This window comes from Medicago truncatula, chromosome 1, assembly GCF_003473485.1.
Source record: "Medicago truncatula cultivar Jemalong A17 chromosome 1, MtrunA17r5.0-ANR, whole genome shotgun sequence".
Lineage (NCBI taxonomy): Eukaryota > Viridiplantae > Streptophyta > Magnoliopsida > Fabales > Fabaceae > Medicago > Medicago truncatula.
The window spans coordinates 18383867-18672224 of NC_053042.1; the positions used below are offsets into that span (position 1 = coordinate 18383867).

The following is a 288358-nucleotide window of genomic DNA, read 5'->3' on the forward strand; positions in this document are numbered from 1 at the left end:
CACACCAATATACCTGCTAGTAAATAACCAAATCATATGAAGGCTTAAATTTATAAAAAAATATTAATGATTGAAGAGATATTATATATAAGAAGTTAAATAGGCCGACCTGATAGGCTTAATAAGCTTTTTTGTAAGCATTACCCTATCCCATTTAATTAAATAGGCTTTATAAAAAGCTTCAGTCTAGCCTTCTTATTAAACGAGTTGGGCCGAACTAGACTTTAATTTATTGTGATGTGTGTTATTTTTGTGTTATATGTTGGTGTTTTTAGTAGCATATTATATTATATTATATTATTTGGTGTAGAAATATTATGTTATTTGGTGTAGAAATATTTTATTATTTAGTGGAGAAATATATTATTAGCCCATATTTTATTATTTAGTGGAGAAAAATAATTAAAATAGAATTATGAGGCTTGGAGGGCAGAATTAGAAATAAGAGAAAAATAAGTAGGTTAAGGATTATATATAAAGGGAGAGTCAAGATTAGAAAAATTAGAATACGTGCAAACTGTTTTTTTTTTTTTTGGGAGAAAAAGGGAGAAAGTGAGAAGTCAGAGAAAGAGAAGAGGAGCAAGCTTTAGAGTCCGGAATCATCTATTCTAAGGTAAGGGTGAGACTAGCTTTCTCTAATAATGGGTTGTATAATTCTGAAAAAGGGTTTAACATGGTTGTTTTTGTTTTGTTAATTTAGATTGTTAAGAAAATTAGGTTTTTGAAACTAAAATTGATTGTTGAAAGAGTAGATAATCCGATGAACTAAGGTAATAATTGGTGTTCAGGTTGTAGAATAATCATAGGTAGAGTTTTCTATCAAATTTGGGATTTGGGTTGATGAAATTGGGGCTTTTTGGAGTGAAAACTGGTCTGTTCCCGTAGAGTTGCTCTCTGACAGCATGCCCTGTTTCATTTCATGTTCTTGCGTTTTTTTCACACGTTTCTGTTTTGAATTGGCCTTTGGTGTAAACATGAAAGTTTTAGATAATTGTGTTAGCTTTCCAGTGGCTTTGGCTTGACTTGAAAATGATTTTTGGTTTTCAAGTTATGATGAAAATACTCCAAGGTGGTCTTGATGAAATTTTATGAAAATTCTGCATAACTATTTCTAAGTCAACCCAAAACTTATGGATTGTCTCCAAACTTCAAAGCTTGTGTACTATGAGTTCAATTAAGGTGTTTAAGAGTATTTAACCTATGTTGTGATGAATATTATGTTATATGATGATGTTTATCATGTGATGAATATGATGTTATATGATGTTGTTTATTATTGATGAATTATTGTATGAATGTATATGATGTGATGAATATGATGTTATATGATGTTGTTCATGATTTATGAATTATTATATGGATGTATATTGATAGATATTTGGCAAGTGTACCAATAACTATCGAAGTAGTAATAAATATCGTTCCACAAGGACTGTATTAATTTCAATTATAGCAAATATGTTATTAGTTTAGGATATGTAGAAGTTATTTTGGTTGCCCTAGGCAGATGATTTGAGTGTAACAAAAGTAAGTGAAAGTTGTTTGAAAGATGATTGGAGATGAATGATTAAGCCGATGAATCCCCTATTGTTCTATATGAGTAGTTTACCTCTCTTTATTACTAATTACTATTTATTCTTTACGACAAATTAACTAAGTAGTTTTGATCAATCTCTTGACTCAAAACCCTTTCCTAAGTTATAACCTTTTAATCTCTTAAACCGATTGAATAACCGCGGAAGCGAATAAAGACGTTAATTCATGAGTCATGATTCTCAATTTCCTATCTCTAGATTCCTATGTTGAATCAAACAGGATTACTATTTCAGGATTAAAAGTTAGGGTTAATAGTCATTCAATTCCTAATATCAATTCATGTAATTTCAAGAAGCTAGGGTTAATAGTCATACAAGAAATTATATGAAAGCAATGAACACAAGTAATTCTGAATAAAGACTGAATAACATTAATAATTAAGAGAGTATCAACTACTAATTCATATATTACAAAATGTTCATCATGGCTCAATCAAACTAAGAGTTTAGCTACTCATGGCTTAACAATTATAAGCATAAATAAGAGTGAACATACATAAATCCGGACCAACTATGAGTTGGTATCTGATTCAGGGCTAGTTCTTCGGTCTCCTAGTGTCTTCTATGCTCAAAATCGCAATCACAATCAATACCCTAATCCTTGGCCGCAACTGGCTTTTTATAGAAAGAATTTTAGGGTTTCAAAAAGCCCATCATCGTGCCACGTTACGATCCAACCGTGGCACGATGGCTTCATTAATCCTACGTGGCCGCAGATAAAACCTAGCATCGTGGCACGTTGCATGTTGCTTCGTGCCACGATCTTTCCAGTGCAAATCCTTTGTCCCACGTTCAATTATCGTGCCACGAGAAACCTTCAATGTGGCACGATTGCTTCACTCTTAGGAATTTTTCATCTTTTCCTCAGTTCTTCTCTTTGAGCTTTTGTTCCTGTTTTAGTCTGATTTCACCATGATTTACAAGCAGTTGTCTCTCTAAATGCCATAAAAGTAAAATAAACATAGCTAAAAACTAGTGTTGATGCACAGTCATCATATATGTTGATAAATATGATGTTATATGATGTTGTTCATAATTAATGAATTACTATATGAATGTATACATTGATGAATTATGATATTATGATGCAAAGTCGTTGTTGTTATCGTTGCCACTGTTGTAGTCAATGTCGTTAAAGTTGCAAGTTATTGCCAAAGTCGCTAAGTTGTAAGTTGTTGAAGTCGTATAAGTTGTTGAAATTGTCTAAGTCGTTGAAAGTTGTCTAAGTTGTTGGTTGCTGAGTCCATGCATACTCATCTAAAGTTGAGGGCTTGATGCCCTGTGAGCTTATTAAGTTGAGGGTTTGATGCCCTGTGAGCCTATTTGCTCTATAAGTTGGGGGATTGATGCCCTGTGAGTATATTTATGCTCTATATGTTGGGGGCTTGATGCCCTGGTTGGTACCACATGCATGATTAAGTTATTGCAGTTGCATTGTCGAGATGATGTCATTGTTGTTGCATTGTCGAGTGGATGTCGTTGTTGTCGCATTGTCGTTGTTGTTAAGTTGTCATTTATCAATGAGTTGTTAATGAAGAACTATGTGAAGTATCAATATTATTTATTGTTGTTGTTTATGTTGTTAATGTGAAGCATGGTTAATGATGATTTGAAGTCGATTGATGATTTATAGTTGGAACTATGTGAAGTTTCAATATTATTTATTGTTGGTGTTTATGTTGTTTATGTGAAGCATTGTTGATGATGATTTGTTGTTGTTCTGTGTTGATAAATTCTCTCACTTAAATTATTGTTTATTAGTTTTACTAAAGATGAATAGGTGTTGTTATGTGTCGTTAAATTCTTTTAAAGAATTATACGCTTATTATTATTGAATGTGAAATCCCACCCCTTCTGTTTGAATGTTGCCTCTACGTGGGTAACGTGCAGATAACCAGGATTAGCTGTTGAAGTGAGTTGACTCTCTCACACGTCGTCTTAGGGTCGCTCTGATACGTAACGGGATGTAGATCTTACTTGTTTTCCATGTGTTACGTAATTGCTATGATTTTATGTTGATGAACCATCTAGAATGGAGTTTAATAAGTTGTTTATGTTGAGGCCGTTGTGCCATTACGTTGTTTAATTAAATGTTTTCTGTTGCGATGTAATTTAAATTATTGATGAAAGATGTTTAAATAACTAGTAATCATACTCTATTTATCTTTTAAAGTAGTGTGACATCCTGTTTAAGATGATTACTCTAATTATTATGTAAAAAATTTCAAGTTGGGAAAACGGGGTGTTACATATACAGTCTATGATGTGTATCAAATGCTTACTCGGCAGGAGATGCACATCATCATTCAGAAGGTATATGACATATAAATATTCCTGTGAAGGTTTCTATTTGTACATGACATCTTCTTCATAATAGGTGGCCGCCAAAGGATAGTTTGGTCAGACGCAGCATTATTCCTCATGACTCTTAATTGTGTGTGACTGGTTATGGCCATAACGAATTAACATATCATCTTCTCCTTCATTGTTCTATTTTTAGTCCCCTTTGGCAGCTTGTTAGGGAATGAATTGGTATCTCTTCAGTAGATCCTCATCATACTTTGGATCATTTTATTCAGTTTGCTTATTCATCAAAAGGTTTTATACCTCAACGTTCATTTTTGCAGCTAATCTAGCTCTCTTGTGTTTGGTTGTTTGAACCGAAAGGAATAATAGTCTATTTAACAATAAAGTAAAGTTAATTCCGCAACTGTGGAATAAAATTAAATTGTTCTCCTTTTGGTGGTTGAAAGTTAAGCATGTTAATTTTACTTTTAGTTATCCGATGTGGTGGTAGTACCCTCTTGTTTCTTTGAACATTGGTTGATTTTATCTTTTGCCCTTTTGTTTTCGAATGCTATTGTTGTAATTTTGATTGGTCTCCTTGACACATCTTATGCTAGAGAGCCGACTCCTTTCATGTGTTAATATATTTTATTTTGCCTTGCTAAAAAAAATTAATTAATTAATTCGAAAATTATTTAACCTATGCATGGTGTTAAAATATCCACACCTATATTATATCATTTGGAGTTTGGAGATGCGAATCAGGCCACTCGCCCAGCCCATGCCCCATACCATTAGGCTAAAGTTCAGAAATAGGTCCGATTTTTTCACATCTTATCACTCTCCACATCAAAAAATTATGTCAACGTTATTTCTCAAAACAACGTCCTTTTGTTGATGTATTATGTATGCAACTATGCATAAATGTCTCACTCATCCAATTTTGTTAAGAAACTTGTCTTTGTGTTCTAATAAAAAGAGTAAGTACGTATTTTGCAAAAAGTTGAAGAAATCACTAAATTAAAATGACAGTTTAATTGGAAAAATAACACCACTATAATAAAGTTATCTTTTTAACAAGCACTATAGTAAAGCAAAATTGACAAAATAGGACCATCCTAAGAAACATTAAAACTCCTTCCTCACAAAAAAAAAAAAAAAAAACTAAATCTTGTATTAAAAAAGAACATTAAACCAGCTTTATAAAGTTTAAAATGACAAAATAACATTTGAGTAAAAAAAAAAAAAAGACCAAAATAAAGTAAAATGAGAAACAAGGACAAGAAGTACTAGTAACATTACTACAATGAGTCAAAAAGTAGTAAAATTACAATAAACATTAAATTAAATTGTACTCCTATACTATAAATTTATGATATGATGATGATGATGTGATTTATAGAATAAATTGTGTACACGTACAAATTAAAAACCGTTTTAGTTAGTTGAAGAATAAGGCAATAACTAATAACTAATGGATAAAGTAAAAAAAGGTTAAAAAGTAAAAAAGAGAAAAAGTTGTGTATATAGTTGAACCGTATCAGATCTAATCTTAGTAATACACTACTAGTAACTATGGCACGTGATAGTCACTGAACCCACGTGCGAAGTAGAATGAAGGTTAATTAACGGCGTTACATAGAGAAAGAGAATCCAAACAAGAAAAACGATCAGTTAATTAACGGCGTTAAAAATTGGACGTTATGCAAATGAGGCTATATAATGGCCGTTATGTTGGAACCTGTTCTCTCGAGTCCATTCAACAATTTATCTTTCTCTCTCTACCGACCCTTTTTCTTGTTTGTTTCTCTCTCTTCAGCTTCCACATTCTTTTTCTTGTGCAAAGCAAAATTGTACTGAGAGAGAGAAAGAGAGAGAGAGTGTGTGAGTTTTTTTGAACAACAATGGAGTTTTCTTCTTCAAAATGGGTTTTCAATGTTTGTTTCTTTTTGTTGCTTTTTGTGTTCATTGTTCATGATGAAGCTATGGCTTCATCACAGATCTCTCAGTTTAGGTATTTCACTGTTTTTGTGTTTTTTAAGGTTTTCTTTGTTTCTCTGTTTTGTTTTGTTTGAATCAGAATTGTTTTGTTTTTTGTTTTCAGCTACATTGTGTTGTTTTTTTTAAACAACAAAAAAACTAGTTGAAATTTTTTGCTACTAGTTGAAAATGCTTAATGAAAAATGATTTTAAAGGAAGATAAATTAGTTTCATGTTAAAATTAGAACAGAAATTAAGATCTTACTTTAACCCTTTTTCATATTCATGTTACTATAATTTCTCATCCTATAGTTTTTAACCACATTGTACTTTATGTTGTTTTTTTTTTTTTTCTTTTAATGATACAAAACCCATTTTGGATATTTTTAAATTATTATTAATTATTTGATTTAATAATAATATTATGAAGAGAAAACAAAGATCTTGTTCTGACACATTCTCATAATTTTCTCTGTTGTTATTATTACAGCAATGTTGAAACTGAGACACATAGGTTACCAAGCTTCAACGATTCATCAATGGCGGCAAGGTTAGTGTTTATGTTTCTATTTTTTGACAATTTTTCACATGTTCCCTCTTTCAAGTTTCAACCTTAAAAAACAAACCCGTTAATCTCAACCGTTGATTTCACCTTTTATATAATCATCATCAGCCGTTAGATCGAGTACCATAAACTAACGATCACGACCGTTGATTATTAGTTTTATCTCTCGATCTGGACCGTTTATTCTGTTATGTGTACATTCTTAGGATTCCTTTGCCTCTGTTGTGTTTTCTCCGTGACATACGCAAAAAGCAATATAACTTCTCACACCACTAGCGTTAACTGTCAACAAACTTTTTTTACTTTACCGAAATTACCCTTTCAAAATATTACCTCTGCATTCCTTACACGGTAGTGGTATTTTGGTCTTTTTAACTAATTGGATAAATACTATTCTCTCTCTCTTTAAAAAATTCTTTAACGGTTTTTGTGTTTATTGTTTTGACTGAAAATTTTAACCGTACCTCTAATACTAGTATTTATTTATTTTTTATCATATACATACATTAAAAATTAAATATTTGTATTTGTTTAAACTTTAATTTAATGATTAATGATAGTGTTAAATTAGAAGTTTGTTTATTAATGATACTAATTTTGAAATTTCATGTGTTATTTCAGGGAAAAACAAGCTGAGAAATTGAATGAGCGTGCTGCTGTGGCTAATCCAAAAGAGGTGGCTTCTATGGTTGAGATGTGGGTCCCTCTCTCTACATTCTCATTATAAATTTCAATTCCTACCGCCAATGCACGATACAACGCATTTTTATAGTCGTTAAATATTTGTAATATCTAACGACGTTGTTGTGTGTTGCATCGTGTCGCATTGACATGGACTCACATTTTTTTACTTAGATGATCGTTATTATATTGTCAATTCATATGAAATTATGATGAAAGAAAGTAAATGCACCTATGTGATAACATATGCACGTGGTTTAGGGACTAGACATGTAATGTGGTAGGGTATAGTGGTGTGCTCACATTAACTATCCTTTGTAAGATAAAACCTAACACCCTACCCCAACTCACCCATTTTCTCTGCCACGTTATTTTCCATTTTTTCACATAGTTCAATTCATTTGTATTTATGATCACTTTACCCTTTTTATTGTTTTACCCTTTTAGGTTGTTACATTCTTTGACTACTCTCCTTTTCATATTTTCAGTCACATGGTTTTTCCGTAATTCACGCTTATAATTCTTTTCCAATTTAATGTCTTATTTAGCCTAATCCATTGCCTATAAGTTACTATAAATCTTTTGTACTTAAGGGTACAACATATTTTTTTTTGTAACATAATTTCTTATTAAATTTTTTATGCTAGATATGTGATAGATTTTAGTGTATAAAAAACGTTACCATGTGATTTATTCCTTACAACGTGATGCCAGTAGCATATTTTGGTCATGATCCATGTAATAGTGACAAAAAAGCATATTCACCATATATCTTATGTTCCACATAAATCCAAAAATATTAGCCGTTACAATTGAGAGAAAGTTCTCACTATCTTCCCTTATCATGTGGATAAATTATTGATACAGTATGCTTACTGTATAAGATTCAATGATTTATCAATAATGTAACTGCCTTGTTTAATTTATGTAAGTATATGTTTCTGTCACATGAGATAAAGCTTAATTTTTTGGTTTGTATTTGCATTCTTACATTAGAACATTTTTTGCTACCTCATGTACAATCTGTATTGATTTTAAATGAAATTGATTATGTTAATATTTAGTTTGATCCAAAAGTTAGTGTAAAATTTTCAACTTAACGAATCAATTCGATTTTGTCTGACAATATCTGAACATGTACCGTGAAATCAAATACACACTTAATTGTTGTAAACAAAAACTTCGAATAATTTGATTGAACTTGTATGCTGACCAATATGGTTGATATTATAGGCACATCCAGAACAGTACTGAAAGAAGGAATCTTGGATTTTTCTCGTGTGGAACCGGTAACCCTATTGACGATTGCTGGCGTTGTGACCGCAATTGGCAACAAAACAGGAAGCGTCTAGCAGACTGTGGTATTGGTTTCGGTAGAAACGCCATTGGTGGTCGCGATGGAAAGTACTATGTTGTCACTGACCCAAGAGATGATGACCCTGTTAACCCTAGGCCAGGAACTTTGCGCCACGCCGTTATCCAAGATAGACCACTTTGGATTGTGTTCAAGAGAGACATGGTTATTCAGTTTAAACAAGAGCTTATTGTGAACAGTTTCAAGACAATTGATGGAAGAGGAGCTAATGTGCATATTGCTAATGGAGGGTGCATTACTATTCAGTATGTTACTAATGTTATCATTCATGGTCTTCATATTCATGATTGTAAACCTACTGGTAATGCTATGGTGAGAAGCTCAGAAACACATTTTGGTTGGAGGACTATGGCTGATGGTGATGCTGTTTCTATATTTGGTTCAAGTCATATTTGGGTTGATCATAATTCTCTTTCTCATTGTGCTGATGGTCTTGTTGATGCTGTCATGGGCTCAACAGCTATAACAATCTCTAACAACCACTTCACCCACCACAATGAGGTACTTTCTTATACTGCTTTTCAACCTATGTGTGTCCGGTGTCCGACACGTGCCAATGTCGAACACGGACACATGTAGTAGTTAGTAGTTATTGCATTGTATGGCTCATTTTGCATTTTTGTGTGTTAATTATGTGTTTTTGCAAATTCAGGTGATTCTGTTGGGACACAGTGACTCCTACACAAGAGACAAGCAGATGCAAGTGACCATAGCTTATAACCATTTTGGAGAGGGTCTTATTCAGAGAATGCCACGGTAATATTTAATGTAACATTAATTTTGAGACCCCCTTTTTTTCTCCCTTTCACACTTTGTATATGCTTTAAATGCTTTAAATGTTAAACCATAAGACAGGTTGGTTTGTTGTCTGCAACAACCCTTTTTGGTGCATTAATTTTAAGTTGCCTTTAGCTCAGAAAAATCACACAATTTGTACATGTATTGTAAGAATTCACAAAATGGGGCCAAATAGTTGTTTGTGTATTCATAGCTAAAATCAACAACTGAATAGGACATTTCCTCCAAATTGAATATTTTTAAATCCATGTATAATAAAAAAATGAGTTATAATCTAACAAGATATTGATCATGAAAAATGCAGGTGTAGACATGGTTATTTCCATGTGGTGAACAATGACTATACTCACTGGGAAATGTATGCTATTGGTGGAAGTGCTGACCCCACAATCAACAGCCAGGGTAACAGATACAATGCTCCTGTTAACCCTTTTGCCAAAGAGGTACATTAATAGTTCAATGAATCAATGTTCTACTAAATAATTACATGTTTACAAAAACAGCAAGTTTAGCGAAATTATGGCGACACCATGATTTTGTTGAAGTCCAAGCGTAGCACACCGTGATTATGCTAAACTCACTGTCAATCCAAACGCGTAGTTAATTGAGTTGCATATTGAATTTTACTAATTGATTGAGATAATTTGGTATTGGCAGGTAACTAAGAGAGTGGAAACAGCTGAAACTCAGTGGAAAGGTTGGAATTGGAGATCAGAGGGAGACTTATATCTAAATGGTGCATATTTCACAGCATCTGGTGCTGGAGCTTCAGCTAGCTATGCAAGAGCCTCTAGCTTAGGAGCAAAATCTTCTGCAATGGTTGGTACAATGACTTCAAATGCTGGTGCACTAGGCTGCAAAAGAGGACGTCAGTGCTAACAAAAATTCCAAGGAAACAAACAACCATTTTTCTGTGTTTGATTTTTCAGTTTTTCTTTCTTCTTTTTTACCATATGATAGTATCATATGTCATATCCATTGCTTATTTTTCATCAGCATCATATCCTGCATTCTTGACAAGTGTACATTTATTACACATGTCACTATGTTATTATTGTGTGTCAAAACCAAAACCAAAACCTTAGCTGCTCAACTTGCTCCAGCTGCAAACAAACAATGTAAAATTGTAGGAGCAGGTGCAGAAGCGCTTCTCTACTTTTCTACCTTTTGGTTCTTCACACCTCATTTCATCACCAACCTTACCCACCAAATTCATATGCATATTTTTCCATATGTCAAATCATGTCTCCCTTACACACTTGTTCAGTCCTTTTCAGTTTTATTTTATAGGATTTGAATATCAAGAACAAGAAGCCAAGTTATATATATAATTTTACTTTTTTTTTTTACTTTATCTTTTGCTATTTTTTTACCTTTTGTTTTGTTTGAGTTAATTATACAAGAGAAAAAAGTATGATTGTCAAAGTTGAGTAATGGAAACACTTTATCTATTATGGTGATTATGGAATAGAAATAGTTGTGTTGTTGTTGTTCACTTTTTACCTTTTTGTCACTTTTTTTTAGCCTTTGTTTTCTTTCATTGTCAATGGAAGTAATCTTTGCTTTTTGTTATGCAATTATGGTTGTAAATCATTAAACATAGTATCTGTCAATGTTGCATTTCTCTATCTATATGTTTGATTCGTTCATGTGCTGCACATGATAGATTGATACTCTCTTAATATCTTTCTAATTAAAATGATGACCCTTGTTACCTACATTGGCCCCCCTCAACCTCCTAAATATATATAAAAATAACCTAATGCTAACTACCTATTACTATTAGATTTACCTGGCTTTTATTCCTATCATCATGGATTAAAGTTATAGACAAGACACAATGATTTAAAGGCATGCTTGTTTAACAATCAAAGTCACAAAACACCTCCATGAAATTAGTAGTATTAATTGAAATAAGCTAAACCTACCCTCTAAAAAATTACTACTATGTAGCAAGAGAGATGAGTGTTCTTTTGACTTAAATAAGTGGTAACTTTAACCATAAATGTAAGAATTTGGATTGTCCGTGGTCGGTAAACTTACACATTCATATGATCGGTATATTGATGACCGTTGGATCGGTCCAAATTTTAATGTAGATTTTAATTTTTTAAAACTAAAACATCTACCTCAAAAGATGAACTATACAATCAACCGGCCACCAATTCATCGATTGTTTAAATATGTGGCGATTATTGATTACAGACAATCCAAATTCTGAATGGAATGAAAAGTTAAATAAACGACTCAACCAAATTAGATTTTGTTAAAATGTCACATTCTTTCTTTAATTAACCAAGGCTAGATAATGTACTGCACCCTCAAAACTCTTGTGAGGATGAGGCATATAGTAAATGCCTGCGGAGAAAGCAATGGACAGTGCTAAAGAGAGACAGTGATAAGTGTTCTCAATGCACATGGTTAGATTGTAATAAAGACTGCATTGGTTCTGCATGTGAGATAGGGCCCATAGGGCATGTGGGAAGTTCTTTGGCCAATATTGTGTTACAGATCATATGAAGTTTGATTGAGTTAGGAGACTTGTCCATTCCATTTGCAACATCTCACTTTCCCTTTGAAATCTCCTACATCCTATACCTATATGAAATTGGATTTCATATACATAGAATTATTTGTATTACTAGTGTTTTCGGATAAACAACTTAAATTAAATGAGTTTACATAAATCAGTTATATATGAGCTATTTTTATAATAAAGAGAAAATGTGATTTATATATGGTTCCATTTTGATAAGAGGTTTCAAGGTGCTAAATTGATTTTGATATATTTAAATTAGATAGATATTCTTAAGTAGAATTTATTTCAAGTTGAAGCTAAAATGTGGAGCTTTTGTATCTATAATGGATTTTTTACTTCAAATTGTTCAACACACTTTCACGTGAATCATTTAACTAAAAGCAAATTTACCAAATTAATCCATTGTAAATAAATTTTTCTTTGTAACCAATCACACATTTGAACTATTTTCGTATAACATGTATGTTGTTTTTGTAAATTATTCTGAAGAGTATATCTAGGTAAGCCAAAAATAAAACTATAAACATGTCAAAAGTTATTTTAGAAAAGACTTTCAGACAAACCGGAAAATGCTTATATTTCTATATGTAGAAGTATAAACATTTCAAATTCAAATGGAGCCTAATTACATTTATATGATTGGCTTATGATGATCCAAATTACTATTTATTTTTAGAGTCGAGTTAACTTGTGCTCTAAGAACATCTCCAACGGGATGTATTTCATGCTGGTCCGTCGGGTGTAATGCTTGCTTTTCTGCCTTTTAGTTCATTTTTTTCATTGGAAGCCACCACAATGGAGTAATGGTTACTTTTTGAAGCAATGTTAATTTGTGGGACCCAGTTAAATAAAATGTCTTACTTAAGTTACAATAAGTTGAAACATAAATAAAATACTAATATACAAGTTAAAGTTGAAGGAGCCAATATTACCAAATTGTAACAACTATATTAAATTTATTAGAATATTTAATATGTTAAACTTAGTACTGGATACATTAAAACTACAATAATAAAACACAATTCTGAATAAAATATAGGATTACTCGTCTTATACATATGAAAAAGTATCACTAGCGTGTACATACATAAGTTGTTATGTGTGCAAAAGTACCACTGACGTGTACAAAAATACATGCAATAGGCAAATCATATACTAGTACAAGACAAGTAATCTTAAGTCGTTCAGCTTCTTCTGCTTACTTCATCACGAACCATCCCGCTTACAATCAACTAGTACATCTGAAATAAAATAAAGGGAATGAGATGAGACATGATGTCTTAGTGAGTTCCACCTATCCTAGAATGTAGGCAACCTCAAGGAACCTATGATCGTCATCTGTCTCTACATATACATGATTTCAGGATTTACTATTTTGTTCTGCATAACTTAGCGATCGGGGAAAAACTAAGATCGCTAATCTGAAATACTATCACAGTGTCTTGCCATAAACATAATCATAATCATAATCATATCATCTTTCATAATTAAGTTAGACAATTAGCGTTAAATAAACAATATTATTTGAGTTCATTTTACGAAATGGACCCGAGTGGAGTAACCCCGAATACATCCTCATACATAACCGATGAAATTCCTATCTGAGGCTAACACCGGACTCCTCTTGTCGTCATGTGGGCCATTCTCATGGAAAGTATCTCATCCCACTAGCGTGAACCTTCCGTATCCCACTAGTGTGGATAATAAAGACACGACTTAAACATATTTTAAACAATCTAAAACTGATAATAAAGACATAGTAATTCCGTCTTTAACAAGTAAATGATTCTTCTCTGGATCACTAACCTACCCATTTCCTATCATTCATATACTTACTGACTTGCTTAAGTATGTTCTTGTTCATGTTGGACCTACCTCAGGTTCTAGGCATATCGTTTTCATATGCTGTTCACTTAGAGTTTGTGATCATTCTCAAATCTTAAGGGAATTAGTAATCTACCCACTTCATAACATTCTTATGAGATTTTTAAAGAAGTAAAAAAAAAAAGTGAATTGTTTCAATTCGATGTGTCATATTATGACCCGAGAAATAACTATTGGTATAGTTCACTATTAAATATGTCTTAAGAGCACATATTAAAGAACTTATAAATAGAAATTTGATACTAAAAAATCTTATTTTTATGCTTAGAGAATTGAATGCACAACTTTAAGATAATAAAGTTAAGTTCCGTGACATATTAGGGTATAAATTAGCATTTTTATTATTGTTATTTTTGTTAATCCAATATAATCAAGATTTCTAACTCAAGTAGGAGTTCCAAATATTTTTACAATTTAGGCCCTTTGAACTTGAATTCTCAAATTAATTTTTTTTATTTTTTTTGGGTCAGATTCTCAAATTAAATTTATGCGGTGGTGTTAGTTGTAATAACACTATTTCTTTTGTAATAATAACACTAAATATTTTTGGACCAATAGGCAATAGGGACATTGATATTGGTTGGTACCCAAAAGCTAAGAAAACCTTTCTTGAAGGATGTCACTCCAATGTAGTTAACTTGTTGAATTAAGCATTTAGGTCCATCCAATCTATCGTTTTCTTGATGGTTTCTCCAAGATTGCCACAAATAGTTTGAAGATACATTGGCATTTGTGTTCAAGGGAAAAAAAGGTAAAGAAGGAAGAACATGATGTTTCAATATTGTAATTAATAAGATTGATTTTGACCTTCCAAAAAGTTATAAAAAATACGATCTATATTGTCTTGATGTAAATCACAAATACTTTTTTGGCAAAATTTGAAAACTGTGCTACAAAGTGTATGTCCAATAGTAATTGAAACAAAAGTCATAAAGAATATAATGAGAATTATAAGTGGTCAATACATTTATTTTTTTGCACCGACAATGGTGTATAGGTAGTCATAGTGGTCAGTCCTATTGGTCCCCATCGTGAAAAAGGTTCAATCAGCACAGCACAAGGATGAACCTTCAAAACGTCAAGTTAGTAACATACCTCATAATTACTATTGGTGGAGGGGGGGTATTATTGAAGTAGAAAAGGAGCAGGGTGCTTTCAAGAAGAGCAAATGCTATGTTAGGCAACAAGAAGAGCCCATGATGAGAAAACTCTCATACTCCTTTTCAAAATTACTCATTCTTTTAACTCAATTAGAGTAAATTTCCGTTCGACATTTTTCGATTAGAGTTAACTCTCGCTGACACTTTTAAGATCGATTGAACCGACTTAAAAAGTGATTAAACCGAATTTAAAAGTGCTAACGGGAGTTAACTCTAATTGAAAAATGTCGAACGAGAGTTAATTCTAACTGAATCAAGGAAATGAATAATTTTAAGGGAAAAAAAGTAATTTTCCCATAATAATAGATAAAACTACCGGGGTTTACGCAGAAAAAGGGGAAAGTTGCAACCCAATAGTTGGTTATGTTAGTTACTAGTTAGTATAGTTATTCGAGTAGTTATTTTGTTATTGGATATCTTTTTGAATCAATTATTGGGATATTTTGTTTTCTATTTAGTCTTATAGCTTAAAAACAGCCAAATAGGACTGACTTTGCCTAAGGAGAATCAGGAAGATTATGTTTGAGAGTTGTGTACTAGAGAATACTCTCGTGGATGAAAGAATAGGACCCTTCTTTATGTACCTAAATCTTTGGATACATATTACATCTTTCACATATCACTAGTTCACATTCAAATTGGCACGCAATAGTCCCCCGTGAGCTTAGCTCATTTGGTAAAGGATAATGTATTATATATGCAGGGGTCGGGGTTCGAACTACACCCTACTATTTCACCTTTAATGTGAATTTCTCCAACCGCTAGGCTACTTAAAAAAAAAAAAATTGGCATGCAACATTCATCACATTTAATTCCAAGACATATATATGCATGGACACATGACACTTATATTTCCCTTGACACATTATAACTTTGAATACATGTGAAGGAAGGTGACTAAACTGACTTCGGAGACGGACATATTCAAGTCCATATACTCGTTCGAATAGACTAGAAATCGATATAAGTTGCATGCCATAGTAACCAAGGGTTGCATGATAGCTTCTGACATAACAAACTACCCGCTTTGTCACTTGGAATCCCTTGATTGCTCTTCTGATTTTTTTTTTTTGTTTTTTTGTGGTGGTCGGGGTTTGAATCCCGAACCTTACATATTTTATGCATTGTCCATATCAACTGAGCTAAACTCACAAAGACATTGCTCTTGTGATCTAACAAGTAGATCCCGACTACTAGACTCAAATAGATGTGTCTCCAACACTAAAGCTTGTCAAAATATTCCTATATGATGAACACAAAACCAACACTTCACTTGACAAAGATGACATGCACATGTACACATAGGAATATACTTGCATTTAGACGGTTAGCATGTTATGAAATTGGAGACATGTAGAGTACCTAGGTAATTTTTGTGGCATAGACAACTAGATCATGTAAATCATTTAACATATAGTAAGAAACTTCGCATGGTACTTAAAATACGGATCTAAGAGCATTTTACTAATCATTCCTAAACTAGCATGTTATATTAAATTAAGAATAGATACAAAAATAAGCAAGTAGACACAGCATTTAAGGGCTGTGTTTGGGGTTTTACAGATGATCTCAAATCAAGGATGGAAGAAGGAACAAACGGATAACTCTCTTAGGTTTAGGGATGCGGATAATGAAGGAGAATGAGGGTTGAAGAGAGAGGTCAGAGGTTTGAATTGCAAATGGAACAAAGGTTCAATCTATCCCCAATTTTTTTTATTTTTTATTTTAAAAAAAAGGAGATTTTCGTTCCTTCGCGTACGGGGTATGCAAAGTCGCGTGTATGAAAGTACAACTTTTCAGATGTTTATGAAAACATATTGATCGTGCATGTGCACAATCTCACAATTTGCGTACTCGTTGTACAGATTGTGCTTCGCCAACATGTTAACGTTCATGCGTAAGTGAAAACGAACACAAAAGTTGTACCTGCGCGGAAGAGGGCTTCACATGGACGAAACCTAACAAAATTAAATTTAAAAGGATTTCTTTAAAGAATTGAGATGTCTAAGAACCAAATTACTTCATCGATACGAACCCAAAATGTTGAGAATACACAAAAAAAAAAAAAATTTGAGGTGTTACGGTTGAATTTGTTAAGCAATTTTCCACCAAATATTGACGGGTTAATACAATAAAAGATAAGTTTTATTTTGAGAAATTATATAATACAAGGATAAAATCAGAATACTCCCCTAAATATCCATATGCACATTCTTATGAGTTACTACTTTACCATTATAGTTCCATAATATATAACTTAATGTGAGTGGCTAGTGAAAGTTTTTAGGCACGATCAAGGGTATCATAATCATCCTAAAGATTCAATATAGACCCCACTTAGAAAGATTAATTTCATTTTGGTTTTTTAAAGAAACAACATTTAGCAAATGATAACTAATTATAATTCATAGACATTAGGTTGGATCTGATGATGTGAAACATACAATATGTAAAAGGTTGGTCTCACGGTCGCAAAAGAATAATTGTAACAATCTTATGCTTGTTAATTTGGTTATCAAGCAATGATTAATAAAGTAATATTCTTGTTTCAAACTATTTGATTTTGATATATGCTTTACTCTCATGTCTCATATAAAAGAGCGTAATTGTATGCACGTCTTAATCATATCATGGATTTGGATCCTCTAATCACTAATAAATTAACCAGATTATTTTGGCTCAATGTTTCTTGGCATAAGATAATTACAGTTCCGACTTATAGTTATATGGTTTTTGTGGGTCATAATACTTTCATTATTTATCTAAACTTCAATTCAATGTGATGTGATTTGATTTCTACAAACTTTTGAAATAAGTCAAATTTAAGTAATTGACAATGACATTGAAATTAATTAAAGTGCTTACAAAAATAAATTAAAAATTTATTACAAATGTTTTTAAAATAAAAATTGATATAGATAATATTTACAATTATTTAAACTATGAAAAAAAAATCCATTTTAAAATTACCCATCAAAATTCTTGTACCCTACTAACCTTTTATAAATTATTTAACCTATAAAGTTATTATACTCTATCCCAACCATTTGCAGGAAATTACTCTTCCTCTTCTCACTTATGAGATTGTTTATTCCCTTATATCAACAGCACTTAACTGTCACTCAATATTTTTCAATGGCAGTTTACTGCCGCCGACAATTTTATCATCGATTCAATCACTTTTTAAATCGATTCAATCAATCTTAAAAATGCCAGCAGAAGTTAACTGCTGTTGAAAAATGTCAAATAACAGTTAACTGTCGTTGATATAAGATAATCATTAATTTTGAAAGAGATAATAGCAATTTTCCGGTTCCAATGACTTGGGCCTTGAACTTATCCTGCAAATTAGGGCCCATATTTACCCACCCTCTATATTTCTTTAAAATATGCAATTTTATAAAGGGTTTGTCTAACATGTGCAATATTGTACATGTTAAGGCAACTAAAAGTAGTAACTTTTCATTGAAAACCAACAATTATTTATTAAAAGTTACATATTTAATATAAAAAACACAAATTCCAAGTCAAAGTTACTACTTTAAACTTCTTATTATGTGCAAATTTGCACATGATAGAAAAACCCTTTTATAAATTCACTTTCGAGTGGACATTCTTTATTTAATTTTTATTCGAAAATATATATTCAAGTTCTGAAAAAATGTACTACATTTTTTTTTATATATATTCCACCCGTTTCAAAATGAGTGTCGCTTTAGCCAATTACATACAGATTAATGAATGAAATGAAATAATCATTAACATAACACTTTTACTAAACTGCCCTTGTTTTATATTAAAAAGACAAACTTAAAGTTGCATTGAAAATTGTGTGAGAAAAAAGTTAGAGTATATATTGAGGGTAAAGTTGGAAGAAAAAAATTAAAGTTGTATTGGAAATGTAAAGTGATATTCATTTTGAAATATTTTTTTTTTTGCTAAAGCGACACTCATTTTAAAACGGAGGGAGTATTATACGGTTGAAAATGAGTTGAGTCGACCTTTACTGAGTTCGACTTGAAAAAAATTGGTTCAGTTTGAAGCTCAACTCAAATTCGATATGTATCTTTTCTTTTCAGCTCAAATTCAACTCATTTTAAGTTTACGAACAACTTAATTCGACTTTTTAGGTTCAATTCATTAGCTCAATTCACATAATTCAAAATTATTTTTACGTCAAAGTTTATATCTTTTGTCTTTTAATTTATTTTTTAAAAAATCAAATATTTAATTGTTTTAGCTTTGCACTCTCTCTCTTGACTAAAAAAAAGCTTTGCTCTCCGGAGTGCCGTCACCTACAACCGTAGTTTTTCCTCCTTCATCCACTAAAGAGAGGGGATTTATGGTCAATATTGGATCCAAAATCACGCCACTAGAAAGTTTTTCTCATTCCTTTTTTATTCAAATAAGTGATTTTCACATTAGTTTTTTTCTTTCATGATAATTCGTCATCTTAGTTCGACATTGCTTGTTCACCGACTTTGTGCGGCGTTGTTTGTCTTTCTTGTCTTGTTGCAAAGTTTGTTTGATTCAGATTATCATATTAGCTTTGATTCAATGTAGATCGAATCAACAACATTAGTGTCGTCAACGTTATAGTGTCTGAAGACATGTGTATTCCTTACACTTGAATATTGTTATATTTGTAGACATGTGTACTTTGCTTATTTATGCTATTAATATGAATTTTGTGAGTTTGTTTATAAATTTATTCTTTTTATTTTTAACTAATTTGTATTGTATTGATGCACTCAGCCAATTTGAATAAATGAAGATGATTTTTTTGAATATAAAAGCAAAGATTTAATTAAAATAAAAATATGACAATGAAAAACTAAAACTATTTAAAACATATACACAGTGCATACCAATAAATAAATAAATATTAAAAATAGAAACAGAATTGAAATTAAAAACATTCGGAAGCTTCAAACCATAGTAACATGGGATCATGTCCCTTAGTTTTAAGACCACTAGGAAGAAAGGTAGTCTTAAATTTATTGTAGAGTACATCGTACAACCTTACACTTTGATTAACTTCCCTCTCATAGATACTCCTCCTCTTTAGTGTTTATAAACTATTTTTAAAGCTTGAATTTGAGATAGACTATGCTATCGTTACTAATAACCGTCTAGAAGAAGAAAAAAAAAAAAGTAGGTAAATTTTAGAGGAAGTTCACTCGTAAATCGAACGAGCCGAACTATATAATTAAAGTTCAGTTCCTTTAATTAACGAATTTAATTTTTAGTTTAAGTTCAATTAATTTAGTTCATAAATTATGATCAATAAATTAATTATCGAATCAATTTTCAAACTATGTTCTAATTAACTCGGTTCATTATCATTTTTAAAATATAAAATTTTCGACTCTTATTTTCTATAAATTTGGGATTTCGATAAAGCTTACGATTTTATAGAAAATTAAAATTAAGAATGTAAAATTTTGATAAAGTTAATATAAAATTTCTCGAAATTCCCAATATATAGAGTCGTAAGCTTTCTCAAAATCCCCGATCTTATTTTTATTTTGACCAACTTTTGATATTTGTTGTAACTCTTGGTTTCTGTAGTAGTCTCTAAGGCACACCTTGTGCTCTAGGGACTGCTTTGTTATAATCTCATTTTGGCTTTTTTAAAAAAAACTTTTGGAAGTTTTTTAATACACATTTAACTAGTGTTCAACAATATTTATTTTCAACATAATCAAATGTTATTTTTTTTTAAAGGAATTTTTTTTTTGATTATTCCTTAAAAAAAAAAGTGAAAATAAATAATAATAATTTATTTTTGAAGGATTGTTTTAAGAGATTTGTAATGTATTTTTATCATAATTAATTAATAATAATTCAGAAAGAACATGATATGACAATTTCACTAATAAAACAAAAGTACTACATTTGTCATTTACAATTGGAAATTCAATGAAAAATAGTACAATTTACTCTCCAAAAGCATATATAAATACCGACAAAGCATGACTATCACCATCGTTGATTAGGAGGATTCCAGCAAATTAGAATTCTGTGCATCTGATTCTGATAATTTGGGTTCCACCATTCTTGGCATTGCTTCTCAACCGACACTTTATTGTCACAACTTCATCTTATGATGCAAGCAATATAGATTTTTTTTTTTTCACAACTGCAAACCAACAAATATGAGACACATCTTGACCCAAAAATAAAATAAAAATGAGACACATTATTTTGGAAAATGTATTTATATTAAGAAAATGCTAATAGCATTGCTTAAAGATCTAAAAGAAGCAATTTTTATATAGAAAATAATGTAATTATGACTTTGACACGTGTTTGACTTATATTTCTAAGACACAATTTCCTTTTAAGTATTCTTTAAACAATGCCCTTAGGACACTTCTTAGCGACCATTTTACCTCGAACTTAAAATGTAATGATAGCGTATACTTAATAGTAAGAAATGTTGACAAGGTCCTTAATGGAATCTCGGTGGAGATCTATCTTCTCCATAATTCCTCAGAGTGGTTAGTGGTGCTAAAAAACAAAGAATGTGAGTTTCTTGTGTCACTATCGAGTCCTATTATGTTTTGATTCAGTTCCGAGGCTTTGACGACCCACAATCTGAATTAGTGGCCTCGAGAAATAATCAACTCCCTCGCTCGACTACTCTAATTTAGAGATAATTACCAACTTTTGAGGCACAAGTTATGAGTCAGAGAGCTTATTCTTTCTCAAGATCACTAACTCAAAACGTGAGTCGTAAAATACTCAAAACTGAGTCCAATACATAATGGGATTGAGCAATGACGCATTATCCATAATTTATGCTCTCAACACTAGTAACCGTTCTGAGAAATGAGGGAAGAAACACAATTTGTAAGTGGAGATGCACATAAAAGACCTTGTCAACGGATCATATCGAGGAGAGGAGACGAAAGTCGAACGTGGGGCACAACGACACCCCACTACCATGAGCGTTATCACGCAACAATGGTGAAATTTACCACGCCTTTGATCCGCGGTTTCAAGCATTACAACAACAACAACAGCAAAGAAAACACTCACCTCCGTCAATCTCATTACATCGACGGTTGGACACAAACCAAATAGGAGGACACAAATTGCCATCATCATCCACTCGCATTTGTCTTCAAATCAAAATGTGATTTTCTTGATTAATAGAGATAGGTAACAATTTATTTAATTTTGTCTACTCATTACGATTACCTTCTTCAACTTCGGATTAGCATTTTACTGCATCAGTATTGCACCCTAATTCTACTCGTATACTATTTTTAATTTTCATAATTTTCTTACGTTTGATTGATGGTGTGGTTATTCAAAAAATGGATACGCCAACCTAATCTTGTAGCTAGAAAAGTGCCCATACCAAATTTTTATATACCATTATAATTCTTCAAGACTCACAAGTATTCTAAGTATTAAGTAACCCTTTAGGTATAGATCACTCTATAAGGATTTAGGATGGTCTAGCAGTCTCATTGTTCTAATCTCACTTTGTACCTGAAACATGGTTTGGCCATAATATTGACTAATTGAAGTAACACATTTATTTAGTTGGGAAATCAGTACATTGCAGAAGAAATTTCTCCTTTAGTTGCCTATGAAATGGGGAATCTAGTCATTAGTAGACTCAAGGACTTCTATTATCATACTTATTGCATTTGTACCTGACCGATCCTTTTTACTATTCTGCATGGGGAGCATTTTTGTTGCCCATGCAGAATAATAAATTCTGATGGCCCTTCAGTGCCTTGTTCATTTTTGTTCCTATCTTTCTCTTAACCATTCTCTCTCTCTCTCTCTCTCTCTCTCTCATCTAAATAATTTATTTTAATTATTCATCCAACATTCTCTCTCATAAAAAATGAACTAAAGACACCAAAGGCAAAGACACTGAAGTGTCAAACTCTTCAAGCACCATGCTTGTGAAAATAAAGCTTACTTCAATGAGTTTTATATATAGAAGTGTAAAATTGTTGGTAAGTGAATCAAAGATCATGTTCCGAAATCGCTTAGCTGCGTTTTTGCTAAAGAAGACCATATGTTCAAAATATTTGAACCTATAAAGAGTCACATAGGCTAACATAAACTCATAAAGGCTAGCATGACCTAAAGTTAAATTTGCTTTGTGTAATAGCGTCGAAAGAGAACTCCTTCCTTGAGCGTCAGCAAGTCGCAATCTTCATTCAATCTCCCACGCTTTGTAGAGAGAGGATTACAACAATCACCATCAAACATAATTTCGTACGCCCCACTTCTCGGCTAGTCATTGAAGTCGATGAGGGTAATGACAGTGGATTTATGGTTTATCGCCGCTGCATTTCATGCAAAAAGAAAACATATAGAAACTCCATGTATAAGTTATAATAAAAAGTCATATGTGTTGAGCTTGTTGCGCTAATTCATTTAAGGTAATCCAAGGGAATCAAGAACTTTATTTCAGCTTGTTCTAGCACATTTCAATAGAGCCAATGAACATCATTGCAAATTTATTTGGGAATTGAAATTTCTTTGAGAAGATGAAGTAGTATGGAGTAATTTCTTTGAGACTACCACACATAGATTAAAAACATGAAGGGCTAATGCATGCAATGTACATTTCCACTAATTCTATTTTCTTCATGTTAGAAAATATTTGTTATCAAGCAATCATTATTGAAGTTATGAATCACTCACAATCCTAAGATTTTTCTGCTTGTTTATGACGAAATGAGAAAAATTTGAACCTCAATATTGGTTCAAGAAAACTTCTTCCAAAATTTATGTTGATTTTGGGTATTCTGTAATAATTTTAATAAAATATAATACTTTTTTTTAGTTATGCAAAATAATATTTTTAAATGAGTTTGTCTAATATCTACAATATTTCACATGTTAAAACAACTAAAAATTGTTTAAAAAAAGCAACTAAAATTTATTGAAAAACATAAATAATATTTAGGCAGATGCTACTCACACCCCAAAAAATACAAGTTACACCCCAGATTGACTAATATACCCTTTAACTAAAATAAAAATTTTAAATTAATCTAAAATCCTTTCATCCATCGCTTAATCATTGAAACCTAACGTAAACCTAATTCACATATTTCTCCTTCCAAACACACACACACACACACCGTGTTTTTGAAAGTTCCAAACCTAATTCACATATTGGCTAATCCGTAAACTTAATTTACATTAACATAATTTCACATATTGCGTGCACAGAGTCTCTCTAAAATCAACTATCTTGGCTAATCCGTAAACTTAATTTACATTAACCTCTCTGTAAACTGAAATTACACTAACCCTCTTATATAAATATGTAAACTTAATTTACATTAACCTGAACATAACTAAACTGAATTGACACTAACCTCTTATATACACACGTAAACTTAATTTACAGTAACCTAAATTGAACATAAGTAAATTGAATTTACATTAACCTAAATTGAACATACATAAACTGAATTTACATTAACCTACACTAACCTCTCATATAGATACGTAAACGTAAACTAAATTTACACTAACTTCTCTGTAAACTGAAATTACACTAACCCTCTTATATAAATACGTAAACTTAATTTACATTAACCTAAATTGAACATAAGTAAACTGAATTGACACTAACATCTTATATAACACGTAAACTTAATTTACATTAACCTAAATTAAACATACGTAAATTGAATTTACATTAACGTAGATTGAACATACGTAAACTAAATTTACACTAACCTCTCTGTAAACTGAAATTACACTAACCCTCTTATATAAATATGTAAACTTAATTTACATTAACCTAAATTGAACATAAGTAAACTAAATTGACACTAACCTTTTATATACACACGTAAACTTAATTTACATTAACCTAAATTGAACATAAGTAAACTGAATTTACATTAACCTAAATTGAACATACATAAACTGAATTTACATTAACCTACACTAACCTCTCATATAGATACGTAAACTTAATTTACACTAACCTCTCACTAAGTGAAATCAAATTGCGGTTAACACATGCATATCTCATACCAAAACAAACCATAAACAAATAGAAACTTTTAGAAAATGAAATTCATGAAATTTATGAATAGATTACAGATCAATGACAAAGATGTTGATTCAGATCTTGGTTGCACATCTATGGTGATTTGTTGATGAAAAGGGTGAGAATTCAGAATGATCATAAAAGATGGGTTTTTAGAAATTTACACGAACATGACAATTTTGGTATTATTGTAAAATTTTAAATAAATTTGGGTGTAACTAGAATTATATGGGGTGAGAGTAGCAAGAGTCTAATATTTAATATAAAATGCACATGTTACAAGAGAAATTTTCAATTTTCAATTTCTTAACATGTGCAAATTTACATATGATAAAAAAACACTTTTTAAACAAATGTCCTTAGAGCATTTGTTAAGGAAATCAAAAGTAATAGGTTTGCATTTCTATTTTTACCCTCTTAACCGATGCTGTAAAAATATTCTTTAGCATTTCCCTTTAAACAAAGATAAAACTGTAATAAAAAAGTTATACAATTTTTTATTCGTTCACTTTCAAAAATAATAAAATGAAAGTTTTTTTAACTCCATCATTAAGTATCAAAACAATGGAATGAAAACCTTATTTCATTTCACACATTCACTTTACTCCATTCCATTTTCTTACGTATGATCGTTTAGTTGACATGTTGAATAAACCCAAAAAAATATACAAGTCATCTAGTTGGGCTGGTTAACAAAATAGTAGGAAACAAACACAATGGGTCGAGGTTCCGATCCTAAAAATAAATCGAATCTATTAATTGATTCGTAATCAATTAATGTGTTGAGGTCCCCGTTCAAATCAAGTTCATTCATTTGATTTTTGAATTAAATTCAATATATTAATTATAAATGAGTCTCAAATTAGTTTGGTTCGGTTCATTGTCGTCGACTAAGATAACCACTTCAACACATGGGTTACTAAAGTGAACCAAATCGAACCAAACCGAACCAAAAGAGTGAATTCAATTCAAACGCCATTCCATTTTCATGGTTTTAGTGTCTTTCGTTTGAGTGCTGTGTTCCAAAAGTCTCGATTCATAGGTTTTCGCCAGGTATTCTCTTCGTCTATTCCAAAACTTGAAAATCTTGCGTAATAGCGAATTTGAGTCGCAATCTTTTTCCTTATACCAATTTAATTTGATTGTTTCTGTTGAACACAAGGTGTTTGATAAATGTTCTGACCGAGAGGGTTTCAACAATACTATAGTTCTAATCACTGTTTTAATACATATTCTTCATAGTTTCGCTTTTCGTTTTGTTTTTACTTCACAAGACATGATTGAAATGGTAGTGAGAGTGTGAAATATGCAATGTTGTTAATCTTGTAATTGGTTTGTTTTCTTATTTCCCATCAACCCGACTCGATTATGTTCTTTTTTTGAAGTGATTATGTTTGGTTCCTGTAACTGCAGAAATATCAAAGAAGATTTGGCAAATGGCTGCTATAAAATCAGCTGCCTCTGGGTTGGTTCTGCCACGTCCGGTTACTTTTGTTACCGGAAATGCCAAAAAGCTTGAAGAAGTTCGCGCCATTTTGGGTCACTCCATTCCTTTTCAATCCCTCAAACTTGACTGTAATACCACTCTCTCCCTTAAATCTTTCTTTTCCAATTTTGTATTGTTTATCTGTAGTGCATTTCTTCTTTGCGATTTTTGAAAAACCTGCTTATTGTAGCTTTTGCTACTCTTAATTCTGTAATTTTTCCATCCTCCGTCATTTTTCTTATGGTTTTATGTTTTGTTTTGTATTTTTGTAGTGCCTGAGTTGCAAGGAGAGCCTGAAGATATCTCTAAAGAGAAGGCCCGTTTGGCTGCTATTCAGGTACTCGAGTTAATATTTTCTCTCATAAACACCTAGGCTTGCATATTTCTTTTTCGTTTATTTTTTTGAGACGCAAATGTTAGTAAACTAGTGGTTATTATGTTAGTTTCTTTGGTTCGAACCCTAACCTCTGGTTAAAAACTCATTCGATATCTCTTAGTTCACCAACTAAGCTACCTATCTGAGACAACACACCTATGCTTGTATGATTTTAGGTTGGTGTCTTTTTTTTTCCTCCGTATTAGCTTTCTCATTATTTTTGTTTGTGGCAAGGTTAAAGGACCTGTTTTGGTTGAAGACACTTGCCTCTGTTTCAATGCCTTAAAGGGTCTTCCAGGTAGATAATAATTTTCTTATTGATTATGCTATGAAAGCTGAGATTGTACAGCTCAGGACTGTTTTTAATTGAACATTTCAAACTTTTGCAGGGCCGTATATGTAAGTTCTCGTTCCCCCTGAATCATTGAACTCTGGTGGTCTCAAACCTTCTTTTTATCCTGATAGTTAAAGACCTTTTAAAACTGTTGTTTAAGATAGATTATAGTTTATGAGAGCACAATACTATGGTAAAAGAAAGAACAAGAAACATATGATTTCTCAAAGCTGGTTGAAGATATGGTAGGAAATTGAAGTTGTTAGAAAGTTGTTATTACTATGTATTTATGCTTATTAGGTATTATTATTATTGATCTTGGCCTACCTTTCTTGTACTTTGTTTTTCACATTTATCATATATCCGCTCTAGAGTATAATAGACTTAGGCGGACAAACAATGTTGGGATAACCATTATGTAGTTTTCCCTAACATAGGATAGAACGGGGTCTGATCAATTAGTAACTTTTAGACGGGGTTCTTTTCTACATCAGGAAAGAGGCAGCCTAGCTGATATGTAGTTCTGTACATTTCAAAAGTTATCCTACTTTTTCTAAATGCTAACAAATTTGTGACTCGGTCATACCGATGCTTTGTCATGGTGGTAGATTTTTCTGTACATCACATACTGATGTATAGCTCATTAGATCCTCTTAATAACTAGCAGATAATTGTATTGTTTTGACTTAGCTTTACTGCACTAAGACAACTCTGAGATTCCTTATGTTTTTTGGGAGCTGAGGAAATGATGAAATCCTTGGAGTTGTGATAGGTCTTGTAAGAGGAAATAAGTTGAGGTTTGAGGAGGATCGTGATGGGTAGGTACAAAGTCTGTCGAGTAGTTTGATAGAGCTGAGATAACAATTGTAAAGTAAAGCAATGATAAAAGATGAAATAGATGAATTTGTATTATTAAATTGTGAAGAAAAGGATGAACAGTCTGCAAATTGCAGCCCAGAGCATTAGCTCCTTAGAGAAGTTTGTTCTCTTCCAGCAAGGGTGCTATCTTCTAGTTTGATTTCCTATCCATTTTCTGTAAGGATCAGTGCTACATTTCATCGTTGTTTGTTTATTTTACCGTTTCTGCAATAATATGTAGATGAATTAACCCTCAAGATTGACTGTTATTAAATACAGAGTCCAGTTTATTTTCTTTCATATCAAATTATGGTTCATGAAGAGTTTTAGTCCTCAAAATCGATATAACTTCTGTGTTGATTAAATGGTTTATAGGCAAAATCAAAAGTGGCTGAATGGCAGAACAACACTTTTTTATTGGACTCATCCTGTTTCTTTTGTTTCTGTTGCCTCTGCCAGCTCGGTTATCTTTTTAATTTTTTTCTTCCTTCCGAATCGAAATAGTCTTTCTCATACGTTGCATGGTGTTGGTTCTGTGGTGCTTCAGTTGTTTGTTATTTTTGTTGTAGCTAGTTGTGGAATGCAAGCATATAAACCAGAACATAAATACAAAAATAAATCCTTTTTCCTACTAAAGGGGATTGGCACATGCGTTCTAATTTGATATTGTGCCTGATCATTTACCTGGAATCTACTTTAGCATTCTCCCCCTCTACCAATTTTGACTTTTGAGGCCATATCGGCCATTTTCTCACATCTTTCAACGGGAATATAAGCCATAATTTTATATTCTCAAACTAATTTTCGCTATTTACCATCAAATTTTATTTCCTCACATCTTTCCATAGAACAACTTGTAAGATATCAAGAAAAGAAGGCTGTAATTTAGCATGACTACGTTTTGTCTGAGACATCGATAATGTTGAATGTCAGGAATTTCAAATTTTTTTCTTTACATTGCATAAAATGTAGGAAAAACTAAGAATAGCAGTCAACCTGCTATTCACTATACCGCTGTCTGGGGTTGGATGATTTTGGCTACATAATCAATGTAATTTGTAGTTTTTGTCAATATTTTTTGACATTTATTTGGGAGTTTAATTACTATACATTGATTGTGTAAACAAGTTTTAAACTGATGCTTGATTATATTTCATCATTTAGTTACAGTATAAACATGTTTTGAGAAGTAACGCGGTGATATTGCCAGATGCCGAAATACGATTAAACATGTCTATAAAAACTGTATACTCTGATGTTGAGGGCTGGATTTCTGTGAAGTCATTTTGCAACATATATTGGGGATGTATAGTTATTCTTTTAATTATAGTTTTTTAAAAATGATATGAGATTTTTTTGTTTATGCAATATTTTAATTCTAAAAAAGCTTATATTCTAGGTTTGTTATTCAATCCATTATAATTTATAATCCTCGTCATATTCTGAATTTTCTAAAACTGTTGAAAATTAAACTCTCATAAAGATCTTTATTTATGGAATTAACGCTCAACTCTTAAAGCGATATATTCTGATAGATGCTGTATGAGCCCAGTTCAGTAGGAGGGGATGTGTTTGTGGGTTTATGACAAGAGGGAGGGAGGTATTTAGGATTAAATGCTGTATGAGCCCACAACCAACATCCCCTTAAAGAGAAATATTTGTAGAGTCTATCTGAGTTTTTTGTTTTTATTTGTGATCATTTTCTGAATTTTGAGTTTTTTGGGGGCTTTAGAACTCTTATAAAGATCTTTCTTTATATTAAAAATAATGTGGGTTTAGGATTAAATGCTGGCCAGTTATTTAGGATGTTCCAATAAGGGTTATGTAGGCTAAGGATTGGCACACTTGTGTCATCGTTATGCTGTTAGGTCCCCTAGTGGCATGTAGAGAGAGAATGTTTCCTCTCTCTTTCATGCATCTGAATATAATTTGCACTATTCTTTATACCATCCTCAATTCTGCTCTATCATATTCTGTCTCCCTGTTTTGGTTATCAATGCATTTTTTATCCCCCTCGCTTGTTACCAAAGTATTTGAAGTAGAGAGAAATGTCATTTTTGGTATAATGAAAGATGTATGTACTTTTGCATTTCCTGAAGTTATATTTCTCTTACTGATTATGTCATGCGATTCCATACGGTGGATGGTCATTTGGTGACTGACCTATTATTTATCCATATCCTGTTTGAATATATAATAATCTAATCAATGTCAGTTATAGCTGTTGAATATATTGAATATCAAAGCATATTAATCTGAATTCGTTCAAGCTTAATGTGTGTGTATGTGTCAAAATGTTTAGTTGTTTCTAAAGCATCAGCAAGTATGATTTTTTAAATTATCAGTAATAGGCGACATGATTTTTTTTATACACTTCAGATGATCATTGTCTAATTACTTTGTTAAATCATGCAGCAAATGGTTTCTCCAGAAGATTGGTCATGAAGGTTGTGCCATAACTCTGCAATTGTGGAGTAGTCCTCAAATTTTTAGTTCTTGGGTTTCGGGATGTCTCAGAATTTAATTTATTCATTCTTTTGATCATTTTGCAGGTCTCAACAATCTGTTGATGGCATATGATGATAAATCAGCTTATGCATTATGTGTATTTTCCTTTGCAATTGGTCCAGATAGTGAACCTATCACATTTTCTGGAAAAACACTGGTACCGTTTTTAATCTGAGTTCTGTTTACCAAAAACAATTTGTATGCATATATTTTCTTTGATTTACATGTTAATATTGTGAGGCAAATTCAATGAGTAAATTTTATGATTGAGACTATGAAAATATAATTGTTTCCCTTGTAAAAACGTGTTATTCTTCAACCTGACGAAACTAGTGCGATAAACATGAAATAGTTGGTATGTCTGTAAAACAGTAGGATATGCTTTGATAGTCTACTTTTCAAAACTGACAAAATTGAGTAGTGTTGATCCATTCACGCCTTATATTTAACCTGACTTTTATGATGACTAACTCATTTTGTGCTTGTATGTTAGGGAAAGATTGTTCCTCCCAGAGGACCCAATGATTTTGGATGGGATCCTGTTTTTCAACCTGATGGCTATGATCAAACGTATTTCTATCCTTAATTTCAAGTCATTTTCTCTACAAGTGTTCTATAGTTATTTGCATGAGCTAATTTATTTCATTTATAACAATTGTAGTTATGCAGAGATGTCCAAAGAAGAAAAGAACAAAATTTCTCACCGCTCCAAATCTCTTGCACTTGTGAAATCACATTTTGCTGAAGCTGGATATACCTTTCAAATCTGAATGATGTGTGGTTGACTATAAGTCAGAAATTCTATACTAGACATTCCTTGAATTTTGGAATCGGTTAAACGTAAGAATGTTCGATTAAAGTTTGCAAACTTGAGTTTGATTAAATCTCATTTTGCATACTTAAGTTAAAAATGAATTTGTTCCAACATATTCAAACGTACCCTAAAATAAAATTTAAACGTGTATGTTTGATAAAATATAATTCAGGTTCAACATGAGCAACATTTGATTTCATTTGAAGCGAAAGTGCATATGCATGTGGAGTGATTTTCATGGTACTCACGTTACAATCAACCTTCACAACCTTTGCACTATGAGATTTTTTTTTCATTGGCAAAGCTGCAAATCCAAACCAATTCAAATTTTTAGTTGACGACCATTGCTTTTCGCGTGTATTTTAAGGTGAAGGTTCAATTAAGTCGCTCATCGATGAACCATTAAAAACATACCATTAGATTAATTCAATGCTCCAGTTTTAATTGTGAATATCTTTTAAACGTGATTATTTTTTTTTTTTTTTTTTTTTTTATCATTTGTAAGTACTGCGAATTTCATTGTTTTTTCTTCCTCTTTGATTTTGCCCTGGCTGCCTTGGAATTAAAGGTTTACCATTAAATTTGAATTATTGAGCCGTAGTGAAAAATCTAAAACTTCTGAAATTTCACCTTTGAAGTAGGTTGGAGAAGACACACATGTCACGAAGAGATAGAGAGAATATTGTGTGTGAAAATGTGTACATGTTCTTTTTATTTTTATTAAATTTGAAATATATCTGATTTAATCAAACCGTATATTTTGTATGGTTCATAATGAGGGACTTCTTAGATTTGGGTTTCCGCATCCATCCACACTCCTTTTATTGAATGAGGCCTCTCATTGATGCTTCAACAGAATCCCAATCTCAATCGTCTCCAAAATGAGGGACTTCTTTATCGATTGTTAGCACCACCGCAATTGTGCAACTTATACTTTTCAACTTTGATACTAAAACTCATTACAAAATATTTGTACATAAAAATATAAAAACCTATTTGAAAGAGGGGAGGGTCAAGGTGTGGTGCTTCCAAGCTAGTATTGGGTTACGATGCTGATTAATTCAAAGCAACAGTTGGACATGGATTTGATGGTTTTTGCCACCATGATGATTGTTTATAGCTGTTTCGACGTCAATGGTGACTTTGAATTCATTCACCAGAAAATGCATGGATCACATATCTCTCGATTTTAATTTTTCGAGGATGAAATGGTGTCATTTATTAGATCAATTTAATCTAATACCTACATATGTAGTTTATTAGACGTACATCTCGTGTGAACGGATCATATATGCAAACCAGTTTGAGAGATTGAGGGGAAATGATTATTGGGATACTTAGAGGATGTGGACATACATCAACTAGACATGACCACCCTATTAGGGTGCATCAAAGACCATGTCGTAGGGATAATGATCGATGGTCTAGTGGAGCGAGGAAGTCTGACGTTGCCGAGTTTGAAACATATTTTGGATGAGGTTCGCAGAGACTTGGTTTATCACTAGACGGAAGGGGTGGCGGTATGGGTAGACGGCTGCCAGTAGTGTTGTTTATGTCTTTTATCATTTGGATAATTAGTGTGTTTTAATTTCTTCTTTTTAAGTAACTCTTCAATATTTGTGATACTGTTTTTTATTTATATTTGATATGTGTTGTTTCACTGCTTTCAGATTATACAATCCAAATTGATATTAGTTTTTCGGATTATATTTTTCTGGGAGGTGTGTCATCTGAAGAAAAAAAAAACTTGTGCAGTCAAAGGATAAAGGGAAAGTTGGATATGGATGGAAAGAAAAAATCAAAGGACCAAGTCACACCAAATTGCTGTCTTTAATTTCCTTTAAGTTTGATTCAAATATCTTTTTGTTTTTTAATTATGATGTAAAAATGTAATTGTACATTTGTGAAGACTAATGAAAACATGAGTATATAACTAATGAGTTTATAAATGGATCTCTTATTTTTTGATGCAGTTAACAAAGATTGAGAAAACATGATAAAATTATAATTATCGTTTATTTTCTGGAATTTTTGAAATTTTTCCGGGCAAAATTAAGGTACTACAAAAATCATTAAAAATGGCCTCACCTTTGTCTTCTTTTTTTAGAAATTAGAACTTTTATTAGATATATTTAGTGTGAAGAAGGCATAGGGGAAGCTACCAATAACAAAGGGATAACTTTGGCTAACCCAATTATTATTTTTTATTTGAATAAGTAAGTATGTTTTATATTTCGCTTCCCTAATAACATATATTTAGTTACTTCCAATAAATTTTAGGTTAAATATGTTTTTGATCCCTATAAATATGTCAACTTTTCGTTTTAGTCCCTCTAAAATTTTCCTTCAACTTTTAGTCCCTATAAAATTTTCAATCACTACTTTTGGTCCCTATTTTTAATTTAATTTTTGTATTTTTTAATAAAATTGTGCAGAAATGTGTCGAATATTCTAAAAACAATTCCTAAAAAAAATTAGATTTTTTTAACAAAACACAAATTAAATATGAATTTTTAACCATAAAAAATATAAAAATTCATATTAAATTCATGTTTTGTTAAAAAATTCTGAGTTTTTTTAGAAAATTTTATTAAATAATATGAATTCTACATATGAGTTTACTTTAAAAGAGGGACCAAAAGTGAAGATTGTAAACTTTATAGGGACTAAAAGTTGAAGGAAAATTTTAGAGGGACTAAAACGAAAAGTTGACATATTTATAGGGACCAAAAACATATTTAACCCTAAATTTTATGATGGAGTCTAACAATATAATGGTCACCCTTGTAAAAACGTGTTATTCTTCAACCTGACCAAACTCGTGCGATAAAGATGGAATAGTTGGTATGTCTATAAAATAATAGGACATGCTTTGATAATCTACTTTTCAAAGATGAAAAAATTGAGGAGTGTTGATTAATTCACACCTTATATTTAACTTGACCAATAGAAATAGAAATAAATTGATGATGACCAACTCATTTTGTGCTTGTATGGCAGGGAAAGATTGTTCCTCCAAGAGGACACAATGATTTTGGATGGGATCCCATTTTTCAACCTGATGGCTATGATCAAACGTATATCTATCCTTTAATTTATTTCATGTCATTTTCTGTATAGTGATTTGCATGAGCTAATTTTTTTCATTTCTCACCGCTCCAAATCTCTTGCACTTGTGAAATCACATTTTGCTGAAGCTGGATATACCTTTCAAATCTGAAATCACTTGTGAAAATCAATTTTTGCTTTTTTGGAAAAAATTAAAATGCACGGACACAACTATAATTTACTAATATATTAATTATGGCATAGTGGTTGACTTGGGATCTTGGAGTTTGCTCCTCCAGAGGTCTCAGGTTCGATTCCTTCTAGTGCCAATTTCGGTGGGCTAAGTCCATACAGAGTTTGCTCTGGCTTTAAACGGGGCCCCCGCAAGTGGGCGATGGGATTGGTCCACTCGGATTAGTCGATTCTTGGATCGGATACCGAGTTTAAAAAAAAAATAAAATTATGAAGTTGGTAATCCTTTCACTTATGCGAAGAGAAGGCCATAATGGGGGCTATGTTTCGGTCACTCCTTAAGTTGAAACCTATGAAGCCCGGATACGTAGTATGGATACGGGTGCGATACGATATTGGTACGTAGATACACAAAATTTTTAAAATTAGGATACGGTACGGCTAAGATACGTTAACCTAATATTTATACTAAAATTTATATGCATGTAAAATACTTTCAAAAAAAATAATACATGTGATCAAAATAAATAATGATTCATATCATATATTGATCATATACATCTCCATTGAATTTTCACAAAACAATCTCATTTTTTACACTTCATTTTTTCCAGGATACGTGTCTGTGAAGAATCTTACAAGTATATGTGTGTATCTGTCGAGTCTTATAAGTATCCAATAAAATATATATTTTAAATTAAAATAATTAATTCCGATACTCCGTGGGTACGTATTCGAGAGTATCCGCGGAGTATCGATATCTGATACGGGTACGTCTCCATTTTGGAGTATCCGAGCTTCGTAGGTTGAAACTAAGTAAAAGAAAAATATTCATCCAATGCAAGAGAAAAAACACAGCGAAATTTATCTTAAATTTTTTTAAAATATGTGTATTTTCAGACAAACAACAAATACCAATAAACTTACCACTAAGTAGTCATGGTCCTCTACATCACTATGTATTTTTTTTTTTCTTTCTGAATAACTCAAATCACTATGTATTGTTTGGTTAATCTACCAAATTGAAAAAATACGAAAGGATGCTCCGTTCTCTCTCTCTCCTCCAAGCTTTTCTTCCGGCCACCGTAACTAACATCTCTGGTTGCGTTTTATCTCACTTCTACACCGTTACTCACCGTTTTTTGTAGTTTCCTTTAGCGTTTTGTCTCCTCATTCAAGATCTACCCTTATTTAATTTACCGTTATTCGTCGTTTTTGCCATCGCCGTAATCCGGTTTTCTCCCTGTTCTGACTTGGTGGTGGTTGCGTCCGGCCGTTCTTCACTCTTGCAATATTCTTATCGCTTTCTGGCTGGTTTGTTCTCTCTTTCAAGCCCGCCAGAATCTCCTCTCGATTTTCTCTTCAGTGGTGGTTCCTCGTGATTTCCATGACTTGTCCTTGGAAGTTTCTAGGGCCGACAGCGGAATCAACGACATTGAAAGTCGCAAACTCCTCCAATAAGCTAAATCTAGAGGTGGTGGCTGCACAACAAATAACGTCCCTGATACGGTGTTCTTAATCTTGGAACAAGAACAACCTTTGGCAAGTGTTATGGCTCTACCTTTGGAAAATTCCTTTGAACTTCTAAAGGAACTGAAAAACCTTGCAGATGGTAAGGCTTTGGTTGAAGATTTGCAACCTGTGGCGGCAAGCTCCACGTAACTGTTTGCAATGAGGACCTTGTTATAGGTTCATAAGGGGCACACTTAGAGTTGGCTAACTTACTTGAGAAGTCACCGGTCGTTGTCTCATCAACCATTGATTTGGATCCTAGTTTGTCTGTATGGATATCACTTGCTTGCCATCTGTTATGCCTCAACCTATCACTACTAAACACACCTCTCTAACAGCAGACAAGCGTCCTGTTTTGGAGCATGTCAATACAGAAGTGCATTTTGCAGTTGAACTTTCTTCTGCAGCTCAGAGAAGTGTTGACATTTTACAAAAAGTTTTGGGGTGATTACACTACTGAGGAACATGAATCTAACCTTGTCTGTTTAAAAAAAAAGTAGTCATGGTCCTCTTTTGGAAAAAAAAGCAGTCATGGTCGTAATGGTTACGAGAAAATACACTTTGGGATCGTTGAACCGGTATAATTCAAGTTCAACATGAGCAAAGTAAGTTTTATTAACATTTGCATTCATTTGAATCGAAAGTGCATATGCATGTGGAGTGATTTTCCTGGTATCCACGTTAAAATCAACCTTCACAACCTTTAAATTTAGAGGGTTTTGTTATATTATTAGCAAAGCTGCAAATATAAACCAATTCATATTTTTAGTTGACGACCGTTGCTTTTCTCGGTGAATTTTAGGGTGAACGTTCAATTAAGTCGCTCACTGATGAACCATTAAAAACATACCATTAGATTAATTCAATGCTTCAGTTTTAATGAAAACAAAATTGAGAGAATAGAGAGAATATTGTGTGTGAAAATGTGTATATGTTCCTTTTATTTTTATTAAATTTGGAATATGTCGATTTAATCAAACCGCATATTTTGTATGGTTCACCAATGAGGACTTCTTATTCGATTGTTTATAATTTTAATATTCCCTAACCTTAGACACCCATGCAACTTTGTGCTCATATCAGCACCACCGGAATTGCACAACTTATAATTTTCAACTTTGATGCTGAAACTCATTACAAAACATTTGTACATACAAATATAAAAACCTAATGTTATGACCCAATCTCTTATCATGACTGACGCAAGGTTAATGTTACACACCATACAGTTGGCCTGGCTAGCCTAACTTACACACATTACCACAAAATTAAATAAATAAATAAATAACTACCAAATTTTCAAGAGAGTTTCCTTTCTTTTTCTAACATTTCCAAAATGTCAAATACCATTGACAAACCTTAACAATCAGGTTTTTGTCTTATCTAATTTTCACCACTCATATAATAAGTTTTACAAGATCAAATGAACAACTGCTGCACAAATAATGTACTACCAATCTTATAACATATATAATTTAAAAGTAACTTCTATTTCTATGACTACATTTTACTGAAGTCACTCAAAAGTATAATGATTAAATTCAACCTAGAAGCATACCCATATGATTAATATTTAAGATAGGTTTTGACTTTTTTTCATAAAAGAAAATATATTTTTTAATATTTAAATATTTTATTAAAATTAACTACCATTCCATATATTTATAATTAAAACTAAGAAAAATAATACTTCCATATATTTATAACTAAAACTAAGAAAAATGTTACTTCAGACCTTATTAAGAGAATTTAAAGTAAATTAAAATACAATCAATATATGATTCTTTTTTATAAAACGAAATATATTTGTTAAATTCATTATAGTACATTTATTCTGAAAAAGTAAATTTAGATATCTATAAAAATACAACAAATATGTAATGACTCTAATAAAACTTTCTTTTTAATCTATTATCTATTCTATAATTTAATTTATCTATCTTGTACAAAGATTTCATTTTAGTTATGTATTAAATTTTCTTATATTTCTCATAGGTTTCCTTATTTTGATATTATCCTACTAAAGACATCATGGGTTTCTACAATTTTGACTCACATATATATTTTTTATTATCTCATGCCACTAGAGAGACTAGTCCCTCGAGATGGGTATCACTATAAAGGATGAAAAAGCTCTCTTTCAAGAGAATATCATTGTTGCATGCACTGGACTGAAAAGAAACCACACACCTCTGATTAAGAGGGAAGATATCTTTTGTCTAACTCACCAAAGTGCTCTTAGGTACACATATATCTAGTAATGTTTTACATAAATTTTTTGAAAATAAATTAGGGGAAGTGGAATCTTCTTTTTCTATAATATGAAAATGAAAATTTTCATTTTTTATTTGTTAAATTTGAAAAGTCCGATTTTTTTCATCTTTTATAATGTAAAAAATTCGAAACAAATTTATACTCCAAATTATTGAAAATTATTTTATTCTTTTTTATCACTTAACAAAGAATAACATTATTATTTTTATACAAGAATTTACATCAATTTTATACATCCTGACGAAAACTATTCTTAAATTTTTATATTATTATTATTATTATTATTATTATTATTATTTATTATTATTATTATTATTATTATTATTGGTGCTGCTGGCACCACCTCAACTACTACCCTGGGCCCAACTATGGGTTCTCAAAGCCCATATCTTACCTAGCCCAAACTAAACCTACCAAACTCTATGTTTCCACTATAAAATGCAATGATACAAGGCATCTAAGAAAACCCTGGCCGCACAATATCATCCGAGAGGCAAAGAAAACCTTTCTCTCTTAATCTCATCTCACTTTTCCCCATGTCTCTAAATCATATCTTCATCTCTCAATTTTTTTTCCTTTCAATCTTCATGTCTTAAAGCTTTGCGATGGGTAATCTTGACGGTTTCTTGGTAGGTGTTGAAAGTATCAAGAATAGTAGAGAAGATAATGGGTTTAATCATGGTTATCGAGATCGCGATCTACATCTCAAGATCTTGCGATTCATCCTACCTCCACCGATCTGGAGTGGTTTGAAGATTATAGATCATGGCAGATTAAGCGGCGCACCGTGGAAAAGCGGAAACTCGTGGAATCATCGCATTTTTCCAAACTAGAGAAGAGGTTTGTCCCAGTTTCAGTAGGCGTTGACCCGATTGGACCCGGTTTTGATCTGCAGTGTCTGTTTCGTTTTCGACTGATTCGGTCATAATTCGACGTGTTTCACCCTAGAAGGTTATAATCTATCATTAATTTCATTTTTTTTTGGACTTGCTGCTGTTTAATTGAATCATTAGGTTAGGAAATTGGGAATTTTTCTCATCTTCTTTGAAATTGTAATTCATCAATGATTAAATTCCCTCTCATTTTTCCATTCTTCTATAAAAATCAGTTGTAACTCCTCGTATCTCAACGTATAAAAACCAGTTCAGTGTGTAATTCTTCAATGCATCATTATGTTGTGTTTTTTTTTAATGAAAGTTTTTAGATGATGTATAAGACAATGAGAATGATGATTAATGAAAGTTTTTTTTTATTTTTTATTAAAGGTTATTTTTCTTAGTTACTTTTATAATTTTTTTTTCTAGTATGTGGGATCTTACGATCCTACGATCTACTCTTTTTTCTATAACCCAATGATCTATAGTGGGATTCCGATTTTAACAACCATGAATTTAATGATGTTTGTAGTTATTCTGTTTTTGAGTTTATATTTTTCGTTTTTAAACATTATACTCAAGTTTAAAGTTTTTCAACATATTTTATATATGTACTATTATCGAAGGGGGTGATTTTATATATTTTTTTACTTCCAATAATTTTCAATATATAATTTGAAGTTCCCTTTGTCTTGCAGCTAGATTATCCATCCACATAAATGAAATCAAAATTCAACACAAAGATTCAAGTAGTAAAGGTAAATAATGAAGTTTATTTGTTTGATTGTTTTTCCCTTCAATAAATCTTATAAATTTAATGTGTGATTCCTTTTGTGAATTTAAACATATGATTTGCATATATAACCTTTTGTTATTCCAATTATAAATTTAAGTAAAATTGGGAAGATAGTTTTTTAAAATTTAGATTGAAATTTTAGTAAATTAAATGTAAAAAGTTATTATCAATTAAGTTTTAAAATTTCCTATCAAAAAATTAAGTTTTAAAATTTAGAAGGCATATTAAAAGTGAACTATGAATCACGGTCGTTACCTCTATTACGAATTAAAGTAATAATGTAAATATTGTTAAGCTCAACACTAGTTTTATATTTTTTTTTGTGGAATATTGTTTTAGCAATGTATTCTATTTCACTAGTCTATTTATAACATGACAGTTTTGATGTACTACATGAATTTTTTTCTTTGACAAAATCTACATAAATATTGTTGATTTACACTCTTTTGTATAATTATTAAAGTAACTTTTTTATTTTTGGTTTAAGTTTTTTCTTTTGTTCTATATTTTATCGCTATAATTATTTTTTAATTTCAGCTAATTATCTTAAATGTTTAGATTGTATTTCTTTTATCTAATATGTGTTTAGATTGAAAATTCATACAATAGAACATCAAGAAAAGGAAGACAACTTGAAACACTATCACTTATGCAGATCGAGAAATGACAAAGTTAAAAATAATAAGGAATGCATACAGTTTAAAATGAAAACTTTAATTCATTTATATCATATTTAATTTTAGAGTAAATACACACATTTATGTTAATGTTTGCATAAATTTGATGGATTGGTATTCACTATTTTGAGGTTAATTTTTTGGTGGAATATTGTTTCAACAAATGTATTATATTTCCCTAGTCAATTTATACTTTGACAATATTTATGTTATACCATAATTCTTGTAGATATATGTTATTTTGTGTAAATATTGAAATAACTTTATTACTTTTGATTTAATAATTTTTTGTTGTTGTATAGCTTATCGCTATAATTTTTCAGTTAAATAATTTCAATTACTTATCTTACATGTGTTTAAAATGTAATTCAACATATCAAGACATCATGAAAAGGAAGACACCATGAAATATTAAAACCTATATGGATTGAGAGTTCAGATGTCATATAAAAATTAAAAAGAAACAAAGATATATGATTCATAATGTATGCACCAAATTTAAAATAAATATACTTGTATATTTATATCAATTATAAGTATAAAGCAAACATACACATATGTTGATGTTTTTTTGTATTACAAAAATATGTTAATGTTTTAATTTTTTTATTAAATCATATGTTTAAATACTTAAATTCACTTAAATGTTTTGAAAGTAAAATACACAAAACATTGGTATCAATATCTACCACAAATATATCGATATTAGTAATAAATCTATATATCGTTAACTACATAATGTTGTTACTTTTTATGCAGGGTTGGTAGCAATATATACAGATGCTATACATTTTGGGATTATTCATTACTTCTGACTTCAAAGAATAATTAACCTAAAATTGAAGTCCTCTTTTCCTTGCAAGAAGATCTCCCAACGTTGGCAACAAATCTTAACTTTGACGGAAAGATTCCAGCAGAAAAGGTAAACAATATAGTTTAATTTCTTGATTATTTACAACAATTTATTGTTATCAAACATGTTTTAGGGTTTATATTATCATTTTACATTATGTATCTATATCTCTTCGATAAATCGTGGTTTAATTTGTAATTTGTTATTGGATTTTAAACATTAGCTATGCATATCTTTTTCAATCAACCTTTTATATAGTTATCCAAGAACTAAAATACCATTTTATCATAATCAACTATATTGAACTTCAATCAAATTTTTCATGATATATCTACAATTAGATTATTGTATTTTAATAGAGTTTTTCTTATTTCTAAGAGAATTTTAATACAATGTTTATCAAATTTTTAATGGTGTGATATTTAAAATAATTATTTTATATAAAATTAAAAAAAAATAAAAAGGATACAAATCTTATATGAGGAAGTGCACTAACTAAGGCCAACACCCATGCATTTTACAGGGTGAAGTATCTCTAATTCTGATCATCGATTGATGACTGTTTTTATTATTTTTTTTTTTTGCTTTCATTCAAAATCCATTTGGAAATCCATTATTGAAATACATAGATGCTTATGAGTGAAAAAAATTATAAATCTATGTTTCTTAGATTCCTTAAGAGTCTTGTGTTGTCAGTGCACCACCCTCGTCCATCAATTGATGATACATTGGTATATAAAATATAAATTTTATTTTACCCATAAAATTATCAATTCAATTAAATCAAAATTTTAAAAATAAAACAACATTGCCCCATAATAACATTAATTGTATGTCTTTATTGAACATCAATATATAAATCACAAGGCTCTCTAACTATAAGTGAGGATGTTTGGATGGTGAAGACGCAGAAATACTCATTTTGCATATACGACCCAAAGTAGAAGATGAGGGATTTTTGATGCTGCTACTCATCATGTTATGCATTCGATATGGTAATCCTCAACCATTGGACACGCAAGCATTTATCTTAAATAACCTATCAAGCTGCAACAGGGTTTGACGGTTTGTGCACTTCCAAATGCATAGGCCGCCAAACAGAACTCTACAGATGCAGTGTTTGCAACAGATACAACCATCAACTTAACTAATTCTTTAATCACCAGAGAAGGAGTTACAGTTCCCCCAACCATCATTCCATAAATTCATTATAAATAAACTGTCAATCCTCCAATACTCGCTAATTATGATGATTAGAGAAATGTCCTAGATATCGAAAAAATCATAAACCTTATGTGAAGGCTTACAATTCTCCCATTAGGTTTACAAAGTGTGGCTTGCACCACCGCTCAATTTCTATTTAGGTTGCGTATTTACCTTTCTCGACAATGAGCATAATCAAAGAGAACAATTGATAGTCCAACTGCAACAGTGATCTGAACAGTTCTCGATGAGTCGCAACCTCAGCATCAGAGAGGTTCCCACTCCCTTCCAACAAAGAAAGTTCAGCTTGATCAGAAACAGACCAAACACATGAGAACTAAATGGTTATTTTTGTGGATAAAACATCTGTTTTTAGACTTAATTTTGATGATGTAGAGGAAATGACTAATGGAAATTTTGGAGGGAGAAAATATGTTCATGACCATAAGTCTTTTCCTTCTAACATTGTTAATATTTTCCTCCAAACCCTTAAAATTATGACCAAAACCAGACACATTACTCTCTCTCTCTCTCTCTCTCTCTCTCTCTCTCTCTCTTCACCGTCTTTCCACCCACATTTGACAACTCACCACTCTTCCTTTCATCAACATTCACTTCACCACTATTCTTAACCTTAACATTACCATCCTCAACAAAACTTCCATCATTTTTATAGATGGAATGTTTGATAACAAATGATATATACGTAATATATCATATTAATTTTTTTTACAAATAGCAGTTATTACAGGTTAGCTATTTGTGAAAAAGTTAACAAATTACCTATAAAAGATTCTCAACCACCTGAGCTATGTTGTATTGATGCTATAATGAAGAAATAATATTATACTCCTTTTCAAATGCAAATCTGGAATTCTCGTCCTCCTGCGATAAAGAATTGTGATTCTCCTCTGAATATCTTCCTTCAGACCAATTTTCTTTCCTTTCATCAGACCAATTCTCGTTCCTTCTTTCAGACCAGTTCTCATTTCTTCCTTACGACCAATTGTCATTCATTCTTTTCGACAAATTCTCATTTGCATAAGAAGTATCTTTTACATTGTTTTTTCCAAGATAGATTTTGATTTTCATCAGCAACAATCAATTCCTTTAATTTCATATACACACCCTTCTGATTATGTGTAGCTTCCTCGTTATCAGTTGAATGGGTATCCAATGGCTGAAATCATTCATCTAACAAATCAATTTTGTTGGAAACTGATTTTATACTTGAGTGGGAAGAACGATACTCCTCTATCTAAGATTCATGCCTCTTAAATGTTTTATCTTTTAGAGAAGGATAGTGCCATAGAAGAGATCGGGATTCAATTGTCTAATTCATCAAATTTTGTGGGAAAAACTTATGACCGACAATTGTTGTATTTTGTGGGACAGAAATAGTAGAGGCATATTTGAAAGGTGTCAATAAAACCATCAATCAGTTTGTTTGTCCATGGTCGAGCTCAAACCCTAAATGGTTATCAACATAATAGTTGTCAGCAACATAGTCTTAAAAACCAGACTGGTTGTCGATTCGATGAGGTCACCGGTTTATTGAGTCAATGGTTCATCCACTGGGTCATTAGTTGAACCGTATCACTGAATTAGATTAAACCGGATAACTCGGATTTATAACATGGTCTCTATAAAAAAAATGTGTACTTGTGTTAAACCGAGCTGGATCAGATTAATCTGGATCACTCAATCACAAAAATAATAATAAAACCTACCAATTGTCAAAATTCATCAATATTACACTTGGAACTAGGTGGTGTTATATTGGGACCGAGAACTGTATTATCAAATAGTGTTTAACAAATCAACTCTTTGGTAAGTTGGTTGCAGCTAAAAATAGCGGTACAAAATTCAATCAATGTAAGAAGGACCGTTGATACTACGGAGGTTGGTGACAATGAAGTAACCCCTGTCGTATTTCTTCTTTCTCTTCATCTATTATTCTCCTTATAGGATGTGGAGACCAGTTCTCCATTAGAGCATCAATACAACATTGTTAGAATGTTTTATAATAGTTGTTATCTATGTAATATATCAACTTGTTTTACAAATAAGTAACCACTCTCGTTGGAAACTGATTTCATACTTGAGTGGGCAGAACAATGCTCCTCAATCTCTGGTTCTATTTTATAGAGGCCAAGTTAAAAAGACGAGTTATCCGATATAATATGGTTCAGTCATGTAGTTCAACTAATGACTTAGTGGTTGAACCATTAACTAAGTAACCCAGTGACCTCATCAAGTCGATGATCGATCCAGCTTTTAAAACCATGTTGCTGACAACTATTATGTTCATAATTGATTATGGTTTGAGCCCGACCATGGACAAACAAACCGATATATTACTTCACTGACACCTTTTGCGTACACCCCTACTATTTATGTCCAACAAAATACGACAATTGTCCAAGCTAAGTTTGTCCCACATAATATGAATATGACAACTGTATTCCTATCTTTTCCATGACATGATCCTTCTTGAAAAGATGAAACACTTAAGAGGCATTAATCAGAGACAGAGGAGCATCGTTCTTCCCATTCAAGTATGAAATCAGTTTCCAAATAGAATGATTTGTTAGATGAATGATTTCAGCCATTGGATATCCCTTCAACTGATAGGGAGGAAGTTACACATAATAAGAAGGGTGTATAGATGACACTAAATGAATTGATTTTTGCTCATGAAAATCGAAATCTATCTTGGCAAAACAATGTAAACGATACTTCTCATGCAAATGAGAGTTGGTCGAAAGGAAAGAATGAGAGTTGGACAGAAAGAAGAAATGAAAATTGGACTGAAGGAAAGAATGAGAATTAGTCTGATGGAAGGAATAAAAATTGGTCAAACGGAAAACATTCAAATGAGAAGGAGGTGAATCCCAATTCTCCGTTAAAGGATGAGGAGAATTTTAGTTTTGTCTTTGAGAAGGAGGAAAATACCAGTTTTCCATAGGGCATCAATACAACTTAGCTCAGGTGGTTAAGAATGTATGATAACTATTGTTACATATGTAATATGTTAACTCATTTTTTTTACAAATAAAAGTTATTACAAGATATTTATATGTAAAAAAGATAATAAATTAGATATATATCAACTGTTATCAAAGATTCCCAACCAACTGAGGTATGTTGTATTGATGCTTTAATGGAGAACTAAGTATTCTACTCCTTTTCAAATGCAAAACTCGAAATTTCTCGTTCTCCTTTAATGGAGAATTGGGATTCTCCTCCTTCTCTTATGAATGTCTTCCTTCGGACCAATTTTCTTTCCTTTCATCGGACCAATTCTCATTCCTTCATCGGACCAGTTCTCATTTATTCCTTCCGACCAATTCTCATTATTTCCTTTTGACCAATTCTCATTTGCATAAGCAGTATCGCTTACATTGTTTTCCAAGATAAATTTTGATTTTCATCAGCAACAATCAATTCCATTTGTTTCATATATACACCCTTCTGAATATGTGTAGCCTCCTCGTTATCAGTTGAATGGGTATCCAATGGCTGAAATCATTCATCTAACAAATCAATTTTGTTGGAAACTGATTTTATACTTGAGTGGGAAGAACGATGCTCCTCTATCTAAGATTCACGCCTCTTGAATGTTTTATCTTTTCAAGAAGGATCATGCCATATAAGAGATCGGGATTCAATTGTCTAATTCATCAAATTTTGTGGGAAAAACTTATCACCGACAATTGTCGTATTTTGTGGGACAGAAATAGTAGAGGTGTATTTCAAAGGTGTCAATAAAGCCATCAATCGGTTTGTTTGTCCATGGTCGAGCTCAAACCCTAAATGGTTATGAACATAATAGTTGTCAGCAACATAGTCTTAAAAATCAGACCGGTTGTCGACTCGATGAAGTCACCAATTTATTGAGTCAATGGTTCATCCACTGGGTCATTAGTTGAACCGCATGACTGAATCAGATTAAATCGGATAACTTAGATTTATAACACGGTCTCAATAAAAAAAAAGTGTACTTGTGTTAAACCGAGTTGGATCAGATTAATCTGGATCACTCAATCACAAATAATAATAAAACCTACCAATTGTCAAAATTCATCAATATTACAAGTTGTTCTTTAGTCAAATTTCTACCAAATGATGGACTTGGACTAGTAGAGTAATATTGATTTCCACTTGTAGAACCAAAATTTGTCTTCTTGCAATGCCTCATCCTAGCAAAAGAAAAAAACTAGTTAGTATTTCACATGCAACTAGGTGGTGTTATATTGGGACTAGGTGGTGTTATATTGGGACCAAGAACTCTGTTATCAAATAGTGTTTAACAAATCAACTCTTTGGTAAGTTGGTTGCATCTAAAAATAGTGGCACAAAATTCAATGAATGTAAGAAGGACCGTTGATGCTATGGAGGTTGGTGGCAATGAAGTAACCCCTGTCGTATTTCTTCTTTCTCTTCATCTATTCTTCTCCTTATAAGAGAAGAAGAATCCCAATTCTCCATTAGAGGATGTGGAGACCAGTTTTCCATTAGAGCATTAATACAACATTTTTTGAATGTTTTATAATAATTGTTATCTATGTAATATATCAACTTGTTTTACAAATAAATAACCACTCTCGTTGGAAACTGATTTCATACTTGAGTGGGCAGAACAATGCTCCTCAATCTCTGGTTCTTTTTTATAGAGGCCGAGTTAAAAATCTGAGTTATCCGATATAATCTGGTTCAGTCATGTAGTTCAACTAATGACTTAGTGGTTGAACCATTAACTCAGTAACCCAGTGACCTCACCAAGTCGATGACCAATCCAGTTTTTAAAACTATGTTGCTGACAACTACTATGTTCATTATTAATTATGGTTTGAGCCGACCATGGACAAACAAACTGATATATTACTTCACTGACACCTTTTGCGTACACCCTTACTATTTATGTCCAACAAAATACGACAATTGTCCAAGCTAAGTTTCTCGCACATAATATGAATATGACAACTGTATTCCTATCTTTTCCATGACACGATCCTTCTTGAAAAGATAAAACACTTAAGAGGCTTGAATCAGGGATAGAGGAGCATCATTCTTCTCATTCAAGTATGAAATCAGTTTCCAACAAGAATGATATGTTAGATGAATGATTTAAGCCATTGGATACCCCTTCAACTGATAGGGAGGAAGTTACACATAATAAGAAGGGTGTATAGATGACACTAAATGAATTGATTGTTGCTCATGAAAATCGAAATCTATCTTGGCAAAACAATGTAAACGATACTTCTCATGCAAATGAGAGTTGGTCAAAAGAAAAGAATGAGAATTGGAGAGAAGGAAGAAATGAAAATTGTACTGAAGGAAGGAATGAGAATTATTCTGATGGAAGGAATGAAAATTGGTCAAACGGAAAACCTTTAAATGAGAAGGAGGTGAATCACAGTTCTCCGTTAAAGGAGGAGGAGAATTTTAGTTTTGTCTTTGAGAAGGAGGAAAATACTAGTTTTCCATAGGGCATCAATACAACATAGCTCAGGTGGTTAAGAATGTATGATAACTGTTGTTACATATGTAATATGTTAACTTTTTTTTTTCTTTCCAAATAACAGTTATTACAAGATAGTTATATGTAAAAAAGATAATAGATTACATATATATCGACCGTTATCAAAGATTCCCAACCAACTGAGGTGTGTTGTATTGATGCTTTAATGGAGAACTAAGTATTCTACTCCTTTTCAAATGCAAAACTCGAAATTTCTCGTTCTCCTTTAATGGAGAATTGGGATTCTCCTCCTTCTCTTATGAATGTCTTCCTTCAGACCAATTCTCATTTCTTCCCTCCGACCAATTCTCATTCCTTCCTTCGGACCAGTTCTCATTTCTTCCTTCCGACCAATTCTCATTCTTTCCCTCGACCAATTCTCATTTGCATAAGAAGTATTGTTTACATTGTTTTCCAAGATAGATTTTGATTTTCATCAGCAACAATCAATTCCGTTAGTTTCATATATACACCCTTCTGAATATGTGTAGCTTCCTCGTTATCAGTTGAATGGGTATCCAATGGCTGAAATCATTCATCTAACAAATCAATTTTGTTGGAAACTGATTTTATACTTGAGTGGGAAGAACGGTGCTCCTCTATATAAGATTCAAGGCTCTTAAATGTTTTATCTTTTCAAGAAGGGTCATGCCATATAAGAGATCGGGATTCAATTGTCTAATTCATCCTATTTTGTGGGAAAAACTTATCACGGGCAATTGTCGTATTTTTTGTGGGACATAAATAGTAGAGGTGTATTTCAAAGGTGTCAGTAAAGCCATCAATCGGTTTGTTTGTCCATGGTCGAGCTCAAACCCTAAATGGTTATGAACATAATAGTTGTCAACAACAAAGTCTTAAAAACCAGACCGGTTGTCGACTCGATGAGGTCACCGGGTCATTGAGTCAATGGTTCATCCACTTGGGTCATTAGTTGAACCGCATGACTGAATCAGATTAAACCGGATAACTCGGTCTCTATAAAAAAATGTGTACATGTGTTAAACCGAGTTGGATCATATTAATCTGGATCACTCAATCACAAAAATAATAATAAAAAACTAATAAAACCTACCAATTGTCAAAACTCATCAATATTTGCAGTTGTTCTTTAGTCAAATTTCTACCAAATGATGGACTTCGACTAGTAGAGTAATATTGATTCCCACTTGAAGATCCAAAATTTGTCTTCTTGCAATGCCTCATCCTAGCAAAGAAAAAAACTAGTTAGTATTTCACTTGAAACTAGGTGGTGTTATATTGGGACCGAGAACTCTGTTATCAAATAGTGTTTAACAAATCAACTCTTTGGTAAGTTGGTTGCAGCTAAAAATAGCGGCACAAAATTCAATCAATGTAAGAAGGACCATTGATGCTACGGAGGTTGGTGACAATGAAGTAACCCCTGTCGTATTTCTTCTTTCTCTTCATCTATTCTTCTCCTTATAGGAGAAGAAGAATCCCAATTCTCCATTAGAGGATGTAGAGACCAGTTCTCCATTAGAGCATCAATACAACATTGTTGGAATGTTATATACTAGTTGTTATCCATGTAATATATCAACTTGTTTTAAAACTAAATAACCACTCTCGTTGGAAACTGATTTCATACTTGAGTGGGCCGAACAATGCTCCTCAATGCTCTTCAACTGAGTTTTCAAGGTTTATTTATAGGATAAAATTGGCTCTGAAGTGCTTCTGATCATGTCCCAAGTAGTGGAGAAAATGCTTCTGAAAGTGGGAAAAGAATTGTTCTGGCTTTGACTTCCCACCTCATTTGTTGACTATTTAACCTTTGTTTCCTTTTTTCACCGTATTTCATCCTTTTGACGTGCGGGGACCTTTAACCTAAAATAGACACACAATACCAGCATAATATTGTAAAAATCTATAAAATCGAGGTCAAAAAAATGTGTAAGTCGAGTAAAAATAATAGTGCATTTTACGTGTTATCACATATCTATAATTGGATTGGCATGCCAAACTGGTATTTGCTGCTAAAACTAGTATTGGTGCATTTTTCCTTTATGAGATACCATCCCTTATATTGTGCCAGATTATTAAGTTTATTTGCATCTTATCCAAGGATGAACTTTATGTCATTACTGCAAGATTGGGATTGCTATGTTGTGTTGTTATTTCTGTTTTGCAATGGTTCTTGAACATTCAATGCTTGCGCTTTACCAACTTTGAGAATGTTAGAGGAAAGCCACTTGATGTCATTACATTACTCATGGTCAAAGAGAAAATTAGTTTGTTATAAGCTAGCCGCATGATTAAAGAAAGGGACTGTCATTGGGAAGATCCACTTAACTTGGAGGTCACTTGAAAAGATGATAATAGCAACCAAATGCATTGTCCTAACTTCAAACTTGAGGACAAGGTTGATTTATAATGGGTGTGGTATTGTAATGAACTTGGATAATAAACTGCAAAGTCACACATGAAGGCTTATGTGCAAGGGGTTATGAGAATGAGAAGGGAAATAGAAATGGGGTATGAAATAGGTGGGATCAATTCTCTTCTTTATGATATTCTTCTTCTATTTCCTTTCTTATCTTCTATTCAATTCAATTGTAATACTTCTTCTGTGTCGTATCAGAAGTTAATTTATCCAAAAGAATATCAAAACCATTCTAATTGTCCTTTACAATTCTAGTATCATTACACTGAGTTATAGATTTGGAACAATGTCCTTTATGATTCTACGATAAACAAACTTCATCGGCACCAAACTCGCAAAGCATAACGCCAAGGATGAGGGTACACGAGCATGTGCTACCAATTTCAAACTTAGGGTGAGAGGATAGTGTTTCAGTTCATAACATAGAAAATGCATTTATGAAAATTTACATTTACCTCCCATTTAAACGATATGAGACACAACATTTGGAAACTGTATTTATTATTACACACACACACACACACACACACACACACACACACACGTAATATTTGCTCGAGATTATAGTTTAATTTCTTCGTTCATGATGAAATCTTTTTGCCATTGATTATCATCAGCTGTCGATTAATTAGTTAAAAGAAATTTCTTTCTATTTACACTAAAATAGTTCATGTGTCTGTTTATTTTAATACTTCAATTGGAGCTTATTGTGCGCTTAAAGTGGACCTGCATGTCAATGTAGGTTTGAAATTAGCATTAGGAGAATTCTTTTAGTTTTCTCTGTGATGGTGTGAGACTGTGTTATACCCAACCAAATTATTTTGACTCATTAAAGATATCTACAAGGATTCACCGATTTATAATTAGGATTATGAGTTTTCTACATAATCAATCTCATAATACCGATAATGCATGATGAAAACCGGTGATGAGATTTGGAACAAAGTCCAAATCCCATTATCATTCTTTGTTACAATCACAGAGAATTGATCGGAAAAAAAGTAAAACTGATTTTTTCTACGTAATCGACATCTTCCTACTAGGGGAAGTGCTTTTCTGATAAGCTGAGTCATGTTTCCGACCAATAAGCTATTGAATTGTGTTTGTGAAAGCACTTTTCCCGTTGAATCTATTCACAGCGTTTGAGAAATGCGATTTTCCGAACCAGGTAAAGTGATATGTGCCTTTGAGAATAAACTGATTATGAACAGTTTAAAAAAAGTTAAACCGGTTTAAATTTTCTGAAAGTAAATACATGAAAATAATACTAATGCAGGTGTCTCATGTAAAGAGCAAGGTGGTAAATCTTCATATGACTTGCAAAGAACAAATCCAGTAGCTATTGCGCCTTTGAAACATTTCTCTAGAAATCAATAAATATAGTTCTCCATTTCGAAATATCTTCATCCTCCTGAAAAGTTAAACATGAAAAAGAGTTTCAGTTTTACTGTCATCCCATCTTCGAAAAACTCTACCATCATTGCAAACATTTCACATCTTTTTTAGATATCATTCTATGTGTTTTAAGTATGTCAGCAAACATAATAACAAAAATAGAAACAAAGAAACATTTAGATATACGGAGAAGAATGATTTAAAATAAACAATGACAGAATATGTCAACTAAAATCGGTATGAACTCAAATCTGCATGAACACAGCAAGACGAAGAAGAAGAACGATTTTGTTTTCACAAGTGTACTAGAGAATCACTTATGAAAATGTGAAAACTAAATCAACCTCATAATAGCCCACAACAGATCAAGAATTGATGAATTTAAAATGGTCAATGTCAGAGATTTTTCATAGAAAAACAAGAACTTGCTTTAAATACTAATATGCAAAAAAGATAAATATTCTCGTGAACCCCATACTCTTTCATCTGCCATAAAACAAATTCAGTTTTTCTGAAATCATACGAAAAACAAAGGCAGCCCATCAAAACACTAAGAACTGGCTCTATCAATGGCACCTCATCAAAACCTTGAGGCAGTAACAGCTTCTTGAATGTCTCTGTCGAAAGATCAAGAATCACAATCACAAATTGGTCAACATGAGTAATATTCTTGTGCAGATAATTACAACGGAAATACTTACAGATAGCTAACCAATTAATTGTGCCACTCAACTGCACACCATGGTTACTAAAACAATCGGTAGTAATATAATACTCAACCATTTAAAAGGAATCACATGAAAACCATGAATATTTCTCCAACAATTATCACCCAAACTGTAAACTTTAACCTCGCTTTTCAATGAAGCTTCCTTACCGAGATGACCTTTAACTCGAAAGGCTACAACCTTATATGTTTCCTTCACATCATCGTAACCAAACATAAATTTAAAATACCCTGAACGAGGGCAAGGTTTTGTATGATCTAGAAGAATGTTATCACGAAACCAACCTAATAATTTAGATGTTGTTCTCATGGAAGGATTCATAAAACGAAACCAGTAGTCCTGATTCACAAAGTCCTGTGTAATCAACTTAGAAATGTAAACAACACAAAGCAATCCATTGCAGGAACCAACGACATTCCAACAGCAGTACGGATGGAAACTGTCGCTGCTAACTGTGATGGATGGATTTTTTAGTAAACTCGGCAAAGGAAATGTTGCAACATTACAACCCTTACAAATTAGTGCGAGGTGAGGCTTTTGTGAGGATTTCTTAAGATGATTTTTGACAAAGATTGGATCGGAGACGAGAGTTTTCCATGATTTGCAAACGCATTTGAGTTGCAGGATGGTTTCCACATTAAGGAAAGATAGGATTTCGGCTATCAGTTCGTTCGGAATGAATACTGGCAGAGACGGTGTGTTGGATTGGCATAGCTTCTTTACAGGAAGGATATCACCCATTAGAAGTTAGAACGAAGCTGAATTTGAAAACAAACCACAAACCCTAACGATGTGTCGTGAATACTTGCGTTAGGAAAAGTAAAATAGATTTTGTGGGCGTTTCTTTTATGCTGCGCTTTGTTTCTTTTTGTTTTTTTTTTGTCGGTAGCCTAGTGGCTAGAAATTCACTTTTAAAGTGAATAAGTGGGGTGTCCGGTATTCGAACCACGATCCCTGCATATAACAATGCATTGTCCCTGCCAACTGAGCTGCGCTTTGTTTCTAATCGTACAAACAAGGTGAACCGAAAGGTTAAAATTTTAAGGGGTTCATATATATTTTACCCAATATAGGCGAGTTTTGGTTTACCCCATAAAATTCGTATTTTAGGTTCCAACCATGCAACATGATGATTATTATTATTTAGAAATGAAATATGGCGTCATCTGACTGTGTAATAAGGCTGATGTGGCGCGCTGAGTCAACAGTTTTTTATTATTTGACATGGTGACTTTATAATTTCTTTAGGATACACATGACATTTTCACATAGTTTTTTTAAAAAATAATTTAATTATCTAATTTTGTTTAAGAACTTTTCTGTAGTGTACAAAATGGCTCATTTTAGATCTATATATTAATGTTTTAATTATTTAAGGACAAAACTTATCACAGTACCCTAAGTCTTGTTCTTATTTTTCCCAATTAAAAACTTACACGTGTACTAATCTCTTATTCCCCTTAAAAAATTAGGCGATTTTTCTTCAAACACCAAACCACCACCTACACATAGTGTTCTCGTGTTCCTCCACACGAATGGAGTTTTTTTCCCACCATCTATCTATCTTAAATCAAATCCACCACCGTCCATCTACACATAGTTTCTTAACTGCAACAACACTTTTATGTTTCACACATGAGATGGAAACCCACCGCCATGAACACTCCATACCCTTCAGATGTCTCCATTCATTCCACAACAAACTACATGAACAAACCAAGTTCAATTCACAAAGACAACCTTATCGTATCTTTTTCATGTTTGCAACCATCCATAAATTAACAACCATAATTTGCCAGCAAAAAATTGTACAACCCATTAATCGGACACTACAGTGTTCACCGGTGCGGTGATTATTTTTCAATGGTGTGGCTTTGTCGGTTTGTGTCATAACGAGAGTCTGGCAGAATTTAAGATGAGGAAGAACTCTCCATGTTAACGAACACTCATCGAACTTTTAGCGTAAAAATGAGATGTAAACTGATAATAGAGTACACGGGTAAGTTTTTAATTGTGAATGGTAAAAATAGGACTTAGGGTACTGTACCTAAGTTTTGTCCATTTTTAATTATATGTATCAGTGTGGGTGTCCTATATTTTTAAAATTAGTAGTGCCGACATGTCTATGTCTTTGTCGTATCAAGTGTGTGTCAAAAGTCTGTATACGTAACAACATAAAATTACGTATGATATCTCATTTCTTTGATATGAAGTATGTATAACCCTGGGTCAGAACATTTAAGAATAGGGAAACCCGTAAAAAAGACATGGATTTATAGTCACTAACATTTCAAACAATGCAAAACCAAAACGAAACCCTGGGTCAGAATATTTATCAAATACCTCGTTGTTCAACCAGCAACAAATCAGATCAAATGGATATTAAAAAATAGATGAATCACTACTACAAGTACTACACAAGTTGTTATTCAAGTTTCGGATTAGAAAACAAACAAGAGAATAGCTTGCTACTACTTATCAATGCGCAAAATTAGTGAAATTGATGTTTGAATTGAATTGATTGTACGTATAGCTTGGTTTGGTCTGATTTGGTTCGATAACTTGTGAAGCCCCGCTTAAAAAATGGGAAAGAATCTTGTCTGACGGGGTATCCTGAAGGTGAGAAAAACACAAGAAGGGGGGGTTGAATTGTGTTTTCTTTTTCTCTAAAAATACTTCTTCTGATAATACTTCAGAAGCAGTTTGGGAATGCTTCTGATGTAATAACCAGAATCAGATATGCAGCGGAAAAGATCAAAGCAGAGAAAAGAAAAGCGAGACACAAACAGTTATCCTAGTTCCTTCCATAAATCGGAAGTAGTCCAGTCCCCCTTGCACTTCCAAGGAGATTTCACTATAATCACAAAGATTACAAATGCTCAATACTCTCTAAGTATGAGACTTCTCAAAAATGCTCAAGCACGCAGGCAAGAGTCTTCCAATGCTCAAACACTAAGCAAGAGTCTTCTAATGCTCAAGCACGTAGGCAAGAGACTTCTGTTCAAACAAAAATACAGAGAAAATGTTTGATCTTGAATACTTGATATACAATCAGTGGTGTTCACAAATACAATGTAATAAAGACTCTAGACTTGTGAATTTCTAAGATGTATCAAATCAGTGCAGAAATTCAATGTGCTTTGTAGAATCAAATTGACAGGGTTTTGGCGCTTTTTTAACTTGTATGTCTCTATCTCCAATCTTCAAGTCTTCACTCCTTTATATAGAGGTGTGAAAGAGACGTTGAAATGATTAGCACGTCTAAAGAGTCGTTGAGTTCCTTTGATCTTCCACCAGTAATTCTTTGCCTGATATGGGTGTAGTCCTTTGAAGAATTAGCTTCAAATTCATTCCCATCTTGAAGGAACATTTCTGCAGGCATGGTTGTTTTCTTGTCTTGTAGTGTAGACAAAAACAGAGTAATGGAGGTAGTGGTTGTACACTTGTACTTTTGTAAACTCTGATAAAGAAGGACAAATACTCAGTGCTCTTCAAATGACCGTTGATACCTCCCTTTCAAATCTTCGTTCTTGTTAGACGAGGTTGAAATGAGAAACAGCTACTTTGAATCTCCAGTTTAAATTCACTGATTAATTGTAGCTTCTGGTGATGATTTCGCTTCTGATGAAACTTTGCTTCTGATGGGCTTCTGATGAGCTTCTGCTTCTGATGACGTCATTTACTTCAGATGCACTCCAGCTTCAGAAGCACTTTAGCTTCAGACGCAATTTTCTTCAGATGCTTCGGATTCCTTTGCTTTCCATTGTTCTTCCAAGACCTATTGAAATTGATTGACTTGCCTATGGTCCTGTACACTTGAACAATTATTAGCAATAACCAATTGACGATTTTTAATACTTTGTTATCATCAAAACTCATTAAGGTTTATTATGAAACACATATTGTTCCAACATATCCGATACCAATACGCGTATAAGAGAAAGTATCAGACAATTAATATTTATTTTTGTATTGACAATAAAATATCAGGTGAACTGAGTTTGCATATGTTACAAAAACTATGTATGTGTATGCTTAAGTAAATAATGTTCACATTCATAGGCTTACATTCATGTATGCCTATGTTATTAAATTGTAGGTAAGTTGAGTTTGCATATGTAAATTGAGTTTGCGTATCCTTTTTTTTTTTTTTTTGAAACAAAGTTTGTATTTCCTTGCGTGGACTGAGTTCGCAGAAGCTCACGCAAACTAAGTCTACGGCAACTCACACAGATTAAGTTTGCAAAAGTTTAAGTGAACCAAGGTTATGTTTCACCAAAAACCAAAACTTGCAGTAAATGATAAGCACTACTTCCCTACAAAAAATCAAACAAACAATCAAACTAATCAACAAAAGGAATATAGAAATAGCATAAAACCATAGTGTTCGAGAGGTATTATATTAAAAGATTAAATCACAAGGTATTCTATTAATACTTTATTGCATACTAGTGAATTTTATGTTTTCAGACATTATATGCAAATCGAAGTGAAAGCTTACACATAACGGGTTTGCAGCAGCTTAAATTCGGAAAAAAACTGAGAAAACCAAAATTTGAAGAAAACGATAAGCACTAATTTCTCATTCCATAATCATTTCCATAGACAATCAATATCAATACAAGAACATATAGAGCCCGTTTGTTATAGTTTTTTTGAAGGAAAAAAAAAAATACTTTTAAGAGTTTTGCATTAGTTTATTACAACTTTTTTAAAAAATCAAAATCTAAAAACAGCTTCAAATGAGAAGTTGTCTTCTCCAAGGCTCTGATTCGTGATCAGGCATGAACTACAATGGAAGAGTTGAATCGATTTTTACATATGGTTCCATTCCTCTCATGAAATAACTATGTGCATTGATTGCCTATGATTTTTATGAAAAGCATAGATCTATGTATAGAGTTTCCTAAATGATCCACCAATTCTCAAGTTCATTGTGGAGGAGAAAACAATGCTGTTTCAGTCATTATGGTGTGTTGTTAGCGAAGAGGAGCAAAGCAAAAAAATTCAATACAGCGGTGGTGGTTTTGCCATAAATACAACCGAGTTTTTAGAGATACCATGGTAGTTTTTTTTTTTTTTTTTTTGAAGGAATGGTAGTTTATCTTTGTTAATTGTTTCTTGAAGGAAAATTTTTGAAAAGAAATTAGGGCATTCAAGAATTGTAGCCTGCCTAGGATGATGGTTCTTCTCACACGTAGTGGGTGACGGTTTGAAACCTAATAATTTATAAAAAAATATTAAAGTGTTAAAAGGTTAATAACAAGTAACCAGTCAAAGAGATTTGAAAAAGTTGGTGACATGGTTGAATATGAGTGTGTTAAAAGAGTGTGTTAGGGAGTGTGCTCATTTCTCTTTAGTTTATGTAGCGATGGAATTTTATTTATGTAGAAACGGAGTATAAAATTCTGTGATAGACATGTTCTGCTCTAATTAGAGACATAAACTGTAAATCCGTCTCTAATAACCTTAGCGACGAGCAAAATAACCACAACTCTAGTTCCATAACTATTCCTTCTCCAATCTGTTTAGAGGCGGATTTTTTTGTGTTTAAGAGACTGATTTATGCCGTCTCTAATTAGAATTTTTCTAAGTTTTTGTTCCGCAAAAAACCTAAAAAATCAAAACTTGCAGAAAATTATAAGCACTACTTTCCTACTAAAAATCAAACATACAATCAGACTAATCGACAAAAGGATTATAGAAATAGAATAAAACCATGGTCTTCAAGAGGTATTCTATTAAAAGATTAAATCACAAGGTATTCTATTAATACTTTATTACATATGTCATGAATTTCTGTTTTCAGACATTAATTTCAAATTTAGCTCTTTTTTTCCGTATGCAAATCGAAGTGAAAGCTTAAACAGACCGAGTTTGTGAAAACTTACGCAAACTGAGTTTGCAGCAACTTAAGTGAACTAGCTTAAATTCTCGACAAACACCGAGAAAACCAAAATTTGCAGAAACTGATAAGCACTAATTTGCAACAAGATCATATAGGTCATATGCAATAACCTAATTTAGTAACAAACTAGTAAGAGATTGTCAACAATACTAACAAAAGTATTCCAGAATTTAGGTCAGTCACCTCCTTACTCGATTTTAAAATATTGCCAACTTTCTAAAGCCAGGCAAATCAACCATTTCATTTGTTTTGTTAAGAAGCCTGAATGAAACACTGACTTCAATATTACATGAATCTTCGAAAGTATATTCTTTTAAGCAAAAAAACATGCCGGTACCAGGTGACGATTTCGTAAAGTTGTGTACCGTTTCTGAAAGGTAAAAAATTATACAATTGTTAGATTACTAATAACTAACGGTGGTAGCTTTAAAATCACATGAGACAAATAAACAAGAATAAGAAATTACCTTTAATCACAATTGGTGTATCAGAATTGAGGAGGGTAAGCTTTATTCTAGCACACATTACCCAATCTTCAGGTAATTTCATGGGATCTCCTCTGTAACATAAACTAATCAAGCTAAGATTGTTTCCTGTTCCACTTGTTTTGTTCCAGTTTGGGAAAAAACTCCATTGCCTACAAAAAATAATCAAGTTAAAAAAAAAAAAAAAAAAAAACCTCCTGAAAAAACATGTAAATTATCGAACAAATAATTTAAATGGGAAAAGTAAACAAACCATTGATAATACTCTTTGAAGTAAAAACTATATTCATGTGTGAATGTGCGGTTCAAATCTGAAATGTTAATGGCTGAGAACTTGACAACCTTATCGGGTTGAGTAGACATCACGACGTCTTAGGGTTTCGGAATAAAAAGATTTTGTGAAGTGAGGGGAGAGCTGAGTGAGTGAGTGTCTTATATAAATCAGATCGAACAAAACCCAGCCCAACCTGCTTAAGGCCTGATTATCTTATATAAATCAAAAAGTATATAGTAAGGGCCCGTTTGTTACAACTTTTTTTTATAAAAAAATTCACTTTTTTTAACAAAATAATCAGTTTTTTTAATATTGCATTTGTTTGTTATAGATTTTCAAAAAAATCAGAATCTGAAAATAATCTAAAAACAGTTTCAAATAAGAAGTTCTTATGAGCAGTTTTTTTTTTTTTTTTTTTATAGATTATTTTTAGAGGAGAGAGAAATTTGTTACAAGATTTTAACGAAAAAAAAGATATGTTTAAAACAAACTAAAATTCCAATCATATCCTTGTTTTGCTATATATACACTAGTCTTCCTTTTTTCACAACCTATTCGTTATTCTTCTCTCTATTCTCTAAACAAGGCAGTTCCCTCTTTTATTTTTTGCTGTAGATCATCTAAGTTGTGAAGGTTAGCAATTTTATTATCTTTTTGATTGAGTAGCAGCACAAAGCTTCATAATATAAATCAGATCAGTTTCATATTGAGTAGCAGCACGGTCTGCTATCATCCTATAAGAACAGCAATAATCACGTTGATTACTATCTGAATCATACCGCTAGTTATTTTTTTCACATACCATAGCCTAGCCTACATCTCATAACTTGAGCTTTCTAGTATAGGAGATATTATTATTAAGACTGTTATTAAACTGCGCTCCACGTAAAAAAAAAAAAAAAAAATATTAGTTACATGTATATATATAACAATGATAACCTACAGAAAATATTTCTAAGAGTTTAAAATGAAGTTACAAAAAATGAAACTCATAAGAGTTTACTCATAAACCACAAAGACAATGAGAATTGGAAACATCATCTCTTACATTTCCTTTTGGTTGATTCAATAAAAGAAAAAATCCAAAACAGCTGAATCATAAACCTATGCTTCCTGTCAAACAACACATTTACCTTTGCTTTTATGATCACAATTTCAATATATTCGTGGCCCATCATTGTTCACCATAGTCCTAAAATCTACGATTGTTATAGCAAGCTTCCAACAAAATTCCTTTGCTAATGTCTTTAATATCAATGGTCTTAACATTGTAATTGACACCTACATTAAAAAGGCATAGTTAAACTCAGCTTATATATTAAGATAAGTTACCTTTAAACCTAAATTGTAGACAAATTACTAATTTTTAAGGGGATTTGAATTCATGTTAAAAAGGCATAGACAAATCCAATGGAGAGACCTTTTCTATGGTTATTTAAATTCCATTTTAAAAGGATAAAATATTCAGAAACTTTAGGAACCACATATTGATGATTTAGGGAAGACAGTATCTACACGGCTAAAAAAACAATCTGAATAATGAATAAACAAATAAAATACCAGAAAAATTAATAAAATTTATATGAAAAATAAAAAAATCGTATTTCATTTACAAATAAAATGGAACTCATGATCTAAAGTAGCATCGTAAGAATTTCAATTAGCATGTAAGAGATTCAAAAAATTCAAAAAAACTGAAAATGGAAATTGAAAGAAAATTACCCATCATTTTCACCTTCACACATCCACGTTTTCCTTCATCGGAACTTCCGGAATTGAAAGCTTCGTCGCCGGTGGATTCAGATCCCGCTTCTTCCTCCAATGCTTCTTCCTTTCTCATGCATACGCTTCTTTCTTCACAGCTTCTCAAATCACTTGATCTCCTTTGCATCAGTTTCGTCACATTGAATCGAGGTAAAATGGGAGATGGAGAGAGATAGAGATATGAACATATTAGAAAGAGACATGGAGTTGAAGAAAGAATGAATGACAGAAATGGTGAAAAGAATAATACATGCCTCTCAAAATACGTAAGACATAAGAGTATGTATGCGATTATAGATGCACACAGCACTTTCCATTTGTATATGTTGCATTGGAAAATTGAAAACATTCAATGCCGGTAATGGAGGAATAAGAAGAGTGTGTAATTGTTGTTTAGAATACCTAGTTAAGGATCTTGAACTCAGACATACACATTTAATTCTTCATTAACTGTTGGCACAAAGGATGGTTTAGCTTCTTATCAAACACAAAAGAGAATTTGAATTTCAAAAATGACTTTCATTGTTGTTTTAAGATGTAATTTCCCGCTCATAATCTAGGGTTAAGGGGTTGCATATCTTGTTTGCGTTGTAGTTTAGGATTAGATAATAAGATAAGATAAGATAGATAGTATTACCATGTAACATAATAATGTATATCACAATCAAAACCTATTAAACACTAACACAGACCCGACAATGAAATATAGGCAACAATAATAATCTGTACAATGCAAAAGTATAAGTCATACAACAAAGGAACTACATACCAGATGTGCTACAAACTTAACAGCAGCAAGTAATTGAGGCTACAAATGATGACAAAAGAAAAAACAATTAGAACCAAATTAAAAACCGAATAAAAGTAAAATTTGAACACACGCAAGGGTGCTTAGTTACAAACCTTGTCATTATGCTTATACGCTCTTTTCAGCTGCAAAATATTCTCCTACGTAAAAGATCACCAACTTCAGGAAACTTCGTGTTAAAATTGTCTTTCAATATTGAAATTAACTTTTTTAATATAGAAATTGATATGCCAATATTAACAGAGTATTTTGTAATACTTATAAAAATTAATGTGATAATATATAATTATATTGAAATATTGATGTGACAAAATTAACAGAGTATTTTGTAGAGGTTACTGTTTAACGTAAGAGATTGACTATTATACCTAGTATTTTCGAATTTGGATACATTGAATGGCCGTTGTGGATATTCACTACAAACTCAAGGACAAAAATGACTATTATACCAAATATAAATTAATTTAAAAAAAATCTAAAACATTACAATAAAAGAGATAAAAACTATTAAATTGATATTGTACACAATAAATACGGATATGACCAATTCCAAACACAATGTCCAAGTATTTTGTCAATATTTGTGTTAATAGTATTATTTTGATTGATATTTGTGTTCTAATATTATTTTTCAAAATTGCGTTAAAAAATTATTATTTTTCAAAATATTTTAACATTGAATATATATAAAAGGGTTAATTAAGTTTTTGTTCCTATAAATATCTGCAGTTTTGTTTTTAGTCCCTATAAAAATAAATCACACTTTTTAGTCCCTACAAAATTTTCCATTAGTGTTTTTAGTCCCTGTTAAATTAAAATTTGTTTAATTATGCTTAAAATTTTGAATTTTTTAATGATTTTTTACATACTTGTTTAAAACATTATAAAAGGTTCCGCCAAAATAAATTAGCTCAAAATTTTATTTTTAGGTCCAAATTTTTGTTAGTTTTATCTTGAATTTTTGGCGTTTTAAAAAAATTATATTTAATTCATTACATGTTAAAAAATTCTAATTTTTTATAAAAGAGATTATTATAATGTTCTTAACATGTCTGTTAAAAATCATTTAAAAATATAAAAGTTTAAGTATAATTAAACAAATTTAATTTAACAGGGACCAACACATAATTTTAGTCCTTGTAAAATTAAAATTTGCTTAATTGTGCTTAAACTTTTAAATTTGTAACATATATTTTTCACATACTTACTTAGAATATTATACTAAGTTCCTCCGCAAAAAAAGTAACTTAAAATTTTATTATTAGGTCCAAATTTTCATTAATATAATTTTGAAAATTTGGCTTTTAGAAAAATTCATATTTAATTCATTACATGTTAAAAAAAACTAAAATTTTTTACAAAAGAGTGTCTTACGATGTTATGAACATGTATGTAAAAAATATTTCAAAAATTTAGAAGTTTAAACATAATTAAACAAATTTTAATTTAACAGGGACTAAAAACACTAACAAAAAATTTTATAGGGACTAAAAAGTGTGATTTATTTTTATAGGGACTAAAAACAAAACTGCAGATATTTATAGGGACCAAAAACTTAATTAACCCTATATAAAAAAAATATAATTGGATATTTTAAAAATATATAATGTGTTCTAATATTATTTGGAATTTGTTTTTGACAGATAGTATCATTTGGAATTTAATTTTAAATTATAGGGTCCATGTTTACTATGTAAATAGGAAAAAAAATACTAAAAACCTTTCAATTTATAAAATTTCATAAAGAAAAAGAAAATTAAATCCGCAGGAAAAGTGACCAAAAAGAATTCAAATTCATTCGCAGGAAAATCCTCAGCAGAAGATACAGTTACCCGCAGGAAGTGACCATAGTATAATGATAACCGCATGAAAATCCTCAGGTATTCCTGCGGATAAATTTCAGCCGGAAATTTCGCAGGTACATCGATAGTTTCTAATAGTGATTAGACAAAAATTTGGAGAAACTTTGAGAGAGAATCGATTCACTCGAAAATAATCTCAATTGTGCACTGAAGAATTGTTTAATTGGTCATTGCTTCTAACAATTGTGCAGACTCAGCATAACTATATAACTGCAATTTATTGGTTCATTGTTTCTTCATGCTCAGCTTCAATTTGTGGATACTTCAATTTAGTCCAATCAAACACAAAGTAAATATCGGTATTGTTGTTTGATTAAGTATCGCCATTTCCCTTATCATGTCATATTTCTTCTTTTTAGTGTCAGCTTTTATGACTTGCCTTGGAAGACTGGAAACAGTTTGCTATAACAAGTTAGAAAGTAGAATGACAAGGATACTGAAAGAAGTAAAAATTTCGGCATCCAAACAACCTTCCTCTCAAAAAGTACATTAGCACATCACTAAGTGATTTAAGATCATCTCTTCTTCCTTGTTCTGCAAGGTAATAAAACTAGAAACTTATTTAAATAAGAACTTTGATAAAAAAAAACAGGTTTTTTTAGGAGTATGTTAAATAAATTGCCCCCACTAACCAATCTAAGGAGAGTGTTGACATTTGCATATGTAACAAAGGTTTTTATTTAGGGGACCATTGTAATTAAATCTTTAGTTTTTCATAGAATAAACCAATACTCATACATTTGTATTATGACGTCATGAAAACCCAGGATCAACTAAATCCACACCTATAAATAAACAATCATGACTCATTTGTAATCAACTTATTTGAGTCTTAAGAACAATACAATGTATTCCTTGCTCCAAACCTCACACTACTATTTCTTTTCTATTGTCAACTAAAATCTTTTATATTATCCAACTAATCTATAAGCTAACATTACCATCTCAAATTATACAACAATATTGTTAATTACTTAGTAATTACTATATATACTTTTTGTTTTTGTTTGGAAAGAGTGAAGATTTTATGGTTGAAAGGGAGAACTTGTTATGTTTAGAGGGAAAGTTGAAGAGTGAGAGTAGTTGTCAAAGAAGTACGACAACAACTAGTTTTAGTTTTGGATAGCTTTCAATGGTGACAGAAAATTTTAAGGAATTGATAGGGGAAGGTGGTTTTGGAAGAGTTTACAAGGGTTGTCTCCCAACCGGTGTGGTAACTTTTAGGACGTTGTTCATTTATATATTATAATTGTAAATGAATTTTTTTTGGCTAAATTATACTTTTGGTTCTCATAAGTTATGTTCATTTTATTTTGGTCTTCTAAGTTATAAATGTTTGTTATATATTTTGCATGTGCATCTTGTTGCTACAAAACAATTAAATCATGATGGTGGTTAAGGTTGACACGAAAATACAGAGGTTCATATGCTAAGCGTGTTGCGTCATTCTAAACTTGTCATATTCCAATTAAATTTAGATGATTAGAATGACGTAGCACGCTTATCATATGAACCTAGTTAAAAATCCGTGACAACTTTGACCACAATCAGGATTTAATTGTTTTACAGCAAAAGGCCGAAAGTACAAAATCTAACAAACATTTAGAACATAAAAAACCAAAATGAAAATATATAACAAACATTGTAAACTCTTCCAAAACCACCATTCCGTAAAAATTTCTGTCACTATTGAAAGCTCTCCAAAACTTAAGTTAGCTGTTGTTGTATTGCTTTGACCAATACTCACACTCTTCACCTTTCGCTCTAAACCAAATAAATTCTTCCTTTCACCCTCTGCATATACAATAACTAAAATCATCACGCTTTCCAAATAAAAATAAAAATAAAAAGTATATAGTTATTACACAGTTAATAGTAGTAATTTTAATACAATATGAGTAACAGTAACCATAATGTTGTATAATAGTTGTTAGTATTTGAGATGGTAATGTTAGTTTACAATTTAGTTGGATAGTATAAAAGATTTTATTTCATATGTTAAAGCTATAGCAGGTCCATTCCTAGAGTTTTACGGGCCTTAGGCATAATATGAAAAAAGGATCCTTACATAATGCATCATAATTTTTTTAGCTCATTGTTGTGTTTTTTTGCTTTTCATTTTGTTTTTTTATTTTGCTTTTCACTGCAAAATAAATGTTTTTTTTAGACAACATCTGAAAATAAATTAAATATTCTATATACATCAAAACAAAATAAAAATACCGTAGAAGTAGAGAAAAATAGCACATGTGAAGTAGACTGAAATTTTAGCACCCTATTTTCAACTAAAATAGAATTTGCTTTGTTACGAAAATTATCCCAATTTCTTGGATAATAAATATCGTCGATATTTTTAATATTAGTGAAGCACATTATTAGGAACAAAGGGCCCAAAAAAATAGCACCAATTTCTTCGATAATAAATTTTTTAGCATATTATCAAGAACAACCAATTTTTTTTATAGGAGGGTGTATATAGAAATTTTTGTGTTATATGAGATATATATAGCAAATCTCACTAAAAGGGCCAAAAATACTAACAGATGTCAGCCCATTCCTTTATCATGTCAAAGTTATATGGGATATATATAGCTGCTATAGACGCGATTTTAACAATAACGAATTAGTTGAACTCAAACTAACAAGTTTGTTCTATAAAAGAAAACAGATGCAACTCTTGGAAAAATGAAAACTTATGTCTTCCTTCAAGAAGCATAAATATTTGCTTGACTCATGGAGAAGTCAGGGATACTTTGCAATTACAGGTTGGTGAGAAGCCAATGAAAATGTAGAGAAAATTGTTAGCACATTATTAAATGATGATCTCGAGAAAAAAAGAGTCTACAGAAGTCAACAAGTAACAATTATAAAACAAAAAGCAAATTCTTGCAGATTTGATAGCAACGCAGCTTAAGAAAAACTTATGGGGGAAAAACACTCATCTATATGATCGAAGCAGAGGTAATAAGAAAAAGGGTTAAATATGTTTTTGGTCCCTACATTTTGCGCGATTTTGAGAATAGTCCCTACATTTCAATGAATGTTTTTAAAATCCCTACATTTTTTCTCCGTTAGTGCAATTGGTCCCTGCCATCGGTGCCATGTTGATGAAACACAGGCCATCATAACAAGTTCAACCCCACCCCACCAAATCTCCACCACAACACCTTCCACACCCGTAACAACAAGCGCTTTCAACGATAACATCATCGCTTTCGGCCTCCAAATCTTCCCCTCTAAACCAACATATTTCACCGGAAGTGTGACGAACACCGGCGATCCGCATCTACGAAGCTGCGGAGAAAGATCGTGGTGAAGTTCTCCGCCGTTTTCCGGCGAGATTGAACCGTCAACATTGACATCACGTTAGAAATTTGACAACAGGGATTATTTACGCTAACTCAGGAAAAATGTAGGGATTTTAAAAACATTTATTGAAATGTAAAGACTAATTCTCAAAATCGTGCAAAACGTATGGACCAAAAACATATTTAACCCTAAGAAAAACAATAGCAAAATATGGAATCCATAACTTCACTCACCATCTTAACAGCCACTTTCTCTTGAGTTTCACATCAACACCTGAAACAACAAGTCCACATGTTATTCAAAGGATAAAAAGAACGTTAAAATAAATTGATAAAGTGCATACCCAAATAAAGCACTCTAAATCCTCCACCCCCAAGTTTCCCCAACACCTTGATTTTTTCACCTATAACAAGATCCATCGTCACACACTGGAACAGGAATTTATATAAAAAAAAAAATAAAAAAAAAAAAACACAGAAATGAAGCCGAAAAAGGAAACTTTGGATGTGTGCGTGGAGGTGAAGGAATTAATTATGTGACCTCCGAAATTGTAATGATTTTGTAGCAAATAATTGTGGAAGTATATTTGATTATCAAATTTTCTTTTAATGAGCTCAATCAATCATTGCTAATTCCTTCATCAATATCAACTAACACAATTTATGATAATAATCTGAGCTCCTTCTGTAACACCCAATATATATTTTTGAAGGAACACCAAATTATTATATATACGCTAGAAAATATATATTTTTTAGGAAATATACGCTGGAATATATATACACCAATTATTGTGCCAAAAAATATGCATATCAAGTTTGGTATATATTAATATAAGCCCTTTTATTTTTAGTTTAATTTTGTTTTTCCACAAAAGTGCCTTTGCAAAACAGAAAATGCTGTTTTTTTTTTTTTTTTTGTGAACAAAATAAAATATGAACAATGTTGCAAAATTTATCCATTAGTATTACACAACTTTTTGTTGCAAAATTACTTATTTTAGTACTTTAACCAATGTCCCAACGACACTCATTAGCATTCTCCTTTCAATTATTGTGACTTCTTTGGTTACAATTAGAGCGTCAATCATGGCAATCACATCAACCCCAAAATATAGCAATGGGTGTCAATGTTCATCATCATTTTTTCTCCCACCATCCAACATCCATTTATGTCTTCAATTGATGTATAATTTATAAATAACCCCTTCCTTATGAAAGATATTGTTAAGCTGCAATGCTTGGGCTCTATGCATTGGAAATGAAAATGAATAAAGGTTCTAAATTCTCTGGGAAACAAATGGAAACTTCACTTAATCAATGTTATTGTAGATCCACTTCTACAATTTCTTGAGATAGAAAAGGATCATATGTCCTCTTCAATATTATAGTTTTTGGAACTATAGTAATTTTTGATTGATTTAAATTATGTGAATTATCAGAAAAAAAGTTTAGAACAAGCCAATGATGTGCGCACAGATTCTAGTTGGGTTTTTCCAGCTTCTGTGACAAATTTTTTGCAGCATTCTTAATGTTTGCTTGTTACTTGGAGGGTCCTTTTCATTTAACCAACGTGAAAATGGTGGTATTAAATTCATCAGTTACGATAATACCACGAGCCCAGGGAAATTCGATGATTTTATGACAAGAGTTGCTTGTAAATGTTGTTGGATAAAAGCCCTAACAATCTATGTGTTGCGTAATTTGGTATACGGCCGGCGAAATCATTTTCAGCCATTTCTCGCAGTTTTAAATAAAATTTGGCAACTGAAGGATGAGCATAAGGAGGCTATATGGACATTAGAAGAATAAACTGTTGTTGCTAGCAATTATTGAGAAATTAAGCTTATAGTTAATCATATATTGAGCCAAAAAGCGCAAATATAACAAATCAAGCTTCTCCTAGAAATCACTTAGTTATGATAGTTGATTTCATCGACTTTTGCACAACAGCAGAAGTGATTCTCAGGTGGAATGCACTCTCCTATCTCATAGCCTATTTTCTTGCAGTAGGCATTACAATTAGGATAGTTTTTGCATGTTCCTGGGCAGAATTGTTTGCTGCTCACACCTGCATTTTATTGGTATTTCACACTATAATAAATCAACATATATGATATAATAATAGTATTGAAAATCATGAATTAAAGAATATTTTTGCTTATTAATATGTAACATACCAAGAAAGAAAATAGCAATGAGCATTGCTGCAAGGATAAACTTCAGAGAAGCCATTGAGTCACTTGTTTTAGGTTTTTTTTCGTTCTTTTGGTACTTTCGACATGTATAATACCCTGTTTATATGGAGTAAATGCATATCAATTCATTCATTAATTGCGCATTAATTATTTTTTGTCTAAAATTGATTTTGCACTTTTTTTTTTTTGACTAAAATTAATTGTGCATTCTAAGCGATACGATTTGTTTTCTCTCTTGAAAAAGGTGGATTCGTTTTTTATCTTCCTCCATGTTTTCGGTTAAAAGAATCAATTAATGGTTCTCTCCATTAATTTCGTTTACGAATTCAACTCTAGAGACTAGAAGTAAGTAAGTGAGTTTTTTGGTGTTTGAACCACAACTTTAATCTGTGCAAAAATGCACATGATAAGGGGTGATTAATGCACCACTTCGAGTTTTTCAAAATCTTATTAATAAGGTTTTTTCTTGAAAATTGATTTTTTTTTCTTCTCTCCTCAATTAACTACTCCCTTCGGTCCTTTATATAAGAAAAGAAACCAAAAATCATCAAAACCAAGAAAATGACGAATTCTTATTCCCAAAAAAGAAATGACAAATTTTATAAGATTGAATAAAAAAATTGATTAATCATTTTATAGTAAAGGAGTTGCTATGCTTAGTGTGTGACTCGTTGGTTTTTTTTAGAGTGGTTAAATTTCTACAAGAATTCGTAGAATTAATTACTAAAGAATTAATAATCTACTCATCGCTTACCATTATCTGGATATAAAATCATGAGTTGTTGTAATTTTTTTGAATGTTTTTACAAATATACCCTCTTAAAAATTTGTGAAGTATTAAATATACACACTAATATTGAAAAGACCAACATTAAATGAGGGTTAGAAAAGTCTTTTAAACAATAAATATACCTTAAAAGTTGTGACTTTTTCTTATAAATAGGACCAAAACGTTTTTTGAAAATTTTCTTATATATAGGACCAGAGGGAGTAAAACACAATTCTAGTGCAAGTGATGATCATATGCATATTGGGGTTTTTCTATAGCCTCTTACATTCTTTGACTAATTGGATAACAATAAAATTAGGGTTTTTCTATCATATATATGCAATCTCTTATATCTAATCCAAGATGTGCTAACCCTACTTCTCAAACCCTAAACCTACATTTTCTAGCGCCACTTATTTGAAATTTCAAATCAGACTTACCCTCTTGGTAGCCTTAATTGCATGGCATTAGTAAACTCTACCCGTTTAGCTTACTAGGGACATTAAAATGCATTGGTTTTTCCATGCAATAGTTAACTATACATCTTCTCTTTGGTTTTCTATGCAATAAATATCCAATGTTTATGTTATGCGTGCCTTAACAGTATATATACACTATGCTATTCAATCAACAACCCATATTACTTTGGTTTTACTTCTAATCGTTTCAGCCATGCCTAACAGAGACGTTGAGACCCTATTATCCTACCACACTCTGACCGGTAAAACTCATCAAACTAAAATGAAATAAGTTATATATGTATTTTGATAAGCATTCTGATTTAGTTCTTGATTTTGCAGAGCCACTTGATCCTAATCATGTTGATGAATTTTCTAAGATTGTTAACGATCTTCGCCAGAAATACCGAACATATGTTGTTGGGTTTGATGTTGAGCATGTAAGTTTGTTGCTTTGATCTACATGTATGTGATCTTACGTTTGACTATCTGCACGTGGTTGTATTACTAACATTTAAATTTTTCTTCAATGTTTAGGGAGTTGTTCTTCTTCCAAGCATGTTCTGTCACGACTTTGGTGACCAGCTGGATCGTCTAGCAACTTTGGTTGATGGTAACGGTAATGAATTTGAGGTTTATGTCGAGAAACACAAGAGTGGCGTGTACCTAACTAGGGGATGGCATGCGCTTAGGGATTTTTACAAACTTACTCTGGGTTCTTGGATATCAATGGTGTTTCTTGGCTATGGAAGGTTTGAAATAAGCTTGAAAGATAGGTTTGGCAGAAGATCCGTAATCCTGTGTTTACGCCATCAATGAAGTTTATGATTGATCGTTCTTGGCTGCCTTTCCAAATGATGGATGCTGTTCCTACACCTTATGCTCAAGATGAGATGAGTTTCCAATTCTCATATGAAAAGAGGCTGACTAGTGATGAGATTAAGTCTGGCTGGTTGGTGAGTTAATTACCATCACATTTTGATTGATGCTAATAAGCTGTCTTGGTGCATATTAAAAACTGACAACTAATTTTTTTTTTTCAAGGTTCTTGCTTTTGGTGGGTTTTGTGCGCTGACCTTGGACAAGATCACTACTTCATTGAAACTGGTCGATGATTATGGGAACAAGTGGATGTGCACACTAGTTTATGGTACCATACCTTACAGGCACTTTAAGATAGGTGGTGGCTGGAAGAAGGTGGTGGATGTGAGGGGAATTACTGGAGGTTGCCATGTTATGATATGTGCTCCTGCTGATGGAATGAACGAGACACTTTATTTTAGGGTTATTCGCCATTAGGTTACTCGCTTTGATGGTTGTTTAGGGGATCACGAACATTTTGGTTCAACATATTGGAAATTTGGTTTGATGTGCCTAGGATGTATTTTGAGTGAATTGTGGTGTTTTTGTTGTTTTAATTTAGTTTGATCTTTATTTTTCAATTTAAGTTGTTTGAACTTATGCCCTACAGCAAGGTTCTATTTTGTAATGGTGCTTGGTTTTGAATTTATGATATGGGATCCTTTTATCTATGTTGTTGTTTATTGAGTATATATTCATGATCATATTATACATGGTATGGGATATGCAAGTAAGAGCACACTAAAATGATCCAGCACTTTGGTTATTCAAAAACAATTTAAACTCCTAAAAATTTTGATTTTATTTGCAGAAACATTGTGCTTTGTTTGTCAACAATAACATGTATAATAATGTGTATTGTATGTTAACATGTGGGACTCTTTGTTCACGTCGTATACAATATATGAAGAGCAAGCATGAACCTTGAATGAGGCAGAAATTATAGTTATTGGCTCACAGTGCATGTTTGTTCGATCAAAATTCTAATTAGAGATGTTGTAGTTCTGGAATTTCTTAAAATGGCGAGGGAGCTTTGATCACAATGTATATTGGTGAAAACTTCTTTGGTTTTGACAAATAAGTTTATAAAATTTGGCCTATTGACTTTGGGATTTCAAAGATGTGTAGTTTATTCAATAAAGTTTTGTTGCAATAAGTTTGATTGTCTATGAATAAAATGATAGTAATAAGTTTGTTGAAAAAGAGTTACAACCACGAGCTCAATGAATCTTGAGAATTAAGATTTAAAATATTTGGAATTTTAGTATACAAATAAGAGTAAAAATAAAGAGTTACACAATTTTTGCACAATGAATCTTGAGAAATAAGATTTAAAATATTTGGAATTTTATCAAATCTCTAATGGGTATTGCAGACAATTGCAAACTATGAGTGGTGTAAAATCGTATTTTGTGAACTTGCACAAATAATTTTTTTAAGTTACCAAATCAATTTTTATCAAGACCCTTGGTTGCGTAGTGAGTATGGTAATTGGCTTCCAGCTCCTCAAAACCAAGGTGTGTATGATTTATTCTTGTCTGATTTACTGATTGATGGAGTAAAGGAATGGGATGTTGACAAGATTGCTGAATTGTTTTCTTCTGAAGGGGTACATGCTATTATTCAGACCATGTTGTTCCCATAAGTGCAAGAGGATAAAGTTGTGTGGCAAGAGGAGAGTAATGGGTTATATTCAGTAAGATCAGGGAACCGCATTGCTGCTCGGGATATTATTATGTCGTCCCATTACTATGTACAAGGAGGGTGGAATGCCATTTGGAAAGTTAAAGCTCCTCACAAAGCGCGAAACTTGTTGTGGCGGATATGTCGGGGTTGTATTCCAACTCGGTCTAAGTTGATCTAGCGTCATGTGTCGTGTACAAATAGATGTCTGTGGTGTGATGGTGACGAGGGAACAAATTGGCATGCTTTTGTTGCTTGTGATGTAGCTAGGGAGAGTTGGTTTTCTTACGGGCTTTCTGTTGTGCTGTTACCGATGCCATTCTTATTTTAGTCCATGTTGGAGCTTATTTTTTATATTTGTTGCAAGGAGAGTGCTGATACGGGTGGCTGTGTCGTGGTCCTGTTATGGCAGTTATGGACAGCAAAGAGTGATGTTGTTTGGAACTCTAGTTGTCATACACTGTTGGGAATTGGGAGGTTGGCGTTGAGCAACTTACAACAATGGAAACTTGCCCAAGAAATGAATAGGTCGGGGAGGAGTACAGCTCCTGCCTTGCCCGCATAGATTCAATGGGAAAAGTTCAATCATGGATGGTCTAAGTGTAATGTTAATATTGCTTTCCATAGCTCCGTAGGGATTTCGACTACATGTTGTTGCTTTAGGAATGTCAAATGGGTGTTTGTTGGCTATTCGACGCGAAAATCTGATCATAATTAGTCCTTGAAGGTGAGGCTATGGCGTTGCAAGAAGCAATTCAAGTTACGATTACAAAAGGATGGGATAAGGTCGTATTTGAGACGGATTCTCGTACTCTGGTGGATCGAATTTCAGATTAGAGTAGTGGTATATCAAAGTTTAATGTTATAGTCTCTTATATTAAGTCTGTTATATTTATTTTCCAAATTTGAGGTGAAGTTTGTCAGGCGTCAAACGAACATGACTGCTCATACAATTGCTAGGGAGACATGTTTTTGGCCTAGTCGCCATGTTTTTGAGATTTGTCCTCCTGTATTGAATCTTTTTTAATTAACGATATGAATTTAGTTTTCTTTGATAAAAAAAAAATCAACTTTTATCAAATTAACATATTAGCTTTCACGACAGGAATAGACTAAAATACAAATGATAATTCTTAAATTCAACCGATTATACCAAAAAGGTGAATTGTTTCTCAACTACAGTGTAAGTACTTAAAGTAATGTTAAGAGTTGATGGTTGATCAATGATAGCTAAAGTTTCATGGCATGAACACAATCTATTTATTAATTTATTGGTTGAAAACTACAAAATGAATATAAATGGTGCAAACAAATCTTACTTATATGCTCAATATGTACACTTATCCTCCAAATCCATCACCATACAAGTCTTTTTACCTTGGTAGCATTAGCATACTGATAGTTATAGTGATTATAATATTAATTTAACATCAGTAAACAATTTCAAACAATTATATGATTTTAAATATTATTTAGCATTTTAATTGATTATAACTTTTTTTTAAAAAAGTAAAACTATCAAAATACATCAATTAAAATGTTAATTTTTAAAATAAAAATAAAAATTGAGAGTTGGTCTAGTGGTGTTGGCTTGAGACCTTGTAGTTAGAACCCACTTTTGTTATGTTGTTTGTTTAGGTGATATATATACCTCGTACCGTTTTCCAAGTGAATTGCTAGTTTGTTTCACTCTGTTGTTTAGGGGTTATCCGGTTTTTCATCATGAAAAAAGTTTGATTTTATTTAAAATTTAAAAAGGCTGAATATAATTAATTACCTAAGTCAGTCTAAAACGATTCCATTGTATGAGCACTTTACTTAGAAAATGACGTGATCATAAGTTGGCGCTAGTTGTGATACAATTCGCAATAAAGTCCTTCTATATGTATCATCATATTACTATAATAATATCAAATAAAGATAAGATTTATATTAATTGTTTTCTAATAAACCCAATATGTCTACTTTTTTAGTTATCAGTACAATTTATTTAAAAATAAATAAAATATTACGATCCCAAAACATTCAATAAGTTTACTCTAATAAGTTTACTTTTTTAGTTATTAGTACAATTGAATTAAAAATAAATAAAAAATTACAATCCAAAAACATCATTTTCTCTTGTATGACCAAAATGGCGTGCCATTATAGGATGATAAAAGTCGATATTTTACGATCAAATCATTTTTACGACCAAAATTACAACCAAATCATTTTATTTTTTTTTATCAAATTAACATATTAGCTTTCAAGACAGTAATAGACTAAAATACAAAATGATGATTCTTGAATTCAACCGATTATACCAAAAAGGTGAATTGTTTCTCAACAGCAGTGCAAGTACTTAAAATAATGTTAAGAGTTGATGGTTGATCAATGATAGCTAAGGTTGCATGGCATGAACACAATCTATTTATTAATTGGCTTAAATATGGTTTTGGTTCCTGCAAATATAGCGAATTTGGGTTTTGGTCCCTGGTAAAAAAAAAAAATTTGAAATCAATCCCTGCAAAATTTTTTGTTTTTTAAAAAGGTCCTTGGCCCCACTTTCTTATCTATGTGTCTGATTTTTGCATATGTGTCACCTGCTGACTGTTTCATTTTGCACATGTGGCAGCCATGTCATTTAAAAACAATTTTAAAAAAACAAAAAACATATTTACTTAATAAAAATTAAAAATCAAATAATTTTAATTAATTGAAAAAAAATATAGGGTTTCTCATTTCTCCCTTTTCTTCTCAATCGTTCCTTTCCTTCTCAATCTTCTAAATTGAATCGAAAAGGTTCAATTTATAATTTGTTTTCATTCGAAAAAGAAATAGATTGGAATTAAAACAAAGATCCTTGGAGGAGGTATTTAAGAAGAATTGGAAATTGATAAGTAAAAGGAAGAGAAATTGATACCTCAGCGACAGTTTGGGAGCTGTTGGGAGTTTCCGCCATTGATGAAAGAAGCTTTTGGTTGGGCGGCTGGGTTCAACAGGAGTGAAGAGTTATAATTTCAATTAATTAAAATTATTTGTTTTTTAATTTTTATTAAGTAAATATGTTTTTTGTTTTTTTAAAATTGTTTTTAAATGACATGGCTGCCACGTGTGCAAAATGAAACAGTCAGCAGGTGACACATATGCAAAAATCAGACACATAGACAAGAAAGTGGGGCCAAGGACCTTTTTAAAAAACAAAAAATTTTGCAGGGATTGATTTCAAATTTTTTTTTTACCAAGGACCAAAACCCAAATTCGCTATATTTGCAGGGACCAAAACCATATTTAAGCCTTATTAATTTATTGGTTGAACAATGCAAAATGAATCTAAATTGTACAAACAAGTCTTATTTATATGCTCAATACGTACACTTATCCTCCAAATCCATCACTATATAATAATCATTTTTACAAAATGGCTAACAATTGTAATGACTAATATTAATTAAACTCGTAAACATCCGATAAGTGCAACTTAAATGGAGGTGCTGATCCAAGGTTAGAGGGTGTGTGTGTAAGTTTTACCATTAATTTATTGTAAACTATTTCAAACAATGATATAATTTAAAATACTATTTACCATTTGATTTGATTATAACTTTTTTTTAAAAAGTAAAACTATCAAAATACATGAATTAAAATGTTAATTTTTTTAAAAAAAAAGTCGAGGGTTGGCCTAGTGGTGTTGGTTTGAGACCTTGTAGTTAGAACCCACTTTTGTTATATTGTTTGTTTAGGTGGTATATATACCTCGGACCTGAATTTCCTGCTGTAACTGCTCCACGCAATTTCACGCAGTACACAATCTTGGCCATAAAAATATGATGTAACGGTTCAGATTTGCATCAACAGTTTCACACAGTTTTGATCATAACCGTTAATTTTTTATCGGACGGTCCAAACAATTACTGCATTAGTTTTCCAAGTGAATTGCTAGTTTGTTTCACTGTGTGGTTTAGGGGTTATCCGATTTTTCTTAAAAAATAAAAGGTTGATTTTATTCTAAAACGATTCCATCGTATGAGCACTTTGCTTGGAAAAGGACGTGATCATAAGTTGGCGCTAGTTGTGATACGATTCGCAATAAAGTCCTTCTATATGTATCATCATATTACTATAATAATATCAAATAAAGATAAGATTATTACTTGTTTTCCAATAAACCCAATATTTCTACTTTTTTAGTTATCAATACAATTTATTTAAAAATAAATATTACAATTCCAAAACAATTAGGGACAATTTTGTAAAATTAGAATGATAATAAAATATTTCTATATTAGTGATAATAATGTCCATAATTTAAAATTGAGATATTTTAAACGCAATATTAGAAACAATGAACCTTTTCCTAGAATGTATACATAAATAGGAGAGTAGGGTAACATATACACAATATTTATAATCAATCTTTGTTTTTAAACTTGCGTTCTTATTTTTAGTAGGTGTTGCATAAAGTAGGTGAAGGAATCATGGGTCGTCGCAAAATTGAGATTGAGATTGTGAAAGACCCCAACACGAGGCAAGTTACATTTTCAAAGCGCCGAACGGGCTTATTCAAAAAAGCAAATGAATTGTCCATTTTGTGTGGAGCAGAAGTCGCTATTGTTGTGTTCTCTCCCGGTGATAGACCTTACTCTTTTGGCCACCCAGGTGTTGACGTTGTTGCAGCCAAGTATCTCCAACAAGAGGCTGATGCAAGCGATTCCCAAGGAAACCCATCTTCTAATGCTCCCAAGATGGAAAAATTAAATCTAAAACTTGCTGAAATACTGACACAAATTCGAGAAGGTGAAAGGCAGGCCGAGAATCATGATGAGATTCTGAAGGAAAATGATGTGACAAAACTCTCTGAGCTTAAAGAATTGAGAGATTCATACAAAGAGCTTCAAGATTGGGTCAAATTACGTCTTAGTGATATTGAAATATCAGAATATATGATGCTTCTTGCTCAGGAACCCGTGGTGGGAATAAAAGCGAAATCTGCAAAAAGGAAAAGAAGAAGAAATTGATGCGCTTAATACCAGGAAAGTTAATTTTAATTTATTTTATTTAGGTTCTGCTTTTTTTGAATAGTTTATGTTCTCATGTCTCTCTAAGCCTTGTTGTTCACATCCAACACCGTTTAAGAGAGACATGGAAGAAAATAGTATGAATGGTGAATAAAGTGTTTGCTTTTGTCATTTTTTTTTATTAGTAGAAATGAACTCGGTACCTGAGAATGTTAGAAATATTTTTATTTGTCATAGTTTTAAACTTTTCTTTTAAAGAATCATAGTTTTAAACTTGACGTCTCATTATCAATTTGTAATAAGTTTGGGATAAGATCTTAATTTAAATCTAGAAAAATAAGTTGTGGAACATATTTACAATATTTGTGTAAAACTGGAATGTCAATTTGTATGAAAATCATCAGATTTGTTTCTTCATTGTCACTTCCCCTTTGCTCTCTCTTATCACTTATTTCATTGCTTGTTTTTATCGGTTGATTTTAGCTTGGTATATTTTTTTATTGTACATACTCGACTAGTGTATCCTTTCAATATTTTTTAATTCTTTTATTAAAAAATATACATTTTTATTGCAGATATCTTTAAAAAAAACAATTGTGATAGATAAACTTTGTATTGAATTTGGACAAAAAAGTCAGTCTTATATAATTCCAAAAGCCAGAGTCATATGTTATGAGTTATGACATTAAAAATAATAATTTATTCAATTTTTTAACAAAAATATTTATAGTAAATTTTCTAATTATAAGCTAGTTATAGTAATTTGAATAAGTAAAATTTTTAATTGTAATTTTCTCCATTCCTTTTTCAAAAAATAAAATTTATTCAAGACATACAAAGAAGTCGGTGGTTGATTATACAAATTTAACATAATATAAAATATGATAAAAGTTTACGCATCTGCCTAAGTAATAATTGGATTTTTAATAAAAAGCAAGTGGAGTAAACTCGCTAACTTACTTCTTCATGTTTTTTTGGTGATGTAAGCTAGCAATCCGATATATATATATATATATATATATATATGTTGGTTTATAAGTTTATTAGTCTATCTAATCATAGATATAATTAATGATTTAAATAAGCTCGCACGTAATATAATTTTAAACAAGGTTTTAAACACCATTTCTCGGAAGTTGGTTGATGCCTCGGTTCGCCTACTGAGCTCATTCATCTTTATTGGGATGACGACCTATGTTCCGTATGTGAGACGAAAGGGGGATTTTTCATTGGTCGAACGAAGAGTGGTGTGATATGCCCATAATACTGTATGAAGCAATTCAATGTAGTTTCCTTTAGCATCTTCTAACCGTCGTCGTATTCTGCAAAGGATAATTTGGTTAGTATACTCTGCTTGCCCATTTATCTGGGATGTTCGACGGAGTTGAAGTTGTGTTTGATATTTAGATTTCTCAATTAATCTTGGGATTTCCGATTAGTAAATTGAGTGTCGTTGTCCAAGATCACAAGGGTTGGTACCCTAAACAGTGCAAGGATGTTTCTTTTGAAGAAATTGAGTACGTTTTCGCCTTGATTTTTGTGAGAGCTTCTGCCTCTACCCACTTGGTCGAATAATTCACCACAACTACCAAAATTTTTACTTGTCTCGTTCCTTTGAAAAATGACCCTAAAATGTCTATCCCCCAACATTCGAAAGGTCATGGGGAAGCGAGCGTTGTTTTTTTTTTTAAGCGAGCGTTGTTATCTCCGTACAGAGTGTTATGTCAATATCCCCATGTGTTCTGTCATTTTTCGCATCTCAACACGTACTCCTTGGCGTCGTTCAACATAGTAGGCCAAAAGTATACTACTCTTAAGACTTTCTTGGTGAGATCCTCAGCGCCTAGGTGCTGGCCGCAAATACCCTTGTGAGTCTCTTAAAGAGCCTATTGGGTTTCAATATGGTAAAGGCACCTGATTAATGGGGTAGTGAAACCTCGTTTGGTGAGGGTCCCTTCCATCACCGCACAATAAGAGCAAGCTTTCCTTTTCAATTTTGATGCTTTGAAAGGATCCAAAGGGAGTTCGCTACTCATGATTTAGCGAATTATCATAGTCCTCAAATCCAGGACCTCTGATATCTCATTTATGCTCATCATTTGTGTTTCGTGCCTCTGAATGATTAGTTCTTTGAGGACTTCTTGCATGACTGTTTTGTTCCCATTTTTCATCCTTGTGCTTGCCAATTTCGACAGAATGTTTGCGCGAGCATTTATTCAATCATACTTTATAACTCATAAGAACTCCCCTTTATATACAAATAAAGAGAACTTTATAGTATATAACCTAATGGGCCTCTTATTATTTAATCCTAATTGGCCATTTACTACCAATTTACTCAAACCTAGTTAACTATCTACTAATTAATTACTAAAAATATGAAAGAGTAAGTCACAAAGACTTATTGAGGAGACAACAATCACCACCAACTAGAAGGGAAACACACAAATGCACAAATAATTGACTTTCCCAAATGTAATATCAATTTACAAAACAAGTAACCGTAAAGTTCAATTATTCCACAATCGTTTGTACATATGAAAATTCACACATTTGTAAATATTTCCAATCAAATAAGAATATTTCAAAAGAAAATTCAATATCGTAAAGAGGTGAAGTAAGCTTACAAGCCTTTAAAGAAAGTATTGATGAAAATCATAATAAAAGTATTTAAAGAGAGCATAGGAAACTCAATTTATTGAAAATAATCAAAATGAGTGAACCGAGATGATGACCTTAATTCTTAATTAACCATCAAATTTTCTGTGAAAGAGACTCTAATAATCTAAAATTCGGTCAGGAGTTAAATAAAGTTTGTTCAAGAATTGTTCTACACTTGGATCAAACTCGGGTTCTATCAAATGATTCATCCTTTAGTGAAACTCATTAATCACTTAAACTTAATGACTTGATTTCAATTTTTTTTTTTGAGGAATTCAAATTATTTTTATTTTGCACACGAAAAATATATTAGTATTTTACATCATTAATTAAAAACTAAACTGGTGAATCTTTTCTTAAAGTACCCCGTTGTCTCTGGGATACTACTAATTTTTATTATTTACTCCTACAGGCTACAATAAGCTGGTGATAAGAAAGTTAATTAGATGTGTTAATAAAAGTTAACTAGAAGCAACGGCATGAAGAACTTATTTGAATGTTTTCGGCACAACCACATATTCTTTTCTTCAATGCATATTAAATCATTTCCTTGAACTTGACCAAAATTGATTTACTCTCAATCTTTCAAACAAATTACTAACCGCAACGAAGATAATATCATGAAGCATAAAGGCATAGAAAGAACCAAGAATGTTGCTACCATTCAGCTGCTTAATTTGGTTTTGATTGATTATAATCATTAAGCTATATGTATATACACAAAACTGAAATATATAGATTATAAAAAATAAAAAGTCTGTGGATTGCATCATGTATTAAGATGTATTAAACTACTAGCAAAACTCAAATTCTTTACAAAATTGTAAATAGAAGGGATCAGAATTTAAACAAAGGAGGTAAACCTGATTGAAAAGAAGTTGAATTATACTTCGCATATGTGTGAGTTTAATTCTTATTGTTTTTTTTTTGAAAGAAAATTTAATTCTTATTGTCAACCTGAAGATCTTATTGATAAATAATCTATGAGTATATATGTCAACATTCTCTGTCTTAAAACTTATCTAATACCAATGATCTCATAGGAAACAAAATTACCTAACTTTGATGATTTTTTATTTTTTTTAAAACTTGCAACTATATAAACTAATGTTGATCCAAAGATGTAGGCCAATTTTTTATTTAATTTATACTTGGATTAATAAAAATAACAAATAAATTTATTACATGATCAACATCTCAAACTAGTGTTAAGCAATTGACATAGGTTAAATTTAAACTATACGGCCATATTAATATCAAGTCGTTGTAGTATAGTGGTAAGTATTCCCGCCTGTCACGCGGGTGACCCGGGTTCGATCCCCGGCAGCGGCGTTTTTTTTAATTTTTTATTTTATTTTTTCAAATTAATATTAAAAATTATTAAAATTGGCCCATGCAGGTTTCGAACCTGCGACCTTCGCGTTATTAGCACGACGCTCTAACCAACTGAGCTAATGGGCCTTGAACATTCGTCTTTCTATAATATATAATATGATTTTTTTGTCAACTTGAGTATTTCTTTGTATTTTGGTGTGCTGATTTATGATTTTTTTTCCTGTTACAAATAGAAATAATTGTCAATTCAATTCAGAGTGGTTAGTTGCCTGGTTTCACTTGCATGAGGGAACTCAGTACACAGTTGCTTTTGGTCTACAAAAGAATACAGTTATAATTCTTGGCATGGTTGTAAGGTATGATATGATACGAGGAAATGACAAAAAAAATATATATAAGTTTCAGTGTTTTAGATGATAGCTATTCTATTAATATAAGACACCGTCGTTTCTATTTATAGTAAAAAAAAATGTCAAATGCATCTAAAGGTCTTTTAAGTTTTTCGTTTTTTTTAAAGTGGTCTTTTAAATTTCAAAAGTCTTAAACAAGTCCTTTTAATTTTTGAATCGTTTCAACCAAGTCCTAATGTAAATAACATAGTTTGTAATTGCTTCTTTGAACTCATCTTTGGTACCAAATCTGATTCATAACACCCACTTAAAATTAGTCATCTTTTTAGGCATGACAAATGGTAGATAATGCTCTTTGTTGCTATCATCTGAATCATCACTATCATTCTGTAAAAGGACTTGTTTGGGACTTTTGAAACTTAAAAGACTTGTTTGGACATTTATATGTATTTACCTAAAAAAAAATTGATAAATGTTATTACTTTTTATGTTCAATGGCAGTTAGAGAAAATTCAGTCACCAGAGGTAATGGGGATCTAGACGTTGACCGTGATTTGCAAAAGTTCCACAAATAACAGATTTGATCCAATAGCCTTGATGTCTCTCCAATGTCATGGTTGGCAAACCCAAATGAGGTAAAAAAAACAAGGCTAAAATATGGTTTGAGTCCCTGCAAATATGCCTCGTTTTGGTTTTAGTCTCTGTTAAAAAAAAAAAAAATTGTTTTTGGTCCCTGCAAAATTTTTTGTTTTTGAAAATAGTCACCGGGACTATTTTCAAAAACAAAAAATTTTGCAGGGACCTTTTTTAAAAACAAAATATTTTGCAGGGACCAAAAACTACAAAATTGGTTCAGTTATAATGTGTCACGTATGCAAATCATCACAAAAGTGGGGTCATGAACTATTTTCAAAAACAAAAAATTTTACAGGGACCAAAAACAATTTTTTATTTTTTTTTATAAAGACTAAAACCAAAACGAGGCATATTTGCAGGGACTAAAATCATATTTTAGCCAAAAAAACAAATATCATAAAATATAAAACAGCCCAACATAGAGAAAGCCAAAGAACGAAATGTTAAATGCATAATAATATGATGAAAAATGAATGATAAATAAACAATCCTAGGGTTAAACATTAAGAGAATCGATAGTGCACCCTATTGGCTTGGTGGAGATTTTCAAATTCTAATTGCCTATAAACACAAGAAATCCATTATTGCTTGAAGTCACCACTCTTACCATAAGAAACGACTTGAGGATCTACTAGTATGGACCACGTAAAGGCATATTTTCCCAACTGGCCATGCCAAATAAGCAAGCCCAACCAATACGTAGTCAATTTCTCATGCCACACCCCCTCTCCACGAGGGGGTGCTCATAGGAATACGGGGCCCTGATTTAAACACAAAATCATAATGGCCCCCATGATTTTCCACATTATAACGCTCGATGGTTACGGTTTCTACATTCGTACTTGTCGAACAGGGTCGTTCCTTGACAAGAGCAAGAAGCTCTATGGATTTAGGCCTCCAATTTATGGGGACCTCAAATATTTGTAGGGATAAGGGTATAATTGTTTGGGTGTATGATAAAAAAAAGGTAAAATTACACAATTAGTCTCTTAACTTTATTTTAGGTAACACTTTCGTCCTTTATCTTTTTTTTGTCACGATTTAGTCCTTTATGTTATAAAATAACAACATAGTTATCCTTTTTCATGAAAAAAATAATCAAAAACTCCAAAAAAAAAATCATCAAACTCATAGGCAATCGTAAATCTTCATCATACAAGCATAGAAAATCAAATTTCTTTGAAAAAATCTCATAAAAAATGATAAGATATTGTCATTTTATAATATAAAGGATTAAATCGTGACAAAAAAAAGATAAAGGACGAAAATGTTACCTAAAATAAAGTTAAGGGACTAATTGTGCTATTTTGCCTAAAAAAAAATAACATTTTTACTTACGACAAAACCTGTCACTAAATGTCATTTTTTGGTAGGTAAATGTCTATTTGTTTGTAGATAAAAATCATGTTTGAACTTTGAACCAATGCTCATATATTTCATTACATCTTAATTATTTTTCACTATAAGTGGTGCTGGGTTTTTTTTTAAAATTTTTTAACTAAAATTGTCAAAATTACAACCGAGCCTCTAAATTGAAGGAAACGGCCATGCCGTCGAGCAACGACATTCTTCCCTTAACAACAGCACCTGTAACTTCTCTCTATTCAAGGGGGCTTTACACATTCCCCAAAGGTACAACATGTTCCAACCCTTAACCTCCATTCTACTCTCTTACTGTCTTGAATGTCAGAGTGTCTGCAGATACACCCCCTCATCCGTTTCAAGCTTACAAAGCCAACAAACTCATTGCATCAGACGTTGATCTTCTGATCCGATAGGATCATATATATATATGGATGAAATATTCAAGTAATCACGAGTACTGATGAGTCAATAATTATCTATTTTTAGTATAATATTTAGTTTCGTTTTAATTAGATTTAAGTTTATTTTATTTTAATATTGTTTCCTTTTAGAACTATTTTACTTCAATTGCATATTATTATATTTCAGGAACGAATGTTTGATAGATTGAGTCTTGGAGCAAAAGAAAGAGGATTATGAGCTAATTCGGGATGAAAATACGAAATATGGGACAAAAATATGTCACTCCCCAAGTCAGAGAGGTGGCACGGCCCGTGCTCCCACTGGCACGGCCGTGCCAAGCTTCAGGGTTCTCTTTTGTTGCTTTTGCTTCGGAAACAAGCTACCTGTTTTGACCAAAAAGCCTGTGGTTTCTTGTAGAACATTCTATTGAATAGTTGCTTAGGTTTTAAGTCGATATAAGACTTTAAATAGAGTAGCTAGCTATCAATAACATTTATCTTTTGTTCTTGGAAATAATAAGTGACAATTGTTTCTTTGAATAAAAGTTCAACCTTTATTTTATGTTCTTCTTCTTCTTCTCTATGTCTACAATGAACATTAGTGAGTAGACTTCTCTTGTCTTGGGATTGTTGGATAAGTCTAATGACATAATCCTAATCAAATCAAGTTTTAACCCTAATCTTATGTAACCCTAATTTCTAATCTAAATTCACTGTTTTAACATGAATTAACCATTATCAAACTGTGGAAACGAAAGTGGAGGGTTTGATAATTGTTAATCCATCATCTCAAATATCAACTCATAAAACGAAAGTGGAGCTTTGATATTCGAACAAGTGAATTTAGACAAAGATTGTAAAGGCAGTGAAATAGTCTTTACAATCCTTGAGACATATAAGTTTCGAACTTCAAGGATTCTAATAGTAATCAAGTTAGCGTAATAGGCTTGGTTGCTAGAGGAACCAAAATCTAATAGTAATCAAGTCAGCAAAATAGGCTTGATTGCTAGAGGAACATAAGATAAACTTGTCTTTAGAAGTTAGGTCTAACATAAGGTTCTAGGTTTAATAGTTTGGTTTGTGAAGGATTTGTCGTTAGGATGAACCAATAATCCCAAGGCTTTTATTTTATTATTTTCTTCCAATTAAAAATCCAAACTTTTTAACCTTTGAAACATTCATCTAATCATTATTAAAAGTTAATTGAATTCATAACTCCCTGTCGGAACGATACTCTTTTATTACTACACCGGTAGAACCGTACACTTGCAGTTTTATCCCATCAAGTACCAAAGGTGACCAAAAGCCGCACCAGAAAAATAATACACACATGCATTGCAAACATTAGCAAAAGCCCCACCAAAAAAGAAGAAAACACATCCATCTCCAACCGAGAAACAAAACAACAACACGAACACAAAACATAAACCTCCCTCCCTCCTAGAACCAAATTAAGAATGGACAATGCCTACTCCAACAAAGAGATGAGACACAAGAAATCGTGAAACAGACTCAAAAACTATATTGAAAGGCACCTAAACATGCCCCACACATCGAAGCTACCACGCACTCATAGTAAAGACAATGCGCATCAGGGTGTTTCTCAACCAAAACCATGAAGAGAACTGTATCTTATGAAGCAATTCAAAAAAAATTGTGGTGGTCGACTCCTTTATCGTATTTAGGCATTGGATAGCCACTTTTTGTATCTTGTGTGAACTGCTGATTTTTTTAGTAATTTTTCGGCGCACCTTATGAAGCAATTTGTTCACATCTAGAACCTTAAGATATAACTTTTTAATATTAATATTTAGAAAATATTTGGTTTATCCATTAGTAAAGGAGTTTCTCTAGTAATTCTAAATCAATGGTTATAAAAAAAATATTTTAATACAATTTATTTTGGCTCGTAAAAATCAAGAGAAAGAGGTTGCTTCTAGCGACACAATTCTCTAAAACCAATCAAATTTTCTCTCTCGGATGTTTAGTACTCCCTCCAATCCTTATTATAAGAAACAAAATAAAAAAAATCAAAACCAAGATAATCATTAATAAATATAACTTTTAAAATAATTTTACAAATATATCCTCATAATAAATTGTGAAACATTAAATACATCTGCTAATATATACTCCTCCCGTTTTAAAATATAAGCAAATTTTACTTTTTAGGTTCATTCAATTAATGATGTATGTGGTTCATAATTAATTGAATGAACCTAAAAAGTAAAATTTGTTTATATTTTGAAACGGAGGGAGTAAAAGAGAAGCATTAAATAAGGGGTAAAAAAGTCTTTTAAACAATAACTACACCTTAAAAGTTGTGACATTTTCTTATAAGTAGGACTATAAAAAAATTTAATTAATTTTTTTTCTTCATATAATAAGCTGTTAATATTTCCTCCGTCTCAAAATAATAGTCATTTAAGGTTTTTGTTCAAAAAAAAATAGTCATTTAAGGTTTGTTGGCGGTTTTTAAGAATGTGATTAATTGTGTTGATTTCAATGTTAAAATTAGTATATTATTTACTAAAATACTCTTATTAATTGTAGTTAATGAAGTAGTTTTTTTTTTTTTTTGGCTTTCGCACCCGTTTTCGGATGGACGACTAATCCGGTTCATGCGTAGAGGTATGCGCACTGGCCAAGCATTGTTTCCCTGAAAATCAAACCTGGTATTCCCGGGGTACGTCCTTAGAAGGAGCTCATTGGCACTAGAGTCCAAGCAATTTGGTTAGTTAATGGAGTAGTTAATTTGGATGTAACAAAATAAATATGAGTATAATAGTGGAAAGAAATAATAAATGTTGCATTAATATTTTAAAATGACAATTATTTTGAGACGGAAAAAAAATATATGCTAAAAAGACAATTATATCGAGAAGGAGGGAGTAAGTAAAACTACGGGTGTTCACGGTGCGGTTTGGTTCGGTTTTGAGGCTAAAAGTCATCTGAATCGCAAGATAAAAACCATACGGTTTGATTTGGTTCGGTTGACTTTTAAAATAAAATCCGAACCAACCTAAACCAAATCAATGCGGTTTTGGGTTGGATCTGTTGGTGCGTTTTTTTCGAGACAATAGAAATTTTTGTTTTCAACATTAAAATGGAGTTAAAAAGGTAAAACACAACATATTTTCAACAATGTTTATAATTTCATTTCATATTAGTATTTCATTTTCACCCAACAACATAAACCAAATTAAAAACGTGGACACAAAGTAATTCTATTATGTAAGAAATATAAAAGATTAAGATGTTATCATTCTATAAAAGTTCAAGTAGCACATAAATATATTTTTGAAATAAAAAGAAAAGAAGAAACTTAGCAAGAAAAAAAAAAAGTCATTTTATAAAAGTTTCCATTGAGTTTCTATGTGTATTGGTCTAGGTGACATAGATTTAATTAAAGTTTTTCTTATGTTGCGGTCTGGTATGGTTTGGTTCGTAAAATGAATACCGTAAACCAAACCAAACTATGTGGTTGAGTAAAAAAGTGATATGAATACATACAAATCAAATATGATTTTTTACAATTTCGATTTGGATTGATTCGGTTTGTAGTTTTTTTATTGGATTGATTCGGTTTTGAACACCGTTGAGTAAAACACTCACAACAATAAATGCTTTAAGAGGGTAAGAGAAATATTCTTTGGTGTCATTGTATTTCGGTTGTAATTATATTTCTACTTCCAATTATTGTTATATATTTGTGCTGCTTCAAAGCAAAACAATATCACATTGACATTTGAATAATTAAAAGGTGAAATACATCTAAATTAGTCATCTTTTTAGGCATGACAAATAGTGAATAATGCTATTTGTTACTATCATTTAAATCATCACCATCATCCTCTAAAAGGACTTGTTTGAAACAATTCAAAAACTAAAAGGACTTGTTTAGGACTTTTGAAATTTAAAGGACTTGTTTGAGACTTTTGAAACTTAAAGGACGACTTTGAAAAAAACGAAAAACTTAAAGGACCTTTAAATACATTAGACCTAATTAAAACTAAACACTTCTTCAAAAACAAAAGAGTATAAAGTTTGAACTTGCTAATTAGTTGACGTTCATTCTATCAATAAAAAATATTTAAATGATATATATTCTCAATATTAAGAAACAAAACAAGAAGTTAAATTACATTTTTTTTAAATTACTAAATCACGTGTGACAAAAAATCAATGGAACGGAATATAAATGTCAACAAATAAAAAAGGGACGTTTAGTAAAATATCTAGTGTTAGAAAATGTATTACCACTACTTTTTCTATAAAAATTGTGTTCATCAACTACAAGACATCTGTGGCACAGGCTGGATCAAGAGAAGCATGGTCCAATATACTTGCTGGAAATGCAAAACCTATGTGATTTTGAAATTACTATATGGCGACATCCCACATGACCTTCTTAAATTTTCTCTTCTTTCAATTCTACCTAACTTTCTGATACCCTTCAACTTATTAAAGACTTCCCATGCATTCTCGACACTTGACAACTCTTTACTACTTTCACTTGCTATCTTTTATTGCTCTCAACTGTCCACTATACCTTTTCCACTATTATATAACACACCGTTTGTGCATGCAATCTACAACATCATATCAAGTTTTTCCTACTGAAAAACCGAAACAAAGTGTTCAAAAGGTAAGTAAGATGGAAAAGGTGAGTACAATTCTTTTGTTTGTTGTACTAGCTGTAGTGCATGCAAGTGCAGCACGTACGATTCCAAATGGAGAAGGTGGCCATGAAGAAAAGATGGGTGAGGTGCATGCAAATCTTCCAGCACATGCAGTAAGTTCAACTGGTAAGGGTGTTGATGACAAGAAGAATTTCTTGGTTGGTGGTGTTGGTGGAGTTGTCGGTGGCTTTGCTGGGATTGGTGGGGTTGGTGGTGGAATTGGGAAGGTTGGTGGAATTGGTGGTGGCATTGGGGGTGGAATTGGGAAACTTGGTGGGATAGGTGGTGGGATAGGAAAGTTTGGTGGGATTGGGGGTGGAGCTGGAATTGGTGGTTACCATGGTATTGGTGGTGGTATTGGGAAGTTCGGTGGGATAGGTGGTGGAATAGGAAAGTTTGGTGGCCTTGGTGGTGGTGCTGGAATTGGTGGCTTCCATGGGATTGGTGGTGGAGCTGGAATTATTGGTGCTCACCATGGCATTGTTGGTGGAGCTGGTATCGGTGGCGTCCATGGGATCGGTGGTGCAGCTGGAATTGGTGGGCTTGGTGGTGCAGCTGGAATTGGTGGCTTCCATGGGATTGGTGGTGGTGTTGGAGTTCTTGGTGGTCACCATGGAATTGGAGGGTTAGGTGGTGTTGGGGGTTTAGGTGGGGTTGGTGGTGGTGTTGGAGGTTTGGGTGGGGCTGGAGGAGTGGGAGGTTTGGGTGGAGCCGGAGGAGTGGGAGGTTTGGGTGGCACCGGTGGTGGTGTTGGCGGCTTGGGTGGTGGCGGTGGAGGTTTAGGTGGTGGTAGTGGTGTTGGAGGATTGGGTGGTGCTGGAGGAGTAGGAGGCGTAGGTGGTAACGGAGGAGTTGGAGGCGTGGGTGGTGCCGGAGGCTTAGGTGGTGGTAGTGGTGGTTTGGGTGGTGGTAGTGGTGGTTTGGATTGCGGTGGTGTCCACCCTTGTCCTTGATTATATTTAATTGGATGCTCTGCATGCATGTTGTTGTATTGATTTATTGTGCTGCCAATTCAATATTGCTTTAGTTTAGGTAGTCCTAGGTTTTGAGTCGAAAAAAAAAAAAAAGGCAGTCTTAGGTTTGATTTAATTAGCACCTTCCTTTACTAGAAATTTATTAATGTTTTAGTTTCTAGCTTCATATGTTGTTGTCTTGTCTAATCAATTTAAGGTTTTCAAGTTCTTGTCAATTATGCATCGATGATCAATTTATTGTTATTTCTAGTTTGTAACCCAACTCTTGTAGTGCAATCATCTTATCGTGTAATTTTGTAGCTATCTTTCAAGTTCATATCGTATTGGCAGCTTTTGAAATGTTTGTCTCTAGTGCAATCGCACTAACTCTTATATTGTCATTCATATTTTTAAATAAAATTTTGTAGAAAAATTCATAATATTATAATAATCTCTTCAAAAAAAAATAGAATTTTTTAACAAAACATGAATTTAATATGAATTTTTATATATTTTATGGTTAAAATTAAATTCATGTTATGTTAAAAAATTCTAATATTTTTTAGGAAAGATTTTTACAATATTCTACACATTTCTGCACAATTTCATTAAAAAGTACTAAAATTAACTTAAAAATAGGGACCAAAAGTAGTGATTGAAAATTTTATAGGGACTTAAAGTTGAAGGAAAATTTTAGAGAGACTAAAACAAAAAGTTGGTATATTTGTAGGGACCAAAAACATATTTAACCCTTGTTTAAATATGCTCCTAACATTGACAAACCCTAAACTAATATTTTCTTGTTTGTGAAAGAAATTTATAACTATATTTAGTATGAGACATTAATCGGTAAATATATTTAACATACAAAAAAATAAAAAATAGTAGTGCATGTGTTTTAGGATAAATATATTTTTAGTCCCTACAAAATCACGCATTTTAAATTTTAGTCCCTCAAAAAAAAATTGTTCAATTCTAGTCCTTATTTGCATTTATATGGACTATATTGAGGTCTAACAATAATTTGTTTAAGAACATGTTTTCAAAATAGGACTATTGATATGAGTTGTCAAATAATCTAGTAACATGGTAAAAAAATATACATTTTTTTGGCAGAAAAAAATAAATATTTTAATTAGATTAATTGGAGGGATCATGACCTAACAATACTTGATGAAACAATTTAATATATTTTAGCTGTAATATATAAGCCAACAGAAGCTTCCATTTGTTCATTCCATAGTTGTTTATCTTCAAAAGTTAGAAAATTAATCAACCATAAAAGTATAAATAGAAAGAAAAACATCATTTTCTTATATTTTCTTCTCTTCACTCTCATCCCCGTCATTTCATTCTCCTTAAAGAATTTCAATTGACGACCTCGTGTATCTTCACTTTCTTTCTCGCCATAAAGGAGCAACTTTGTTCAAACATGTTCACTGCGCTTTTTTTTTTCGTTTGAAGAAGATTATACAACTTTCAAGTTTATGATTTTTAATGGGTTAAACAACAAATTTGGGATCTAACCTTTCTCAACAATCACCTTCGTTGTACTCGAATGGTGGTAAGGTAGAGAGTTTGTAGGTTTTCTTGGTTTGGGTTTGTGAGTTTAATGGAGAAATGTTTTCTGGGCCAGGTTTGCATTAATTAATGATGATGACGAAGATTGTGATACGGGTTTGCGTTTGTTAGTTGAAAAGGAATGGTTCTGGTTTTTCGTTTGCTTTTGTTGATGATGGATTTAGACGTTTGATAGGGTTGTGGAGGTTGTTGGTGGTGGTGGTTTTTCGTTTTCTTCTTCCATTTTGGTGGTCTACGTCGTCTCTTCGTTTCCATTTTGGTGGTGCATGGTGGTCTACGTCTTCTCTTCATATAAGTTATACCATTTTGTAATTGTGGTTTTGTTGTGTTTGTTACTTTCACCTTTTGTATTGTTTCCCGCTATATACACATTTGTGCTTAACTGGCCCATTTCTCCATCTCTTATCTTTTTCTTACATCTTGTGTTTGTTATCTTTGTGGTGGCCATCTTATTTATCTCTTATCTTTTTCTTTTTTCTTTTTATTTTGAAGTCAAATTAGTCCATCAAAATTGAAATCATCAAGAATCAAACACACAACCATGAGAGGAACACACCCCTACGTCAACACCCATAAGGACAACACCCACCAAAATAAACATCACCCCTTAAAAGTGATTCCTAAACTTACCTACCACTGAAAAAAACGACACTCATAACAGTCATCGTCACTGCTCACCCCAAAAGAACACCCTTGTAATAGGGAACCCAATCCTCATCACCAACATCGAGCCACATCCGAAGAACTCATTTTTCTAAAAATCACATATATTATTTTTTATTATTTAACTTATAATTAAGGAACTATTTTTACTATTTTTAAAGGACTAATAGATGACTCCCTATCTGCTATTTTTTATGACTGCTATTTTTACATATATTATACATTAATGTACCTTGAAGGAAAGAAGAGGAAACGAAGGAAGATGAGGAGAAGGAATATTTTTCTGTGTTTGTCTGAAGTAAACGATGTCGTTTCGTGTACGCAAGTTCCCGAGGTTTTCTGGTTTGATACTTCTGCGACCAATCTATGAAGAGAAAAGAAATGACCAATCCAATTTTAGAATCATTAATTGTCAATTTATTTATTTTCTTCTTACAAAATGTATTATCAAAAACACAATTTTTGTTTAAAAAAGTTTGTGGATTTTAAAAGATTTGGAAGATTTTAAAAGATTTAAATCATAAAATTTTAAAAGATTTAAAATGACTTTATTAATTTATAAGATTTCGGAGGATTCTATAATTTTATGAAATCCGTTGAAAAAATTACTATAATATACTCTCTTTCACAAATTCTCACTATTTTATTTCTTTTCTTTTTTTAGAGTAAAATTTTAAAAGAAATAATAATTCATAGAAATCTCATGTTTTTATGCTAAAAGTTCACTAAAAACATCCCCACAAAATACAATTTATTAAACAATCCTTCAAAATTATAATGTTATTGAATGCCACGTGTTTTTTTAATTAAAAAGAGTTTTAATTGAATACCTCAAAATTAGCCTCTGTTGTTAATTCTCTAACGGAATGTTGTTAAGTCCGTGTTGTTAATCATCAAGCAAAATATAAAATATTTATCAAGTAAAATTAATACAAATTTTGAAAAATATAAAATATTATAGAAAGTAGAAACTTATAAATAAAGGTGCCAACTAGGGTACCCATGGAAGAATGGTGGGTAATTTACCCCAACCAATACACATTAGCCACATAAGCACATTTTTAAGTGGTATCCATGAATTATCTTGACCCCACCAACAAATTGCTCATTTTCATTGGTTGGTGGGTAAATTACCCACCATTCTTCAAAGGTAATCTAGAAAAAACCATAAATAAAATGTTTTAAGGGCAATAGTTAAGAAAACTGTAAATAAAAATTAAAAAATATTGTCTTAAAAATATAAGTTTTTGCTTTCGATAAAGTAATTATTACATCAGTTTTTATAGAAAGTTTTTTGTTTTGGTTGCTTATTCATGAAAGTAGTATAGTCCTGATCAGCGAAAACAGAAAACCGTCTCGGAAGGTTGTTAACCATCCTTTGAATTAGAATGTTTGGTACCATTTTCAGTGTTTTCCACTTTTTACAGCTCCCATTCACATACCCATCAAACCATTTCGTCACACATCTTGCAAGTACGAGGTAATAATTTCACTTCATCTTACATTTTTATTTTTCTGACAAAACTTCATCTTATATTTTATTAATCTCTTCTGTTTCCTTCAACCTTCGTCGCATATTTTCTAAAGAGATATCTGGTTTTGTTTTGTTTTGTTTGGTTCCTTTTTTCTTCATATTCTGCTGTTTGCCAAAGTTGAAATCTTCATATGTTTGATTATGTGGTGACTAAAATTGCTTTTAAATTGATCGTTTTGGTTAAAAATGAGTTAAATGTAAAACTATTCATGTTTGGATATATTTATGTAAAAATGAGTTGACCAATACACTTTAGGACGTATTTACATAAACGTGGTTTGGGCAAGTGGAGAGAAGACATATAGATTATGTAGTACGAAGACTAAATCAGATTGAGGGTATTCGTATCGTTGGTTGGAAGTAGAGGAAAGACTAAAAAAAAGACCTAGAGATCAATGATTTAGAGATATGATACATGAAATAACATTTTGACGTTGTTTGATCCATGTAGCCGATCCTATTTAATGGAGTAAGACTTGGTTGTTGTTTCAATTCAACCCATATGAGAGACGCACCACATCTTTACCCGAAACCTTAAGGCATTAGATTTATGAGGCATGTCGCTTATAAAGTACTCAACCTTCACTTTTCCAAGCAATGTCAGACTTCTAACTCACCTCACACTTGTCACAACACGGTGAATTTTTTATTTTATTTTACGTCAGTAGTATTTATTCTAGGATAAAGGCTTTTAATTTTATATTTTGGGGCTAATATTGTTATTTGTGTTCCTTTCTTCTTGAATGGGCTGTAGTTGAGGGATGTTGGGTCACACCGATCGACTATCAGAAGAATTGATATCATCAAATGATCAAATACTGGCAGACCCTGTGTCTGAATTTGGCAACGATGAAGAGGAAACTTGTTCAGAACAGATAGTTTACTCAGCTTCCTTTGAAGAGCTTGCAAGCAGTAGTATTAAATATGATACAGTCATATGGCTTTCTATATCATTACTTCTGGTTTTAGCTTGGGGATTTGGTCTTTTAATGTTGCTCTACCTCCCCTTTAGGAGATATGTGCTTCGAAAGGATTTGTCGTCTCGTAGATTATATATTACACATACTGAAGTAGTTTACGAGGTACATATGAATAGTTCTGTTTGTACATGGTGTTGTATTACGAGTTTGATTGAGAAGTGATTTTTTAATTTCCATTCTCCCTTGGTCAAGGTGTCAAGGCCTTCATATATACCTTTTTGGGGCACCATAACAATTGAGAGGCGTTCACCTCTTTCTTTGGTGATTGATATTATTATTGAACAAGGTACTGATGCAGGCCTTACTAGATTATTTTCTTGCATCCTACGCTAACATCCTTGTTTAAAACCTCACTTTTCAGATTATTGTGCATGGTTCTTATGATGTTTATTATGACTTCTTTTCAGGTTGTTTACAGTCTATATATGGTGTCCATACTTTTCGGGTTGAAAGTATTGCTCATGGAAAGGCTGCTGCAATAGATCAACTACAAGCTCAAGGAATTTCTGACCCTGATCTTTTGAGAAAGGTCTGATCATAACAAAGAGGATGTTTCTTTACATTATACTACCTAAGTACTAGCAAAGAGGATGGTATCATCATACAAAATATTGCAATTGATTTGCAGGTGATCATAACAGAAGCTTCAAAGATCTCAAGAGATTTAGGGAAAAGTTAGAATCCTATGGCTCCAAGCATAGACTTGGAAAACATGGCTCGTATGCCAGCAATAACTGAGGGACCAGTTGTCTTGAGATCACCCTCAAGAAGTCACAAGGTAATAATAGTCCTCCTCCATGCATCCTAACAAAAAAGCTGCTCCTAGTACAGAAAATGTTACAACTTGTAATTCTAAGAGACATACTATAAATGATCTGGTCTAGAATGTTGTCATTTCTATAATGGTGTGAAGTAACCCTTGCGAAGGAAATTAGGTTCCACTTGTGTACGTTAGAAAGGAATCTCAAACTGGATGAGAAATAACTATATCTCATAATTCAAGGGATTGTAGTCGACCATTCTGTTTTATTATTGTTGCTAACTTTTAGGGGTTCCTAGTTAATTTTAGGAACTTTTTCCGTTTCTTTGTTTAGCCTATATATGTGCTGTTAAATCAGTTGAATAAATGCAGAGAAGAAATAATTTCTCCATAATCTAATCTTAGGGTGCATATGATTTGCACACTAAATGTAAGGGACTGGACAACACAACTCTAGTTGTTCCATGTTTGATTTTAAAACTGGTCATGAGACTGGACAAATGGGGGACAAAGGACTAGGCAATACGACGTCAGTTAGAATATATCATAGATTGATTTTTTTTTCTTTGACCATTAAAAAGTTTAGTAGTTAGTCTAAATCATCATCCCAGAGCTACCTGAGCTCAAGCCGGTACAAATTGAACCTAAGGCCCTCTATTAACATAGAATCATTTGAGGCCTTGTGATGGTCTTTGTAAGAAGCATGCTCGAGTCGGTACAAATTTAACCTACATTTTGTGCAAAAGTTTAAGTTAGAATTTTGTGGGTTTTCTAGAAGGTAAACATCCAGTTTTGACTCAATGGATAAAGCAATGCAATTTATGAACTCTAGTGATAGAAGTCCTATTTCCTAGCATTCTCATGTTTCTTTTGTTGTTGTTGTGGTTGTTGATGAGCATTCCTGGCTTCGAGCCTAGAATTTCAAAGAATTTTAAAATATTTCCCTAAAAATCTAACAGGTTAAAGAATTTTCAAACAATAAATTTTGAAACTTAAATTATCCAAAGGTTACAAACCAAATGTTCAAACATAAAAGGCAAAACATCAAACATGAGTCAAGATATTACAACACCATACAACTAAGTTATGTCACCCCCCACCCCTACCACCACGTCTACGGCAATAAACTCGTCCTCCATGAACCTCCACTAGAATTGCTTCCAAATGACTCCATTCATCAATACCTTGCACCACCACACTACTAACCATGACGGAATAGAGATGGTCTTTTATACTGCCCAACATTCCGGCTAGGTCTAGGTAATCATGCTTTCCCTCCTACTCAGCGGCGATTTCATCAAGGGCCTCCTTCTCGGGTGGCCTCGGGACATGAACAACCTTGTTTGGATGTGAGATGGAATAAAACCATCAAATGTATCCTTGTGACGTCTCATTACCAGTCATAGCAGCAAGCCATGAGTCTTGACCTGACAGCATATGATCAAGATGGTGAGCATGGTGGTAGCTGATCTTCGATAAGGTTGTATGAGGAGATGCATTCTCACATGGATGTCTGGGGACGGTTTGGACAAACCCAAACTAGCGAAGCACCTGCTCTGAAAGATATCTCACCCTACGAGTATCGTATATGAGCCATCCAGAATAAAGGATGACCCGCTCGAATGAACATGTTTGACGGTGTTCAGCATACAGGGACATGATAACATTCGCTAGATCCAACTGATCCATATGCTCTCTTTAATCGTCTAGTGTAGCCAACACGGCTATGAACATGAATGTTGTTGGTCCAGATATCCACCTCATGCATCCCTGACTCCCATACCTTTGAAGTGATGAAACACCTAAGCATGCAACAAAGTCAACAACATATAAGTATACAAACAACCAAGACATACGGATGAATAAACATGCAGTACATTATTATTTATACCTGCAACAAAGATAAGTATCATGTCTGGTCTTATAATGGGAGGCATTGTTAAGCTACATGTATAGGTGTGCAAGGGCAGCGGGTCCCCATGCATAATCAAAGACAGACTTAAAATCTCTGAAGTACCTCAAATAAGTGACATCCACATAGGTGGCACTCTTGTCAGTGAAGAGCATGATACCCATCAAGTATAGCAAATATATGCGGAAAGACTGTTTCCGCTTCTCCTGCATCTCAGCCAAATGACCAACATATAGGCCTGCTATGCCTTCTGAAGACGCTCCTTGAAAATATCATTCAACCAGCTAAATCGTGCATAGGCCCCATTTGTCCTTTCCAACTGATACCATGCTTGGTCCACATCAGCCCCCATCAACTGCACCATAGTCTCAATAGCCTCAATCCTAGGCACTGAACCCACGTGGGCCACGAGCATGCCCTTAATGGGGAGATGCAGCAGACTGGACACATCATTAAGTGTCATTATCTTCTCCCCATATGGAAGATGAAAGCTTGATGTCTCTTAGTAACATCTCTCAACAAAGACAAAACACAGCTCGTGGTCAATTTGACTGTAGTTGGTATCCTACAACCACTGAAGACAGGTGGCTCTTAGGTCATCCTTAAACCATTGTGCTGCCATCCAAGCCATGTTTTCTTTATCATGTATTGCTGCGATCTTCTTCTTGTTGTTTACACATTTTAAATTGCTACGCCACTGCAAAAATTAAAAACAAAAGATTAACATCAACTTCAAAATAATCAGAATAATAAATGAAAAATATTAACAACAGCTTACGTTAATTAAAACAACATAGGAATTCAATTTATATTTAATAAAAGATGTAGCGTCTTACCACTCCATCGGCCGCCATCCTGACCACGTGAATATGATACATGGTCAGCACAACCAAGTCGTGTGGGCCACCCGGATAGTCATCAAGTTGCTCTGGCTCTGGCTCCACACCCACCTACTACTCAAGATCGCCCTCCTCCTGCTGCTCAGCATCACCCTCCATATGGGGCACGTACTATGGCTCAAGATCGTTATCCTGAGTTGTTCCCTCGTCATCTTCCCTTGCCCCTACCTCTACCTCTGCCACCACTCATAAGCACTCCCCTCCCCCTCTCCATTGTTAGCCTCTCCATACTCTCTTGCCTAACATAAGCATGCATTGATTCTCTATGATCCCTGGCGTGTTCCATACTTGTAACGTGCATAATCAAGTAACACATAATCAATAGAAATCCACAAAACTGTCAAAAAAATTGTCTGCTGGTGCGCTTCGGATTATAAAATCTGAACAGCAACAATCCTGTTCGGATTTTATAATCCGAAAAAATGCAGTTTACAGAAGAAGAAAAAAATGAACCTAAACATTTGCAAGCACAGAGAATGAGACCTAAACTTTAGTTTAATGTTCGATAAAGCTTCAAATGTGATGATTTTGAGCAACAAAAAAAAAACTCCAAGATTCGGCCAATTCGTGGATTTTGGATTTTGGAATAAGGGAGGAGAGAATTTGAAATGGGGTAAATGTAAAACTGAAGAAATGGAGGAAGTTATTGTTTTCGTTTTATATATAAACAATTTTCGAATTTTAGAAACCAAACTGGCTTTGAATTCTAAAATCCGAAGGGCACTTTTGAAAGGAAAAAAAATAAGACACATGAGAACATAGAATAGAAAAAAGTAATAGTCTTTTTCTTTTTCATTTATTTTTAGCGTGATTGAGCTTATGTTGCAATCCAACTCTCTTATTGGCAACCACATGTTTTATTTACAAAATCGAGGGACATTAAGATTCCTACACAAATGATCCCTTATTATATTGTTTTCTTCATGAAAATATTAAAATTGTAGTTTGTGAAAATTTAAGGGATCAAATTAATATATTTTTTATAAAAAAAATGGATGCTTTTTTTTTTACAGGGGTCAAATTGCTAGTTTTATTTTGTTGTTGCAGCCTTAATTTTTTTGGTCAAAGACTATTGATACTAAAATTAGATTTTTTTTGTATGTGTATGGACTAAAATTGAATTTTTCTTGTGAGATTAAAATCTGATTTATTTTTCTTGTAACATAGTTGTTTACACTAAAAAGAATTATCCTAATAGTTGAATTTGGTAAATAGGCGATCGAGCAATTAGGCGAGGAGACCGTTCAACCAAGTGAAGGATGCGCGATGTTGGACCAGCCAACTTTCTCAATGCCACTACTTAGAATAGAACGTGGGTCCTTAAAGCCTAAACACTTGGTCAAAAAATATAGTGGAACTCGACAATGACGTGTTACCCAAGACTTTTGACAGAACAACTGCCAACTAGTGAACCAGCTACATTGATGAGCTAACCTGACATGTAATCCATAGCTCATTTTGTTAACAAATTAAAGTTTTTCAATTGTTTTGTTATCTGTAGTGTAGTTCTTACTTCATTTAAATGGGGTTAGAGTTGAACTTATTACTACAAACAATATGAATTAAACCAGTCATCTCAACTCAGGTGAAATAGTCAAATTCTCCAACATTTACTGATGCTAAACAAAGATGCCTTATTTAACATACATCTATTCAAGGCAGTAAACTTTTTAATTCCTATCCTGACTAGAAAGAGAGCATTTGAATGAGCAAACCACTCTCAACCTTTTAGGAATAAATTAAACAAATTTTAACTATTGTCGTTAATAACACATAATCTTTCAAACCTTATGTCCCGGAAGTATTAGCAAACCCAAGTTCCTTGCGCAGCTGTTCATCGGGTTGCAAGCTATGTGGAATGGCACCAAATATTCTTCGCGATATTTCAAACCCAGAAGCTACATGATGTACAAATGCTGATGCATCCTCTACTGTCTGCTGCAAATATAACGAAGTAGACAGATAGTTTGAAGTAGTTCTAGATAATAATTTTCTCTCAGATGGCTTGTCGAGGTCAACGGCCTTAAGAAACCGTTCTGTGGCAGCCTCCCATGAAAGGTCATGTCTCTGAGCGTCGGTAGGTTGGCCGGGTTCTTCGGTCAATGCCTTAAGTGTTAGTTCAACAAATTCCTTGTGGTTATTATACGTCCAACAATTCGGGAACTGCTTGAAAAACTCATTTGAGCAATGGTCCGTGCACACAACAATTTTTCCCATTGCTAAAGCTTCTGCTGTTGTCGTGCAAACCACATCTGTTGTGCTCGGATTAATAAACAATTTGAAACTGGAGCAGAGGAAATAAAGTGTTAAAGAGTAAACATACACATGTTCCCAATCCATCAGCACATTGTCAAAGAGATGAAGAAAAAACTTTAACACACCATTCAAACAAAAACAAAATACAAAGCGCAAGAGATAAATATGAAACTTACTCATGAAATAGACCATCAGCATGATCACGGGCTGGATGAACTCTAACTGTCATTTCCAGCTTTTTAGCAGCTTCTTGAACTTCATCAGAATCCTCTCCACTTCCAAATAAATCAAGCTCAAGAGCAGATAATTCCTTTTGATGATCATTAAGAAGTTGGAGCAGCTCCTTGTAGCCTTTGCTCCATATCATTTTCCCAATAAAATAGGCACCTTTGGTAAAGGCAATCTCTCCATTTTGTTGTTGCTCCCTTTTTTTCTTGCCAATCTCAAGGAACTTTGGATTAACTCCATGAACGTTACAGACGATGGACCCAGGGTAATCCTGAGTGGCAGCAGAGAGTCTGATTACCTGCAATCATACAGCTAATCAGTTCAGACAGAGCAAGCGCATGCAATGGTTGCAACAAGTTCATGAAAGCGGTAAATATTATTACTACTTTGACTCTATTTAATAACATGTATCCTAAAACACCCTTTCAATAATATGTTTAATTTTACAATGACACTTTTGAGAATGCACTGATCTTTTTTTGAGATCAAGAAGATTAATTTCATTTAACTAAATTTCTTAATAGGTGTGAAGTTAGTTATTTTTACTAATCAAGATCGGAAGGAGTATTTTCACAACTAATCATAAGAACAAAGCTTCATTTCCCACTGCGGTGATATTTATGAATACAGCTTGAGAATGTAAAGCTCCCACCTCAAGAAAAAACTCATGTTATCTTTAGATAAGGTGTTAGTTTTACCCACACAGATGAATACACCAAAAAACGTTATGAAAGTTCTGTGATGATATACGGATTACACACCAACCAAATGAACCAAGTAACAGCATGAATTGTATATTGCACACTCTTCAATCATTTTATATATATGGGAGTTAGGGGATTACATTGTTCAATAACCTTGTATGAAATACATAGTCATTGGATTGCATACTTTTGTCTCGATCATGAACGTTTAACTTTAGATAAATTGAATATTCAAAAGCATGTTATAGTCAACACGTACTTGTATTTTAAAAAATAGTGTGCCATAGTATCAACTGGATAAATTTAATGAAATATAATTGATGAAATCCAAAGTCTAATAAGTTATTCAGTAGTGTATGAAAAAAGGGTGAGCAGATCCTCCCTGCAGGTCAATATCACACCACTGAGCTATTGTTTATCAACCAGTTGATTCAATAGCATCAACTCAATCTAATTGTTAGTGATGGGGAAGATAAGATGACCATTTAATTTAACTTTGCAGGTGAAAAAATATGCAATAATTTCATGTCTCTAGTTTCTTTCATTGCATAAGTAAAAGACAGAATAGTGTCCCCGTGAGCATAGCTCAGTTGGCAGGGATATGCATTGTTATATGCAGGGGCCGGGGTTCGAACCCCGGACACCCCACTTATTCACCTGGAAAAAGGTGAATTCTAGCCACTGGCTACTTGACCCAAAAAAAAAAAAAAAAAAAAAAAGTGTAGTATGCCAAGGTAAACACTGGATACATAAATATTGTTTGTGAAAAGAAAAAGAAAAATTTACCTTGTGACAATATATACCAACAACCCAGTTGTTTAAATATTTCAGTAAAAATGCTTGCAGGGTTCCATTCTTCTCTCTCTTCACATATGCTAAATAATTGGTGTGAATAATTCCTATAACTAGCTTGAATTTAGTTTTCCATCTTTTCCCATGATGAAACCACGTCAGGTGCTCAGGCTCTTCTAGAACAGCAATATCTACATCTTTGTCGGGGATAATTTCTGAAATATCGCCAACAGCAAGAATGCTCCTTTTATCTCTAGAAAACTGCATAGTAAGCATATCATAAATTAGCACTACTTGTAAAACAAAAGGTATCATGATGTCAATTGGAAATCACTCAGGTCTCATATAATTGCATGTAAACAAAACTAAATAAAACAGAAATCGAGAATTTTGAAAACCGGGAAATGGCTCCAACTATGGACCCAAGTAAGTCAAAGAAACACATATTATTATTCAAACATTGGCGACTTGAAGTTGCAAAACCTCATTCATTAGCAAACCATTTTTCCAAAATAACTTTTTTCCCATGATGGCCTAACTTAAACTTTGGTATTCACTTTCATGTGTGCATATTTCAGTGATTTTGTCCAAGTTTACAATATTTCCAGTTAATGACAAATATACAAACAGTGAGAGAAGTTAACACCTTTCCCGGATAAAACTTTATGCTGAAACCAGATGCAAATCCAACTCTATCCTCAAGCCATTGGCGAATATATTTCTCCTGCTCTGCAGGAGAATCAAATGTAATATTGTTCGGATATACTACTTTTTGATCTTTCAATGATAACCAAGGGATCACCAAGGTGACATTCCTTATCCCAGCTTTGTAAAGATACGCCGCACGAAAGAGAGGATTCACTGCTGTTCCGGTCAACCAAGGAAGGCTAGCAGTAGTAAAAATCGCAATATGCCGTTTCTGATCCATCTATTTAGTGGATTTAAAATATAAATCTAATGGCACTTCAGAACTCCCAAAGAACATGTAAATCACCAGCAAAAACAGCTTGAGAAGACTAACTAACTGATCACTTTAACTGCATTATGAAACAAATGAGGAAAAAACAAAAGATTAGCTGAATAACTTTCAACACAAGTCCAAAAAAACTACTCCGTCCGGTCTCATATATAAGCAAAGATTCTTGTTTTAAATTCATTAAATAATTAATGTATCTGGTTTATGTTATAGATCAGTTATTCAATGAATCTGAAAAGAAAACAACAATCTTAGCTTAAATTGTAATTTTTTTTATTAAACAAAGTTACAGAACTGAATCTCATATACCCTTTAAACACCTTTCTGTTATATCAAACTTGAACACTTAAAAAACTCAAACTTTACAAACATATATCACAAAAAAGAAAGATTAATAATGAAATCAAAGGCATAAAATGGAAATCGTTGAGTATATGTACCCAGGGCCGTCTTAAACAATTCGTTGGCCCCGTTTTAATCTTATAAATTGGCCCCCGGATACAACTTTAAGCTGCTTTATGTTCAAATCACTAACATCAAAATACAACTTTAAGCTGTTTTGTTAGCTTATGATCAGTCAGCAATGCTTCTGTCCAAGTTCAATAGCTTTTTGTTCTCCAAAAAAAAACCTGGAATTTCAACATTAAACAATCAAAAACATGTTTAAGTGATAATAAGAAATTCAAGTGGCATTAAAAAATTCAACCATTAATTAATTCTTCCTTTTGAGGCAAGTACTAGTGTTATTAAAAAAATTGAACCCATTAGTTTATATGATTAAAAACAAATATGTTGGCTTTGATAACCCATGTTCAAAGTATACTCTTTTCCAATAGGTTGAATTGAAATTGGTTCAAATCTCTGCTCTTTAGTGTTTTCCAATTCCAATTTACAAACAAAGATAAAAGTAAACATAATACCTAATAACATTCAAATTCCATGAATTTAACAAAGAAAATTCAATAAAAAAAATAAAAAGGGTTTTAGTTTTTACCTTTTTGGTGGCGGTGGAAAGAAGGAGAGAAGCAGCGGCGGCGATTGGGTGGCAGAGAAGCAGCGGCGGCGATTGGGTGACGGAGAAGCGGCGGTGGCGATTGGGTGGCGGAGGCAGGTCTGAGGTGAGGATATGAGTGGGTGTGGTGGTTTATGAGTTTCTAACTTCAAATTCTAGTTGTGACAGATAATGACTGACGCTAGCATTGCTCTCTATTTATTTAAGATCATGTATCAATTATTAAGATAAACATAATTTGATTTTACTTATGTATAATTAAATTACGAGAGGTTCGTGTAAATTCAATTTACTTATATACATTTACTCACTATGAGATATTATTGTAAATTCAATTTACTTATGCACAATTACTTACTATGAGATGTTATTGTAAATTCAGTTTACTTGTATCTCAATACTGAGCTAAACTCATCAGAATATTTTTTTTTTCTTGAAATTCTACTCTATCTTTCTCAATTCATTATTTTCCACTTTTCTTGTATGGTAATTGTGAATGCATAATTAATTTATAAAGGTACTTTCGTAAAAACATCTTTATCTTATCTATTTATCTCTATATCATTTATTCTATTTATCTCTATCATTAATAAGTCGCACACAATGGGACAGAGGAGTACTACATACACTACCAAAATATCATATGTCACTTTCCTAGTTAATAAGGTTAATTGTTTAAATTTATCTTCTAAAATAAGCAAAGTCATGAATGTCTACGTAAAAAATTGATATTTGTAATTTGGGATTCTTCTTATTTTTTGATCTTTTGGTTTTTCTTGTAGACATAAACTCAGAAGAAAAGTGATTTAGAGGTTGAATTTTATTTTTCATGATTTATTTATAGGCATGTTTAAGACATTAAAACATGAATTTCCATACAAATTTAGAATTTTTCGGCAAGAGACGAATTAGTTATGAATTTTTAAAGCGTTAAAAACTCCGAAAACAAAACAACGGAAACTCAACCTAAAAAGCAAATTTTGATAAGATTTTTTGCAGAAACATCTATAATAGTATATATAGAAAGGATATGTAAAATTTCCTAGTATTTTGAAGAAGCCTCAATTTATTTTTATTTTTTATCTAAACGTTCAAAATTGTAGTTTTGTTTCGAGTAAGCATATACTTACGGGTCAAAGTTAGTTTTTTAATTTTTCTAGATTGTTTATAACATCATATGAACCTCCACCAAAAAAATTTTTAGTTTTTAAACAAGGGACAGGTTAATTATGAATTTTCGTTCTCCATAATTTTGACATCTTTTTTAAAAAAAATCATAATTAATTCATCCCTCATTTAAAAATTCAGAAACTTTATGGTGAAAGTTATTATGATTTTATAAACAAGCGAGCAAAATTAGGAACTGAAACTTGAAGTGTGAGTATATGCTTACTTGAAAGAAAATTGTAATTTTGCACGTGTAGGTAAATAAATTAAAAAAAATTAAGTCATCTTCCTAATGATACAAGACTTTACATATCCTTTATATATATATATATATATATATATATATATATATATATATATATATATATATTGTTTTATTTTTTGAATTTTTGGCACTTTAAAAATTCACAATTAATTGGTCCCTTGTAAGAAAATTTGATTCATTTGTGAAAAGCCGTATTTTAATATCCTAAACATGTTTGTAAACAATTATGTAACAATTCAACCTCTAGATCACTTTTCTGGAGTTAGGGACCTACAAGAAGATGTCTACATGTGTAGACCTCCTGGTGTTCCACACTCTTATCCTAATCAAATTTGTAAGCAATCTAAATCCCTCTATGGCCTCAAGCAAGCAAGCAGGAAATGGTATGAGAAATTAACCTCCCTCTTACTCACTAATGGTTACAAACAGCCTGATGCTGATCATTCTTTGTTTATTAAGAATACTTCTTTTTCATTCACATTACTTTTAGTGTATGCTGATGATGTTATTCTGGCTGGCAACTCAGTACTGGAATTTCAGTCTATCAAGCAAGCTCTTCATAATGCTTTCAAAATCAAGGATCTAGGTACTTTGAAATATTTTATGGGTCTTGTAGTTGCTCAATATAACACTTGCATATCATTATGTCAAAGAAAATATTGCCTAGACTTACTCAATGATTCAGGTCTTCTAAATCAGTACAATGTTTCTTCCTGGTAATTCACTCATTTCTTGGAGAACAAAGAAACAGTTGAATGTAAGCAAGTCATCTTCAGAAGCAGAATATAGAACTTTGGTTGCAGCTTCATGTGAACTTCAATGTATTCTATATGTACTAAAAGATCGGCAAGTCACATGTCGTAAGGTTCCTGTCATCTATTGTGATAACCAAAGTTCAATTCACATAGCTTCAAATCCAGTGTTCCATGAAAGAACAAAGAATTTGGAGATAGATTGTCATATTGTCAGAGAAAAGCTTCAATCAAATATCCTCAAACTTCTGCCGGTTTCAACAAAAGACCAAATTGCAGACTTCTTTACTAAGGCTTTGCTTCGACAACCATTCAACAATTTGTTATCCAAGTCGGAGATGATATATATCTACCAGCCTCCAACTTGTAGGGGGATATTACACGATCAAAATAAGGAAAATGAGAAAGCTTAGATAGATAACTTGTAGTACAAGTTACCTCTGCGTAGTACAAATAGTGTAGTACAGTTTAGCATTACACTACTTGAATGGTGTATATATAAGTGTATTGTACTCTCTAATTCTACACATAAGAAATAACATCACACTTTTCTCTCATTTCATATTACATAGATTCAATCATGCTGTCAAACAACTATAATCCATCTGTACAATATGCATGATTAACATACATAGATACATTTTCTTAAATTATATAAGAGAATTCTATAAAAGAATTCAGCTGGGAAAAAGAAAAACTAGAAGCTACATTAACTCTTACATCAAAATTTGGCCACAAAATGTATCAAAATTTGCTCCAAAAAATAAATTGCCACATAATGAGCAGTATAAGAAAATTAATTAATACCATACAGAACTTAGGTGTAGATAATTTCCTCCAAGAGATAATCAAAAATCAAATCATCAATCTCAAGCCCTACACATTCAGAATCAAATTGGAGATTCATCCATCCATCATGTTTTGCTAGATCTTTACTAACATAATAATCCAATGATGGATAAGCCTCATCACAAGTAGTAAGATACCAACTAATAAGTTTCCATACTTTATGTAGAACATTATTTCCTCCAGTAGGCAAATGATGAACATAAGATAGAGATGATAAAGGTTTAGGATAATAACTATATGATCTACCAAAAATCTCCAATAACCCTTCATTGATTATATCAAACAGAAGAAGATGATTGCATTGTCCACCTTCGTCGCAATTACCAGAACAATCAGGATCAAGAAGTAAACATCCCTCTAATTCATCGTAAATTGAAGGATCAACTGGTTGGTTATCAGAATACCATACTCCAAGAGATTCATTTGCAGTGAAGCCTGAGAGTTCTAAAACTTTTTTTACATAATTAAATGCAGCTTCTTTACTTGTATCAACTTCCATGCATGGAATTTCATATCCACATTTCAGAAAATTCTCCACTTTAGTCTCTTGTTGATCATACATATTATTCAATTCATTATCAGCTGACACTGGCTTTAATTCTTTATCTGGTTCTGTACAACCAAAAGTTATTGTTACGCGATACACTATTCAATACAAACTGTTTTCAAATAGCGGCTCTATAGCGTAGCAAACTTGGAATAAACTACTACTTTTCACGATCAACGAGCGTAAATTTATATAGGAGAAAATGTATAGATTTAATTATTGGAAAAAGTGAATGAAAAAGTAAAACATATTAAACTAAGATTAAGCATGTCTTTACACACACATAAATATGCATGCACACTGACAATGAGTTAGGATTATATGTTCAGAATGACATATTGTAATGTTAAAATATAAAAAGAACAAAGTATACATACCTTCCAATATATTTAAGTTTTCCAACTCAAATGTACCATCTAAGAAGCTGGTGTCAGAAGAGAAAGCTGAGTTTGCTTCAACCAACATAGTACTTGAATCTATTGCAGATCCAATCTCATGGTCATTGCTAGCAGCACATTCATTGTCTCTCAAGCCTATACTCTTTTCTGACTTTATGTCATCATTAACATCTGATCCTGATTCTGTTTCGGAAGGACTCTTAACAATAACTTGTTTTTTATCATCATTCAAAATGTTTTCTTCATTTGTATGATCAGAAATTGTAGGTGACAAAGTTTGACTATTTGTGTAGTCATCATTTGCACTTGTGCCTATGGTTCTATCTTCAGATTTTCGAACCGAATTCTGAGGAGACAAACGAACAGAAGGTTCCTCACTTGGAATGACGTAAGATTTTATATTAGGTAATGAGAGAAACCTATCAAACGATTTCGGTGTCTTCAATATTGAGGGTCTCTCTTCTGTTTTTAATTTTAAGCTCTCAGTTTTAGGATACTTGACTTCATTATTTTTATCTTCATTGTGAAAACAAGTATCATAAAGCTGAGAATATCGATTAACCGCTTCTTTTAGAGATGTAGTCCTCATGCCCGTTAGTGGACGCTTATTGTTTGAGTAAGACGAAAGATGATTGCCATTGTGACTGCTTGTTGTTCCACTCTCGTTTCCTTCTCCATTGCGATTTTTAAATTGATTATGGTTCATCAACTTCCTTACATTTTTGGAAAACTTGCTTCCCCGAGGGATTTTGTCAACTATAGCATCCATTGTTATGCGACGCTTTTCATTTTTGCTTTCCTCAATTATATGCTTTATCCTATTTCTAAGATCTTTGAAGTTCTTAGTCTTCACATTGTTTTGAATCTGAGATGAATCTGATGAAATGTTGTTCTGATCTCTTCCAACCGATTTTTGATCTGAATCGAGTAGTTGATGATCAACTTTATTTGAAGAAGAAGTTGATGGTTTGTGAAAATCTCCAAAGTTTTGAATTTTTGATTCTATCACACTTTTTATATCGAACCAATCATCTACCATTTGCTCGGAATCTTTGCTTCTTGAGGATGATCCGCAAATAGGTAACGAGATCGATTTGGCTCGTCTCGATTTACGATTAGGTTGTTGATTATGAATTTGGAATGGTAAAGGAGAACCAGGATCATTGATATACTTCAATAGAAAGTCCTTGTTTGTGTTGATTACATCTAAAGCATCAAGAAAATCCTTGAAAAGAAGTGGCGAAGCATCGGTTGTAAGTATCGTTGCATTCATCAATTTTTCTTCTTGCAAACCATCACCTAAGGATAGATGCTTATGATGATGAATATTGTCATGTTGTTCCAAAGCATCACTAGAAAACATTGCACCACATTCAACACATTTGTCATTGTTGTCGGTGTTCGGTTTTTTGCTCCCTGAAAAAACTGGTGACAAAACTTCCAATGTTCCTGCAGCAAGATGGTTTTGAAAAGTTTCTAGAACTGGTTCTGGATTCTCACCAGTTAACAACATTTCACTAAGTGGATCAACTTCCAAGTGATGAACTGAATCGACGCGAGTTAGCTGCGATTTTCCAGGACAGGTTGAGCTTCTCTTATGTCTGCCCATCTTTTTGTATGTATCTTCATTAAGAAGTGACTTTAATCTTGATTTTATAGAATGTCTTGCATGTGGAGTGGAGTGTACCAGCTTATTTTCTTCAACCTGGAAATCTTTATATTAGATATCACTTTCACTAAGTTCCTTTATGAGCCTACATTAATCAGATATTTCTTAATTGGGCTCTGCTTGAATAAATAACTTAATTAAGCACTTATAATATAAGCATTATCATATAAGTGCATATCTATAAGCTATTTATGTAACAAGAGATAATATAAAATCAACTACGATCTCTCAAACAATCTCACAAGTGCTTATGTTAATAGATAAACTAACCTAAGTCAATCAAACAAACCCTAGGTGATAGCTAAACTAAATGAATTAGTCTTTAAATTATTATTGATGTCGACTTATCAGTATCAATGTCATGTACGGTATCTGTTTTTGTATATGGTGCTTCATATGATCGATATTCAAAATGAATATCAGAATTACTATCAACATAAAGGGAGTAAGATCAACACATTATATAACAAAAAACAAACACTCTTGATGAGCGGAAAATAATGAAATAGACTCAAAAACAACGAAGAGCAACACCAGAAAGAATCGAAAGAAACCAAAATATTTTTACTTACATTTGATAAAGTTGTATCTGGCTTGAAATCTACTGCCATACTATGATTATCAGCCCCAGAAGCATCAGAAGTTCGTGGAATTTCATCTACAATGTAAAGAAAAAGAAAAAATTGACATTCAACAAGTAGAAATGGAAAGTATATATCACAACCTATAAAGCGCATACATGCCCTAATGTCGTGTTGATTTTGGACACTAACATATGTCGTACACACAACATCATGTGTCAGACACCAAAAACACTTTCAATCTGAAGTGTCGGTACTACATAGATGACGACCATGATTTAAAACATTGTTCCTAATATAAAAAGGCTAAAATGAAGTGATAATTGATTTGAATTAACCAAACATGCTTACCTGCATCATAACTACAATGCCTCCTATGAGTAATCCTTCTCTTGACATGACGCCAATGATGATACTTTATTACATGAAGAATTCCCCACACTCTTCCTGGATGAGTATGATGGCTATTAATTCCACTAGACATTCCAACCTCTTTATTCTGAATTCGTTTTCCCATGGCTAGTTAAACCTAATATGAACCTGTCACAAAACAAATATTAAGAATCACATCAACAAGTAATTATAGTTACTAGAGGTTAAGCACCATTTCATACAAGTTATCTTAAGAATTTTTGGTACTAAAAATTTAGATAAGGGGACACATACACCCTTGCAAGATCATGGAGAACCATTAACCTCTTTAAAATGCACGTATAAGCTACCGATTAGAGAATTATCGACTTAATCTAAGTCGGGTGTGACCAGAATTTTCGACCATAATGCCAACCTCAATTGATATAATTGATAATTTCGCATCACCTAAATCGCCCTTGTGCATGTATTTTCAATTCAATGGGGTATATATTCTTTCCTATGTACGAAATCAAATATAAGTTTCAATTCTATCAATAAATCTTACAAATTGATTTAATAATAAAATTTAAAGAAATTGCAATTGAAGAATTTTGAGTTCGATTTTGAAATAATCCTAGAAGAAGGAAGAAAAAACGTCATCCACAATATTCAAACATTTTCTCATTGTAAATGTGCAGAGAAAAATAATAAATTCTCAGAACATTTGAGATCAAAGAATTGCTTAGTCGATTAGGAAAAAGAAGAAAATCAATATAATTAAAAAATGTAACAAACAAAATAAAATTTTAAATCTATATCATCAACATACATAAGAATCTCTGTATCATATGCATTAACATATCTGTTCAATTTTTGTTAGCAAGTTAGATATCTAAATATCTATGATCATAGAATAATAAAATTTTACCTTTACGGAGCTTTAACGAAAACCGAAAAATTGGGCTTGTGTATATAGATGAATATGTTTTGGTAGTGAAATTGAAAGTGTCATAAAATTTGTACAAAAATAAAATGTTAGTTTCATTATTCTAACACGTGACAAATAAATAAGTGGTGTAAAATTCAGCTTAAAAAAGAAAACAATGTATCTATTTATATTTTATATTTAAAGAAACTTAAATCTTGTTCATTACTATTTGTTTGAGTTCAGCTTTCCTCCATTTATGAAACCTACTTCATTTACTCATTTTTCACTTCGTAGAAAAATTATGGAAAATGGATGGATAAAGGAAAACAATGACCGATAAAAACCATTACGACAAATAATGCTTTGGTGAATGATGTTGTCCCCTCCGATGAGAATTAAGAGATGATGCTCCGTCAAGAAACGGCGGTCTGACAATCTTCCTCTGAAGAGAGGGTGAAGGTGATGATCGCAATGGTGAGACTTGCGAGTTGGGAGAATTAATGTGAATGAGAAGGAGGAGGGTGCCGCCTCTGTATGGACGAAAAGGAGGCGTCGGGGGCACCGGCGTGAGGGACAGGAAGTGGAAGAAGGGACTATTGTGTAGCAATGGAAAGAGGAAAAGTTGGGACCTTGTTTTTTTATTACATTGATTTTTTATTAATCATTTAATCTCAGCCTTTGATTTTATTTTTTCTACACATCCAAAAAAAATGAAAGGGTAAATGGGGGCTTCATAAACGGAGGGAAATTGAACTCTATTTTTTCACAAGCAAATGTTGTTCGGTGGTGGAGCCACATTGGGATCAGAGTGTGCACATGCAAACCCTCATATTTTGAAATGGTTTTTTAGCAATTTTGACCTTGTAACTTTAAATCTTGTAATTTTGGCCCCTATTAAAGAATGACGAACGTGGTCTTCTATATTTAGTCCCTTTTGTAAAAGTTGTCTTTCCCTTTTATTTTAAAGAAGTTAGTTGATATGTGACACCTCACTTAAATGAGTAGGATATCACATGTGTAATTTTCGAATAAAAAAACCACATGTGTATTGATAAATTATAAATAAATAAAAAAAGGGAAGAAACTTAGGTACTAAAGAACATTCTCCAGAAATCTTAGAATGACTGAATTATAAATATGAGTTTTACTAAAGAACAATCTAATTTACACAGTTTTACTAAAGAACATGTATAGGTACAAAAATAGGGAAGAAACTTTTACCCAACTTGTACCCTAAATTGCTTATAATTTACTCAATGTAATTTAACGATTATTGTGTCTCTTCTATAGATATTTTTGTCTACTTCAGAATGGTTCAAATTTTACTTAAATATGAGTTTTATATCAAAAGTTATTGGTAAATTACTAACGGTGTGTAAAAACTACGAATTGCAGAATTTTACTCTATTTCTTCTCTCACATACTTAATTGAATATACTCATCAATTTGTCAATATAACACACTGTAACCATGATATCAAAGTATAAGACTAACATTTTACAAATAATATTAGTTTAATATCCTTGACAAATTCGATCAAAACAAACACACCAATTCAACATAAATTCTTACAATCTCTATACATGAAGCATGATTCAAGATATATGTTTTTGAGAATTGAAAGAATGAAGAAGATTAAGCTTGCATGTTATGAGTTCTCCTGAATGTGAAAAAGATACGTGAATGAGTTATATAAGGGTTTGAAATATGATAGGAGGGAGAAAATTCACAACAATTTTTTTTCTAGTACTCTGAAATTTTAGTAGAAAAATCACAGCATGTTTTCCACGTATTAATCTGGTACTAAAAAAATTTAGAGCCGTCAATTTATGGTTCGATCCAAACAGGGTACCTATCGATCCATAGAAAATCAGATTTTTCAATTTTCATCTGTATGTATCGATCTAGGGTGCCTTTTAGCATGAACTCATAGATGTATGGACCAAAATTTCTGACCATTAGCTTGAACAAATTTATAGATCCTATTTTGTATTTGCTGTATTATATCTCTCCACCCATCATTTTTTTATTCTTTCTCTTTATTCTCTTCCTCTCTCCAATAGAGAAGTGTCGAAAACCGTTTCCTCCTCCTAACTCTCTCTCCTTAACTTAACTGCATAAACGCATAAACATGAGTTCACTAAATTTGCAGATTTGAGCTCATGTGTTCCTAATTAATAATTGATGTGTTCTTTAAGTTTATATCATCATCTGATTAAAATAAATGTTTCATATTCTTTCTAATTAATTTTATCCAAATTTATCTTTCTTGCGTTCTTCCCAATTACATTCATCTTCACTGATATGTTCTTCCTAAAAATCCAGAGCTGAAATCAATCACCAATCTATTTTTCGACGAATCTAAAAAATGAGTTTAATCTTTTGATACATCCTCATGATCCATAGCTAATTTCCACCCTTTACTTTACAAACACCAAACCCTACCATTCCTCTTAATCAGAAATTGTCTCAACAAACCTAATATTGTCTTGTTCAGTTGATTTATTTATGTCTTTTTGAATGGTGGTCTTGTTCAATTGATGTTTGTGGTATGTATTTATAAAAAATAATTGATGTTTATAAAAAATTGTCTGCATGAATTGATTGTTTGTGTTTCTTGGCCTTTTTTAAATTATAAAATAAAAATCTGGATTTAGAATTTGTGTGTTTGTTGTTTTGAAGAAGATGATATGATGATGGGGGATAGTGTGTAGGATAATGCAAACAATATGTCGTTACTTTTTCTACTTTTTAGGATAGTGTGTAGATGGTGTAGGGTATTATTGTGAGGATAGATCAATCCAAGGGTATAAAAAGTTGGTCCGTTATGAACCAATATTTTTTAGTGGTTCATTTTATACGGATCTAGTACTTGATCCAAGAATTAATCCTACTATAAAATTATTTTTAAATCATGAATGTATGTATATATCTATAGACAATTTTTTTTGTACAAAAACTTGAAATAAATTAGCTTTCAACTTCAGTTGCATTTCAATCATTTCCTAAGGGTGTTTGCACTTAAAAACAAAGAGATAGGTCCAATACACATCAAATTTCTTTTAATTTATATGTCCTAGTTTTGACATCATGCAAAACCTTGTAAACCGAAAATGCACTCACACCAAGCTCAATAATGATAAAGGCGAGGGATGTATTGAAAAAAACTCAAATCCCACATAGAAATAATAGGACTCGTGATAAGAATTTATAAAAGGTGTGTTAGATTTGTTAAAAAATAAAGGACATTACAAGATAATTTCAGTTGTGCAATAAGAGATGAATCTCTTTATGTAATTTAAGTATTTGGTCAGATCTTTTAAAGAACAATATTAATCACACATTGCACTTAAATATGATTGAATATTTGTATAAATAAAATTACACTGTCACATATACTCATATTTATTTTTTTCAATATCATTAGTGTCAATATACACTGAATTATTTGAATTTGCTTAAGCTCTAAAATAAAGGAAGAATATGCCCTTTATTTTATTCCAAACAAGCTAGCGACCCTCCTATATTTTGGGTCAAAGCAAGAAATACTTTTTATTCAGTTAAGAAGCAAAGACCAGAAGCAGATCTACATACCACAAATTTTGTTGGTAACTTAAGTCCGATTCAACACAAAAATATATTAATAAATCTTATGATTTGAATTATTCAAGGGAAAGTGGTCCATGAAGTATTTGTTAAAACAAGTTGATTTAGCTTCAATCCGAAGTATCTTGACCAAAGCACATAAAAAAGTATCTGAAAAACAATACATCCACGGAAATCAAGTAATTGAATAGTAGACATCCACATGGAGAAAACTTGAAACCGTTACTTTGATGCATGGAACTCTACAATGCCAACCCATGAATGCATGTATGTATATTAATGCAAGTAAATAATTTAGTACTTCTCCTATCATTTTTATATTAATAATTATACTAAGAAACTACTTTAAAATGACTTGTAAATCTTTGATGATAAGAGGTTGTACGAACCATTGATATGTTGGGATACGAGTTCAAACTAATACTCGTCTTTTTCTACATATAGTTAGTATGGAAAATTTAACTTAAGTAACTAATGTTAATTTATCTTTTTCATCCCTAAAAAAAAGTATATTTCAAAAATACATTTAATATTCATTAATGTCCACTTGCATGAGAAAATAGAACTTTAGTTAAAACATAAACTAGAGGTATGATAAAATTCAACAATTTAAAAAAATTTAATATTGCATTTTGTTTCTTTTATCAAGAACCACAAAAAAACAAACATAAAATATCTTTTATAAAAAAACTAGCAGTAGATTTTTTTTTCTCTTTATTACCTCAATTTTATTTAAATTTCATTTCTAATTTGCACTGCTAAGAGTATACTAAAATAATATAATAATGTAAAAGCATATTACTTGATGGTTCTGGTGATAAAATTGTATTGAGCAGAATCAAGTCTAAAGAAGTTTATAGACCTTAGATTTTCTAGAGTTGGGATCTTAAATATGAAACATAGTCGTGACCTCAATCAAGTTTCAAGTTATTATCATAATAGAAATAAATTCCATGATAAAATATTGATAGGACCATGTTACATGAAGAACTAAAATAATTATTCTTCCCTACATCTAAACCTAACCTTAATGGTTGATACACATTCAATGGTAATTTCCAACTGTACAATAAAAGTTACTATACTGATGAATACCAAAAAGAAAATACGTAGAAATGAAATCAATAAAAAGACAAAGTATAAAGTAAAATCCTCATCTCTAGTAGCATAATGAAGTGAAAGAATGTACAAAATTCATCATCCTACTCTCTCTAGTAGAAAACAAGAAAATGAGCAGGAAAAAATAAATCATATTTGTTAACGAAAATCTCCGAAGAGAAATTGCAGCATACTTTCATGTGCTATCTTTAGAATGAGGATCATCGTGGTTTGTTCGAGTGAGTGTTAAGTTTCCTTCTCGTTCATTTGACTCAATGAGCATCAACACAACATCGCGCATTGATGGCCTCTTGGTTGGAGACATACTTGTGCACATTAGAGCAAGTTTCAAAACAGTCAGCATGTGATTTATAGTGATTTGATCTTCAAGATCAAGACGGGTGTCGAGTATCTCTGAGCTCAGTGTATTGTTATTGTTCCGAATATGGTTTCTCGTCCATGTGACAAGATCTCCTCCTTGCTCCATTGGTTGAACTGGAGTTTTTCCGGTTAGCAATTCCAAGAGTACAACGCCGTAACTATATATGTCGCACTTCTCTGTAACTTTCATGGTATATGCATATTCTGCAAACAGTTTAATAGGATTTAATGTGTATGGTCAGAAAAAGAAATTTCAAAACTTTTTAATGTATATAACTCAATTTCTTGAAGAAAAAAATTGTTTATAGGCATGAAGTGAAACTGCAGATTATAATGAGCTATATAGAACAGGACTCTCGGAAATATGATATACTAAGGCCTTGTTTGGATAAACAACATAATAAGTGCTTATCTTATACATGTTTATGTATAACTTAGTTTTATAAGTTAAACTATTTTCATATAAGCTGTAAGTTGTTTTCATTATCGTGGAGAACTTATGGGAATAAACGAAAACAGCTTACGGAGATGTCATTTCCATAAGTTCTCCCAAACAATAACGCAAGTGCTTAAGTATATTAAGTAAAAATGAAATTCTATGATTCATTAACTAATTATGTAAAATAGGAGCTTACCAGGAGCAATATACCCATAAGATCCAGCAACTGCAGACATCGATTTTGACTGAGGCATGTCAATCACTTTAGCCAATCCAAAATCACCAACATGGGCCTCAAAATTTTCATCAAGAAGAATGTTGTTAGATTTTATATCTCGGTGAATGATCTTTGGTTTACAGTCATGATGCAAGTAAGAAAGACCTTCAGCAGCTCCAAGAGCAATCATGAATCGAGTCGGCCACTCCAAATTACTTGCAGAACCATGCAATAATTCACCTAAGCTACCTCTTTCCATGTACTCATAAAGTAGGAGATTTGAATCTTGGTGATAGCAAAATCCGTACAGCTTCACTATATTCCGATGCCTTATCCTTCCTAGTGTCGATATTTCAGCCCTGAAACTATTATCGACGTTGTTCCCTTCCCGGTTCGACGCTAACTTCTTAACGGCAATCGTCTTACCAGATTTCATCACTGCCTTATAAACTGTGCCGCACGCTCCACTACCTATAACATAACTTTCATGAAATCTTTTTGTAGCTTCAACTAGGTCTTGAAATGTGAAACCTTCCTTTGGAGGCAAATAGATATCTGAATCTATAGATGGAGTTTCAGTGTCTGCAAAGGAATCAACAGCCTCCCGAGGTCGTCTCATTAAATATAGAATCACTAAAATCAAAATGAGAGAAACACCACCAACAGTAGCTGCAATGATTATGACAATTTTAGCACGGGAAAGATTAGCATCTTTCGCCGGATGAGTAGAGCAGGGAGCTGAAATTCTATTGCAGTCACCGAGAGGTGTACCGCAAAGACCTATGTTACCTCCAACAAAGCTGCTAACAGCCATACTTTCGAAAATTTTAGTGGAAGGAATTGGTCCAGAGAGGTTATTGTTTGAGAAATTACACCCCATCAAGCTAGAAAGTGCGCTAAAGGTACTCGGAATTTCACCATCCAATTGGTTGTTATTGAGAAAGAGATACTCAAGCATATTGAGATTGCCGAGCCGAGACGGTATTCTTCCAGAAAGATTATTGTAACTGAGATCCATTGCTATCTGTAAGCTCGAAAGAGATCCTAACTGAGAAGGTATTTCGCCGAAAAACAAATTGCCGTCCATCAGCAACCAGTTCAAATGAGACAGATTGCCTAATGCTGCAGGAATATTTCCAGACAACTGATTGTCTGAGAGTTTTAGAATCTCCAAGTGCTGAAGTGTTCCGAGTTCATTTGGCAAAGAACCGGTAAAACGATTCCTGCTGAGATCTAGGCGCTGCAATCTCTGGCACCAAACAATTTCAGTGGGGATTCTTCCGGTGAAAAGGTTTGACGAAACATTAAAAGTTACCAATTGAGATAGATTTCCCATTTCCTTAGGCAACTCCAATGTGAAGTAATTATTTGCAATATGAAGCCTTTGCAAATTGCGGCAGTTTGAGATCTCACGAGGAAGTGGACCGCTAAACCTGTTATCATTCAAATCAATGGCAGTAAGATTCTCAAGTTTACACAACTCGGAAGGGAAGCCACCGGTAAGCCTGTTACCGACCAACAGCAACTGTGCCAATGATTCACAGTTCAATATCCCTTTCGGTATGTTTCCGTAAAGCTGATTATCTGCTACATTCAACAGCATCAAATGAGAGTTTCGGCATAAATGAGGAGGTATTGTTCCGGTCAAGTTGTTGTCAGAAAAATCAACTACCCAAAGACGACTAAAAAGTCCAAGTCCCTGAGGAATAATACCAGTTAATGAGTTGTCAAAAAGTTGCAACTGAACCATATTTGTCAAATATTGCAAGCGGTGCGGAATCGGACCAGTAAGATTATTTATTGACAGGTCCAGCTTCGACAGGTTCTTCAAACTACCAAACTCAATCGGTATAACACCACTTAGATGGTTCTCAAAGAGAAAGAGCAAGCTTAAACCACGAATTTTGCCAAACTCCGAAGGGATATCGCCACCTAAAGAGTTCTCCGAGAAATCAATGTGTAAAGCTGAAGAAAGATTTCCGATTTCCCTTGGAATGGATCCATTCAAATTATTTCTATAAAGATACAACCACTTCAACGATTTCAGGTTCCCGATCTCTCCAGGTAACGGTCCAATGAGATTATTCCCATATAAAGCCAGGATCTCAAGCCTACTGCAATTCCCAAGCTCTTTAGGAACAACTCCTGACAACTCATTTTCCCATAAAATCAACTCTTTTAAGTTTTCGAGCATCCCAATCTCGCTAGGTATCTCACCTACTATCTGATTTTGAGCAAGACCAAGACGTTCTAAGCTCTTACATCGGCTAATCTCCTTCGGCAAGCTGCCAGTAATGTTATTCGCCCCGGCTCTGAAAGTCACAAGATTCTCGAGATTTCCAACCGAACTCGGCAAAGGGCCAATGAGATAGTTACTAAAAGCAACCAACTCAACCAATGAAGCCAACTTTCCAATCTCGTCCGGAAGAACACCAGCGAGTATATTGTTGCAAATATTCAAATATCTCAAGGCAGAAAGTTTCCCTAATTCAACAGGAATTGATCCTTCAAATTGATTATTGTTTAAGTAAAGATATTCCAAACTCAAACACTCACCAATCTCCTTAGGGATACTTCCATTCAAACCATTGTAAGCAAGATTGAGATAAGTTAAATTGGTTAGACCTCCAATGCTAGCATTTAGGGTTCCAGAAAGATTCATCGAACTCAAATTAAGCGAAACAATCACTGGATCACTGCCATTTCCACTATAAGTGCAATTTACACCTATCCATCCACATGGATTTTCATCACTAGAATTCCAATTTGACAAATAATTATATTTATCATGAAGTCCATTCTTAATTTCCAAGAGGATTTGTCCCTCTAAATTCAACCCCTCTGTGCTAAAAAGGAATAAGGTCAACAGCAATAAAATAACATAATACCCTTTTGCCAAAACTTTCCCCTCCTTGATGTTCCTAGACATCTTAATAATCAATACCTGCACAACCAAACAATCAATCACCTACATGAACTAAGTGATTTATTTTCTAATCCAAAAACCAAAAAATAATTTATTTTGATACCTTTTATATTTATTGAATCTCAAAATTCATTTTTTTTATAGACAAATGTTAGTCGTTAATTTAGATAAAGAGGGGGACTTGTTAGTAGCTTCGATCGAACCCTGGAATTTCTTTTTTAATACTCCTGCAGTGTCTCAACTCATATAATTGGATTACACGTTTAGAACCTCAAAATCAATGAAGCACGGACACCAGACACAACACAACACTACTATACTAACACGTCTACAACGATAATAATTTAAGCAAAAACAGACAATTCAATGTAATTGAATGTGTTGGTGTTGTGTGTTGTGTGTTGTGTCCGTGTTAGACATTGACATAGACATCTCAAAATTCAGAGTTAAAAGGTGCAATGAACTTAAAGTCATACACAAAAATTCAAAGTGTCATACTCAAAATCTAAATGAAAAATACACATTCTATATTACACAAAAAAGTCATATAGGAGGAAAGAAAATAAAGAATATAACATACCTTTCAAAGCACACCATCACTTTTGAAAATAGGAACCAGTTCTTCAAGTGGGATCAATGAATCCTTATGAAGGAAACTTGATAAGAAACCCTTGTGATAGGAATCAATAAAATTGAATCCAAATAAATAGAATATACCAACTTCACCTTTTGGCATAAAAAGTGGGGATCTTTGATCTAAATCAAAAAATGATAAAATTTTAGAAGAAAAATAGAAAACCCTTTATTCATTCAAGGACTAATAAAATGAATAAGGATTGAATGAATCATAAAAATGAATATCCAAGGTAAGAAAAAAAGAGAGAAAAAATAAAAGGATCTTTTTTGGGGTATGAAGTTTAAATGGCCGACAAAGCATGGTTTCATCTTTCTCTCATAGGATCATTTTTGTATTGTCTCTTCATAACACTAAAAGGGTCTTTATTGGTTCTTTTTGATAAATTTGCACACTTTTTAAGTGATCAAAAAGCAAGAAAAAAAATGATGTAAAGGTGGAAGAAGAAGAAGAATAAGAAGAAAGAGTGAAATGAAAAAAGTTTGAGAAAATTTTATAATATGAGTAGTAAATTTTGGAGGTTTGTGAATGAGATTGTGGAGGTGGGGTCCACTTTCCTTGGTAGGTAAGCTCTGAAATCGTTGTAGTTAAAGCTGTAGCTTCAAGTAGTTTGTGTACTTTGTACTGAGTCTTGCGTTATTTTTTCTACGCGTCACCTGTTTTTGTAATGATTTGGTCGAAAAATTTGCTTCATACGTGTAACTGAATCATTCATTTACCATAACTGTATCCATAGATTTTGGACTTAATTAGTAAAATATTCTTCTCTTTTTATATACTTCCTCCATTTCAAAATATAAGCAAAATTTACTTTTTAGGTTCATTCATTTAATAATGTATATGGTTTATATTATGAACCACATACATCATTAAATGAATGAACCTAAAAAGTGAATTTTGCTTATATTTTGATACGGATGGAGTATAGGGTAATGTTAATTTGTGTATTTAGAGCACATGTTAAGAAATTCAAGAGAAGAAATATTTTCAAAAATTTTATTCATTCAATTCATTAAAAAGTTAAAGATTAATTGCAGTGCACATATTTCAATAAATTATTTCTATATTTGAATCATTAATTTATGTCTCAGGGGCATAAGTTAGCATTTCTCGTAGGTTTTTTTGTTTAATGATGTAATAATTATAATTATTTCTTATTAAAATGTTTTAATGACTTTATTACTCCCGTCCTTGTATCATAATGAGTGTTAAATGTGACTTCTTTTTTTCTATCTGCGCAAGCTTAACATGTGAGTTGGGGTTCAAACCTCAGACACTTCATTTCTCTACATATAAATGTGTGAGCTACAACCACTAGATTATTAAACAAAAAAAAATGTGGCTTACGAAGTTGTAATTACTACTTGAAACTCGTTGTGCATTTGAGCTTAATGAATGTGTCAAGATAAAATTATGTCAAAATAAGACTATAATTATTTGTTGATTGTGTTGTGTCATATGAACAAATGTCACTTTATAATATCAAACTTTATCATGTTTTATTTTTAATATAATATTAATTATATTTTTTCCGTTTATAATTTATATCTTTTTGAAAGCTAGTGATCCAAAGAGTTACATTACACAGCAATGTTGTCCAAGCAGCAAAAAAGTAAAAAAAATTAAGAAACAACCTTTAAACACGACAAAGGATGCAACCTCCAAGTGAGGTAATCATAATCAAACAAAAAATAATGAGTTTTAACCACCAATATGTTTGAACTTTAACCTTTTCAACTAAGAAAGGTAAGAGAACCACCATATGATGTACAATACTGAAATCCAAATGATGTTGAAAGTGAGGCGACAATTTTTGGAAAAACCTCATGATCCACCAAACTGAAGAAGATGATCTTAAATGTTACCGTGATGAATTGTTCCAAATCCTAACCAGCCGGAAATAAGACTCCAAAGACGTCCGAAGAAATCACATTGAAGAAAAAAGTGGTCATGTCCTCCAAATAGCCACAGTCATTAGAACAAAGAATATTAGTAGCCGCCAAAAGAATTTGATTTAAAATGCAAACGCCAGATAAAAATATTGACTTTGAGCGGCACCGCTTTAAGCCACAACACATGATTAGAACCCAGATCAAAATGAATGAATTTTCCAAACTCATCGGTCTGCCACCTCAACCTGCAAAACAACAATAGATCCACACACTCCCTCACCAACTCTTCCTCTCGCGCAAACAGCCTTCTACGCCACTTCCAAACCTCACCATTTACATCACAACCCAACGCATACATATCTGTAACAGTTATTAATTTATCATCAGACAACTCAAAATTGACCCTTCCTCCCTTAAATTGATCATCGGCCTTCTTCCACCAAATTGATCCTTCCTCCCTCCCAAAACATAACATCCCTCCTTCCTCATCATACTTCGCACATAACACTTTATATCACATACTTCCCCATTCATCCAACACCCTCCACACCCATTTACCAAGTAAAGATAAATTAAAGTCATTCAACCTCATAACCTCAAACCTCCATTCTCTTTTGAAAAACATAAACTATCCCATTTTATATAAGAAAAATTCCTAAAATCCTCACATCCCCTAAAAAAAAATACTAAAAATAGAATCAAGAGAAAAAGTGATACCTTAGGAAGCCTTGAAGAAGGAAAGGAGATAGACAGGAATTGTAACGTCCTAGTTGTTATAATTAATCATTTTAATTTATGTGGAGTATATATATATTTATATATGATGTTTGGTGATTTATGCGGAGTATATGCATATATTTATATATATATGTGTGATTTTGGATGATTTATGTGGTGAATTATTTTATTATATAGTTATTTAATAATAATTAGAATAAGTATGAAATATTAGTTATTTTGGAGTTTGAGGAGTTATTTAATAATTATTAAAATTAGGGGGAGCTAATGGAAATAATAGGGAGTTAAGTAAGAGGGAAGTTAGGAATTAGATGTCAGAAGCTTTGTACGTGAAAACTGTCAAGTTGGGAGAAAAGGGAGAGAAGAGCAAGTAGAACCCAGAGAATCCAATTGCTGTGCATTTTTCATTCTGAATTAAGGTAAATGTGAGGTTGACAGGTTTTGGTAGCTATTAAAGTCTGATTTTGAGTTTGACAGGTTTTGGTGAGGAATTGGGATTTTGGGGTTTTATGATAAAATGATGATTTTGAAGTTGTAAGCATGATTTTGATGTTAGAATTAGTTTCTGGTTGCATAGAACACTTAATTATGTATCTGTAAACTGATTTGGGGAGTGATTGGAAGAAAAATGAGATTTTTGGGTAAAACCAGTTTTCTGCCCGTACAGAAGTTCATCGCTCGCCTCGCGAGTAGCTGTGCTCGCCATGGCGAGTGAGCAACTTCATAGCTCGCCTCGCGAGCAGACCAACTCGCCATGGCGAGTAGCCCATATCAAAACTTGATTTTTGAAAAGTTGTTATAAGATGTTTTGGGGATGGTTTAAGGTACCTGGATGATTTTAATGATGAATGGTGAAAGTTTTGGATTAAAAAGATGAATAGGGAACTTAGAATTGGGATTTGAGTGAGAAAATGACATTTTTCCCGAGAGCACCTAATGTTCACTCGCCTCGAGTTCGCCTTGAACTCGCCATGGCGAGCTAGTGTTTTTGTGAACTCGCCATGGCGAGCAGTTGTGCTCGCGAGGTGAGCTGCACAGTTCCTGAGTGTTGTTTTGCTAGCTTGAATAGTAGTGGTTGATGTTGTTGTTTTTGAGCATGGTTATATATAATTATGCATTATTTTGGTTGATTGAATTACTGGATTGATGATTACTGATGATGGTTGAAATGTATGCTAATTATTGAATCATACATATTGTTAAAGTGGAGTCATATGGAGTTGCATTGCATGGTCAGTTGTATGTAGATATACACAAGTAGGTCCATTGCATATGCATAAAACAGCGGTGAGGGCTTCGGTCCTGGAGTACTAGTTGCTCAACAGCGGTGAGGGCTTCGGTCCTGATGAATGCTTTAACCATTCAAAAGCGGTGAGGGCTTCGGTCCTGTTTGGTACCACATGCATATTGCACTCATTGAGAAGTCTAAGATGGTGTCTTAGCAGTGTTGTCATGTCATTTGCATGAGTCTTGGTTGTTGATTACAGTTATTATCTGATGGTTGATGTTGATGTTGAATATGCATTTATATGTTCATTGTGATGGTGGTGTATTGTTGATGTTGTTGTTGCTTGTGACTTGTACATATATATGTTTACAAGATGATGTGTTAGATGTTTAGGGTGTTAGATTCAATTAAAGATTTTAATATCTATATTTATTGTTGTGAATCTCACCCCTTCTGCTTGAAAATGTTGTCCTTCCTATGGGTAACTTGCAGGTGATCCTGAGTAGTTGGTGGTGGCTCAATGTCGTGTCTAGGGCTCTGATACGTGGGATGGGAACTATTATTTATATTTATTGTTGTTTCTTTTCCATGTATCAAATTTTGGAATTGTGATGTGGAGCCTTTATTGTCTTTTGAACAATGTTGTTGAATTATGCTAAGGTCTTTAATGCCATAGATTATTGTTGGATGTTATGAGGTTATGGATTTGAAAACTATTCCGCTGCTACGTTTTCATAAATAATAAGTTGTTTGATTAAATAGTTTTATTTTCTATTTAAGAAATTTTGAAATGACGTGTAGCATGCCCGTTGTGGATTACTCTTATGTATAAATGTTATTTAATTGCTTTTTGGGTAACGGGGTGTTACAGGAATGCAGGACAGTAGAGACTTAAGAAGAATCAGTCGACCTCCCAAAGACATATTTCTACTTTTCCATCCAGACAATAATGCGATCAATCAAAGGATACCAAATATGAAGCTTTATAGGGTCCCCACCAATGGGCAACCCTAAGTACATGACAAGAACGCGGTCATGTTTACAATTCATTACTGAAGTCGACTCATGCAACCATGATCAGCCACATTTACTCCAAACATCATGCTTTTGTGAAAATTAATTTTTAGGCCGGAAATATATATCGTCTAACAAAAGTAACATTGCCTTCAAGGATCTAATAGTTACCCAACTTTTAGCCCCAACTAACAGAGTGTCATCAACGAACTATAAATGTGAAACTGACACACCTGCTTGTGTATGACATTTAACCCTTCAGCAGCTAAAAGAAACAAAAAAATGAGAAAGATGGTCCCCTTGGCGAAGACCTCATCTCAGCTTAAATTCATCAATTTGGCTCCCATTGACAAGGACCGACATTGTTGCAGTTGTACCACATTCTAAAATTTACTTATGCCAAAGCGGGTGAAAATTCATTTTAACCATGATCTCTTCCAAATACCTCAAATGAACTCAATCATATGCTTTCTCAAAATCAACTTTAAAAAGAATTAATTCTTTCTTTAGCATCCGAGCATCCACCACTAATTCATTGGCAATAAGAATATCATCAGGAATTTGTCTACCTTTAACAAAACAGAGTGAAACTCCACCACTACATTACCAACAACTTTTCTCAATCTATTAGCAAGCACCTTAGACAAAATTTTATACAAACCACCAACCAAAGAGATATGAAGAAAATCAACCAATTGCTGAGGGATCTCAACTTTACGAATCAAAGCAGTAAAAGTACTATTGATACATTTGGTAAACTTCCCATTTATGTGAAATTCAGCAAAAACAAAATCAATAATTCACAGGACTTTTAAAACTATCACAGTCTCAAACCGCCTCTTTTATCTCTTATAACAGAAAAGGTTTAGTAAGATCAAACCAATCATTTTCACTAATAGACTTAAACTCCAAATCCCCTAGAACAGATCTCGCATCCGCGACCAATTTGAAATGATTATGAAAATGTTGGAAACCAGAGCTTCTCACGACATCCACTCCCTCTACTTGACTACCGTTAACATATATAGAAATAATGGCATTCGACCTTTTTCGGGAAGACATCACCCCATAAAAAATTTAGAATTTGCATCCCCCTCCTTCAATCAAATTATTCTTGAATTTTGCCACTCAATACTATTATGTAATTTAGATAAAGTCGCTAGATCAGCTGATAAAAGATGAAGCTCATCTACTAAACCTTGAACCTCCCCTTTTACATCTAAAGAAGACATGCGCTCTTTGACACCCCAAAATTCGCTTTCTAAATTTTAGGTATGATTATGGTACCAATTCTTCAAATAACCTTCAGCAGTTTAAATTTTTCTTTTAACACAATATTTCCACCCATGAACCTGAAAAAACTGTAATTTTTCCAGCACAAACTCCTTATAACCTGGTTAATCGGCCCAACATTTTAGTAACCTTTGCGGCTTCGAACCCCAATTGTCTTCCTCAATCATGAACATAATCGAATAATGATTAGATAGCCCTCTAGGAACAACAGATTGAATACAATTTGGCCAATAAGAAACCCACTTTTCAGATAATAAGAATCGATCTAACCTGATCATAGACATACCATCCTCGTGGTACCAATTAAAGTTACGGCCACATAACGGTAAATCAATCAAGAAGTTACCTTCAATAAACTGATTAAAATGTGAGAAGTCTTCATAAATATCACCCTCCGACCTATTACATCTATCCTCTATAGAACAGATAACATTGAAGTCACCCAGAATACACCAAGCAGCCCCTGGATCATTATTAATCAAACCATTCAACTCATCCCATAACAATTGTCTACCCCCATTATCACACAGAGCGTAAAGAAAACTCCTGATTAGTATGAATAAATCTTTCCTTTGCCTACCCTCATCTTTCTTCTTCGTTGTTTAGTTGCCTTTGAGTCCACCTCATGACTTCAAAACTTATTTGTGTCATTTGAACTACAAAAAGCCTTTTTTTTAGACTCACCTGCCTTCTGAGGCTCATCCACATCAACTTTCGTACCAGTACCTTTAACCACATAATAGATTTTGGACTAACTCGGCATGAAATCCTTATTTACCTATTTATTACAATTCTTATCACATGCCTTCTTTACTATATCCTCTTATGAAATGTTTTGTATCTCTTGATTCCAGTCACTTTTCAATTGATTCACAAGCGTCTCCGCAAGTGGTTCCTCATCATGCATACAATTAGGTTCAGAATACACCGACTAACGTCATTCTTATATTCCACCAGACACGCGTAATCAGTTAAGCCAAATTCATGATCCTCAACGATTGGTCTTTTTTAAAACAGAAGTTCAAGAGAGTTGGCTCTAAAGATCCACGAAGGTCAAAGCAAATCTCAAAGACAAGTTAACAACATAGATATATTTATAAATCACTCATAAAAATGTCTTCACACATGCAGTGGAGGTTAAATTCATATATGCAAGTTTTGTTTACCATACATATTAGTTTTACTATAGGCCAAATACATTCCCGGATCCTTTAAGTTTCATGTCTATTTCAAATAGATCTTTTAAGTTTTTAAGGTTTCAGATAGGTCCTTTAAGTTTCGAGTTTGTTTCGGATAGGTCTTTAAGTTTCTAAGGTTTCAAATAGGTCCTTTAAGTTTTGAGTTTGTGTCGGATAGGTCCTTTCTGTCAACCTCTGTTAAGTCAAAGTTGATCTGTCCGTTAAGCCAAAATTGATCTGGTTGGGAAAAAATTGATGTCAAGTGTCAAAGAGGACCACCTCACCCACTTAATGGATAGATCAGCTTTGGCTTAACGGACAGAACAGTTTCAGTTTTGGCTTAACGGAGGTTGACATAAAGGACTTATCCAAAACAAACTCGAAACTTAAATAATATATCTGAAACCTTAGAAATTTAAAGGACTTATCTGAAACAAATATGAAATTTAAGGACCCATACAAACAAACGGTTAGTGCATGGTTCTTCAAAAAAGAAAAACTACTACACATAAACACGTTGCAACACATATAGACGTAAGTGCTTACGTAATAATTATGTAAAAATTAACCTTAACACCATATACATATAAACTACTCTTTTAAATTAAATGTGAACAAAATATAAATTATGTACAACACACAGGAACTGGAAAAATGCCCCCACCAAATATCCAACCAGTATTCCTAGTGGCCCTACTAATCTGAAGGATACCGACATAAAAGAAGTTGGGTGATATATATAAAAGCTTTCCATCCAATGGTTTAGTCTCTATCAAGGGTGGGTTTTTCCATCTCACTACTCCTCATCATGCAATCTTGAAAAGGTTCATCTTTGAGTCCCTACAAAGAGAAATTCCACAAAACTTTGTTTATTATGATGAATATGCATATCAATTGGAGCACATGTGAGGCTATCACTTTCTCAAAACTTTGTTGGATTTTTTAGTGCGGCTTAATAGGATGAATATGCATTTCAATTGTGCATGCTTCTCTTGATTTGGCTTGACTCCACTCACTTAATATCATTCAAGTTTGGCTTGATTCCACTCAAAATCCTTTACCTTAATGGGTAGATTTAAAGAGGTTGTCCTTTTGAAATTTTATTATGGTATAAAACGCCAAAATATTTAACACTATTTACCAAATTGCTATCTTTTTTAACCATTATCCTTTCCTTTTTGTTATCTCAAGAAGATTTAGATAATCACTCTAGGTGGGATGGTGGAATTAAAAAATATATATATATATATATATAAAACAAGGTATAAATGTGTTGGATTGGAGCTCATGACCAAGATGAAGAAAGATGTCAAAATTTAGATAACGTTATATTGATGTACTTGCTTGTCCATTAACAAAAATTCTTATATTGATAACGGAAGTTAAACTTGCACTCTTGTGAGATATGAGTCAACTTATTATTCATTATAATGATAAACTTTTAAAATAAACTAAAAAATAATGTTATCTAAGTCATTGAAAGATGCATTTAATAATATGCATCACGGGCATTATTAGATGAGTACTTGTAATTTGGATAAAATATATGATTAAATTATAAAATAAATAGAAAATATTAAAAATTTAAACTTTTTTCTTATAGAAAAATTACAAAGTTTGATTTATATAATAGTTAGTCAATCTTCATTAATGGTATAGTCTTGTATCCTACTCTCTTTGTCTCACTTTGGATATCTCATTTGTGTTTTTCACACTTAAGATAATAATAAAATAAAAAAAATCATTTAATAATGGAGTAGTTTTGATGATTTTAATTATAAAAAAGTTTCATTTACTAAAATGTTCTTAATAGTAGTTAGTGAACACCAGAGGAGAAACATTATGAACTAGCATAGGCAAACATCATTTTTAAGTCTTCATAAAATCAATCAACTCATTTCGATATCCCTAGCGTGACACGCAAAAGTACAAGGGTTGTGTCGCGAAGGTAAATATTGTCTAAAAGACCTTGTTAAGAGGGTCTTGCTAACAAGTATTTTAAATATATTCTTTAAAGATTCTGAATTAAGAAATTATTTATTGAAAAAGTTTAATGCTTCAATTTCCGATGCATTAAATGCATAAGTTTCCATAAAAAACCTAGTTAGCATAGTTTTAAAACTCGGCTCGGTCGTCGACTCGGCATGGGTACTGGATCAATGAGTTAATGGTCGAACCACTGAGTCACTGGTTGAACTGCATGACTGAATTGGATTAAACCGGATAACTCAGTCATATGACCCGGTGTTAATATTAAATTTTTATCGGTATTTAACCAGATCGGATCGAACCGATGACTCGGCCATTTAAAAACTAAAAAAAACTAACATGTAATATATATATATATATATATATATATATATATATATATATATATATATATATATTAGTTATTTTCTTAAAAGGTATACCTATATTTTGTTGAGAGGAAATAGAATTTTTTTTCATATCTATTAATATTAATATAATATCTAAATTAAAAAAAAAATATATGCATATTATTTTTTAGGGGGTATTTATTATTATTATTCTGAAAATAGAGACATTTAAAGATCATGTGATCTTTTTGAAGAAAAAAACAACGATGTGTTTTTTGCTTTAAAAAAATGAAGATGCAGCATACATACATATATAATATATTTCATTATTTTACACAAACAAATAGATGGTGCAGTGGTTAAATTCCCAGTCGTCCCCTCTCATGTGTGCATAGGCATGGCAACAGAACCCGTACCCACCCGAACCCGTCCCGATTTTGACAGGAAAATCCGTTTTGACTGGGTTTGAGTTTTCCCCGATTTTAAAGGATGGGGGTGGGGCGGGTAATGGGGAAACATGTACCCACCCCGAACCCGCCCCGATTATATTAAATTACATAATTACCCCTATTTTAATAAAAAGTCTCAATTAATCATACTCTAATTACTTCCCACAAGTCTCAATTAACCATTCTTTGAACTTTCTCACTTCCTCACTTTGAGTTCCAAGTAAGACTCTTTTTCACTTCCAAAAATTTTCCTTCCAAAAAAAACACTAATAATGGTTTCTTCTTTCTACGAGTTCCATTCCAACCGTCTCAAATTTTCCTTCTCTACAAAAATCAAAAGTCAATGTATTTCTTTCCTTGAATTGCGCTCATTTACTTAGGCTTTAATTACATTTAATGCATATTAAATCTAATAAATGACTAATTATAAAAAAAAAAATGGAAGAAAAAAATTAAACCGGATTGGACCAAAAAAACCAGCCGAGTCACCGGTTTTAGCCGATTTTTAACGAGTCTTACCGGTTTGCGCCGGTTTAATTGCATGGCCGATCCAATAAAAGGCTCGAACCGGCACACCCTCCGATTCACGGTCGGACCGGTTCGACCGGCCGGTCCGGGTTTCAAAACTATGCTCGTTAGCATTTCCCTTATTATAATATGGAAAATATTAACTTATGCTCTAATGGCACATGAGAAGGATCTAAATGTAGAATTAAAAAATAAATGTTGCATTAAAAAGATAAATTTTTAAGTTTTTAAGATTATAAATGCACAATATCCAAGATCAAATTTCTATATTTAGTTTTCTTATATTGTGCCCTTAGAGCACAAGTTAGCAAGACCCTATTAATATATACTACCTCCGTTCCTTTTTAATTGTCACATTTTTCATTTTACGCAAACCAAGACAATCAACAATTGATACTCATTTTGATGCAATAAGCTATATTTTTTACTATAATGACCTTATTCATTTAATATCTCATTTCATATATTTCTCTCTCCGCAATAAATAACTAAGGATAATATTGATAAAACAATATTTAATGTTGGATTGAACTTTGAAAGTGACAGTTAAATAGGAATAAAAAATTTCTCAAAAAGTGACACTTAAAAAGGAACGGATGGAGTATTTTATTTTGGCAACATGTTTTAGTTGGATTGTAAGACAGTGGTATATATTTTTTAATTAAGGGTCTCTTTGTTAAAAATAAGTTATAAGCTAGCTGCTAGCTGAAAAACTAGCTTATAGTTGATGGTTGATAGCTGATAACTTATATCTGAAAAGTTAGCTTATTTAAATTAAAGTGTTTGGTAAAATTAGTTGTTGAGGTAACTAATAAATATAAAATGACTTTTTTTTTTCCATAAATTATACATATAATATTTTTTACTTGATGTATTTCTTTTTAATTATTTAAATTTATTTTTAATTATTTTCATCTTGAAAATGATAAATGTTATGAACTCAATTTGACATTTTTTATTGAACAAAACTTTTTTTGATGAATTTTATATAACTAAAATTGCTTTACTAGTTATTGCAAATTAAAAAAAAAAATATGAACAACAAAAATATAAAAAGCGTGAGATGACATAAAAAAATGTCCCCTAAAGAAAGAGATATCAAAAGTGGGTAATTTTGTTTATTAAAAATTAAATTAATAAGATTAAAATTGAAAGAAAGTATAAAAAACTACTATAAACTAATTTATTTGTGTTACTAAACACAACCATAATTCACTTGTGTTTAGATATAGTACAATTCAAACTTGTTTAAAAAAAAAAGATATACAATTTAAACTTTAAATTTATGGTTTTATTTCTTCGTAAACTTTCAATCTTAAATATATGTTACGTCCTAATGAAAATTATATTTTTGAAGTTTGAAAATTAATATGTAAAACATGGGTGAAAAATCAAAATGAAATAAAAAAATAGATGATCAATCGTTATCTTAAAATTAAATCAAGAGATATAAAAGTAATTTTTGGCTTTAAAATTTACAAACTCTCTCGAATAAAATTATATCAACGGTTGAACTTCAACTTTGACAAACCTATTGCCACAGGCAACCAATGCATATATAAATTCAACCGTTTGACTTATTAACATATGCCTTCTAGCACTGGTAATTATTCCATACGTAAACATCAAACACTTCAAAGTTTGACTAACTCTGCAATTTGCTATATATGTACATTTAATTTATTTTAGATCTCATCTTGGATAAACAATAGGAGAAACGAAAGTCCACAGAAAAAATAATATGTAACTTTTTTTCTTTTTTTTTTTTAAAAGATTAAACAAAAGGATTGATAAATGAAAGCATTAATGCAAATAGTTAAAATTTCCACAAAAGTCAAATTAAAGTAATAAAGTATTCCTAATGTTGTCATCTGCTTCCGGTTATATAAATATAATGTTAATAACAAAAAGTTTATCGGTGTCTTATCCCTGTAATATATGTTATTTTTGGGTTTACCCTTTGTAAAAAATTTGTTTTGGTTTTCTTCTTAGTAAATTTTTTTTTTAGAATACCCCCTAATATGCTATTCAAAAAACCAAAATTTCTGAAAAAAAAATTTCTGAAAATGGCCTATTTTAGGAGATATTCTGGAAAAAATAATTTTACAAGGACGAAAATCAAAACAAAATTTTTACAGAAGGTAAATCCGAAAATGACCTAATATTACAGGGGAGGTAAAACACTAGTAACCCTAAAAAAAATTGTCCATTGCTCTAGATGGTACATTCTTTTGCTGCTAATTTTGGCTTCTTTTTGGCATTTTAAACAAATATTAGACATATATAGTACTTAATTGAACCATATAGAATCAACTAAAATATTTTAATGAGATTAAGAACAATTACAAACAAATGTTACGGATGAAATCTTGTACAATAGATCAAAGGAAAATAAACTAATGTAGGCAACTGAAGCCACGACATATTGACATAAAAATCATTAAAACAATAACTATGTCAAAATCTTTCTTTTCATCTTTGTTCCTTGTGTTCTAAAATCTTGTGCCTGCAACATGTGATACAACTATGTCAAGTGCATGTACAAATGAAACATGATTAATGAAATACTTCATATTGGACCGTCAATCTATCTTTAAGGGCACATATGCTCTCTAGAAGGGCTCCTGAAGCCCTAACGGCGCTGTCTTAACAAACTTTTAGAATGCTCTAGAGTGACTTAGGGCTCAAGCTGCTTGAGGCTTAAGTCACCAAAATACAAGCCCACGAAGTGCTATAAATATCCTTCATGAGAGCATTCTCAAAGCATCGGATAAACAGTTTAACCCTAAATTCTATTATTGCACTTTTGCAAGTACACATATGATACTAACCTGTGATCGAAGGTTGTCAGTCTTATCCACTAGCATCTCAATCTTTTCTCCACGGTCAAGAACCTATAATAAATTTAATGAAATTTTTTTAAATGTATGGTGACTAATTAAAGTACTCCCTCCGTCCTAAAATATAAACAAAAATATCTCATTTTCTTTGTCTCAAAATATAAGAAAAAAGACCAACTTTTATGCTATTATTATGTTTTTTCAAACAAATCATCTTTTCCAAAGTAAAATTAAATGCAAATTGCATTCAATTTATTCTCCTTTTTATTTTCTTCATAATTTTTAACCAATGAGAATTATTTTTACATCTTTTCATGAAACTTATTCCAAGAAGAACACAAAAAATTATACCTCAAATCATTAAGTGTTAGTTTTCTTAATAAGTATGAATTAATGTTTTTTACTTATAAATTAGGACGGAGGGAGTAACTCTTTCAATTAGAACTCTATGCAATGATAATTTTGAAGGTCTTGCCTTTTCAATGTTCTCCATCATAACACCCTTAACTTCAGAAACTTGAGCCTTCACTTTGGCAAGCTTGTTAATCTCTTCAGGATGATCAACACAATATTGCATTTGCTGCTTTAATTTAGGCCTATGGATTTTCATGCATAGTGCATTAGTAAATCATTATTTATTGCATAGTAAAATTATTTTTTGTATCAATCAAGGGCATTGTTAAAGTTTCTATATTTTTACTATTTAATCATGCACAAATTTTACTATGATAACAATTATATGGGCGATGCTATTAATCGCGAGGCAACACACAACGAAATTATCCCGAAATAATGCAGCCATTGGATTTGTCAAAGAAATATAAAAGGTGGGTAGATGAAAGTGAGTGGGCCCCACTACCATGCATGGGATCATTTCGGGATCATGTCTCTCAATATATCTATCATTACCCTTAAACGATTCACAACAAGTAATTAGATGAAACTAATTCAAAATAAAACTTTTTATAGTTACTATGTTTGCATACAAAATTTTGTAAGCAAAAATGCATAAATCATCAAAATTTCAATAGAAAAATGAGGTACCCATATTCTTTGTTGAGGCTACGAGCTGAAGCAGTTGCAGCTTCGCCACCACCATATTTTTTGCTGAATTCTTCCTTCACACGCTCAAGAAAAGCAATAGGAATTTGTCTACCAGCAGATTCAACTGCCACCACGCAGTAGGCTACAAAATCCAGAACAACGAAAAAACTTATGCCAAATTTCATAAACTTTCTCAGTTTTTTTTTTGTTGAAGAAGCTAAATTAGCCCACCTAAATCGGCACCGGAGAGAATCGAACTTGAGATCTCGAAAAGGAGCACACTCCCAAGTCCCAAACCAATATCATCAGACCAACCCAAGTGGGTTAAACTTTCTCAGTTAAATTTTCAAAATTGGTAATTATCTCTTAAATAAAGATCGACAATCTCATTCTACCGTGACTACATCCTAACAAAATAGAATTTGAATCCTCTCTCCCACATTCAAAATGCAGAAAAAAAAATTAGAAAAATAGTAAACAATTAAAATAAATAAAACTAGAAAAACAATTCTTTTGAATTGTGATTTTTCAGCAACATTGCATAACAAAAATAGTAAGCTACATTAGATAATCACTCTAGGTGGAATGGTGGACTTAATAAAAAAAATTATGAAAGAAGGTATAAATGTGTTGGATTCTGGGAGCTCATGACCAAGATTAAGACAAATGTCAAAATTTAGAGAACGTCGATTGATTGATGTACTTACAAATTGTCCATTAACAAAAGTTATTATATTGATAATAGAAGTTAAACTCACACTCTTGTGAGATATGAGTCAACTCATTACTCATTTTAATGATAAATTTTTAAAAAAAACTAGAAAATAAAGGTATATAAGTCGTTGAAAGATGCATTTAATAATATGCATCATGGGTATTATTAGATGAGTACTTGTAATTTCGATAAAATATATGATTAAATTATAAAATAAATAAGAAAATATTTAAAATTTAAAAATTTCTTTTTATAGAAAAATTACAAAGTTTGATCTATATAATGGTTAGTCAATCTTCATTAATGGTATAGTCTTGTATCGTACTCTCTTTATCTCACTTTAGATATCTCATTTGTGTTTTTCACACTTCTTAAGATAATAAAAAAAAAAAAAATTGATAATGGAGTAGTTTTTATGATTTTAATGATAAAAAAGTTTCATTTACGAAAATGTTCTTATGAATATATAGTAGTTAGTGAACACCAGGGGAGAAACATTACGAACTAGCATAGGCAAACACCATTTAAGTCTTCATAAAATCAATCAACACATGTCGATATCCCTCGCGTGACACGCAAAAGTACAAGGGTTCTGTCGCCAAGGTAAATACTCCCTCTAGTCCTTATTATAAGAAATATTTGACTTTTTAGGTTCATTGCTTAAGTGATGTATCTCGTTATAAATGTAGATTAGATACATCACTTAAACAATGAATCTAAAAAGTCAAATGTTTTTTATAATAAGGACCGGAGGGAGTATTGTCTAAAAGATATTCTTAATAGGGTCTTACTAACAAGTGTCTTACGGGCATTCTTTAAGTATTCTGAATTAAGAAACAATGCATTGAAAAAATCTAATGCTTCAATTTCCGATGCATTGAATACACAAATTTTCATAAAAAATTATTATCTAAAGTCTTTAAAAAGTGCACTGGAGTGCTTTAAAAGCACTCGTTAGCATTTCCCTCGTTAATATGTAGATTATTTTGGCAACATGTTTTAGTTTGTGGCATTTTACTAAGCCTCAAATTTTGAGTCCAGATGGTATTGTAAAGTTGTTTTTCACGGTTGTTAATCACTTGCCATTTTACAACTCATCATCTGGAGTTCTATTTTATGGACTATTTGGATGAGTTGTAGTATTCATACGAGAATGGCGACTTCCAAGCACTCTTTGACAATTGTGGAGGGAGAAACTTTTATCCTTTGCCAAGCTATTTATTGGATTGGTGGGTTTGTGATAACATGATTTTTTAGTTGGATTCTAAGACGGTGGTATATAGTTTTTAATTAAGGATCTCTTTGTTAAAAATAAACTATAAGCTAGCTGATAGCTACAAAGTTAGCTTATAACTGATGGCTAATAGCTGATAACTTATATCTGAAAAATTAGCTTATTTAAATTAATGTGTTTTGTAAAATTACTTGTTGAGGTAACTGATAAATATAAAATAACATAAAACGATTTTTTTTTTCATAAATTATACATTTAATATTTTTTACTTGATGTTTTCTTTTTAATTATTTAAATTTATTTTTAATTATTTTCATCTTCAAAATGATAAATGTTATGAACTCAATTTGACATTTTTGATTGAACAAAACTTTTTTTTGATGAATTTTATTTAACTAAAATTGCTTTACTAGTTATTGTAACCAAAAAAAATAAAAAAATAAAGTGAACAACAAAAATATAAAAAAACGTGAGATGAGATAAAAAAAAACGTCCCTAAAAAAAGTGATATCAAACGTGGGTAGTTTTGTTTATTACAAAAATAAAAAAAATTTAAATTAATAAGGTTAAAATTGGAAGAGAGTATCTACCAAAAAAAATTGGAAGAAAGTATAATAAGTTATAAGCTCAAAAGCGACTTGAAATGGTTTTTTAAAAAATGGTATAAGCTAATGAGAAAAGTTTTTTATCAAACACATCTCAGTTTATCAAAACAAGTTTATAAGTTAATCCAAGAAGGTATAAGCTAACTTATTTATGTTATCAAAGATAGCCTAAATAATTCACTTGTGTTTAGATATAGTACAATTCAAACTTGTTTAAAAAACAAACATACAATTCAAATTTTAAATTTATAGTTTTATTTTTTCGTAAACTTTCAATCTTAAATATGTTATGTCCTAATGAAAACTATATTTTTAAAGTTTGAAAATTAATATGTAAAACATCGGTGAAAAATCAAAATGAAATAAAAAAAAATAGATATATGATCAATCGTTATCTAAAATTAAGTTAAGAGATATAAAAGTAATTTTGGCTTTAAAATTTTCAAACTCACTCGAATAAATTATGAACGGTTTAACTTCAACTTTGACAAACCTATGCCTTCAAACACTGGCAACCAATGCATATATAAATTCAACTATTTGAATTACTAACATATTCCTTCTAGCATTGGTAATTTTCCATATATAAACATCAACACTTCAAAGTTTGACTAACTCTGCAATTTGCTATATACGTACATTTAATTTATTTCAGATCTCATCTTGGATAAGCAATAGCAGCAACGAAAGTCCACAAAAAAACAATATGTAACTTTTTCTTTCTATTTTTTTAAAGATTAAATAAGCAAAAGGATTGACAAATAAAAGCATTAATGCAATTAGATAAAATTTCCACAAAAGTCAAATTAAGTGATAAAGTATCCCTAATTTTGTCATCAGCTTCCGGTTATATAAATATAATGTTAATAAAAAAGGCTAATAGTGTTTTATTCCCTTTAATATAGGTCATTTTCAGGTTTACCCCTTGTAAAAATTTTGTTTTGGTTTTTTTCCTTGTATAATTTTTTTTCTTCAGAATACTCCCTAATAGGCCATTCAAAAACCAAAATTTATGGAAAAGAATTCTAAAAATGGCCCATTAGAGGATATTCTGAAAAAAATAATTTTACAAGGACGAAAACCAAAACATAATTTTTACAGAGGGTAAATCTAAAAATAACGTATATCACAGGGGAGGTAAAACACTATTAACCTTAAAAAAAAAAAAAAATTAGTCCATTGCTCTAGATGGTACATTCTTTTGCTACTAATTTTGGCTTCTTTTTGGCATTTTAAACAAAATTAGACATATATAGTACTTAATTGAACCATATAGAATCAACTAAAATATTTTAATGAGATTAAGAACAATTACAAACAAATGTTACTGATGAAATCTTGTACAATAGATCAAAGGAAAATAAACTAATGTAGGCAACTGAAGCCACGACATATTGACATAAAAATCATTAAAACAATAACAAAGATGATACCAACGGCAATCAATTTGATCTTCATATTTTGAATCCACATCTTTCTTTTCATCTTTGTTCCTTGTGTTCTAAAATCTTGTGCCTGCAACATGATACAACTATGTCAAGTGCATGTACAAATGAAACATGATTAATGAAATATTTCATATTGGACCGTCAATATATCTTTAAGGACACATATGCCCTCCAGAAGGGCTCAGGCGCCCTCTTGGAGGGCTCCTGAAGCCCTAACAACGCCGTTTTAACAAGCTTTTAAAATGTTCTAGAGTGACTTAGGGCCCAAGCTGCTTGAGGCTTAAGTCACCAAAATACAAGCCCACGAAGGCCTATAAATATCCTTCTTGAGAGCATTCTCAAAGAATCGGATAAACAGTCTAGTATGCTCTAGAGACATCTAGTATGCTCTAGAGTGACTTAGGGCCCAAGCTGCTTAGGGCTTAAGTCACCGAAATAGAAGCCCACGTAGGGCTATAAATACCCTTCTTGAGAGCATTCTCAAAGAATCGGATAAACAGTCTAAACCCTAGATTCTATTATTGTATTTTTGCAAGTACACATATGATACTAACCTGTGATCGAAGGTTATCAGTCTTATCCACTAGCATCTCAATCTTTTCTCCACGGTCAAGAACCTATTTAAATTTATGGTGATTAATTAAAGTAACTCTTTCAATTAGAACTCTATGCAATGGTAATTTTGAAGGTCTTGCCTTTTCAATGTTCTCCATCATAACACCCTTAACTTCAGAAACTTGAGCCTTCACTTTGGCGAGCTTGTTAATCTCTTCAGGATGATCAACACAATATTGCATTTGCTGCTTTAATTTAGGCCTATAGATTTTCATGCATAGTGCATTAGTAAATTATTATTTGTTGCATAGTAAAAAAAAATGTACAATCGAGGGCATTGTTAAAGTTTCTATATTTTTACTATTTAATCATGCATAAATTTTACTATGATAACAATTATATGGAAATATAAAATCATCTAATTAAACGATGGGCGATGCTATTAATCGCGAGGCAACGCACAATGAAATCATCCTGAAAGAATGCAGCCATTGGATTTGTCAAAGAAATATAAAAAGTGAGTATATGAAAGTTAGTGGGGCCCCACTGCCATGCATGGTTGCATGTCGTGATCATTTCGTGATCATGTCTCTCGCTATATCTCTCATTACCCTTAAACGATTCACAGCAAGTAATTAGATGAAACTAGTTTAAAATAAAACTTTTTATAGATACTACGTTTGCATACAAAATTTTGTAAACAAAAATGCATAAATTATCAAAATTTCAATAGAAAAATGAGGTACCCATATTCTTTGTTGAGGCTACGAGCTGAAGCAGTTGCAGCTTTGCCACCACCATATTTTTTGCTGAATTCTTCCTTGACACGCTCAAGAAAAGCAATAGGAATTTGTCTACCAGCAGATTCAACCGCCACGACGCAGTAAGCTACAAAATCCAGAACGAATAAACTTATGCCAAATTTCATCCACTTTCTCAGTTAAATTTTCAAAATCGTTAATTATCGTTAAATAAAGATCGATAATCTCATTCTTCCGTGACTATATCCTACCAAAATAGAATTTGAATCATCTCTCCCACATGTAAAATGCAGCAAATTCATTTTTAGTGAGAGAAAAAAAAACTAAGAATTTGCTGCACGGCTGCATTATAGGGGAGGATCCAAATCCTACACGTTATGTGAGTTAAAAACCGATGCATTACATGCTTTCATATGTATTGTGTTGTTTTCTAGATACAAGTCTCATGTTGGTTTTATTAAAAAACAATTAAATAAATAAAACTAGAAAAAAAATTCTTTTGAATTGTGATTTTTCAGCAACATTGCATAACAAAAATAGTAAGCTACATTAGAGATGAATGGATCAAGTATTATAGTGCATGAATAAACTCTTTCACCCTTATAATTCATATTAAAAAAAAGGGAAATGCTAACCGGTGCCTCCGGGGCACTGGTTAAGGGTATAAAAAAGGAAATTATATAGTAGTTAATGCATTGAAATTGTGTAATTAATTTATAATAATGTCAAAAACAGTTTTCTTTTATGGTAATAATTCTATTTTATGGTATGCTTAACCAGTGCCCCGGGGGCACCGGTTAGCAGGACCCTTAAAAAAAATCCAAGATCTATATTAAAAAAAAAACTCCATAGAATATAATCAATCATCACAAAATTATATAAATTATGAAAAATAAATTATGCAAATTTCAAAGATGCACTCATAATATATGCAAGGTCTGGGTTCAAACCCCGACCACCACCAGAAGAAAAAAAAATATGCATTGATAACTCACTGAAGCCATTATCAACAAGGTAATTGAAAGTGTGGCCATCACAATTGTAGGTGAATCTGTTATTAGAAGAAGGAAGCTTTTGCAAACATTGAGAGGCAATGGTGGAAAAATTTCCAGAAAATTCTGTGTACTCAGCAAGAATCATGGTCCCACGAGCCACAAAGCTATAGATCAAAGTTTGTTGCCCCATCTCCAAACACCAAAACAAATTGCAAAATGTGCAAAGAATAAAGAGAAGGGGGTTGAAAGAGTAAGAGATGAAAATGCAAGTAATTAAGTATGAGGAGAGAAATAAATGATTGATTTGGGTTGAAGGAGTTTTTCTTGTCTTGAGTAACATGCGGGATTACCATTACATTGGTTTTGTCTTAAAATAGTATGTTTGATACTAATAAATAGGAAATTAATTTTTATAGCTAAAAGTTAAGAGTTTTTTAATTTTCATACATATTTTGTAATGTCTCCTAAATTTTATGAAGCAAAAATAATTTAGCATGTTATTATTAATACATCACACTTTGCTTAAAATGAAATGTGTATACATTTTCAGGGTATATTTGGAGGTTGTATTTTTTAGGGTTTTAAAGAGAGGGTTATAGATGACTAAATTTATTTTATTTTATTTTATTTTTGAACTTAGATGACTAAATTTATTTGTTGTCATACATTTTATATTTAAAATAAATAAAAAATTGAAGTATAACATGATATGTGGCAATATAATATATTTCAATCACCCTTTTGATTAATAATAGAAATATTTTATAGTTTTTTAATTTTGAAAGGAAAATCAGTCTTCCCAACTATTTCCCTCCTAAGTCTAATTCACTAATCATAGTTCTCTTTTCTTCTTTCATGTCTCACATTCTCGGTCTCTCTCTTCTCCTTCACCATAGTCATCGATTGTCATCATCTCTTTGCTGGATATAATGAATTACAACATTGTGTCCGGGGCTGCAAAATACTTTTATTTTTATCCAAAAAAAAAAATCATGGATGGGGATTGGGTGGGAATACCCGAATCCGTCGGGGACGGGATGAGATTTGATTTCTCATCCCCGCGGGATGGGAATACCCAAATATTTTTCAACTGAAAGCAGTGCTAAGATGGTTCTTGACAACATTCTCATTCAAGAGTTGCAAAACAATGTTGTGTGCAGAACCTACACATCTTGGTGTGTTATACTGACTAACAGATGTTCCTAATCCCAAGTAATGATCAAGAATCTTTTGAAATGTTCCTTTCCTAACAACTCGGAGTTCTAAGGCCCCGATAGTGTTGAATTTACGAGAACTAGTGTATCCTGCATCGATGAAAGACTTATCCAAACAGTTGCAACATTCAATATAATCAACACTTGTTCGCTTGCTTCCCCGTTGATTTCCCAGAATATTACATAGTGCCCGGGCTCTTTAGATAAATCGACATGGCTTGTGAATTCAACGACTTCCAGTTTCTCTTCTGCTAATAATTTAGACGATGCTTCCACTGCTAATTGTAAATCCTTCTCAGTATTCTTGTCAATGTTAATGCTCCGTAAAATACTACTCCTGCGAATGAACTTGAGTTTTGGAGTTGAGTTATGGAATCCCATAACTTTTACCACGTCCCCTAGCCTATATCGGTATAAACCTAAAATTATATAACCAAGTTAGTTAATTGAATCATATCATCACTTTATCGATGTGGTAAACGATCAATACAAATGATACTCCCAAGTCCTCCTATTAGTTTTAATGGAATGTGTTTCTTTACACATTTTTCAAAAGACACATTTCTCAAACACATTATCATTAAGCTGTAAAAATTCAAAAACAAAGTAAATCAATTTGATAATATTCTAGTACTTACCTGCTGAATTGGTCACAACAATTTCATATTCTTTACCAACCTTCACCTCAGTGAGTCCCATTGGCTGAGGATCAGCACAAAGGAAAGTACCATCGTTGTTAAGCTGAGTGAGAGGAATGAACTCAAAGTATCCATTTTGAGGAAACACGGCATAAGTTGCAAATTCAGGGGGAAGTTTAGGGTTAACATTTGCAGCTATGAACCCTTCAGAAGCTCCGTAGATAGAAGTCACTAGAGGCAGTTCCCCTGCATAACCATTCGAATAGATGGAACCGTGATTCTGCTAGTTAGAACCCCTTCTCTTATATCGCTACAAAGCTCTTCCCACACTTGTTCAAAGGTTCTGAAAGCTTGGACTACATTATGAGCAAATGGTGAAGACACAGATTGAACGTCCTCGCGGTAAATCAGTCCACTTAATAGATGACAATATAATGATTGAAAAAAATCGGAACAAAATACCACTTCATCTGGGCTGCAATATTGTATTTTTAAGTTCCTTTACTGCATGCTTATAACATGGATTACGAAACATGTTACCTGTAATAGTCGTAGCTACGAGACCCCCTCTTGTTTTGAACTGTTTGCTGCCATATATAAAGTGTAAAGCCTTCCCATTTTTCATCATAGGAAACTCTCTACACAATTGAATTATATATGTCAGAAGAGAATATAACAAAATAACGATCCAACTATTGTTTTTTATAAATAAAGATAAGAAATGAAATCGAGAACCTGCTCATGTAGGTAAAAGAGGTTTGATGTATTTGCACTGATGTTTCAATTCATCATTCCATGATACATATTTCGGCTTCCCTTGAGTTGTGCCAGAATTGCAAGAATATCGTTCGAAGACTTATAAAAGTCTTCCAGTGCAATTGTTCAAATTCAATACGAGTGTTCCGGATATATGCCATTTGATTTGATCCAACGATTTTCACATAATAAGAATACATAGACCTCTCAATAAAAATAATTTGCGCAATGTTCTATATTTTTTATCGGCTTACTACTTTATTTAGAGGTAAATTCTTAAATACCTTACCATAGATGAAGAAAAATAAACAAACAAGAGGAACAATAGTGTACCTTAAAGACATAGCTGTGACAGGTTTTGTAGTGAGAAAAGAAGAAGCATCACCATCAATAATTCTGTTGATACTGGTTCCAAATCTTTGTGTGTAACAAGTGGAACACATAACTTGAAACTCTCAGGATCAGTTCTTCCATTAAGACCCAAATTTTGCAAATATTCTGCTAATGCATTATCCTCCAAAATTCGTTTCAGTGTTACTCTTTGAACCCTTGCTGCATCTGTACTCACTTCCTCAAATTCTTCTATAAACTTGTCCATTTTCTTTAATATATCATCATGGCCCATCAACAACAGCACAAAATCCAAAATCCAAAAATTTAAGAAGTAATCCAAAATATATTCAACTGAAATAGAGATGTCACACATAAAGCATACAATACTATATACATATTTTTCATCCATTCTATTATTTATTTAAGAGAAGTGATATATGTACATCCAAAATATGACAACTCATGAACAACTTATACCATTTTTTTTGGGTCATGTACACTCTTTGTTTCTAAAGCCCGCATCCCAAGATACATGAAAAGTTGGAAAAATGGAATCTATCGTATATACATACGGTGTGGTGACAACTTTGGTTGTCAATATAACATAACTGTTGATTTAATTTCATAGCATTTTCCTTTTTTTTATTCTCATGCCATATGGGTGTCTATTTTATTAACAATTCCTCTTGGTTTGATGTATAGTTTCATCTCACCCAAAACAAGTTGCACATGATACATATGAATTTTATATTCAAATATTTTATATCTATCATTTATTATACTATAACTAGATCTAACTCTTGTTTTTCTAATCCAAATTTTAATTTTAGGTTATGTGAGCTTCAAGGTCTCATCAGGGTCCTTCAAAACTCAAAGAGCGCTTGTAGAAATGCTTAAATATTACTCATTAAAGAGGTCTTTACATTAGCAGCGAAAGTTGAACCCACAGCCTTACGGATAAAGTAACTCCTTATCAACTGAGTCAACCTTCATCAACATAATGAGATCTTTGTTTTGTCAATTTGACTAGTGGTCAGAATTCACTTTTTGAAAAGTGAATTGTGTCCATTAGTCTATTTGACATAAAAAAAAAATCTCGTTATGTTAATAATGAGATCTTTGTCAACCTTCATTAACATAATGAGATATTTTTTATGTTAAATAGAATAGTGGTTAGAATTTACTTTTAAAGTGAATAGATGGGGTGTCCGAGATTCGTCCCATATATTATAATGCATTGTCTAACTATGCGCTAAAAAGTAATATTTGAAAATTAATATATGCCATTCCTTATATTTGCACCGGTTGACAAACTAATCCGCAAACATATGGAACGTAAATTGGTGACATATATTACAGAACTTGTAGTGGCCAAACATATTTTAGCTCCAAAATAGGCTCACATTTTTTATATTAATTAGTGGTACAAATGAACATTTTACAGTCTCATGAGGATTTGAACTTAATACCTTGAGGTTACAATGCAAGCTCTTACCACTAAGCTAACACCTCAAGTGTAAATAGACTCACATTAGTTCCTACAATAGAAAAGAACAAATCTTTTTTTATCAAAGTGTTACCTCCAAACTAAACTAAACTTCGGTGCGAGATAAATGATAAATCAAAATGAAGAGATAAATGATAAATCAAAATGAAGAATCACTATTCCATTGTGTCTGAATGCAAATACAAGTTTCGGAAATTGAAAATCTGAACACGGACGGGAACACGAAATTAATGATCAAAGGCGAAGAAAAAAGAAAAAAGAAGAATTAGATGGATCTAGTGTTCCACCTCCAAACTAAACTTAAACAAAATAAATATAGATGATAAATCAAAATGAACAATCATATTATTCCATTGTGTCTAAGCGGGGTTGAAATTCGCAATCCTTGTAGTCAAAAGAGAGAACGGCATTGAGTGCAGCTGCCTTCGCACCAAATTAAGCGAGATGAAATGGAACTTTCAATCATAAATGCCACTTGCTCAGCCTCTCGTCTGTCGTGTGTTATAGGAGTTGCAGTTGAGGCATTTGAGAGCCACAAAATGGAACCGAACATTACCAGTGTTTCCGCAGTCATTGCATAGGATCCAAACCTGTTACGGGTAACACAATCAGACGCCATGAATTTAAAATGCCAATAAAACAAACAATAAATAGCTGCCTCTAAATGCATATTGAAGGAGAAGGAAAATGGGTCTATGAATCTATATACACCTCCAAAGCAACAATAAGACATGAATAATACAAACATCTAGCTATACTTGATATGAATGACTGGTTGCAATTGCAAAAAATTAAGGAACCAACAGAACAAAAATAAATACCTATTTCTTAGTGTTCTATCCAATACATACATACATGTGCATATCGCGCAAAATATAACAATTACTTATTCTGCGTACGAGCATTGAACATACTCATAGTATAAATAATCAACAGTAAGGAAAAGAGGAGAACTGACCATTTTATTTTGGTATTGCTCAGGCATTGGAGTAGCAGCAATCTCGATGTCCAATCTCTCCCAAACCCTTGACATATCACAGAACGACTTCGAACATAGAGGGCATGTATACCTGGTATACAATCAAATACAAGAATAAGAACAATATTCAGAAAGGGATGGAGAAGTAAAGAGACTAGGAGCTTTGTGAGCACTCACCGGTGATGTTCTCTCATTTCATCTATACAACTTTTATGGATTGTATGTCCGCACGGCATAACAACAATTTCTTTTGTTGATTCAAATATATACTGCAATCATCAATTTCGACATGCGTAAATCAGCCTCCAGAAATATAAAAAGCAGTCATAGTGATATATGAGATCCAATTTAAAATAACTCTAGCGTATATAAACTTCTTAATTGAAATATTTAGACTTCTTCACTGATACAATAATTTTTTTTACTGGATATAATAATTCTTATGAGCAGTAGAACTGTGAAATATATTCATAACTATTACAGGACTCTTTTAGCATCTCTTTTCTCATAAGTACTTGTTGAGAAGTTTACCTAGGCTGTTTCTAAACCAGGAAGAAAATTGTAAATGTTACCTCGTAACACACGGGGCAATCACGATGCATTGCTCCTTCCACACAGGGGTGATTGTTTTCCACCTGAGTTGAGAGGCAACAACCTATAATCATGAATGTCAAACAAGTAGTAAATTTTAAATTCTGACATTGCTACTTAGTAGTAGACTAGCAAAACACATAGGGAAAAAATGATATCACTTACCACACTTATTACAATGGAAGAAAGACTCCTGGCCACCAGTTCTGTGCAAAAATATATCAAAATCAATCGGTTTGAGTATTAAGACAAAGGCAAGGCAAAAGGAAAAGCACAGAGAGTAAAAATGAGATCAGAGTTAAATGCAAATAGTTAAAAAGAATGAACAAAATAGTAAGTACAAATATGGCATTGAATTTTTATTTTTCCAAAAGAAAAAAAAACCCTAAAAACAGGGTAAAGTTGAGTTCTAGGCTAGTTTAGTTGACATGCAAATGACAAATATTTTATGGGATCGGAGGGGGGGTGGTGCTGAAGTGGCATGTAAATTTCATAACTAAATAGATTGAAAAACAAAATGAAACAAAGTGATCCCGCATTAAAACATGTTACCATCCCTAATAATGATGCAATTTGTTATGTTCCAGACTTAGGAAACCAGATTATCAATTCATACCTACAAATTCCACAGCCATTACAATGGTACTGCTGCTTAGATATCTGCATCAAATAAAAAGGAAAGGGATAGTACACTAGTTATAGACTCGCTGGTCTATGCTTACGACAAACAATCATTTAAATTTAAAAGACAGAATAAAATAAAAATATATATGCAACATCAGAACAAAAAGGAAACTCATTCCTAAGATTAATACTCACATCATCGTCAAAGAGCTTGCATGTCTCACAGAAGTACTTGCCCATACAAACACCACAGTTAATACAATTTGGCTGAACCTGAAAGTAGGAAAAAGCAGCACAAGAAAATAGCTTAGCTTTAGACGTTCAAAGAAGATTGTTTGTATATGATAAAAATTTCAGATATCATAATAGATGATTCATTGAGAAAAACAAAGATTGGACTTATCAAACAGTTTCAAGCAGCATACAGTCTCGTGCTATGGTTAATATTTTAGACAACATTTGTGAAACTACCGTAGCGCAAAACATCTGGAATAACTTCCAGACAGTAATAAGCTTAACAGATGCACCATTTTATTTTCTTTATGCATGTGCTTATATGTATATAATCATAGGGAGCACTAGGCATGGAATTAGAGTCTATAAGGTGTGCCAACCTAGTGGGGATGTATTCTATTCCCTTTTATGTTACTATGCTCTTAAATTACCAAAAAAAAAGTATATAATCATAGGCAGAGAAATTGTTTCTTAGTTACAGAAAATAAAGATTCAACATATCTCGAACTAATATTTACATCCTCCTTTATAAATTCAATATCAGTATATAACAACAACAAAATAACTAAGATATTGAAGAAATCTAACTCACCTCTTGTTCAGTTGCACAAAGTGAACATATCACCTGAATAAAGTGCACAAAATTATTCTATTAGAATTAAGGAGTACCTTGTTTATGAAATAACTGGAAAAGGTGCAAAAATTTGTGGATATTTCAATTAAGGACGTCCCCAAGGTAATAAGAATACCTGTTTGACTTGGTGTCGGGGCATTTCGTGTCTATGTTTATAATCTACATTGATACCATTCTGTACAAAAGTATGATAATAAAAATAAGTTCCCCAAAAATTTAAAAATATCACAACACAAGAATTGATCGTCATAGTAGATTCTGAAGTTATAAAAATTAAGTAATGAGACTGGCTGAATGATATAAAACATATTACTCTTATGCAAAATAGGTAACGCATTTACTCACTTTCGCATCATTGTGACAATGGCGGCAATCAAAAATCTCATTGCAACAAGGAGCCCTGATTCGGCACCTTCTCCGGTAGTGTTGGCATCTGCAAATAAAGACTAATTTTATAAAAGGAGCAGAAAATGCAACAATTTGAAAACCAGAAAGAAGCATATGAAAAAGAAATTACCCATATTCCATATATCCTTTATCTTGCAGATCATTTGTGTTTATAGATTCACTTGATTCTTCTCCAGGCAAGGATTCCAGATTTGATTTTGGAGGATTAACGTCTTCTTTGGTCGTATGTTTTGTGTCATTGCTTTCAGAGTGCAACGCTGCCACCTCACCCATGATACAAGGTATCCTCAAATAAGATTATCAACTATATCTAGAAGCAGGGCAGTAAGCTTAAGGACCTGCATGTAGGAAAAAAAATTAGAAATAATCCTAAAACTTCTACAAGGCATATTTAGTCACAGACCAGGTAAACACCAAATGCATTGTTGATCTCTTGTATACTGCCGCAGACCAATTGTAATCAGCAACACAAAATGGTATTATGAAGCTCCAATCACCACTACTCCAAGAGAGGAACACAACAAAACAAGTGTATACACAAGAACTCCATAAATTACAATAAGCATTGAATGATCACTTGATTCCTTGAAGAACTCCCAGATACATGTCAACCAAAAGAAATTCCAACCTATTTTGAAAGCAATAAATCACTCAATCAAATGCATCTCGGATAATAAAATATAGTATTTGTGTTGATTTTATTATCCGCAAAGGGCGAACCTACCATAAAGTGTTGTTCAGCATTGACCTCTTCAGAAACCGAAACTTACCAAAACCTTATATATAATCACCCCAATATAGTCTTCACCGCGATAGATTCCCTTGGGAGTAAACTTATAACACTTTTCTTACTAATAACTAAGTCATTTGAAGGTGAACTATGTTCACTGCCAAATTGAGGTTAAACAGGAAGATTTTCAGCAGGGTTGTCTTCCAACAAAGACAAAAAAACTGTTGGAAGTGGGAAGGAAAAAATGGAGCTAATACAAGAGAGTGATTGTATGCGAGCCAAACTTGTATCAAAGCCATTCTTCTAGCTGTCAGACAAAGAAACAAAATGAATATTCCACCCATAGGAAGCTCCAACAACATCAAAGTTGGCTCCAAACTTACAATCCAAGCTAGAAAAAAATAAGACAGCATAGACAAAAAGATACAGCTAGCTTGATGCAACTGCAGAAATACAGACGGGCAAGGCATTAAAAGGAGGAAAAAATTTGCTTCGTGCAGTTGGAGATGGATCCAAATCTGAAAGTAAATTGCCGGTACTCGTTTGATCAATACTCCCTCAAATTACAGAGTCGCGTATTTCCAACGTAAGCATCTGCAACTGGGTAATTTCACTTTGGATGCCCTGCAAAAGACTTTCCTACCTAAACTGATATAATCCTTCATCTCCCTTGAGTCCCCTAAAAGTTTCGCTCTCAAATATCAATCAACAGTATTTCCCTAAGGTCATTCAGCTATGTAACTGGAACAATTGCGTACAAATATGTAATTACTTCAAAACACAAACCATTTTTCTCTTTCGTATAATATAATCAGTCACTAGAGGTCTGTTATAGGAACCGATTTGAATCATAGCTTGACAGAAGTTTTGCAAAAACCATGGTAACGGGAAGGTTTTTGATGTCTCCTAATTACAATTATGAATACTCAACCGCAACAACTTAAAACCTCAATTTTAATATGATTCGACTGGGGTTAAACCAGTTGAACCAGCAGTTCTATTAAAGGGTTAAAACCTAAGCAATGAACAAAATTAAAGACAAAAAACTATGAAGCACAGACTCAGACACGGACACGTCCATGCCAATAATAATTTGAGAAAATGTAATAATAGTTGGTTACGGACGGGACACGCCTAATCCGAGAAACACAAGAGCAAAACGAACAAACAAAAACAAAAAAACAAACAGGTAAAAATAGAAGACAGTTCACAAAGAACGTATAATCTAAAGAATAATGAATGAATGCAAAAGAAGAAGAAATAAATAAATAAATATAAAAACGATTTGACAAGGAAAATGGAGAGAGTGAAAATGAACAAACGGAGATTGAATTGATGTTGGGAGCCCCTCCGATCAATCTATCTTCAAGGACCGCGCTTGTGTGCTTTTGAAATTGTTGATCATCGATATTGAAAGCCGAATTTCGGAGTTATTTATAGGAGATATTTATAAGAAACTAAAAATGGAATTAAAAAATGACTTTTGTATTAAAAGGATAAAAAATGGAGTAAATGGTCAATTTCCCTCCTGAAATTGTAAGTTTCATCAATTATCCCCTGAAATTAACAAAACTTCAATTACCCCCCTGAAATTTCACAACGTTAGTCAATTTACCCCCTCCGTCAAATTTTTCTGTTAGTGAACATGACGTTTTGCAAATACTTCCCCTGAAGTTTTGCACTTATGTGCAAAATGCCCCCCAAACTTAAAAATTTATATTATTTTTTTCTTAAAAACAAACAATTAATAGTTAAATATTAAAAATAACTATTAATTTTGGAATTTGGAAAAACTACATGCATATATACATCAAAATAGGCTCCAAAATGGGGAAAAATATGTATTTTTTAAAGTGACAATAATGGGATGATTTGTGGATTAATATTGGAGGTTGTGTAGTTTAAATGGTTTGAGCAAATTGTTGAAGAAGTTGGAGGAGTTAAAAGACTAAGATGGTGAAGGAGAAAATATAAATTAAATATGATTATTAATTTGTTTATAAACCTCTAAAAATAAAATTTGTCTATTAGAAATAACTATTATTGTCACTTTAAAAATACACATTTTTCCCTAATTTGATGTATATATATATATGTAGTTTTTCCAAACTCCAAAATTGATAGTTAGCTTTAATATTTAACTATTAATTGTTTGTTTTTAAGAAAAAAATAATATAAATTTTTAAGTTTGGGGGGCATTTTGCACATAAGTACAAAACTTCAGGGGGGGTATTTGCAAAACATCATGTTCACTAACAGAAAAATTTGACGGAGGGGGTAAATTGACTAACGTTGTGAAATTTCAGGGGTGTAATTGAAGTTTTGTTAATTTCAGGGGGGTAATTGATGAAACTTACAATTTCAGAGGGGGAAATTGACTATTTACTCATAAAAAATGTTGAAAATGTATGTATAAGAAATAAAAAATAAAAATAAACTAGAGTTAGAGCAGGTTGAAAATCGTTGAACTCTACCTCTGTATGGATAAAAATAACTTTTCCAAGAGTCCATTTCTACTCCCAACAATTTTAGGTGAGAAGGTTAAAAAAAGGTTGAATTCATTTTGGTGGGGCTCGAATCGACATATTAGGAATAGTATCAATCGGTTAAGGTGGGAGAGATAGACAACCAGGAAAGAATATGGTGGTATTGGTTTTCGAAGTTTTCATTGATTCAATTTGGCAATGTTAGGGAAATAAGTTTGGAGATTAGAAACCAATTATAATACTATAGTTGCGAAAGTGTTCAAAGCTAGTGAAACTGGGTCACAACCTGAGTTATGTCTGAAGTAGTATACATGCTTCACAGATAGTAGTCAAAGGAGGTCTCAGATGGAGAGTGGGAGATGGTTCGCATATAAGAGCATGCTATGACCCATGGATTAGAGACGACGTGAGAGCCTATGCGACAAGTGTCGTACCGACGGGGATGAAAAACATGATGGTAAGTTATTTAATGGAGAAAAACAATAGTGAGTGGAAAACAGACGTTATCAATGAGTTGTTTAATGAGAAAGATGTTGATAATATTCTTGCCATGTCAATCATGGATGAGATGGAAGAAGATAAACGATGTTGGAATTTACAACACGTGGAGACTACACGGTTAGATCGGCATATCACTCTACCATAGAAAGTCTGGTTGACAACAGTGAACTAAGAGTGGAAGGTAATTGAATGAAAATTTGGAGACTTTTAATTACGCAAAAACTAAAGGTATTTTTTATGGAGGGCAATTAAAGGATGCCTACCCACGAGACATATGCTTCAAACTCGTGGTGTCCATTGTAGTGATCGATGTGCTCAATGTGATAGCTCATATGAGAACAATTGACATGTCTTTTTCGCATGTGCAAGATTAGAGCAAGTTTGTAGTGCAATAGGTCTATGGCATATTATACAAGAGAAACTGGGAATCGCGAATGATTTTTACTTTGTGACTCTATCCTTTTAGTTATTAGAATCCTTACATTGCAAACAACTTCTTGATTTTGCAATGACTCATTGGTGTATCTGAAAGAGGCGAAATGACCAATAGTAGAATGACGTCGAAAAAAATCATTAAAAAATATATATATAAAAAACAAATCTACTCACATCCAAGAGTTCATTTACACACCTTCAGGCTTAAATTCTTCTTATAGTTTGTTGGTTTCATTATTAATCTTTATTTTCAATTCATAGATACTCCCTCCTTCGACCTTAAATTACATTCGAATTTAAGATGACTACTTCATATTAGGATTGTTGGAAACAAAACGAAAGCACTTGTAGGTATGTTATAATAGACGTAAAAGCACCTGCAAAATAGACATTACAATGTGAAGCTACAATATCGGACACGACTTGTGTACCACTGGGATATCAATGTTATATAACATTGACCAATGAAGGTGTGTCACATAGCACTTCACATGCATATTTTTTTCTCTTTCTTCTTTAGACCATTCAATGTGGCACACTTTCATTGGTCAATATTATATAACATTGGTAGTTTAATGGTACACAAGTGGTGTCGATACAATATCCGCTCAAGGTGTTGCTCTTTGAAGTTTTACTTTATTTTTGGTGAAATTGCCTTTTGAAATTTTATTTCAAAATACACATTTTCGAAAATGTCTTATGACTCATTTTAATAGCTTCACTTTGGGTTTACATTCACAATTGTTACTTAATCATCCAATATATATATTCTCCTATATCAAAATCAACGTTTCTTTTGTCTAAGACCGACAACAACTGTATTGACTAATGGATTCATTTAATTTTTCAATGGGAATAATATTCGAGTACATATTCGTTCCATCAAACAAAGGTGATATAGTCCTCGTAAGCTTAGCTCAGTCGGTAGAGACAAATGCATAATATATATAAGGTCGGGGTTCGAACCCGCCCACTACAAAAAAAAAAAAAAAAAAAACAAAGGTGATATAACACTTTTTTGTAGACAAGTAATATATTTTGTTTAATTTTAGTTCCTATACCGAGAAAAATTGTTAATTTACGATATTAAAGTTTTTTTTTGTGGTGTCGGGGTTCGAACCTCACACATTGCATATATTATGCATTGTCCTTACCAACTGAGTTAAGCTTACGGGGACGGCAAAAGTTATGGTGCATAAGGAAATCCTTATGCACCGTGCATAAACACTTCACAACCATCAGATCTAGTGTACACGTGTAATAATCCTAGGCTTCTCAAACTACACCAAATCAAACTTCATTTGCTTCAAACATTTCTCTCACTAAAACATAAAACTCTCCCTCTCTCTACAATTTTCAACATTCTGGAAAAGAAAACGAAGAACTCAGATGAGTCTTTATCTCTTCCGGCCACACATGATGATTCCAGCGCGGTGGTCGCCGACCAGAGGCGGTGGTCGCCGGCCAAAGGCGGCGGCGGCGCCGTGCCGGAAAACCAAACTCACCCTTCTTAAAAACTAAATTCATTTTTCAACATCCATTTTCGTTTTAAAGTCAAATTCGAACTCGGATTGTGCAAAAACACAACGAGAATGAGTAGATCTAAAGATTAAAACACAAACGAAATTTTCTTTGCTTCACTTGTTGTTGAGCCGGTTCGCTCCTCTTCTTCCCTCGCATTTTCTTCTTCTTCCTCGATCCAGTGACGCTGTGTTGATTGCTATATGTTATTGTTTGTGTTCACGGTTTCAGATCTGAAGTTGTTACTGGATTCGAAATCTCTGCGATGTTAGAGGGATTTATGGCTAGAAAACTGTTGGAAACCATTAAGTACATCTAATGGTTTTGGAGTACAACTCACAGAAACCATTTATTTCCTCCTCCTCCAACTGTATCAGTCCAAAACTGAATGATGGCAATAGCTCTAGGTCCTTAGTTTTTTTCACCTGCTGGAAACCATTAAGTACATCTAATGATTTTGGAGTACACCTCACAGAAACCATTTCCACAGCAAAATGGTTTTAGCATAATTTTATACAAAACATACTATAATAAGGACATTTGTCACTGTCATTAAACCAAATCAACACTCTGAAATCATCATTAAACTAAAATGATGATTTCCGCGGTTGTAGTGTTGTTTCATTTGGTTTCGCTTGGGGGTGTAGGAAGCAAATATGTTGGATTACTGGTTAATAGGCTGGGATTTATGCACGGTGCATAAGGATTTCCTTATACACCATAACCGCTCCCTACGGGGACAACGATATTAAAGTATTTAATTTGATCCTATTTTAGTCTAGTACGTGTCTTATTTTGTTATATTTTGTCAGTACTATTTTTAGGTGTATTTTTTTTTTAAGGGATTTCCACATAACTCTGAGGGAGATAATTTGAAGAAATAGTGACCTGTTAACTTCTAACGTAAATAGTGACAAAAAATTTAAGGACCAAATTGATTGATTTGTAGAAAATTATAACCCACGTTTGCAGAAAAATGGTCGTTATATAACGACTCTTTCTTCCCCAAATTTATAAAATTGGAACCTTAATTTTACAATTTGTCATCTAGAGTTCAAAATCCTCAAAACTTCTTCAATTAATTGATGACAACATTCTTCCCCAATTCTAAAAACTTCAAAACCTAATTTTTTTTTTTATTGAATTCCAAATCCAAAAATCCCCAAAATTTCTTCAAGCTTTGGTGTTCAGGTTGAATCCGAAATGATGGTTGGTGGGTGTATGGGCAATAACAGTCATCAAAGTTGGTATTCATCTTCAAACTCTATGTTTATTGGTGATGTGAGATTGAGGTTGAAGATGTTTGGAGTTTGAATGATTAAAATCAGACAAGAGAATAAAGGAAGAGAACTTATCTTTAACAAGATAAGAAAGAATTGATTTACACTACAAGAGACATTAAAAATGTCCAGTGATGATCAATTCGAAATGGAGGGAAACTTAGCTTTAACAAGATAAGAAAGAATTGATTTACACTTCAAGAGACAATGAAAATGTCCAGTGATGATCAATTCGAAATGCTAAAGCTTCAAACACATTTCAGATGTTTTCTTATATGCTTTGCAATGGTGCAAGTAATGTTGAGTCTTTGATCTCTATTTATAGAGTTTTTGGGCTCATATAGCCGTTGTAGGGTGTCCAATGGTGTTATGCCATGTGTCTTGGGCCCCACAAGCTTTTACTTGAAATTCTGGGTAAACATTCTGATCAACGATGAACTTCAGAATGTTGTTGTGTTCATGATGATCTTCATATGGGTTCATCATGATATTCATCTGGTTCATCATGTATGAACGAACACATGAATTTTTGGGCACATCATATGTGTTTCATATGATTTTATGGGCAATATCTAAAAGTAGTGGCTTTTCCACATACATCAGAAAGTTGTTTTCCCAAATTTGCATAGGGACTGATGCAGGAGAGATAAAGTGAATTATGCATCTTCATGCCCATACTTTGAGGGATTGTGTGGTCCATGTACTGTACCAACTCCCATGTGTAACAGCCCGATTTTTAGCTAGATTTATTTTAATTACTTTTATTATGTGTTTGTGTGTGATTATTTGTGCTTGTGTGTATTTAATTGTCATTGGGTGCATTTACATGGATTACCGTATTAGAGGGGTATTTTGGTCATTTGGCGGATAAGGGTAAAATGGTAATTTTGGTGAGAATCATTTTAATATTTAGTGAGAACCCTTATTTTACTAAGTTACTAGTGTAGTGATTAGTTTTACCGTTAGTGACCGTTCGTTATATTTTACCGTTGTTAGTAATTACCGTGGAGTGTATAGAAACTTTTGAATTGTGTTAGGATGGGTTAGGCCCATTAGAATTTTGAGTTGAGCCCATTAAGGGAGATAACATTAGGGTTGTCATAGAAAATATCTTTCATTCACTTCACAAAACATTTTCCTAGAGAGAGAAAGAGGTGAAGAGAAGAACAAGAGTGTTGAAGGGAAAGCTTGAGGAATCAATTGGGGTGACCTAGGAGCTGAATTGAAGCAAGGGTTAGGAATAATCATCTTCAAAGGTAAGGGGGTTAGTTATTATCATAATCATGTATAATCTTTGCATTTTCTCATGTTGTATGAAAATGGGTTGATGAACAATTGTTGTTAAATTCGTGCTCTTGCTGTGATGCTATTTTCTTGTGCATGAATTGATGATTATGGTATGTTTATGGGTGAAATTACATGTTTCAAAGTATGTATAAATGTTAAGTTATGAAATTATGCTTAATTGATGAAATTTGATATGTTTTGATTGAAATGAGATGTGATTCATATTCCATTGATGTGGTTATTGTCAACTGATGCTATTGTAAGTGAATTATGATTTGGGTATACTTAATTGTGGATTGATGATGAGAAATAAATTGTTGTTGGTGGTTTTGTGAAATTGGTGAAGTTGAGTTAAGTGTTCATGTGAAGGACCAAAATGAACTTTTTGATATATATATGGTTGTTGACTGAAATTTTGTTATTGTTGGATGAATTGAACTTGTGAGAATTTCTGTTTTCATGTTATGGTTATGTTAGTTGAGTCGTTTGAGAGAAAACGGGTTTTTCGTGTGAAATGTCGATGTTTAAGTGTTTTCGCCAATAAGTGATTATGTGAGGTTTTGGAAAATGACTTTTGGGATGGTTGAAACATGAAATTTTTATAGATTATGTTAGAGTCAAGTGTCAGGATCGTGTAGGTGAAAACGGCATCAAAATCCGATTAACGGTTTGCATTTTACGCGCGAAATGGTGAAAAACATACTTTTTAGAAAAGCTGTAAGCGAACAGGCCAGAAGCACACTTCAGAAGCACCCTTCAGAAGCCTCCTTCAGAAGCAGGCTAGAAGCTTCTCAAGAAGCGAAATTGCCAGTTCCAACATCCCCTGTTTCGCGTTCTTGCGTCTTTTTCACCTATTTCTGTTTTGATTTGGCCTTTGGTGTAAACATGAAAGTTTTAGGTAATTATGTTAGCTTTCTAATGGCTTTGGTTTGACGTCCAAATGATTTTTAGAACTTGAGATATGATTAAATTACTACACATGGGTCATGTGGATTTTTGTGAAAACTTATCATAACTTTTTCTATGAGTCGTGAAACTTTTCCAAACTTGATATTGGACTTAATGAAGTATTTAGAGTGAATAATTGAGTATGTAAATATGTAATTAGAATGTGATGATGATCATGAGATATGTTTTACCATCTTACTTGGAATATGAGAATGCTTGAATTGGTGAACTATATGTGATAGTTGATGTTGAATAACATTGTTGATTATTGATAATCATGTTGATGTGATGATGATGAATGCTATGATTTAATTGTGTATGGGCATGTTTCCTTGGTAATGCAATGTTGTGGATATAATCAATATAATTGGGTGTCGTCCTATATATTGAGTTGAGATTGTGAATTGTTGTCGCATTATCGAGTCCTTATACATGTCCATGCATCATAGTCGAGATGAAATGATGTTTTATTCATTATTGGGCTCCGGCCTAGCAGAGATCTTTTGGGATATAGTTTTAGGGCTTCGGCCTGGCAGAGATCTTTTGAGATCTGGATACGATGTTTTATTCGTTATAGGGCTTCGGCCTGGCAGAGATCTTTTGAGATCTGGATTTGGGTGACGACCTTTTTGGAGATTCGGTACCACATGCATTATGTGTCAATAAGTGCATATCATAGCATGAGTCCTATGTGAAATGGGTGATTGGTGATGAATTGAGATGAATGAACGTTAATAATGATTGTTCAATGATTGATGTTTGTGAATGAATGTTTATGATTGGATAATTACTCATGTGATTGATATATGTTGATAGGAGCTATCAAGTTGTGATATAAGTATTTATGCATGACTATTATTATTCAAGTGCATGATATTATTTGATTTAATTGTTATCTGGATTATGATAATGTAATGCTTACCCCCAGTGGTTTTAACCGCCTACTTGTCTGTATGGGTGAGTAGACGTTGTGCAGGAGTAGTCTCGGTGAGTCTTTGCTTGGGATATCGGGAGCTTCCTCCGATATCGGTGTCGTGTCGGCTCTGATCTAGGCTTGTCGTGTCGGTCTAGATTAGGTTGTTTATATTTTCCTTTGGATTATTATTTTGTTGATGACTACCCGTATGTTTGGGTTTTGAGATTTATCTTTGGGATATGATTTATTTGCTCATGGCATGTATATATTTGATCACTCTGATTTATATTCCGCTGCGACTGTTGAGGTTTATATACATGTCTATCGGTTTTTGAATTTTGAATAGGACGTAATCTATATTTCTTAAATAAATGTATTATTCGCATGTTTAATTGCTTTAATAGAAATAGGAGCGTTACACCATGCGTGTCTATCTCTGATTGAGCAGGACATATTTGCTTTGCTTTTGCTTTTTGCTTTTTCACCTACTGTACTGTTCATAAAGTAAGCATGTGCAGAGCTGAACATTCTGACCATCAGAATGTTTCTTTTGTTTCACTTAGGATTATTTGTAAGACTACCATTTGATGTAATCAAATTCTAACAGTGGAACAACAATGAAGAGCAGTGATTTTAACATATAAGATGATATTCCCTTTTGGAATATTTATAGTACTTCAATGTTCATAGTCTTAAATGAACATTGAATATCCTTTTTGACATTAACCTTATAAATGTCTTTATTGCTTCATTGATCCATGGAGATGTACTTTCCTGGACATTTGTTCATGTCACGTATAGCTTGCATGTTCTTGATAATGTTCTTGAGATTCTAGGCTTGTATAAGAACAACCTTTTGAACTCTGCTTGAACATTCTGATCAACTTTATGAGCAACATTCTGAACTATCTTTTTGAACTCAGAGTTAGTTCATGAATTCAAGTGTCCTTTTATTTCTTGTATCTTGGTTTGATTTAAACTTTGTTTGTTTCTTGGTTAATCACTCAAGAACGCACAAATACCAAGAACTATCAAAGTTCATTAATCTTTTAATCACCATAGATGCCTTTAATGATTTCTTGATCCAAAATCAAAATCATTATAAGATATGTTCATGTCACATCTGTTCTTGCATGTTCTTGGATGTTGACATTGATTTATGGGTTTGCTCTAATGAACCTTCTAAGAAACCTTATGAACTCCATCTGGGTTCATACATATGAACTTCAAAATGTTTCTTCTGGTCTCCTTCCTTTTTGACAGTTGTACTTTGTGCTGAACATTCTGATGTTCTTCAACACTTTGAACCTTATGAAGGTTGTTTATTTATTTCCTTCAAAAACTACTTGAAGCATATAAATGAGAAATCAGTTGTTCTGACAAACAAGATGATTCTTTCTTTGAAGTCCAAAAGAATATTTCTTTGCATCTAGTTCATCATTGCATGCAATCGATGACTTTAAATATTCTTGTTTATCTATGAAGTAATCCTTTATTATTTCTGGATATATTCAGGGTTAATGTTCATGATTATTATGAACTCCATTCATATGAACATTATGATCTCTGTTCATATGAACATTCTGAACTCTGAACTTCTTATCTTTAGAAGCTTTGGAAGTGTGATACTTTGAGGAGGTTCTGAGAATCTTCCTAACTTGTATGCATATTTCCTTTTATCATATAACATAAAACTCAATGTGAGTTATGTCACATGACTTCAAGCACATTCTTGTGTAACTTGTGACGTAGTTCTTCCATCATGATTCTTGAGCTATGAATCTTCATGGAGATATAATATTGTTGTTTCAACTGATGGTATACTAATTCTTTTATTGTTGAGTAGATATAATGCACTTATCAATGTGGGTGACTTCTAGCATATCCACTTATGTGATTCCTGTTCTTTTAACAAAAACTCAAGTGCAAACATCAGTAGATCAACATTCATAAAACTTATCATTTATTCCACAAGGTTTGTTATCATTAAAACATTCATCAAAAAGATTTTTGCTTCAACATGTTACATATGCAAAAAGCAACCCAACTATGGGGCATTAACAAGTCATAAGTCATACAATTTATGTTCTTAAATATTACATAGCAAAAAAGAAACCCAACTAGAGGCATAATTTAAACAAGTATTCTTCTTCATATTCATAATCATCTTTATAAAATTCATACAAAAAAAAAAAAACCAAAAAAAAGAAATCATCTCTCTCAAAACCATTTCCCTCTGTCCATCTCTCCAACCTGATCTCTCTCTCTCTCTCTCTCTCTCTCTCTCTCTCTCTCTCTCTCTCTCTCTCTCTCTCTCTCTCTCTCTCTCTCTCTCTCTCTCACTCTAAAACCCATTCCTTCCTTCTAAGTCATCTCGTTCTCATTCTCTCTCAGTCGAACCCACTCAAAGCAAGTTCAATAACAACTCTAAATTCCAATCACAACTCAAAATCAACTTTCAAAATTTGATTTTGAAGATGAATTCAAACGAGAAATACATCTTTCAGTTGTTGGGGTTTGATTTAAAGTTGGAACCTTCCGGTCGATCTTTTGAAACAATAAAATTCTTTTGTTTCATTTGAATTGAAAAATACATCTTCTTTCAATTATTGGGTTTGTTGTGTGAATAAACTCCAATTTCTGGGTGTGGTTTGAATTTGGTCTCTTTCGTTTGATTTGAATTGTTGTTTTTCTGAAGATTTATAATATTCTGTTTCTCTGGATTCTTTTAGATTCAAATTTTTGTGTAGGTGAATTTTTCTAGATTTGAATGTTTTTAATGGGTTTGAAGAAGAAGGATTTAAGAAGATGAATGAATAGGTTTGAGAGAGGGACATGTTTGATATGTCTGAGTGAAATGCAAAGATGGAAGGAATGAGTAAAAGAGGGGTAAAATTGAAAAAACAAAAAAATTAGAATTGAAAAGTTAAAATTAAAATTTATAGTGTTTCCATCAAATTGGTCATTGTACACGTGGCTCCATAGATAACACGTGTACAACACAACACAACACAACATGCATGATGACAGCTCGACATCACTAGCAGAGCATTTGGACACAAGAATTAATTTGATAGACGTACTCAAGTTGTTCTATAATCTAATTATTCTATTTAGTAATGTAATTTTATCCGTTTCCCGCCAAAATATTTCCAGCAGCTTCTATTTTCCCTCCTTACAAACCTGACCTCACTTCTCTTCCCTTTTCACATCAAACAAACACATTCAAACTCTACCATCTCACTCAAACCCATCCTTCAATCCTCTACAATGGATGATTTCGATGTCATGGACATGGACATGGACATGGACATGGAAATGGACGTTCCTCTCCCCGAAGAACTCGAATTACTCGAATCAACCTATCGCACTTACGAACAACAACCCGATGATGATGACCACTACTTTTACAATCCTCCCGAAGACGAACCCGAACCCGAACCAGAACAACAATCATCGCCAACAGATCTCGTTAACAGCCACAAGCGTTCTCGTTCGAATTCAGATTCGGATTTGGATTTGGATTCTTCTGATGTTGAAAAGAGTGAGAAAGTTAGGGTTAGGGTTGCGGAAGATGCTCCTGCAGAAGAAGAGGATTGGCTTCGGCCACCTCCGACTTCGGATACAGTCGAAGAAGTGAGATTCTCCAAGGATAAGACGTTATCGCGATTTGCGTCGGAGATTGATGGTGAAGTTATGACGGTTACTGCGCCGAATGGTGATAGGGTTTATACGAAGCTGGATAGGTATTACGGTGAAGATCGAGTTAGGAAGCTGAATTGTAGAGGAGATTCTTCTGGTATTGTTTTTTTTTTTTTAATTAATTAGTGTTGTTCAATTTTTTCATAATTTCACTATCAATTGGTTTCATAATTACACATGTCATTAAGTTCAAATAATTAATTTATTCAAATTACTACCGGTGTCTACGTGTCAGTGTGGTGCCAAGTGGCGTTAGTGTTGCTGGTGTCTGTGTAAGTGCTTCATAGGTTTCAATTTTCAATCTTGTTTAGCTAGAAAATCAGACTTGTTTCGTTGTGTTGGATTTTTTACTTAATTTTGATTTGAGGAGTTGATTTATTTTGGATTGATTGAAAAAAATGAAATTGCAAATTTTATTGTATGTTAGGTTCCACTTTTGAATGATTTAAAATTGATTCTAGAGGCGTAGGGTTGATTTGGACACATTTGGTTGGGCTGGAGTATAATTGATTTGGCCTTTTGAATTGATTCTACATGAAGCTAGAATTTGAAGCTTTTGATAAAGGCCAAATCAATTCTACTCCAGCCCAACCAAATGTGTCCAAATCAACCCTACACCTCTTGAAATGATTTTCAGACTCATTTATTGGTCAACTCACTTTTAGCCAGAAACAATTTTACAGGATCAATTCATTCAAAATAATTTTTCATCACTGCAAAATCATTTTATGTGTGGATAACTTATAGAATTTTATTTTCTTGCAGATCTTGCTGTAGAACCTATTAGTGTTTTGTTAGAAAGGTTAGATCAAGAGAATTTCGCTAAGGTTTGTACTTGAAACTCTCTGTTGTGAACTTCAAGGAGCTTAAAGTTGAATAAAAATTTCATATATTTTTGTTACAGTTGTATGATGCTTGGGAAATGTATAGAGTTGGTCATCAAATATGAGTTTTATGTTATTTTTAATGTTTTTCTGGTTCTTGTCATGCTGTAGACCTTGGAAGCTAGTTCTGAAAGCCAAAGTGTTGTAGATGTTCCTGAAACACTAACGGTCCATGAAAAACTTTGGGTCGATAAATATGCTCCCAAGTCTTTTACTGATCTTCTTAGCGATGAACAGACAAATCGCGAGGTACATATTTACTGCAACAATTAGATGTGGAAACTGTTTTGTTACATTAGAAACTGTTGATTTAAACTACTATAGTTTAAAATATTATTCTGTGGTTGTTGATGCCATTAATTGATTTGATATTGTCTATGACAGGTACTCTTGTGGTTAAAACAATGGGATTCTACCGTGTTTGGATCTGAAATTCGAAGTACATCAGACGACGTTTTGTCTGCTTTGAAACGGCATTCTTCTATATCCCATAAACCGAAACCTCTAGCTTCGAATTTTCCAAGAACAAAAGGAGGGCACAATTGGAGTAGTAATAGTTCTTCAAATTTTTCAAGAACAAGAGGAGGGCACACCTGGAGTAGTAATAGTAGCAGGTATACAAATTTTAAGAGTACAGATGAGAGTGGTAGTTCAAATAGTTTTCAGGATACACGCAATGCGAAGTCACGGAATACCGGTGCACCAGAACAGAAGGTATTTTTAAGAATTTTATGATCTATTTACCTCTCGATTGTTGGGGTTAATAGGCATTGTATTTTCTGATTGTATTTACACGAGTTTTAATTTTACTACACTTACTTTGACCACTTTTTTTATCTATCTTCCTTACTCCTCTATCATATCCCGTAGGTGGACTAAAAATTTATTTATCCTTCTTACAGAACTTCGTTGCATCTCTTGCTTTCACTTTTCTTCTCTACCCTGTGTATCTCACTTCCTCATGCCTGTACATCCCATATGGGGTGCGAAAAGATATTTATCCTCCTTGGCTATATTTGTACTTGTCAATTTTGGGAAGCAAAAATCAAATAGTGACAAATTTGTACAACTATGCACTAGTATTTGTGTCTGTGTTTGTGAAGGCTGGAGAATAGTTTTGTAACAACTAACATGTTAGGTATAACTGACAAATAGGTTTAAATATGTTTCCAACTTCTGAAAATGTGACCCTTTTTGTAATTAGTCCCTATTTGAACTTTAAATATCTTGTAACATTTTTGTAATTATGCATTTGTAGCCCATGATGAGGAACTATAAGTACATTATTTTTATTAAATATAAATATAGGGGTTATAAATGAATAGAATCTTAATAGTGACCAAAACAACAAGAATGCTATATTTTTAGATACTATATATTTTCCTGACCCTTAACAAAAACATTATGCTCGAGTTGATGCTAACAATGGTGCTATAATATGCATTGGCATTTGGTGCACCCACAGAGTCAGATGCACACACACCGGTTTGGTGCATAACAATGAAGGTATTAATTAATCATTATGCCTAGCTTAGGCTCCCCTTATTTGAAGTAATTTTAATAACACAAATGTGTTATTTATAATCTTATCCTTCCAGTCCTTGTAATCATGCAGTTGCACAGTGGTTATGGTTTTATTAGTACATAGCATGTGATGCATTTATCTGAGTGAGGAATTGCATTTGCGATTGAATTTTTATATTGATGACAGATCCTTCTGCTATGTGGACCACCAGGTCTGGGAAAAACAACACTTGCACATGTAGCTGCTAGGCATTGTGGATATCATGTGGTTGAGGTATTTTTCTGTTCTATTTTATATGTACATTTACCTGTCTCGAAGCTGTAGCCTCTTTTAGATGCTAGTTTTTTATGTCCATTTGATATCATTTAGTTTCTAAATTTGTTAGTGATTTTGTGAATTATGTAAAACTTATTTCACTTACTGTAGTTTATCTATTAGTTTGGTGAAGGGATTCATTATTGTATGTCCCTGTCAGTGCATATGGCTGGGTCAATCTGTATGACGGTGCTGAACTATAGCTGTTATCTATAAATTTGTCATATTTCATCCGAGTAATCTCTTTGCCTTATTTTGGTTGTTGCTATATCTTCCTATCTTCTCCCTTGATTTCTCTTAATATTTGGGTTGAGCCAAACTCAACGCTACAAAGTTGGCTTGATTTCTCTTGATATTTGGGTTTAGCCTAACTCAACGCTACAAAGTCGGCTTGATTTTTCTTAATATTTGGGTTGAGCCTAACTCAACGCTACAAAGTCGGCTCCTATGACGAGGAATGTCTCCCACAGAAAAATATGATCCCAAAATTTCAAGTGAAGTTGGACATGAGCAAATAGAGTTAGACTGGTCCTACTACGCGCCAAACCATTTTGGTGATATGTATGTGGAGAAGTTAGTATGTGTATAATGCCAGAATTGGCGAACAATGAGGCAAGGGACCTAAATCTCCCCCAGGCTGTCTGAACAGCTCTGATTGTGGTGCCAGATTGATTCTCAACCATATATTTAAATTGGGAAAATATAGCAAGTGCATATGATTTCTGTTTGAGGGAATAAATCGAGGTATGGTTAATTTGCATCAATCCATATTACGAAATGTTGATAGCCACACGTAGAGGGAACAGGGGTGGGTCTCCATGAATCACTGAATGTATTCTAATGGGCTATGATAAATTGTCAGTAAAACTAAAAGAGGAAAATGATGAAATTTGTCACGATAATAAGCAATATAAAAATTCAAGTTTCATAAGTACAGCCACATACTGAAATATAACTAGAAGAGTTCGATACATCAGAAATCGAGCTATCTTTATTTTGTAAAGATGTGGAATTATGTTTTACAAGATAACAAGAGAACCCTTGAGTAAGACCTCAAAATTGGTCTGAGATTTGACAATATAGTAACTAGTAAGTTGGATGAAACTCAAAAAAGACAGAATTATCCTTAGGAAAGTGTCTCATGGTAACCAAAATTTTTAGTTATAGAAGGAACAAGTAGTAGATTTTGAGTGTTTGAGATAACTGAAGTTGACTCGGAGAAGTCAAAAGAGGCATAACAACTCTAAGAGATTGACAGACCTTGTCTATTCATAAGAATAATTCGATTTGTACCTTGCAGTGGCGCACTTTGCATTAGGTTGCCAACATCATTTGTCATTTTCTGAACTTGTTATATTTAATGTCATTATTATATCATAATGTCATTGTTTTATATTACAATATTTTAGAGTATTTTACACAGATTCTTTGATTGTTATATATGTTTTGTTTCCTTATTTAATTAGGATAAGAGTCTAGTATGAGTATAAAAGTACTTTATCTTTTATTTTACATTAAACACATCACTTTTAGATTGTTCATTAGCTCACTCTCTCTCTTTCTCTCTCTCTCCCTGATTTTAGTAAATCTTTATAATTTCAATGTATATCAATCACAAGTTTAAAATATTATAGGTTAATGCCAGTGATGATCGTTCTACATCAACAATTGAAGCAAAAATCCTCGATGTGGTTCAGATGAACTCTGTCTTGTCTGATTCAAAGCCAAAGTGTCTGGTATTTTCTATTCTCAGCATCTTCACTTTCTATCTTACTATCACTGCCTAGGGTGATAATGGTTGTATTTTACCATTTCTTCTTAGGTGGTGGATGAAATTGATGGAGCCCTTGGTGATGGAAAGGGTGCTGTGGAGGTTCTTTTAAAGATGGTTAGTGGTAGATGCTATGATCGGTTTCTTCTTTCAAAGTTGAATTATCTAAGCATACCTTCTTAATCATAGTCATTTGAAGTTTTTTTTAACATTGTTTAAAGTTTGAAATAAATTTGTATCTTGCTTTTTATTTTAGTTTCACTTATTTATTTATCGGTTGTGTAACTGTTTATATTTATGCATTCATCATTACTAATAAATGAAAAATCATACATTATCTTACCAGACTTGTTATGATAGGCTTCATATTATTTGTAAGTAATTGAGTGTAGTTCTCTGGTTTATTTTGTTTTTTGAAGTTCAGGTTTTCTGCACTTAACTTATTCGTAGCCGCAAGCCCGCAACAATTTTAAGTAGAGTTGGTGCACTTTAAGAGCCTGAAGTTGGATATTTGGGCTCTAAACAAGATGATATCTGAAATATTTGAACACATTTAATAATAAATGAGTCTTCCTAGTTTTTGAGAGAAATCATATGTCTTTTCTATTTTGCTACAGGCCATTAATCTCAATAAGAACCTTATAGTTTTTCTAACCAAAGAATATTATGCTGTTATTTATACAAACCACTAACTGGGGAATCGGGATTAAGTATTCATTTCTCGAGGGAAGGGAACTGTTAAACAAGTTTGTCATCGAGAATTCAGAAAGCTCAATTCAATCTAAATCATGCAGATTTCTGCTGAAAAGAAGCCTGATGCAGGGAAGCAAAGTTTGGATAAAGGACAAATGGAAAGGAAATCATCAAAGAAGGGGCGAAAAACGGCATCCCTGTCAAGACCTGTGAGTTTTAGATTTTCATATTGCCACATCCACTAGACCATTCATTTTCAATAATGAAATTGGTGACAACTCATTTTCAACGATGATATTGGTTTTGAATGTAGGTGATTTGCATATGTAATGACCTATATGCACCTGCCTTAAGATCATTACGCCAAGTGGCCAAGTAAGTTGCCAATCTGGATAATTGATGTACGACATTAATGTTTTAGATTAGATCCTGAACATCCTAAATATTTGTCATGCTTATTTGCCACCTTATGTAAATTTTGCTGGATCAAAAGCCTTCAAAACCTTAGTAGCTTATTTATTAAGCTTCCCTAATAATCCATTAACCTCAATAATGTCAAACAAAGACTTATCCCTAATTTCAGAAAGTGTTTACGGAAAACTTCTATGTTTTTCTACAACCCTTGTAGCTGGACCTTGTGTCTATAACATGTTGTGGTTCTTCCGTGGTCTCTGACCTTGTATTTATTCCATTTAGAAGCAAAATCTTAATAGCTGAACCACCTATCTTATACATCATTGTTCATAGTTAATACCATTATTAGGGAAATTAGCCGGTCTTCAGAAAATCCTCCGTTTTTGGTTTGAAAGAGGATGTATAGAAGATTGGTTGTTATTAATACACCATCTTTTGGACGAGTCTTCCAATATGATTTTTTTTTTTGTTGCATCACAAATGGCACAATCAAGGAGGTATTTCTTGTAAACAGTCACAAGTTGGATGATTTGGAATTTTTCCCTCTAATTCTGTTCTTTCTTTCATAGATTGATGAGTGCTTTATATGGTTAAGTGTTACTGGTTCCAACAGTTAGTATAGTTGGATTAGAGGGACCAGATACATGAGATGGTGAAACTGTGTCTCAACGTCATAATTGAGTCAGTTTTATATAGACTTAATGCGACAGATAATAAATATAGGAGACACTATTTCTATTTACATGATGCATTATGATAATATATGCTACACAATGATCCTATACAATAAATCCACAGATTCTAATATATTTTCAACACCCCCCTCAACCTGGAGCATATAAATCATATGCATCAAGCTTGTTACAAAGATAGCCGAGTCAAGGACCTATTAGGGATTTGCTTAAGGCATCTTTCTACTGGTCATTGGAGTTGACAAAGCACACGGTGTTGTCTCTTGATGCATCATTCTCCACAGTGAAGTGACAGTCTATCTCAATGATTGGTCCTTTTATGGGAAATAGGATTAGAGGCAATATGCAATACTAATGTTACATACAAGTGTCATCTGCATAGTCCATTCAAATGAAGCTTTCTGAGTAACAGTTTGGCGTATTCAACTGTTGCCTCCAATAAATATACAATTCCCATAAGTGGATTTCATGTCAATGGGTGAGTCCACACAACTGATGTTTGAATAACCAACTATCTGAGTATGTCCTTTATCTTCCCATCGAGAACCCTAGTCTTGAATATGTTTTAGAATATCTCTCTATCAGATGCAAATCAATAAGAAAATGATGTTATGTAGTCGGTTGAGGAGTTCAATTGCTTTAGGTTCACCCCAAAATGTAATAAACCAAACAATTGTAATTAGTTTGGTTTGGATTCTCAGGTTAGTTGTGTTGATCTAAACTACTAACATGTGAAACAGTATGGTTGTGAGGATTAGGAAGATAGAGAACGAATCATTAAGAGAATTGAGTTGATTATAGACAAATGATATAACATTTTGTTGGTGAGACGAGAACTTGCAATAAAGTGGAAGGGTTACAATAGTGTTTTAAATGATGGTTCTTCGATGAAAATGGGAAAGACGGAATAAATACAACGTAGCTATTATAAACTCTAAGGGTCTGTTTGATTTGCAAAAGGATGAGTACTGGACAGACTTGTAAGTTTCTGGACAACTTTTTTTTTTGTAGGACGGTTGATGAACAATGAACGACACAAATAAAATAAAATAAATTTTCAAAATAAAATAAATTTTCCTGTAATACCCTTTATGATATATACATGCGCGCGCGCATACACACATATTTATGTTTATGAATGCAAATATTAATAAAGGAGAGGGAGGAGATAGAATGGATATAAAGCGAGGGAGAGAAAGATGAGAGATAGAGAGAGATGCGAGGGAGAGAGACATGAGAGGGTGTAGAGATAGATGAGAGAATATTTTTTTGTAAACAATAAAAAGGATATTTTGGTATTTTAAATATCTTGTACTTGGAGAAAAGTTGCCCCATGGTTTAGTGAGGGACAAAATTTCATGATTTTGTCCAGTCCCTTGTCCCCTGTTTTTGTCCAATCCCATGACCCCTTTCTAAATCAAAAGGGTACAACAAGAATTGTCCTTTCCAATCGTTTATACTTTTAGCAAATCAAAGGCACCCTAAGGTGGACAGTGAAGCTAAAGCAAGAGCGTTTGATGATTTAATACCAATCCTTTAGCACTAAAGAAGGGAAATAATCCTTATAAAAAAAGACAGAAAAAACGAAGGGAAATATTGTATTTACAAACTTGCCAAAAGTAGGGAAAGAAGAAAAGAGATTTGAAACAGGTGAGATTCATTAAGGATAATGAGAGAAGTTTTGGTCACACAATAAGATATCGATGAATGATGAATGAATTATTTTCTTACACACAGACACACACAAATAATGAACATAATTTTATTTTTCTCTTGAAATTTTTAGACTTGAGTTTAGAGAGAAAGATCAAAATTATTTCAACTCTAGGTGTAAATTGGTGTAGTTTTCCCCCCACCCTTTTGAATATTCTTCGGTGGATCTTGTTAATAAAAGTGAATTTTGCATGAGAGGTTTGTTTCTGTTGTTGCAACTTTGCTGCTGTATCCCTTAATACTTATTTTATCTCAATCGATTGTTTCCTCCTTTCTCTTCTACATCAATTTGTGTATTATTTGTAAATCTCAGCTTGTATGTAGTTTGATTTCTTAACAGCACACATTTTTTTTTTGACAGGGTTCATATATTTGTTCAACCAACAGTTAGTCGGGTGGTAAGCAGGTGAGGATTAACTTGAAATAGTTCACATGTCTAAACTGGAATTAGGTTTAATTATAATTATTATTAAATATTAATGACTATCTAGTTTGTAACAGTGGGAAAAGTTGATTGTTTATTGTTTCCAATAATTACGGCGATTTGATATAGAATTAACCTTAACAATTGATGACTTCAACAAAGAAAAATAATTGACTGTATGAGCTACTTTAGCTAATTACCAATTGAGTTAACTCCATATGGCTGCATTAACCATTTGCTATAGTTTTAGGAAGGCTGAAACATGGAAAGCTAGAGATGAGAATGCACAAAACTTTTTCATTAAAACTCAAGAAATGTTATCTGATAAGTTGAGCCCAGGCCTGTATATGGGTAGAGATGTAGCTACTCATATGTAAACATTTTATTTTGAATGCACCATGAGAAACCCTTAACTTTTCCGAAGTACTCGTTATCAATTCCTCTAAAGTTGAACCTAAAACTGCTTTCAGTTTGTGATATATGAGAAAACAAATAACTAAAAAAACAAACTTATTTGCTTGGGATGCTGGCATGGTCCTTATATAATAAAATGGTTGACATTGTCCTTCTAAGGGCCACTTTTTAAAATCTCTGACCATTTTCCTCAGGCCTTACAAAATAAAATGATAACAATGTCCTTGAGATAGCACAATTTTCTGTTAGGGCCTAGATCTGCGACTTAAGTTTCTGTATCAGTGATTGCTATTTATAAAATTGTCCTATTTGTTTGTGCAATCTCGAGTCGTACACTTCAAATTGAAAAACCTATATAATAGCGCAGAACACCAAATTTAGAAAAAGGGAGTCACAACTCAACTTTAGAAGTACTACCAATAGGCAATAGACACCGATTGTTGCTAGGCTAGTGTTGTCAATAGCGCACTATAGCAGTGCTGCAGAGCAAAGCAGCTCTTGGTAGCTACAAGATATGCAGTAGCGAAGCAGGTTATTATAGCAGCCATAATAGCAGATTTTTGCAGCCGCTATAGCCCCACACCTTAGAATGAGTTCAAAATTTTCAAAAAAGCTCTTAAAATTGTAAGGTTGGTGCTTTTTGCTTTGATTCTTAAAAAAATTTCAATGCAATAACCAGAACAGTTTTTTGTGTTTCTCTCATTTTTTATCTGTCCTGTCATTTTCCACCTTTTCGTTGGTGAGTCACAACTAGTTGTTGAGTTTGTGTCTAAGTTATTCAAGATGTATAAGAATCGAGGAGTGCTAGCATCACACTCTCTAACACACTCTTTTATTGGTTAAAACTCACTGGTAACACCAAATCATGTGGGTCCCATATAAATTTGGTGGGATCCATATGAATTTAGACCAATAAAAAGAGCTTGTTAGAAAGTGTGTCAGAGTATGTTTCTAGCATTATTCATAAATTTCTTAGAAATACCACGACCATCTTGCTAGCTGCTGTCTTTTTAAAGCATTTTTGGTGTTGGCGGTTATGCTCCCCTATTTGGGATTGGTAAGGGCCACATACCGATATGATATTAATAAAGCAAGCTAGTATTTTATTTGAATGAATTGTAAACTGTGCAGGTTGGTACACATTGTTTTAGTACCACATATTTGGTCACTAAATTGTTGTTTAGCATTTCCTTATATGCTCATTCAGTTTCACTAAATCCTTCTCAATTGACCTTTGTAGACTAAAATATATATGTAACAAGGAGGGGGTGAAAGCCAATGCCATTGCACTCAGTGCTTTAGTGGATTATACAGGTATTAATTTTTTTTTTTTTAAGTTTTGCAAATTGTGCAAAGAAATGTGTCAAGAGAGTTTAATATCACTCCATATACATGTACCTATATATGCACACATGCATTTGCGCATTCATGTTCTTAATATTCAAACCATAAACTACCTAAACCATGTCATTTTTTTTATACATGTAAGTGGTGCACTGATGCAACCACAATTCTAACTCGAGTTTTTTTTTTTTTATGATGTAAATAAATTACCATTCAATAATTTTTTTTATCCTCTTCTTGTTCTTATTGACATTTTTTTACCCCTTATTACAGCATGTGATATACGCTCATGCTTGAACACTCTCCAATTTCTCTCTAAGAAGAAAGAAGCCCTCAATGCGGTAAGACTTCAATGTTAACTAGCATTTCAGAGGAACTTTTTAGGACTTATGAATTCATAAACGTTCATTATTATGTAGTCATTTCTTATCCAAGTATGGTCATTCATAGTTTCCTTTTGTGAAAGCATTTGAAATTGTCAAAGAAATGAGTTGCTTCTTTGTTTTATTTAATTAATGATTATTTGCTTTCTTGTTATTATTAACAAAATTTCTAGAATTGTATGAAGTTAGTTATGTATTAAATCTCAAATTTACACAATTGTCTCATAATTTCTTCCCTCGGATCACTTTTTGGAAGAAAACTAATTTGTTTTGGACTTTTATTACTTTTGAACTTGACCTTATATTCCAACCAACGATGTCTCTGGGTTGTAGGTTTGATCTTATTCTTTGTGGGTGAAAGACATGAAGAGAGAGATAGATTTTCAAAGGGGATGCTCTAACTCAATAGTTTTAAGCTCCCAACTTTGTGTGTGTGTGTGTGTGTGTGTGTGTATGGGTGTTGAGTTCCCTTTTACTCAGAAGAAAGTGCACATAACAATTCAATTCATGGACCTGAAATAAGAACAAAGAAAGAGACGAAGGGCTTGCTTGATTTTATTTGTTTTGTTTTTAAAAGACTGGATTTCACTTTCGGCCCCATTAAGAAATATGGTTGTGCAATTTTAGTCCCTAAGTTTCAATTGTGTGAATCCTTGCTATCCCAAATGTTAAAATAAGGTTCCTTCGTCCCTTAGCCATCAAATTTTGAAGTCGGGGCCTATGTGCCAAAGGTCCCTCAGTCATGAAAATTGCTTTGGCAGCATCCCAAAGTGCCCCTTCTTCAAGTCACCATGATACTTTTTTTTGACACATCAGCTTGTCAAGCATGCTTAAGTTGGATATTCCTGATCTTAGCAATTGGAATCCTTTGGGGATCCGATTCACAAAATCAAAACACATTGGATCAAAATTGCACAATCATGATACCAAAGGGAACTAATAGCAGATGTCTGAATTGAGAGTGTACAGAGTCCATGAATACATGTTAATGAGCTTGATTAATGGGCTGGATACTGCTCATACAAATAATTACAAATATTCTTATTCACAACAAAGGTGATTGAAGACTCAAACAAAAATATAGATAATACAAATGAATACGATGAATATCTTTTACCAGAATAAATTGTTTACTAAAAAGTAATAAAACATACTTGAGTTTTTCTTGAATATCACTCTTATCCCTATTTTTGAATCAAGGTCATTGCAGAATCAAGAGAATGATGATTGACAATGAACAGGGATATATAACTTTCCCAGCCCTTGTTTGGAAGATAGAGAGTCTTTGCACTCCCACCTAATCTCTATTTCCCCAAAACGATTCTTACTATTTGTATACTGTCATGTCTCTCTCCTTAGTTAACTAACTGTTGGTTATTGTGGGTCTGCTAACAATTTGCTAGCTTTTTCCTGTCATAAGGCTCCTTGCATTATTTTATGTCAAATGGGGACCAATATCTGATACCTGTCTTTTTTGGCTCTTTAATTGAAAACAGAAAACATTTTTACCATGATTTTATTTTATATTGTCATGTATTTGTTCCTGTGTTATTCTTGTGGCTTCATGGCTCTTCATTTCAAAATTTGGAGTACATTTTATCATGTGAAGAGAATATATTTTATTCGTTAGATGCTGGATTAATTTTTACACGCTTTACTGGTGCTCAGTTTGATATTGGTTCGCAAGTTGTTGGTCAGAAGGACATGTCAAAAAATGTTCTCGACATCTGGAAAGAGGTAATATGCACCAGACTTTTGAATTTATTTATTGCTGGCTATAATTTTCTAAGATTACTATATATTAAACATTTTTTGCATTCATTGCTATTCTTTGTAGTTGTTCCAAAGAAAAAGAACGAAAAAGATGGAAAGAAAATCTCTTAATAGCAAGTTCTCTGAATTTGACACCTTGTACTCCCTTATATCATACCGGTAAACCATGTATTATTTTTTCTCTCATTTCTCTCATGTTCAAGTATATGCACGTCCAATGTAAACATGGGTAATCAATATGCAGTGGTGATAGTGACCTGATTCTGGATGGAATTCATGAAAATATTCTGCAGCTCAATTATCATGATCCAGTTATGCAGAAAACTGTAAGCATTTGTCTCACAACAGATTCAACGCCACCGAGATTCATTTACCAATTCTTTTGAATGACTGAGAAATTTTGAAATATGCTTGAAGGTCAAGTGTCTCAACAGTCTTGAAGTTTATGATCTGTTGCATCAATATATAATGCGTACACAACAAATGGCTCTCCTTGGTAGGATGATACTTTACCTTCAATACTGTTGTGTTACTAAAAACAAACTTCATTCTCACTTTTTTTTTCCTTCTGTCTTTCCTTTCTTCAGTTCATTTGCCTCCCATAGCAATTATTGTACATCATACAGTAGCCCAAGTTCAGAAGCCAAACATTGAGTGGCCAAAGTCATATCACAGGTATATGTTGTACTACTAGTTGAACTTGCATAACTTTAAAATGCTTTTTTCCTGCAAAACAAAATTTTCCTAACACCATATCATATAAAAATCTGTAGATATCGAACAACAATGATGGAAAAGATGGACATTTTGAATACTTGGCACCACAAAATATCGCCACATATTGCAAGGCACTTATCACCTACTTCCTTTGTTGAAGACTTAATTTCTCCATTGTTGGACATTTTATCCCCACCATCCATAAGACCGGTAATATACTTATTCTATTTGTCATGAAATTAGTTTAGTAGCCTAACTGATTTTGTCTCCTTGTTTTCTTCGTCTATCTTTTTAATACTTTAGAATCTTGCATGTGAAGACACAGTTCTCTTTTGATAAATAAAGAATATGTTGGGTTGTTTAGAAAATAGGAAATATTATGATAAAGAATGCCTCTTATATTATATTTCTTAATGGCCTGTTATTGAATTTAGTCTTTGTTCCTCAAATTTTGATTAATAGCTATATTTAAGTCATGTATGCAACTTTTCAAATAGTTATTTATTTTCAGAGAAATGGCACCCCAATAGTGATGGATCTCTTGGTTGTAATGCCATAGAATCCGAGTGTTGAAGCCTAGACCATTCCTGTCGAATCCAGATATAAGGGTTTTTAATCTCTCCAAACTCAAACTTAGTAAGGATTAACTTTTAGCTTATGGGAGCTTCTCAATTAAAATACATTTATGGTCCTTCACCGAAGAAACGTCCTTATAAATTTTATAGGTGTTAATGAAGTTAAAAGAGAGGTTCTGAAGAAATTAAAATGCAAAAAGGTAATTTCAACTTATTTGAGAACTGAAATTGATATTTTAAAAAAGGCTAAAATACGGTTTTGGTCCTTGCAAATATGCCTCATTTTGGTTTTAGTCCCTGTAATTTTTTTTTTGTAGTTTTTGGTCCCTGTAAATATGCCTCGTTTTGGTTTTGGTCTCTGGCCCCACTTTTGTGATGATTTGCACACGTGGCACATGATGACTGAACCCATTTTGTAGAAAAATAGTCCCTGCAAAATATTTTGATTTTTAATAACGTCCCTACAAAACGAGGCATATTTGCAGGGACTAAAACCATATTTTAGCCTTTAAAAAACTTAAAAGTAATGTGAGATAATTCTTTTAATAATTCTCTTTCCCATAAGTTCTTGATAGTTTATCTAAATTGACTCGTACTGTTCATGGAAGACATCATAAATAACTGATTCGATCATTCAAACAAAACCTTAGACCAGTTATGATTCATTTTCTGTAGTACCAATAAACATCCATCCTGAAGTTCACATACCTATAACAGCAGCACCCTAAATCAGTTTTTTAAGTTGTGTATCAAGATTACACATAGCTACGAGTTTCATTCCTTCTTTTTTTAACATGAGGCAGGATGATATTTGACCCCTCTAGCTATGTTCATATGTTCTGTTGATGGACAACTTGCTGTATTATGACATTTAGCATCAATTTGAGCTATTTTTTTAACATATGTTGCTTGTCAATCACATGTAGTCTGATGACTATTTTGACATTCATAAGCCGAGCTTTAATTGTTCTAATTAGCTTGGCTCAGCTCAACGTTTCACGTATTTTCCTCTCTTTTCTGATTTGTTTTTCCTTTTCATTAGGTGGCATTACAACTACTGTCGGATAAGGAGAAGAATGATATTGCTCAATTAGTTAGCACAATGGTCTCATATGCTATCACATATAAGAAAATGAAATCAGATGCACTGCCTAATACCCTGAAGTATGAAGTAGCAGATGAATTGTCTTTGTCTCTTGTTCCTTCTATCGGTAGCTTTATAAACTTTAAGGTATGACCTGGGATCATTGTTCGTGCTTCTATCATGAAAATCTCAGCCAGTTATTGATATCTATTCTGTTGTCTGCATTTCTGCAGGATTATACATCAAACCATTACGCGCTTTCTTTACCTATGAAGCAGGTTTTGGTGCATGAAGTGAGACTTCGTAAACTTAAATGTTTTATTTTCATTATATTTTTTCTTATGCTTCTTTTTTTAAGGATGAATTGAAACATTTCTCATTTGTTTTCCCCTATTCACTTTCGATAAACTTATGATATGTCAAAAATGTTTGTTGACCTATAAAACTTCCGATAAAACATTTTTTGGATGAAGGTTAATTGCTGTTCAAATTTGAAAGAATAAAAATGAAACGTGAATGTAAAGTACAACTATCTGGCTTTATAAGGCTTAGGTATATTTATAAATCCATCCTGAAATTGCTTGTGACATTGGTAAAACCCTTGATTTTGTTGTCTACTAGCCAGATCAAAATATTTTATCACAAAAACAATACTTTTGGGATATCTTTTTCCTTCACATGTTCACTTGCTATATTGTGACTTCCGTACCATTTTTTCACCGCGTGTCTGTTTCACTGTTTTGAGCCTAACAGGTTGAAAAGCAAAAGATTTTACAAGCTAATATTAAAACTGCGACTTTAACAAATGGAGGGCATGACGCAATTGAGGCTGGAAACAAAAACAACATCCCATTTGCTAATACCAAGAATCATGCAGCTGCACTTGATATGAAAACCATTGAAAGTCAACCTAATGTTTTAGCAAGGAAATCAAATGAACATCCGAAGACAGTTTCACCAAACTTGAATCCCACTAAAATTCCAAATGCAACAAACAAGACAAAACTGCTAGACATGGCAAATAAGAAAAAACCATCTAGGAGTTCCTTAAATTTCTTCGACAGGTGATTCTTCCTCAATAATTTGTATTTCTTATGCCAACCATTATCATGATTCATTAAAACACTCATTTAGTATCAGTTTTTACTATTCACGGGGTTTCCTCAATTGACCCTTTATAAATATGTGTGGCCAGTATGAGGAATTTTCTGGCCTTCACCATTTTGAAATGAAACTTTGGTAATTACTAATTGCGGGGTTTCCTTAATTGAAGATGGTCAGTCTAGCACAAAACTTGTATCATGGTAAAAATATTAAATTTATCATACCACTACTTCAAATCTAGGCACATCACCAAAATTGTGGCACTCACTATTGATATTTTCTCTCTTAATATAGGGTGCATTTGATTTATGCCGATCGACGATAAAGGAGAATACAATAAGCCAAACATTTAGTTCACAACTTTTTGTTCAGTGTTTTCTTTAGTTGTCAGTCAATTCGCAGCACAGGCAAAGTTGCTATGAAACTTACTATAATAACCTAAAGATACATGTTCACTATCTCACAAAATATTCACTATCTCAAATAGGATTGCATGTTCACTATCTCAAATAGGATTACATGTTTTTGAGATAATAAATTGCTCTAATGCTCTAGACAAAAGAAATATAAAGAGATTATTGTTGATTTATTAATGGCGTATATTGATTCATTTAATTAACTCCCTTAGAAAAGGTTTAGTTGTTGTTTTACGTGCAACAAACAACAGGTTTGATGTATAGCTTGAGTGCCTTGGTGAATAATTATCATTACATAGTTGTTGTATACTGCTGCTGATCTAATTTTTCCTTCAAGGGCAGGTTTAAGAAGTCAAGTGTTAAGGGTCTCCAAAATGATGACAGATCTCTACAGAAAGAAACTACATCAGAGAAAGATCGAAGCCCTTTACTTTTTAAATTTAATGAGGTATGCTTTTTTTGGTTTTTTTTTTTTTTTTTATCTTAATAAATGCATATTATTTTATATCCTTCTTCTTGCATTTGATAAAAAAAATAAAATAAATTCATTTAGATAGAGTTAGTCACATGTTTATACACTTGGCTGGGCAAAATCATTGATGAGGAGCAGATTCAACAATCACATCAATTCACTGTATTTATATAATTCTGATATAAAAACAATTGATCTGTGCTCTATTTTAGACACATGGTATTACAAATTCTACACATTTAAATAGTAAGAACCAAAAGTGTGGTTCTCTAATGATTATCTGGGTCAAAGCCCCCTAAAAATACACGATTTCATTGAGAAAATCTGGAGAATTTTCTTGCTTTTTGCGGTTGTGTATATGTTATTGTGATACAAATTTTAGTAGCGTCACTTATTACTTGACATGTTCACACTTGGTGCTACGAAGAGACCTTAAAAAGACTGGGTTACTCTAGTAAATGGTTTACCTGAGTGACGTGGGTTTTAATTTTTTCCTACTCATGCAATTTTGTCACCGTTTTCTGTTGATACTTGAAAACAAAATGCTTATTGTGAATTCTTCACTTTGCAGGGTTTTACAAATGCAGTCAAACGGCCTGTTCGAATGCGCGAATTTTTGTCCTAGTAATTCTTTCATATTCATCATGGATTGCATTAGTGTTATCCATTATACACAAAAAAGTATACTAGTATAGTTATCAGTTTGGTAGCATGTGTCAGAATCAAAGTTTTCAATTATGACATGCTCTGACAGAGTACAATCACCTATATTATTAGTCTTTAGTCATGGTGTTTTCCTTGTATATTCAATTATGCTATCGAAAAGAAAGCCAGTATAGTGGCAGACATGTCAACCAAGAGTGTATGATTGACTACGTCGCACGTCTAAGAACTAATCACTTCTTTAAACAGCCAAGATCTAAAGATTTATTAGGACATAACATCTAGCTTATTCTAGTCTTGAAGAACACAAGCAACATCCAATAACAAACATTAGAAATGGTATTGCCTTTGAATTCCTTTGACGTAGTTTGTTTAGCTCAGCCAATAAAACCGGAAGTAATATATGAACTTAAGTATAACTAGTAGAGTAATTAATATTGATCTATGTAACACAGAAATGTAAGAGAATTTAAGACATTCATAACCTCATATCTAGAATCTCATTATCACATGTCATTTGATACTTCACTATGTTCACGCATATGGGAAAATCACTAAGGAATCGACCCATCGGAGATGGCTCTATGTTGAATCCAGAACCGATATCTTGCTTATTGTTCTCCACTCTGCAATTGGAACTAGTGTGAATGCACCTACACTGGAGAGAAATCTCATTTAATTTATATAATTTTCCAATTCTTAAATTAATTTTTTTTTTTTGACGATCTCAAATGCTTTCTCAGCATCTTCTTAGGCCAATTCAGACTATTTTTCACAAGTTCAAATACATTATTTGTTATTTGTTTTTATCAGTTATTTACAAGAATCTTTTATAAGTATAATATTTAATGTGTCTATTTTATGTATAAATTTACCTCAAAATACTTTTTTTTTTTGGCTTCTCATATTCAAAGACATTCGGAACAACTACAATCAATAGAAGTGTAACGGTTTGGTTTTAAGGAGAAAATTTATATTGATTTATTGTATTTTTTTCAAATACTACAAATTTTTTATACTGATAAAATAAGTACATATGCTACAACAAATGATTAAAAATAATCAATGAATACAATTCTTTTATATATATATTTTTTTAAATATGGTGCCAATTATCTCTCACCAAATATCTTTTTTAAAAAATACTAAGTGAGTTTCATCGATACTTCTGTATCTTTATATCTCAACAAAACTTATTTATTTAAATTCAATTTATTAAAAGTAGCTCACGAAAAGAGACTATAAATAGTGAAGCACAAAACAGAATAAAAAATTGACAAATATTCCCTCGGTCCCTATATATAAACACTTTTTGCTTGTAATAAAAGGATGTTTAAATATAGGGATGGAGGGAGTAATATTTGTACAACTATTTCAGGATAATTTTTATGACAAACTCTTTTATACTCATTGTATTTTTATTATCTCTCTATTGTTTTTGATTTCTGCATCAATATTTAGATCACTGGTATATATTTAGTTGTCCCATAAGTTGTCTTCAAATGGTCTTCAAATAACATATCCTTTAAAAAATATATACTTGTCGGCTATGGTTCCAAATCGAGTCACCTATTTCTTTATCTCTATTAGTTGACTAGGTTGATCCGTGCAGCAGTCTATCCTCCAGAATTCTGTTGTGTAAGGAAAACAAAAAATAAAAATTGTGCAATAATTTCACACCATGGCTCTGGAACTTGTTGCTGGACCTTTAATGGGGGCTGTTTTCAATGTGTTGTTTGAAAGGATAGCTTCTTCTGAGGTTGCAAACTTCTTTAAGAAGAAAAAAAGTGAGAATTTGCTCAAAAGATTGAAGATCATGTTGTTGTCAGTCCATGCTGTGCTCAATGATGCAGAAGAAAAGCAAATGAAAAATGAAGCAGTGAAGGAGTGGCTTGAAGAACTTAAAGATGTTGCATTTGATGCTGATGATCTACTTGATGAGATTTTTACCGGTGAAAAGATTAAGTCAAGAGAGGTAAACTCATTTCACTCCCCTCATACAAATTTTTATGATAAACAACTTGAACAGAAGATAGAAGATGTTTATGAAAGATTAGAGTTTGTTATAAAGTTGAAAGAAGTACTTGATTTGAAGGTGGGTAAGGAAGTGAAAGTGACACACAAGACACCAACCTCATCTGTAGTTGAAGCATGTGATGTGTATGGAAGGGATAATGATAAAGATATCTTAGTTAATTTGCTTTTGTCTCATGATTCTGATGATGAAAAACTAGGTGTTATTCCCATTGTTGGTATGGGAGGAATTGGAAAAACCACCTTAGCTCAACTAGTGTATAATGATGATAGAGTACAGAAGGAGTTTGATCTCAAAGCTTGGATTTACGTCTCGGAAGAATTTGACATCTGCAAGATCACAAAGAACCTTTTGGAGGTTATCACTTTGTGTAGTTGTGATGTTGAAGATTTAAATTCAATACAGAGGAATCTTAAAATGTATATACAGAAGAAAAAGTTTTTATTTGTTTTGGATGATGTTTGGGATGAAAACTATGAGAACTGGGACAAATTCAGGAGTCCATTTAAACATGGAGGGGCTAACGGAAGTAAGATTATCGTAACCACTCGAAGTCGGAATGTTGCATCTATTATGCAGACTTTTCCGCCTTATAATCTTACTGAATTGGCCAATGAAGATTGTTGGGAATTGTTTTCGAACCATGCGTTTGGTTATGGCCATAAGGATTCAAATGTTCATCAGCAAAGTGTATACAAAGTTGGAAGGGAAATAGTTAGAAAGTGCAAGGGATTGCCTTTGGCTTTGAAGACACTTGCAGGACTTTTGAGATCAAAAAGTGATATTCAAGAATGGCATAAAGTACTGAACAGTGAGATATGGGATCTACAACATCATGAGAGTAATATTCTTCCAGCTTTGAGGTTAAGCTACCATTATCTCCCTTCTCATTTAAAGAGATGTTTTGCTTATTGTGCAATTTTCCCAAAAGATTATGAATTTGAAAAGGAGAATATAATTTTGCTGTGGATGGCAGAAGGGTTGCTCCACCAATCAAAAAGACATGGAAGAATTGAAGAAGTTGGAAATGAGTATTTTTGTGAATTAGTATCCAGATCATTTTTTTACCAATCAAGAAGTGGCAAGTCATATTTTCTAATGCATCATCTTATAAACGACCTGGCTCAATTTGTATCTGGAACATTTTCTGTGAGAATAGAAGATAACAATTCTGATCAAGTTATGGAAAGAACTCATTATTTGTCTCACATTATTTCACATTGTTCCTCATATGTAAACCTGAAAGATGTTAGCAAAGCAAATCGCCTACGTACCTTTATGCAAATAAGAACAGTAGGTACATCGATAGACATGTTCAACGACATGCCGAATGATCTTTTGACAAAGCTAAGGTACTTAAGGGTGTTAACCCTGGTAGGTGCTTATTTCTACAGTTTACCTGATTCAATAGGTGAACTAAAACATCTGCGTTCTCTAGAAGTGTCTGACACCGAGATTACAAGGTTACCTGAGTCGATCTGCAGTCTGTACAATTTACAAACGCTCAAGTTAGTTGGATGTTATAATCTTATTGAACTTCCAAAAGATATTCATAAACTTGTCAACTTGCGCTACTTGGATATTCGAAGCACTTGTTTGAAGTGGATGCCATTGCAAATCAGTGAATTGAAAAACCTTCAAAAGTTGAGTGACTTTTTTGTTGGTGAAGATCATGGATCTTCCATTAGTGAACTGGGAGAGCTATGTAATTTACATGGATCATTGTTCATTCATGACATAGAACATGTTGTCAATTACAAGGATTGTGAGAAAGCAAAATTGAATGAAAAACATGGCCTTGAAAAATTGTCTTTGGATTGGGGTGGTAGTGGTGATACCGAAAACTCACAGCATGAAAAGACTAAACTGTGCAGTCTCGAACCGCACACAAATTTGAAGGAGCTTGATATCAACGACTATCCAGGCACAGAATTTCCGGATTGGTTAGGGGACTACTACTTTTGCAACCTGGTTTCCTTAAAGCTTAAGGGATGTAAATATTGCTACAAATTGCCTCCACTTGGACAACTTCCAATGTTGAAAGAGCTTCAGATTATTAAATTTGAAGGATTAATGAGTTTAGGACCCGAGTTTTATGGAAATACAACTTCTGCCAGTACTGATAGCTTTCCTGCACTAGAAATTCTACGGATCGAGTCTATGTCAGCATGGGAGAAATGGTGTTTCGATGCAGAAAATGTAGGCAGCAGAGCTTTCTCTCATCTTAGAGAGTTTTATATTGAAAACTGTCCCAAACTGACAGGGAACTTACCAAGTAGTCTTCCGTCTTTGACATTACTTGTTATCAGAGATTGCAAACGTTTGCTTTGTCCACTTCCCAAATCTCCGAGTCTGCGAGTGCTCAACATTCAGAATTGTCAGAAACTAGAATTCCATGTACATGAACCTTGGTACCACCAATCACTGACATCTCTGTACTTGATTGATAGCTGTGACTCACTCATGTTCTTGCCTTTAGATCTTTTCCCAAACCTCAAGTCCCTAGATATTTGGGGATGCAAAAATCTGGAAGCAATCACTGTTCTATCAGAATCAGATGCAGCTCCTCCAAATTTCAAATCCCTCAATTCCATGTGCATAAGGCATTGTCCAAGTTTCACATCATTTCCCAAGGGAGGATTTGCAGCCCCAAAGCTCAACTTGTTAACCATAAATTACTGTCAGAAGTTGATTTCTTTGCCTGAAAATATGCATGAGTTTATGCCAAGCTTGAAAGAACTTCAGCTGAGGGGTTGTCCACAGATTGAGTCATCTACTACGAGGCCACTCAGGATTCGGATTTCCAACAAATTCATGGAAGGGAAACAAAATCATTCTGATCCTATCTTTGCAAGGTTGGAAGGTCTTGCCTCTGTTAATAGTCCCTCTTCAAGTTAGACACCACCGCAGTGTTAATGTATTAGATGTGTTAAGAATAAATTAGTCAACTAGTATTGATTAATCTTTATTAGTATTGCCATAGAATTTTCCTATAATAATTAACAATATGCATTACGCTATCAATTATAGTCAACTTAGCATAAAGGCCAAATACCTTCTTGAGTCTTTTAAGTTTAACGTTTGTTTAAGATAGGTCCTTTTAAGTTTCTAAGGTTTCAGATAGATCCTTTAAGTTTTGAGTTTGTTTCAGATAGATCCTTTAAGTTTTGAGTTTGTTTCAGATAGATCCTTTAAGTTTCTAAGGTTTCAGATAGGTACTTTAAGTTTCGAGTTTGTTTCAGATAGGTCATTTCTATCAAATCAACTTTGGCTTAACGGAGGTTGATAGAAAAGGCTTATCTAAAACAAACTTGAAATTTAAAGGACCTATCTGAAACCTTAAAAACTTAAAGGACCTATCCGAAACAAACTCCAAACTTGAAGACCTATTTGAAATCTTAGAAACTTAAATGATTTATCTAAAACAAACATGAAACTTAAAGGACCAGTGGAGGTATTTGACCTAGCATAAATATACTATCAGTATGGCCACATTAAACACACATGCATTACATTCTTTACACATGGTAAGGAATTACAAGCCTTTCATTGAAACAAATATTGCAGGAAATTAAGTGTAACTTGTGAGTACTCATAGATCATCACCAAGCATTCACGCTGAAATACATTCTTTACATGGTACCAGAGCAGATTCTGATTCTGTGACCTATCTGTCTCTGTTCTTCACTACCGTTGTCGGCGACGGCATTTGCCACCTTTCAGATTTTTCAATTTTGGCCACATACAATCGTTTGTCGCTGTCAACTCTTGCGACCTTTTATCAAACAACCAGACCACTACAACCGCCTCCTCAACACTCGGCCTACCCCAAGGAGATCACTGTCCACAATGATCCGACATGCGCATTGTCCTCCTAGGCGTTGCCTCGGCACACTGGTTTTAGATCTGGTCTTGGTATTTGCTTTTGGTGGACGAATACCTAAATTCTATTAGTGATGACTTTTCTTCCCACCGACGACGATCAATCTGGTGGTGACTCTTTTCCCACATACAGACCACATTTTTTTAACCTTCCTTGACTGACAATTACACTCTATGCAACATTTCATCATATAAATACCCACTCATTCTTCACAAATTCTCATTCCATCTCACATTCTCTCCTCTTTTATACATTTTCTTTTGAGTAGTGTTCATCCTCTAATGTTCCACCGTTGACCTTTCATACAAAGGCTCATCTCATTTTGTATGGATAGTATGAATGGTCAAAGGACAATATTCCACTCTGCAAGTTTGCACCCTTTGTATTTGGATTGCTCGTCGGAGTATCTTTTTCCATCTTCTTCTTCTAAGGATGTGCGAGAGGAAACAAACCTTCCCCTCCTCTCCTCCTTAACTACACATTTAACTTTAGATATCCAATAATTTATTATAATAAGCATTATTAATATGTAAACTAGCATTTAGACGGGCACAAATCTTCTTAATAGACTGCCATATTTTTTCTTTTAGTTTTCTATTAGTACCACTCATAATTTTATTTATTTATTTTATATATGAACTATAAATGTTTCCATTCTTTTTCAAGTCTTAATTAAGATGATGCCATAACAATTTTCTCCACACACAAAAACAATGATTAAACTCATGATTCCTAAAACAAAAATTGATTAAACTCATGATCACTTATTTAAAGAGTCAAAATCCATATTGATATTTAAAGATTAGTCTTATAACAGCCTACAAATATATAAACTTAAGATATATCCTTAGGTACCATAAATTTCTCATCCGAAATTAAAAATCTTAATTACAATAAATTAACATAAAAAATCATGATTGGATTAAATGTGTCAATAGGGTATTTTTTTTTTTTTTGGTAGATAGACGAAATGGCAAAGCCATTATAAACTCACAACACAAGTGGAGGTACCGGGGTTCGAACCCCGGTCATGACATCCGGCCTAACAATTTCGGCATTTTGTCAGTTGAACTAAGACTTCTGGATTGTGTCAATAGGGTATTATTAACATAAAAAAAGAGATTGGGTTAAAGGTGTCAATAGCTGAACATGGTGAGTTTTCCCAATGGGTGGATATTCTTTACAATATAATTGACCTTTAGGCAATACCAGAAATTCTTTAACATCAAAAGAAAGCAATACCAGACATTTTTCTTGGCAGTTTGCAAAGAACAGACTTGTACAACGTGTGCAATTTATAGTCTTTTAAAAAAAAAAAATTGTAACTTACATTCCATTAATTAAAAAAGCTTGATTGTGTTCGAATGATGTCAAATCACACTCTCAAGTCTCAACAAATAATGCTTGAGAATGTGAACAAGGTGAATATATTACTATATAAAAAAAAATTGATGTCTTATGGATTTCCATTTTTTTTAATTATTTTTCGATTTTTATATTTTTAATTATTTTTCAATTTTTTCTTTTAAATTCAGTTGCTTCTACGCTGCCGTTGTGGAGATTAAGGTACCGTTTGATCCAGAGGTTCCATTTAATTTTATTATCTTTTTTTCAAAGGAATTTTATTATCTTTTTATCACTTATATATTTAATTTCAATATCGTTTAATCATCACAACGTCAAAAATATTTTTATTCACGCGGTCATTTAATGATATCAAATATTTTTATTTTCTTTCTTCAACCTCGCAAATACACACACACATTAGCGTTTAGAGTAATGCTTTATGTCCGTCTGTCTGTTTTTTGTTACGCTAATGCGTATAATTTTTTTATCGTTGCATAATGTGTATGATTATTTTTATAAAATTTTGATTTTAATTAAAAGTACAAGCCTAAAAAATTATACTTATATATATTTTGCACTTTTATATTGTAACAAACTATGCATATCTTTTTCTTATTCAAAAAAATTAAACATATATGTTTCATTGACACCAACAATGTAACAAATATAATATCATATAATATAAATTCTTATCTTTTTGAAAGACACCAAAAATATGGTACTCTTATAACGAAATTTGTTATAGAGTATAATTGAAATAGAAAAACCAACTATTTTGATATTATTTATATTATTATTTCAGTCTCCTTAAATTATTTCTCCTATTCAAATATTTAACAAGTCATTTATATGATGATACAAATTTGTATTCATGTTACACAAAATAAACGTCATTGAATAAATATAGTATTTATAAAATATATATATATATATATATATATATATATATATATATATATTAAACATTTTTACCTTTCAGAAAATATTTTAAACATTTTTTATTTATTATGTTAATTCATAATAAATTCAAAGTTTTGTCCTCGTGAGCTTAACTCAGTTGATAGGGACAATGCATAAATATATACAAAGTCCGGGGTTCGAACCCCGGACACCATAAAAAAATAATAAATTCAAAGTTTGTACAATATTTTGCCAAACAACTTTTAACTTAAAAATAGCTTTAAAACTAAAAAAAAAAAAACAAAGTAACCAAACAACTTTAGCTTCTTTCTTAAAGGCCTTTATTTTAACTTTGTTTTGAACTAGCTTTTAGACCATAAAAAAGCTTGGTCAAACGGTACCTAAGTTCAGCTGGGAATACTGTTTCACTTTCCTCTTCATCAGAGGCATTTTCTTCCTTTTTCATGGTTTTGAGGCCATGCATGGCTTGTGTTGACTGATTTTTATGGCTTGAGGGGTTCATTTTTCGCCAAGGTTTTAGTTTTTTCTTCATCATAGGAGGTTTTTTTTCTTCCTTTTTTCATAATTCTGCATTTTAAGGGTTTTACTTTTTGCTTTTGTTTTCCCGATTGTTAGTGGATTATGTACCAGAGATTGTTATGTTGCATGGCTGTGGAAAAATTTTCCTTTGATCTCAGGTGCTTTGTTCTTCAATTTGGGTTTGTTTTCAAGAAAGATGGTTTTTTTAGTTCAGGTTGTCATGTTTGCATGTTGGTTGTTGCGATCTTATTTTTGCATTTGATGCATTTTTTTTTATAGTCTAGATAAATGCATGCATGTGGATATAGTAAATGTTATAATGATTGAATTTTAGATAATGGTAAAGTTGTGACATAATTGTTATTTTAGCTTCTGACGATCCTGTTTTTGCATTTGATGCATTTTTTTTTTTATGGTCTATATAAATGCATATGCATATGGATTATAGCAGATGTCATGATGATTGAATTTTAGCTCATGGTAAGGTTTTGACACAATTGTTATTTTAGCTTCTGGTACTATAGTTAAAAAAAATTGACGCATGTGGGTTATGATATTGGTATATCATGATTAATGTCATTATTTTGGTGATTTAATTTTGGGTGGTGCTAAAGATCTAATACAACTAATATTTTAAAATGTGGCATTAAATTTTCAAGTTGATGATAAAAAAATTTGATTAGCTGTTTGATTTTGTGAGTATTCCTAAAGCTGTAACAATTTTTATATTTGGTTTATTCTTTCTTATAACATTGAGCCGACGAAAGTTGATTGGTGTAAATTTTTTTGGGTCATATCATTGAGGTCCAGAAAGTTGATGATACAAAAATTTGTGCTTTTAAGATCAGGTTGATTTGATGATACAAAAATTGATCACGCAGAAATATGTTAGCTTTTTCCGATATCAGAATGAACAAAGGGAATACAATTAAATGATGTATTGTTGAATTTTTATACAGGGCTTTCAATATCAAGGGATTATGACTACATTAAGGATCTCAAAAAGGATTTGGACATTTGGAAAATAGGATTTTGAGTGCTCGATTCTTGGATTATGAGTGGTAGCAACGAGAATCAATATATGGAGCTCATCATGTGTGATGCAAATGTTAGAGGAGTTAGTTAATATTTGTTGTAATTTCCTTTATGTTTTATCAATGCTACTTATTAGTGTACATTTTGATTTATTTATGTTTTTTGATTTCTTTCTCAGATTTAGGGCGATTGAGTTCATGTAATAACTCCATATAGAGAATTGGAGCATTGGAAGGCTTTGATTGAGGAAAACAACTCTTATACTTTGTATAATTGTCATGTGTTTGATAATGACATTGCATTTAAGCCTGTTGACTATCCCTTTAAGGTTGTTTTTGGTTCTGGTACAAAGGTGCATAAGGATGACAAGTTGTAACGCCCACTTTCGTTTAATCGTTTATTTAATCGAGTTTAGGTGATTATATTATAATTATATAATATATGCATGATTTTGGTATGTTTTGATGATTTATGATGATTTGATCGATGACGTGATAAGTTATGAGTTTTGGAAGATTTGATAAGGATATGAGAATTATTTTATTGTTGAATAAAATAAAGATTTGAAAATAATATAAAATATTTAGTTGAGGGCTGTTTTGATATTTTAGATAGTTTTGGGGGAGAAAGTGAGATAAGATAAGTAATTAAGAAGAGGTATATAAAGGTTAGACCTAGTTTTAGAAAAACATTGTACGTACGACTGTTTTGGAGAAAAAGGAGAAAAAAACCAAGTTTAGAGAAACCAAGGAAGAGTGCTGCGATTTTCTTCATACAAGGTAAGGGTGAGACTAATAATTCAATAACGTTGATTGCTGTAACTCTGATGATTAATTGACAAAGTTAGGATTGATTTAGAAAAGTTTTGGAATTAGGTCAAAACCCTAAAAATTGATGATCAAACGGTAAAACTTGTTTAGATTGATGTAGAAACCGTCCTTTAACCTTAGAACATGTTTAGGATGGATTATGGGATCAAAATTAGGCTTTGAACCATGTTTTTTGATGGATTTGCGAGAAAACCCGTAGTCTGCCCGTGCTTCTGTTCATCGCTCGCCACGACGAGTGATGATCCTCGCCTCGCGGGTGATGACCTTCATTGCTCGCCACGCGAGCCCTTTCCCTTCGCCTCGCGAGTTGTTTGGTGCAACTCGCCATGGCGAGCAACCCTTCCTCGCCTCGCGAGCTTAGGCAGAGAGCGTGTTATATTTCGTGATTCGACCTTTTTAGTTGGCCCTTGAATGCCTTTGAGTGCCTGAACATACCTAGTATTGATTAGGAATGAATGTAAGATCAGAGGGAACCCAGAACAAGTTTATTTTGGGAGTTGAGTGGTACTCGCCATGGCGAGTAAGAACTCTCGCCTTGCGAGCACAGCCAGGATGCAGTTGCTTGTGTGTTGGTGCGATCTGTGTCGCACGTGTTGATCTAGAGTGAACCCCTAACTAGTAATAAGACCTAATGATGACGTTTAATGCAGTCTGTAGAGTTGTTTAAGTTATGTTGATATTAATTGGACATGAACTAATGTATTGTATATTCATGCAAGATATGAAAACTTGATAATGATGCAATTTATGTGCTATTGATATAATGATATCATCTCGTTTATGTGACCTGTTTATGATGCTTCCGTTATTTAACTAAGTGCATAAGTATATGATGAAGTTAGCTCCAAATTATTGGATGCATGTTGATATGTTGATTACGATGTTTTGTTCATAAGTGTCCATGCATAGCATCTCATTGAGCTTAGTCCTCGCCACGAATATTAGGAGCTTTGTCCTCCGCACGTTTTATAGGAGCTTTGTCCTCCGCACGATTAAAGTATATTAATACTTATGATGACGATTGGTACCACATGCATATAAGGAGTCTAAGAGCATTGTTGCATTGTCATGATTAAGATGTCTTGTTGATAATGATTGATTACGTGATTATGTGATAAGTGGTTATCGAGTATGTTATGTTGTTCATGATAATTGGATATATGATTATGTTATAACTGTTTAGCAATTATGCAATGTTATTTAAGGAATGATTATGATGTTAATTTATGATTCGCAACTACATTGATTAATGTTATTTGATTATGAAATCTCACCCCTTCTGCTTGAAAATGTTGCCCTTCATATGGGTAACGTGCAGGTGATCGTGCTTAGTGTGCAGTTTGCTTTCGTGAGTTGGCCTTGCCTTCACTGTGTCGTCTAGGTCGCTCTGATACGTAACGGGATGGGGTTTTATGCTATAACATGCTTCATTCTTTTACGTGAACTGCTATGATAATTTATGTTTTGATTAACTCTTTTGAGATACTTAATTGGGGCCTGCGTGCCAAACTGATTTATGGTTTATGAACTAATATTCCACTGCTATGTTAAGATATTATGTGGAAGTTAAATTATTATTTAACTGTTTTTGGATTACGTTTTTATGTGATATCCCGTTTATGGTTTTTACTCTGATAAATGTTTAAGAAATTTGTATATTAGGAAAACGGGGTGTTATATTAACTAACATTACTGCTCATGAATTTCGCTTTAAGTCATTTAAGGAAATTCAAGATGGAAAATTCAAAACTGACGTTTTATATGGTATAGTTATGTGCTTTAATTTATTTCCGTGTTTTCTCCGATTATAAGGTTCTTATAGATGTAATTTTTTTAAAAAAATCATCGGGCTTCTTCATGAGATTGTCAAGACAACGCCAATTAAGACTGGAAAAAAATCATGTACGAACATTGTGTTGAGAGATGAATGATATTATTTTCTAATTTGTCAGCGTCAGATGATAGGATTTTGTATAGGTTTGATAATGACCTGAAAAATGTCTTTCCTTATGCAGTGAGAATATGGTTGATGTAACATTATGGGAAAAATACATCGTAGCTTTATCATCTACCATCTATTTGCCTTGAGTTCTTTGCTTCCATTTTGTAGACAATGGCAAGCCAGATATATTTAACAATTGGTCAGGTTTGAGGCTGCTCATCAACCTACATCATCTGGTTGTTGAGAAGTTTAAGACTTAGTAAGTTTGCATTATGATTTTACAATACAGTTAGAGTAACTTATTATTTCACAATCTGATTCGATTGTTTTTTTTACCATGTTTCTTGAATAGTTGTCATTGAAGTAGATAAAATATTCACAAGGAAGGAGGGTTTGAATTGTGACCCTTTAAAAATTATCTTGTAACTTAAAAAGTAATTCTCAAGTGAAACTTGGAATGGTTAAGTTAATAACAGACTTCAAAACGTTCTGATGTCTGATTGCAAAAACAGTTTAACAAAGTAAATGTGTTTGTGTGTGTTTATGTTTGCAGTAAGTAAAGAGTATAGGGAAGAGAGAATCAACACACAGAGATTTATAGTGGTTCACCCAATGTGGGTTAGTCCACTCCTCACAATCTTGTGAGAGTTTGCACTATGATGTTTGAGATAACCTCTCAAATCCTGCACCTTAGAATCTTTGTTCACCTGAACAATTACACAACTTGTATTCTCTAAGCCTCAGCAGGCTTGCACCTTGTTGCTAAGTTAACCACTTAGACTTTTACAAACTCAGCTCAAACTAACACTCTAGTACCCCTAAAGCTAGATGAGATTTGTTTACAATTTGTGAGAAGTTTGAATGTTTGAGAATCAAATAGAAGAGGAAGAAGAAGAAGAAGTTATCTTTAAGAGAGATAACAAATAGTATTGACGTACACTACAAGAAGGTAAAAAGAGCCTTCAGTGATGATCAATTTCAATTGCAAGAGCTTCAAACAAAATCAAGTTGTTTTCTTGTATGCTTTGCAATGGTGCAAGTAATGTTGAGCCTTAGATCTCTATTTATAGAGTCTTTGGGCTCATATAGCCATTGTAGGATGTCCAATGGTGTTAAGCCACATGTCATGGGCCCCACACACTTTTACTTGAAAATCTGGGTGAACATTCTGACCATCAGAATGTTGTTGTGTTTCCAGGATGAACATCAGAATGTTGTTGTGTTCTTCATCAAAATGTTGATATTCATGATGTTCTTCATTTGAGTTCATCAATGATGAATGTATGATGAGTTTCTCGGTTTGTTCAATGTGTGACATAAGATTTGTTTAGGTTTATCCTTATAATGTTATTTTTCCATATGCATCAAAAAGTTGCTGGATAAAGTAGGATAAAGTTATCAAATCTGTCTTGGACATTGTGCAGGAGAGAGAGGATAGTGAATCTGCAACTTCAAGCCCATGCTTCTAGAAGATTTGCTTGATACTGATCAGAGGATAATTATATCTCTAAGCAAGATCTCTTTTTTCTAGCTTTTTCATCTTTCCACCAACTACACTATTCATAGCTGGAAGCATGTGCAAAGATGAACATTCTGACCATTAGAATGTTCCTTTTGTTCTTACTTTAGGATGATTTGTAAGACTTACTTTTGATGTAGTCAATTCTAATAGTGAAGATACAACCAAAGTGCAGTGAATGCAACATCTAGGATAATATTCTCATTGGAATATTCCTAGTACTTTAATGTTCATAGTCTTAGATGAACATTAAAGATCATTTAGACATTGTTCTTGTGAATGCCTCAAGTTCTTGATTGATCCATGCAACTGTACTTTCCTGGACATACATTTATGTCACGTTGTAGTTTGCATGTTCTTCATGTTCTTGATGATTCTGAGTTTGTTTATGAACAACCTTCTGAACTCTCATCAGAACGTTCTGATCAACTTTCTGAACTAACTTTCTGAACTTCAGAATTAGTTAATGGATTCAATGTTCTTTGATTTCTTGTATCTTGGTATTATTTAAACCTTGTTCCTGTCTTAGTAAAACACTCAAGAACACAAGTTAAATACGAAGGAATTAATCAAAGTCCATTTAATCCTTAATCATTAAAGTTTATTATCCTTAAAATTAATTAGGGATTTTACCTCAACAGTCGTGACCTTAACACTTCTCAAGCTCAGAGTCAAAGTTTCAGTCAGAACTTAAATCAGGGTTTGACTTCTTCTCAACGTACTTCGTACAACAATTTTTTCAATCTGTCTCAAGTTAGGCCAATTGCTGAATTTAGAAACTTAATCAATGTCTACTTTTTTAATGTACAAACATGCTTTGAGTTTTTTTACGCACAAATTAAAAATACATTTATTCTTTATTTCATTTGCATACTTTGTGTTAGGATGGGACTTCCAAAGAAAAGTAAAACGAAACATACTTTAACAATGTTGTGTGTTTTTTAACTGGTTTTGAAACTCTTAATCCTTTTTTTTCTTTTCTTGTTGGTTATTAAAAGATAGTTGGAGTTCTACTTTCAATTGGCTTGGTTGGAGTTCATCGAATCAGGGGGACAAGAAGGTGGAAAACTTTCTATCATCCATCTATTGTGAAGGGTAACCAAAAACACAAGGTCTCTCACCTGTTTTGCTTGTCAACTTGTTTGTTTATTTGATGGATATTACTAATTGTTACGAAGCGTGAACCATAAAAACTCAAGAAAAACACTGCACAAGTGATGACAGGTTATCTTACGTTATTTTTAGACTGTTTTTCAATCTAATTTAGTAGGTTTTACCAGCAAACCAGAGGAGTATTAGATCAATTGCCTATGATTTCGAGACATTTGTAATATTTTCTATATGTCATACCCCAATTTTTAACCTAAGGCCCCACTAACACATGTCACTTGACTCTGATCGATCTCTGATTTTTCAGTGGAAAAATTCGACATGGAGGTATTTTAAAATACCTCATTTTTTATTCCGAGTCGGACCCTCTTTTCTCTTTTTATTTTCTTTCCATCTTTTATTAATTTTAATTTTAAGATTAGTTACTTTTTTTTATATTTAATAATTTTTATTTTCCATCTTTTAATTTTATTTTTCTTTACATAATTTAGTTTAATTTGTTTTTATTTTATTTCGTATTAGATTTATTTTATTTTTATTTTATTTCTTTTTAATTAATTAGTGTCTAAAAAAAACAAAGTGTCAATAGGTCCAAAATAAAATGTACAAGGTCTAAAAAAAAATTTTAAGTCAAGTGTCAACTTTAACATTCCTTTTTCAAAATTCACCATAATTGTCCATCATTTCCATTAAACCAATTTTCCATTTTTCATCAACCTCCTCACCTATAAATAGAGCCCTCATTCCACACAATTTCACACATCAAAAGTTCTCTTGAGTTGTCAAAGAACTTTTCTCTCTTCTCTCTTTTTAGCTTGTGTTGACGAGCTATTCTTTTCTTCTCCCTCTTTTTTCTGTCCCTTCGGTTGTCCATTTCTTTTATTTTCTTGCATTTCATTTCTTTTTAGCATTTTTGCATTTTTTTATTTCTATTTAGAATTTTAATTATTGTTATTTATTTTCCAGCAATTAGAATGTATTTAGATCCAATGTAAATATAAATGAGAAAAATGTGTGGGTGTGTGTCCTTTTATTTCTTTACCGCCTTATATATATATATATATATATATATATATATATATATATATATATATCCAAAAATGCAAAAAAAATAGATTAGGGATTTTGTGGTGATCCAACGTCACTACAAAAATCCACGCGCTTTTATTTTTATTGCTCCGTTAGTTTAATTTTTATTTAATATTCCAAAAAGAAAACAACAAAAAACATGCAAATAATCAAAATCACAAAAATATTTTCATAATAAACCTTGATCCAAATCAAGTGACCGCATTTTATTTTTTTTTCTTAATCAAACTTCAATCAATTTAACTTTACTTTAAGTCTCTTTTCTCAATATTAAAAAACACAAACAAATACTCGTTTGCCACTTGGTTTTTCATTTTAAAACCTTTTTCGAAACTAATAAAAAACACTGAACAAATCAAACGTCAATTTTTACCCCGAACTACGAGGTTTTGATCCTTCACGGGTACGTAGGCAGAGGACCATGTCCTTCCAAATCATAAAAAATGTAGATAAATTAGGTCTCACTTTCTTTCTTCTCATCACATTAACTTCTTTTTTGAAAAGCAAGCAAGTTTATAGCACATTAATTAAATAAAATCAAGAGGTTCTCGTAGAGTACTACGAATATTTAGGGTGCTAATACCTTCCCTAAATATAACCAACCCCCGAACCCTAAATCTCTCAATATGGGGTGTTTTGAACTTTTTCCCCTTTTTCTTAAAAAATTAAATGTTCAGTCGTGAAATAAATTAGTAAGCCAAAAGCTAATCAAATAGCCTTGACCTCCAAAAAATGACGCGACACTATATTTGAGTCTGTAATTCTATTCTTTCCAAAACATAGAAATTTCAGGGAGTTCTTCATGTAATTCACGAAGAAATCGAGAAAATCAGAAAAAGCAAGACATCCGAAGATTTATGTGGATCTTAAAAAGATGAAGAATGAAGATTCAAGAGCCCTATGTAGACTTTACAAAGGGAAGAATTCTCCTCCCAAGTTCCAAGACATTTTACTTTGAAGAAAACACCTCAACAGGCGAAGAAAACAGGCATTTCAGCATAGAATTTGCGTTGAACCCAGGCGCACAAGATGGGGCGCCCAACGCTTAGGATGCGGCGCACAACGCCCAGAAGTGTGCAAATGCACCCCAGGCACATGTTGTGAGGCGCCTGAGGATACAAGGCACATTCGCCTAGCGCCTAGTGATTTTTTTGCCATGAAAGCCTGTGATTTTAGCCCAAGTTAGGTGGAAACTTTTCCTATAAATACAACCTTCCTCATTCAAAATTTCTCGTTCAGAACTTGAGTAGTTCAAGAGGAAGGCGATTTTAAGCACCAAGGGGAGTGAACCTAGTAAGACCATTATCCTCGACCTCTAGGTAAGGTAGACACTGATAGGGCTGCTTGTTTGTAGAACTAGTTAGGGGAGAAGGATAATGTGTTATAAGTGTCCTAAGATTTATAGATGGGAAGACCTTCAGGAACATTGACCTTCATTGCCTTTGGAAACCTTGGAACGCCGATTTATGTTTATGTTTCAATTACCACTGAATTAACAAGACCCCGCACGTAAGGATCATTGTGCGACCAGCATGTGCAGTTATCCATCAGAGGAATAAACCTAGATCAATCGAGATAGTATAGACCCCGCACGTAAGGATCACCGTGTGATCAGCAGGTGCAACTTGACAACCAAGTAGGTTAGAACGTCCCAACGGCCTCATCACTTGTATAGTCTACTTAAGATAACTAAACGTGACATGACTGTTATTTAATATCCAACAAAATAAATACGGGGATTCAAATAATCATAACCGCTGCTTACTTTTCTGCAACCAAAACATGTAACTTGCTATGTTGCAAACAGATAAAAATTGCAATTTCTAACCCTTAACTCTTCTATTTTATATCGTCAAATTAAAATAAGTATGCTAATTTTCGTGGTGGTTTTTTTTTTTAAGGAATTTTCCTGGTTTTTTTTTTTTGAAGAAAGGAATTTTCCTGGTGTTATTGGTTTTGTGTTTTTATGTTACTTAATAATTGCTCCATCGAGAGTAAAAAAAATAAGATCAATCATGACCATAAAAAATAGGTTGATTAGAACCGATATTGTAAACATAAATTGATGGATTTAATTTGTAAAAAAAATAAAATGAAGGATTTAATTGGTATATAGCATTGTAATTTTTTTTTTCTTTCTATCCGTGCATCTATTCAAATAATGATATATAAATATTTGTTGATATATTTTTTTTTTAAGGATTGTGGTTGATATATTTTTAGAAACTAAGCTATAAAAGTGACAATATGATATAGTTTGATTGAATATATATGAGAAAAAAAACTAGTGTTTATCCCCGTGATCTTATCTCAGTTGGTAGAGATATTACATATTAATGTAGGGACCGAGGTTCGAACCCGGACATCCACTTCTCCACATTTAAAATGTGTTAACTCTAGCCACTAGGCTACTTGACAAAAAAAAAATTAATCTCTTTAGACAATTTATTTTTTGTGGTGTCCGGAGTTTGAATCTCATACCTTGCATATATTACGCATTGTCATTGCACGGGAACAATCTCTTTAAATGATTAGTCCACTGCCGGCTATATATTGGAAATTGATTTAAAACTAGTTATACCGAAACTGAAATAGTAAAAAAGTTTAGATATTGTACCAAAAATACAAGTTTAGTTTTTATTTTTTTTTAATAAAAAATATAAGTTGAATTAAAAAATGGAATTAAAATAGAGATAAGTAAAAGAAAAAAAAGTAGTCTCAAATTTTAAGTCACAAAAAGTATGTAGATATTTTGATTTGCTTTTAATCCAATATAATATAGATTGAAATTTGAAATGTCTAATTTTAATTCAACGACCATCGATTTTAATTCAACTTTAATTCAGAAGATACCAACCTTTTTTTCTTCTTTAATTTTTTTTTCTTCTTCTTAAATCCAAACGCATTTGAATACTACTACATAGAGCATATAATTAAAATAATATATGTACATAACTGTTTAATCAATTATATTTTTACCTATATCTCTATTCTATATCTTTCCAACAAACAAGCATTCTTACACACTTTCTGATGATATAAAACCTTACCCTTAGTTCCCTCACCTTTCTACTGCATCTCTGTCCGAAAGAATTAAATGGGCCATTAACATGGCTTTCTTTGTTCTTCATCTCATTGAATGTAGCTCCTTGTGGTTGGTTTTGTTGATTCTTCTGAACTCTGATAAAGTTGGTAGCTTTCTCTAAAAGTTGCATGCACAGTTGTTTTGTATTCATTAGCTAAATAATTGGTAGAATAGAAAAATAAAAAGGGACTATATATGAAGAGAAGAAGAGTCATGCTTTGGAGGAAATAAGTATTTGAAGAGGTTGAGATTCAACCTAATTTGGTGGTCGTGATGAAGAGATGTCACTTTGTGGTGATTTGATTTATAATTGTACGTGACTAAGGATATTCTGGGTTACAGTGCATGTGTGTACCGAACTATGTTGATCAGCCTTAAAAAAAACTATGTACTTGATCATTTTTCTTAATAATAATAATAGTAATAATATGTTTTTTTTTTTATGGGCTTTCTGGTATGAATCTAAAAAAAAAAAAATATCATAGGTGGATCGTTACTATGTTTTTATAAAATTATTATTATTTTTTAGTAGATAAAATAATGAATTTTATAATATATAAAATCAAAAAATATGTAATATTTTAACAAAACTTAGTAGAAGGTTCTATCGTTGGACCATGTCCATATTAAACGGCCCCTCATATTTGTTACAACTTTTTTTTATACAAAAATAATAAATTGTTAACTTAATTGTTATAAAATAAAAAAAATAAAAACTATCATTCTTAATTTTTTTGAGTTATATAATTAATATTATTTTTAATGATCCAACCATAAAATGATTAATATTTGTCACATAGAATATATATATATATCACAATTTTTGTTAAAACATAATGTATCTCATAAGAGTTTTTTTTTTTTTTTTTTTTTTTTGAGGGAGTATCTCATAAGAGTTATATTGCAATAAATTTTGAACGTATCTCGAAGAATACTAAATAATTTGGAGAATATGATATTTGAAGCTAGGGCCTCAAATATGTCAAGATTGTCTAAAGGGAAATGAACAAATGAGTGGGTCATACGTTGTTCCCGCAGTACATATAGATGCTGACAAATATTAATTTCCAAACCTAGTATTCTATTCGCATTATCGACGTAGGACAACCTTTTTTTTTGTGTGGACCTAAGACAACCTTGGATACACAATCTATATAGTCGTCACAGTAAGACTATATATGAGATTATTTTTTAGCAAATAAAAAGATTTAATACATTATTGGAAGTGATCTGTTGTGATTGAAAAAAGAAAATATTAATTATGAATAATGCATTTTAAAAATAATGAAATTATATCTTTTCCATTTTCATTGTTTCCAAATTGTCAAACAACACTTTAGTTTAAGAGTCTTTTTTTCTTTGTTAATAAACTGTTTACGAGTACTTTTTATGTAAGAAGAATATGTCAGGTTGCAGATGGTATTTGATTACGTTCTAAATGGTTGTTGGTTCGACAGATTTGGGAACGCTTGTTATATTTGGAGTTGCAAAGCTATTTAGTTTGGATTGTAGAAATTCAAATTATTTTGTGAAAAGACAAGATCAAGAGGTCGAAGAAACGTGGGAGCTTGTTAAGAATTCAAGAAACATAGCAAGACATATGCGTCGAATGCTTTATTTGTAACTGTTATTTTTCAGTTATTTCTTACTAAATATATAAATAGTGGTTCTCTATAGGAAATAGAAGACACAAGTCATTCACAGAAACCTTAAACACTCAAATTATCCATATTACAACGAGAAACGAGTCTTAGACAAATGTATGTATGATTTTGTGTACCAATTTTCTTTATTTATTTAATCAAATGCTTTTCTTTCAAAGTTGTTTGCATTAACTTTGAAGTTTTTCCTTTAATCCTGAACGAATTCCGACTCAGTCGAAATAGTTTAGTTAGATTCATCTTTTAACATTCAAGCCTATGAACATGATGAAAATTCAAACTTTTCTGAGAAACATTGCACAATTATGTCCTACGATTTAATAGTTTGATCATGCAAGTAATAAATTTAAAACTAGTGATTGTTTACCAAAAACACACGTAAACACTATGCAATATAAAAAAGGGTTAAATATGTTTTTGGTCCCTATAAATATGTTAACTTTTCGGTTTAGTCCATGTAAAATTTTCCTTCAAATTTTAGTCCTTATAAAATTTTCCATCACTACTTTTAGTCCCTATTTTTAAGTTATTTTTTAATGAAATTGTGCTAAAATGTGTAGAATATTGTAAAAAAAATTCTCAAAAAAAGTTAGATTTTTTAACAAAACACAAATTAAATATGAATTTTTAACCATAAAAAATATAAAAATTCATATTAAATTCATGTTTTGATAAAAAATTATAATTTTTTTAGGGAGAGATTCTTATAATATTATGAATTTGTCTCCAAAATATTATTTATGAATTCTACATATGAGTTTACTTTAAAAGAGGGACCAAAAGTAGTAATTGAAAATTTTATAGGGACTAAAATTTGAAGAAATTTTTTAGAGGGACTAAAACAAAAAGTTGATATATTTATAGGGACCAAAAACATATTTAACCCTATAAAAAAAAACATAGTTCCTCCTCCATTAATGAACAATTATTACATAAGCTATATGATTTGAGGCAAGACAACAATGATTTTTCTTCATAACTATTAAATATATTCTAAAAGGTTGTGGGGTTCGAAAGAAAAGTGTCATGTTTTGATTTGAGCCCATCAGTGACGGAGCCACATAGTACCTAGGGTGTGCAGTTGCACACCCTTAGGTTTTGAAAGTTGTGATTGTCTTTATACTTTTTTCTATTATGCATCTCTTGATAATTTCACTTTCCACATTCTTTTGAACTTTTGTCTAATCTGGATGAACTTAATTATTGTATAACTAATAATTAGGGTTGGAAAGATGTCTTTAACCGACCCAAACCGCCCGACCCAACTATCTTAAGAGGACACAGGTCGGACTGAACGGGTAAAACAGATCAATCAGGTGTACTGGTCCGATTCTCAATGGGTTTAAATGGTCAGTTTTGAGTGGAGGAAATCAAACCAGCGAAACTCAGATTCGACTGATATTGCATGTTGTAATGTTAGCCCTGTCAGAACTGTCTTATCAACACTACAAATACAATGAATTTTATCAGTTTTTGTACTATAAAGAAGAGTTCACTTTTATTGTCTAATTTTTTTACATAATTTATAATTATTTGTTACACAACAATACAAAGAAGAGAGAGAATATACACATGGTCAAATACTCTCTTTAGTCTTTATGAAGATAAGTTTGCCATTTTTATTCAACATCCAATGTGTTATCACACATACATACACCCATGTTTTGGTTCATCATCTTTTTCTCCAGTTCTTTCTAAAACTCACATGGTTAACCCTTTTCTCAATGTTTTGTTCGTGAACAACACCATTAAAGAATCTTTTGGAGTAGTTGATATTGTTGTTCTCAACATGAACATGTTTGAATCATTTATTCCATCTTCAACACATATATGCCAAGTTTTTAATCCTTGTTAGTCTTCTACTTTTTTTCTTGTTTGAATTCTCAAGCGAAACAATCCACCCGTCCACACCAATCTTCGTTCAACCTGAAAACTAACCAATCTACGTACTCAAATGATCGAAAACGGGCGATGATATATCAACCGTCAGTTTCCCCAAATTATGTTTTTTTCCGGATGATTCTGACCAATTGTCCAACTTTACTACAAATTGATCAAATAATACTAAGACTTGTTTCTTGTAGTGCTTGGATTCATCTGCCATTTAGGTATAAGTTAACATAATCATTTATTTATGAAGAAATATTTATTGTCTGGAATTTATTGTCTAGTGATCCATGGATCCCAACGAATTTATCAGCATAAATTATCCTCATGAACAAAACAAATGAATCATTCATTACCTACGGATCCATGGGATCCCAATTTATTCTCTAGTAAGGTTTAATGTCTAACAAGGATGTGATTAATCAATAAATGACCACTCATTGAATAACATTTATCATTTATATCATAGGGATCCATGGATCCCAAGGAATTCGTGGAAGTAATCTATCCTCATGAACACAAATACATTCATTAGTAATACACTTCACAAAAAACTGCCCAAAACACCAAGTTCTTGGACAATCTATGTCTTCCTCACATTCAGAAATAGCTACAATGATAAAACATAAATAATGTTAATGAAAAGGCATAAAATAGAACATAAAAATTGAATAAGAAAACATAAAAGAATGAAAAATGGCTTACCATTAATGTTCGTTGCAAAAATAAATAGGTAAAGAAAAAAGATCACATAAACAAATATGCTAATTTTAACTATACTTTTCTTCATTTGCACGAAACAAATAAAAATGATTTTGTCTATTTATAACATATAAATTCTATGTTGTCTTCACATAAAATAAATAGCTTTTAGCACTTAAATAATTGGAAATAAAAACCTTTCTAAATATTATATTGGCTTAAATGCACTTTTGACATCCTATGTTTTCCGTCGTAGCAATTTTGGCCCCCTAATAAAAATAATGCAATTTTGACCCCATAATTTTCCCAACCATGCTGAGAACCTGCCACGTGTCCCAAAAAAGGGGCCATAATCGCAATTTTTTTGCAAAGATAAGGGATCAAAAGAGCATATTTCCCTAAACATGGCAAAAATAGGGGGTCAAAATTGCTTTTTTTTTGTTAGAGGATCAAAATTACTACAACGACAAATATAGGAAGTCAAAAGTGCATTTAAACCTATTATATTATATATTAAATGTCTCTTAAGTGCATCAATGCATTGTATTTGTCTCTTTAGCACACTTATAAAGGAGGTCACAGAAAACACTTGTCAACCATAAATATTCATTAGTTTTTTACCGCCATTTCATTAATGTTTAATCTTTCAACATAAAAAGGGTAAAAACACCACAAGATTAATTTTAGCGTAAGGGGTTAGGCTCTGACAACGTAGTCGGTCATTGTTCAAATTCCGATGATATGTTGGGAAAACATAATGACCTCAAATAGGGTGTGCTGCCATACGGGTAAAGATCCTCTCCATTTATAACTTTTTTCATTTGTTGCAATTTGGAGAGAGATAGACACAAAAAAATAAGTGGTGGGTCCTATCACTAAATGGATCCCACCATCATTATTTTCTATGTGTCTATCTCTCTCCAAATTGTAACAAATGGAAAAAGTTATAAATGGAGAGGATCTTGATCCCTGCCATACTATGGTTGAAAATTTTGATACAAGTTTAGTAAGTGTACGAAAAATCACGCAAGTAATAAAAGTTTATAACTATATGGATTGTAATTAATTTAGAACAGCGTAAAATTTGTTCTAATTAGGTAATAAAAAATAGATTGACTTTGAAATATATCTATATACTACTATTAAAGTTGATGCCCTATAAATTTCCCATTTTGCCCTTAGGAGGGGTATTTTTGTAATTTTCTAATTGGTGGAATTGTGTTGTTGCCACCTCACCATTATATGGGTGCATTTCCCATTTTGCCCCTCACAATTTTTTAATTATTTTATAATTTTTATATTTTTGATAACTTTAACTATTTTTCAATTTTTTATCCCAAATTCAGTAGCTTCTACATTGTCGTTGTAGAAGATTAAGGTATCGCTTGATCCGGTTTTTTTTTCAACTTTTCTACATTTTTAAGGAGAAGTTAGGTCAAACATAGTATCAATTAATTACTTACTAAAAAAAAGTAATTTTTTTGAATGCATAAAATTGAATGGAATGAGCTTTGGCCAAAAATTGTTGAATGTTACTTTAAAAACTACTTCTCGATAATTTATTTCACAAGCACCTCTTTTTAACTCACGTTGTTTACTTACTAAAAAAAAGTAATTTTTTTGAATGCATAAAATTGAATGGAATGAGCTTTGGCCAAAAGTTGTTGAATGTTACTTTAAAAAAACTACTTCTCGACAATTTATTTCACAAGCATCTCTTTTTAACTCACGCTGGGAACCTTTTCTTTTATTGTTTAATATTATATTTCAATATGTTTTTTTCCTTCCATTTAACTTTTTTTTTGAACCGTTCCATTTAATTTTTTAAGGATGTTCCATTTAATTTTATTATTTTTTTATCGCTTATATATTTAATTTCAATATTGTTTAATCATCACAACTCCACAAATATTTTTATTCACGCTGTCATTAAATGATACCAAATATTTTATTTCCAATTTTTATGTTTTTAACTATTTTTCAATTTTTTGTCCCAAATTCAGTTGTTTATACATTGCCATTGTAGGAGAATAAGGTATCGTTTGACCTGGCTTTTTTCCAACTTTTCTACATTTTTAAGGAGAAGTTAGGTCAAACACAAACACAATATCAATTAAGTACTTACTACAAAAAGTAATTTTTTTTAATGCATAAAATTGAATGGAATGAGCTTTGGCCAAAAGTTGTTGAATGTTACTTTAAAAAACTACTTCTCGACAATTTATTTCAAAAGCACATCTTTTCAACTCACACTGGGAACCTTTTCTTTTATTTTTTAATATTATATTTCAATATGATTTTTTCTTCCATTTAATTTTTTTTGGAATCGTTCCATTTAATTATTTTTAAGGAGGTCCCATTTAATTTTATTACCTTTTTTTCAAAGGAATTTTATTATCTTTTTATCACTTATAAATTTAAATTCAATATTGTTTAATCATCACAACCTCACAAATATTTTTATTCACGCTGTCATTTAATGATACCAAATATTTTTATTTTCTTTCTTCAACCTCGCAAATATATACGAACACACATATTAGCGTTTAGAGTAATACTTTATATGTGTCTGTTTTTTTGTTACGCTACTCCGTATAATTTTTTTGACGTTGCATAATGCGTATGATTATTTTTATTCTTATCTTCAAAAAAGGTCTAGATGCCTAGAAAAATTATACTTATATATATATTTTGCACCCTTATATTGTAACAAACTATGCATATCTTTTTCTTATTCGAAAAAACTAAACATATATGTTTCCATGGCACCAACAATGTAACAAATATAATATCATATAATATAAATTCTTATCTTTTTGAAAGACACCAAAATGTACACTAATAAGTAACATTGATAAATCATGATGATTGAATTTTAGCTCATGATAAGGTTTTGACACAATTGTTATTTTAACTTCTGGTACTGTGGTTGAAAAAAAATTGATGTATGTGGGTTATTTTAGTTTTTGTGAGTAATCATAAAGCCATAACAATTTTCATATTTGGTTTATTCTTTCCTATATGATTGAGTCGTACAAAAGTTGATTGGTGAAATTTGTTTTGGTCATATCATTGACGTCCAAAAAGTTGATGATTCAGAAATTTGTGCATTTAAGATCAGGTTGATTTGATGATACAAAAATTGATCACATAGGAATATATTAGCTTCTTTCGATATCAGAATGAACAAAAGGAATAAAATTAAATGATGTATTATTGTATCTTTATATAGGACTTTCGATGTCAAGGGATTATGACTACATTAAGGATCTAAAAAATGATTTGGACATTTGGAAAATAGGATTTGGAGTGCTGGATTCTTGGATTGTAAATGGTAGTAATGAGAATCAACATATGAAGCTCATTATTTGTGATGCAAAGATTAGATGAGTTGGTTAAGATTTGTTGTAATTTCCTTTATGATTTATCAATGTTACTTATTAGTGTACATTTTGATTTATTTACATTTTTGGTTTCTTTCTCGAATTTAGGGTGATCGAGTTCATGTAATAACTCGGTATAGAGAATCGGAGCATTGAAAGGCTTTGATCGAGGAAAACAAGACTTATACTTTGTATAATTGTCATGTGTTTGATAATGACATTGTATTTAATCTCTTTAGGGTTGTTTTTGGTTCTGATACAAAGGTGCAGAAGTATGACAAGTTAACTAACGTTCTTACTCATGAATTTCGTTTTAAGTCATTTAAGGAAATTCAAGATGGAAAATTCAAATCTGACATTTTATATGATATAGTTATGTGCTTTAATTTATTTCTTTGTTTTCTCCGATTATAATATTATTATAGATGTAATATTTTTTTTAAGAAATCATCGGGCTTCTTCATGAGATTGTCAAGACAACACCAATTGGGACTAGAAAGAAACCGTGTACGAACATTGTGTTGAAAGATAAAAGGTATTATTTTCTAATTTGTCAACATCAGATGATAGAATTTTGTATAAGTTTGATAATGACCTGAAAGATGTCTTTCCTTATGCAGTGAGAATATAGTTGATGTAACACTATGGGAAAAATACTCCGTAGCTTGATCATTTACCATCTATTTACCTTGAGTTCTTCCATTTTGTAGTCATTGGCAACCCAAATATATGTAACAATTGGTCAGGTTCGAGGCTGCTCATCAACCTACATTATCCGGTTGTTGAGAAGTTTAAGACTTAGTAAGTTTGCATTATGATTTCAAAATATAGTATTAGAGTAACTTATTATTTCACAATCTGATTTGATTGTTTTTTGACCATGTTTCTTGAATTGTTGTCGTGACCTTAACACTTCTCAAGCTCAGAGTCAAAGTATCAGTCATAACTTAAGTTAGAGTTCGGCTTCTTCTCAACGTACTTTGTACAACGATTTTTTCAATCTGCCTCAGGTTAGGCCAATTACTGAATTTATAAACTTAGTCATGGTCTGCTTTTTTTATGCACGAACATGCTTTGAGTTTTTTGATGCACAAGTTAAAAATACATATTGCATTATTCTTTATTTCATGTGCATAATTTGGATTAGGATACATACTTCATCACTATTTGGAAAACAACTAAATTCAATCCTAACCAGTTTGGATGGTATTATAAGAGTTGCACCAAATGTTCGAAGACATCAATGTCAAATGGTGCTAGCTATAGATGCACATGCGGGAGTGATGCTTAATTTCCATTTGTTTCAACAATGTTAATTGGTCAACGGGGTTCATATAATGCACATACATGTATTTATCTAGACTTTATAGGAAGATAATAGGAAGATAAATTAGAAGTCATGATACATTTTCTTTAGCTTAAATCAGTTAAGCTACCTTTATTTTATAAATTATATGTAACTATATTCGCATACAGAGAAAGTATAAGTGTCGCCTCATTACCGCCGAAAGAGCAAGCTATGAAAAATACTTGGGTGGGCTATGGATCAATTTCTGCAGAGAACGTGTGATGATAGAAGGTGATAAGCTCATATTTGGTCTCGAAAAGTCACCGAAGAACTTGCACGTTCGAGTTGTTCTAAAGTAGATATTTGCTGCTGAACTATTTGAACTTCTACTATTTTGACGTATCGCTTTGGACTGTAATCGTAAACTATTTTGACTTTGGGATGTCATTTGTTCTTTTCATTTTGTCTGATGTAAATATTGGCAAAAATCTCTTTTTAGTTAGTCTTTGACACTTGGAGTCTCTTTTATAAACCTAACTATTACGTAACGTTAATCTGCACATTATTGGTTCCTTCATTGGTTCAAATTAGTATCATGTTAATTATAATGTGTAGTAAGTGTAAATTATGTGCCACCTTTGTAGTTAATTTGGTGGAATCTGTCACTTTTGATACTTTTTCCACCATTGACAAAAAGTGCTCAAACATTTTGTTGATTATGTGAACCGGATGTGTAAAATATGTGTTCAAGTTATACAAAATGTTTCAACATGGAGAGACCCTAAAGTTGTAAAATTCTTGGTCTTAAAAGTTTTGGTGTAATTCAGCCTTTTGGATTTTCCATTGATTATTTTTTCCGACTCATACAGATTCTTCTTCATAGCTTCCATAAACATTGTCTTATTGTTGCTATCTTTGTAATACTTTCCAGAATCTTTCACTTTAAGCAGCTTTGCAATCAAACTTCTTGTGATGACCGAATCTACTCCTAAGACAGATGATCGAATTTCTGGTTCAGAAAACTCCTTTAGCCTAAGCTTCTTTCTTGTCTTCCTTGCATTTTTGGGATCCATTGCCCTTTCTCTTCTGAGCTCCTCTTTTGCGGCTTCTTTGTCATAGACTTCTGCTCTAACCCAAAAGTATTTCACCAGTTAGAAGTAGGTTGGGCCATTCAACAAACTAATGAAGTGGTGCCATTGATGATCATTGATTATACTTATCAGGTCGATTCCATTTTCTCGAAGCCCATGTAAGTCAAAAATGTCTTCTGGCATCACTGTTAATTCTTCCTCTTTGATATTCACCATCTTCAATTTATTTTGAAACAAAGGTCTTGCTTCGTTGTTGCCATCCATTTGAAGAGATGATGTCTCCATATAGTTTTTTCTGACTCCTTTGGTACTACAAAGAAGAGTTCACTTTTATTGTTTATTTTTTGACATAATTTATAACTATTTTTGACACAACAATACAAAGAAGAGTGAGAATATACACATGGTCTAATAATCTCTCTAATATTTATTAAGATAAGTTTGTCATTTTTATTCAACATCCAATGCGTTATTCACATACATACACCCATGTTTTGGTTCATCATTTTTTTTCTCCAATTCTTTCTAAAACTCACATGGCCGACCCCTTTCTCAATGTTTTATCCGTGAAAAACACCATTATAGAATATTTTGGAGTAGTTGATATTGTTGTTATCAACATGAATAAGTTTGAATCATTTATTTCATCTTCAACCCATATCTGAAAAGTTTTCAATCCATGGTAGTCTTCTATTTTTTTTTCTTGTTTACATTCTCAACCAAAACAATCCACCTATCCACACCGCTCTCCGTTCAACCCAAAAACTAACCAATTTGTGTATTATAACGGTCAAACACGATTGATGATATATCAACCATCGGTTTTCCTAGATTATGTTTTCTCAGACGATTCCGACCAAAACCGACCAATTGTTCGACTTTACTACAATTTGATCCATAATACTGAGATTTGTTTCTTGTCGTGTTTTTATTTTTCTAAACTTCTCATTTATTTAATTTATTTCATATTTCACTCAACATAAATGGGAAAAACGCAGCCAAATGTATGGCATGATTAAATAAATTTCAAGACCTCGCCACTAAGTGGTGAACACAAAGTCATAAATGCAAGATCCTTACAATTACAAAAAGAAAAAAGAAAAATTAAGTATTCAATGATAAAAAAAAAAAAAAAATACTCCCTACGTCCCAAATTACGTGTCATTTTAACAAATTATACGTTTCAAAATAATGTCATTTTGAAACAATAAGGAATCATTAATGTATATTTTTCTATTATGTCGTTTACTATATTTTACTTCAGGGGCAGAGCCCTTCATGCCGAAAAAATAAAAAAATTAGTGACTGTAGGTCTAATTTACGAGATTTTAAACAATTTTACTACGATTTTGGTATTTGGTAGGTCCAAATCACCACTAATTGGTGTAGTGACCCACCTCAAAAATTAAAAATCATAGGTCTATTTTGCGAGGTTTTAAACAATTTTTCAATGGTTTGAGTTTTCGGCGGTTCCAAAAGCGACATGTGATTTTTTTTTTTTTTTTTTTTTTATGTTTATACTTGGCTGGTTAGCTGAGGTTTACAAACCTAATTTTGGGGGGTTTCAAATCTCATTTATATTGTCTTGTCAACTGAAAATTCTCTCAATTAAGAATTGTATTAAAAAAAAAATCATAATTTATTGCACTAATAAACTATGTAATTTATTTCTTTCAACTTCATGCTTAATGCTTATTACTACTTTAATTTTATGTTACAAATTATTGTTTATAGTTTATTTTAGCGGCCCACAAAAACTATTTTTTCTGGCTCCACCACTATTTTACTTTATCTTTTTTCAATTATGTATTTTATGTTTTCTATAACATTAATGAAGAACATTTTTGTAATATAACTTACAATTATTCTCTTTTATAGAAGGAACTTAGAGTTATTATTTTTTATACAACATTAGTTACTTTTCTTAATTTATATGAAATTTTCAAAGCAACATGTACTACCTCTGTACCTAATTATAGGGCCCTTTTGGAAAAATAACGGAAATTAAGAAAGTTGAAAATGGTAATAAACTTGTTTGTAATTTCTATTGTTTTTACAATTTTATCCTTTAAGAGAGAGGGTTAATATATGTTTTCAATATAATATTTAATGCTGATTGAAGAAAAAGATATTATAAAATAAAGGGAAATGTTAACGAGTGCCCTGGATCACTCGTTAAGACCTTTAAATAGTAATTTTTCATGAGAGTTATTCTATTTAATGCATTGGAAATTGAAACAATTGACTTTTTTTGTTGGATAATTTCTTAAATTGGAATGCTTAAAGAGTGCCCCGCGGGCACTCGTTAACAAGACCTTAAAATAAATATGGGTGTGCTGGTAAAGAATTAATTAGTGTACTTAGAAATATCCAAGAGGTCTTATAAAAAGAGACAAAAAAAATTCACAAAAGGGTTTTATATTTATATTTAGGGTCGTATGTAGTCATATTTAATTTTAGTTTCCTTAACAAATTCTTTAAAGACACATGTTAACATGACCCTAATTTTTAAACTTTTAATTAATTGAATACACAAAATTTAATAGAATATTTGAATTCATCTACCCTTTGGGTATTAGAATGGTCATTTATTTATTGCTTCATGGAGAAGCATTTACTGTCATGAATTTATTGTCTAGTGATCCATGGATCCCAACGAATCCATGGGCGTAAATTATCCTCATGAACACAACAAATGAATCATTCATTGCCTACTAATCCATGAGATCCCAATTTATTCTCTAGCAGCATTTAATGTCTAACAATGATGTGATTAATCAATAAGTGACCATTAATTGATAATATTTATCATTTATATTATAGGGATCCATGGATCTTAGGGGATCCATGGAAGTAATCTATCCTCATGAACACAAATACATTCATTGGTAATACACTTAACAAAAAACTGCCCAAAACACCAAGTTCTTGGACAATCTCCGTCTTCTTCGCATTCAGAGATAGCTACAATGATAAAATAGAATATCAGAATGTTAATGAAAGGAGATAAATTATAACATAAAAATTTAATAAGAAAACATAAAAGAATGAAAAATGGCTTACCATTAATGTTCGTTCCAAAAAGAAATAGGGAAAGAAAAAAATTCACGTAAACAAACATGATAATTTTAACCATATTTTTCTTCCTTTGCACGAAACAAATAAAAATGACTTTATCAATTTATAGCATATAAATTCTATGTTGTCTTCACATAAAATAAATAGATTTTAGCACTTAAATAGTTGGAAAAAAAAAAAAAAAACCTTTCTAAAATTTATATTTGTTATTAAATGTCTCTTAAGTGCCTCAATGCATTGTATTTGTCTCTTTAACACACTTATAAAGGAGGTCACATAAAAAACTTAGTAAGTGTACCAAAAATCACACAAGTAATAAAAGTTTATATAGACTGTATATAAAGAAAATTGTTCATTTCGGTTCTTTTGGGTTGATTTTTTCTACTTTTAAAATTACTCTCAACTTTCATTGCAATTAGCACATATAATAAATAGATAAGAGTAAATTCAAATAAAATGTAACAAATTGTATTTATTCGATTTTTTTCCTCATCATTCAAAAAAGATAATGGATGAGAGTGAATTTAAATATTAAAAAAAATGTAACTTTCCTCATTATTTAAAAAAGATAATGGATGAGAGTGAATTCAAATAGAAAAAAAATCTAACAAACACTATTATTTTTTGTTGCCACACAAAATATATCGTGTAACAAACACGATATGAATATACTGTGTTTAGGATGGTTCAACCATCATTTAATTGATATAAAATATATACAAAACGAAAAATAACTAAATGAATGAACATACAAAAAACAGACAAGACAAGCACAAACAAGATATATGGGCACGTGTCCAGCACATCGTATAAACTACATGAACCAAACAAAAGATGTTTTGTGGGGACATTCAACACACGAAAAATGAGAATTTAGGCCTAACTTAGAAAGGAAAATGACAGAAGAATATATTTACATTAAAGAATGTCAATAACTTCATTCCCCCTCTCCTCTTGGTTCTCCAATGAAAACATGTTTGATGTGAGAAATCATGGGCCAGTACTCACCAAACCGTCGCCGATATTTTCGATAGAGTTCAGGACAACCATATATGCGCAAATCATCGAGGGTAGTGAGACGATGCATGCCACATGGAAGACTCAACACTTGAGGGCAGTCAATAATATAGAGCCTTTTAAGATGAGACATTGTTGTTAGACACTCTAAAAACATCTTGAGATTCGGAAAATTAGTAATTTCCAAGGTCGCTAAAGTGGCTGAAGCTCCTACAATCCATTCAGGAAGTGACAGAAGCTCTGGAAATCCCCAATATACAGATGTTTCATCCTTATACTTTGGATTGGACTTTCGTTGTTCGAATACAAGTTTAACATCTTACAGTCAAAAATTATTAAAGTCTGTAATTTAGGGAAAATATAAAGAGGTAAGGACTCCAAACTTCCACATGATTTAACATACAATGTTTCAAGGTACGAGAGTTGTTGTTCCTGGCTGAAGAAAAGCTTCAAATTGTCGCAATAATGAAAACCCAACTTTCAAAGATGCTTCAAGCTTGTAAGTTTATCAAGCGACAGAACTGATTGTTTTGTGGTTATACACAACTCTTGAAGGCTGATCAGCTTGCCTAACCCTTTAGGCAATGTTTCAAGATTCATGCATCCATTGAGTAACAAAACTTGCAAATTTAGGAGTTTGCAAATGGAATTGGGAAGTCTTTTGATTTTGCAGTTATTAGAAAGAACGAGAACACATAGGCGTTCTAATGTAGCAATTGAATTAGGTAGAGTCTCGATCGAAGAATTTCTTAAATCTAAAACTCGCAAGTATTTGTATCTTTCTATTCATGTATTTAAAAGAGTTTCACTGTCAATACTCACTACTTTAATGAGAAACAATATAGTTCTCACACTCCTTGACTTGGGGAACAAAGAATCGCAAATTGAAACATTTTCAACAATTGATAAATGCTTTACTCGCTCAGGTAATCTAAGAATGTGGGATTTAACCACTACAAACTCCTTTTTTGCAACATAGAAAGCAAGATCATGTACCAAATCGTGTACTTTGAACTTGCAAAAGTATCCAAAGTCTTTGAAGTCCTGCAAAAACGATCTTGAGTTTAACTCATTGATGTATTCTCGTACAATATCTTCTTGCATTTCACTTCCATTCCGGGACTGAACTAACCCAAGGACTGTCCAAAGATTGTTAAATTCAACAGCATAGAAGGTATGATCTTTGGGATACATAGCAATGTAAGCAAAGCAGTGCCTTAAATAGGATGGCATTTTATCATAGCTTAATTTTAGTGCAGGTAAAATATCATTTTGCTTTTGTTCTAAAGTCCACATCTCAGAGTCTCTTGCAAGTTCCCATTTATTTAAATCAAATTTTGAAAACAGACAGCTTCCTAATGTTCTCACGACGAGTGGAACCCCCGCGCATTTCTTCACAATTTCTTTTCCTATCTCAACTAGATTTGGATATTTGTCTTCTTCGCCTTCCTTGAATGCCCATTTCACAAACAAAGATAAACAGTTTTCAATAGAAAGGCCTTTTAAAACATAGGAGGGAACAGTACCCATCATCGATGCAATTGAGTTGCTGCGTGTTGTCGCCATGACTTTGCTTCCTACTGTGCCAACTTTAATCAAATCTTTCAACTCGATCCATTTTACACAATCATCATTCCATATATCATCTAACACAAGTAAAAACCTTTTACCATAAAGTTTACGTCTCAGACGACTTTGTAGCTGCTCAATATCAAAATGGTTTATGTTTTCTTGGTGAACAACGATTGAAGCTGAAGCTGAATCAAAATTTGAAGCAGCAGAATCAAAGTTGATTATTTTGATAATTATGTGCATAATATAAAAATAATTGGAGACACAGACTCACATCTTCAATTGAAAAAATTCATCGATCCTCTTATCGTTGAATACCAACTTTGCAAGTGTGGTCTTCCCCAATCCTCCAAAGCAGGAAGGGAAGGGAAATTTTGATCAAGTCAGTATTGCAGGCTATCCCCTCTTATGTCATGAGAATCTTTCAATTACCTGCTATGCTTATTACCGCTATTGAAAGAATGATGAATTCCTTTTGGTGGGGGCATGGCAGATCCTCCAATCGTGGTATCAACGGGTTAAGTTGGGAAAAATTGTCCACGCATAAAACTCAAGGTGGTTTGGGTTTTAAGGATCTTTCGGCGTTTAATTTGGCGATGTTAGGCAAGAAAGGGTGGAAATTCATGTCAGAACCCAACTCTCTTGTGTCTCGCATTTTGAAAGCACGGTACTTCCCTAACAAGTCTTATCTTACTGCAACCATTGGTCACAATCCAAGTTATGTGTGGCGAAGCATTCTCCGGGCTCGCTTTATTGTTCGTGGCAGAGCACATTGGAGTATTGGTTCAGGTAACAATATTCCTATCCTTAATGAACCTTGGATGTGTAATGGTGACAGTATCGACGGAAATGTAGCAGGAGCACATTTTGTTAGCCATACTTCTATTAATAGTCTTATGGATCCAAATGCGAAGCGGTGGAATCAACCTGTGGTTCTGCAGGTTTTTAGTGACAACATTGCAGCACAAATTTTAAATACTCCTCTGTTTGAACAAGTGCAGCAAGATCGTTTGATTTGAAAAGCTGAAAAACACAGTCATTACTCGGTTCGTAGTGCTTACCTGTTATGTGTGAACGAACTCATTGATGTGTCACATCTTCACGGGCCGGGAAATTGGTCTGGAATTTGGAGACTTAAAGTCCCACCAAAAGTGAAGAACTTGGTTTGGCGTATGTGTCGAGGTGTTTTGCCCACCCGGATTAGACTACATTATAAAGGGGTTCGTTGTCCAACTGACTGTGTAAATTGCAATTCTGGTCAGAAAGATTTTGCTCACCTGTTCTTTTCATTTCCCTTTGCGATTCAAGTATGGACAAGGGCCGGTTTATGGACTGATATTGATTTTTCTGTTGCTACTGCTCATACGGCTGAAGAGGCTATTTTTTCACTTGTGCAGAATCTCTCTACTGTGTAGGAAAAACAGATGGTTATGCTATTATGGAGTTTATGGAAACACCGTAATTTAAAGGTTTGGGAGGATGTTACGGAGTCATGTGCAGCTGTGATTGAAAGAGCTAAATTTATGCTAGATGATTGGGAGTTTGCTAACAGTTTGCGAACAGATATGCAGCCCGCAACTCAGCCTGCACCACACGGTCTGCAGCAACAGGCTGCTGCTGTGAACAGTTCAGCTGCTGTTCTTGCGGCATCTGCTACTGCTGAACCGCAACAGATCAAATGGCAGCCCCCTGCGAGTGGTCGTTTGAAATGTAACGTTGTCGCGGCTTTTTCTATCCCCCATAACCGCACCGGTGTTGGCATTTGCTTGCGAGACGACGAAGGGACTTTTGTCCTTGCCAAAACTGTGAACTTTGAAGGTGTGTACTCTGTTGAGGTGGGAGATGTAACACCCGTTTTCTCAACTTGAAATTTTTTACATAATAATCAGAGTATTCGACTTAAACAGGATGTCACACTTCTTTAAAAGATAAATAGAGTAAAATTACTATTTATTCAAAACATCTTTTATCAATAATTCAAATTACATCGCAGCGGAAAACATTTCATTATTCAACAAAATGGCACTACGTCCTCAACATAAACAGCTTCTTAAAAATTTCATTTCAAATGGTTCATCAGCATTAATATTAATAATAATACGTAACAAATGGAAAACAACACAAATATCCTCATCCCGTTACGTATCATAGCGACCCTAAGACGACGCGTGAGAGAGTCAATTGATATCAGCAGCTAATCCTGGTTATCTGCACGTTACCCACGTAGAGACAACATTCAAACAGAAGGGGTGAGATTTCACATTCAATAATAATAAGCATATAATTCTTTAAAAGAATTTAACAACACATAACAACATTTATTCATCATTAGTAAAACTAATAAACAATAATTTAAGTTAGAGAATTTATCAACACAATGCAACAACAAATCATCATCAACAATGGTTCACATAATTTCTCAATAACAACATTAATTATTTCGACAACTTGACGACGCGACGACAACACCGACAACTCGACATCAACGACAATGCAACGACAAAAACATCAACTTGACAATGCAACGACAACTACTTAAACATGCATGTGGTACCAATCAGGGCAACAAGCCCCCAACTTATAGAGCACAAAAGGGCTCACAGGGCATCAAGCCCACAACTTATAGAGCACAAAAAGGCTCACAGGGCATCAAGCCCTCAACTTAATATGAATGATTATACATTCAACAGGGCATCAAGCCCTCAACTTTAATGAGTATGCAAGGACTCAGCAACCAACAACTTTAACAACTTAGACAACTTTATCGACATCGACAACAACTTACAATTTCGCATCATAATACCATAGTTCATAAATTATGAACAACATCATGTAACATCATATTCATCAACATATACCTTCATATAATACTTCATCAATCATGAACAACATCATATAACATCATATTCATCAACATATACATTCATATAATAATTCATCAATCATGAACAACATCATAGGACATCATATTCATTAACATATACATTCATATAATACTTCATCAATCATGAACAACATCATATAACATCATACTCATCAACATATACATTCATATAATAATTCATCAATTAAAGATATTCACGTCAAACCAAGATAGATTCATCACAACATAGGTTAAATACTCTTAAACACCTTAATTGAATTCATAGTGCACAGGCTTTGAAGTTTGGAGACAATCCATAAGTTTTGGGTTGACCTAGAAATAATTATGCGAAATTTTCATAAAATTTCACTAAGACCTCCTTGGAGTATTTTCATCATAACTCAAGAACCAAAAATCATTTTCAAGTCCAACCAAATCCACTAGAAAGCTAACTCAATTATCTACAACTTTCATGTTTACACCAAAGGCCAATTCAAAACTGAAATGTGTGAAAAAGACGCAAGAACATGAAACAGAACGTGCTGTGAGAGAGCAACTCGGGAAAAACCCATTTTTCACCCCAAAATCCCAATTTTAACTTCTCTATGCCCAAATTTGATTCCAAAACTTGTCTAACCATTTCTATACATAATAGTGCACTCAAAACCATATAAAACTAGACACAAAACATTATTTTAGAAAATCACCAATTATCAACCTAATTCATCGGATTATCTACTCTTTTTACGATCAATTTTAGTTTCAAACCTTAATTCTACAACATCAAAACCTATTAACAACTACAAGGTTAAATCCTTTTTCAGGATTACATACTTATGATTAAAGAAGGTTAATCCCACCCTTACCTTAGGTTAGATGATCGCAAGGTTCTACCGCTTTCTCTTCTCTTCTATTGGTTTCTCCCTTTTCTCCCAAAAAACTGTTTTCACGTATTTCTCAATTCCTAACCTCTCTTTTTATAAATCTAACATATTCTCCCTTATTCCAAATCTGCCCCTCACATCTCAATATTCTATTTTAATATATATATATAGGGAAGAGATATTTTGACTCCAAGAGTAAGTTTGTTATGTTACTCCACATCTTGGCCTTTGATTCTAATATGAATTAATGGCTATGATTGATTAATAATAATTGTTATAATGAGGTTTAATTCTTCTCTTTACGGGAAAAAACACGGAAACAATGAAAACACTTATCACGGCAAAAACTGAAGGAGGATACATCAAACTCCATTGATCGATTACTTCCCTTTGCTACCTACAATTGTTTTTTAAATACAACTACCATTCATTTGACATGATTCTTTATCATTTTCTATGCTTCTTATATATTCTTGGTAATTCTTCAATAGCCAATCTGAATTACTTGTATTCTGCCGATTATCAAATCAATTGCCAATTTGAGTTTCATCGTGAAAAGGGTTTTGGGTGTTTTTGCGTGATTAGCGTTTTTTGATGTTTTCATATTTTCTAGTACGGACAAGTACTAAACCTCACTATAACAATTATTATTAATCAATCTTAACCATTAATTGATATTAGAATTAAAGGCCAAGATGTGGAGTAACATAACAAACTTACTATTGGAGTCAAAATATCCTTCCCCGTATATTATACTAATAAATACCAACATATAACATAACAAAATATCACTCATCAAAATAAATCGACTAAATTATAAAAAGACATCTAAACTCAATAAAATAAATAAATAATAAAATAGGGCGTTACATGAGGAAGCTTTATGTTTGTTCCATGCTATTCAATGGTTGAGTGATATGCAAATGGACAACATTGATTTTGAAGTAGATTCAAAAATCACGAAAGATGCTTTTACCGCTAGACGAGATGATATATTTGAATTTGGGCACATTGTTGAAGCGTCTCGTTCTATGTTTCATTTCAAATTTTCTAACTCTCGGGTGGAGTTTATTAGGCGACAAATCAATGTGGTAGCTCACACTCTCGCTAGAGAGGCCACATTATTAGCTAGTGCCGTAGTTTATATTATGCTATACCCAATTATATTGAATCTTCAATTATAAATGAAATGCTATAAGCACCTTTTCTTCAAAAAATAAAAAATGTTCAATGGTTGTGTAGCCCCATCTTAATAACTAATATAAAATAAGAAAAATATCAATAATAACAATAATTAAAATATGCGATAATGATTTTTTTTACAAAAGCAAACTGAACTCATTTTTTTTCTTCAAAATAGTTATATTACACTGCAGTATATATCAACATTGTGGTGACTAGCATAAGACAATGCTGATTTAATGAATGCTTTAGGCCCCATGCGTTTGCTTCTTGAAGAGTTGTTTGACCATTTTTCCACATTGTTTGCAGCCAAACTCTTGTATATCTTTCTTCACCCGCCTGTCCTTGAAGCTACATATCTCATTTCCACTCCAGCCTCACCTTTGAAGAAATAAAGGACATGTTACTTTTAAGAAATAAAGGTTTTCTTTTAATCCATATACTACCAAATATATACTATATTTTTTTAATCAAAAATCGCACAATTTTGCCGTTGCAACTTGCAATTATGTGTTCCCATTTTATCAGTGAAAAAGGGATTCAAATGAAAACTTTTTTTTTTTTTTTTTTAAGGAGATTCAAAGGAAAACTTAAAACTACGAAGATCATTTTTTAATAAAATACAATAAACAAATAATAGAACAGTTTAATAAATAAAACACAAGTAATTTTTGCCCCTCTTTTATAAAAGAAATAGAATGAATGATTTTTATTTTACTTTCTTAACTAGTGTCTAAAGTCACTAGTTAGCATGACCCAAAAGAAAAAACAAGCGCAAACATGTTATTATGGGTAACACGCCGCACACAACGCATAAACATTTGAACTAAAAAGGAAGGGACAAACTTCACCCACTTCAACATGATTTCATATGCACATTTTAGAAAAGGGAAAAAACACATATTGTGTCGTCTAGAAATACATTTGTAGACAAATTATGTCACACCAAAGTACATTTCCAAAGTCATGTGTGACTATTAGAAATGTCGAAGGGAGAAAGTTTCTCCCCGCAAAGAATGAGAATTTAGCCGAAAAATAATATGTTTACCTCTAAGAAGGTTGATGAATTGATTCCTCCTATCCTCTTGGTTCTTGAATGAAAACATGCTTGATGTGTGCAATCATAGGCCAGTACTCACCGGCTTGTGGCTGACATTTTCTACACAATTCAGGACAGCCTTCTATGTACAATTTTTCGATGGTAGTGAGTCGAAGCATGTCACTTGGAAGATTCAACAGATTAGGACAATTACCAATATGGAGCCTTTTAAGATGAGACATTGTTGTTAGACACTCAGGAAGCATCTCAAGATTTGGAAAATTATAAATTACTAAGGTCTCTAAAATGTCTGCAACACTTAAAACCCATCGAGGCAATGTTAGAAAACTTGGAAATTCCCAAATATACAAATGTTTCATCTTCAACCTTTGGATTGCACTGTCGTTCTTCAACGACAAGTTTAATTTTTCACAACCTCTAATGAATAGATTTTGTAATTTAGGAAAATTATCAAGAGTCAAGGAGTCAAAGCTCTTACATGAGTGAAGAGCCAATGTTTCAAGGGAAGTGAATTGTGTTTGTTCCCTGCTGAATAAATACTTCAAATTGTCACAAAAATGAAAACCCAAAGTATGAAGATTGTTCAAGCTTGCAAATTCATTATCTAAAAGGACAGATTGTTTTGTCGTTATCATTAGTTGCCGTAGGCTAATCAACTTCCCTAATCCTTTAGGCATTTCTTCAAGCTCTGTGCATCCGGTCAAAAGCAAAACTTGCAAATTTAGGAGTTTGCAAATTGAATTGGGAAGTCTTTTGATTTTTTTGCTATAAGAAAGATCAAGAAAACACATGTGCTCTAATTTAGCAATTGAATTTGGTAGATACTCAAACGAAGAATATCTTAAATTCAAAAGCCGCAAGAATTTGTATCTTGATATCCATTTATACAAAAGAGATTCACTATCAAGACCCACTCCATCAATAGGAAACAATATACTTCTCACATTTCTTGACTTGGGGAATAAAGTATGGCCAAGTGAATCATTTTCAACAATTGATAAATGTCGCACTTGCTCAGGTATATTTTGAATATGTGAGTCTACCACTAGAAACTCCGCTTTAGCAACATACAATGAAAGATCATGTACCAAATCATGTACTTTGAATACACAAATCCAGCCATTGTCTTCGAAATCCTGAAGAAATGAACGTGAATTTAACTCATCAATATATTCTCTTGCAATATCCTCTAGTTTTTCACTTCCGTTCCGGGGTTGAACTAATCCAAGGGCTACCCAAAGAGCAATAATATCCAAACTACAGAAAGTAATATCTTTAGGATAAAGGGAGAAATAAGCAAAGCATTGCCTTAAATAGGATGGCATTTGGTCATAGCTCAATTTTAGTGCAGGTAAAATATCATCTTTTTGCTGTTTTAAATTCCACAGCTCAGAATCTCTTACAAATATCCATGTATTTAAATCAAATTTTGAGAATAGGGAACTTCCTAATGTTCTAACAGCTAGTGGAACCCCTTGGCATTTTTTCACAATCTCTTTTCCTATCTCTACTAGATTTGGATATTTTTCTTCTTCGCCTTCCTTGAATGCCCATTTGACAAATAGAGATAAACAATCCTTCAAAGAAAGACCTTGCAAAACATATGAGGGAACATTACCCATCATCGAAGCAATTGAGTTATTACGTGTTGTCACCATAATTTTGCTTCCTCTTGTGCCAACTTTTATCAAATCTTTCAACTCGATCCACTTTGCACGATCATCATTCCATACATCATCTAACACAAGTAAAAACTTTTGACTTGAAAGTGTTTGTTTCAGAAGACTTACTAGTTGCACAATATCTAAGTTGATGATGTTTTCTTGGAGTGCAAGGCCACTCATATGAGCAGAAGCTGAATTAACGGCAGAGTTGATGATTTTAATGATTATTTGCCTGATGTCAAAATTATCAGAGACACACACCCACATCTTCAATTGAAAGAGTTCATCTATTCTCTTATCATTGAAAACAAGCTTTGCCAATGTGGTCTTCCCCAAGCCACCAATTCCCACCATGGGAATAACAGATAGACTTTTATCACCATCACCATCACCATGAGGATGTGCTTGCATCAAAAGCTTGATAATCTCTTCCCTATCACTCTCTCTTCCTATTACACTCAAAGCATCAACATCAGGATAAGTCATTTCCCTCTTTTGCACAATGAGTCTGGGATCAACATTAATAGTTGCAAGTCCAAACTTAGTCCCATCGGTTGCTACCTTATCCAATCTATCCCTAATATCTTTAATTTGTTTTGCCATCCTAAGACGAAAAGCAAGTGAATTGGAGGAACAGAAGAAGTGGCGTACCTTCATTCTATTACTACACGAAGCTTTGAGAACTTGCTTTCGCTTGTGTTGGAGCTCAAATTTTTCCAATACATCTTCAGCATCATAGCAGATATTTTGTATCTGCCTCCGCCATTCATGGAACCCATGATATTGGATTTTTGTCTCCTCTGCGTCTAACAACATACCTTTAACAATGGACAAAGTGTCTTTGATACTTCGCAGATCTTCATAGAGACTATAGACTGGAGAAGCTTGTTCATAAGCATACGAAGCAAGCTTGCCTAGAAGTGAATCAACAATATCGAAGATAAATGATTCAATCATGATAATTATGAAAGAGTAAAATAGTGGAGTTGGGATCTAAGTTTAGATTTTGTGTTTATTGTGCCTTCAGTCCCAATATACTTATTTGTATATATAACAAATAACAAATTATAATCAAGTGTACCAATATTCTTTTGGTTCGAGTTCAAGTGGTTAGTCTCGTAACGACTATGAATGAACTAGCTTTGCTTGGATCAAATAGAAAGTAAAAAGGAAAAAAGCAAGAGGAAAAAAATTAAGTGAAAAGTGAGATGATTATTTTGTTGTGCCGTAGAAATGAAAGTAGGAAGAAGGAAGAATATATATCCCGATATGAATTACTCCCTCCATTCCTTTTCTTTTGATGTTTTAGAACTTCAACTATATTCTAAAACTTTTGATGTTTTAGTGAATTTATTATTGTTTTCTCAAGTTTACCCTTGTTGGAAAACACAACAAACTATTAAGTAGTTGTGACTTTTGGTTTATCACATGTGAATTTAATGATAAAAAAGAATATTTAAGTAAAACACACACAAATGTTTATATACTTTAATTACTCCTTAAAACTTGTGTCAAGAGCTAAAACATCAAAAAAAAATAAAAAATTGGAGGGAGTAAACATGAGCTTCAATTATTGACTTTCATGTAGATATTGAAGGTCTTTTGTAATTTTGGTCAAAACAATTCTTGCTTCTCTACATGTTCCGTCCAATATGGAGCAGAACAATTTTATAGTGGGACCTAGCAATAAGTATCCTTCCTCATCTTTCCAAGGTGGTTACTTGCTCGATCTTTCCTTCCACTTTCATGCAAAACAAATACTCCCTCCGTCCCAAATTGTATGTCACTTTAGAAAAAATATTTGTCCCAAATTATATGTCGCTTTACAATACCAATAAAAAATTAATGTTATTTTTCCTATTATATCCTTAACTATTTATTACTCTCTCTTCTTTTAATTCCTTCATTTAATCTTTCTCATATCATTTATTAAGGATAATTTTGTAAAACAACTCATAATATCTCTTTCCCACACAATATTAATTACATTTCTTAATATGTGTGAAATGCCCAAAACGTCATACAATTTGGGACGGAGGGAGTAAGTCATAAAAAAATAATATATAAGAGGTGACTCATATATACATTGTCTTACGGTTTTAGGTGGAGATGCAGGGCCGTCCCTGTGAAATAGGAGGTTCGGTTCTCTTTTCAAAATAGGTCCTTAGTAAAATAAAATGCAATTTTTTGTGTAGTTAAATTTCATTAAAAAAAAACAGAATCATAAGAACTTCTAAACATTAAAGAAATTAAAAAAAATTAAGTGAAAGAGGTAAAATTTACCTAACGGTGTCGTTTGGATTTGTCACTCCTTTGTTGTGGAAAAGGGTAAAACGAATAGTTTATGCGAAGAAAAAAATAATTGTTGTGATTCTTGCAATGAAATAGCTTTTCAAATTGACTGATTAAGTGATTATACAAATTATGGGTGGTTTGATAGGATCCGATTTACGTACAAAAGGAGAACTAGAATCTAGAAAAAAAACTCAAACGTGTACTAAAGAAAGAAAATGATATAACATATATTTTTTATTTATTTAAGTGGGGGCTGGGTATTAAATTTAATTTTTCGTTAGAGGTCCGTAGCATTTAGAGGCCCGGCCTGGTTGAGCACCTTGCACACCCTCAAGGCCGGGCCTGTGGAGATGTATAATGTCAACAAGATCTCTTCATGGTCTTAATCATTAATTATCGGATCGTGTTTTTGACGCCCCTACTTTCCAACAAGTGGTATCGAAACCCTAATTCGTCATGGTGTGAATGATATATAAGAGTGTCTCGTATACTCAATGCTTCCCCTAAGGGTCGGGTTCCCACAATACGTTTTACCTATTTTACGCCAACAATTATATAGTCAAATGCTATATTTTTACTTATTTTGTGCCTTTTCGTACCTTCAGGTTCATGTACTGCATGAGCTATGTAGTGCATAAATGAAGAAAGATATGTAGTGCAGCTCGGTGATAAAGACTATTGCCTAAATAATGTCGCGTTTTCTGAATTGTGAAAGCCTTTTTACAAAAATGCTTTGTATGTTTAGAACTTAAAATCAAAATACAATCATCTACCGTGTGTTCCTACGTAATTATATACATAAAGTAATTAAACTCAATAAATTATGGCAAATTTTTCCACACCGTCATGCGAAAAACATATTTAAATCTTTCGTGTCACTGACCAATTAGTATTGGTAGTATTTATAGGAAGTAAATAGGATTTTGGGGCACTTAACTTTCACCTGGACAGGTGTACACTTGTAATGATCCCGAGGTAGTCACGTCATTGGATTCGAAGTAGACGGTCCATGTTGACGGTCCGGACTGGATTTCAATGGTAGTGGGATTTAGGACGTGTCTACGATATGATCTGCTTTGCATTGGGTTTTATTTAAACTCAGATCCCAACTTGGATCCTAGCAGACTGGGTCTTGGCCCAGTACAGAACAAGTAGAAATGACACTGCCCTCTAAAATTAAAGTGATATACTGCAATTAATAATTTCTTATTTTGAAGAAATAATTTGATTATCAAGTTAGGTCCACACTACTAGATTTGCTATTGCTTAAATATAGCAAAACCAACACACAAGTGTAAATGTTTAGGTCCCTTAACCATTTGGTTAGGGTTCGATCCCTGGTATGCATATGAAAACACATATGTTGAAAGAGGTTAATACTTTAAATGGATCTCAGTCACCTCGATTGATTAGTGTCCGTGGTTCCATGCAAGGATACCTTTTGCCCCAAAACGAAAATATGCATATATGACCACAAACTAACTTAAAGCAATGTGGGAAGGACTTCTAACACTATTTAGTAACAACAATAACTGCAATTTATATACTTATTACCAAATTGACAATGAAAACATAGGCATATATATATATATATATATATATATATATATATATATATATATTCTACAAGGGGGTTGATACTATATAGTAAGGCACTCTAAAGCACTCGTATTCCAATTTGCAAAACGTAATCGTATCGGGTACTTTGCGGGTACTGGTACACGTACGGTACGCGTACAATATGTTGGAACAAAATGTGTTTAACATTACCACCTTAAGCTTTGATGATAATAAGGTATTAAAATGTCAATTAGATATGCTAATATTTGTTTAAGTGTGCAGGACCATAGACTAAAATTTATAAGTCTTTAATTCAAGTATTGGTTCTGAAAGAACAAATGAGAGCAATGAAATTTTCAAAGGAACCTTGTGTTGCAAGATTGAAGACATAGTCTAAAGACAACAGAGTCTGAAGACCATCAGAAACTGACGTCATCAGAGAGTCTGAAGAGCCTCAGAAGCTGAAGTTCATCAGAGTCTGAAGTCTGGAAGCTGAAGTTAGTTAAAAGTTGTTATTCTGAAGACACGTCATTGCAGAAGGAATAAAAGCCTGGAGTAAGGCTATTTCAGAGGAATTAGAAGGTATTGGATGCTTATCCACTGAAGAGCGTATGAAAAGGACACAGTACAATTGTACAACCACTACTCCACTCTTCATGTCTGCAATAGTACAAGATAACAGTTGTGTCTACGCTGGTTATTCTCTATTCAATGAATGAATTTGAAATTGTTCCCTCCTAGGACAATAACCAAATCAAGCAACAGATCATTGGTGATTATCAAGTTTCAACGACGACTCTTTTTGATGTGCTGGCAATCAACAACGTCTCTTTCACACCTCTATATATAGGAGTGAAGACTTGAAGATTGTAACACAGACTCACAAAAATTTTACTAGTGCCAAAACTCTACAGAAATTGTTCCACGTCAAAGTTCACTTAGAATTTCTTAACAACTTTCATATCTTAGAAATTCTAGAGTATTAAGGGTTTGTATCTAATTTGTATTGTGAACACCACTAATTGTATATCAAGTGTTCAAACCTCAAACATTTTTCTGTGTAATTCTGTTTGATTAGAAGTCTCTTGCTTTTGTGCTTGAGCATAGGAAACCTCTTGCTTTTGTGCTTGAGTAGTTTGAAGTTTCTTGCTTTTGTGCTTGAGCAATTGTAATCAGATATTGATTTTAGTGAACTCTCCTTGGAAGTGCAAGGGGGACAAGACATGTACATCCAGATTGTGGAAGGAATCTGTATAATTGTTTTATGTCTTTCTCTTCTCTCTATCTCTTTTATTACCCGCTGCATAAGACTCTGGCCTCTATTCCGGACTCTGAACTCTATCAGACTCTAAATACTGGATTTAGTTTTTAAACCTTCACAGTACACACCCATGACGCACCAAGTATTTTTTTTTTTTTTTAAGGTTGGTACAGTTACGGTGCGGCGGTGGTACTCTCAGGATACGCATATCCTTTTTTTTTATTTTTTAAATGAGGCTTTTCATGAGAATCAATAGCAATTATAGTTTTTTTTTTGTTTTTTTATAAAACTCAAACAGTTCAATAGCCACAACAACCATTTAGAATTGTTGCTGCCTACTCCATGCCCGCCTTTTCTTGTCTGCCAATAGTTGGAGAAGTAGAGAAGTCAAGCACTCAGGCCTTGTTAAACCATTTATTTTACTGTGTAATGTATCTTCTTATCTTCTTTCTTCATATTGTATAAAAGCTAATTCTTGTTAAGCTTTTGTTCAAACTTGATTATAATAAATTTTCTTATTCACTGCTATCTATTCATCGTACCTTCCTTCCCTCAAGCAAAAATATAATTTTCTCATGCTATGTTATTTCAAATTAAGAAAAAATATTTATCTTGACGTACTAGTACCTTAGTTTTATGAGAAATGTTGTATCCTGTATCAGTATCCGTATCGGGTACTGTACCCGTACCTATGCAACGTAGCTAGTGAGGCAAAATCAGCAGAGCAAATCCTTCAATATGAAGAAATTTCAGCCTCAATGTGGAATATAGGTGGTCAAGGCCTTTAGATACATCCAATGTCTGAAATTTTTCATATTTTCAAATGTAAAAATTCATTAATATTATTCATTGTAATCGGTCAGGGGTTCAAACTTAACTCCAACAGAAACTGGTCAATGATTTAAAGGATCAAGTGATGTATATTCAAATAGAATTGCAGTTGCTACGAAGTTGTTGTTAACTGTATCAATCAAAAGCCTTGTGCTGCCATCAAAATTGAAAACACAAACTTAACACACATGCTGACCTAAACAATGATTTTTCATTACTATTACTAATTAGAGAGAATATAAAGCTTCTTGCTGGCAATCATCTTCTCCAGTGACATCAACCACTGATCTGCTCTTTCTTGCTAAATGTTGGACCTGCTCAACCCACGACTGTCTTCTCTGCTTCACTATCTTTCCCTGTAAATAAAGAAAAAGTTACCATTTTCGCTTTCAACTAACAAACACCGGCAGCATCAACTAACGGAAATAACTGATCCATAACAGATTCTTAATACTCCCAAATTGATCGAGATATAGCTCGAAAATTTGCTTATAAGGGGAAGACATTCATCACTTTATAACCTGAATTTCTAGGATTGAGTCAAGTCCAACCCAATTTTTCAGATGATATTAGAGTTTGTCCAAGATCTGTTGGGAGCTCCTGCTACAGACACTCAGGTCAATTTCAGATGTCTAACCTTGAACTCAAATTCTAACACCAATCATCCAGTTACATCTTGTTCAGTGTTGCTAAAATCATATAACCAAACGAAAAAATGAGAATTTAGGACTAACTTTGAAAGGAAAATGACAGAAGAATATATTTACCTTCAAGAATGTCGATAACTTCATTCCCCCTCTCCTCTTGGTTCTCCAATGAAAACATGTTTAATGTGGGAAATCATGGGCCAAGACTCACCAAATTGTGGCCGATATTTTCGATATAGTTCAGGACAACCATATATGCGCAAATCATTGAGGGTAGTGAGACGATGCATGCCACTTGGAAGACTCAACACTTGAGGGCAGTCAATAATATAGAGCCTCTTAAGATGAGACATTGTTGTTAAACATTCTGAAAACATCTCAAGATTCAGAAAATTATTAATTTCCAAGGTCTCTAAAGTGGCTGAAGCACCTACAATCCATTCAGGAAGTGACAGAAGCTCTGGAAAATCCCCAATATACAGATGTTTCATCCTCAATCTTCGGATTGGACTTTCGTTGTTCAAATACAAGTTTAACATCTTACAGTCAAAAATTATTAAAGTCTGTAATTTAGGGAAAATATAAAGAGGTAAAGACTCCAAACTTCCACATGATTTAACATACAATGTCTCAAGGGAAGGGAGTTGTTGTTCCCCGCTGAAGAAAAGCTTCAAATTGTCGCAATAATGAAAACCCAACTTTCGAAGATGCTTCAAGCTTGTAAGTTTATCCAGCGACAGAACTGATTGTTTTGTGGTTATCCACAACTCTCGAAGGCTGATCAGCTTGCCTAACCCTTTAGGCAGTGTTTCAAGCTCCATGCATCCATTGAGTAACAAAACTTGCAAATTTAGGAGTTTGCAAATGGAATTGGGAAGTTTTTTTTGTTTTTGCAGTTATTAGAAAGAACGAGAACACATAGGGAAGTGTTTTTTCCAAGTGAAATTCTAATAGGGGCTCTGTTATTTTGAGTTGATTAAAATATGTAACATGCTGAATAGCTCTTGCTCTTAAGATTGTTATCAACTTTACAGCTTGTGACATTTACTTCAAATATTGAAGGTACTATTTGAAAGAAGTATGCTATTTAATATGAAATGAATTGCATAAGTAGGCGAGCAAAGAAAATAAACTCGAGAGTTCAATGTAGAGGAATTGAGGGAAAGTTGTTGATTTTATTTTATTTTTTGAAAAAGTTACAAAATGTTTATTACTATCACCCCTGCAAATGTTTCATGATGATTTTATTTTCTAAATAAATTTTCAACATCTAATTAGTAGTGAAATGGTCTATGGTTAATCAATGCTCGATACTTTAATGATGCATTTAGATTCATCTTCTTTGATTTTCTTTCTCGTGTTCATCCTGAATCACGGACTTTTCTGCTTAAACATTTGATCTTTGATTATTAATATGATTTCTGATGGATGTCACATTGGTATTTATATATGCACACTCAATTGTGAGCTTGTTTAAATTGAATGGGTGGGCGTGTGCAAGCTCTACTGGGTGTTCCCAAGTCTTATAATACTAATTATTATGGCGTGCCAGAAGATGGACCGTCTCAGCCTTCTATTTCTCATGACCTGTCTTGTTTGCCCAACGATGGTTCTGTTAACAATACCAATACAAAATAGAAAAAGACATAGTAAAGTTTATCCATTACGGGAACAATGTGGAGAAATTTCCCCTCTCGGTTGAAGTCGACAATGTAGCAGAACTTGTTAATATTGATGATGATAAAGAGGACACGCAAGACAAAATTGGATTCAACCACGAGGGGACAGATGCTAATGGGAACAGTGTGGAGCAATTTCCCCTCTCGGTGGAAGTCGACAATGTAGCAGAACTTGTTAATATTGATGATGATGAAGAGGACACACGACAAAATTGGATTCAACCACGAGGGGACAGATGCTTATGGGAACAATGTGGAGCAATTTCCACTTAAAGTGGATGTCGACAGTGTGGCAGAACTTGTTAATATTGATGAAGATGATGAAGAGGACACACTAGACGAAATTGGATTCAACCACGAGGGGACAGATGCTAATGAAAATGTCCGTGAACCACAAGCTGATCCAGAGAAGCAAACAAAATCCTCAAATACGATAGTTGATGCAGTCTCCTTGATTGATTTGTTCACACGTGACCAAACAACAGAACATATTAGTAGTCTGAGAAAGGAATCTGCTCAGGTTAGTACACCACATTCTAGTGTTTTCAATTACCTTGATCTGTTTAGATATTACTGTTATGAGTTATGTCATGAACCAACTATCCCAGAAAGTTAAGATATTTGGTTAACGTTCGTGAACGGTTTTTCTTCTTTTAATCCTTGGATGTTATATATGCATGTTATCGGGAAACTTTGAATGTTTGTATGTGTGTGCATCTCAGCTGACAGATTCTATTTACATTTGTCAATTTCTGCAACAAAAAAGAATTTAAATTATTTTTAGTTTGCGATTTTTATTAAAATTTCATTTCCTATTCCTGCAATTTACATATGTGCATAATTCTATTTATTTTGAATTTTCTAAGCCATATAGATGCTAACAGTTCTTTTAACACAGTTTACTTCTGAGGATGAAGCAGGAATTGATGCAAACACAGGCCAATTATGTGAAAGGAAAAAACTTTACTTTGCATCAGTCCCACTTTTTTGCTTATATTGTGACATAAGCATCAAGAGAACATATTTCTGCAGAAAAGTAGAATTTAATGCAGAGGGTTGCATTTGCTGAGTGTGTTATAAGACTTCTAAAATCACTTTCAATGGAACACCTATTTCTACGAAGAATCTTGATAAAAAAAAAAAAAGGAATAACGATGAAATACATTTTGAGAGTCTCATGCAAGAGAGAGAAAACTGAGAAAAAGTCGAAGCGAATGAGAATCTTGACGAGGTAATACCGAGATATCCACATGTTTTCACATAAGCTTCAAATATCTTAACATTTTCTTATTCTTATGCACACATGTAAATTGAAAATAGTAATAAATTAGTATTCTGTTGTGATTAAAATTATTGATCTCTTTCATCCATCCAAATATATATTGATTTGAAAATTCTAGATTATTTGAAAAAATTTGTCGACTTATTGATCTGAATATTGTAGGTTTTAGCAGCAGAAAATCTTTATGTTAGAGAAGTTGTATTTGTTGACAAGCAATTGAAAGTGATTAAGAAGTTTCTGGACATCATCCCTCAGGAGAATTACCCTGCTGAATTCTCTTATAGAGCAAGAGTATGTTTTAGTGGCTTATCAATGAATAAATATACCACCAATTCCTTCTTCTGAACTAAATGTCTATTGATGTCTACCCCAATATGTATGTATTATACAGAAGATTTAATATAAGTTCCCTTGGTTTCAGGTTATTCTTCTGTTTCAGCATATTGAAGGAGCAGATATATGCATTTTTGGAATGTACGTCCAGGAATTTGGCTCTGAATGCGGCAACCCCAATCAGCGTTGTGTCTACATTTCATATCTTGATTCCTTCAAGTATTTTAGACCTGAAAGAAGGACAAAGAGTGGATAAGCCCTTCGAAGTTTGTGCCTTCATTTACCATGAGATATTGGTATTTTTATTTTAAACTCTATTTCTATGATAATAAAATGAACACTTAATCCTTCCATTCTTTCTATTTATGCTTTTTTTTTTTTTTTTCCTGTCATCAGATTGGATACCTTGATTTTTATAAGAAAAGGGGTTTCTCAACTTGCTACATGTGGGCATTTTCTCCTTCAAAAAAAAGAGCATGATTATATACTATATTGCCATTCTGATGAGCAAGACTCCGAAGAATGGTAAGCTCTGCCGCTGGTCAGTCTTTCGTTCTCCTTATGTATCTGTGTGTGTTGAATTTTCATGAGCTAGTGTATACATTACATTGAGAATTTGAGAGTGCTATTTTCCTTCTTTTATCTTTGTTTTTGAAAACTAGCACTTCCGTGTAACCACTAAATTTTTATTTTGTTTATTTGTCAGGCTACCGAAGAAGATATTGTCGTTGGTTTAACCAACATATATGATCATTTATTTGTTCGCACTGTGGTTTAGCCAACATATATGATCATTTCTTTTTTCGTACTGAAAAAGGGAACTCCAAGGTGACAGCTTCTCGTTTGTCATACTTTGATGGAGACTGCTGGTGCAGTAATGCTATGGAAGTAGCCGAGACCTTTGGAAAGGAGAGTGGAGGAGACTATGAAAAAAGGGTGGTGCATACATGTAATGAGTCTTAGAGTTAGAAGGGGCATTATGGGAAATAGGAATATGGACCCTTATAAATATGAGAAAAAGCCAAGGAAATAAGCATGAAATATGTGATGTAACTTCTTCTTCCTTGTACTCTTTCTTCAAGTTCTTCTTTCAATTATTTTACTTGCTAATTGGTTGTATTCCTCCTTAGTTTACACACTGGGAGTTTGATTCATTGTTCACATTAAATGCAATAGCAACAATTGTCTTCATTATAATTTGATCCATTACAATACACTTTGTCAGGTAACAACCTAAACCTTAAGTTTTTCATATAGTTTTCTCATCATTTGTAATTTCATGCAAAACATTGAATTGTGTACCGTTTTCAGGCCATTGTTGATGATATCCCCTCCGACTCTAAACATAATGATATCGTCCTTGAGAGTGGATTGTTTGAAAATAGGGACAACTTTTTGAGCTTCTACCAGAAGACTCTCAGTTTCAGTTTGACACACTCTGTCCTGCCAAGTATTCCTCCAATATGATCCTCTACCATCTACATAGTCCTACTGTGATGACTCAAAATTGTTAAACACCGGTATGTCAATCAGAGAATTGGGAGTCTAATGAGGAAATGGTATGAATTTCATTTTCTTGATTTATTGTTTTCATCACTCATTTGTTCTAGACTAGATTGTTGATCATACTTACTGACTTACACACAGATGGTGAAACTGCTGAACGTTTTGAAGCATGCATCTCAATGCCGCACAGCTAATTCTGAACCATGCTCTCATCCAGTAAGTATGAAATTTGAGTGAATCGGGGCTGCCAGCATTGTATGAAGATATCGTTTATACAAACTGCTCACTCCAGGAATTGCAAAGACTCGGAACGTAGAATACCACGCTGCAGGTGTGTTACAATTAGAATTCTACACTACCTAGAGAATTTGGATATTCTATTTTCTGAATTATTCTTTTGCTAAACCACGCATAAAATTACTTGTTCATTTCACATTAATCTATCCATACTTATTCTTTTATATTTATATTCATTTTGCAGTGATCTGAAGAAGCATGTAGAACAAAGATCAATGCATTCTGAGTCTTGCCGTAGAGCAGTCGTTGGCCAATAAATCAACTTGTTTTTCCATTGCTTCTGCTGTTCTACGTCAATTTAAATGCTTAAAGTGGCACATTGCAATCATGAACAATTAGGCCCCTAACACTGTCATTTTTTTTTAGTAATTTGTCAAAAACACAAGAGGAGCTCGATGGTAATCACTCTATGTGTTGCCATGGTAATCACTGTCATTTAATTGATAAAAATTTCTCAATTTCCTAATTTTTTATAAAAAAAATAATAATAATCGCTATATACGTTCCAAAACTTGTAGACATAGCTAGTTTGAATCAATCAATATTCAACTTTTTATTTTACTATTTGGTAGTGCTTATTTTCTTGCAATACTTTCATTTTTGAAGGAATTTTCTTGAAACACTATTTGGTGTTAAAAATATATATTTAGTTAAATAAAGATCCAATGATAATATTTGTATTAAACCATTGAATCACCACAATACTACAGTTGAACCATTGATTATTTTTTTTTATGAGATTTGAACCACTGATTCATAAACCATGTACCTCATGAATAGAATGCAGTTCAATAAAAAAATTGACAATAAAAACCATGATACAATACTAACAAATATCATATACAAGGACCTATAAGCTCACTTGTTTTGATTACTGTTATAGCATGACACAACTTGCATCTATGCCATATCTTCTCACGTTATGTGTTGAATCCAAGCTATTATAAAATCCAACACACTTCTCATCAATTTTCTCATCAAAAACTCAAAATACACCAAAAAGAACAATGGCAACTAAGTTGTTTCTCCTGTTGATATTACTCTCTCATGTAGCATCTTCTCTCTCAGAAGAATGCCACCCACAAGACAAAAGAACCCTACTCCAAATCAAGAAAGAACTCAACAACCCAACTCTTCTCTCTTCATGGAAACCACACACTAACTGTTGTGACTCAAGTTGGTACGGTGTTATTTGCGCGCCATCTAATAACCGTGTTTACTCTTTACTTATCGAAATGAACGAAGATCTTGCTTCTCCATTTCCACCATCTATTGGTAACCTACCTTACTTGGAGAGCCTACTTCTATACCAGTTACCAAACCTCACTGGCTCAATCCCTCGGTCCATTACCAAACTCACCGATCTCAAATCCCTCACGATCAAGAAAACCGGTATATCAGGTCCAATACCTAACTTCATGGCCAAATTAAAAAGTCTCACTTTCTTGGATCTCTCAGAGAATCACCTCTCCGGGACACTCCCTTTTAACCTATTCCACTTGCCTAATATTGAAGCGGTACTCCTTCAAAACAACAAGTTAACAGGTTCAATCCCTCCTTCCATGGCAAGGTTGAACTCCTTGGTTGTCGACTTGTCTCATAACAGATTTGAAGGTGATGCCTCCGTGTTTTTTGGTTTTGCGAAAAAGACAGAGACAATAGACCTTTCTTGGAACATGTTGGCGTTTGATATGGGAAAACTAGAGTTTCCCGAGTCCTTGAAACATTTGGATGTGAGTCAAAATCGGATTTATGGGAAACTTCCTGATGGTGTGAAGAATTTGGAGTGGTTGAATGTGAGTTACAATAGACTCTGTGGTGAGATTCCAACGGGCGGTATTATGCAGGCCTTGGATAGGAATTCGTTCTCTCATAACAAGTGCTTGTGTGGATCTCCTCTTCCAAGCTGCAAGTAACACATGTAAAATGGAGTAATCTCTGATGCATCTTTCTAGGGAAATAAACTTATATTGCATTTCATTAATAATCAACAGAATAAGGAAAGAATGATATGGATGACTTAGCTAAGTTGCAGGCAACCAAATCAACAATTTCCTTTTTCGACATACTGTGTTGAAACTGTATTTCAAATATATTTTATATAGTTAATGGTAATTAAATTTGTGAGTCAGTTAACAATCATCACCTAACAATCTTCTGCAACCATTTAGGCACACAACCAACTATGCAGTCATTAACATAACAATCAAGCTATAATTCATTAATAGCAAGTTCACAATCACAATGTAATGCATCAATGGCACAACACAATCACATATACCATATCCAATAACAATTTATTTGCACATTCATGGTTGATACTCAATACAGTCCATTATAAATATCATAGGCAAAAAAAGAAAATCATGTTATAGCATGTAATTCATAATCATCAATTAAACCACTATCTTACTTGTGCTGAAAGACATCAAACATAAGCAAGCAAGACTTATCCATCTCTCTTACAATGGCCAATAATAATTTAAATTGGTGTGCGCGAGATATAGGGGTCTTGGGAGTTGGGACACCCCAACTGGGTCAAAGAAAAATAACGGCAAAAATATTAGCGGGTTGCTATAAATGAGTATTTCGGCTTGGTTTAAGTACATTGTTCATCCCCATAGAGATAAGTTGGATTGGGTCAGAACGCGAAGTCCAACAGGTCAAAAGTCAACCTGACTAAAATTCATTGTTTTAAACTGACACGGGGCACTCTGCGCACACAAGCAAGCACCTTGCCCTAGGCGCCTAGGCCCCTGTTCCAATCTTGGTGCTCAGCTCCCATTGAAAAAGTGGTCCCGATCTGTTTCAAGTTCTGGTTTGCCTATTTGATTGATGTACTACCTTAAGTTGATTCCTAAGCATCCGAAATCAATCTCACACATCAAAACATAAATGGCAAACATATGATCACATAAAACGACACCATATAAGTACACAAATCCTAAGTCCTACGAAACGAAACAATGGTGTTACATGAAAAAAACAATGAAACAGCAAGATAACAACACTTGAAAAGTTGTATCCGGGCTTAGAAGTTGCGGTGCAAGCATAGATGTAGAGTTTGCAATGGTCTATGCCGCAATAGAGCAGTCATGACACAGTTAATGAGATCATATGAAAAGAAATTCAATTTAAATGATAATAATTAATATGTCGTATTTATCTATGTATTTTTTTTATTAAGTAGTCTAGTGCCGAGAATCGCACATGTTACGTGTGGAGAAATGAGAATTGCAAGTTCAAACTCACGCCCCAACACAACAAATATTCAGGCTATCAATTGAGTAGTACTTACAAGACTATTTATGTATGTCTTTACTTCTCATAATTTGGTTACTTTGTATAGCGCACAACAATTAACTTATACGTATTCAATTTAATTTATCAGTTACAAAATTGTGGTTTTTTTTTTAAATAGAGCAAATAAGTAACATCCACGTCATATCCAGACAACACGAATACCAGTATATCACGCCTTTACAAAGTCTAAAAGTAACATACAGACAAAGATACTTTTGAGAAAACACAATAAAAGAGGATCTAATATCAATTAGGGGCATATCAGGGACCTAATGGTTAATACAAGAATTGTTGTTTGAATTTGATCTATGGAATAGAATATTTTTCTTGCCCACTAAAACTGTGTATGTAGCTAGCTGATTTCTCATCATTATTTTGACTTTTATTTCATTCTACCTTTATTTTGCTTTTGACTCTACCAAAATCTAAAACCATGGTACTATACCAACAAATATCTTCATATACAAGAATCAATAACCTCACCTGTTTTGATTACTATTGTAGTATAGTATTATATAAACCTACACACTTGTCAACCAATTTTCTCATCCAAAACTCAAACACACCAAAAATGGCAATTAAGTTGTTTCTTCTGTTGATATTACTCTCTCATGTAGCATCTTCTCTCGCAGAAGGGTGCCACCCACAAGACAAAAAAGCCCTACTCCAAATCAAGAAAGAACTCAACAACCCAACTCTTCTCTCTTCATGGAAGCCACACACAGATTGCTGCAACTCGAGTTGGTACGGTGTTAATTGTTTACCCTCTAAACGTGTTTACTTTCTAGTTATCGAAATCGATAATGACCTTAGGTCTTCATTTCCACCCTCTATCGGTAACTTACCTTACTTGGACAGCCTGCTTCTATATCAGTTACCGAACCTGACTGGCGCAATCCCTCAATCCATAACCAAACTCACCAAACTCAGATCCCTCACAATCAGGGCAACTGGCATATCAGGTCCAATACCAAACTTCATTGCCAAATTGAAAAGCCTAACTTACTTGGATCTCTCGGAGAATCACCTCTCCGGGACGCTCCCTCATAACCTCTACAAGTTGCCTAATCTTGAAGCAATCATTCTTCAAAACAATATATTAACAGGTCCAATTCCTCCTTCATACGGTTACATTAAAAACATATCAAGTTTATTTCTCTCGCATAACAAACTTTCTGGTAAACTCCCAATGTCATTGGCAAGGTTGAACTCGTTAGTTGTCGACTTGTCTTATAACAGGTTTGAAGGTGATGCCTCGATGTTTTTTGGTTTCGCTAAACAGACCGAAACAATAGACCTTTCATGGAACATGTTATTGTTTGATATGGGAAGAGTAGAGTTGCCTAAGACCTTAAAACTTTTGGATGTGAGTCACAATCGGGTATATGGAAAACTTCCCGATGGTGCGAAGAATTTGCAGTGGTTGAATGTGAGTTACAATCGACTCTGCGGTGAAATTCCAAAGGGCGGCAATATACAGACCTTTAGTACGAATTTGTTCTCTCATAACAAATGTTTGTGTGGCTCTCCTCTTCCAAGCTGCTAGGGAAAATAGTTTATACAAAATTGAGTAATTGCTTATGTTTATATATGAAAATAAACTCGTTGCATTTCATTAATAATAAACAAAACAGATAAAGAAGGATACGGATGCCTTGGCAAATAAACTTGCATTCAGGCATCAGAAAGTGTAATTCAATTCTGTTATTTTAGTTATTGATAGTTAAATAAGTGAGTTGGTTTGTTAAAGCAGAAAGATGGAAATTTACCAATGACAATAAGCTAAATTTGGCCTAACAACTATTTTGCTGAAAAACAAATAAAAATTATTGCAATTTGAATTTGATCAAAGTTTCTCTCAAACATTAAATTCAACAAGAAACAAGAAATGAATTTCACTTACATGATCTGATCTGATATGAGCATAGATTTGCAATAGGGACTACAAATACGTTAAGAGATATAGTACACAGACCAAAAAGAATATTGTTGCATAGAATAAATTAAATACAGGTATAAATACAACACATAGCTGCGCGCTTGCGTTAAGATTGCAACACTGGTCTTTAAAGTTGATTGAGAAATCCAAAATGAAAATAGTTTTTAGTAATTTTAATGACAACATCATTGACAATTAAATCAAACAACATCAAAGCAATGCAACGAGATGTATACTATTATCATCAAAGCCCGTCATCTTTCCACTAGTTATATATAAGTATAGATGATTAACCATACCAAGTAACTAGAAAGGATAGTACCACGTTAAAGTAGGAATTACAACAAAAAAAAAACTGCATGAGACAAAGTAAATTGCAGCCTGCATGTCTGACCCTGCAAGTTGAATTAGAAACTACCAGTATGCCTAATTTTAATCCTTTTTCCTCCCAGCGGCCTTAACTTTGATGAACGCCTGATTGAATGTGTCAAAGGAACGTCTTCATCATCTTCCTCTTGTTCGGATGTACTAATGGAATCCTCATCTTCACTTGAGCTATGGTCATAAGAAAGCTTCTTTCCCTGTGGACGACCCTGACGCTTAACAGAAACCCCTTCTTTTTTAACTTGAAAGACTTCATTCTTCGCGCCTTTTTCCTGCAAGACCTCAACAAATGTGTAATAGGGACGCCAGCCACTTGGATTTTCATCTTTATTTACATTTTCTGTTCGCTTTTCAACATCCTTCTTAATTTCCAACACATCTGATGCAGGGAGTTTTGACACAAAATGGATCACTGCCGCTTCTAGAAAAGACAAATGTTTTGGAGCATCTTCAAAAGCATATTCAATACCACCGTTGACAAGTTTTAAAATGTCTGACTTGTACTTGTTCCGGGCAGCACCGATATAGGTTCTAGAAATCTGGACAGCCAAATTTTTACATTCTGAGAAAGAGTTTTCTGATGACATATCGTCATTTCCAGAGTTATCGACAGTATGCCGGTGGTATGCCTTTTTAAGTGCTTCAAGAAAAATGGCAGCCAAATCATTCTTCCTTTTCTTCAAAAATGTGATCAGGTTTTTTACAATTGCAGCCACACCAGTTCCATGCATTACAAAATGAGAAATAATCTCCGGAGCAAGATAATCCTTTGGGACAACATCAGTATAAATCAGCTTGCAAGCACCAACTAAAACAGCACATCTGTTTGTCTCCTCTTTGTTTACATCGTCATCTTCTACCTCGTCTGAAACATTTAGCTGTTGTTGACAAAGTTTCGAGAACTTCTGAAGCACATCTGCGTTAGGCTGATATCCCTATCTTTCCAGACCTGTCTTACTAAAATTTGTCATCCGAAATAAGCACCATGTTTCCGCAAGCATTGTACATACTCGGCCATCAAGTTCGCTTCCACTTTTATCTCCTTCGTTGCTGTCAGTTACCAAATTTACGAAGTAATCAAGTTCTTGTAAGAAAGTATCACGCTTAGATAGGAGAGTCTTTACTGATGCATCAGAAACACTTTCTCCGTCTATTACAAACTTCAAACTCCAAGCCAGATCAAAATACAAGTTCTGAAGAAGCAAACCAACAACCTCATCCTTCATATTCCTAACATCGCGTAGCACCATTACAATGTCTTCATATAGCTTATCAATAGGCACATATTTAGACAATTGAAGTTCATACAACCTTCTCAAATTTACAAGAAGAGAATATTCATCACCCCCAGCCTTTACTTCTCTAATTGCAGATTCCAATTTGTCAATAACTAAATCCTCGACTTCCTTTAAATTGTTTCGAGCAACATCTTGCAATTCCCCTCGACTTTCTACACAACAGAAATTAATTGCCTTCACACAACCTCTCAGAGGGTCCTTGTCACCATGCTTAAAAAATGCATTTTTCATAAGCTGGAGGAGATTTTTGAAATTCTGCTCCTGCCTCTTCAAAGAATAAAATTCAAGATTCATATACAAAACAATCTCGACCAGCAATGACACTTTAGCTTCATCCGAAATAAACTTCTGCAAGAGTAATGGGAAACTCTCCATCATGGCAATAGTAATATCGTGTTTATTATTTTCAAATACTTCTTTTTGGGTTTTGTTGTAGTACTGCTTTCTGTTATCAATAGCAGGAACAATCTTCTCTCCAACAGCCTTTTTCACCGATGCACACAGGAGACGAACCAAGTTTGTTTTACTTTCGTTGGTGATTAATGAATTTTCATCAAGGAGCATGGATATGATGCACTTCCAATCCTTCATAGCTTCCATGTAATCCCACACATCATCAATCATACAACTAGTCAAAATTGGATTAGGTGGGAACTCATCCAGAATCCGCAACATTCTTTCAAGATGGACCTTAGAAGAATTGTCATTTTCACCTCTTGATTCTGATTCGGAGCTATTAAATTTTTTAGCAATCAAGTAATCATATACTAATGCTCCAATGGCATGCCTGATTTCTGGAGGATCATCAGTCAGCAAATTATACAAATTACCTAATTCATCTCCGGTAATAAGTTGATGTCTAATCAGTTGTTTAACAAGGCCTATGGCCTGAACAGCCACAGCAACATCAATGTCATCAGCAAGATCAATCATCCGGCCAGAATATCTCTCAGTAAACAAACCAAGGGACGGTACGTTATCATCCATCTCATAGAGATTTTGCAGTGCTCTTATTGAAGATTTTCTTACACCAGCATATTTGTCATTCAGTGTCCACCCAAGATATTTCAAGTATACATCCTTCAAAAAAATTGATGGGTATGACAGGATCCATACACCGAGCGATTCAATGCATGACATTCTAATATTTGGATCAAGGTTCCTGTAACGATGCACAAATAACCCGGTAAATATCTTGCCCATCATCTCCTCCAACGATGTTATTTTCTCGTGCATATCCGACAACTTTATATTTAGTGTCTCCATCCGAGGCCCCTCGGTTTTTTTCTTCTTTTGACCATCCAATTGTCTACGAGTAATGTCTCGTTGTACGCCAAGCATATTAGCAATAGTTATATATGATGTGATCAATGAAAGACCCATCAATGAAGCAACTTGACGATAAACTCGTGGAGGGGTGCAAGAAAGTGCAATGATGTACTTCATGCACTTTTCAAATAAAACTTTGTCAAAAAATGGTCCATGCTGACATTCACGTACCAAATTATCCAAGAATGATTCTAGATTCTCTTTCAAGCTTTTAAACTCACTCTTTATGGAATTTTGATAACATTCAACTTCACCACTTTTTTTTGCATAGTTGACAAGAGCAACAACAACATCATTAACGTTAATCTCATGCATGAGAACCCTTTTGTCGTGAAATTTGGCTCCACATACCTCAAACAGCATTGTCAAGAGTTCAACCATAGCAGATTTTGGATCTTTTTCATAGCTTTCAACCCAAAGTTTTACTACATGAGGAATAAGTTTGCCGTTACCTTTGATTGTTTCAAACAAAGTCTGATCAGTAGGTTTAAGAGTAGCCCTAGCAGTTCCTTTGTTGGCACGATTTCGCTTTGATTTTGGAACCTGACGCGCTTCTTCAGATTCTTCAGCCGTATACCGGCTCCAATTTCCTTTGGTGGTTGCTTCAGAGGTCTTCCCCTCTTGGAACGACGAGTTGATGCTTTGGAAGGTAGAGGTTGATCTTCCATGACCTAAAGCTTCTGCATCGCAAACGCAGGTTTTGTTTTTTTTTAAGGGAACGCAAACGCAGGTTTTTATATATAGTTTACAATATCCTTTCAAAAAATATATATATATATATATATAGTTTAGAATATGAAAATATTTCCATTCAAAAAAAATATATGAAAAATATTTATGTTTTTTCCATTTTAATTTTTTTTTACCATTTTAAATGTTATAATCATTTTTAAAATATTATACAGCTAAGTCATTTAATTTATTTTGTCAAAAAAAAAAGTCATTAAATTTATAAATCAATCAATCAATAGTATATATATAAAGTAAGGTTTTTTATGTCACATGTCGCTTCTACGTTTATTCTCAATATTTTTATTATTTTTCTATTTTTTAAAATGAATATTTTATTTGACAGAAATATCTCAACAAACTTTTATCCTATCCACTCAAAAATTTTGTATTTTCACTTTTTTTTTTTAGGAAGAAAAGCTTCAATTAGGTAATGTATAATCTTTTAGCATCATATTACTCAATTAGTTTTTTCATTTAGGAAAAAAATACTTCGGTTAATTTTTTTATATTATCTTTTAGCAACATATTATAATGCAAAAGTTTACTATAAATAAAGGAGATTTTGTTAATCACATAATCATATATTTGGAGCACAAACCGAAACTCAAACCTTCTTTTGATCTAAACTTTTTCTTTGTTCAGGTTTAACAAACACCTATTCTATTATTTCTTTTACTTATACTTTGATTTTTATATAGCCAGATTTACCAAAAACTAACACCTACACGTAGCTGCGACAACGAATGTTTGCATAGGTGTTGCGGATTGTTTTTCTCTACTCCGCGGAAAACAATACCGCTCTTCTCTCTATTTTTATTTATAATTGAGTTTGTGAAATCCATTCTTATTTTGTTTTATATTTATTATTGTTATTATTATTGATTTCATTCAAATTTGATTCCTAACTAACAAATAACTTTCATCATTTCGGTTTTTCGATTTTCTTTTTTAGAAATTTTGACTATAAAATTTGACCTCATTGATAGCATAATCATCAACAATAAATATAGAGTATGGAGGTTCAAGATTAGGATCATTAGAACGTAGAGAATGCCAAACTTTAAAGATAGAGATCACGTTGATTTAATCGATATGATTTTCATGAATGAAAAAGTATGCATCAATTTAATGAATTACAAAATGAATGAATATCCTTTGTCAAAAAAAACCTCTTTCAGCTTTTGGACTGGCTGTTTCTTTTCAAAAACTAGTATAGTGACCCGTGCCAGCACGGGGAAATAAAAAACTTTTTTGATTAAATATATAGATTTTAAATTCGATATGAAAAAAATATCATCTTAATTTTGTATATATTTTGAAATATCTAAGCATTGCACATAGCGATAAAAATATTTGGATTATTATACTTGTACTAATTATTTGTAGTATAAGATGCACTCATTGTTAAACTTAGCATATGTAATTTTCTTGCAAAAATATGCCGACGTACTGTGTAATAATATTTGTTGACAAAATGCATTTTATTAACCATAAAAACTAAAAAAATTGTATTTTTTTTATATAGTGAGTGTCAGATGTATACATCTAGTCTCTGAATGCAAACGTTTAATTTTTTACGGGTGTGTATAAATATAGTTTGGGCTACAGAAATGCCGATTGTTATTTATTTTATTTTTTACAAAACCAATGGTCTAAGTTAAATATTGTATTTTAGGGTAACAATGATGTAAAAAAAAAAGTTCCGCGTATTGTTATACCTGAAAAGTGCATCAATTAAAAGTCAAAAGCAAGAAGATCTGCTTATACAGAAATTGCATGTCATGTAATGACCAGTACGCCTTACAAAGAAATTAAAAAAAAAAAAAAAAACTGTCAATCAATACGCAACTTTAGTTTTCTAAATTATAGCGACAATAATACTAAAACATAACCAATGATCATACTTTTTAAAAAACTTGACGATACACAACATTTGTGGTCTCCTTGCAAACATTATTATCTTCATCCAAGATGAGCAGCTTCAAACCTTTTATAGAAGTAACTCGAGAGACAACGACATAGAGTTGCTCGTGCGTGAACACGGGCTTAGGAAGATAAACTCCCACTCGAGATAAAGATTGACACTGACTTTTATTTATTGTCATTGCAAAACAAAGCGTCAATGGAAATTGTCTGCGCATGAATTTGAAGGGTAGTCCTGGATCATTCGGAATAAGATTCATCTTGGGAATGAATACCTTGGTACCTGCCCTTTTTCCTGTAATTACGGTAGCAGCTATCATGCTCTTCCCTAGATGTGTAACTGTCAGCCTCGTACCATTACACACTCCATTGGCCTTATCGATGTTTCTAATCAGCATAACTGGACATCTCATCTTTAGTTTCAACCGGTGATTTAGAATTCCAGAGCTCTTAATACCATTAAGGAATTCCGTTGTGAACCACTTGCTTTGGACATAAGAATTTTCATCCGATCGACAAACAGAATAAGAGCTTAAATACTCTTTCTCTTCACCTGGAATCAGTGACATCATATATTCGTTAACATGCTCAATTGAATCAAGCGTTGGTGCGAGTATTCCCCTTTCTTGGAAAAATAGCGGGTCACCAAGGTTATCATTCAAATTGAGATACACAAAGTCGATAAGTGACATCAACAGATTTGTTGTGTCCGATATGAGAAAATCTTCATAAATTTCTACCTTCATTTCACCATTCTCCTTCGAAGCGTTATTGCCGTCTCCAATTCAGAGTATCCACTTGCCAAAATTAGCAATTTCTTTCTGCTCTACAGGTACCAAAGATGCACCCAATCTCATATTAACAGTAAGCCTTAACACATTAAAATAAGTCCATATCAACAATAAATATAGAGTATGGAGGTTCAAGATTAGGATCATTAGAACGTAGAGAATGCCAAACTTTAAAGATAGAGATCACGTTGATTTAATCGATATGATTTTCATGAATGAAAAAGTATGCATCAATTTAATGAATTACAAAATGAATGAATATCCTTTGTCAAAAAAAACCTCTTTCAGCTTTTGGACTGGCTGTTTCTTTTCAAAAATGCCCACAATTTTCAATACAAATAATACATGTAACAAATAGATAAGAATAAATTTAAATATTAAAAAAATTTCCAATTTTTTTTTATCCTCAATTTTTAAATATTAAAAAATATTCTCAAATATGTAACAACGTAATAAAAAATATGGAATAAAATTTTCTAAAAAAAATCTAAATTTTAGTAAATTTTTAAATAAATTTGTATCCAGATTTTTTTTTTTTTGTTGAGAAAATTTAAAAAACTTCTTTTTCGAAAAAAAAAATCTGTTTTAAGATTCAAAAAATATATGTTCCAAATTTTCGAAAATAATTTGAATTTTTTTTGTTTTTTGAAATATATATTTCAACATTTTCGAAAAAAATTTTAAAATATATATTTTTTTTCGTAAATTATAAATTTTGGAATTTTCGAAAAATATATATTTCAGAAAATATTTTTCGTAATAAAAAAATCCGTATTTTTTTATATTTTTTTAAATAAATTAAAAAATATTAATTATACTGTCAGCATGCCACATAATCAGTTATATACAGTCAGCTCGCCACGTCAGCAATTCTGCACAGTCATATGAGTCAGAGGCTAAAATCAAATTATAGAGTTGGAATCTAAATTTTTTTTTACAGCGGAGTAAATCGGAATTCGCCCAAATTACAAGGGGGTAAAGACATGTTAATTCTAAAATTTATATTAAAATACAAAGATACGATGATTTTGTGTTTAACTCTCTTATATTACTCTCTCAACCTTGAGATTGATCCGACGATGGTAGATAATGAAGGAGAGATAACAGGAGACAATAAAGCAGGAGGGGATCCGAACAAAAATTATGGGGAATGCTAGCATCGATCGAATTAACACTCGCTGATGGACACGACACTCTCGCAAGGATACGACCACGTCGCACTTTTCATTAAAAGTAATCGCTTTTAATGAAAAGTAATCGCTTTTGATGGCAAAGTCAATTGAAAACAATTTATCCAATACAAGCTCTCAAATACCCCAATTGCTGTCTATCAGCGAGTAATTTTTGAAAACAATGGAGAATTATTGAAAACAAAAAGCCCTTCTTCTTTATGCTGCTATGGATCTTCTTCGAAAAAAGATAATTAAAAAATAAAACATTATTAATATCCTTAACTTGTTCTACCGGTTACAGGTTTAAGAGAATAAAAAATTAGTGACGTGGCTGTGCATATGAGAGAGTGGCCATCCGAGAGTGCAAGAGAGATTGTGGGTAGCAATTGCTCATGGCTGAAACTTTTATCAGAACCAACTCGCACTAACTCAACTCAACTGTCCGGAAAACGTTGCCGGAGTTTGTTGGCCGTCACAAACAGGTTTTCCTTCTCTCTTTTCTTTTCTTTCTCGAATTTCCCTTTTCTTCTACTTTTACGCGCGTGATGTTATACTGATACCATAGGAATCAATTGAATTTCTGTATGGGTTATATAATATTGCATGCCATATGTTTGAAGAAATGCATGTGTTAAGGTTTAGTTGTATTCCTAATTTTTATTAAATGAGTGATAGGGTGAATTTCTCTAATTGCTTCTACATGCTGCCATGAGTGTCTGCTTCTTTTTCTTTGGTAATAGAAGGAAGAAGTTTAAATCTGGATCTTAGCTGTCCTAAACCTCTAAACTTTATCTTACTACGAGGTTCGCTTCCTGTGTTATCTTGAAGGAAAAATTGAGAACTCTTGTGTTCCTATCCAGATAAACCTGAAACTCGAATATAACATTTCAAACTTGTAGCTTTCTTTTGTTGTATGATATCTTCATAATGCATGAATGTGAATTTGTCTATGATCAAAGTGATTAAATTTATGATGCAATGAAATTTTGGGTTATTATTTTCCTACTTCAAACCATGATGAATATATGCACCATATCTATTTTGTAATTGAGCATAACATGCAAATGTGAACTTCAAGAAAGGACTCCAATGTTTTAGTTTTGTGTGTCAATAACTCGAACTCTGTTTTGCTCAACTTCAAATATATGCATTTTGAGTCTTGACTATTTGGCTAATGTGTTATTTCAAAAAATCAAATTTAGGTGAGCGGTACCTCTAGCTGAGGTCCATACTTAGGAACATCCTCGCAGTATGCCGCCGTGGCTTTTTCTTTCTTGCATCTTTTCTTCTCATAACCTATCACTCCTGCAGTTGTAGAAAAAATCTTTTTAAAATTTAGACATAATCCGGATTTCTTCTGGCCAGATTTCCATTAACCATGGGATTCGCGATTTCCCATACCTCCCCCATTTGCTCCATTTTCTTAGCAGCATTCTTTGTATTTATCATATCCTGAGGCAATCTATGTATTTGAACCCAAAATGGAACCCTGGTCAAATCTAGCTCTTATAGCAAGGCTTGTGGCAGTCACACTTGTAAACTAAGCAAATGGTTCATAAAAACCCACGGTTCTTTCTAGTTTTCTTATCTTCTGAAAATGTAATTAGATACAGATTGGCGCCTAGATCAGAAATTGCCATGCCTTCCGGATCTCCCCATCCTTTGCTGAGTATTGTCTTGACGGCTCCCTTGTTAAGGGTCTTTACTATTGATACTTTTCACGCCAGGCTTCGCTTTGCTATGTTTAAGCTCTTCTCTGCATCCTGATCTAGCTGGATGCTAACTTCCTCCATTTCATCTTTTGTCATCTCACTCATCGTATATTTTTCCTTCTAGCACATAAAAATTTAAGGTCAAGAAACCTATTAACTACGGCAACCTCAGTAATAAGACAAAGGTGTGAAGCAAGTAGTGTTCCTGTAAGATCCCGTATTTTGTGATATTTATTTTAGTTTTTTTTTACTAAAATATTTTATAATAGTCAAGACCATGCTGATAATATGATCTCGTGTTAATCTAATTAAGTCAATAATAGTAATATTTAATTATTATTATTAATTAAATTAGATATGTGCAAGTAGTGAGAGGTAGTAGTGAGATATGTTATAGCACTTTCCACTCCTAGTACACGTCACCATAATTGGGAATTAAGTTTCAACTTCCCTTCCTAATGACATGGTCAACTCCTTCCCACTCACACACTCATTCCACTCCTTAGAAAGAAATAAAAGAAAAAGGGTTACAGAGAGAAAAGAAGAACGTAGAGAGAGTCTGAAGGGGAAAGGGAAGAGAACAGGAAATTCACTCTAAGGAGACAAGTAAGAATATCCTTCCTCTTGCTATCTTTTTCTTTATTAATGGTGTTATAGAGAATCAAATTCTGCCCTATCTGTCTTAGTACTGTGCTGGTTTAAATAATAGGAGAATTGGGGGTTATAGAGAAACAAGTTCTGTCATGCCTGTCTTATTATTACAGTTTTGGTGTTAGTAATAGGAGAATTGGGGTCATAGAGAATCAAATTCTTCCATGCCTATCTTATCACTATTCGGGTTTTATTAATAAAACGATTGGTTCATCGGATCGTAACCGTAGTTAAGAGAAATAATTGTCTGTAGAGATGATAGGAGTTTTGGTGGAGTAGAAATGTAGAATAAACGTGAATTGAGACGTTGTAAATAGGAGGAGACCTGATGACAAAGGTAGTATTGTAACCTTGAATCAACCCTTAACTTGAAGTCTCAATTATCTAGCCTATTAATAATTAGTGTAACATGGTTTTTACCGAAATTCTCCTCTGATATGTGACCATAACACTCTATACATTAGTTACCTTAAACATGAATCTTATCCCAATTTTGGAAGGCCAAGTTAAACTGTATTGAGATATGAAATAAAATTAGATAGTTCATTTTCGGTTTAGAGTTAAAATGAAATATGCTTGTTAAAACATGAGCTGAAAGTGTAAACAGCCAGAAACAAATATAATAATAAAGAAAAAGAGGACTTATTTTGATAGCAAAATAATTAGCAAGAGTAGTGGTGAATTATACCTTAACCCAACAGTAAACTTGTGTAAAGATTGAGAGGAATTGAAATTGATACTAAGCTAGTAAATATTTAATTGTGAAGGTGTAGAGATAGGAGAGCAAAGACTGTCGCTTGAGGAGTTTAACGACGGTTGTGGTGAAGGTAAGGGCATCACTCCACGCGCTTCCGTACGTGTATATGTGTATATAATTGTGTGGTGATAATTATCATAATGGTGTTGTTTTGAAATGAATGATTATGTGTTATATATTGGTGTTGTGATAATTATCTTGGTGGTTTGCTTTGGTATGAATATTATGTGTTATTATTTGAGTGGTGTTGTTTTAACATAAATACTCTTTGTTTATGGATGCATAACCTTAAGTAACTAAATGGTGATTCTAAACTATATCCAATGGTGGGATACTAGACTTAGATTTAAGGAGTTATTACCCAATGGTGGGGTATTTACGGAGACAATCATGCATTAGATGACTCAGACAAATGCCCAACGGTGGGGTACTGAACATCGAGTTTTAGGAGTTATTACCCAATGGTGGGGTAATGACGATTCATATGCATTAGATGATTCAGAATAATGCCCAATGGTGGGGTACTGAACATCGAATTTTTAGGAGTTATTACCCAATGGTGGGGTATATTGTCCAATGGTGGGACAATTGACTTCGTTTAGAGGTGAAATCCGGATCATGAGCATGCACATATAGATTGACCATTAGGGACTAACGCATTTTGGACAGATGACCGTCGATCCGTGTTTCCTCCTTGGCGGTGACGTTAGGGAGGCAAAGTGATATAGTAGAAGAAGACGCTAGTGGTGCATATTTGGAGGCTTGATATATTCCGACACTGGTATTAGCCTTGTTGACAAAACTTTTCACAAGCATCCAGAACTTTGACCAGCTAGGTGTAGTCTTGGGTAGGAAAAAGGCCAAGTGTCTTGTTATTAGGGATAATATATTTTTTTATGTAAAATTTACTATTTTGGAAATTCAAAGAGAAGATTATTTATTGTTTATTTTAGAGTTGATGAGTTTCACGTTACTAATATTATTTTATTTTTTTTTAAAGAATTATTCGTCTTTTCACTAAGAATTTTGATAATTAACGTCGGAAAAATTTGGGTCGTTACAGTTCCACTCCTAAAGTTTACAGAATAGGATAGAGTTTAGAAGCCCTAGGTAGTTAACTATTTTAAGACACTTTTATGGTTAAAGCTAAGGTATATTACTATTTCAAAATAAACAGACTAAACTTTCAAACCAAACTGCACTAATTTTCCTGTGTTTATTGCAGGTAAAGATCGTAACATCAGCTCATTGATTGGCTTTTGACGAGAAGAACCTAGAAATTGGGCGTTGAGTTTGTTTAGATTTTGTTTGGTCCGTCCATCGGTAAAGTCCAAGGAAAAAGTCTTCAAGATACCAGCAACAATGATGTCCACCAATTCCCTTTCTTCATGTTCATTTCGATTATTCTCGACCAAATTCTCACTTTCTCTCTTCAACAAAAAAAACTCTACTTTCTTCATTAAACCCACAAACTCCCTCTTCTCTTTCAAACCCATCACCTTCCAATCACTCCCAACAAAACCACAACCACCATCATCGTCGTCGTCACCACCGCCGTCCACTTCCCTTCAACCCATCGAGGAACTCCCTCCAAAGCTTCAAGAAATTGTAAACCTCTTCCAATCCGTGCAAGAACCCAAAGCCAAGTATGAACAGCTTCTCTTCTACGGCAAAAACCTCAAACCCCTCGAATCCCAATTTAAAACTAAAGACAACAAAGTCGAAGGTTGTGTCTCTCAGGTTTGGGTCCGAGCCTACTTGGATGGTGACAAAAACGTTGTCTATGAAGCTGATTCGGATTCTGTTCTCACCAAAGGCCTCGCTGCTTTACTTGTTCAAGGCTTTTCAGGTCGACCCGTTAATGAAATTATCCGGGTCACACCCGATTTTGTAATGCATCTTGGGTTGCAACAGAGTTTAACCCCTTCTAGAAATAACGGGTTTTTGAATATGCTCAAATTAATGCAGAAAAAAGCACTTATGCTTTATGTGGAAGCTGAAAAGGGTACTTCTGAATCTGACTCAATTGGAAATTCTGATTTAAAAAATGATAGCTTTGTTGAGAATTCAAGTGGCCCTTCTGTGACCCCAAGTTTAGGTGTTGATTTTGGTTCTGAGGTTGATGATGAGAATGTTGAATTGGGAGGGAGAGGGAAGAGGATAAAGAAAAAGCTTGAAAAGGAACTTCAGCCTATTGAGTTGGAAGTTGAAGATGTGTCTTATCAACATGCTGGACATGCTGGTGTTAGAGGGAGCGATGGTGAGACACATTTCAATGTTAAAGTGGTTTCTAAAGAGTTTCAAGGGAAGAGTTTGGTTAAGAGGCATAGGCTTATTTATAGCTTGCTTCAAGATGAGTTGGATTCTGGACTTCATGCTTTGTCTATTGTTGCCAAGACGCCTTCTGAAGTCGGTGAAGGATGAAATTAAATATTCGGAAGAGAGGTCAAAATTTTCTCCTTTGTCTCAACTGTGTTTGAGAATGTACTTGTTTTGCTTAGTGAATCAAAAGGGTAACTATACTTGTTAGATTACTTGTTTTGGTTTGAATATAGTGTCTTGTCTCATTATACTGATGAAATAATTCATTTTGCTGATGGCATTTTCAATATTTGAAGGGTTTCTGTAAATTTATAAAGCTCAAATGGTATGAATCTAGAGGTAATTTTGTCATTGAAAATTAAGGAGGATATGTGGCTTTTACAAATTTTCTTGTGTTTTTGGTCATTATATTTAGATAAGGATTAAAGGCTGATTTATATAGTATTGAATAGATGCTTGTGAAGGAAAAAGGTGTCACAGATGTTGATATGATAATGAATAGCATTTTACATTGGTAGTAAAAATAAGCTATTTTAGCCATAAAAATATATATTACAGAACACAAAAATACACTTTGGCTAAAGGGTGGGTCCCAAATCACAACATGACCCTTTTATTTGACAATTTGCATGGTCTAAAACTGGTATTGCATTGTTTCAAGTCTTCTATTAGTAAATTGAATTGAGCTACTGGTTGTGTTTCAAGTCTTCTATTAGTAAATTGAATTGAGCTACTGGTTGTGTTTCAAGTCTTCTATTAGTAAATTGAATTGAGCTACTGGTTGTGTTTCAAGTCTTCTATTAGTAAATTGAATCGAGCTACAGGTTGTTAAAATTGTAAGAGTGTGTGTTTTTTTTTTAATAATTACTGTTTGTATATATACTCCTAACAATTTTAGTGCTTTTTTTAATGAAGTTCATTTCGCTTATACTTTATTTACAATTTCGCCCCATCATATAAACTATGCTAGCACCACTGCATATATACATGCAAAGGTGGATTGTATGTAGAATTTCATCCTCAGTTAATCATTTTTATACATTTGGCATTTGATTTATTGGAACATTATACAATTTAGATTTTAGAGTGAAATTTAAACTCTGGCTTATTGGTATGTTATTATCTTGTGCTGTGATACTGAGATGAGAAAAACAGAGTTTGTTTGTTTTCACGTCCGGAATGTATCCAACCAACAATCGTGAATGTAGCTTCAAAGAATTCATGAGGAAAAATGTATTGGGATGCTAGAATTCGAGCATCCAACTCAATTTGAAATATACACAGAATCGTATTCATGTGTTATTTGTATGAAAAGAGTCTAGTGTCATATTTAAAGATATTGAACATTTTGCAGAAATGCTGGAATCATTTGTGGCATTTGTAGATATGACAGAGTGGAGAAAGTTCAATGTGAGAGGAAGGACTGGTTGTCATTCTAAATTTTCATCTTCCTTCATTTCTTTACCTTCTAAATACTTAAATGACATTGTCAAGATGAGAAATGCTAGGGACACTCTCTTTTCAACACTCTCTCTAACACCCACTTTTTTATTGGATGAAATTAATGTATGTCCCACCACTTTAAGTGGAACACATTTCCAAAGTGTGAGACCCACTTGATTAAACCAATAAGGAAGTGAGTATTTGAGAGAATGTTGAAAAGAGAGTGTTGCTAGATACTTCCATTGCTATACCTTAACATTTTCTGAAAACTTAACAATATGATAATAACTTTCTTTAATTAGTATGTACAAGGTACAGTGCTTACTTTGGTTTGAATAGAGTATCTTGTGTCATTAGTCATTACGCTGATGAATAATGTATTATCTATCCTAATGGACCTTTCGATGATTTAATTGAGCACAAAAAGAAAAAAAGTGAATTATAATCCAACCATATTCAAAGCAACATATATAGTGTTCTGTAAATGTGTTATCAGTAGGCTGGGGTGTGTTTTTTGGTTGTATCAGCTAGTCACTTTGCACTTCTTGTGCGTGGCCTTTAATTATATATGCCGATTCAAAAAAAAAAAAAAAATTACACTATTTGAATCTCTTACAAGTAAAACTTCATACTCATCAAGAGGTTTAAAGGTCAATCCCCTGAACAATACAAACATTTGAGATACACCCCAGAAGTAGCACAACAAATGATACTCAAGTTGAAAATAGTGCTATTAAGGTTATTATATTGGATTAGGGTACATAGACCAAGATTGGATTAGGAAATTAATACTGAAGAGAAAAATGGGATTGCTACCAATTTAGAGAAGATAGTAGAGTTTTGTCTAGCACACGTAAAAGCACAAGGCAAATAGTCTAGTTGCTAGAGGTTGAAATATAAACCAAGAAAAACTTTGAATCAAATGACTAAGAGAGATATTCACAACAACAACAAAATTACTGAGAAATTAAAAGAAATGTCCTATCTCTGAACTTGATTCATTGCTAGATATCATGGAGTCTTTTGATTTGTATAGCTGGTGATACCAAATGTGTAAAGACTTGCTTATTCTTGTTATATCAAATCGTATACATAGAAATTTTAATTTAATTAATATTAAACGTATCTGAATATTTCGACTCTCCCAATTTATGTAGGCTAGTAAAGAGCGTTTTTAACACCAACATTTGGACCTTATCACCCTGTGGACTAACCTCGCTAAACCCATTATTTAATTTTAATTTGGTGAATCAAATAAATAATTATTAGTACAAAATAAGCCTGTTTTTATTTTGTTTTTCAGAATTAAACCAAACTCTTTGTAACAAAAAATGGTTTCATAAATCAATTGATGTTATCAATAAATTTTGCTCACAATGGATTTAATTCCCCCAAAATACATGACCTGTTAAGCCAACTTTAAAAAAAATAGAGTACTATATACAACAACATTCAATATTCAATAAGCAAAGATACTAATTGTTTTCGAAGAGACTATAAAGGTATGTGTAGGAGGATCTTAACGTAAAGTAGATAATTCCTTCAAATGAGCCCAGGGTTATATTTATCTTATGCTATAGAAGGGTACCTGTCACACAAAATTTGATTAAAATTGTAGAAGTTATAAGGGAATCCTGTCAAAAGTTAAAATAGATCACTACCCTTCAAGTTAAAATACATCAATGGGGGTAAAACTAAATAATCAACCAAATGCCTAATGTCGAATGCATAGCAATAACAGTTGCACTACTACATGTCACTTCTCTGCATGACCAAACAAAGTATACATGAACAAGACTACATGTGTCCCTAATTATAAACTAGAGTACAAAATGGTGCTTATATGTCCAAACAAAACATGAAAGTGTAATTTGGTTTGCAAAAAAACAAAATCATAAGTTTCATCAGAATACCACAACAGCATGGTGTTTTTGAATTTCCTGGCTATTTAAACAAGAGACACCCCTGCCAAACATGCACACATGAGAATATCTGCATATAAGAGATAATAACTTTGGATGCAGCAATCAACCGTAAATTAAAGAGTAGCCAAAATAGTAAATTTCCATCAAGAAACAACTGTGTTCTTAGAAAGCACTTAAATTCAACACAAACAGTAAAACTCTATTCTACATCAATGCAAATGCTACAGACCAAAAATACATCGATGCAAAGATAAATAATTCAAAAGTACACAACAAAACTCGAGATAAGGCAACAGTTTTCATAACAGCCAAGTACATAAATATAAATAAATTGCAGAAATAACTTAAAGCTTGTCTTCAAACTCAGAGAGGGGAGTCATTTGCTCCTTGAGTCCCTTCCTCTTGCGGATGTCCGTCACAAGCTGTGCAGCTTGTGATCCAGCTTCCAAAGGATCTGAGGTCATGGTGTCCCAATGATCAAAGACACACTGGGGGAAAGCCTGCCCAGATGTTGCAGCTCTCAACTGACTGGAAAATCCAAAGGACTCAATGACAGGGAGGTATGCTTTGATGTTGTAAAGTGGGGTACCGGGCCTCTGCATTTCTTCAAAAACGTGTCCACGTTTCTGATTAAGAACACTGTAGATACCACCAAGAGCTTGTTCAGGAGCTTGGATTTCCACCATGTAAACAGGCTCCAGAAGCCTGGGTTTGGCTGTGAGCTGTGACGCATAGAAGACTCTCCTAGCAGTAGGAATGATCTGACCACCTCCTCTGTGGATAGCATCAGTGTGCAGGACAACATCGCATACTTCAAAGCAGATGCCTCTCATGTTTTCTTCGGATAAAGCACCTTCTTTTGATGCCCACTGGAATCCAGCAACCACGGAATCCTTGATTTCATTCAAATACTGAACTCCCTTACACATATCAACCACCATGTTGGGCCCGGTGGTCTCAGGTCCAAAACACCAGATTTTCTTGGCAAGATCCTTGTCCCAACCATACTGTTCGGACAAGATCTTAGAACGATTCTTGGGGTCATCCCTTGGTCCTATTGTGCCCTCATCAATGGCCTCTGCAAGTCCTTCCTCCAATGGTCTTGCTTCCATGTACAGCCTGTTGTGCTTGTTGGGTGATTTACTCATCACTGTGCGGACTGATCTGTCAAGAACAGTCTCCCTGAATGACACAACAGGGTCAGATTTAATAATCTCAGCACCACCCATGAAATCATCCTGCAAGTCTTTCAAACAGATCTCAAGATGAAGCTCTCCTGCACCAGCAACAATGTGTTCTCCAGACTCCTCAATAGTACAAACAACCATAGGATCTGACTTAGCCAAACGTTTGAGACCTTCAACAAGCTTGGGAAGATCTGAAGCGACCTTGCACTGAACAGCAACACGCACAACAGGGGAGACGGAAAACTTCATAGCTCGGATAGGGTGGGCATCAACTTCCTTCTCATTTGTCAATGTAGCATTCTTTGTAATAAATTGATCCAAACCAACCAAAGCAACAGTGTTACCACAAGGCACATCCTCAACAGTCTCCTGTCTCTTTCCCATCCAAATAACAGTTCTCTGGACACTTTTCGTGTACAGATCTTTCTTCTCTCCAGGGATGTAATTTGGTCCCATAATCCTCACCTTCAAACCTGTGGAAACCTTACCGGCAAACACACGGCCAAAAGCAAAAAACCTTCCTTTATCAGATGCTGGAATCATCTTTGACACATAAAGCATCAGAGGTCCTTCAGGATCACAGTTTCGGATGGCATTTGCATATTGATCGTCAAGGGGGCCCTCATACAAATTCTCAACACGGTACCTCTGGGCAGTTGATGGTGAGGGAAGATGAAAGATCATCATTTCAAGTAGGGCAGTACTTGCAGGCAACCAGGTCTGCATAACACGTTTCATCAATGGCTTACCCATCAGGTCCTTCTCTTCAGACTTCATGGTGACCCCTAGCTTTGTAAGCATAGGCCACAACTTATCCTTCTGATCATTCATACAAGTGTTGATGATCTGCTTGATAGGCTCATAACAGAACTGAACAAACCCACGCTTGCAAGAAGCTGAACCAGTATTCTTGGTGGTCCATTTTTTTGTGGCAGGATCGAAGAAATTTTCACCCCAGAGCCTCTCCATCATCTTGGACTCATCAACGCCAAATTTTGAGGCATACATTTTGGCAAAGTTGGTCAGAGTAAAAGCCCAACCATGCAAACCAGCAGAAAAAGCAACTGTTCCTTTCTCTGGATACACCTGAACATCACCAAGAAGTGGATCTTCATATGTAGCCATGATCACATTAGCATTCTCAATCACCCTTGAAAAGGTCTGGTACGCCTCCTCTCCATCAACCTGGAGCTCAAGGAAGCACCTGTCCATCTTATTAACTGTAAGAACAGGCCTGATCCTTTCTCCAAGAGCTTGTCGAAGCACAGTTTCAGTTTGGACACATACACCTTCCACACAGTCAACCACCACAAGTGCTCCATCAGTAATACGGAGTGCAGCAGTAACCTCAGACGAGAAGTCGACGTGCCCAGGGGAATCAATGAGATTAATGAGATACTCATTTCCATTACGCTCCCCCTTGAACCTCTTCAGAGATTCATCAGTCATTTCATAGTAGAGTGAGATACCGGTACTCTTGATTGTAATACCACGCTCAGCTTCATCAGCACGGGTGTCAGTCATACGGACATCACCAGCAACTTCCTGGGCAATAATTCCCGCAGCAGCGACTAAAGAGTCGGTTAAGGTCGATTTTCCTGCAAATAGAAACAGAGAAAAAAATTGTTCAGACCGGCAAACTATAGTACATATACAACATGACAAAAACTATAATACGCTCTGATTTGCAGGAAAAGTTTTATATATGACAATGATACTTTTGAAAATTGTATGACAACATTACTATGTGATCATCGTTAGAACATAAAAAATCCTGCGGAGTATTAAGAAAAACTATAATCACATTAAGAAATTTGTTTGTTAGAGATTTTCAAAAAAAAAAATGAGGTTTTTAGTAGCAAACCATCTAAAAATGAGAGGATTTTCCTGCAAACCATTTTTTTATAATTGGTTTTATTTAAAGGTGATCTGGTAAATAAACACAAAACAACTTCTACTTTTCTCAAAAATCTCTAAAAGTTAATATCTTGAATTATTGAGTATCAAAATCACTTTTTATAATTCGTAACAAATAAGAGAGCAACATCACAGTTCAAAGCAATCAAGAAAAGGCTTGGAGTCCATACCGTGGTCAACATGAGCAATGACAGACATATTACGGATGTTGTGCTTGTAGTCCATAATACGACGTAACTCATCAGCTGTGAACTTCACCTGTTGATAGTAACACAAATCTCATGTCAGATTATGAAAACTCAAAAGTAAAAATAATAAAAAATCAATCAGTGTTGTCCGCAAACTTACCATCTTGACTAGTCTTTTTAGGCCGCAAAAAAAGTCTTCAGTACTGAAACATCAAAAAATTGAAGTTAGTTAAACATGAAACATCACAAATACAACAACAATAACAAGGGTTATTGATATTAACGTCAAAAAATAAACAACGATAACACAAAGATGACAAATCTGTAATCATGTGAGTCAATAACGGATACTTATCTCAGTTTTTATCAAAAACTTTAAAACAAAATTATTCAGATTTATGTATCATATTACCATAACCCACTCATCTCAGTATATAATTATCAAAAACAAAAACATGTTAAATATTATCACTTAAAAACAAAAAAACACAGCAACCATTAACTACATAACACAACAAAAACAAATCTGAAAAACAAAGTTCAAAAAAATCATATATTCATGTCAGTATTTACAATAGATTCGTTACTTACAATTATCTAACAGTAACATCGAAATCAAAAAATAATAAAATTAAAAACCTAATAACATGTGTTTCGATTAACTTAATCTCATATATTCAAACAAATTCATATCAAATAGTAGTGGTAAAAATAACCGATTATATCCAAGAAAAATTATTCGCACATAAAGTCAACATAGCTACATCAATTTAAACACAAAAAATCAGTCAGATATCAAATCTAAAAGAAAAAGAATGAAATAAACACAGAAACAGTTCAGATCTGAAGCAAATCGAAGTGAAAAAAAGTGTGAAGAAAAAAACAAGTACCGATCTGAATAAGAACAGAGAAAATAAGTAAGAAAACGATAAGAGAGATGAAAAATTGAAGGAAGAAATCGAACCTGAAAGAGAGAGCGAGAGAAAGAGAGAGAGGCGGCTAAGGTATGGTGCTGCCTTTCTCGCGTGTTATAAGAAAGAGAGAAGAGTGTGTGAAGTGTGTGATGATATATGTATGTGGATGGACCAAGCGAAACCAAAAACGCAATCCCTAATTCCCTATAACCTAAAATATTCCGTCCAAACAAAAAAAAAAATATCAAAAGATTTTCTAAATGTTTTATCTTTTTTTTTTTTTTTTTTGTATAGAAGAAGGGAATTTTTTTTGGAATATGCCATTTTTATTTTTAATAAAAAAAAATACTCCACTCATCCACTTGTAAAATACTACTACTAGCTTTAACATACTTAACCAAGTGATAGAGGTAATGAGTTTGTATCATAGAAAAATAAAGCATAATTGTATGGTTGATGTTTATGTTTATTTTAGGTTTTTAGTAGATCATTTTGTTTTAAATGTTTTAAGTTGGTTGGTTTTGTTTTAAATGTTTTAAGTTGGTCTAAAATATTTGCAAAGTTTAATTATTTAATACTCAGGAAGACAAATGATAAAGATAAAGTTTTAAGATAGTAAAATAATAAAATGCAGAAGTAAAGAGTCGATGGGATAAAATAATACTTAGTGCAAATAGTAAGGTTTTAAGATAATAAAGAAACCTTCTCTTAAAAAAAATAATAAAGAAACCTAAATTTAATCCCACAAAATTGACTAAATAAAAGTTTCAATTTATAACCCAAAGATTTATTCAAATAATTCATCCCACATATTTGAAAACGAAGTTTAAAAAGAAGAACAAAATTTTAAAATGCATATGTATAAACACGGGATTGGTTTTAATGGGGTGAAATGAGTAATGTAAACGAGTTTTTCATTGTTGTTTCTGTTTTTTTTTTTTTTTACAAAATTGATGTTTTTGAGTTTGGGATTTACATGTGTTGTTGTTGTAACGCCCTATTTCTATTAAAGCAATAAAACACGCGAATAATATAATATTCAAGAAATAGACGCCGCATCTTCAACAAAATGCAAAACAACATGCATGTATAAAAATTCTCAACAGTTGCAGCGGATATAAATCATACACCTCAAAGTATACATGTCATGATATCGAATACATCATCATAAAATTCTCCAAAACGTAAATACATCCAGGATAGACAATCTAAGATAAATCATAAGACAGACACCTAGATCAGAGCCTATCCTAGACTCTAAGGAAACTGATACCGAAGATAGCTCCCGATATGCAATCACTCACCGAAGCAACTAATCATGCACGTCGTCTACCCATCCATACAGACAGGTAGGCGGTCAAAACCACTAGGGGGTAAGTTTTACATCAATCATAATCAATAAAATAAATTTGAACATAAATGAATCATTTCAAGTTCCAAATAATTAACATAAATAATTAATCTCAATAATGATTCATAATGATAAATTCAAATATCACAATCAATCACTCACATCCACAAGTATGTCAATTATTTCACATTTAGGACTCATGCCACAATATGATATGTCCCTCGACACAACACATAAATGCATGCGGTAGCGTCGTCGCCAATGTCTAGGTCGTCACCCCATGATGCCAACAGAACACCATAATCACCTCAATTGGATATAAAATCTGTCACCATCAGTCATGAATGCATGAACATATGACTCGACAACAATGCATATGTTCACACAAACCATTCACTACATTGGATATAAAATTCGTCACCATCAATCATGTATGTATAAACATATATCTCAACAACAATACATATGTTCACACAAACAATTCACCACAATCTCACCAAACACTTAGCATATATGCATTCACCAACAATCCACCATCACATGTCATATATGCACTCACCAACAATCCACCATCACATGTCATATATGCACTCACCAACATTTCACCATCATCATTCAATATCAATACATGAATTTCCACACTTCAAGTAAAGATCAAATACAATAATATTATGATGAACATCATATCCAACACTTAATAAGTCACTCACATAACTTCATTTAACCTTACAAAGCTATTCACAAAGATTTACAAGTTAAACGGCTTTAAAGAGTCATTATCGACAAAGTCTGTATCAAGTGGCAAAACGGCCAACATTGATAATTTTCAAAGCTAGGTAACTTAATCAAGTTTTAAAACCTACAAATTCATCTTAATCAATCATGTAGTCATGAGCTTAAGCCACTTACGAACTATTAAACATTAGTTCAAAGATTAGCTTAAGTTCGTATGAGAAAACCCAAAGTTCATGTATTCCACATTCCCACCCAAAGTGACGTTTGACATGATTAAGACATTAAACCACTATACAAGCCTTGCCTAGGTCCACTTGGATTGTAGACTCAACTTGTAATCCATTTTAGTTCACAAAAGTCCATTTCCGGTAAAATCCAAAAGTTACCCAAAAGTTCAATTTTCAAGCAAAATAGAAAATCCCAAATTCGATTGAGTAAATCATGTTCCAGCAGGTTTAGGAGTACAAACAAAGATTAAACAAGTTGAAAGAATCATTTTACAAAGCTTAAACCTACTTAACCAAGTGATGGACTTAAAAGAGGTAATGAGTTTATATCATGAAAAATAAGGCATAATTGTATGGTTGATGTTTATGTTTATTTTAGGTTTTAAGTAAATCACTTTGTTTTAAATGTTTTAAGTTGGTCAGTTTTATTTTAAATGTTTTAAGTTGGTCTAAAATCTAATTCCAACCAAAAATGATGTAGAGATTACTCCCAAATCTTCGCTCTCTCGCCGTTCAATCTCTACAACCATCTTCTCGCCGTTTCCTCCACCATTCTCTCCCGCAACCACTTCACTCTGCTTCCATTTCTCGCCCTCTCTTCAATTTCTCCTTCGTCTCTACACAAATCACTCCCTTCCCCTTTTTCTCACTCCTTGGTTCTTCAAGTGAGGCATGCTTCGTCTAGGGAAAGGAAGAAGAAAAGAAAGCCGATGACTCCGGTCACTTCTAAGCTCAAGAAAACTAAAATGAAATCTTATTCGTCTTACAAGGAGGTTCAGATTAATGAATGATGGGACCTTTGGGCGTTGGAGGGAGGGAAAACGTCACAATGCTCATTTGAAGTCAAAGATAGCGAAACGTAGATTGAGAATGTCTGCTCTTGTCCCTGTGGCATATGCCAAAGTAATGAAAAAGCTCGACTTTTGTGGTTAGAACAATTGTAAGTTGCTGCCAGTTGTAGAAAGTGGACTGGTCAGGTTTTGAATTTAACTCTAATCATTTGTCCACACTCACATTTTAGAATATGCAGAATGAGCAATTACATAATTGTTTCTTTCTTCTCTATTTGCGTGGAAGAGTTATAGGGCATAATATTTTGATGTTATGCCTCAAAATGGCATGCTTTAATGGAAAATGTATGCAATATTGTTAAACATGTGGTGACTGACCGTCCTCGTGGGCTTAGCTCAGTTGGTATAGACAATGCATAATATATGCAAAGTCCGGGGTTCAAACCCCGACCACTACCAAAAAAAACATGCGGTGACTGATTGATCCTTTTTGTAGCACATTTGATTTTTCAATTAGCAGTTTGATAAAAAAAATTCATATCAAATAACATATAGCTACATCAATTTAAACACAAAATCACTCAGATATAGGAAAAAGATAGAAAATAAGTAAGAAAACGATAAGTGAGATGAAAAATTGAAGAGAGAAAATCAAACTTGAAACAGAGAAGAAGAGATAGATAGATAGATAGAGAGAGAGAGAGGGGGGGGGGGGGGGGGGGGGGGGGGGGGGGGGTGGGGGGGCTAAGGTATGGTGCTGCCTTTCTCGCATGTTATATAAGAGATGGAGAGAAGAGTTTGTGAAGTGTGTGATGATATGTCGAAGAGTAAGGACCAAGCGAAACCAAAAGAGATGAAAAGATCTGTATTTAGATAACCATTTAAAATTTGATTTCCGACCTCTTTAGCATTAATATCTGCATCCGTGCCTGCATGTAGTGAGCTTTGGGGTCAACCTACCACACTCTTAGCTTTATTTTTGCACGTAATATTGAGACTTTTTAAATGTTAACCCAACTTTATCTTAGCTTTATTTTTGCATGCAATATTGATGAGATAAAACCGCAAGTGCACGGTCTTACCGAAGTAGTATGAAAAGAGTATCGTTCCGACAGGGAGTAGTTTAATTCAATTAACCTTTGATAATGATTAGAGGAGAAATGAGTTGTAAGTTGGGGTTTTCAAGCGATTGAAAGATAAAACAATAATAAAAAGAGAGCCTTGGGATCGTTGGTCCGTCATAGGCGACAAAATCATTCACAAGTCAAGCCATTAAACCTAAACCTTATTCTAGACCTAGTTTCTAAAGACGAGTTTCTCTTAAGCCTTTCACATCTCCTATCGGTCTCAGTGAGTGTGTTCCTCTAGTAAGCATGCCTATTTTCATGGTTGATTACTATTAGAATCTTTGAAGATCGAAACTCTATAAGTCTCAAGGTTCACTAGACTATTTTCATGTTTCACAATCCTTGTCTAAATTCACTTGATTGAATATTAAAGCTCCACTTTCGTTTTATGAATTAACATTTGGAATGATGGATTAACGATTATCAAACCCTCCACTTTCGTTTCCACAGTTTGATAATATTTAATCCATGTTAAAACGGTGAATTTAGAAGAGAAACTAGGGTTATATAAAACTAAGGGTTAAGGCTTGACTTGATTAGAATTATGTCATTAGACTTATCCAACAATCCCAAGACATAAGAAGTCTACTCACTCATGGTCATCGTTGACATGGAGAAGAAGAGAGAAAGCATAAAAGTAAATAACAAGAAAGTAAAAGAAAAGAAAATAACTTTTATTCAAAAGACAATTGTCACTTATTGGATTCCAAAGAAAAGATGATTATTTGTGATGACTAGCTACTCTATTTATAGCATACATTCGACTTAAAATCTAAGCAATTACATTACTAGAATGTTCCACAAGAAACTGCGGGCTAAAATAGAGTAGCTTAAAATCCAAGCAAAAGCAGCAAAAGTGACTCTGGAGGGTGGCACGGTCGTGTCAATGCTAGCACGGGCCGTGCCAAGCTTCTAACTTTGGGGGAGACATATTTTTGTCTCCGAATCTTCGTATTTTCGTACTGAATCAGCTCCAAGTCTCTTTCTTTTGCTCCAAGACTCAATCCATCCAATATTCATTCCTGAAATAAAATAAAATACAATTTGTAGTAAACTATCTTAAAAAGGAAATAATACTAATATAAAATAAAATAAAATCTAATTAAAACTAAACTAAATAACATATAAAAATAGATAATAATTAACTCATCAAATATTGAGACTTTTTAAATGTTAACCCCGCTTTATCTTAGCTTTATTTTTGCACGCAATATTAGGACTTTTTAAATGTTAACCCCACTTTATTTTAAATGTTAGCCCCACTTATCTGGTGGTTAGTGAAAAAAGAGATATAAAGGTTAAAAAAACTTTTTCTAATTCTCTTTTTCACTTCGAAGTTAAGGTATTTTACCAAGTGATTGACACACACCTTCAAGAACTTAATAATAAATCTATAGAGGTGAGTAGTGAATTGCTTATTTGTGTAGAAGGTTTACATCCAAAAGATTTCATTTTTGCATTTGATAGGGAGAAGTTTATTAGTTTAGCTTGATTTTATCCATCAATATTTTTTCTTTATATTCTCTTCGATGTCAACTTCGACATGCTAGTTTGACTTCTTGTGAACAACTTTCTAATTTAGAAAGGACCGGTGATCTTTCAAAGAAGTTGGTGGAAACTAGAAAACTTATTACTAATCCAATGTATTTACTTTTAAAGTTAGCATTTAGTATTAGAATTCTGCTCTTCACCCTGCACATTTTGCTCGCACCCTGCAGCCATGCCAAAAATACTCTTGCGCAAGTTAACTAGTGCAAGTGTTAATCACTGCCACTTAACTAACGTTGCGTGAGTTAATTAGCGCAGCGTTAGTTAACTCACGCTACGTGATGTCTTAAACAAGGCAGAACACCTCATTTCTCATATAAAATCTCAAAAATCTCTCTCAAATCACCCAAATCCAAAATTCCTTCATGTTCAAATCAAACAATACTCCAATAACAAGTAAGTTTTCATGATCAAACACCCTTAACCTTTTATGTTTATATGTTATATTTTTCTCATAAATTAGAAATTTTTTAGATCTAGAGTTTGTTTAAATTTTGGTGCTTTTGGCAAGAAATCATACAATGTTTTCATGTAAATGACTTGTGTTGCTTAAATGTTTAGATGTTTGCATCTTTATGTTGTAGTTTTGAGTTTTAAAGAATTTTTTTAGACTAGGGTTTGTTTAAATTTTGATTTTTTTGCAAAAAAATGATACAATGTTACATGCAAATGACTTATCTTGCTTAATTGTGTTTGGATGTTTGCATGTTAATGTTGTAGTTACGAGTTTTAGGGTTTATGTATAATTTGCACTCCAAGTGTTTGATGAATTGTTTGAATGAGCTTTTCATTGATTGTTTTTAATTTCTTATTGTGTAGATTTGAAGCAATGGTCGGGTGGATCGACGTTCATGCACAATTCAACGGTGGAGAACCGCAGAGGTTGAAGGTTCGGTGTCTTGGTGTAACGTTAAGAGGTTTAAAGGATGAACTCACTGAATTCAACCAAGGAGTTAACCCCAGAGACACAAGGAGGGTGGAACACGTTCGGTATAAACGTTCAACGCTCGACGAGGGGAGAGTATCATTCACTTGGGTGGAGTTAAAGAACGACGAAAACGTGACGAGCATGTTTTGGGAGCACATCATGTTCCAGTAGATCGATATGCGGGTGACATTGCTGAGCTCAACTGAAGATATCATCAAAGGTTTGATTCCGCCAGAAGATCGTCATTAGGTACCGAATGCATGCACCTTCCAACTAAAACTTTTGTGTTCCTCTGGATGAGGTAATTCAAACTTGCCAAACGACAAGTCCTCCGCATTCGCCCAACATTCATGTTTTTTCTTTGAAAGGATTAAATTCTTGTTAGGCTGGTTTAAATGAAGGTATTGAAGTGTCATGAAATGAACCTCATTTCGTTGGCACTTGAATACCATCATCTAAAGCAAGCATAACAAAAATTTATTCTTTTCAAAGGAAAAGCAAGAACGCCGGGCGAAATGTTTGAGTCTTGTTGTTTGGCCAGTTTGAATTTACCCCATTCAGAGGTAACACAATTGTTGTAGTTGGAAGGTACAAACGTTCGGTATAAACGTCCAAAAGATCAAGGAATGAATGCACCTTCCAACAACAACAATTGTCTTTCTTTGAATGAGGTAATTCAAACTTGTTGTTGTTTGGCCAGTTTGAATTTACCCCATTCAGAGGTAACACAATTGTTGTAGTTGGAAGGTACAAACGTTCAGTATAAACGTCCAAAAGATCAAGGAATGAATGCACCTTCCAACAGCAACAATTGTCTTTCTTTGAATGAGGTAATTCAAACTTGTTAAATGGAAGGACTCCAGCATTCGATGAACATCTTAAATGATGGTATTCAAGTGTCAAAGAATGCACCTCATTCTTTTGACACTTGAATATCGTCATTTAAAATGCTCATCGAATATTGGAGTCTTGCAGTTTAACAAGTTTGAATTTGCCCCATTCAAGGGTAAGATAATTGTTGCAGTTGGAAGATACATTCCGGAATGTAATGTAATGATAGGAACATGTATTAGTGAGAATCAGCTATATAAGTTATTTATTGACTTTTTATTCGAATTTATTCAATACACGTCGCATAATTTTTATTTGAATTCACGCTCTCGCAATTTTTATTCTAATTCAAGCTGAATTTATTTATTGACTTTATTCAAATTATTTTATTTCCTTTATTCTAAATTATTTTATTTACTTTATTCTAATTTATTTATGCACTTAAAATAAATATTGATTCAATATTATTCATAAAAAAATACAAATATAAATAAAAGTAAATGAACTAAATTAATATTTATTTATTAAATACAACATTAGAAAATAAAAGCAAATATAAAATAAAAAGGAATAAAAAAATTGAGGCATATAACAACATCTTATTTTATTAACAGAATTCATACAATTCAATAATTGATACGATAATTTATTCGAATTCACTAAATCTACTTATTCTCTCTCTCTCTCTCTCTCTCTCTCTCTCTCTCTCTCTCTCTCTCTCTCTCTCTCTCTCTCTCTCTCTCTCTCTCTCTCTCTCTCTCTCTCTCTCTCTCTCTCTCTCTCTCTCTCTCTCTCTCTCTCTCTCTCTCTCTCTCTCTCTCTCTCTCTCTCTCTCTCTCTCTCTCTCTCTCTCTCTCTCACTCATAGTGAGCAGCCTTCTTGGCAAAAATACATCATCAACTCTTGAGCTAAATTTAAATATGTTTTTTTTTTATACCCCAAGAAGAATCTCTTTACCCACAGTAAAAAGTTTATGGGGTTAAAAAAGCAGATAACTTATCCCAAGCGTCGATCACTTCCCCAAGTCGGCTACTTACTGTTTTACCCCGAAGAAGATTGATCACTTTTGCCCCCAAAGAGAATATTGAAAGAAAAAAAAAAAGAGAAATAGAGGGAGAGAGTGAGGAGGGGGAGAAAGTGAGATGGTGTGAGGAATTAGGGAAGTATGGAGGGATATTTATAAGTGGGAATGGTAGTATAGGTTGTAAACACCATTAATATGGTCAAAAAACGTGTAAAATTTGGCAAAAAAACGTGTGAAATGAATGTTGAAAACTGACCAAAGACCCAAGAACGTTTGTTCTTCAGAGCTAACCACCAGCCAAGCTGCGTGATTTAACTCGTGCATAAGACACTGGTGCCTGACTTAACTAACGCAAGAACATATTTGACATGACTGCAGTGGCACGAGCCAAATATGCAGGGTGAAGAGCAATATTCTTAGTATTACATGTAGCAGCTGCATCTTTTCAAAGGAGTTTATCCACTATAAACTTTATGATGAATCAATTGCACGACCATATGGGAGGTGAATTTTGGAATGATTGTCGGACAACATATATAGTGATACATTGCATAATGTTGAAAATGAAAAAATCTTAGAACACATTTAAAACATGAAGCCATACCGAGAGCAATTGTAATTCTTCGATATTAAGATTATTGTATTTATTTTATCGATATACAATGATATTACCTCCGTTCCTTTTTATAAGACCCCTTTGTTATTTCCAACTACATTAATTATTTCCCCCTATTTATTATACATCTTTTTCTTCAATCAACTATAAATAACATGTTAAAAACATAAATCATCCAACTCTTAAAGGATAAAATTGTAAAAACAACAGTAATTACAAACATAATTTAATATAAATATCCACTATCTCCCGTTATTTTTTTCAAAAGAGTCCTATAATTAAGGACGAAGGTAGTATGATTATGATTGTTATAATCTCAATTTTTTGTTAACGATGTCTTCTTTTTATTGGTTATAAATTTATATATTTTGTATAAATATTTTTGATAAACAACTTTGACACACTTACAAAAATTTCTGGATCCGTCCTGACCACATATGTTGTTACTAAATAAATAAAAATTGAATTCTAAACACTAAAAAGGTACGCAATATGTTCCTAAATAAAATAAAATAAATTGAAGTTAAACTGTGCTCAGCCTTAAAGCATTTTTGGCATTTCCCGGAACTAACAAACACGAGTGCGTGCTTCAAATAAATACAATGCTTAATCCAAATTGTTGAAGGGACAGTAGTGAACTCAGTCAAAAATATCTAAAATAAAAATAAAAAATTGTCTTGGGGTGCCTCGTTTCTTACCTATTCAAAACTTAGTTTCTGTATTGGCAAAATTGTATATACGAAGACCCGCATCAACTAAGGCAATAATTTAAGATATTGAAAAACAAATGTGAAGTTCAAATCATGCATCAACCTCAACACCAGACATGGGAGCCTCAGTGTTGACTTGTTCGTCATCAACATCATTGTCGTCACCACCATCACTCCCGTCAGCATCCATCGTGTCCTTTTTGAAGTAATCAACTTTGAAGTCATAATCACCATCCATGGGATCAGATGAGCTGGCTTTGTTAGCCTTCTTCTTTTTCTTCTTCTCTGCTCGCCTCAATTTTGGATTAAGTATACCTTCCGCTGTATATAACTTCTCATTTTGTTTACTAGATGCACTTTTAACCTTTTCCTTGCTAACATCCTCTTTACCACATTCCATAGATTCATCCTCATCATTGTCATCAACGTTCTCAGGACCTTCATCTTGTTTTGCCAACTCAACTGGTTTGTCATCCTGGAAAAATGAGGGTAAGATGTTTTAATTAATAAACTTAACACACTACAACAATGTTAAAGTGTCTCTTTTGATTCAAATGAGAGATTAAAAATTACACTGAAAGGTATTTAAGTTCAGATATTTAAAAAACTTAAATACATATTCTCTCCCATCAAAATCCTACAATTGTGGAGGGAGCTAAAATTAACTCAAGGAATTCTGCACCCATCCTAAAAATTAAATCGAATCAAATAATCAACAATCAAATTGATCCCTCCTTCCATTTCCCTCCAACCAAACAAACTCTTCCAACACACTTCCCTTATAGTGTTTTAACATATTTAATTTAAAACAGAAACATCAAGAGCATACCTCTAACATTGTCTCATCAAAGATGAGAGGGCAACTTGAAGGAACTTCAACATGATCTAACTCAACAGTAGGTTTAAGATTCCCAATAAATGAAGTTTCACTATTGTAGACCTCATCAATGTTAAACTCTTTAGAAAACTGTGAAACTATCTTGGCCTCTGAAGGTTCTCCTTGATCCCTAACTGGGGGCATAGTATAATATGGAATTTTACCTGAAACAGTGCAATTATAAATTTTTCTTACTTTCGGAAAGGAATCAAATTATTCCTAATTTCCAACTTCAAAAGAAACATGTATATTCAATATGTATATTCATCACACCTATATTCCAGTCATGAAGAACGATTCTTGCAGCAGCGTCAATGTCAACTATTCCACCCTTCTTGAGCTTGCCTCTAACAGTAGCCACAATCTGTAGGAAGTCATCAACTGAATCAAAACTTGGAATCTTGTAAAGAGATATCAGCACCCTAGCGGGACAGAGCTTGAGAATTTCTTTCACTGCATTGTCCAAGAAAAAGGATAAAAGGATTAGACTTCCCAATAGAGCCTGAAAGTCGGGATTTCAAAATTAAGATTTTAAGGAGACTTCGAGACATTTAACAAAAAATTATAATAAACAAAACTTTGATTTACATCTAGAAAAATAAACACGCAGCTAAGCATTTAACTTAAAAAAAGATCATAAATTGGCATTATGACAATAAACTAACTAGAAAGCATGATCAATATTGTGAAGTCGATTATGAAATGAACTTCCGATGGATGTGTGGCAACGCAAGAAAAGATTAGGATTAGGAACTTATAATTACTAAAAAGAAGATAAAGTCGTGTCTTAGTGCTTTAGGCATGTGGGGAAAAGATCAGTAGAAGCATGTAATGAGAGGGAGAGCAGACCAGAGAGAAAATAGTGTAATAGTTAAAAGTACAGATAAAAAAAACTAGGAAAATCATAAATCAAATTTCAAGGTCTTTAATCAACGGAACTTGAACACAATGGGTTCATGCCCTCACTATATCGATGGATCTTCAAGTTTTCCCCAAACTTCATATAACCTCTTTCAAATAAGAACTAGGTGGTGAGGTTAAAGGCAACTAAATCAAGGCTTGGCTTGATTTTTTTGGGGTATATTTTCATACAAGTTTCAATTCCACAAAAAGCAAGCACTGGTAAGCCAATTTTAAAGTTTAAACTAAATCGAGCAATATATTTAGCACTCAAAAGGTAAAGATAATAGGTTACTAGCATTGGGAGGGTTTATAAAAACATGTAGAGAATCTCAAGGTAAAGGGAGACCATTTCTTCAACTGAGATCAAGATAACAAGTATCTATCATCTGCTCTAGAACATGACCAGAAAGGAGCATAAATTATGGATGTCTCACCACAAAATTTAATTAAAATTGCATTAATTAAAAGAGAATCCGAAAAACAATTATCAGTATTAGAGTCTAGAAGAGGGTCTTAAACATTTATTAGTTGATATCATTTGAATTCTTTATTAGCATCAAATAATTTCCGCATAAGAAAATGGAGGACATAAAGTTCCAACCATCCATTTCAAGTAGCATTACTCCAATATTACCTAAATAAGAGAATTAATTAATGGGGGAAGGAGATGACTTCAAGTACCTGGGCTAACTGGATCAGCTAACTTCTCAATTCTCTTGCAATTTTTTAATGCAATAGTAGCATCATTTTCTCGAGAGTCCAGCATGACAACACCAGGGCAATCCAGCAACTTAACATTTTTGTCCAAACGAATCTCTTGCTTTGACCTTGTCGACCCAGCAGAAGCACTGACATGGACAGCATGGCTTCTCATTAAACTATTAATAAGACTACTCTTACCAACATTGGGCAGTCCAACCAAACCAACAGTGATTGACGTCTTGAGCTGTGAAGACAAAGCCAAAATAATTACGGCAAAATAGATAAGCACCATAAATTGTAAGACTAGAAGTGAAGTTACAAGAATTGGGAGGAAATAACATAATCACTAAAATGTAGAATCTCTGTTGAATGGAAATAACATCACATAAAGAAGCAAATATACAACGTTATTTAGCTGCATGATCAAATCCAGTATAACATGAAAAGTATCATGGAATATGTTATTCCCAAACATACAAGTGCTAAATTCATGCATACAGATTGAACAGCATCAACACTACAATTGAAGACAAATTTAATAAAATATGTTTTGAGATTGATACTTCTATTACACCACAGAAATTACATAACACTGAAACATAAAAGCAGAATATATCTTGTAAAATTGATGAGGGTAAAGTTGATTACACAATAAAGTATCAGAAATATAAAGCATATGAATGCAAATAATAATAATAATAATACTTGTTCAAAAAATAATAATAAGAGTTATGCTAACCGGTGCCTCATGGGCACCGGTTAAGGAGTTAAAAATAGAAATAAAAGACAAATTTCACAATAAAACAAACACTTTTTCAACTTTTAACAAGTAGAATGCACAATTTTCAAAATAACGTTTTCTATTATAACTCCTTAACCCAGTGCCACAGGGGAACTAGTTAGCATTTCCCTAATAATAATAATAAGGTTTCTAACAGCTGATATGAAATCCAAAATAGTATTGATAACATCCAAGAAGCATGTGAATCACAAGTAACATCTCTGATTATAAACAGCACCTAAATTCAGCAGAAACCTCACTTTAATCATACAAACAACTATTATAACTTAATCACAATAAGAAAAAGTGAACTATAATTCAACCATATTTATAAGAACACTTGCAAACATCACAGAAATAAGAACATAAAAAATAAAAAGAGAGGGCAAGAACATTGAACATAAAAGTAATCTTCTGTTACCTTGTCGCTTCTTGCATAATTCTTCAATAGTTTGAGCAGTGTCTCAGCTCCGAGACAATCACTTAATTGCAAAGTATTACTTGTTTTGATTTTTTTAGATCTCCCTAGGTTAGATTTTTGCTGTTGTGTACTGCACTTGAAAGCGACAGTAGGGAATTCTTCTCGAAGGTACTTGAGCCACTTCTCAACTGACTCTCGAGGGACAAGATCTGAATTTGAAGCACAAATGATTAGTCAATGAAAAAAATATTCCCAGAAGGGAAAAAGGTGATCAAGAAACTTACCAATTTTATTCAAAAGCAATACATGACGTTTATAGGTTCCTGAATCCCTCACCCTCTTTTCGATGTTAACACAACGAGTACCCAAGGGATCCCGGGCATCAAGGACCTCTAGTATGACATCAGAAGTTGCAATAACCGCTTCCAAATCACCGGCAAAGGCCCTGTCTGAACTATCTATGGAAAAAGAAACATGAAAACATGATGAATATAAGACAAGCAATTAAGCAACTTAGAAATATTTGACCTAAACAAAATTTGCAGCAAATGTAAAATAAAAATACCTTTATTAGTCTTCGCAACGGTGGGAACACTTTCGGTATTTTCTATAGAAGCCGTTTCAACTGAATTGGAGTTATCATCATCCACTGGCAGCCCCGCTTTCCTTTTACGAGCCTGAAACAAGAGTCAGACATGATTAAGTTCATATTATAAGAAAAATCAAAATCATAGAATGCAAACAAAAGAATAGTATTACCATACAGGCATAACACATAACATAAATATTCCTACATCTCTGAGTAGACTGTCGCATCAAAAAGAATAGCTTTTTCTTGTGTATCTCTATTTGTTATAATTATAATTCAAGTTATTATCTATCATCTATAACTATCAATCCAATAGTTCTAGTTAATTAATCAAATATCTTCAGATGTTTTTGTATAAAAATCATACACACGTGACTATATCTCCGAAGTAACTTGAGCTTAGTTCCTTGAGATTAAAAGTTTTATCGGACAAGCTTTGGAAAGAAAACCAAGTGGAGCATGACACACACAATATAGCCTCTTTAGATTGACTTATCTAGTGACATCAGCATTTGTGAAACTATTTGGGAAAGCTTATGACATGTCCATAAGTTTTTTTTTAAGGAAGACACGTCCATAGTTGTTTACAACTTTAATTTCATAGCTTCTTCAAAAAAAAAAAAATTTCATAAGCATTCTATGATAGCTTATAATAACAGCTTACATGAGCAATTACAGGAAACGCACTTATACTATAAGCCCTTAATTAACCTGATTATCCAAACTGAATACATACCCATTTATTCACAATTTCACTATGAAATATAATATTCAATTTCTTAACTTTCCATAAAAAAAAAAACATCTATATCACAAACTTTTACTTTTAAATAAAATTAGCCATCAATTTTGAAACAATAAATCTCAAAAATTAATTAAATGATACCCTTTCTTTGCGTTCATCTTTCTTTTTTGCCAATTCAGCAAGAGCACGTTCTCTACGAGCTTCAAGTAATTTCAATTCCTGTTCCTTAAAAGGCCAATCATTTGGAATACCAGGATCTTTCTCAACCTTCTTCTTACCACTTAATTGAAGCTTTTTAGCTTCTTTGGTTTTCTTTTTGTTATGCTCTTTCACTTTCTTTAGGATTTTGTACTTTTTCTTCAATGGAACCCTCTTACTCTTACTCTCTGCAAATCAAATCAAATCAAATCAAATGAATTAGATCAAAGTAAAATAACGATGATGAAATTGAAGAAGTGACGAAAGGGAATTGCTTACTTTTGCTTCTCTTCACCATTTTAGGGTTTGTTGTGTTAGAAAGAGAGAAAGGGTTGCGGCAACAGAGTGTTGTTTTTAGGGTTTAACGATTTTTGGGGGTTATATATAAGGTTGTGGATGAATAACCTGTGTTTTTGGACAAATGCAATAATGGCCGTTGATTTATAAATTAAAATTTCAATGGTGAAGATTTAAGAAGGTGACTTGTAGTGAAAAGTATGCGATTTCTTTACCTCACCAAAAACGTACGGGACCAAAATTATTATCTCCAAAATTTTTAAAAAAAAACATCTCCGCATTATTTTTTGGAATTTTGCTCTTCTCATAACAAAATTCACTCGCGCCCAGCTGAACTTCTCAATATACACTGCGTGATTTAACTCACGCACCTATAACTTTGTGTGACTTAAGTCATGCATCACTGACATGAGCGCAAGTTAACTCACGCAGGTTGGTCGATGGTCTGAACTCAAAAACATACGTTTTTTGAATAAATCCAAATAAATACTAATTTAGTTCATTTCTTTTTATTTGTATTTATTTAATGAATAAATTTGAATAAAGTAAATAAATTTAATTTGAATAACGTAAATAGATAAATTAGAATAAAGTAAATAAATTAAAATAAAGTAAACAAATAAATTAGAAAATAAGTAAATTAGAATAAAGTGAACAAATAAATTAGAAAATAAATAAATTAGAATAAAGTCAACAAATAAATTAGAAAATAAATAAATTAGAACGAGGTGAACAAATAAATTAGAATAAAGTGAACAAATAAATTAAAATATAGTAAATAAATTGTCCCCGTGAGCATAACTCAGTTGGCAGGGACATGCATTGTTATATGCAGGGACCGGAGTTCGAACCCCAGACACCCTGCTTATTCTCCTTGAAAAAGGAGAATTCTAGCCACTAGACTACCTGACCAAAAAAGAAAATTAATGCAGGGCTATTTTAGGTATTTCAGTTGGCGCGTGCAAAACTTGTTGGGAGAAGAGTATGATTCTAAAAATAAATGGAAATAAGAGTTAAAATTTCAATGGTGAAGATTTAAGAAGGGTAATTTGTGCAAAGACTTCAGTGCGCGAGCAACTTATATCACAAATGGTGCGAGACTATTTTTTTTTTTTTTTGAAACCACGTAATGTGCGAGACTATTGAGATCCGTTCGATCAAAATAGACCATCAATAGACTTCTTGACTATATTTTTTTTAATCATTTTTTAATTAATAAAAAAATTACTCTCTCCTTCCTATCTCTCTCTCCACCGCTTTCTCTCCGATCTTTTCCTCCTCTGCACCTCTCTCTCCACCACTTCACCTCTCTCGGACCTCCTCCATTTCTCATTTTTTTAAGGGTTAAACATGTTTTTAGTCCTTACATTTTGCACCCCTTTGAAAAATAGTCCTTATATTTCATTAATTGTTTTTAAAATCCTCACATTTTATCTCCGTTATCAAAATTAGTCTCTACTGCTAATTTTCTAACGGAATGCTGATGTGACAATTAGTGGGTCCCAATTATTTTAAGGTTAAATATGTTTTTAGTCACTACATTTTGCGTGACTTTGAAAAACAGTCCTTGCATTTCAATAAATATTTTTAAAATCTCTAAAATAATAAGGATTATTCTTCAAAGTCACGCAAAATGTAAGGACTAAAAACATATTAACCCTAAAATAATTGGGGCTCATTAACTGACATATCAGCATTCCGTTAGAGAATTAACACCACTGACTAATTTTGATAACGGAGATAAAATATGAGGATTTTAAAAACATTTAATAAAATGTATGGACTATTCTTCAAAGTGGCGCAAAATATAAAGATTAAAAACATATTTAACCCTTTTTTAAACTTCACCCAGATTTCCTTTCCCATCAAATTTAATTTTTATTCTTGAGTAGTTCCCAATTTCATCGAAGAAAAAACAACAATGGGAAAAATATAAGTTTCATAACGATGAATGTGATGATGTGAGTGAATCCTCAACTTTGTCCCTGAATTTTCACGACTCGGCCAAATTCATCCCTCAATTATGCGAAATATCAATTTAATTCCTGAATTTGTTAAATGTCAATCAAGGTAGTCCTTCTGTTCAAACGGAGCGTTAACCTCTCACATGTCAGACGCCACGTAGACAGGGACTAATTTGGCCGATAATAACAAACATTTCAAAGGACTAAACTGATTAATTTGCAAAAAATGTTTCGGCTTTCTTCCCGAAAGGCACTTTTCTTCCCTAACAATTCTTTCTCCCCCAATTGTATAAAATTGGAACACTAATTACACCAGCAATCTACACTCCAAAATCACCAAAATTTCCTCCAGTAATAAGTGGTCCGATTCTTCCCCAATTCAAAAAACTTCAAACCCTAACTTTTTGCATTGAATTTGAATAGCAAAATTGTAACGCCCACTTTTATTTAATTAATTATTTAATTGAGTCTAGACGAGTTATATTATATTTATATAATATATGTGTGATTTATGATGATTTTTGACGATTTGGATGATTTTAGATGAGTTATGAGATGTGATGATTTTTATGAGGTTATGAGACTTATTTTGTTGTTTAATAAAATAAGATTTGAAAATAAAATAAAATATTTAGTTAGGGGCTGTTTTGAGATTTTAGAGAGTTTTGGGGGAGAAAGTGAGATAAGATAAGATATTGGGAAGAGATATAAAAAGGAAAGACCTAGTTTTAGAAAAGTTAGTACGTACGATCAAAACTTTGGAAAAGGAGGAAAAAGCCATAGAAGGGAGAAGACCTAGAGGAAGGCTGCGATTTCTTCAAACTAAGGTAAGGGTGAGACTAATGATTCAGTAGTATTAATCCTTATGATTCTGATGATCAAATTAACAAGTTAGGATTGAATTAGAAAGTTTATGAAATTAGGGTTAATAGGTGATTTTGATGATCCAATGATGTTAGGTTGTTAGATTGATGCTTGAAACGTCATTTGACCTTAGATTATGAATAAGATGAATTATGGAATCGAAATTAGGCTTTAAACCATGAGATTAGATGAATTTTCGTAAAAACTGCATTCTGCCCGAGCCCATGTTCATCGCTCGCCCTCGCGAACGATGATCCTCGCCTCGCGAGTGATGAAGTTCATCGCTCGCCACGTGAGCCAATTTCCCTCGCCTCGCGAGCTGCACGTCGCAGCTCGCCACAACGAGCAACCTTACTCGCCATAGCGAGCATGACCAAAGAGCATGTCGAATTTTGTATTTTTGACTTTTGAGTTGAACCTTAGATGCTTTTGAGTGCCTAAAGATGTTTATTAATGATTAGATGATGACTTAGAACGGGATTGAACCTGGTTTAGCTTAGAACAACTTTAGTTGGAATTCTGGCTTGTACTCGCTATGGCGAGCAGATGCTCTCGCCTTGCGAGCACTTCCAGAACTGAGTGCAAGTTAGGATGTTGCGATCTGTGTCGCATAAATTGATTAGGGATGGACTCTTAGGTAGTAATGTGACTTGTATAAGAAGTTAACTGCAAACTGTGAAGCTGTTATGAGATGCTAAGTTGTTTATAATGTGATTCAATGATTAATTGCATTACTTGAAATATTATTGAATGATCAAGATGTTGTTGAAATAAATTGATATTATGAAGTTATGCTGTTGTTGTGATCTGATTATGCTGCTATTGTTATTTAACTAAGTTGCATGAGTCTATACAAGATGATTAAGATGATGTTGAACTCCAAATTATTGGATGTATATGAGATGATGATTAAGATGTTTTAAGATGATTGAGTCCATGCATTAGCATACATTTGTTGGGGGCTCATGCCCTGGAGCTTTGTACTCACCACGAAGGAGCATTTGCTCAAAATAATGTTGGGGGCTTATGCCCTGAAAGTATATTAATACTAAAATGTTGGGGCTCATGCCATGTATTGGTACCACATGCATATAAGAGGTCTAAGTTGCATTGTTGCATTGTCGAGTCAAATGATGAAAGATGTTAAGATGTTATGTTATTTATGATGATTGAATGAAGTGATTACTTGATATTTTATTATCAATGATGCTATGATGTTTAAGATGTTTATGTTGTTAATTATGATTGTTGAATTATATTGATTAATATTATTGTTTTGTGAAATCTCACCCCTTCTACTTGGAAATGTTGCTCTTCGTATGAGTAACATGCAGGTGATCGAGCGTAGGTTGCTGTTGTGCTGTCGTGAGTGGCATTGCCTCACTGAGTCCTAGGTTGCTCTGATACGTAACGGGATGGGGTTTTGATATGCATACTTCATTTCCTTTACGTGTTCATTTATGATGTTTCATGCTGTTTAACTGAATTTATTTGAGATATTACGATGGGGCCTACGTGCCAAGACAACTTATGATTTTGAAATAACTCCGTTGCGATGATTAAGATATTTTGTTGGAAGTTAAATTGTTATTTAACTGTTTTTAGATTATGTGAAATGTGATATCCCGTTTTGTGATGATTACTCTAATTTATGTTAAGAAATTTTTATGTTGGGAAAACAGGGTGTTACAAAAATCCTCAAAATTTCTTGAAGCAAAACTATTGAAATTGGATCTGAAATGATGGGGGTGGGAACATGGGAAAAAACAGTTATGAAAGTCGAGTTTCATCTTCAAGCTCCAAGTTTAATGGTGATGTGAGAAAGCTTGAATGTTGGTGTCCTAGAATTTGTGTCGTTAGAAAATCCAATACTGTAAAAATCCCATCGAGGTCATTCTATGCTTGCTCTCTGCCAAATGTTTGTTTAACTATTAAACATGTGATGTCATCTTGATTTGAACAACACATGACTGATTTTGAAAAGAGGTTGAAGATGATTGAGGAATGTAACCTTTCTGTAATAATATTTCCATCAAATTAGTCCCTGAATTATTTCTCTATATATCAAATAGATCCATACGTTATTTTAAAAACCATCAAACAAGTCCTTGAATTGTTTAATCAAATATCAAATTGATCTGTGAAGCATATGTGTACAAAATAAACTAAAAAAGCCAGAACAAACAAATTGAAACTGAAACGGACACAAAAAGGGTGAATACGAACACAGAAACTTGATAAACTAGAGGAAAGGTGTTACCTTTAACCACAGCCGAACACAGAAACTTCAAAAACGTGAGAATCGCCGGAGATGATGATGATTTTGGAGAGGTGAGAATGGAGAAAGTTTTAGCGGGAAGGAGAAGGGTCAATGACGTTTTTGATGTTTCTGAGTGAAATGTAAGGAAGGAGGTATGGGTAATACATGGGCAAAATTGGAATAACATAAAAAATTGAAAAGTGAAAACTGGAATTTTTCCACTTCCATCAAATTAGTCCTTGAACACGTGGCTTCTTTTTTGCCACGTGTACAAGACAACACAACATGCTGGACGACAAATCAGCATGGCTAACGGAGCACTTGATGAAGGGACATTTTTGATGGACGTCTGACAAATTCAGGGACTAAGTTGATATTTCGCATAATTGAGGGATGATTTTGGCCGAACCGTAAAAATTCAAAGACGAATTTGATGGTTCACTCGTGATGATGTTTTAGATAGCATAAAAAGTTGATCAAAATTTGGGTGTCTGAACACCATGTGTCTAGTCAGAATTTCCAACTATAAACCCTTTAAAAGTTTTTTTTATTTCTATTTACCTATTGTTTTTGAATTGGAAAAAAATGAACCAAGATAAAAGTCCAAACAAAAGAAAAAATCGTTTGTAATAATAAATAAGTGAATATGAGTTTATTAACTTTATTTCTACTTAAGATTGTTCATCTTCATCCTTGATGTTGTCCATTTTCATCCCTTTGAATCTGAATCAATACCAACACCATTTGATTCTAATTTTTGTTATGATCATTCAACTAAGACTGTAAATACCATCATTGCATCATTGCAAAAGAAGAAAAAACAATAGAGGTATAAAAAGAGGCAGGTTGTAGGTGAAAGAGAAGATGGATGAATAGAAATAGATTGAGAAAGGTATCTAGATTTCAAACACAAGTTTCCGAAGAAGAGAGGGCTATGGGAGGAAAACCTAGTGAGAACTGAGAAGAGTGTATAATAAAAATCATCAAATGTGGATAGTACATGGTATGATCAATGCACCTTCCATATCAAACAATTCTTATTACTTGCGTATGGTAGGCGACTTGCTCAGCTCGCCTACCGTAGAAACGGTTGGGTAACTTGTAGTGAAAAGTATGTTATGCTTTACCTGACGAAAAATTGCTACCCATTCCTCTTACGAATTACAATGGTTCCATTTGGTAAAAATAGTTAGTTATAAGTCATCAGTTATAAACTATAAACTATAAGCTCGTAAACTATATAAAATACTCACTTCGGTCTCGAATGTAAGAAACATAACAGTGGAGGGAAACGACTTAGTTAAAAATTCCCAATCTGTGGCTAATGATACTGATCCATCTAACATCTATTGATATATTATCAGACTTTCTGGTATGCTATTTTCTTATAGCATTTTCATTCTGTTTTTGTTTTTATTTATCTAGCATAATATGTATCATGCATAATGTTTTAATTGTTTGATCATTGTAGTATCCATGTATAAGTTTCTGTCAAGTAACCCTCTCGCGCACATGCTTTTGATCATTGTAGCTGTTTGAAATATCAGTGGGTTCGAGTGTTGATTGATTTCTTATGGCCAATGACATGGAACATGCCGAGGGCAGGATTGCTCCATCCGAAGGGTACATTTTATTTTCAGTTGTAACCCCTATGAGGGAAAGAAATTTTTTTGCAACCCCTATGAGATTGCGTAGGAGCGTGTTTGCATTGCGCACATATGACTTGGAATTGGATAATAACATCGTAAGTTATAATCCCTTTGTTAGTAATTACCTTATGGGGAGTTTTGGAAGGTCTCCGGTGTGCGAAACGTATGGGGTTCACTGCAGTAGAATTAAATGTGGATTCTTTGGTGGTTGTGAATATTATTACAAGTGGGAAGGAAAGCAATGCGAGTGGTAGGAGTCTTGTTCAAAAAATTAGAAAAATTCTTTAGATGGAATAGGAAGTGAAGGTTAAACACCCGTATCGTGAAGCAAATAGGTGCGCTGATGCGTTAGCTAATATTGGATGTATCATGGGGAATGAGATGATATTTTATGAGTCGACTCAAATTAACCATTTGTTAGCTGTTGATCAGACGGGGGTTATTTTTCCGTGCTTTATTAAGATGTAATTTCTTTTTCCGGGCTTCGGCCCTCCCTTTCATAAAAAAAAAATTACCTTATGAGTTACCTCCTTTCTAATAAAATTCAGTCCTTCAGCACTATTCTAGCTCATGTAATGCATATGAGTTTGTTGTCCTTTCATATGATATTGTAGTCCTAAATTGCTAATATATTATGCTCATCATTGACCCATGCGATAACACAAATCGCACGATCTAGATTTTACAAAGTGCAAAAACTTAAACCAAACAAAAAAAAGTACAAAGACCAATACCAAAAAGTAATGAAAGTGCATGGACCAAAGACACTTTTAAACCTTAATTTTATCTCTAAATTATCAAACTCTCTTCAATTTAGTTTTTAAATATCTAAATATAAAATGTGCTCCCTCCGTCCTACTATAATTGAGCCTTTTACTCATTTCACACGTATTAAGAAAAATTGTATGAGTGAAATAGAGAGAGAGAGAAAAAAATGGTTGTGGGTGTCTTTGTTAAGTATTGACGCATTCTTTTTTATCATAAATATAATGTAAAATATACTGAATTGGGAGTGGTGAAAGTAGTATTAATTAGAGTTATAATTGAAAAAAAGTAATAATATTGTATTGAAAAGTGAAATGAGTCAATTTTATTTTACAAATGGCTCAGTTTTTATAAGACGGAGGGAGTACTCTCTAAAACGTTCTCTCAAAAAAAAAACTTGTATAACGTTTAAAATTTTCATATGGTTTGAAGATTATATAGAATGTAGTCTCTAAGGTATGTATAATTCATCTACTCAAAAAAGCATGTATGACGTTTAAATTTTTCATATGGTTTGAAGATTATTAATGAATTTTTTAGGAGAAAACTAATTTATAGGGATATTATTTGTTTATTTTTAATTTTTTTATTGATATTATTTTCTTAAATAAAGATATCTTTCATTTGCTACTACAAAGATGGATCCACTGTCCTCATGAGCTTAGCTCAATTGATATATGCAAGGTTCGGGGTTCAAACCCCAACCACCATCAACAAAAAAAAAAAAAAGACGGAACCACTCATATAATTGAGATTTATTTAAAAGATTGATTTTTTCCAACAAATATTTTTGCATATGCACCGATAAGAGATTGAATTTTAGATTAAATTAAGAGTCTCAAATATTTATTCACAATATGTTATTGATGGCCTTTACGGTAAAAAAGATGTACTACAAACAAAGTCCACAATTTTCTTTTTTAAAAAAAGTATACGACTATTTTTTTTGTCAAAAAAGGCCACAACTAAATAAAAAAAAAGTTATGAAATTGATGAAAAGCATTGCAAGATATTGTATAACATAGAAAAGCATTGATGAATACTTCCGGTAGTTCCATTTTGATTAGGAATAAGAATGCCACTTATGATTCTACTAAAACTTAAAGAAGTGGAAAAAGTCCTATTCAACACCAATCTGAAACAGTCATAGAGTTTGAGGAGGGAGAAATCTTACCCTCTCAAAAGTTTAATCAAGTTGAATCTCATGCTGCTGATAAACCTTGAAGCACAAAGTTGACACTGCAAAATTCCTTTGAGCTGCTTGAAGAGGATGAAGCATTGGTTCCTGGGGAGGCTAGGCCAATTGATGGGGATCTCCCCTCTCTTACTGTTGAGGAGGTGCCTGGTATCATTGGTAGGCAATGTGCTCTCATCATTGCTCCTATTTTTTATGATAATATAACATTGCAGCCTGTCATTACTCCTATAACAACTACCGATGAGATTTTGGGACCAGACAAGAGGAAAGTGCAATTTACTGTTGGCCCTAAAAACATGTCTGCTGCATGTTTGAAAGATGGTAAAGCTTTGAGCAAATTTTTGGGGGTTGAACCAGACACTGATATTATCACCACCACGGATGCGGTGTTGGTCCCTGCTAAAGGAAAGGTGCAAGTTTCTGGTGGATCTAAGAATGTTTCTGCTACTAGCATGAAAAGTGTGCAAATTTTGAGTAAGTCTTGGGGAGATGAGGTAGACACAGACCCTGCAACTGATGGCACTATGGAACAAGATAGTGACTCTGAAAATCTGTTGGCTACTTTAAAATTTTCTCCTGATGCTGATAAGTATTTAGACACTTCTTTGGAGATAGGCAAGTTTACAAAACCTGACAGGAAGTCTAGAAAACATAAGAGTCCTAATGAAAAAGGTTCCGGTGGCATCACAAGTAGTGAGCACATCCAAACTCGATTCAAAGAGGGTGTAATTTAAAGCAATCCCAAATATGTTTTGAGTCATGAGATGTTTCTTTCTCTAGCTTGGCCTAGTGTGTAGGCTTTTGGTTTTATATTGTCTTCTCTTTTGGATTTACTGATGTAACTAGTTCAGGCCATCTCCTGATTTTTTAATGCATTCTTAGCTTTATAAAAAACAAAAAAAAGAGTAGAGAGAAAGGGATAAAGAGATAACAAAAGAGTATGTTATATTACTTCTCAAGTGTGTTTTTATAAGTTCTATTTATAGGACACACATGTGGTAAGTTACAAGTAGATGAAGAGCCATAAGACTAAGTATCATTAACTATGAATATAAGCATTCACTCTTAGGAGTTAAGGAATATAGAAGGTCTAGGGACAATGTCCCCATCATATTTTCATTTATTCATAACAAAAAAGTAATAATAGGTGATTTTTCAATTTTAAAAATATAAATAAAATAAATAAACAAAATGATCCCTCCTAAACCCAAAAAGGAGGGAAAATAGAGTTTTATATTGGTGAGAATTCACGCTCGTGTATCCATCCACTTCCCAAGAACACTTCTTGCTACAACACACCCCCTTCATCAGAGAAACTCACCCCCCACCAACACCACGAAATGCCATCTCAGGCTAACTCTGACATCCCAGCCTCCTCTGCTTCCGTCGTCATGCTCTCCGCTCCCGACACCCAAGACAACCCTCAAGACGTCTTTCACACTCCGCCGGAGGAAGCTTCACTTCACTCTTCCGACGTCGATGTTCCTCTCTGTGCTGTTAACCAGGCCGACGCTGGGTCTCAGGTCTTTGTTGATTCGGTTGATAGTTCGGGGTTTGTTGATTGTAGAAAGGATTCCGATTTAGGGTTTTCGGAGGAGGATCAGTTGAAGGATGAGATTGATGCTGGTTTTGTTCCTGAGAATTTGCGTGGTGTTGTTTCTGTGGAATTTAGGGTTTTGGAAAGGGATATTTCTGATTTGGGTGAGTCTCCAGCAAAGAAATTGAAATTAGGGTTTCAAGAAGATTCTCTGCCTCGAGAAAATGTTGTGGGTGGTGAGCAAGTGAATGCGGATGCTGATTCTTGCAGAGAAATTCCAATGGACGAAAACTCGGTCCCTGAGGAGAATGTTGAAACTCAAGTTGCTCCAAATGCTGGGGATGTTAACTTGAATGAGGGGAACAATTCAATTTGTGAGGTCGGAGAAGGTTCTGGAATGCGCGAGGAAGAAAATGCTGAAACTCAAGTTGTTCAAGATGGTGGGAATGTTAAATTGGTTGAGGGGAATAGATCAAGTTGTGAGGTCGGAGAAGGTTCTGGAATGCATGAGGATCCGTTGCTGCGTGTGCTACCAGACTCAATCCGAAGTCTTTCGGAGAAAGAAACTGCAAGTGGATTGGAATCTGGGAGGGTTGAGGAGAAAAAGAAGTATAATGTTTTTGATGTATTGAAATTTCTCGCAGAGACATCTGATAAAAAAGAAGATGATGGTCTTACTTTGCTGGAAACTCTAAAGCGTTCTGGTGTTAATTTACCTCGTCCAAGTTGGTGGCCGGAGGATATGAAATCTCAACTCTTCAACTTCGATGATAAGGAGGAGAGGAAATGAAACTCTGTCCTGGTCGGTTTTTTTGTTTGTTTGAGGGTATTGACGGTTCTTTCATGGAGGATTCCTAATCAAATTTGTCGCGCTTGCACTTCAAATTGTCTTTTGATGTTAATTGTTAACTAACTATGAT

The 288358-nt window shown here is 32.9% G+C and overlaps 21 protein-coding genes, 6 long non-coding RNA genes, 2 other non-coding genes and 4 pseudogenes across 35 annotated transcripts; 14 read left to right on the top strand and 19 right to left on the bottom strand.

The window, feature by feature from the left end:
* Window positions 1–5630: 5630 nt before the first annotated feature.
* LOC25483116 (probable pectate lyase 8) lies at window positions 5631–10782 on the top strand. The gene is made up of 7 exons (XM_013611767.3): window positions 5631–5895; window positions 6352–6411; window positions 7048–7122; window positions 8341–8983; window positions 9135–9238; window positions 9585–9723; window positions 9938–10782. The coding sequence occupies exons 1-7, from the start codon at window positions 5786–5788 to the stop codon at window positions 10157–10159; spliced, it is 1353 nt and encodes a 450-aa protein (XP_013467221.1). The 5' UTR covers window positions 5631–5785; the 3' UTR covers window positions 10160–10782.
* A 15028-nt stretch (window positions 10783–25810) lies between these two features.
* LOC25483117 (inosine triphosphate pyrophosphatase) lies at window positions 25811–31467 on the top strand. The gene is made up of 9 exons (XM_013611768.3): window positions 25811–25964; window positions 26325–26486; window positions 26670–26734; window positions 27008–27071; window positions 27163–27172; window positions 30381–30412; window positions 30518–30630; window positions 30967–31043; window positions 31135–31467. Exons 2-9 carry the CDS (start codon window positions 26348–26350, stop codon window positions 31241–31243), a joined length of 609 nt encoding a protein of 202 aa, XP_013467222.1. The 5' UTR covers window positions 25811–25964; window positions 26325–26347; the 3' UTR covers window positions 31244–31467.
* A 7323-nt stretch (window positions 31468–38790) lies between these two features.
* LOC120580226 (uncharacterized) lies at window positions 38791–41694 on the top strand. The gene is made up of 3 exons (XR_005645931.1): window positions 38791–39264; window positions 39887–39946; window positions 41421–41694. It is a non-coding gene; the product is annotated as an uncharacterized lncRNA (long non-coding RNA).
* Window positions 41695–52011: 10317 nt separating this feature from the next.
* LOC25483121 (F-box/kelch-repeat protein At3g23880) lies at window positions 52012–53512 on the bottom strand. Its single transcript, XM_039830276.1, has 3 exons — window positions 52895–53512; window positions 52620–52775; window positions 52012–52059 (listed from the first exon to the last, which is right to left on the bottom strand). Exons 1-3 carry the CDS (start codon window positions 53510–53512, stop codon window positions 52012–52014), a joined length of 822 nt encoding a protein of 273 aa, XP_039686210.1.
* A 5100-nt stretch (window positions 53513–58612) lies between these two features.
* On the bottom strand, window positions 58613–59566 carry LOC120580231 (uncharacterized). Its single transcript, XM_039833773.1, has 3 exons — window positions 59418–59566; window positions 59147–59316; window positions 58613–59049 (listed from the first exon to the last, which is right to left on the bottom strand). Exons 1-3 carry the CDS (start codon window positions 59525–59527, stop codon window positions 58877–58879), a joined length of 453 nt encoding a protein of 150 aa, XP_039689707.1. The 5' UTR covers window positions 59528–59566; the 3' UTR covers window positions 58613–58876.
* Window positions 59567–68980: 9414 nt separating this feature from the next.
* Window positions 68981–69444, bottom strand: LOC120580237 (uncharacterized). The gene is made up of 2 exons (XR_005645943.1): window positions 69361–69444; window positions 68981–69251 (listed from the first exon to the last, which is right to left on the bottom strand). It is a non-coding gene; the product is annotated as an uncharacterized lncRNA (long non-coding RNA).
* An 8113-nt stretch (window positions 69445–77557) lies between these two features.
* LOC25483124 (agamous-like MADS-box protein AGL29) lies at window positions 77558–78381 on the top strand. Its single transcript, XM_013611775.3, has one exon. It carries the CDS (start codon window positions 77610–77612, stop codon window positions 78147–78149), a length of 540 nt encoding a protein of 179 aa, XP_013467229.1. The 5' UTR covers window positions 77558–77609; the 3' UTR covers window positions 78150–78381.
* A 3689-nt stretch (window positions 78382–82070) lies between these two features.
* Window positions 82071–82142, top strand: TRNAD-GUC (transfer RNA aspartic acid (anticodon GUC)). Its single transcript has one exon. It is a non-coding gene; the product is annotated as a tRNA-Asp (tRNA).
* A 55-nt stretch (window positions 82143–82197) lies between these two features.
* Window positions 82198–82271, bottom strand: TRNAI-AAU (transfer RNA isoleucine (anticodon AAU)). Its single transcript has one exon. It is a non-coding gene; the product is annotated as a tRNA-Ile (tRNA).
* A 7283-nt stretch (window positions 82272–89554) lies between these two features.
* Window positions 89555–90532, top strand: LOC25483129 (glycine-rich cell wall structural protein). Its single transcript, XM_013611778.3, has one exon. It carries the CDS (start codon window positions 89555–89557, stop codon window positions 90530–90532), a length of 978 nt encoding a protein of 325 aa, XP_013467232.1.
* Window positions 90533–94107: 3575 nt separating this feature from the next.
* On the top strand, window positions 94108–96086 carry LOC25483130 (uncharacterized). Its single transcript, XM_039833813.1, has 5 exons — window positions 94108–94256; window positions 95065–95392; window positions 95483–95576; window positions 95698–95819; window positions 95919–96086. Exons 2-5 carry the CDS (start codon window positions 95072–95074, stop codon window positions 95967–95969), a joined length of 588 nt encoding a protein of 195 aa, XP_039689747.1. The 5' UTR covers window positions 94108–94256; window positions 95065–95071; the 3' UTR covers window positions 95970–96086.
* Window positions 96087–97083: 997 nt separating this feature from the next.
* Window positions 97084–99205, bottom strand: LOC112418730 (uncharacterized). Its single transcript, XR_003008790.2, has 3 exons — window positions 98799–99205; window positions 97942–98659; window positions 97084–97852 (listed from the first exon to the last, which is right to left on the bottom strand). It is a non-coding gene; the product is annotated as an uncharacterized lncRNA (long non-coding RNA).
* Window positions 99206–100404: 1199 nt separating this feature from the next.
* LOC25483131 (digalactosyldiacylglycerol synthase 2, chloroplastic) lies at window positions 100405–105007 on the bottom strand. Of its 2 annotated transcripts, XM_013611780.3 has the most exons (6): window positions 104812–105007; window positions 104258–104446; window positions 103488–103878; window positions 102836–103102; window positions 101294–101643; window positions 100405–101145 (listed from the first exon to the last, which is right to left on the bottom strand). In XM_013611780.3, exons 3-6 carry the CDS (start codon window positions 103767–103769, stop codon window positions 100650–100652), a joined length of 1395 nt encoding a protein of 464 aa, XP_013467234.2. In that variant the 5' UTR covers window positions 103770–103878; window positions 104258–104446; window positions 104812–105007; the 3' UTR covers window positions 100405–100649. The 2 variants fall into 2 exon arrangements, with proteins under 2 accessions (XP_013467234.2, XP_024631215.2); XM_024775447.2 differs by lacking the exon at window positions 104258–104446.
* Window positions 105008–107830: 2823 nt separating this feature from the next.
* On the bottom strand, window positions 107831–111574 carry LOC25483132 (uncharacterized). Its single transcript, XM_024774929.1, has 4 exons — window positions 111409–111574; window positions 111049–111134; window positions 108787–110512; window positions 107831–108474 (listed from the first exon to the last, which is right to left on the bottom strand). The coding sequence occupies exons 1-4, from the start codon at window positions 111572–111574 to the stop codon at window positions 107831–107833; spliced, it is 2622 nt and encodes an 873-aa protein (XP_024630697.1).
* A 5325-nt stretch (window positions 111575–116899) lies between these two features.
* Window positions 116900–122130, bottom strand: LOC25483133 (probable leucine-rich repeat receptor-like protein kinase At2g33170). The gene is made up of 3 exons (XM_013611782.3): window positions 121587–122130; window positions 118060–121024; window positions 116900–117628 (listed from the first exon to the last, which is right to left on the bottom strand). The coding sequence occupies exons 2-3, from the start codon at window positions 121007–121009 to the stop codon at window positions 117240–117242; spliced, it is 3339 nt and encodes a 1112-aa protein (XP_013467236.1). The 5' UTR covers window positions 121010–121024; window positions 121587–122130; the 3' UTR covers window positions 116900–117239.
* Window positions 122131–123629: 1499 nt separating this feature from the next.
* Window positions 123630–136347, bottom strand: LOC25483135 (vesicle-associated membrane protein 722). Its single transcript, XM_024774930.2, has 6 exons — window positions 136163–136347; window positions 135594–135714; window positions 135110–135172; window positions 134732–134784; window positions 126368–126428; window positions 123630–124025 (listed from the first exon to the last, which is right to left on the bottom strand). Exons 1-6 carry the CDS (start codon window positions 136345–136347, stop codon window positions 123630–123632), a joined length of 879 nt encoding a protein of 292 aa, XP_024630698.2.
* Window positions 136348–140052: 3705 nt separating this feature from the next.
* LOC25483136 (putative vesicle-associated membrane protein 726) lies at window positions 140053–142860 on the bottom strand (annotated as a pseudogene).
* Window positions 142861–143214: 354 nt separating this feature from the next.
* LOC25483137 (jasmonoyl--L-amino acid synthetase GH3.5-like) lies at window positions 143215–145732 on the bottom strand (annotated as a pseudogene).
* Window positions 145733–147068: 1336 nt separating this feature from the next.
* Window positions 147069–152555, bottom strand: LOC25483138 (E3 ubiquitin-protein ligase RZFP34). Of its 4 annotated transcripts, none has more exons than XM_024775472.2 (14): window positions 152446–152549; window positions 151118–151430; window positions 150808–151021; window positions 150503–150731; window positions 150331–150418; window positions 150101–150160; window positions 149944–149976; window positions 149313–149390; window positions 149110–149153; window positions 148659–148699; window positions 148475–148557; window positions 148080–148171; window positions 147882–147993; window positions 147069–147513 (listed from the first exon to the last, which is right to left on the bottom strand). In XM_024775472.2, exons 4-14 carry the CDS (start codon window positions 150664–150666, stop codon window positions 147403–147405), a joined length of 906 nt encoding a protein of 301 aa, XP_024631240.1. In that variant the 5' UTR covers window positions 150667–150731; window positions 150808–151021; window positions 151118–151430; window positions 152446–152549; the 3' UTR covers window positions 147069–147402. The 4 variants fall into 4 exon arrangements, with proteins under 4 accessions (XP_024631240.1, XP_039690723.1, XP_024631229.1 ...); XM_039834789.1 differs by lacking the exon at window positions 152446–152549 and adding an exon at window positions 151507–152412; XM_024775461.2 differs by lacking the exon at window positions 152446–152549 and having other exon boundaries at window positions 150797–151021; window positions 151118–152413.
* An 11080-nt stretch (window positions 152556–163635) lies between these two features.
* Window positions 163636–181823, top strand: LOC25483139 (chromosome transmission fidelity protein 18 homolog). The gene is made up of 23 exons (XM_013611788.3): window positions 163636–164296; window positions 164965–165026; window positions 165195–165332; window positions 165468–165797; window positions 166795–166881; window positions 168558–168659; window positions 168746–168811; window positions 169489–169596; window positions 169701–169762; window positions 172568–172612; window positions 174285–174358; window positions 174662–174729; window positions 176440–176508; window positions 176609–176703; window positions 176789–176870; window positions 176962–177040; window positions 177132–177219; window positions 177318–177471; window positions 178879–179067; window positions 179154–179213; window positions 179674–179984; window positions 180783–180888; window positions 181484–181823. The coding sequence occupies exons 1-23, from the start codon at window positions 163768–163770 to the stop codon at window positions 181535–181537; spliced, it is 2958 nt and encodes a 985-aa protein (XP_013467242.1). The 5' UTR covers window positions 163636–163767; the 3' UTR covers window positions 181538–181823.
* Window positions 181824–183091: 1268 nt separating this feature from the next.
* LOC25483140 (putative disease resistance RPP13-like protein 1) lies at window positions 183092–186595 on the top strand. Its single transcript, XM_013611789.3, has one exon. It carries the CDS (start codon window positions 183257–183259, stop codon window positions 186506–186508), a length of 3252 nt encoding a protein of 1083 aa, XP_013467243.1. The 5' UTR covers window positions 183092–183256; the 3' UTR covers window positions 186509–186595.
* A 17827-nt stretch (window positions 186596–204422) lies between these two features.
* On the bottom strand, window positions 204423–205275 carry LOC112418728 (uncharacterized). Its single transcript, XR_003008784.2, has 2 exons — window positions 205144–205275; window positions 204423–205048 (listed from the first exon to the last, which is right to left on the bottom strand). It is a non-coding gene; the product is annotated as an uncharacterized lncRNA (long non-coding RNA).
* Window positions 205276–213609: 8334 nt separating this feature from the next.
* On the bottom strand, window positions 213610–214103 carry LOC112420392 (uncharacterized). Its single transcript, XR_003010428.2, has 2 exons — window positions 213966–214103; window positions 213610–213866 (listed from the first exon to the last, which is right to left on the bottom strand). It is a non-coding gene; the product is annotated as an uncharacterized lncRNA (long non-coding RNA).
* A 1374-nt stretch (window positions 214104–215477) lies between these two features.
* On the bottom strand, window positions 215478–217057 carry LOC112418540 (putative disease resistance protein RGA3; annotated as a pseudogene).
* A 936-nt stretch (window positions 217058–217993) lies between these two features.
* LOC112418541 (uncharacterized) lies at window positions 217994–218437 on the top strand. The gene has a single exon (XM_024774931.1). The coding sequence runs from the start codon at window positions 217994–217996 to the stop codon at window positions 218435–218437; it is 444 nt and encodes a 147-aa protein (XP_024630699.1).
* A 4138-nt stretch (window positions 218438–222575) lies between these two features.
* Window positions 222576–225218, bottom strand: LOC25483145 (putative disease resistance protein RGA3). The gene has a single exon (XM_013611794.2). It carries the CDS (start codon window positions 225177–225179, stop codon window positions 222576–222578), a length of 2604 nt encoding a protein of 867 aa, XP_013467248.1. The 5' UTR covers window positions 225180–225218.
* A 4417-nt stretch (window positions 225219–229635) lies between these two features.
* Window positions 229636–236477, top strand: LOC25483148 (uncharacterized). The gene is made up of 10 exons (XR_003007028.2): window positions 229636–233015; window positions 233394–233726; window positions 233940–234068; window positions 234199–234406; window positions 234507–234635; window positions 234817–235159; window positions 235241–235335; window positions 235422–235669; window positions 235758–235947; window positions 236098–236477. It is a non-coding gene; the product is annotated as an uncharacterized lncRNA (long non-coding RNA).
* Window positions 236478–236916: 439 nt separating this feature from the next.
* LOC25483149 (polygalacturonase inhibitor) lies at window positions 236917–237944 on the top strand. Its single transcript, XM_013611798.3, has one exon. It carries the CDS (start codon window positions 236921–236923, stop codon window positions 237827–237829), a length of 909 nt encoding a protein of 302 aa, XP_013467252.1. The 5' UTR covers window positions 236917–236920; the 3' UTR covers window positions 237830–237944.
* Window positions 237945–239787: 1843 nt separating this feature from the next.
* LOC25483150 (polygalacturonase inhibitor) lies at window positions 239788–240762 on the top strand. The gene has a single exon (XM_013611799.1). It carries the CDS (start codon window positions 239788–239790, stop codon window positions 240760–240762), a length of 975 nt encoding a protein of 324 aa, XP_013467253.1.
* Window positions 240763–241562: 800 nt separating this feature from the next.
* On the bottom strand, window positions 241563–247678 carry LOC25483151 (sister-chromatid cohesion protein 3-like; annotated as a pseudogene).
* Window positions 247679–249110: 1432 nt separating this feature from the next.
* On the top strand, window positions 249111–254611 carry LOC25483152 (sufE-like protein 1, chloroplastic/mitochondrial). Of its 2 annotated transcripts, XM_013611801.3 has the most exons (3): window positions 249122–249266; window positions 251915–251974; window positions 253130–254611. In XM_013611801.3, exon 3 carries the CDS (start codon window positions 253267–253269, stop codon window positions 254326–254328), a length of 1062 nt encoding a protein of 353 aa, XP_013467255.1. In that variant the 5' UTR covers window positions 249122–249266; window positions 251915–251974; window positions 253130–253266; the 3' UTR covers window positions 254329–254611. The 2 variants fall into 2 exon arrangements, with proteins under 2 accessions (XP_024631303.1, XP_013467255.1); XM_024775535.2 differs by lacking the exon at window positions 251915–251974 and having other exon boundaries at window positions 249111–249266.
* Window positions 254612–257703: 3092 nt separating this feature from the next.
* LOC25483153 (elongation factor 2) lies at window positions 257704–262002 on the bottom strand. Its single transcript, XM_013611802.3, has 4 exons — window positions 261851–262002; window positions 261047–261089; window positions 260869–260956; window positions 257704–260379 (listed from the first exon to the last, which is right to left on the bottom strand). Exons 2-4 carry the CDS (start codon window positions 261047–261049, stop codon window positions 257939–257941), a joined length of 2532 nt encoding a protein of 843 aa, XP_013467256.1. The 5' UTR covers window positions 261050–261089; window positions 261851–262002; the 3' UTR covers window positions 257704–257938.
* Window positions 262003–271495: 9493 nt separating this feature from the next.
* Window positions 271496–277311, bottom strand: LOC25483154 (guanine nucleotide-binding protein-like NSN1). 2 transcript variants are annotated; one of them, XM_039834795.1, is made up of 9 exons: window positions 277184–277311; window positions 276848–277092; window positions 275938–276049; window positions 275657–275830; window positions 275373–275581; window positions 274150–274414; window positions 272839–273018; window positions 272526–272729; window positions 271496–272165 (listed from the first exon to the last, which is right to left on the bottom strand). In XM_039834795.1, exons 1-9 carry the CDS (start codon window positions 277200–277202, stop codon window positions 271780–271782), a joined length of 1794 nt encoding a protein of 597 aa, XP_039690729.1. In that variant the 5' UTR covers window positions 277203–277311; the 3' UTR covers window positions 271496–271779. The 2 variants fall into 2 exon arrangements, with proteins under 2 accessions (XP_039690729.1, XP_013467257.1); XM_013611803.3 differs by having other exon boundaries at window positions 271496–272163; window positions 272518–272729.
* Window positions 277312–288358: the final 11047 nt, after the last annotated feature.

Bases quoted from the DNA above. Each gene is read 5' to 3' on its own strand.
- LOC25483116 (XM_013611767.3), top strand. From the start codon at position 5,786: ATGGAGTTTTCTTCTTCAAAATGGGTTTTCAATGTTTGTTTCTTTTTG. The intron at 8,984-9,134 runs GTACTTTCTTAT...TTGCAAATTCAG, and splicing joins ACTTCACCCACCACAATGAG to GTGATTCTGTTGGGACACAG. The intron at 9,239-9,584 runs GTAATATTTAAT...TGAAAAATGCAG, and splicing joins CTTATTCAGAGAATGCCACG to GTGTAGACATGGTTATTTCC.
- LOC25483117 (XM_013611768.3), top strand. From the start codon at position 26,348: ATGGCTGCTATAAAATCAGCTGCCTCTGGGTTGGTTCTGCCACGTCCG. The intron at 26,735-27,007 runs GTACTCGAGTTA...GTTTGTGGCAAG, and splicing joins CCCGTTTGGCTGCTATTCAG to GTTAAAGGACCTGTTTTGGT. The intron at 30,413-30,517 runs GTTGTGCCATAA...ATCATTTTGCAG, and splicing joins CCAGAAGATTGGTCATGAAG to GTCTCAACAATCTGTTGATG.
- LOC25483121 (XM_039830276.1), bottom strand. From the start codon at position 53,512: ATGGGTGATATCCTTCCTGTAAAGAAGCTATGCCAATCCAACACACCG. The intron at 52,776-52,894 runs GTTAAAGTTTAC...CATGGTGTGCAG, and splicing joins AAGCTTCATTGAAAAGCGAG to TTGAGTGGCACAATTAATTG. The intron at 52,060-52,619 runs GTGCCATTGATA...TTAACTTTTCAG, and splicing joins TGCCTCAAGGTTTTGATGAG to GAGGATGAAGATATTTCGAA.
- LOC120580231 (XM_039833773.1), bottom strand. From the start codon at position 59,527: ATGTCTACTCAACCCGATAAGGTTGTCAAGTTCTCAGCCATTAACATT. The intron at 59,317-59,417 runs GTTTGTTTACTT...TATTTTTTGTAG, and splicing joins TTCAAAGAGTATTATCAATG to GCAATGGAGTTTTTTCCCAA. The intron at 59,050-59,146 runs GTAATTTCTTAT...TTTACCTTTCAG, and splicing joins TACACCAATTGTGATTAAAG to AAACGGTACACAACTTTACG.
- LOC25483124 (XM_013611775.3), top strand. From the start codon at position 77,610: ATGGGTCGTCGCAAAATTGAGATTGAGATTGTGAAAGACCCCAACACG.
- LOC25483129 (XM_013611778.3), top strand. From the start codon at position 89,555: ATGGAAAAGGTGAGTACAATTCTTTTGTTTGTTGTACTAGCTGTAGTG.
- LOC25483130 (XM_039833813.1), top strand. From the start codon at position 95,072: ATGTTGGGTCACACCGATCGACTATCAGAAGAATTGATATCATCAAAT. The intron at 95,577-95,697 runs GTACTGATGCAG...ACTTCTTTTCAG, and splicing joins TGATATTATTATTGAACAAG to GTTGTTTACAGTCTATATAT. The intron at 95,820-95,918 runs GTCTGATCATAA...ATTGATTTGCAG, and splicing joins ACCCTGATCTTTTGAGAAAG to GTGATCATAACAGAAGCTTC.
- LOC25483131 (XM_024775447.2), bottom strand. From the start codon at position 103,769: ATGGATCAGAAACGGCATATTGCGATTTTTACTACTGCTAGCCTTCCT. The intron at 101,644-102,835 runs GTAAATTTTTCT...GTATGATTGCAG, and splicing joins TTGGTATATATTGTCACAAG to GTAATCAGACTCTCTGCTGC. The intron at 101,146-101,293 runs GTAAGTTTCATA...CCTCTGCTCCAG, and splicing joins GCTGATGGTCTATTTCATGA to TTTCAAATTGTTTATTAATC.
- LOC25483132 (XM_024774929.1), bottom strand. From the start codon at position 111,574: ATGGGAAAACGAATTCAGAATAAAGAGGTTGGAATGTCTAGTGGAATT. The intron at 111,135-111,408 runs GTAAGCATGTTT...TTTACATTGTAG, and splicing joins GCATTGTAGTTATGATGCAG to ATGAAATTCCACGAACTTCT. The intron at 110,513-111,048 runs GTAAGTAAAAAT...AAAGATTTCCAG, and splicing joins CAGATACAACTTTATCAAAT to GTTGAAGAAAATAAGCTGGT.
- LOC25483133 (XM_013611782.3), bottom strand. From the start codon at position 121,009: ATGTCTAGGAACATCAAGGAGGGGAAAGTTTTGGCAAAAGGGTATTAT. The intron at 117,629-118,059 runs GTAAGCTCCTAT...AACTGTTTGCAG, and splicing joins TTATGGGTATATTGCTCCTG to AATATGCATATACCATGAAA.
- LOC25483135 (XM_024774930.2), bottom strand. From the start codon at position 136,347: ATGAAATTTGGCATAAGTTTTTTCGTTGTTCTGGATTTTGTAGCCTAC. The intron at 135,715-136,162 runs GTACCTCATTTT...GAAAATCCATAG, and splicing joins AGCCTCAACAAAGAATATGG to GCCTAAATTAAAGCAGCAAA. The intron at 124,026-126,367 runs GTAACACCCCGT...TTATGTGCGAAG, and splicing joins CTCTACTGTCCTGCATTCCT to TATGATGAGGAAGGAGGGAT.
- LOC25483138 (XM_024775477.2), bottom strand. From the start codon at position 150,666: ATGGGTGAGGTGGCAGCGTTGCACTCTGAAAGCAATGACACAAAACAT. The intron at 148,700-149,109 runs GTATGAATTGAT...ATTTTTGCACAG, and splicing joins AATGGCTGTGGAATTTGTAG to AACTGGTGGCCAGGAGTCTT. The intron at 148,172-148,474 runs GTAACATTTACA...TGATGATTGCAG, and splicing joins ATTGCCCCGTGTGTTACGAG to TATATATTTGAATCAACAAA.
- LOC25483139 (XM_013611788.3), top strand. From the start codon at position 163,768: ATGGATGATTTCGATGTCATGGACATGGACATGGACATGGACATGGAA. The intron at 168,812-169,488 runs GTTAGTGGTAGA...TAAATCATGCAG, and splicing joins TGGAGGTTCTTTTAAAGATG to ATTTCTGCTGAAAAGAAGCC. The intron at 174,730-176,439 runs GTAAGACTTCAA...ACTGGTGCTCAG, and splicing joins AGAAAGAAGCCCTCAATGCG to TTTGATATTGGTTCGCAAGT.
- LOC25483140 (XM_013611789.3), top strand. From the start codon at position 183,257: ATGGCTCTGGAACTTGTTGCTGGACCTTTAATGGGGGCTGTTTTCAAT.
- LOC112418541 (XM_024774931.1), top strand. From the start codon at position 217,994: ATGGTTATGCTATTATGGAGTTTATGGAAACACCGTAATTTAAAGGTT.
- LOC25483145 (XM_013611794.2), bottom strand. From the start codon at position 225,179: ATGATTGAATCATTTATCTTCGATATTGTTGATTCACTTCTAGGCAAG.
- LOC25483149 (XM_013611798.3), top strand. From the start codon at position 236,921: ATGGCAACTAAGTTGTTTCTCCTGTTGATATTACTCTCTCATGTAGCA.
- LOC25483150 (XM_013611799.1), top strand. From the start codon at position 239,788: ATGGCAATTAAGTTGTTTCTTCTGTTGATATTACTCTCTCATGTAGCA.
- LOC25483152 (XM_024775535.2), top strand. From the start codon at position 253,267: ATGATGTCCACCAATTCCCTTTCTTCATGTTCATTTCGATTATTCTCG.
- LOC25483153 (XM_013611802.3), bottom strand. The intron at 260,380-260,868 runs GTATGGACTCCA...TTCTATTTGCAG, and splicing joins CATTGCTCATGTTGACCACG to GAAAATCGACCTTAACCGAC.
- LOC25483154 (XM_013611803.3), bottom strand. The intron at 276,050-276,847 runs GTATCATTTAAT...CTCTTGTTTCAG, and splicing joins AAGATGAACGCAAAGAAAGG to GCTCGTAAAAGGAAAGCGGG. The intron at 273,019-274,149 runs GTACTTGAAGTC...TGGACAATGCAG, and splicing joins AGCTGATCCAGTTAGCCCAG to TGAAAGAAATTCTCAAGCTC.